This window comes from Tachypleus tridentatus, chromosome 8 (assembly GCF_004210375.1).
Source record: "Tachypleus tridentatus isolate NWPU-2018 chromosome 8, ASM421037v1, whole genome shotgun sequence".
Taxonomy (NCBI): Eukaryota; Metazoa; Arthropoda; class Merostomata; order Xiphosura; family Limulidae; genus Tachypleus; species Tachypleus tridentatus.
In genome coordinates this window covers 35,417-319,948 of record NC_134832.1, presented here as the reverse complement: position 1 = coordinate 319,948, position 284,532 = coordinate 35,417, and the positions used below count along the sequence as shown (strand labels likewise).

The window sequence follows — 284,532 nt, the reverse complement described above, 5'->3', positions numbered from 1 at the left end:
ACGTTGTGATATAATGTCTATAAGCACCTGAACAAAAACTAGCAATACAACTATCTACGTTCGTTGTACGTTAGAGTTTTTCAATAAAGACTGTATTTTAGCTTGTTGAGTGATCTGGGAAACAGATTCCAATTATGACAAGCAAGCGTCTGAAACTTTTCGATGTTAGACAGTTCTGCAAGCCAGTTACTAGTACTACAAGTGACAATGCAGATGCAGATAATCCAATAACCTCAAGCAAAGGAATAGAAACTTGCCATACAGATAAAATACCATGTTCTTCAGAGGACGAGTTTGAAAATGCTTGTGCAACTATTGCACATCATGAACCACCAAATAGTTGTGAAACAAGTTTGTGCAGTAATGAAAAATCTGACACTACACAGACACAATGTGGAAAGCCATATCATTCAGACGCACATATAATACCACAACAGAAAGTAAAATCTAAAAATATTAACTTCCAGGGCAAGTGTTTTGATGAATTCCCTTGGATGCACTTCGACAATCAGACTCAAAAAGACGTATGTTTTCATTGTGCCAAGGCGGAAAATAAAGGCCTTTTTACAGGGAAATTGGAGAGGCCAGTGGAGTATACCTTCATATCCACCGGTTTTTGCAACTGGAAAAAGGCAAAACTGAAATTCAACAAACACCAATCCTTCTCTCAGCACATATTCGCTATATCTCCAGAAGGTTCACCTGATGTAACTCAAGTGACTGTCCAGCTACATGAAGGAAAAAAGAAGCAACAGGAAGAATGCAAAAAAGTCCAGTCAAAATATTCAGAAGTTTACGTTTCTTACTGTTTGTTTTGGAATTTCGCACAAAGCTACTCGAGGGCTATCTGTGCTAGCCGTCCCTAATTTAGCAGTGTAAGACTAGAGGGAAGGCTGCTAGTAATCACCACCCACCGCCAACTCTTGGGCTACTCTTTTACCAACGAAAAGTGGGATTGACCGTCACATTATAACGCCCCCACGGCTGGGAGGGCGAGCATGTTTGGCGCGACGCGGGCGCGAACCCGCGACCCTCGGATTACGAGTCGCGCGCCTTACGCGCTTGGCCATGCCGGGCCTGTTTCTTACTGCCACAAGGTTTAGCAATTCGTGGATATACTGATACCGAGGGGAACTTCCTACGGTTAATGAAGCTCCTGGGAGAGGAATATCCTGAGTTGATGGCCTACTTGTCAAAGAAAACCACATTCATATCACCCCAGGCTTAAAATGAAATAATGGAGATGTTCAGCCATCAAATACTGATGAACATAGCACACGAAGTGCAGCAAAGTAAAATCTTTGCATTAATGGTTGATGGCACTCAAGATGTTACAGGTGCCGAACAGAAAGCAATATGTGTACGATACGTAGATGAGAACCTTGACGTCCATGAGACATTTCTTGGTTTGTACAGTGTTTCCAATACAACTGGTGAAACAATATCTTCGACTATACTTGATGTTCTGACTAGACTCAATTTACTACTGTCAGGATTAAGAGCACAAACTTATGATGGAGCCGCTAACATGAGTGATGCGTACAGTGAATGCCAGGCAAAAATAAAAGAGAAGCAACCGTCAGCTTTGTTTTTTCACTGCGGAGCACACAAGGCTTATTTAATAATATAACATGCAGTTGAAGCTCGTGAATGTGTTCGAGATTCTATCCAGTGGGTACATGAACTTGGTGTCTTGCTTCAGAGGTCAGGCAAATACAAAACAATCTTTGACAGCCACAATGGTCCAGTTAAATACATCCGCTCACTGTGTCCAACACGCTGGTTGTGCCGCCTATCTGCAATTACATGTGCTAATGATCATTACAGTGACATTGTTGATTCTTTGTCTGAATTAGCGAATGAAAAATCAGATGTAGCAGTGAAAGCACGAGGTCTGCTGAACAGATTTGACAAAGTAAAGACAGTTTTAGGATTGTTGATGGCTCAGCATTCATTAGCTGCATTAAAGGAACTAAACCGTGCATTCCAAGCAAAATTAGCGACAGTATTTGGCATGATTGAAGCATCTGCAATGACAGTTGAGCAATTGCGGGTATTGCGAAAAGAGGAAAATTACAACAAGATATTTTATGAAGCTGAGAAAAAGGTAATTTCCCTAGATCTGGTGCCTACTGAACTACCACGCATTCGCAGACCCCCAGAAGGATCACAGGTAATGGCTCAGTACACCATTCTGCAACAGCTAGAGATCACTACAGAAGCCAATATTTTGAATTTGTGGACACAGTCATAGAGCATCTGACCATTAGATGCAATGCAGACAACAATGACTTGAGGCAATATCTGGCACTTAAGAACATGATCACATCTGGCAAGATTGACAACTCGGTTATAAACTTCTATCCAGAAATCAATGCACAACGGCTCGAGTTTCAGTTGCCAATGTTCAAAGGAACAACAAAAGCAGTATCTCTGAAAGGTGCGAAGGATGTTTACTGTAAAATGCATGAAACAAGCCAGCAGATGTTTTGTGAAGTGTTTCTTCTCATGAAAATTTTGCTTGAATGTCCAGTATTCAGCTGCGAATGTGAACGCAGCTTTTCTGCATTAAGACGATTGAAGACGTGGCTAAGGTCAACTATGCTTCAGTGCTGCCTCAACCATGTGGCAGTTTGTTACACTCACAAAGATGAGGTCGACAAGATAAATATAGAAGAGCTTATGAAAGAATTCATAAACAGATCATCACAAAGGAGTTCCAGGTTTGGGAGCATGTAGACAAGAGGACTAAATGAATCTTACTTCAATGAAATGTATGAATAATTATGTGGTACACTGTATTGATGTGCAATTTTCAAGAGTTTGCAAAGACATTTTAATTATTTTTATCAAACAACATGAACAGTTTTGCAGTAGATATAAACTTATCAAGGGTAATTACTAATTTTATTAATATTTGAAAACGTAATTCATGCAATGAAAGTTATCAGTAATCTTGTGAAGTATAATGGCCATCTTTTATACTGTGCAGTGTGCAGAAATAAATTCATGTGGCAGTTAATTAGTGACACATTTGTCTTTATTCTATTAACATTTTGAAAACTATTCACAACACCTCACTTATACAAACCTACATGGAAACCTTGAAGTATCGTAGCAACAAGATTACTCGGTGACTGCATGTTTACATCTTTCAGGTTCACGTAATCAGAGATTACCAATTTGCAAATTGAACAGTCCACATAAGTGGTTGCAAAAATCATCCCTCCCCCCATCGGGTATAAAAACTCTACGCCTCTGGTTCTGTGAAACATGTAACAGAAAAATCTACTCCACAATTAATATGGAAGACATTTGTTACTATTGTCCTTCACAATTAAAATCACATGGCTGTTTTAATTGTTTCATCAATGTAGTTTTCATGTAATTAGTTACCTAGAAAGGGTAGAATGCCTAGAAAGTTCGAAGGATGTTAAATCAAGTTTTGTTGTACATTCAACGATTGATTATAAATACGTGAATGGGAAGTAATTGTCAAGATAAAAAGTAAATTAGTCAGTGTAATCTTAAGGCCAATGAACATAAAGAAAAAATATGCATTTTGCATTGATAGACTAAATCACTTATTTGAGTAGAGCTTCGAAAGATGAAAATAAAAAAAACATTTTTAGCATTTAATAGGTAAAATGTGAACACTATGAAACTAGCCTAAATGCTAGTTGGTCAAAAGTTTAAGACTATACAAAAAGAAGTCCTAAACAGGGTAGGAAATGCCCAAGAAGTGGTCTCAGTAGTGAATTGCACGGCCCTCAATGTCATTAACTTCAAACATTCGTTTTGACATGGTCGATATAAGCGTTTACAGAACGGTGACTGGAAAGGTATTCCATGTGGTGAAGATGGCTTCACAAACACCATGCACTGTTTGGAACTGACGTCCATTTCTATAGACTTCCATTGCCATTCGCCCCCAAACATTTTCTATGGGTTTCAGTTCGGGCAAACACGCTGGATGGTCCAAAAGAATCACGTTATTCGCCATGAAAAAGTCCTTTGTCCTGCGGGCATTGTGGATTGCAGCGTTGTCCTGCTGAAAAATCCAGTCATTTCTATACAAGCGAGAGCCTTCAGTCAATAAGGATGCTCTCTCCAACATGCCAATGTAGCCAGATGCTGTTTGACGCCCCTGTATAATCTGAAGCTCCATTGTTCCATGGAAGAAGAAAGCACCTGAGATCATGATGGAACCTCCTCCACTGTGTCGTGTAGAAAATGTCTCCGGTTGGATATCCTTATTATGCCAATAACGTCGGAAGCCATCTGGGTCATTCAGGTTAAATTGTTTCTTATCGGAAAACAAAACATTCGTCCATCCTTCTACGTCCCATGTTTGGTGCTTTTCGGCAAAGTTTAACCGAGCTGTTTCTTGGTGTGGAAGGAGGCGTGGCCTTTGAAGACGTTTACGGTGTTTAAAGCCTTTCTCTCGAAGATGCCGTCTTATTGTTCATGAGCTGCATTCTGCGTCCGTAAGGGTCTTAATCTGGTTTAATCTATGAGTCGAACGCCTTAACCCACCTGGCCATGCAGGGCTTCGTTAAACTGATGAAATATGGTTTTATTTTCACCAGATAATTTTAAAGAACACTCCAATAACAGAATTTCGTTACTACAGTATTTTTAGAGATACCCACGATTTGTAAATCCTTCTAAAACTAGCAGAGATTCACAAAACATTTGCAGTTAAATTATTATCTTTATTGGAACAGTAATTCTTTAAATGCAGAATTTCAAGAATAATACAAAATAATTATCATCACAGACATCGAAGTCTGTAAAAAGTGTTTACATTAAGAGATGGCTTCGCTTATATATTTAAACCTTGTTTGGTACTTAATCTCTTTCACAGTTTAATTAAGCTCCGATTTGTCTCAACTGCATACGGTATAAATTATAAATACAATGGTTACTATCACTTTTTAAAATTATGTTTCTTCTTTTCTTATTTTTGGTCTGAAACATTTTACTTTCAATATCTTTTATTGTATTTTCTACAACTTTTTAGAATAATGATCTTTTTTCTACGCAAAGTTTTTGCAACCAATTCAATCTACAGTTTGCTGAACGTAATTTAGGTGATGAAATTAAACACAGTAACCTCACGATTTGCGTGTGGCAGGTTCAAATAATATTGTCGGGTTTTATGTATAAAATTGAGTCTTTATAGCAGGTGTCCATTACTCTTTGGTGATAAATTCCAACAATAAACAAAGAGCACACATTCCACTTGTTTTAAAATAATATATTAAAATAACTGAAATGTATATACACTGTTGATTATCGCAGTTGTAATCAGAACTTTAAATAATTTTCTCTTTTATCGTGAAAGCCCACATAAGTTGGTTCAGTTATTTTAGAACACAATTTGACATGATTTTCCTGCTCTGTTATTACAGTACAGTCTGTGACGATTTTCCTTTAAAAATGGTTTGGTTTGAATTTCGTGCAAAGCTACACGAGGGCTATCTGCGCTATCCGTCCCTAATTTAGCAGTGTAAGACTAGAGGGAAGGCAGCTAGTCATCACCAACTCTTGGGCTATTCTTTTACCAACCGTCAAATTATAACACCCCCATGACTGAAAGGGGGAGCATGTTCGGTGTGACTGGGATTCGAACCCGCGACCCTCGGATTACGAGTCGAGTGCCTTAACCACCTGGACATGCTGGGCCTTAAAAAGAAGGCGTAGCTTGTCTTGGTTTCTTACAGAAACAATTCTATTTAATCTTGAGATATTTAGGCTACTCAATGTAACTATAACGATTTTCTGCCATCATTTGTTCTAAACTGGAAGTAACCACTGGATATCAGTTAGAGGATAGCCTGGATTTACCTAGCCATCTATCAACCTCTTGTTCTTACATAGGAAGTGAAGAATGCAGACATTGTTCTCATTATTACAAAACAAAAAATTGGATCTAAGAGAGTCCTTTGCTTAATATTTGCCAAAGTTTTGAAACAATTCCTCATTTCAGTTCGAACTTACTCCTCTTTGCTTTATGCTCTACATGCTCTTAGTAAATGTCCTTCTAAAGCCAATATTTAAAAACGTTATAATATCCAAGAAAAAAAAATACATTCAAAATAAATTATACTGTAAACAAGTTCTAATAATGGCACCAATGTGAAAAGCCATTTTGGAATGATCTACACTAACTATTCCTATATTAGAATTAGTTCTTTAGAAGAATGAACAACCATAAACAGAAACATCTGATTGTACTGTATTAGCATTTCTTAATTCATCAGTTATTAAATTTGCAATAAAATGATTTACAAGATAATATTTTGTCATTCTTTCCATTTTATAGAACCAATTCTTCCATGCTGTTACAGAATGTAAATTTTAACACTGGTAATTCTTCATTGATTGCAGTTGAGAACTGAATGAGCCAGGATGAGAATACTTATTTAGAATTCCAATAAACTTGTACCAAGGGTATGTCATAACGGTTTTGCTTGAATGAGTGTACTAATCAAATTTAGGGTCTGAAATAACTATCATAGTACCCTATGCAGTGTCTTAAATATTTAGAAAGAAGCTAGGAAAGAGCTAGCACATGATACAGATATATGCTAGAAGAAATCAATTTAATACTATATACTACTCTGCAAATAAACCTTGGTAAAAACAATGTGTAACACTACATATTAAGTTCTATCGTCACGCCATGACCCAAAATGTGTAGAGAGTTGACAGTAGCACAGAGAGTTCACATAAAAGTTTTACGTAATGCTGGTTGGACTCTCCAACATATAGATACAGATTTGAAATGCTTCCCAAACACTGTCAAGTACACCCTATATTGTGTGACAGAGACAGGTAACTTTGAAAATAGGAAAGAAAGAGGCAGAACACTTACATTCAATTATCATTACATTAAGTGTCTTCATTTATGCAGCCTTTGGGACAGAAGGAATAATGCCACTAATCTCAAGCATGAGATAAACGATCATGTATGAAATACCAGGTTTGGTTTGGTTTTGGAATTTCGCACAAAGTTACTCGAGGGCTATCTGTGCTAGTCGTCCCTAATTTAGCAGTGTAAGACTAGAGGGAAGGCAGATAGTCATCACCACCCACCGCCAACTCTTGGGCTACTCTTTTACCAACGAACAGTAGGATTGACCGTCACATTATACGCCCCCACGGCTGGGAGGGCGAGCATGTTTATCGCGACGCGGGCACGAACCCGCGACCCTCGGATTATGAGTGGCACGCCTTACGCGCTTGGCCATGCCGGGCCATGAAATGACAGAAAAGTGTCCAGAGATACAGTATCAAAAAGACTCAACAAAAATGAAATATCTGGTCACTTAGCAGTTAAAAAACCTTTATTTTGATTTCCATGTCAAGAGACTGAAATTTGCTAAATAAAAGTACAAAAACTTGAGTGTTGATGATTAAAAATTTCACAAATCAAAAGTTACTTCCATAGCAATTTTATGGTAATATATTAGAGGCAGTTGAAGTAAAATCCCAAATGCCACTTTAATTAAATATATTGCAACAATGTGTGAAAGACTATCTGCAATTATTAGAGCAAGATGGGGACACACAGAATATGAACTGTTTGCTTAACTTAAGCACTTCCACTGAGTTGCATTTGTACTAAGTATGAATATTAATAAAATTCTGATGTTTCACCTGTGATTTACCTTCCTCTATTTTTTGAAAATAACCTGAAATCTAATTTTTGAATATGTTTCAACACTTTTGCACAACTGTAATTTGTTTCAATACATACCAAATATTTATTTTTTGATTTAACTAAAAGATATATTCTTAAATCCTTTGCTTATATATCTGTATATATACACACACATCTTAACATCTCCCTTATCTATCATTATGGTGGATTGTGATCCCTCTAGTTTAAGTGGTTTCTAACATTATCATTATCGATACCAACATAATTACCACTCTATTGAATAATGGAAATGACCGTCCCATAAAATGTCAAAACAGTAAGCATATTTGGTGGGACATGGATTTAAACTTTTGGCCTGTAGATTGCAGTTTAAGCACCCTAACCACCTGGCCATTCCAGCCTAACACTTTCAATAATGGTAGAGAAAGTTTATTCAAGACAATGTTGTAATTTCAGCTGATGAACATTTAGCATAATTTATAATTCATTAGACAGCTAATGAACATTTAGCATAATTTATAATTAGTTGGATGCATTCAGACCTATTCTTATTATTTATTAATCTTATTTATATTTATATCATTAGATTATAAGTGGTTCTTCTATAATGCATCAGCAAGTGTAATGAAATTCCTGGAAATTTTTTGTAATCTTAAGTTTTCTCAACTTCTTTACTCAATGAAGAAACTTTTTATACAACCTAATTCTAAAAACTGTGTAAGGTAGGCAGACGTTTACCAATGTTTAACTTTATATTGCTTGGAAATATTTCACAATGTATCTGTCTAGTTTGTTTCTTCTCAAAAGTTACAGTTCTAAAGATTTAGCTAACTTAATAATCTATCATTTTCTCAAACAAACAAACAAAAAAATAAAGCACAGAAACCACAATTTCAAAATCTTAGAGTAGCAAGGTTTTGTTATGTTTTGATGTTAAATGAAGTAGGCAACAGTTTAAAAATGGAAGTATGCATTTGAAATTCATTAAAATCAGAAATACTTATTGTATCTTGTATATTGGAATTTCTCGTTTTACTATATCTATTCACAGATACACTGTGTAAATAATGCATGTTTATACACTGTATTAACATGATTTTATTAATTTTATATTGGCTCCTCTAATTTTCTTTGTTTTGACTAAAAATATTTTTTATTCTATATTCTCTGCATTTTTATTTATTTTAAGATTAGTCAGAAACACTTGTAGGTCTCCATATACAGTAAATTACTCAAACTGGGAGAATATGGCAAGTTCTCTTTAATAAACAGTGCCACTAAATAAATCTTAAGTCTTATAGGTGTGAAATTAAGTAATGAAGCAGCATACGAAATATTTTGGAATTATTATCAAACCTCTCTGAAAATATGAGTTTTTAATACATAGGTTAAATAAATAGAAAGACTATGGGTAAAAAAAAAAAGTAGATTCTTGTAATGCTTGATTAAGCAGCAATCAATATATATTCTACAAATTTCAGATATAAGCACCTTATGTACCAAGGTGAACCATATGTTTACACTAAAAGTTTAATTGGAACGAAACATGGTAAATACAATAAAGTGAAATAATTCAAATACAATGTCGTAAAAAGGATTAGTCTGTTAGCACATAAAGAATTATGTATTAAGATTTCTTAAAGTGCCTATTTTGTAAGTTTGAATTTATAAAATGTGATTTCAATAGACAATTGATATTATAAAAAATTTTGCTATTATTTTACTTATCCATAAGCATACAAAAAAAAATTATTAGTGTAACTTATGACCATTTAAGTAACATATCTGAACCTGAATGGAAGCAGTGAAACTCGCATTGAGCAGAGTGAAACTGTATTTATACTAAAAACTTTAATAATATCATGTTATTCCATGAAAATCCTACACTGAGGCATAAAATAAATTACAATCCATTCTTCAATAGAATAAGAAATGTTTTTACAACCATAAGGACACTCACGGGGGCTGTCCAATTCTCACCATTCATTTCATTCTACCATTAAAACAATTCACTCATAGAAACTGTTTAATTCTGACCATTCATTACATTCTACAACTCAAACAGATCACTCATGGGGGCTGTCCAATTCTCACCATTCATTTCATTTTACCATTTAAACAATTCACTCATAGAAACTGTTTAATTCTGACCATTCATTACATTCTACAACTCAAACAGACCACTCATGGGAGCTGCACAATATTCACCACTCATTTCATTCTACCAATCAAACAGTTAACTCATAAGAACTATCCAATTGCTAATAACTTTGAACATCTGAAACAAATTATTGTACATTCTAAAAAACATAATTAAAACCATGTATCATTCTATTAACTTCACATTGTACTCTAAGTGAGGTGATATTCTGTATGGAAATACCACAGAGTACCCTAAATAAGGTTTCATAAGTTTTGTACAGTCACAATAGCCTTTTTAACCTTAATTCCTACAAACAGAGCCAAAAATCCAAATTGCTATTTTCAGTAAATCTTAACATATTATTATTTATATTAGTAATCAGATCTCAACCTTTCTTCATTTTTCAAAATATCAGTACTCTTCTCTCTCATACAAGAAATAAGTTATTTCTATATTCCTGAATCACAAATATTTAATGTCATGATTTTTAATATTGCTGTTCATTTTCCAAGTTCTGACTTGGTCACTAAAACTCTTAAAGCCTTTTTTGAATAACAGAACACTCTCAATAAAATCAATTGTAATGATCAAGAAGAGGATTACATCAATGGGGCAAGTTCTGGTAACCCAGTTAGCAGTATTGGTTAACTACCAATTCATTTATTTATTGACTTATCATTAAGTTTATAAATACATCTGAATATTCTTTAAACTTTATCATTAGACTTGATGGCTTCAGTATTAAGAAAGATTAAGACCTGTGACCTAACTAGATTGTTACAAACATCTAAAATACGGACCTTATAACATGGACATTACCAAGAACACATGCATTACTTTTCATTCTAAACTATAAACATGATATAATAGAGAGTTGAAAAATATTTAAATGTGGTATGGTTAAGTGCATAAATATGTTGTTTTCTTTTATTTCATAATTCATAAAAGTTTAAAGATACAAAGAGAAGCTTATTACATCATCAAAGATGTCCCTCCCAGCTCCCAACTATAACCACACCTTACTACTCATGTATTCATCCAGTCTTTTCTTCAACTCAGTTAAATTTTCTGCCTCCACCACCCCTGAAGCCAACTCATTCCAAAAGCCAACCACCCTGCTGAAATGTAACTGTCTAAACTGCAGAAAAAAACTCCTAAACTACCAACATTTGAATTTATGACCCCTTCTCCTATAGCTTTCACTGCTGAAAAGAAATGTTTAATGGATCTATATCAGTGGTTCCCAACCAGGGGTGTGAGATAACATTTCAGTTTTTTGTTTATATTAAGGGTACTGTCCTATATATTCAAAAATTATGTTCGAATTTTATTTCTTATTTTTCTTGTTACAGACGTTGCTTTTTACCTTATGATAAACTATCGTTTCTACAATCACCGGTGCAGACCGAAATCTTAATGTACAACTGTAAACAAACAACATACGAAACGTAAATGTGACCTAAATACTAGGCACAACTCATTAGGTTACGTTTGTGAACGCTGTCTTAAAGTGTTTATATTTTATTTATGTTATGTATTCACGTGATCATGACTCGAGAAACTTCCAGAAGTATCCAGAATTAATCAATGACGTCATGTGAAGTATATTCGAGAATGTTCTAGAAAGTGTCTCAGAGTATATAAACCCATGCATGATGCTATGGTAGTCAGTGCATTGTTGATTCTGTGTTCGTGCAAAAAAACTTCATTAAGTCAAAGAAAAGGAAATAGAATGATGATTATGTGAAGTTTGGTTTCACTTGCATTGGAACAACTGAGGATCTGCAAAAAACCCCAGTGCATGCTTTGCAACACTGTCCTTTCAAACACAAATTTGAAGCCATCTGAGCTGCAGGAACACTTCAACAACCAGCATGGTGGAGCAGATGTTGCAGGCCATGATGTTAAATCATTGAAAGGTAGAAGGGCCCACTTTGATTCTCAAGCAACCCTTCCAAGATTAGATGTTATATCTGCTGACAAACCAATGCTGATGGCTTCATACCATGTGGCATATAAAGTAGCCAAATCAAAGAAGTCCCATACAATTGCAGAAGAGGTGATAAAACCGTGTGCATTAGAAATGGCAACAATTGTTCTGGGAAAAGAAGCCTCAAACAAGCTTAAATTAGTGCCGTTATCAAATATGTTATTCAAAACCGAATTGGTGATTTGAGTTCGGACATTTTGGACCAAGTTATCGCAGATATCAGGGCTAGTTCCTTGAAAATCTTTCTCCAATTGAACGAAACAACTGATGTTGCAAATTGCAGTCAACTCATTGCACTAGTGAGGTATGTCCATGATGGTGCCATAATGAAAGATTTCCTGTTCTGTAAAGATCTGAAAACAACCACAAAAGGGAAAGATGTCTTCCAGTGTGTGAAGGACTTCTTTGTGAAATATGATTTAGATATCCAAATTATTGGTTCTGTGTGTACCGACGGTGCCCCTGCTATGCTAGGAAATAAATCAGGATTTTTTGCACTGATGAAACAAGAGATTCCGCACTTGCAAGGTACTCACTGTTTTCTTGATCGACATGCTTTAGCATCAAAAACATTGCCTCCAAAGTTGAAAAAGGTCATCGACACTTCTGTGATGACCATCAACTGGATTAGGGGTCACGCTCTGAACCACTGCCTCTTCAAGTCACTTTGTGAAGATTTTGGAAGTGAGCATTCAGTTTTGCTTTTCCACACAGAAGTCCGCTGGCTGTCATGTGGGAGAGCATTAACGAACTTCTTTGTACTGCGAGAAGAAGTCACAATTTTCTGAAGGAATGTCACTATGATCTGCCTGGAGAAATGTAATCACAAGAATTCAACCAAATGCTAGCCTATTTGAGTGATATTTTCACTCATATGAATGACCTGAGTGTATCTCTTCAAGGGAAAAACAAACATATTGAAATGCTGCAAAAAGTTAAATGCTTTCAAAGAAAAGTTACATCTTTGGTGTTGACAAGTTAAAAGAGGGAATCTTTCAAATTTTCCATCACTTGAAGAAACGGTAGGTGAGGAAGAGTTCCTAATTCCATGTGTGTGTGAAGAGATTGTGGATCATTTGGAAATACTATTAAAGTCATTTGATGGATATTTTGGAGGAGAACTGGAAACTCTTGAAGAATGGATTATGAATCCCTACTCCTTCAATTTTGATAATATGTCGAATGATGAAGAACTGAAGGAAGATCTTATTAAACTGCGCACAAATCAAGTTCTTGAAATGCAGTTGGAAAGCAAAACTTTGGAACAATATTGGTGTTTGGCAATGGACATGTGAAAAAGCACTAAATGTGCTCATCCCATTTGTGACAACATACTTAAGCGAGTTTGGATTTAGTGTCCTTTTGTCAATCAAGACAAAATCTAGAAATCGCTTGGGTGCACAGGCAGACTTGCAGATTGCTATCAATAACAAATTGCCATGCTTTGAAAAACTCGTAAGAAATAAACAGGAACAAATGAGTCATTAAATTTAAATTGGCTTATGAACATTTCAAATTCAAAGAAATTTCACTTCATGCATGGATAAAAATTATTTTTTTGTAGGCCACGTAGGGTTTATGCAACTTTTAGTTTGTTGTAATATTTTTTCTTTTCCAAATGTTTCGTTTTTGTTTATATATCATTAAAAACTAATTATAAAAATTTGTTTTGGCCATCTTCACATTTATTCTAAAATAAATAATCACTGTGAGGAGTGCGAGAACATATTAAATTTTTTTAGGGGTGCAGGGGATAAAAAAGGTTGGGAACCACTGATCTATATTATCAGTACCTTAAATAATCACAAACACCTTAAGCAAGTCTCCTCCGATCATTCTCCTCTCCAGAGGAAGTAAGTTTAGGCATTATGCTACCTATAGAAGAATATTAACTACAAAAATAAAGATGTCTCATAATTCTATTTATTAAAATATTCATACAAATAACAAGTAAATGTAACATTCACAAATCAATATCTCAAACCATAAGTTACATTGTAATAAGCAAAATAAAGCATTTAATTCTGGTCAGATTTCAATTTTAAAATATTTCAACTATACAAACATGACTGATTTGCATTCCTATTTAAAAGTTCTGACATAAACTCTACACCTGGAATAAAATGTTGATTTTTAAAGTCCATCTAGTTTCCTTAGAAAGGATTACATTTTTATAACACATAAAAAGGTTAATCTAAAAGGGCTTCATAAATATGAAACATACAACTAGAAACAATTACTAAGCAACCTTTTTCTGTGTGTAAAGTGTATTTCATAGATATCCAAAAATGTACACTAAATACATCCATTTTTTTCCACACACACAAGTTACTTTCTGTACATATCTTCAGTTAAGTTACTCTTCTGTGTACTAAAAATCCTAAACACAGACACAGTTATTTCCCTGTTTGATAATGGTAATTTACATTTGAACACTTCTGTTTTTCTCTGGGAAAGGAGAGATCCAGACTTAAAAATCTTTGTCAGTATACATCAATTATTATTTTATATCTAATACATTGATCACTTACTATTTTCAATATAAAAACATGGTGTATCATACACCAAAAACTGCCTTTATAACAAAGCAAAAATGCTTCCAAACCAGAATCACTATTATATATTTTCAAAGAATTGACAGGGATGACATTATTATGCCCTAAACCTTATTTTTTTAAAATTATAATAACCCTTTTACAACAGGTCAGGGTTCAACAGCCATGTCATCACATTTGTTGACTTGCATTCAAAATTTTATTTAATTAGTATTTTATTAATTTACAACAATAAGTTTGAAATCAAATTTTAGATTATAATTCAAATTTTAATATTATATGAGTTAATTTCTTAATTTGAAATTAAATATTAAAATAACACATTTCATAGTATGTTGAATGCAGCACAGTTTAAAATTAGATGATTGTGATGCCAAAATACTAAGTGCACAATTTCACACAAATTAGGAACTCAAATTACTAATATTGAAAAGGTAGAATATAAAATAAGAACCTCATATCTTTTTATTTTACCGAGATGTGGCTTATGTACTGGTGGCCACATTCAACTCTTTACATTTTTTGAAACAGTCCCTTAAATACTCTTACTACACAATATGACATGTGTATAACCAATCAACAGCTTAGAATTTCCCCAGTGGTTTTCTCAGCATTTTAATCTTTGAAAAAGTTACTGGAGGTAGATTGTGTCTTTAGTCTGCTTGAAATTTCATATTTTTTAAAATCTGAATACATCTTAATTACTATGCTTAATAAATTATAGTGGAATTATATCGTATCAGTATAGTTATTTATTATTATTTTTTTTGGTTATACAACTGTATATACAAAACAAAAATTTTTTGTATATCTCTGAATTTACAATGCTAAAATCAGGGGTTCGATCCCCTCAGTGGGCTCAGCAGATAGCCCTTTATGATTTTGCTATAAGAAAATACACTAAAACACATGCTATATGTGAAAAATGTAAAAGGCTTAGGAAACTATGCACAGTAACAACTGAGTTCAAAGGCGATTGTGAAAAAAGATAATTGTTTGCTTTAATTCTTGATTTATTGTTCTATATTTTAAGAAAAATAAGTTTAATAATTTATTTCTGAATAGTAATGATCTATATACATATATAATGTATAATAATTGAAATGTGACTGTATATTACAAAATACTAGGCCACTAAAATACATCTAAGACAAGGAAGGCTAAAGGTCAGTTTTATGTTACTGAATACACAACTCAAGTGCACATACACTGTGTCAATGCAAGTTATGTAATGTTAGTTGGCATGACTGGAAGGCTAGTATAATAATAAATATATATTCATACATCATATTATAAAAGACATGTAAGTTTAAGGAGTCTTGATAGAAATTAAACAGAATCCCTGTAACTTGACAGCTTTCACAAGGTGTACCTATCTTCCTTAGGGGCAAATTGGGAAACCCAAGGTCTATCTTTCAAAAGTGCTTGTGTTATACGGTTTCTATTTCATATATATGCTCATATATAGCATTATGAGATTTAAGCTACTTAGACTAAACATTTATATTTTCGTATATAATGTGTAGTCATTCTAGCATGAAAAAAGCATAATTTATATTTATTTTCTAATTTTTTTTATGATGGTTATGAGGTTAGTTAAGTGACAGACCCTACATCGTTATAGTATAGAAAATAAAATATAAAAGTTTTACTGAAAAAAATACATGTGAAATTAATTTAGGAGGTTTTAGAGTTTATACAAATAATAACCGAGATTTTTGGGATGAAGAAAAGTTTTTAATTATAACATGAAATCACATTTCACTCAGACTAGTAATGAAATGACTATTTTCACAAACAAATCTTTAGTAAAAATATTTCATTAAAAAAAACTGATTTTTTGTACACACAATACATATAATCTACTAACAGTCTACCATATTTTGTGAAGATACACATGCTGTATCGATAGATCAAATGTGCAGATGAACTCGTATACATTATACCAAACCTGTTGTGAAAGGGTTAATATCAGGTAATTAACTTAAGCCACAAAAATACACACTGGTACACTTGGAATAATTAAAATACAAATATTCATTTCAGTTGCTGTTGTTAAAAGAAAGAACAATATCATACATTAAGGAACCACAGAATATTCATTTGTTGAGAGCTTGCTCTGGAAAAACTTTGCTAGATCTTTGTAGAAAACTTTAATTTCAGTTTAAAAAACTTTCTAATAGCAAAACAAGTCATGCTAACAGCAAAATAAACATCTTAACAACAAAATACATAAACCTTATCAAGTTTTAAAGAAAAAAAAAAGCTAGTCTACACTTAAGTGCCATTATGAAGCTTATTCAGTTGTATCATTAGTTCTCACATTGAAAAATAAATATTCTGCTATATTAAAAGCTAAACTTTATATTGTCATGATTTTAATAGCAAATTGTTTACACTAATGAAAGATTATACAATATCTAGTTATTTTTGTCCCTAACAACACAGTATAAATTGGTATATATATATAAAAAGACATATTTAGAAAGTGAAGCAACTAAAGCCTAAACTACAAGAAATGTTGAATAATGAAATAAGATTTCTGTGCCCTCCATTAGCAAATTTAATGATACATTTTTTTTATATATATATACTGTGCAGCTGGGAACCTAATCTAGCTATTAGGCTGCAAGATTTTGCCTTTTAACATCTGAGTATGCAATCCAACCAACCTCACTGTAAAGTATATCATATGAAATTCACTGTTGGACAGCTTCTCTCACTCACAAATTACTTACATAATGACATTAATAACAATGAATCCATTACATGTGAAATGTTTTATTGGAAAGCTGTATGAAGCATTTAATAATTTCAGTAGAATAAATAACCCACATTTGATTGTGATAATTCTGCAAAGTAGGAAGTAGTGAAATAACTCCTAATTAAGATATAACAAAAATTAGAATAATGTTATGCACATAAGTTACATGTAAACTTTCACAAGTGTCATTAGAATTACCCAATAATAAATTTCAATTACTTTGTTGGATTACAAACTAAGTACATACACAAATTATTAGTGTAATTTTTTGATCTAATGATTAGACTATGAAAATCCAGCATACTCTTTTATTAATCGTAATTTCATTTGCTGTAAAGCTCATGTTACACAGTTCAAGCTGGTGCCAACCCTAGAGATTTGCGAACTAATCGATCAGCAATTTTGTTGAACTGATCACGATCCTCTCTCCACATTTTGGCTGCATCTACATTGGCACCACTTTCATCATTAGGTTCTGCTAGCATCGAGACCACAGAAAGCAATATTTTCTCCACACTTTGGACAGGACTCCATCGTTCAGCACTTGATTCATAACCCATTGGATCTTCACCCGGAGCATGAAGGATTGATATACAGACACGTCCATCGGGATATATATTAGGATGAAACATTTCACATGTAAACTGCATCTTTGGAGGGCTTAAAGGATAGTCAGGTGGAAATATTAACTTTGCTGGAAAAACACCACCCTCAAAGCATGTTCCCTCTGGTCCCATTATCAAAGCTTCCCATTCAAAAAAATTTTCCTCGCAGACTGGGCCAGCAATTATTCCTTCTGGTGGATTCAAAGTTAACTGCTTATATTCAGCCATCAACCTCCGCAGAGCTGATCGAGCCATTGTCACCTGAATCTAATTATTATAATAATCATATCAGACTGTGATTAACTTAAGATTCAAGTTTAAATATTAATATACATATATAATACATTTTTGTGCAATTAGATTAATGTTAGTTTTACTAGCTGAAGGTCTTTATTCTATGAACACAATTTAATTTACTTGGCAATTCTAATGTCTTGATTACGTTTTTAGCCTAGCTTTACTAATAATAACACTAGGGTACTACTACAATCTATATATACACAGTTTTAAAATTAAAACTTAAATAGTAAAAGCCACATATTTTACTTTAAATTGTAATACTAGTTTTACGTCGTCGTTCACTTTGTCTACACTTCCTATTACTCAAATTAGCACAGCGTCACTATAACACTAACACAATGCAAATGTGTGAAAATAAAATAATTTGTGAACAATGGCAGTTGTTTCTGTTATTAATAATATACATTTTTACACTTTACAATTAATTTTACAGTTTTAAGTTTACAATGCTTCACTGACAGTGTCAGGTTTACATTCTTATGCTTCTTGGTGTTATTTCGTTTTGTGTGCGAGGCCTAAAATAAGTTAGCCCAAAGAAACTAAACCGTTCAAATCTGATACAAATTCAGGCTTAACGACAATCAAAACACATGACGTGTCGAGCGTACTGATAATTTAAACTTGCTCTAAATGTGAGTGTACGCTGCGAAGCAGTTACTAATCAAACACTGTATCTCACCTTTCATACAAACAAGTATTCTTTATACCCAGTCCTTGAAATAATCCGATATTTTATGAGTCAATGTCAAACTTTACCAAATATCAATACTTTCCTAAATTATTAACACAATAACCTATATTTATAAGAATGTAACTATGAGGACTGATTCGACCTGCTGCTCTACAAATATTCATTACGCGCTGTACATAAAAAAATAATGGAAAATCAACTAATAGTTTTGAGATAAATCCGAAAACTGTTACAGTTTATTCAAAGCACTTTTTTTTTCATATTAAGTTTCAGCATTTCCCTTGTTTTATTGTTACTAATACTTATTAGGTTAATTCATATGAAAAAAAAATGTTAACTGAAAAACTAGGAAAACAATAAAATGATATGTCACTGACATTAATGGGTTTTCTGAGCTCTATTCATTGCAGGGAATAGTCTTATATTTTAGCATTGCAGGAATGAGGGTAGGACTAGTATCTGATATTTGTGAAATTGTGAAATGGCTTGGCTATTAAATTTTGCTTTATCTTCGGTTTTTCCTAACGAAGGTTTAAGCAGTATTCCATATCTTGAACATTTGATAAATGGAAAAAAACAAACAAACAAGATGACTGTATTAATTCTGAGTTTATTTTTAAAAATTGGAAAGTTTAAAAAACGATACGTCTCCTGGTCCAGATAATAGTTCCTCAAGAGTTTTGAATAGGTCAAATATTAGATATGTGAACCACTTATTTTTGTTTTTCTTTGAATAGTGGGCAGGTACCAGAGGATTGGAAATTAGCTAATATCATTCCTCTATTCAAGGGAGGAGATAAAAATTGTTCTAGTAATTATAGACCTTCTAGTCCCAAATCAGTTATAGGAAAAGGTTTAGAAACTCTCTTAAAAGATGTTTTGCAAAGTCATTTAACAAATTTTAGAATTTTAATAGTTAGCCAACGTGGTTTCACTAAGGGGAAATCTTGCCTTACAAATCTTTTGGCATTCTTTGAAAATGTTACTGCTTATGCAAGTAAGGGTAAAAGTGTAAATTTGGTGTATGTGGATTTTCATAAAGCATTTGACTAGGTGTCACATAAAAAGGTTATAAAAATATCTCTATAGGTGTGGGAGATAAGTTAGCAAATTAGATAGAAGAGTGGCTGGATGGAAGAAAGCAGAGGGTTGTTATAAATGGATTGTTGTTTTTTGTTTTTGAATTTCGCACAAAGCTACTCAAGGGCTATCTATGCCAGCCGTTCCTAATTTAGCAGTGTAAGACTAGAGGGAAGGCGGCTAGTCATCACCACCCACCGCCAACTCTTGGGCTACTCTTTTACCAACAAATAGTGGGATTGACCGTCACATTATACGCCCCCACGGCTGGGAGGGCGAGCATGTTTAGCACGACGCGGGCGCGAATCCGCGACCCTCGGATTACGAGTCACACGCCTTACGCGCTTGGCCATGCCAGGCCTGTTATAAGTGGAATTCAGTCAAACTAAATTAATGTCATAAGTGGGGTGTCTTAGTGCTCAGTCTTAAAACCGTCTCTTTTTGACTTGCATGAATGATACAGGTGAAGAAACAGTCAATACACACGTTAAATTTGCATATGACATTAAGGTCTTTGGTGTTGCTGACTGTAAAGAGGATGCTGCTGCTTTACAAAAAGTTTAGATCATCTAGTGAGCTGGACAAATAAATGGCAAATGAATTTTGATTATAATAAATGCAAGATTATACATCTGGATTCTCATAATTTTAATTATAAGTATAATTTGGATTGGAATAACCTTAACAGTGTTATGAAAGAAAGGGATGTTGGTGTAATAGACGATTAGTCTCTTAAGTCATTCAAGCAGGTCCGGCATGGCCAAGCGTGTTAAGGCGTTCGACTCGTAATCCGAGGGTCGCGGGTTTGAATCCCGGTCGCACCAAACATGCTTGCCTTTCTAGCCGTGGGGGCGTTATAATGTTACGACCAATCCCACTATTCGTTGGTAAAAGAGTAGCCCAAGAGTTGGCGGTGGGTGGTGATGACTAGCTGCCTTCCCTTTGGTCTTACAGTGCTAAATTAGGGACGGCTAGCGCAGATAGCCCTCAAGTAGCTTTGCGCGAAATTCAAAAAGACAAAGACATTCAAGCAGTAAACTGTTACGAGTGGTAGAGCAAATAGGATTTTAGTTTGTATTTGCAGAAATAATGAAGATAAATCCAAGGAAGTTATAACTTCATTGTACAAATCACTGGTTAGACCACATTTAGGACATTGTGTTCAGTCCCAGGCTCTTTACTTAAAAAAAGAGAAACATATCGAATTGTTGGAAAGAATTTAGGGAAGGGTTACTAAAATGGTGCCTGGGATGGAGTGGTTGTCATAGGAGGAGAGGATGAAACCCATAAAAAAAATTAGAAGGAACCTGATTGAGTTTGTTTACGATTGTAAAGGGCACTGCAAATGTTGATGTATTATCTTTTTTCGTATTTAACAGTGAGAACAGTAAGACTAAGGGACACGAATAATAATTTTAGCAGGGTATGAGTCAACTTCGGCTAAGACAGTTTCATTTTTCTTATAGGTAGGTTGGCCTTTGGAATGGGTTACCTTCATATTTTGTACAGGCAGTCAGTTTACTATAGTTTTAGAGAAAGATTGATGAGTGCATGAATGATAAGGGCTGATTTTGAGGTTTATAAAATTAATTTAGTTGTCCCAAAACATTATGTTAAATCCAGAAACTTACCAATTATCCACCAGAGAATGCAAAGTACTATACATAAAACAGCTAAAGTCATAAGTACTACAACTTGTAAATTTTAATTCCAGTTGCTAGTGTGACCATATTGTTGTGAACACTGGCATGGCTTGGAGGGAGCATGCTTTCTTTGGCTTGTAAATTCTGTCTGTGCCTATCCAAAAATGAGCGAAGCCTCCCACTATTGTTACTTACATATATTCATAAAATACGGAAAACACAATCGTCGTTGTTGCTTAACAATTAACATCAAAGAGACATAGATCTGTAGCACTCAACGCCTTCATTAAGACGGAAGTTTGTGTCATGCGTCCCATAGCAACGTACTGAAAGATAGTTAGCCTGATGGTGACCTTACTTTTCTTCAGAGTGTATTAACTTCACATGGGATAATTCGTTTCTGCTATGCAGACCATGTCTTTATGTTATATTTCTTTTGATTTGTAGCTTAATTACTCTTAATGGTATATTAAATGTTCAATCCAAGCTAATCTTGTACATGTAAAAACATCTTGTACATGATGTTGAGAAAACCCACTTGTATATTAATATATATGTAAAAACGGCTTGTTTGGGTTGAGAAAATATTTTACGTAGAGGAGCGAACAACGTTTCCAGCTTCTTCGGTCATCGTCAGGTTCACAAAGAAAGAAAGAGGTAACTGACCGGAAGCTGACCACATGTTTAAAAGGGGTTGTGTAACTGAGTGTCGGAATATAGAGGGCGGTGTTAGATGTTTCAAAATATAATTTTATATTATTTATTTTATTATTTTAAATATAGATATATGGTTTCGTGATTTTTTTATTCGTGAGATATATTTACTTTTGTTGGTTGATTTTGCTTTCTGTCTAGGTGTGTGCGTATAATGTTTTCTACGGTTTGTGGAGGAAACTTATTGATGTTGATGAAGTATTGTTTTATTTTGTCTAATTCATCGGTAATTTTATCTGATGAGCATAGTTTTATGGCTGTGTTTATTTGGTTTCTTAGTATGTTGAGTTTTTGTTTTGTTTCATGTGCTGAGTCCCAAGGAATGTATAGTCCAGTATGGGTGATTTTTCGGTGGATTTCTGTTTTGAATTGAGTGTCGGTTCTTGTAATTTTGAGGTTAAGAAATGATATTTGATTGCTTTCTTCCTGTTCACATGTGAAGTTAATGTTGGGATTATAGAGTTAATGTGATTTAAAAAATTAAGTGTGTGTTCTGTAGATCTGAATCCCGCAACCGTGTCATCTACATATCTGCATCAGTATAGTGGTGGATGTAATGCTGTGTTAATTGCTTGTGTTTCAACTTGTGTCATAAAAATATTGGCTAGAACTGGTGATACTGGGTTGCCCATGCTTAGGCCATTTGTTTGTATATAGTTGTGGTTGTTGAACATGAAGTTTGTCTTCATCGTGGTGAATTCTATAAGGGTTGCTGATTGGTTGCTGGGAATGTCTATAGTTGGGTTAGGGTCTCGGATATAGAGTTCTAAGGCTATCTTGCAGGCTTCAGTGGTTGGAACTTCTGTAAAGAGGGATATAACATCGAAACTGGCCATTAAGGCTTTATGATTAAGTTGATTTAGATTAGACTTGAAATTAAAAGAGTCTTTGATGAATGAGCTGGCTGATGTTACATATTTGGAGAATGCCCATGCTATGTATTTACCAAGATTGTAATTAAACGATTCATATGTGGACATTATTGGTCGTAATGGACAATCTGGTTTATGAGGTTTGGGGATGCCGTATATTTGTAATGAGAGTGAGTCGGTTTTACGTAGGTAGGAATAAAGTATTTGTGAAATTGTGTTTTTTTTTTTTTTCATTTTTAGTAGTATTTTATTTAGTCGCGTTTCGTGTGTCTTTGTTAGCTTTGTGTGTATTGGTTTAAATTTGTTCGTGTCTGAACACCGCAAGTTAAATAAACACAACATAACCATAGAAAACACTCAAATACTAAATAAAGAAACAAACATAAACAAACGCAAAATTAAAGAAGCCTTACTTATACAACAACTTAAACCCAAAATAAACCAATACAAAGGAACACCTTTATACCTATATTAAAAATAATAAAATAAATAATATAAAATTATATATTCAAACACCTAACACCGCCACTCAGTTACACAACCCCTTTTAAACATGTGGTCAGCTTCCGGTCAGTTACCTCTTTCTTTCTTTGTGAACCTGACGATGACCGAAGAAGCTGGAAACGTTGTTCGCTCCTCTACGTAAAATATTTTCTCAACCCAAACAAGCCGTTTTTACATATATATTAATATACAAGTGGGTTTTCTCGACATCACCAAGTTAATCTTGATTTTCTTTATTATTATGTATTACCTTGAGTGGAACTTAGGTGAGCTTCCTCTTTTACATATACGCATATTTTCATAAACAGATTATTTCTAAATTGTAATAATCCGAGTGTTTTCTTATAGCAAAGCCACATCGCGCTATCTGCTGAGCCCACCGAGGGGAATCGAAGCCCTGATTTTAGCGTTGCAAATCTGTAAACTTACCGCTGTACTAACGGGGGACATTTATAATAATGAATTATTAATCAGAGTATGAGTTTTAAATGAAAACTGCATTGAAAACGCAGTTCAAAATAGCACACCTTTCTGAAATGTACCTTGGTATTTACATTATTATAATTTACCATCCATACTTCATATTGATGGCATTTTGGGAAGCCCCTCCACAGTTTACCTCAGCTCCCCCCCCCTCCCCAACGAAAATATCCTGGTGCCGCCACTGGTAAACTCTTTGAATTTAATTTAATTTAATTATACTAGTCCCCCGGTGTTACAGCGGTAAGTCTACGGTCTTTATAACGATAAACTCAAGGGTTCAATTTCGATGTGGCTTTGCTATAAGAAAACACAAACACATATTAATTCTACTATCATCACTGGTTAAGAACATGTAAATAAAAGCACATTAACAAAAGATGTATATCCATTTGAATGTTGTGTTTAACAGAAATTGTCCAGTCAAAACTAAAGGTCTCATTTATCAAATGTCTACTCAAGATGTAATATATATTTTAAGATTGACAACCAGGTTTGAAGGAAAAATATAGGTGTCTATCGACCATTCTTATTTCAAATATTCTTGATCACTGTTCTGCTAGCCTAAAATATAATGATATCTAACGAACTTGTAAACCTTACAGATGTGAAAAACGGCAGGTGTGGGTAGAAAAGACACTATGTAGAGAAGCGAACAACGTTTCGACCTTCTATGTTCATCGTCAGGTTCACAAAGAAAGAAAGAGGTAACTAACCGATAGCTGACCACATGTTTGAATGGGGTTGTGTAACTGCGTGTAGGAATGTAGAGGGTGTGCTTAGATGTTGGATTATATTTATTAATATAGGTATAAAGGTTTTCCTTCGTACTGGTTTATTTTGGGCTTGAGTTGTTGTATAAGTAAGGCTTCTTTAACGTTGCGTTTGTTTATGTTTGTTTCTTTATTTGGTATTAGTGTGTTTTCTATGGTTATGTTCTGTTTATTTGACTTGCAGTGTTCGAAAACGTGTGAAGGTGAGTTTTTGTGTTCTTTGAATTTGGTTTCCATTTTTTTACTTGCTTCTCCAATATAGAAGTCGTGGCAGTAATTACATTGTATTTTATAAATAATGTTGGTGTTGTGTTTGTCATTGTTGTTTTTAGATAGTATAGACCTTAGTTTTGTGTCTGGTTTTTGAATAAATTTGGTATTAACTGAAATGTCACATTTTATTACTAGTTTTTCCCAAATGTTGGTCATTTTTTTGCTGATGTCAGAAATATATGGTATGCAGGAGTATATGGGTTCGTGATTTTTTAAATCGTGGGGTACATTTACTTTTGTTAGTTGATTTTGCTTTTTGTTTAGGTGTGTGTGTATAATGTTTTCTACGGTTTGTGGAGGAAACTTGTTGATGTTGATGAAGTATTGTTTTATTTTGTCTAATTTGTCGTTAATTTTAAAACAGGAATCTGCCGAAAAATTACCCATACTGGACTATACATTCCTTGGGACTCAACATATGAAACAAAACAAAAACTTAACATACTAAAAAACCAAATAAACACAGCCATAAAACTATGCTCACCAAACAAAATTACTTATTTCTTTCTTTGTGAACCTGACGATGACCGAAGAAGGTCGAAACGTTGTTTGCTCCTCTACCTTGTGCTTTCTCTACTCATACCAGCCGTTTTTTACATATATAATTTTCTCTACAAGCGGGTTTTCTCGTGATCACGAACTTTTAAACCTCATTGGTTTAATTCACTTTCTAAGATTTTTTGTTATTGGTAAAAGTTAAGTAATATGCTTAATATCGTTGCTTACTGGATCCAATTTGTCAATTCACTGTTAATAAGTACTTTGTGAACTATGTATGTTTGGATAGTTTGCATGTACATATAATTTCTGTAAGTAATGTATAATTCATTGTTTTACATGAATAATAACTGTCCCTTACCATCCTAATATTTGCCAGTGTAGGACTTAAATTAATTTGCTTTGTTACATTACTGATATGTTGTGTGTGTTTTTTTTGTTTGTTTTAAGGCTGAATTTTGTTTTGGCTCATTTTTATATGTACTTTATAATGTTCTTCATAATCTACAATTCAAAATGCTTACTCACAGTGTCCACATTACTGATACTTATTTATTGCTCTATGTTGAGTGATGCAGTTTAGGGCTGTACTGTTTGAACTAAGGTACTAACTCATACCCAGCAACTTCACTTTATGAGTCTTTGCACTCCTCTTTCTATGCACGAGTATCTCCTGCTAGTCTCTTCCCTTTCACAGTCAAGAGGCAGCATGGGTGAGGTTCCTGATGACAGTGGGGAACTCCATTTGTATTCCAACTCAATATACCATTCATTTAGGGATTTTTCTCTTCATTTCAACCTTGGTTGGGCCCAGCCTTCTCTTCTTCATTTTCAGGTTTGGAGCAAGGTTCACAACTTCTTCACCTCACATTTCCTACAGCTTAATATGTTCTATAGTTTTTGGGGTGTAGACTTTCTTGGAAGCTCTCATTCCCATGAGTTGGGCTCGTATGCATTCCCCTTAATGGACAGACACTCCTAGCTCAGTGTAACTTCTCCTTGTATCCCTTGAACCTCCTTTTTACATTTCCCTAAACAATCAGAGTTGATCTAGCTTGGTGGTTAGACAGAGACCAGACCATGGTGTGGCTGAAGCTTACTTCATCTTTAGAATGTTTGGGTTCTTACCTTGATTCCCGGGAGATTTTTTGGTGCACTTGATCAAGAAGTCTTTTTTTTTCCTATCATCATTCTTGCATCATAGAGCTAGGATCTGAAAGCACAAAGATGTCTTTTCTGGACTCACAGTCACCACACTGTGGTCTTAGTTTGCTACTTTTCTAGCTTTTTCACTTTGATTATGGATCACTATCTCCTCCCAACAAGATTCTTCACATCCTCCTGTTGACTCCTCTACAGAGTTCTTCTTCTATTCCAAATCTCGCTGTGTCTCATTATACCTGTCGATCTAATAATCACCACCCACCGCCAATTCTTGGGTTACTCTTTTACCAACGAATAGTGGGCTTGATCGTCACATTATAACGTCCCTACGGCTGAAAGGACGAGCATGTTTAGTGCAACCGAGATTCGAACTCGCGACCCTCATATTACGAGTAGAGGACATTAACCACCTGGTCATGCCGGGCTCTCAGTATAGAAAAATAGATCAAATGAATACATTATGTTGAGTAATAACACCTAAGATGTTGAAGGTAATAATAAATACTTCATATTTGGAAAGCCTTCCTATTGACTCTGTGGTAAACCAGAGGTCTTATGACGCTAAAATTGGAATTTCAACACTCGCAGTGTAACTCATTTGTATTTAAAAAATCACTTCTATGTTTGTTTGCCATGTGTGTGTGAATAAAATTAATTAAAAATTAATTTAAAAAACTGCTTGAAGTACACAAACAAAATATATGCCTGCATAAACAGAGTACGAAATGATCAAAATAAGGAGATTGTGTTTCAAAAGTACAGTATTAACAGTATTGTAAAATGTAACAAACCAAGATGTTCGCATCCCGGTCGCACCAAACATGCTCGCCCTTTCAGCCGTGGGGGCGTTATAATGTTACGGTCAATCCAACTATTCGTTGGTAAAAGAGTAGCCCAAGAGTTGGCTGTGGGTGGTGATGACTAGCTGCCTTCTCTCTTCTTTTACACTGCTAAATTAGAGATGGCTAACGCAAATAGCCTTCGTGTAGCTTTGTGCGAAATAAAAACAAATCAAATCTTATGAAAATTAATGTAGACCCTGCGTAGTGAAGAATTTTTAGAAAAATGTCGAAAACAAATTATATATATAAAGAAGTTTCCAACTATCTACATAAACCTTAAATAAACATCGAAAAACGTTAGTCCTCATTATAAATCTTTAGGCTGGCCTCAGAAAACAAACTAGAGAATGAACAAGTCACGACAAACTTCTGTTTTTCCATTTATTAATCGTTTAGTATGCTTGTTTCTCACTGAACTATTTATTCAAGTTTCACATTAATTAGTTTCATGGGTAGATGGCAATTTCGGTGAGCTGTGACCGGGAATGGACTAATGGTTAAAGGGTCAGACCTCTGGTTCGTCGCGTTTCATACAGGATTGTACTTGGAGCCGTAAAAAAAGTGTTACAGTCTTACTATAATACGTGATTTAACACGATGTAATTTATTACTTTTATGTATAAAATATAATGATTTTTCTCTTTCATTCATATGTAGTTAGAACTTTACAATCAGACATATATTTTTCATACCGTACGTTCTTTACTAAAATCGTTTTCAAGTTTTAATTTTTTTATTAAATCTTACATTGCGGTATATCTTTAGAGCTTTATACAAGTGTTTTCTGTTTCTCTACAATACTTTTTTCATGTGTTCTTCTGCACTTTTATCATATTTAATTCTTCTTACTCGTGTGAGAGTAACCACACTATACTCTTAGATTTTATTTTGTTGATTGACTTCATAAATTTGTTTTGATATGATTAAGTTTTGACATGTTTTATGTACTGCCAAACCAGCAGTTTGGAAAGAAATTATTACACAGCATACTTAGTGTTAAAAACCATGACCTTTAAGTACCATTTATACAAGGAAATTAATTTATAACAAAAAGAAGAATTATAATGTGAACACGATCTTCTGCATAAAGGAAACTTTAACACGAGGATAGTTTAGATTGCAAGATTACTATTATTTAATATAAATGTAGAATACTGTTGAGATTTCTAAAATAAGACAACCATAATGACACTTTTTGTCTAATAGTTACAAATGAAGCATGGCGTTGCAGAATAAAAACATACAAAGAAATAAACTTGCTTTTTCAAGTTTTCCGTTTAAAATATTATCAAACCTAAGGATATAAATGCCGCAACTGTGGTGAACAAACCCCATTTGAAATTACATTGGATTACGCCAGTCTCTATGTTAACAGCTGTACATTATCATTGTAAACAAACATAAAAAACATTGCAAAACTTACGATCTGTTATAAGATTATTGTAATTTCTCTACTGAACTAGATTAAAGATGTTTTCTCATAAAATGTCAACATTTTGCAAACATCCATTAGAAATGAAAGCTATGATGGTACATGGAAGTGGAGTTGAATGGTATGTCTAAGGAACGAACTCTTTGAGCATTTGAATAACAAAGGTGATCTATCTACTTGTTTCAGATTGAAGTATTCACAAAAGTAGATAATTTTTCTTGGCATGTGATAATTATAAAGGAAAAAACTACAGCCCTTTGTAATAGAACAAAAGATAAACTTTAAATCAAAGGAGGATAGTTATCACCAAAATCATAAAGGTAACTAAGAATCTGGTGTTCATAGCACTAATAAAATCCCTCTTCTCAGTCAGAAAATCGTGGTTTTGTTGACTAGCTGCCTTTCCGTTAATCTATAATTTCAAAATCAGGGACGGCTGTGCGCAAATAGTCCTTGTGTAGTTTTGCGCAAGAGTTGTGAGGTAAACAAACAGTACGAACCATGTTAGACCTAGATCTCTTGTGTAGAATATATCGTGTTTTAATAAGTATATAGAAAGTTTTGTCCATCATACACACGCAACTAGTTGTGTTCCGGGATTGTTGCTAGGTTATGAGGTTCTTAGTTATGTAACTGCATCAAAACTAGCCAAAATTATACCTTACGCTCAGAATAAGGTCACGTGACGACTGTTCCACTAAGCTAACTGTTATGCACATTGAAGAACTGTTCTATGGCTTTATAATCAAAATAAGTTTTTTCTTCTTAACAGCTCGACCTAATAATTTACACTTGACATCATACACTTTCACTACAATCTTATAACGACATGATTATCACAGTATTTCAGAACATAGAACAAACAATGTCAGAGTTAGAAAGAGTGTTACAATTTATCGTCTTCATGGATATAGAAGATGTATGTTATTTCTTTCTCATCGTCAGGACAACTAGAAATTCTTTTGCAACATTACGATATCCCAGGGATTATCATGCACAGCAGTTCTCTACAGATTTACAACGCTAAAATCAGGGGTTCGATTCCTCTCGGTGGACTCAGCAGATAGCCCGACGTGGCTTTGCTATAAGAAAACACACAAACACGCACGCAAAACTTCAATTTTCATTGTCTACTTAAAAATAGAGTAACAGTATTTACACTTATCCTCATCAACGCAAGAAGACAAATTGAAAAAAAAAGTTTTACAAATCAGAAACATAGCTTAGCTATTAATACCACGGGCAGGTTTGAAATACCTCCTCATATTGTAGAAATGTATAGTTTTTTCTTCATTTCAAATTTTTATTCGTTTTCAGAGCAAAGTGGGTCGTCTGTACCGAGTTTGCTACATGAATCAAATTACGAATTCTAACGTTATAATTCCTCTCGATTACCGCTGATCTACTAGGGTACCCCTTCATACAATGAAAATATACCACATAATTAGTTAGTTAGTTATCACTATTAGATTCCATCTAGCAACATAAGGCCGCAATCGCTTGCGGATTCTTCAACAGGTATTTAAATGAGTAGGTTGTTAGCCCACTGCACAAAGCTGTCCCAAATTTAGAAGTGTAAGACTAGAGGGAAGGCAGCTAGTTATCACCACCCACCGCCAACTCTTGGGCTACTCTTTTACCAACAAATAGTGGGATTGACCGTCACATTATAACGCCCCCACAGCTGGGAGGGCGAGAATGTTTGGCGCGACGCGGGCGCGAACCCGCGACCCTCGGATTACGAGTCGCACGCCTTACGCGCTTGGCCATGTCAGGCCATCACATAATTACTTATGCATAATTTAATTTTACCATTTATTCGCTTTTCACCATAAACACAAAATTTATGCCCATACATCGTTTATGCTTATCTTCATTATTGAAAGATACCACACGCAAACTACATTTTCAACATAACACTTATTCTGTCTCACCATCAATACATATACAAAACCAGATGGTTAGGACGATTGATTCACAACCTCAAGGTCGCGGATTCGAATTCTTGTCTTACCAAACGTGCTTGCTCTTTCAGCCGTGGAAGCGTTATAATGTGACGGTCAACCCCATTATTCCTTGGTAAAAGACTAGCCCAAGAGTTGCCGATGGGTGGTGATGACTAACTACCTTCCCTCTAATCTTTCACTGCTAAAATAGGAACGGCTTGCGCAGATAGCCCTAGTGTAGTTTAGTTTTGCGCGAAATTCAACAACAAACAAACAAAACGTAGCAATAACACCCTGTCAACAGAAACTCCTTGGGACCTGAAAATGGTTGCAGTCATGTTGTTCATACAGTTAAAAATACAATCGCGAATATTTCAATTGTGGTCACTCAGAATACAACCCGCTGTTCGTGAGTTCAAGTCCCATCAGCGACTGTGCTCGGCCTTCAAATCTTGGTGGACATTATAATATGACGGTTAATCCCACCATTCGATTAAAGTAGCCTAATAGTTGGCGGTGGTTAATGTCGACTAGTTTGTTGTTTTTCCCATTCCTCTAGTTTATCACTTCTAAATCAGAGACGGCTAGTGCAGATACTCCTCAAGTAGTTTTGCGAAATTCAGTAGATAAACAAGACTTTGTTGCTCCTTATAAAGTTTACTACTATTTTCTAAATCATACAGTTTCTGTGGTTTTATGCCGAACTCCTTGATGTAATTATCTCTTTTATTTCTTATCTTTTATCTTTATTTCTTATGTGAGACTGGTAAATGGAGGTTTCTAGAGGTAGTTTTCAACTTACTTACCCTCTTCTTCTTATTTCAATTAATGTTTCTTTACTCTGGGGAGCAGTCACCTTCCCACAACTGTCTGCAGGCACTGAAGGGTGATATAGATGTGGGACGTTGTGGGCTTGAGCACTTACATCTCGCATAAATAATTTCTATTTCCTGTTATTTTAGTTCTTATGTGAGACTGGTGAATGGAGATTAATACTAATAGACGGTGTGTTCCCACTGCAACGTGAGTTCTACCGCTGTAGTCACCTTCAAAACTAGGGTACATTTTATAATCCCACATTATAGCTTGGACGCTGGGAACTTTTCAATTATTGCAGCGTTTTTGTTTAATTTATTTTTGTTTCGGCTTGTTTTTTAAGTTATAACAAACTAATATAAATAGTCAAAGTTTTGAATTTGCTGTTTTTAACAGAGTCTTTTCTTATGATTTTGCATATTTAACTTCATTAAAATGTATTTATTTTCATTTTCACTAATATATATATATATATACACTGCTGACCAAAATCTTAAGGCCAATAAACATGAAGAAAAAATATGCATTTTGCGTTGTTAGACTCAACCATTTATTTGAGTAGAGCTTCGAAAGAAGAAAATTAAAAAAAGGGAAAATAAAAATAAAAACTTCTTTAGCATTTAATAGGGAAAATGTGAACACTAAGAACTTAGCCTAAATACTAGCTGGTCAAACGTTTACGACCATACTGAAACGAAGCGTTAATCGATAAACACGTAACGATATTTAGTCATTTGTGTTCAAGCATTAGCATTGTCAACATCTCCCACTGATATCTCCTGTGTTACATTGCGTAAAAACATGGCAAAGGCTAAAAAAGTAACAGAGTTTGAATATGGCAAAATTGTCGAGCTGCAAAAGCAAGGTCTCTCTCAACGTGCCATCGATGGTGAGATTGGGCGTAGTAAAACTGCTGTTGCAAATTTCTTTAAAAACACTGAGGGATACGGAACGAAAATTTCAAGTGGTCGGCCCAAAAAAATTTCGCCGGCGTTGAGCAGGAGGATTCGACGGGTTGTCTGGCAAGACACCAGCCGATCGTCTAACCAGATTAAAGCCCTAACGGATTCAGAATGCAGCTCAAAAACAATAAGACAACATCTAAAAGAAAAAGGCTTTAAGAACCGTAAACATCTTCAAAAACCACGCCTCCTTCCACACCACGAAACAGCTCGGTTAAATTTTGCTGAAAAGCACCAAATATGGGATGTAGAAAAGTGGACAAAGGTTCTGTTCTCTGATGACAAAAAATTTAACCTGGATGGTCCAGATGGCTTCCAACGTTACTTGCACGATGAGGATAACCCACCGGAGATAGTTTTTACACGACACTGTGGAGGAGGTTACATCATGATCTGGGGTGCTTTCTCCTTCCATGAAACAATGGAGCTTCAGGTTATACAGGGGCGTCAAACAGCAACTAACTAAATTGGCATGTTGAAGAGAGCATCCTTATTGACCGAAGGCCCTCGCTTGTGTGGAAATGACTGGATCTTTCAGCAGGACAACGCTGCAATACACAATGCTTGCAGGACAAAGTACTTTTTCATGGCGAATAACGTGATTCTGTTAAACCATCCTGCGTGTTTGCCCGAACTGAACCCCATTGAAAATGTTTGGGGGTGGATGGCAAGGGAAGTCTATAGAAAGAGATGTCAATTCCAAACAGTTCATGATCTTCGTGAAACCATCTTCACCACTTGGAATAAAATTCCAGCCAGCCTTCTGCAAACGCTTATATCGACCATGCCAAAGCGAATGTTTGAAGTTATTTGCAATGACGGCCGTGCAACTTACTACTGAGACCACTTATTGGGCATATCTTACCATGTTTAGGACTTCTTTTTGGTATGGTCTTAACCTGTTTAGTGCCATAGACGAGATAACTCGCCCAAGCCGATCAGTAACACAGTGCCACGGACGAGTTAATTCGTTCTCAATAATACCTAACTTCAACGCTAGATGTTAGCACCATAATGCATTTGACCTGCTTACAAATTGTTTCACTTTCGATCCATAATGGCGTTACGAAAAAGTTACAAAATGAAGAAGCATTAGATTGGAATTGTAGCAGCTGAAATACTTGGCAGTTAACAGGTTAAACATTTGACCAGCTAGTATTTAGGCCAATTTCATAGTGTTCACATTTTCCCTATTAAATGTAAAATGTTTTTTATTTTTATTTTCCCTTTTTTATTTTCATCTTTCGAAGCTCTACTCAAATAAGTGGTTGAGTCTAACAAAGCAATTCTTTTTCTTTATGTTCATTGGCCTAAAGATTTTGGCCAGCAAGGAATATTAACTGGTGGGCAGAGCACAAATAGTTTTCCACGTTAGGACCTGAGTGACCTTATACATCTGTTCTTTTCACTTCTAATTAACCGAATTCCTGTAGCTGTTACACCTTGACAAGATTTATACTGATTGATACTTTTTACTCGTCAATCCTTAATAATGTCTCAGCGTTAGGAGTAGAGTGACGTCTGAGACCTGTGATAGCATGGCATGTCCTGCTCTTTAGGGACTGTCTGATATCCTTTACGTGTTATCCGTCAATAACTTTTCAAGATTAAGAGTTAAGAGACTTCCTGAATTTTATAGACCCACTTTAAGGAATGGCGAGAATCCTGTATCTTTTAGATGTTCACATATATTCTATACCAAACACATTCCCTATATTCTGTGTTACTAGTTGCCTAACTATTTCTTCTAAGTTGTCTTTACTAAATTAGGAACGCCAAGTTCAGTTAGCCCTCGTATAGCTTCGCGCGATATTTAAAAAAACTTTTTTACTTCACTTTTGGTCATTGATCTGGTCATAACAGTCTTTTCTCGTTATAGTTTTATTGCTGTAAATCGCAGATTTATTTTTTACTTTAATTCTTCTTTAAATATTAAGTCTCTTTTAACTCTTTTCTTAAATTCCTTTATCACTTTGTACTCACTAATCATCATACTTTATCGTTATGAACAACAGTCTGCTACTCGAAAGCGCTTGAGGTTTAGACCTTTTATTTTTTTGAAATTCACTGAAGTAAATACTATAGCCTTTATTTTAAAAAATGGTCTATTTTCACGCCTTCGGCACCCCTGTTATACAGTGAACAGGTTACTATACAAGTCTTATACTTTTCTCTGTAGCTGATGGAGTTCCCAAAATGTAGGGAAAGCTATTTTTGGAATTTCGCGCAAAGCTACACGAGGGCTAACTGCGCTAGCCGTCCCTAATTTATCAGTGTAAGACCAGAGAGAAGGCAGCTAGTCATCACCACTCACCGCCAACTCATGGGCTACTCTTTTACCAACGAATAGTGGGATTGACCGTAACTTTATAGCACCCCACGGCTGAAAGGACGAGCATGTTTGGTGCGACGGGGATTCGAACACGGTAGGAGAAAGATGGGTCGCGTCCTATTAAATCAACATTTTCTTTGTTCCACTATGCACTAAATAGGGGGGAGGTAGTATAATCATTACACGTTTCATTTGTTGTACTCTCCTTAAATTTAACGAGTAATGTGTAAGCATAAATAGGCTTCATCAAGTTTTATACTTTTGACACATACAGAGAATGTGAGTTGCACTTGGATTTTAGCGTGCACCACTGTGTTTTAGAATTTAAGCAAAAAGATACACAAGAGCTATACGCACATAAATATCCCTACTTCTGAACTGACAGAGTGGAAGGAAGATAGCTAGTCGACAGCACCAATCCGCCAACGCTTAGGCTACTCCAATTAAAAGTGTGGTTTAACTGTTACTTTTACGATGCACCCATCGGCCCAATGTGCGGAGCGCCGTTTTGTGATGTTAACCATGGACCTTCCGATTCACAGACGAAATGGAAATATTGTTCAGATTTTTTTGAAACTGATTACAAAAACTGTTATAATTCACTTATCTTAAGACTTTTGAAACAGGAGTCAAAAACGAAAAAAAAAAGGTGTTTCGTACCAGAGGTGTATAATTTCAGAAAATCTTACTGAAAGAAATTCAGAAATATATTTGCACATCTGTAGAGGTGACATACATAAGTATTGTTTTCTTACAACGACAACCAAGTGATTGAAACAAATAAAACTGTGAAAATATAATCTATCTTGCGTTTCTCTGCTCGGATTTATAAACTAGATTGTCTAAAGTTAGTTTTCTGGAACAAGGTGTTTATGAATATCGAAACATCTAATATTTTACATGATAAAAATATAAACAATTGTAACATGTTTCAATTCTGAACAATAATTTTGTCATAAGGATGAGCTGAAACGGGAAAGTAAATATTATTAAATAATTATCTGCGTATGTTCCCAGGGAGTGCTAAAAGTAGAGCAAATACAAAATACTTTATAATATCCACTTATTTAAGACAAATAAGAAGACAGAAACGCGTTTTGCCACACGTATTAACCAGGGTCGATCATAGAATAACAACCGTAATAAATATTTTGTAAGTTACTGTGAAGATATATCAAAACAATAACCGACAAAGCTTCTGACCGAATCATTTTATCAATAACAAGACCTTGTTCTTCTCTATAATAAATGCAATATGTCAATAGTCCTGAGGTAGATTATTCTAAAAAGTAAATAAAAATTTCAGTAAACAAAAGCTTAATGTGTTCTTTCTCCATCTGAGGTGTTTTAGCTAAATCAATCAGATAGAAATACGCACATTTTGCACAGTGCCAGTAGTATGCTTGCGTTACCTTCGTAACACACACTCGACCCATCGGGAACGTGACGTTGTCGCGCGTGATCTCACGCAGGTGCAGAGGTATGGTAGTGGTAGTGAAAGTGTTTTTCTTTTTTTCCAGATCGTTGTCTGGTCGCAATTGAAGGAGGACCCTGTGGTAAAGGATCTTATACATTTCCAATGTTTTGGGTGGTTTACTGATCTCGTTGTCATGGAGATCGCTAAATGCTAAGCGCATTGTTCACGTCTCTGTTAATCATGGCAACCTGGAAGGTAAGAGGTCTTTATTTACTTTAGATACTTAATTATTAATAGACAACCTTTTCCTCATTACTGATACACAGTATCTTCATAATGATAGAACAAGTTCATAGTGTTTTTTTTAAATATTTATAATCAGGAACTATACAAAATCAAACTGTTGTTAGTTTGGTTTGTTGACGAAACAATTAGAGAAATATTACTTTATTAGGGGTTCAATTGTAGATATTTATTGGCTCTACACTAGAATTAGTTGAACTTTCGTGCTGGTAGGAAGTTGCAGACAACTGTCCAATTACCCATCTCCACGTGTAAGAAATCACAAAAGCAAGTAATTTTCATATATAGTAACACCTACACAAATTAACCAGTCGTTAAATCAGATTAAAAGGTTAACTTTGAACAGTTGTTTATCTATTAGTACTGCAATAACTAGACTCTGATTGTGGTTTAAACACAAAAACACAGCATGAGATAAAATAGATTTTCATATCTGCGATCAGTTTCTGGTAGGGATGGAGTGGTCAAGGTTACATAACTGAGTTTTCCTTCATTTCTAGTTCATGTCTCATCAATTTTCTATTGACGTATTTTTTCCCATCAAAGTAAATATTAAAACAAAATCCAGTTCGGATTTTTGAAAAGCAAGATATATTGAGCCACATTCTGTTTTATAATTTTCTAATATCGTATAACTACGACGTATACTCTAATCACAAGAAGTTAACAAGTATAATAGATTGAGAGTCGAGCAGCACATTTAACTGAGAAATAATTGCTGACCTGTGTAACAAACAGCAAGTTTATCTACCTGTACGAGATATAGAGATCACACGCCCTTTAAGGCGAGGAACAAAAGTCGTTCCAAGAACCGTCCCACTTTGCTAGTTGTGATAGAAAATGAAGCAAGAAGAAAAACATTAGGTTATCGCTTGTCCTTTCAGTGAGTGCTAAACACGTACATGTAGGCGTGATACGATGATAAACGGGGTAGTTTAAAATAAAGCCATCCACTTGTTTTTCAGAGACAGAAGCTTTGAATCTCTGTATTATGACTGCTCAAATGCATGAAACTAACTGGGGAATATTGCTGGATGCATTGAATATCTTGACGCGGGCCTGAAAGAAAGCTATAATTTGAAAACAAAGATAGAAGTTCTGGAGTTATACCAGAACTCTTCTGATTTCTCTCTCTCTAAACTGAACCCCTGCCACGGTAGTTTAGTTAGTCTGGAGTTATACCCACAGTATGTCTTTTACTTTCTTCACACATACAGCTCGAGAACATAAACCAGGGATTCTAACTACATATTTACTTTTCGGCTAACTAGTTGAACTTGGTGAGTTTGTGATGCGAACTTGTTTTCCCTCACATCACTGGGAAAACTGATTCTAGTGGCTGGAGACAATAGTGGTGAAAGCTGTATCAAGTTTTTTTTTTTTGCAAAAGTATAATCTAGAGCACGTAACTAGGTTTATCATGTGTACATGTCAGGTAACATACACGTAACGTGTGTCCAGTTCGTTAAGAAATTAATAAAATCCCGCTACACAAGATCTTCAAATGAACTCTTCGTTGATATAGAGAAGAAGCAATGTAATTCACTCGCATCAAAGTTATTATTTAGTAGTGCCCGCAGTAGTAACATCATAAATGTAGGGCTGAATCGTGGATTTTGGTTTGAGCGTTGGTGACGTCATTTCGAGGAGACGAGGGGCGTGCTGAGGGAAGTTCGCAGACATGCCAATGAGATCCTGAGGGAGGGAGATCCTGGAAACTTTGCATTTTCTTGCATTAGAAATGAATAGTGTTAAATATCTTACTTAATTGTTTTTGTTCCTTATATATTGCTAATAGATTTGGTCATTTTAATTAGTTCATTAGTTCAGGTGGTTAGGGAGTACAACTCATAAACTAAAGGGTCGCGGGTTCGAATTTCCATCACACCAAATACACTCGCCCTTTCAGCCGTGGGGACATTATAAGGTGACGATTAATCCCGCTATTCGTTGGCAAAAAAGTTGGCGGTGGGTGGTGATGACTAGCTACATTCTCGCTTGCCTTACACTGCTAAATTAAAGATGTATGATGCAGAGAGCCCTCGTGTAGCTTTTCGCAAAATTAAAAAAATCAAACAAATATCCAGAGAGCACGATAAATAGACACCGTCAGTCAGTTATAGGCACTCAAAGTTTGGTTGGATTTGTTTTGAATTTCGCGCATAGCTAGCTACAAGATGACTATATCTGCGCTAGCCGTCCCTAATTTAGCAGTTGTAAAACTTGAGGGAAGGCAGATAGTTATCATCACCCACCGCAACTTCTTTACCTACGAATATTAGGATTGACCGTTATATTATAACTTCTTCAAGGGTGAAAGGACGAGCTTGTTTGGTGTGACGGGGATTTGAACCCGCGACTCTCAGGTTATGAGTCTAGCGCCCTATCTACCCGCTTGTGCTGGGCCGGTACTCAAAGAATTGGATCCATAAAATTCTCGAAAGCTTCTCACACTAATGAACAAAAATGAAATAAGAAAAAAAAAGGGGAGGTATTTTCTGTTTCGTGCACGACGTTCAAGTAGAAAAAAATATTATTTTCAATGTACATTTTTATGTTGATTCCAGAAATGTAAAGTAAACAAAGAAAGTGTTTTTAGCATTACATACGTCCATGTGTACTTACACGAATGGCAAAACATCAAGACTTACAGAGTATACAGTGATGAAATGAAAATATTTTTCCTTTTTTCTCCGCTTTAAAATTCAAATTTCTAAATTTTAATTTATATTTCGGAAATCAGTGTTAAAAACTACTTTAGGAAAATATTTTGTTTTATACCAGAAAGCATTTAACGAAACAGAAGAAACTGAAAAAGTATTTTTTTCATAAGTATCGTTAGCCATTTTGCTTCCTCAAACCAGAAATTAATGTAGTTTTTGATAATTCTTACAAGTGACACGTGTAGAAGCAATAACATAACATTATAAAGTTGTCAGAAGTGTAGTAGATAAATAGATGTCTATGAGTTGCATGCAATAAATAATATGATATAATAATATTGGAGAAAGAACATTGTAACTGTTGCCTAAATTCACATATTTTGTAGTGGCGTGAGGGAGAGTTTATAAGCCTAAACTCGGTAGCTTATGTCATAAATAACCTAGATTAGTCCCTGGAAGTATGAACTGTATTTGAATACAAACGCCTTCTTTTTATGGTTTAATGTAAAATATCGTCTTGAAATCAGTTTGTTTTATCAAATTTCGCACACACGTAGATATTTGAACAACATCGGTGTGTGTGTGTTTGTTGAAGGAACTGCCATTAAACTTGTTTGTTACACTGCGTAGTATTCGCGATGATATTTCTTGCTAATTTTTATAATAAAAACTTCATATTACTGATTTTTTTTTTTTAGAGACGCTGTCCTTGCGTCAGTGCTGTGTTGTTTTCCATTTTCGGATACTTGGTTTTGGGTGAGTGTGGAATGAATCATTTTCTTCAAATTTTTATTTTTTGAAAAGGATTTATTTTGTGTGCAGTGAGTAGATATATTGAAACGTATTTCATATCGTCGTCGCTAGATTTCTTATCAACATAATAACGAGAAATCAGCAAATAATAATAACAAATTCTGTAATGGACTTCAATTAAACTTTTCTGTTATGTGATTACGTTTTTATAAAAAATAAAACAGCCTTGTCTGACATCAACAATTATTTGTTGATAAATACAACTTGTTATGAGATAAATAAATAATAATAAAAAAGATTGGCGTGAAGAGAGTTTAAGATTTGCTGATAACTGTTTGTTTGTTTGAATTTCGCACAAAGCTACTCGAGGGCTATCTGTGCTAGCCGTCCCTAATTTAGCAATGTAAGACTAGAGGGAAGGCAGCTAGTCATCACCACCCACCGCCAACTCTTGGGCTACTTTTTTACCAACGTAAAATTTTATAATGACCGTCACATTATACGCCCCCACGGCTGGGAGGGCGAGCATGTTTTAGCGCGACGCGGGCGCGAACCCGCGACCCTCGGATTACGAGTCGCACGCCTTACGCGCTTGGCCATGCCAGGCTCTTGCTGATAACACATTTTCTCCTTCGGACTAGTCTTATTCTGGATGACACGTGACCGGTTTCATCCAGATGTCACATGACCGCCAATAAGAAACTAGCTTTCTACAGTTTAAATATTTATATTCATCTACCTTCTAAAATTCCATGAAATTCCACTTTGTATTGACTCATTAGTTTCTTGACTACGCATCGTTCTTATTCAGGTTACATAAAGAGTGGTATAAAAACGAATGGACTTTAACAACACTTCTGGGCCCTGTTTTGTTTTTTTTTCAAGTTAAAGACAAAACACTAGGTAGTGAATTTTAAAACTATGGGTTGCATTACGAACTGATACTTCACTGTCTTACCATCAAATAGCTTCAAAAGCATTAATATTGTTAGCTTCAGCACTTCTCCACCCCTCCCGTCAGCAGAAATTCGATGTCTTCTTTCCAGAAATTAAACACTGTCTAATTAGATACGTATTAACAAAGTTCTTCACATGATCCGGAAAGATTCGAATGATTTTGTACAGAAATTAGTCACTGCCTAACTCGATACATGCGATCTAGAAATAATAAAATCATTTTTTTTTCCACAGAAATTAAACATTGCTTAATTAAATACATATTACCAAACTTCTTCACGTGACAGAAGACAAATCATATTATTTATAATCAACATATACTTATTTAATGTTGATAATATTATAGAAATACTTTTAATTAACCCTTGCCTTTATGAGAGTTTTATATTCTGTTTCATTGTGACTGTTTCACGGTTTTGTTGAGAAAATACTATGTTTCTGTCTTCTTGTTCATCCGTCTACATGTATGTGCCCCCCTCTAGTACAGCGGTAAGTCTACGGATTTACAACGCTAAAATCAGGGGCTTGATTCTCCTCGGTGGGCTTAGCAGATAGCCCAATGTGGCTTTGCTAAAAGAAAACACACACACACACACACACACACATACTACCTGTATATGTGTGTGTTTTCTTTGCAACGTACTTATAATGATAATTTTGTTGGCTTAAATGTCTCTACTTGATCGTTTTTTCACTATTACTTTGATTTAGTTATAGAAAATACCGCCCCGGAATTACGTGGGTGCATCTAGGTAGCTAGTACCCGGAACCCCAACAACTTTGGCTGCTTGGCCTACGTTAACGCGTCATTTGCCTGCGTGTACAAAAGACAACAGCCTAAAATGAAGTGTATATGGGAGGGTGGGGATTGTAGAATTACCCTGCGCCCGAAGATTTTTGTAAATAGCACTGATTAGGGGCTACGAATCCTTCCTAAGTTACAGAATAGTTTAATCTGGCAATGTTTCTAACGGTGAGGTAGGTAGGATTACATTATTACCGTGAGTTCCTGTTGTGTAGATTACGTAGTTGACCCTGTGATATGCTGAGCTACAATGCTGGATTACAATTTGCTTTCAGACTTGCTATAGTTTGTATAAATCCACATTAATTATTTTTAGTCACTTTAAAAAGAAAGTTTTTTTGACGTATTGTGATTGCATGGGAACTTTGGGAGCTTTAGGCATTTCCGAGTTTTTAACGAGTATTTGGTAAACGGAAGTAACACTTGGGCTAGGGTCAAACAAGTACCACTATTAGATGTACTCAACAGGTGTTGCGGACATTGTATCTGATGCTGGTGTTTGGGTATAGTGCTCACAAACGCCTAGCGTTGCTGTAGTGTCCTTGTTTAACATTGTAGTGCGTCCCTTCGTAGAGCTCCATGGTGGGTGCGATCAGTGAGCACCGAAAAATTCTTTTATTATGGATCCTCCAAATACAAACTTAATTGAAATAGTAAAAAACAGTCCATAGGTAAACGACCACGTCTTGAAGATTCTGAGCAGCAATCTTCAACATCTGTAACACCTGTACTTCATTTTCTTATACTACATTCTCTTTCAGACAAACCTTTAAGGCAAATATCTCCCTTTTTTATTCAGAAGGACTAGAGGGACTTGGTGGCTCTCCAAAGTCAGCCAAAAAGCTTCGCTCTTGTGACATATTGGTGGAAACATCCACATCTAAACATCTTAAATTTAAAGGCGATTGGGGATATATCTATTGAGGTTACACCTCATGCTACTTTGAATTCGTCACGAGGAGTTATTGTTGAGAGGGACTTTAAGAACATCCCTAAGTCAGAGATTCTCGCTGGTTTCTTTAACCAAGGAGTTTCTGCAGTGAGGTGTATCTCCACTCGCAATGATGGAATTATGATGCCAACCAATGTCCTCATTTTAACATTTACATCACTGCATTCACCTGCCACCATCAAGGCAGGTTATCTTAATTGCAAGGTAAGGCCATACATTCCAAACCCTCTCAGATGTGTCAGCGGTTCGGTCACTCGAAGACATCATGTCATGGTTCCTTGACGGGTATCATTGCAGTGGCAAGGGCCACGATGCCTATTAGTGTGAAACGGAACCTCATTGTGTCAATTGCAATGCCTCTCACCCATGTTACTTTCGTTCTCGTCTTAAATGGTTGGAAGAAAAAGAGGTGCAGCTTTGAAAAATATCCAAAATATTACTTACCCTAAGGCTCAAAAGTTGCTGTCCGCCACCTCATCTCCAACTACTACAGTGGGAATGCAGAGGGATCTCTCTGTGCCTCCAAAAAAAATCGTTTTCAAACCAAATGAAAAGTCGTTTGACCTCCATGGTTAAAAACGTTGATGAATCAACGTCAACACCCATCTCTACCCCTAACATTTATTCCAGCAAACCCTAAGATACACTTCATTTGGTTCCGGGTACGGGTATTTTCTCAGGTACATCTTCTCCTTCTGCCCCAAGATGCAAAATGATCATTTGTTCACGTCCTCAGTCATTGGAGTCCTGCCCAATCGACCCATACATACCTCCCTCGAATAAAGACAATAAAGAAAAAAGGCGTGGTCGTAAAAAGAAGAGCTTTCCACTCAATACCTCATCGGTCTGGCAGTACATTGGTCGGATCTGATGATGTACACTATGAGATGCTGCACAATCTATCTCCTGCTTCTTTTGCTATTCTTCTGATTGTTTTTAATCGGATGCCTTGAGCTAGACTATTGTCTTACCTTTCTCTAATTCTGGGAAGGATCCCAAGATTCCTTCAAATTACAGTCCAATTGCTTTGACGAACTGTTTCTGTAAGACCTGAGAGAGGATGGTTAAATCTTGTCTTGTTTGGTTCCTCGAATCAAACAACCTCCTCTCGCCCACCCAGTGTATGTTCCCACGACAGCACCCCACCATGGACCACGTAATTCGACTTGAAACGTCTATCAGAGAAGCCTTTCTCAAACGACAACATCTTGTATCAATATTCTTTGCCATCAAAAAGGCTTATGATACAACATGGAGGTATGCTATTTTGCGAGACCTCCATTTATATGGGTTGCGTTGTCACTTGCCCATTTTTATTTACATTTTTTTAATGGATAGGGGATTCCAATTTTGTTTGGGTTCGACACTTTACCTTTCTTTTCTAAGGAAGTTAGAGCCCCTCAGGGCTGTGGTTTAACTGTCACACTTTTCAGTATAAAGATTACTGCCATCACTCTTTGTACTGCAAACGGGCTCTATTTCGACGACTTTCACATCTCATATCAGTCGTCGAACATGAGGTATATTGAGCGGTAGCTACAGACTGCTCTTAGTCGTTTACTACTACTGAAGTAGGCCACGGCAAACGGTTTTAACTTCTCTCTTTATAAAACCGTTTGCATGCACTTTTGCAGCCAACGGGGTATTCACCCTGGCCTAGCATGGCCGAGCGCGTTAAGGCATGTGCTCGTAATCTGAGGGTCGCGGGTTCGCATTCGAGTTGCGCTAAACATGCTCGCCCTCCCAGCCGTGGGGGCGTTATAATGTTACGGTCAATCCTACTATTCGTTGGTAAAAGAGTAGCCCGAGAGTTGGCGGTGGGTGGTGATGACTAGCTGCCTTCCCTCTAGTCTTACACTGCTAAATTAGGGACGGCTAGCACAGATAGCCCTCGAGTACCTTTGTGCGAAATTCCCAAACAAACAAACAAACAAACGGTATTCACCCTGATCCTGAACTCTGTATCGGTGAACTTGTACTACCTGTGGTCCCTGAGACAAAGTTCCTGGGCTTATCTTTGACTGAAAGCTGACCTTTATACCATACATCAAGCAGCTATGAGTCAAATGTATAAGAGCCCTGAACATCCTCCGTGTCCTCTCTTCCACCACTTGGGGAGTGGATCAATGTTCTATGCTAAAGATATATCGTGCTTTTATTCGGTCGAAACTAGACTATGGGTCACTGGTCTATGGCTCTGCCAGGACCTCGGCCTTGAAGGTGCTGGACCCTGTTCATTATTAGGAACTTCGGTTCTGCACCGGTACTTTCTGCACTTCCCTAGTTCAGAGCTTATACACAGAGTCTCATGAACGTTCTCTATACATCCGCCGTTTGCAAGTGTCTCTACTGTATACTTCGAAACTTTAATCCTTACTACAGCATCTCTCCTGGGGTTATGTTTTCCTTCCTTGGTAAGCCATGCTTTTTCTGAAAAGACGATCTGCCATTGCTCCTTTTGGCCTTCGAATCCAGACGAAGTTGGATGAATTGGGCCTGTTTTTGGATAAATTTGCTGTATGCACTGGTCAGCCCATCCCACCATGGCTTATAACAATCCCCAAATGTGACCTTTCTTTAAGTCAGCTGAGAAAAGTAGACTGTCTGTTATTTGCTGAACATTTTTCAAACCATCCTTCTATTCCTATTTATACAGATAGTTTGCAATCAGGTGACCGTGTGGGCTCTGCCATGGTTTGTTGTGGTTCGATGATTCAGCGCAGAATTCCCTCTACAGTTACTGTGTTCACTGCTGAACTGTATGCCATTTCTCTTGTCCTGGATCACATAGAAGGTGAGCAGTACTCAAATTGTATTATTTATACTGATTTGCTTAGTTCTCTACTGGCCCTAGAATCGCTTCACGTTAGTTCTCACTCTGTTCTCGCCAATTTTCAAAACCGACTGTTCCATTTCTCTTTAACATCTACTTCTATTCTGTTTCTCTGGATACCAGGTCATGTTGGTATTCGCGGGAATGAGCTCGCCGACACCACAGCTAAATGTGTCTGCTCTGGTACTCTCACTGCTGTGCCTGTTCCATACATGGACTATGGTCCTGTATACAAGGCTCGACTTCATGCCAGTTGGCAGTCGACTTGGAGTGAGCAACATGAAAACAAGCTTTTCCAAATAAAACCTTCTATTGGATGTTGGCCATCTTGCTCCCATAAGGATTGGAAAAGAGGAAGTTGTTCTAACTAGACTATGCATTGGTCACAGTTTTTAAACTCATCGTTTTTTGTTTTTTTTTCTGGGACTAATGCACCAATGTGTTGTCTGTGTAACACTCAAGTCACAATAAGCTACACTTCACTTTCTTGCCGTCGTTGAGAGTCGTAACGTCCCATGGTTTATCCATAAAATTAGACAGAATTATTGGCGATGGAGACACTGTTCACTTTAGAAATGCTTTTAGTTTTTTTAAAGGCCATTGATTTTTTTTAATGCTATTTAAGTTTTAACCTATAAATTAGATATTTTTAATGTGATTCCCTTTTAGGAATTAAAGTACATCGAGTTCGATTTGAAATTAAAAAATGGCCGTAACGTTAAATAACTCGAAACCAGGACTGGAAAGGCCAACTTCAGGTGTGTAACGCTGATATTTGAACTACACTGGCGAGTTATGTTAATTACAATTATGTTACAGAAAGTCCCTTAAAATTTGTAATACTTCGGTTTCATTCTTGCCACTGTAGACTTGATATAAAAATTGGATTTAATGCTATTTATGTTTTTAAGTCAAAAATTAAAGTTTGTTGTGTTTTACCTTAATTTCTTTTTATGAATTTGAATAATTTTACTTTAATTTTAACTTTTTTACCGGATGTTTGGCGCAGATAGCCTCGTTGCTTTGCGCTATAAAACACCAAACTAACCAACCAACTCTATTTTATGTTGTACATTAGATAAAAATAATCATAAAAGACAAACTTTATTTTCGAATATAGTCCAGAACAATTCGCGTCAAGCACCTATTAAACTTGGAGACATTATAATTGCATGCTAGTTTCTTCAGTTGTCCAATAACTGAGTTCATATCTTTCAATTCTATTTCTGTCCACATCTTTTTCTGCGAAGTTCTTTTTCAATAGCTATATCCCTAGTATAATTTAACGTAGTACAGTGGTTTCCAACCTTTTCATCACCAAAAACCTCTTTTATTATTTTTTCCGTCATGGAACCCGTGTTTTCGAAAGATTCAGTCTATTCAACAAAATGATTTCATTAACTACTGATTAACTTGTTTACCAATTTTTCGCAATGAAGCAAAAGAAAAAGACTGAGTGTGTAATTAAAAAACAGAAGTATAAAAAACGTACCTCTTTGTGGACTCTAGGTTGGGAATCCCTGATACAGTACATAGTGATATTCTAATTATCAATTTGAGAGAAATCTGTTACATGGAAGTGTTTTGTTTTTTTGTTTTTTAATGGCACGGAGAATAAAAAGAAAATTAAAAATTCCAGGCTAAGTTTGGTTTGCTTTAAAACGATAAGGGTTAATGCGATTTCTTTGAAATTCAGGAAGTTAGGCAAAAAGACTTAGGAGACCTGATATGCAACAGTTTTGATCAACTGGAGCGATTATATGCATGATTAAAAACTCAAAGTTTCCATTCCTCTAAATACAACATACTACCGTGTGTCTTGATATATACATTGGATTTTTCATATGCATTTAGATGTAAAGATCAAATTATTGTTGAGATACCGTTTAAAGTTTAAGGATAACAAAACGTCATTTTACGTAAAGTGAAATAAAACGTATTGTAATATTTAGTACAGTAACTGTGCAAATGTTACAACATTTTTTGCTATTGGTCCGAAAAGATGGGTTTTAAAGTATTTAAAGACAGCTATCCATTCGACTCGACACGAATACAATTGTAACCAACTCTGAATGCGAAGGGCGCTACTAGAACCTTGGATGTAACCTTAATCCTCGTGACCTTGTGCTATTGAAGCAAGTCTTAATAATAATAATAATCTGGTTTTGATAGACAGTCTTCCTTCACTACCTCCAGTAGGAACGCTGTACTATGTCTGATGCATTGGCACAGAAAAAAAGTCAAACAATGATAAATTCTCAAGGTCTTATTTTTAAAGACTTGTATTCACCGTTGAATGTTTACATACAGCATGAATTACAAAACAAACATGTAATGATGTTTACATATTACACATACGTAGTCCTTATATTCAAAGGTTGTAGACAGTGGACTATGGGATTCTAGAAGATTTAAAGAAAAGCTAGCAGTGACTCTACTGCTGAAATTAATGCCATGGTTAAAAATATTTCTGATTTTGTAAATTGTTTGTAGAGTGTTTGATAGGAGGAAGAGACCTTTACCTCGCCTTCTCTAAAGATAATCCATAGAGGCTCAGTACCAGTAGAGTACTTCTGTAGTACAGGGCAGCACATACCCAAATCTTCTAAAAGATCTAGGTGGTCCTGAAATCTCATTTTGCATTCCTGTTGTTATATGTCTCACTATGGCACCGTTTGAGTAACGTTTGTTCTTGGGGATTTTCTTGTAATCGTGCTCAGAGTTCTTAGGAGAAGAAATGCCTGACTATGAACATAAGATCAAGATTTGTAAGTTAGTAACTAACATTTCTTCTTTATTAGAAATGTTAGTAATTAACATCTGTACTTATTAAATATGTTAGTAATGAAATACATCTCCCTAATAGAATAAGGTTCATGACTAGTAATTAACATCTCTACTTATTAGAGATGTTACTAATGGATTGTTTGTTTGTTTTTCAATTTCGCGCAAAGCTGTTCAAGGAGTATATGCGCTAGCCGTCCCTAATTTAGCGGTATTAAGACTAGAGGGAAGACAGCTAGTCATCACCACCCACCGTCAACTCTTGGGCTACTTTACCAACGATAGTTGGATTGACTAACATTATAACGCTCCCACGGCTGAAAGGGCGAGCATGTTCGGTGTCATGGGGATTCGAACTCGCGATCCTCAGATTACGAGTCGAGCGTTCTAACCACGTGACGGTTAGTAATGGAACACATCTCCTTACTAGTAGAAGTTTTAGTTTGCTACTTATATATTACTCCCAGGGGCAATGTATCTACATTTAAATTATATTGTCGCTTTCTTTGTGCATCATTTTATTGTGAACTTATGTTTGAAAAAAAATCAGATCTATTGATTTTCACTTCTTTATTGACACAACTATTGATATCGTGAATTTTAATATATTTGTCGTGTGTCTGTTTTAGTAACAAAGTGATGATCCAATTACATGCAAAAACGACTCGTTTGGGTTGAGAAAATATTTTACGTAGAAGAGCGAACAACGTTTCGACTATCTTCGGTCATCGTCAGGTTCACAAAGAAAGAAAGAGGTAACTGACCGGAAGCTGACTACATGTTTGGAAGGGGTTGTGTAACTGAGTGTCGGAATGTAAAGGACGGTGTTAGATGTTTGAATATATAATTTTATTTTATTATATTTAATATAGGTATAAAAGCGTCCCTTTATATTGGTTTATTTTGGGTTTAAGTTGTTATATAAGTAAGGCTTCTTTAATTTTGCGTTTGTTTATGTTTGTTTCTTTATTTAGTATTTGAGTGTTTTCTATGGTTATGTTGTGTTTATTTGACTTGCAGTGTTCGAAAACGTGTGAAGGTGACTTTTTTATGTTCTTTGAATCTGGTTTCCATTTTTCTACTTGTTTCTCCAATATAGAAGTTGTGGCAGTTATCACATTGTATTTTATAAATAATGTTGGTGTGGTGTTTGTCAGTGTAGTTTTTACATAGTATAGACCTCAGATTTGTGCCTGGTTTTTGAATAAATTTGGTATTAACTGGAATGTCATATTTTGTTACTAATTTTTGCAAAATGTTGGTTATTTGTTTGCTGATGTCAGGAATATATGGTATACAGCAGTATATGGTTTCGTGATTTTTTGATTCGTGAGATATATTTACTTTAGTTGGTTGATTTTGCTTTCTGTCTAGGTGTGTGCGTATAATGTTTTCTACGGTTTGTGAAGGAAACTTATTGATGTTGATGAAGTATTGTTTTATTTTGTCTAATTCATCGTTAGTTTTATCTGGTGAGCATAGTTTTATGGCTGTGTTTATTTGGTTTTTTAGTATGTTGAGTTTTTGTTTTGTTTCATGTGCTGAGTCCCAAGGAATGTATAGTCCAGTATGGGTGATTTTTCGGTGGATTTCTGTTTTGAATTGAGTGTCGGTTCTTGTAATTTTGAGGTTAAGAAATGATATTTGATTGCTTTCTTCCTGTTCACATGTAAAGTTAATGTTGGGATTATAGAGTTAATGTGATTTAAAAAATTAAGTGTGTGTTCTGTAGATCTGAATCCCGCAACCGTGTAATCTACATATCTGCATCAGTATAGTGGTGGATGTAATGCTGTGTTAATTGCTTGTGTTTCAAATTGTGTCATAAAAATATTGGCTAGAACTGGTGATACTGGGTTGCCCATGCTTAGGCCATTTGTTTGTATATAGTTGTGGTTGTTGAACATGAAGTTTGTCTTCATCGTGGTGAATTCTATAAGGGTTGCTGATTGGTTGCTGGGAATGTCTATAGTTGGGTTAGGGTCTCGGATATAGAGTTCTAAGGCTATCTTGCAGGCTTCAGTGGTTGGAACTTCTGTAAAGAGGGATATAACATCGAAACTGGCCATTAAGGCTTTATGATTAAGTTGATTTAGATTAGACTTGAAATTAAAAGAGTCTTTGATGAATGAGCTGGCTGATGTTACATATTTGGAGAATGCCCATGCTATGTATTTACCAAGATTGTAATTAAACGATTCATATGTGGACATTATTGGTCGTAATGGACAATCTGGTTTATGAGGTTTGGGGATGCCGTATATTTGTGGTGTGCGTGAGTTGATTTTACGTAGGTAGGAATAAAGTATTTGTGAAATTGTGTTGGCTTTTTTTATTTTTAGTAGTAATTTGTTTAGTTGTGTCTCGTGTGTCTTTGATGGATTTGTGTGTATTGGTTTAAATTTGTTCATGTCTGATAGGATGTTCTTCATTTTTTGGATGTATTCATTCGTGTTCATTATGACTATAGCATTACCTTTATCTGCTTTTAGAATTTTTATGTTTTTGTCTTGTTTTCGGTTTTTAATGGAATTAATGTCTCTTTTTGTAAGATTGTTTTTAGCTTTCTGTTTTGTGAAATTATGTTGATGGTTTTGTTAGAAAATTCTTTGAAAAAATCGTTTAAGATGTTGTTTTTAGGTTTTCTGGATAATATAAATTTTTAATTTTACCTGGGAAGTTTGGCTGTTGGATGTCAATAAAATTGTCTAAGTTGTCTTCTTTCTGTTGGTTGTTTTAGTTTTCTGTAGAAAGTATCACAAGTCTCCTCGCTAGATTTAGTGTTGGAATGTACCTAGGTGCTATTCTTCTAAGTAAAATATTTTCTTAACCCAAACGAGCCGTTTTTGCATATATATTTCTCAACAAGTGGGTTTCTCGACATCACTGATGATGATCCAATTACTTTGATATAAATTTCAGTTTTTTAAATTAATGATAGATGAACTTCATATTTTAGAGTTATACTCTTAGGTAGTAGGCAGAGCCATTAGAAACGTCGTGTTTGGCGGTAACTATAGGAAATTTCCAACATCCCGAGTAATAAAATGTACATGTAATTTGCTGTTAACGCCGCAGTATTCTGTTTCGTAGGTCTCGAGTATGTCGGACATTTAACATTACGTAACAGCAATAGTATAAAGAAAGCTTACGAAATAATAACTAGAGGTTCTGATGATAATATAGCCTTGAAACATCATGTCCCTCTCCTGTCACAAAAGCCTTGTAGATTTTTCATTAAAACGCTTGAAAGTGACCTTGGATTTCTCGCCCCTTTTCCAACGAAAAAACATCAACCTAGATTCCTTCTTGTTACGAAATACAGATTAGTTTGCAACTCACGATTTGACGAGTCCCTCAAACCTCATTGAAAATAAGAAAAGGTTAATTTTTATTTAATTTTACAACCGAGACAGTTTATTAAATATTATGTATGTGCATTGATATAGAATATTTAGTTATACTTTTTTGTATTTAGTATCTTTAACTGAAAGTTGCTCCTTCTATGATTCTGTTAATTCGTTTTAGCGCAAAGTTACACAGCTTCATAGCTACGTTCCTTTTTTTGGTTGGTTTGAAGTTAATCACAAAGTTAAGGTTTCTATTGTTGTAAGTACGCAGACACACTGCTTTGTACAACAGGGACAACAGAAGTAATAAAATGATAAATCACGTTATTGCCATTATCTCTACGTAAATGTAATGAGGTATATGAATTGTTCAGTAGTAAGTTTAGTGACTAACAACTCTAAAATCTAGAGTTTAATTCTTAGTGAAAGATAACACAGATAGCCTATTTTGTAGGTTTACGCTAAAGACAGACAGAATACGGTTCAGTGATAACGCATGACGTATCCACCTTCAACGGGAAGACATACTGATTTAAATAAAGGATTAGTTGAAGTAGAGTGATATATAAATATTCCATGATCCGAACTATGCCCTATTATCTTAATGTTGACTGTCCACACTAAAGTTCCACACGCCCTTGTTGCACAGGTAACATTGTTTCATTTGTTGTAGTTACGTGTTTCAAATGTTCTAAATGTTGAACCTATATAATCTTGTTGACATCAAGAACAATTATGCATACAGATAACGGTCGTATTAGAGTAGGAATATTGTCTTTGACTATATAAAAGAACATCTAAACTGCTAAAATGTAGGCTGAACGTGGCCTGTATATTTTGAATAATTAAATACCGCCAAATTCAAACATTCTCCCTGGTGTCCAATTCTTAAATTAAAAATATATAAACTGACGTTAGCAACAATTATAAGAACTTTATTGTATAAGAATTTGAAGCATTTCTAAGAGCACACTTACGAGTTTATTTGAAGACAATGCTTGTTAATTAAAATATTAAATTATTATTGTAAGTGTTCTAAAGGCAAATATAAAAAAGAAACACATGAAAGAATTTAACGAAGGTTCCGAAAGCGACAAAAGTTCTTTAAATTTGAAGTTTGTAAAAACTAAGCTAAAACCCGCTCTGGTACTACAAAATCGAAAACAATGGAAAAAATAATATCGCGAAAAAAGATGTTTTAATATTTACAATGTTTTGAGCTGTGTCTTTCTTCCAATAGTAATTTTAAACTGTAAAAAAACCCCAATAAAAAACAGAGGAAAAACGCTCCAACCCTAAATGGTGTGAATATCAAACCTTTTTTTCTCTAGTATAAGCTTTTCCATTTTTTTATGTTTTTATTTCTAAAAACTAGTTGGCGAAGCTGCAACTAAATATAAAATGTGTGAACATGTAACGTTCTATTTTAATATTGGCGAGAAGCTCTTAAACAAAGTGTATGTGTAATATTTCATGGAGTTATTATTTTGACTCTATATCTGTGCCATTCTTTTCAGTTTTTGGCGAGAAGTGTTCGTACTGGTTGGTTTCGCATTCTTCTATAAAAAGCCAGTATGACGCTCGTTTGGGTCATATAGTTGCTGGAGATATAAGTGTGGCGATTGGATTTTATGATATCACTGTCAGACTGACAGGTAAGCTGGATAAACGAACAGATTTAATTTTAACTGTCCTTACTGCAAAATTTTACATCTTAAGCATTTTCTTCAGATTTGCGTATATTTTAAGTTTTAGTAGAACAGAATATGTAATTTAATTATTCCATGTATATCAGTTTAAAAATATGATTTAAAAACATGGATTTATATTAATTAATCTACAACGTTTAGGAACAACGAGCAACATTGCGCTTTACATACATGTCTCGAGTATTACATTAAATTCATTGCATGTTTTGTGTATGATCCTGTATGCTAAATTTTCAGTAGAATCGCGTATCACAGCAGTATCTTGGGCTGGTCATCTGTTGAAAGCATTTCACATTAATTTCATGTGACTATATGAAAGACAGACTTCATTGACTTGTGGAACCGAATTTAGCAAAATAACTTATTTTGTGTTTCATTTCTTCATTTATTTTTACTAGATGTGTTAACGCAGCGTTCCCCGAAAGTTTTCTCTTTTAAAGAAATTAATATTAACAGCGGCAAGTATTTTTATTTCATGCTTTTAAAGTTCGGATGTCGTACTCTGTTGTAGCCTACAGAGTACATCATTTTTCTCGTGATTCATGGCTTTCCTTCTCTTAATGGTGCAATTTAAACAGTCGTGACGTCAGTAAAACATGCAAGAGCCATGACTCATGTGAGGCCTGGCATGACCAGGTGATTAAGGCACTCAATAACTAGCTGTCTTCCCTCTAGTCTGACACTGCTAAATATGAGACTGCTATCGCATATAGCCATCCTGTAGCTTTGCGTGAAATTCAAAAGTAAGCCGAACAAACAACCCTTATGTGACGTAATTTCAATAATTTCTAGCTGCCTGATAGACAACACTTTACTGTAAAGTGCGAGTGGTCAAAACAGGTGACTCCTCCTAATTTCGTAACTATTGTTTTAATTATTTTAACTATAAAAGAAATATTATAAATTGTGAATAATTTACAATATGTGAGATTAAATTCCGAAAAGAAAAGGCTTTATAATGGTATGTAGGTAGCTAACACATTAAAGTGAATAGAATATAAATTAGATGTTTGTACCCCACGATGTAGTTCCATTTCTAAGATATCTCAAGTTTTTCATTTTGTATGAAACGTAATCGCTAAGTATGGTGATGCTCTTAGCGCTAAATTACTACTTAATAAGTTCGAAATTTCAAACATTTCTTAACTGAAAAGGTAGATCTAAAAATAAATTTTAAATTTACTTATTAATATATCACTGCTACTTAATTAATAAGATCAGAAATTTAAAGATTTCTTAACTGAAAAACAAATCTAAAAATGAATTTTGAATATACTTGTTGATATGCTTCCGGTAGGTGGTGTTTCTGGTAATAAGACCCAAACAGTTGACATCTGTCGCACGTTCAAGTGGGATGACGGTAAGACAAAGCATTTTCCTCAATTCATGTTTTATTAATTTTTTTCTGGCAAACAAACGTTCGTTATTTTAGTTATTTATATTAGGCGTTTTAATAGAAATGATACGTACAAAACGCAAGTCCTGCAGGTAATTCATAAATGTCAGACAATAGAACTTTATTTGGGACCCTTTTATAAGAATGTGTCGATTGAGGTGTTGTCTTCTATTGTTAGCGTTGGAACAAAAAGTTTGGAATTCCGAACCTAAGTACTGTGTTGGTTTGAAAATCCAAATGAATAATTAGTTTATGACAAAATTATTTTTGAACCAGCTTTATCATGTTGCAGAATGGATTGCTTGATAATGTGTGGTATTAGTTTGAATCCAGATTGGGATATGAATGAGAGGCGCGACTTTAGTAAGCTTTGGTTACTTGTTTTAGATTTTTTTTTTTGGGGGGGGGGTATCTTCACTGAACCAGCAGACTATCTGTTGGGGGGTGTCTTCACTGAGCCAGCAGACTATCTGTCACGTACATTTTGTCCTATGTGTGTTATTCTATATAGAAGCTTGGCCGTTGTACTTTGAATCTGCGGGTCGCGGGATCGACATCTATCACTTAACATAACCTTTCAGCCATAGAGGCATTATAATGTGTTCGTCAATCTCACTGTTTATTGCTAAAGAGCAGCCCACGAGTTAGCGGTGTTGGTTGCGTGTATACTCTCTCTTGTCTGTCACTTCAAAAATCTTAAAACGCTAAAATCATTTACACAAAGTGGCTTTGCTCTAAAAAAAAAAGAGAGAAACACATGTAACCCTTGAGTAGCTTAGCAAGAGATTAAACAAAACAATCTAACAATTAAAAAATGTTGCGTTGCGAATGTTTCAGATATAATAATATTAACCGAAGTAGCTATTTTGGACGAGACGTAAACAACAATTAACGTAAAGGATTGGATTCTGTTCAAACGAAGCAAAGGATCATTGAAAAAAGTAGTTGTTATTAGATGTCTAAGGAGGGAAAAGAAAGAATTCTTTTACAGTTGTGTGTTAATGAATTTGTAAATTATTTGAATATACAGGGTATCAACATAGTTCTGTTGAGGTAACCAAAAGCCCCCCATTTCAGTGGTACAGCGATATATCTGTGGACTCGCACCGTTAGAAACCGGATTTCGATACCCGTGATGTGCACAGCACATGTAGCCCATAGTGTAGCTTTGTGCTTAATTCTAAACAAAAAAACAATGTAGATAGTGATACATTTTTTACTCTAAATAGTATACGTGGTAGATATATTGTTAATTCTATACGTGTAGAACTATTACATGATGAAACTATGTATTTTGTTTAAACAACAAATATTTATATGGGTTTTACTTTTTTGCCTATCCACAAAAAATCCTTTATAGGCCACTGACTCTCAACTCATGAAAATACGAAAAAACTTGAGTGCATTTCTTATTTCATATAGAAAAACTTTCAGAGTAAAGTGTTATTTATAATAACGTTTCCACTATACGATTGAGAATGGACAAGTGGAGTAAAAAATATCTTTGATTTTATAGGTTACATGAAATACCAGTTAAAGGTAGCATTACAACAGGGGCTCCCGTTTCCTATACTAACAGTCCTTGAATATTTTATCGAAGACTTCGGGTGGACTCCGCGGTTCTGTTTGGCAGGAAGATTTGTTGCTTCTTTGCTATCGTAAGACTAATAGTAATAGAAAAAGTAAATAAGTAGAATATATGATTTTCTTTCCTCTATTTTTTAAAACCTTTCGTAGTTTTCGTCAACGGTTGTCGTGTTCGTAACTGGCACCATCTTTTGGTGTATTTCACTAAGAATTTATACATCATGTGAAGGATTTATCTATTTTAATATTGATGTTTGTTTCAGTTAAATATATATTTAGAAATGCATGTAACTTATACTGATAAATCCGTATTGCGAAATTCTCTTCTATTCACTAAAGTTGTGGAAGATTTTATGATGTAAGAATCAACAAAATGTATGTATATGAAAACACCAATGTATAGTCATTATTGTTGTGCAGGCTGAAATTTCCAGAAACTATTTTCACGCCTACAACATGTACTCAGTGACACGTGCCAAGAGGCAGTATATATTGTTGGTTTGCTACGATTGATATACTTTAAACCTTGGAAGCTATAACTGTTATAAAAAACCCTTTATATGCCGCTGATTCTCAACTCATGAAAATACGAACAAACGAGTGCGTTTCTTATTTTTTATAGAAAAATTCTCAGAGTAAAGTGTTATTTAAAATAACGTTCCATTGTATGATTGAGGGTGGACAAGTGGAGTAAAGAAATATATTTGATTTTATAGAAAAGAGAGAAACAGCAGCTATCTCACATTTAAATGGCACAAAACAACAGTACGGAAATTCTTTCCTATTCACTTTTTATGGCTGTTTGTTCTGTTATTTATGTGTGGGGCCTGGCATGGTCTAGCGCGTTAAGGCGTGCGCTTCGTAATCTGAGGGTCGCGGGTTCGCGCCTGAGGCGTGCCAAAACATGCTCGCCCTCCCAGCCTTGGGGGCATTATAATGTTCGGTCAATCCCACTATTCGTTGGTAAAAGAGTAGCCCAAGAGTTGGCGGTGGGTGGTGATGACTAGCTGCCTTCCCTTTAGTCTTACACTGCAAAATTAGGGACAGCTATCACAGATGGCCCTCGAGTAGCTTTGTGCGAAATTCCAAAAACCAAACCAACCAAACCATTTATGTGTGACGGTTATGCAAGTTATTTGTAACTTTTATTTATTTATTTTTTAGTTTTTATTTCATTTTTATCAAAATTTCTTGAACCTTCGTGTTTTTTCTGACATTATGAATGTAATATTTTTATATAATAAAAGTGGTACCGTTTACAGAAAAAAAGTTTTAAGAAATTAATCTTTCAGTACTACATTTATAAGTTACATAAGTAAAGATATAATCTAACACTCACGTATAGTGTCTGTATTTGTTTGCTTTGTGTTTTTCTTAATCAAGAACATCTTATATTTAACAAGGAATGCTTATAGATTTCGAAAATTACAAACTATTTAATTTCAGTGGATTAAGTTTGGACACTAGTATTTTTCAAAGATATGTAACTTTCACTGTGAAAAACTCACGTGTGATCAGTGAAGATCTAGTAGCTAGCTAGCTCCCAGTTAAGTGAATTGTACCAATATCAACACAAAATGAATTCGCACATCGTGAATCTTCGATAAGATATCCACTTCAGATAGAAGACTCGGTATTGCTTCTAATTTTGTAAAACGTTTGTATATAAATCAATATTTGTAATAACCGTTATTATAAGTTGTATTAGTGTTTGTATATTAAAATATATTTGTGTTAAAAAGGAAAAAAACTGTGTTTATCGATCTTGTGAGCAAATATCATAAACTTGATACATCTTTACAAGTAATTAATGTCTAAATTTAAATTACCATTTAACTCAGTTTCAGGCTATTTTAAGTCGTAATACGCAATGTAATAAACTGGAAGCTCATCCAGGGTAAATGTAATACTTAACATAGTATATCAAGCTTGGTAGGAAATGTTTCCAACAACGGTAGAAACCATTTCAAGACTAATTTTCGGTTATGCTTAAACACATATAATTAATATCCACGCTATTTAACAACAGAATCTAGGTAGTGTATTAAAATTGTTTCTTTAAGAAATGGGTCGTCGATTGATACTTTATTTATATATAAAACTTAAACACAATATCTATTAGCAAACTATATTTCATTTGCAGCCCTCACGAGTTTTTCTGCAGTTCGGATGTTACTCAGACGGAAACCGAATCGCCTTGCGTTTATATTGTTGATTTATCTTTCTTCAGCCCTAGCTTGAAGAATTTTGTGTGTACTTACTTGATTATTATCAACCGGAGTTTTTGTTTAATGTTTTCAGTTCTTGAGTACACTCAAGAGTATCTGATGAGAGTTTAAGAGCTCAAATGTCACATGGTCTGTATAAAGAGATGAGACAAGTGTGTTTCGTTTTGTCCCTTTAAGCCATGTCATCATACAACAAAAATTGAATTTTGCTGCTTTGTAACCGACATTTGAGTCATCCACTATATCTAGGTTTTCATGTTTATTGCTATTTATCATTATTAAACCTTTTCCTTGTAGAAAGGCTCATAGTTTGTGTTTAATAGGCTGAGTAGGTAGGTTGTGTTATACTAATCGAAACGCCGAACTGCGAGTGGCTGTTTGTACTTGTGATTACTAATCGCAGTATTCATACCTCCTTATAAAAAAAAATAAAAAGGTGAATGTTTTTCATGGGAAGCGCTGCATAAGAAACGTGCTCGTACTATTCTGACATAAACTGTAATATTTTTAGAAATGAAATAAAAACTCTATAACCCGAGCGCTTTCGAAAAGTTCACCTTTCGGATTGTAAGGTTTTTATTTCATTTCTTTCAAAACTTCTTGAATCTTCGTGTTTTTCTAACATCAATAATGTAATAGTTCTATGTATTAAAAGTGGTACCGTTTACAGAAAAAAATAAGTTTTAAGAACTTCATCTTTCAGTGCTACACTTATAAATTACATAAGTAAAGATATAATCTAACCCTCACGTATAGTCCTAGAGGAAGTTGTGTTCTTGTTGCGAGGAGAGTACTTTTATTTAAAATCGTGCTCTGTTATAAAGATATAGTTGTTGTATATACCACAGTTATTTCTATAATTCTCTGAATCATGAATACCCAAAGCATGGAATTTGTTTAAATGAGTTTTTGTTTGTGGTGTTGTTTGACAGATGGTGGCACATTATAGTTAATTATTTTGGTCATGTATATAGATACATATATACACGTCGCGTCCATTATAGTAAGATTTTTAAAATCTTCTGATAATAATGGTTACTCCTCCTCTCAAACACTAGTGACACTCGGTCATTAATAAATATCTGTTGAATGATATATTTGTAAAAATTCGAAACTAAAGAAAAACAAAAGACACGAAAGAACAAAGTTTATTGCCGGCAAAGGCATAACTTAGAGTGGCTTGATGATTACTGTGCTCAGTTGCAGATAAGAAGGCCCAAGCATCATAAGAGTTAATCCTGCTAATAGGTTCAAATCCAGACAAAATTGTAGTATCCGTGAGTGTTGTTGAATGACTGCTCAAAACTTAGTATTTCTCGCACTTGAATATTTAGTTCATGTGTGTTTAAGATGGTGTTTTGGGTTAAAAATACCTATACTGACGACACATTTTATATGTTTAAATACTGGAAATGATTGCTATTTTAACATTAAAATTATGGATTTCTGCAGCTGAAAGGAATACAAAATAATGTTGGACATTGGTGATAGATCATCCTTTTTTTTGGAGGGAGGGGTGTTTCGAGTTATGTTCCCAAAATGGGGCCGGGAGTAGTCTAGTGATTAGTGTGCCTGGACTTTGAATCTTTGTTCGTTGCCACAAAACAAACACTCGCATTTTCTTTTGGGTCTTTGATACGTTAATAGCCTGGACTTTGAATCTTTGTTCGTTGCCACAAAACAAACACTCGCATTTTCTTTTGGGTCTTTGATACGTTAATAGAATGGAGGGATAATTGGGAGTTATATCTTTCATATATTGAAACTAACTCACTATTTTGATACGTTAATAGAATGGACGGATAACTGGAAGTTATATCTTCCATATATTGAAACTAACTCACTATTTTGATACGTTAATAGAATGGATGGATAACTGGGAGTTATATCTTCCATATATTGAAACTATTTTGAAATATTGAAAACAACTTTGATTTTGTTCTCAATTTTCAGGATCAGCTTGGTTTTCTCTGCAGTCTTGTTATTTTTGTGGTACTGCAGTGAAGCAGAAGACCTACATGTTGGTGGAAGTTTGAGTGTCTCAGGCGTTCTGATAATAAGTTCATCAGTAATATATGACGTCATGATGCCCAAGATTCCCTTAACCATCCATTTCCAGGAAGGAGTTCTATATTTTTCTTATAGTTGGTCATTCTTTGTAACATTTTCTGTTGGTAAGTATTTTTAGGTATTGAAATATTTAAGTTTATTGACGTAGGACTATATATATTTAATATTAAGATATTATTATTTTATTACAAAATGGTCTCATTGTGATGGTCAGGATATTTAGCTCAGTTGGTAGAGCACGAGATCTGAAGAGTTAACGTGAACTGAGGGTTCTGAGTTTAAATCCTGGTCAGGGCAAGCAGAGAGTCGTGAATTTCAGTTTTATGGATGTTTTCTAAGAGAATATTGAGGTTTATTTCATAAGATTAAATAAATACAAGTCAAAACTGATTGTTGATTCTAAGTTAAGTTTTTAAAAATATATGTGTTGAAATATAAAGACTTAGTGAACTCAGATTTATATCAGTGACAAATTGACTTTGAAGTATAGATGTTTATGTTATTATCTGGTATTTAAAGTGTAGGTTATTTTTTCGAAGTTTATCATAGTGGTGCCTGTTGTCACAAGATAAAAATGTTTTTCATTGGAACAGTAGCATAAGCAGATAAAACATATCATTAAGTGCTAAAATTAAAAGTGGTATCCTGAAGATGTAAAAACTGGTAAACGACAGGCCATAATAAGATGTTGGAAAACGGTAGTAAGTTACAATCAAGGTGTATAGTCATAACAATAAGTCATATTTGTAGAGGGAAATAAGTTGTAATTAAGGAATAAGACGCAGTGAGATTAAATGTGGATTAATAATTAAATAGAAATCAAAACACATTTTTTATTGGACAGCCACATATAACTGATAGTGTGATTGGTGCACAGGTGGCTGAAGCGATAGTTCTTGAAAATGAAGTAAGCATAATATGGGAAATGTTATTTGTTGCATTAATGTATAATAACTTGAATGAACTACAAATGTGCTAGTCCTGATTTCTTTAAGCCCGTTCACTTGGCTGTGGTTTCGCTATATAGTAGATAGGGACAGTGTGATTCTCATTAATCCATTCATGTGCGTCACTAATTAGATGACGAGGCATAATGTTTCATCAAATCAGGAAACAGATGACTCTAATAAATTTTTATTCTTTTATTCTAGGTTTTGTTTCCTCAGCACTCGGTATATTAAACATGGTGGCTCCAAGAGATATTTATAGGCCAAAATATTACCAAAATGCTTTCAATGCATTCCCCGATGGTTTCTTAACGCATTCATAACCATTACTAGAATATATGGCACAAGACTTGTCAGTATAACTGTTTTCATAATTAACATAAAATGATGTTAGATTAGAGTATGGAGAGAATCCGTAGTAAAACAAGAGATATAAAATGTATTATAAGAGTTTAAAAAAGTATGATTTGCTGTTTTATACCTCTTTGTTTGTAAAAATTTTTACAGCATAATAATTTTCGATTTCTATGATGTTTAACATACCTTTTAATATCTTACACATTAAAACAGTACTGCATGATGAGATAACAGATGAGATCAGTTTATAAGTTTCTGAATCTCATAACAGGTAGCAAATCTACAGAAGATTTGAAAAACTACATTAAAATAATGGTCTTGAAATTGAATAATCTTTATTACATAGCATTCATTTCTGATTTCTTTAATTTCTTCAGATTGTGGATTTAAGGAACCTTATAAAACTGCCACTACAAATAGCTGAACAATAAATAGTTGTATAACCCCAATTATATCAAACTTTTCAGTTGAGTTGTACATTCAATGAACAAACTATTTTTATTGGTTTACATGCCAAAGTGGCATTTATATCTGAATTCACATTTTAGGAGTGCTATCTCTAAAAAAAAATTCATTTTATTTAATGTATCCTTCTAGCTTTTATTAAGGCATTCATTTTTCAACTAAAATATTTCTTGAATAGCTTTCGTCACATAAAATGTTAAAAATTTTCTGTCTATTGAAATATTTTCATTTTGTATTATACTGTTCTAAGAAATAAATAAAACTTGAAAAAAGTCTTTATTTTAAAAAGTGATGACTTCTTTTTCTATATCTGAGATATGTTGGTTACCAAACAGTTTTCTAGCATGGTCAGGTGGTTAGGGAGCTCGACTCGCATTCTGAGTTGCAAGTTCGAATCCCCGTCACACCAAACATACTCGCCCTTTCAGCCGTGGGCGCGTTATAATGTTACGATCAATTCCATTATTCTTTGCTAAAAGAGTAGCCCAAGAGTTGGTGGTGGGTGGCGATGACTAACTGCCTTCACTCTAGTCTTACACTACTAAATTCGGGACGGCTAACACAGATAGCCCTTGTGCAGCTTTGCGCGAAATTCAGAACAAACAAAATGTGTCAGAAGACTCTCTATCTGTCCACCCCTGGTGGCCCTCACCAACTCTAACCGATATTCGATTTCAGTCCATGTTTGGTGCAACATTGCTATAATTACATCGATGATGGTTTTCATTGCCCTGGTCTTTAGCTATATGTATAGGCATGTGATACCTGACATCCTTAACATTCCCCGCATACTTCTTTCAGTGATTACGCTGCACCACAGTCAATGATTGGATCTCTGCAAGTCAAATGAAATATTGAGAGTTTTCCTGCATGATTGCCATTTTACAAGGTAACACTAGTCACTGGAGTGAAAACAAAAACAAAAGGCATGACAGTAAAACTGTTTGAGCTGGGCTACAATATGTTAAAACTGCATGGTAGTATTTCATTAGTTATATCATTATCAAGATTTAAAATAGTAATGATAATTTTGGGCCATCCTGTACTTTCTTTTTTAAGAGCTTGAGATAATTTATAGTTTTGGTTTCTGGGGCAGTCTGTTCACATATATCCAATCACAACCGTGAAAGGAAAGAAACGAAAAAAAAAAAACAAGAAAAAACAACAACATCCAAACACATAGAAGAAAAGGTTAGGAAATAGGTGAAAGGCCAAAGCTACAAGTATTCCTACCTGTAACTAAGGAACTTCAATCCTGTAACTAACAGTTAGCGAGATGTGGTAAAAGAAGCACTGTAAGTAACTTGCCGCTACAAAAAAGGTTAGATAAAAAACCACCACTCTGGCAACCACAGAAGTCTAAAGTAGGACTTTCAGCTTATTGATATAAAAAGCTTACAATTATTGACAACACAATTCAGGAATGTGTTAAAGTATTTCAGGAAAGAAATGGGGGGGGGACCCAGAAAAATAAAAATAAACTGATTCCACACCAACAATATTTGGTTGTATTTAAACTAGAAGCTCACTAAAAACATTGAGAATAATCTGTAATAACATTTTTCATATATATATATCATGAACTAGCTTGTTATAGCTCAGTTGAGGGGTTTTGTTCACTTGTGGTCGTAATTTACATATTATTGTACATAATAACTTTACATAACTTACATACTCCTATATAGCATTAATAATACCTGTACGTCATTGTTTGGGGAAATGGGTTCCATTCTTTTTACTACATATTTACTCAAAATAGAAGGAATAATAAATGAACGATTAAAAAAAAAAAAGGAAAGCTATTATCAAATAAAAACAGAATTCGCTATTTCACAGTCTAAGGTCGTTTATTGTATATAAGGTAGTTAAACTGTGATCAATGAGTGTACTAGTGCTCCGTTAGCAACACAATCATTCCCAAAAATTCCATTATGGCTATCAATCCAAAAAAACAGAAAATTACAGCGAAAATAAGGCAGAAGTTGCAAATGGCATTCCCAGTTTAAGTACAAAAAAATTAAATTTTAAAAACTGTACAGTGATCCGGAAGATGAAAATTGTGGACAATACTCAAAGTACAAAAAGTACATTAGCTGTTCTATCAGAAGTTATATCAGGGAAGCATCATGTAGAAACATACGAAAAAAAAACCTATGAATATTTCAGTAACCAAGGGAAGAAGACTGGTCATCTTTAGGAAGACAACACAAAGAAAGCTCCATTTAAACATCACAAACAACCATGGAGAAGGAAACTTGTTTCTGGTTTTACAGAAGTCGAAATCAGAAAAGAGACAACAACCGTATAGGAGCTGGTTTATGGATCATATCTGTTAGCTTTAACCATCAGCAGACAAGAACATATATGAACTGGTTCATGGCTCCATCTGCTAGCTTTAAACATAAGCAGACAAGAACCGTATAGGGACTGGTTCATGGCCCCGTCTGTTAACTTGGAACATCAGCAGACAATAACTGTGTAGGAGCTGGCTAATGGCCCCATCTGTTAACTTTAAATGGACAAAGACACTAGCAAAATAATCCAAATTCATAAAGAACTGTGTGTGAAGGAGAAGCACAACACAAATAAATGCAACAAACTGGTTAGGTACACAAGGAATGAAAAATACACAGATATGAGCAAATGAACCTGATCTTTGAATAATTTTGTCTAGCGAAATACTACAATGAAAGATATGGGAATTGAATGTAAAATAGTGATAAGAAAAGAATAGGTATAAATTAGACAGAAGGGAAAGGAAAGTGGATAAAGTGAAAATTCTTAATTCAATTCAATAGCGTCTAATTTAAAAAATCAAACGTTTTTCCAAGTATTTTCTTTGCGTTATAATGAATGAAGCAAACTTCCAAGTATAGCAAAATTGGAGATACTCGTGAACCGTTATTAATATGTGCATCTGTGGGTTTTGGGTTTTATACTGTCATTACCTTTTACAGAGGAAGGGTGTTCAAGTGAACGAGTTCCTTAGCGGCGACATATTTAGCCATCGTATAGCCCATTACAATTACTATAGGTCACACAATATATCAGTTTTTTTTGTGTTTTTTAAATGCACGTAGATGGTTGACGTATTTGGAATTTTCTATTGGAGCCAGATACAGATACTGTGGGGTTAATACACCACTAGGTAACGCATTTCTTTCCACCACAACAGGATGTACCTGAGTTCGCACTACACCTTTGGTTTCTGGACTATACTGTGGACCAAAACTGTTTAGAAATTTTTATCATGTCTGTGACGCACAAGAAAGCATTCTTTAAAAATCTTGGAAGTTTTGGAGCTGTCACTTTGAAGACTGAAGTTTCGTTTAATGATCTGGTTAACTTTAATCAAATTAGGTAAACAATGATGACTAGCGACAACATGATGTTGAAATGGGTGAGGCTGGATTAGATCTTTGTAAAATACCACTTAATTGCTGTTAAACACACATCAAGTGTCTATTAAATTGCTACAAGATATTCCCTGCGTAGAATATAACCTTTGTAACTAAGACGGTAGTGATTTCTAAGTGGACCATTACTCCAAAGAAGATTCAATACTGAAAAAAAAAAACAGCAACCTTTTAAATAAACCATTCTGATTAATCGTAAGGTGATAGAAATATTCTAGAGTGCATTGGAGAAGATAGTTTACTTTGTGTTAGCAAAATCTGATAGAAAGGATATATATATAGCTGTGAGGAGATATTCTGGGAAGATCACATGATATTGGTAACTTCAGCATTGTTCCGTACTGGGGGGAAAACACTAAGCTGTATTTGTTTTTAAATTTCGCTCAAAGCTACACGAGAGCTATCTGCGCTAGTCGTCTCTAATTTAGCTGTATAAGACTAGAGGGAAGGCAGCTAGTCCTCACAATCCACTACCAACTCTTGGACTATTCTTTTACCAATGAATAGTGGGATTGACCATACATTATAACGCCCCCACGGCTAAAAGACGTGATCATGTTTGGTGTGATGGGGATTCGAATCCACGACCACAGATTACGATTCGAGTGCCTTAATCACCTGGCCATACCTGCTAAGCTGTGATCACCCTATCATTAAAAAGTTCAAGGAGAAAGGAAATCGAAGAAGGTTTCAAAACTCCCAAATTAATAAGTATTGGAATAACCGCCAGGTGCAGTATCTTGCTGAGTAAGAGCAGTTCATATTTAATTCAGGGTAAAAGGACATAATTTATCTATATAGGAAATAATTCTTCAGTAAGCTCATACTCTAAGATAGAAAACATACGTTATTAAAGTCTCAATAAAGATAACAACTTTTATTAATGGAGAACAGAAACTTTTTCATTCACCATCTTTTAACTCTATCTAAGGATGGACTGCATGTATCTCAAAATAAAGTAATCTGTGAGATTTACATATAGACTGAGAGCAAAACGACGACAAGGAACCACTAACACGTTACAAGTAGTGTCTCACCATTATCCTATCATCAAGTTTCATTTCGCTGAACAGTGATGACGAGAAAACCCACTTGTAGAGAAAACAATATATGTAAAAACGGCTGGTTTGGGTTAAGAAAAAATTTTATGTAGAGGAGCGAACAACGTTTCGACCTTCTTCGGTCATCGTCAGGTTCACAGTTAGGGGTTAGTTGTTCCTTTCTACATTGTTGAATGAAATAGATGTCATTTCTTCTGTTGATAATTCTTTGGTTTAAGTTTCTTAGTTTCTCTACGATCGTATGAACGTGTGCTGTTAATAATGGTGTAAGGTATGTTAGTTCAGACATAATGGTTACATTGGTAAGTACAAATACATAAAGAAAGCAAAAAGACTTAGACTTCTCGTACAATCCCCGTGGTGAAATAATAATCAGTGATGACGAGAAACCCACTTGTAGAGAAAAATATATATGTAAAAACGGTGACGATGAACGAAGAAGGTCGAAACGTTGTTCGCTCCTCTACATAAACATTTTCTCAACCCAAACCAGTCGTTTTTACATGTATATATTTTTACATGTATATTTCGCTGTGTTAGATCTCATTTACATTACGCCTGACTACTATGTTGCAAGTAGCTTCTCACTATTAGGACATGATCAAATTTCATTTCGCCCATAAGGCTGCTGTGTTAGGACTTGTTTATATTATGCCTAAGAAATATATTGCAAATAGTGTCTCACCATTAAATATTGTCAAATTTTGTTTTGCCAACGAAGCCGCTGTATTAGGCCTTGTGCTCCTCAGTAACTGATTGAATAGATAGATAATTTTTAATCACTCAATTTAAAAGTTAATTTGTTTAGTCAAATGCTCAAACGTATTAAATATAGTAAATGAAAATTTCAAATTAACAAGTTGAAAGTTATTTGAAATTCAGGTACGGTAAAAACGCATGTGACAGTCAGCTCAGTAAAACTTTTAAGTGGTGTTTAAATATAAAATTTACTTAATAAAATAAAGTTAATATAAATTAAATAAATATAATAAAGTTTACGTAATAAAAACTTTATAGAAGCGATTCTCAAACTTTAATAACTCGAAAACCTTTTCTAATTTAAAATGTTCTCGCTGACCCATTTTTTATTTTAAAATAAATATTCCTTCTCCATTGAAAAGCTATATTCCAAAATCAAATGTTTTAATTAATATGAATTTAATTTTACAAAAATACTTTTATTCTATAAATCATATTTTGATTGCTTTATTATTTGGAATTAAGCATAAAGTTACACAATAGGCTATATGTGCTCTGCCTACCACGGGTATCGAAGCCCAGTTTCTAGCAAGGGGAGTCCACAGACATGCCGTTACGCCACTGGGGGGAAATCATATTTAAAATTATTTTATTGAAATTTCGAACATGATTCATGGATCCATTACAGGAAAGTTGAAAAGAGTATAGATTTAGCGCTATACACTTGTTTCATTATAGTTTTCTTTTTCGCATATGACGTATATTGTTGACTATGTTTTGCGCCTGTTCCAGACATTTGTAGAACGTTCGTGTGCGTAAGAACCAACAATGTGATAGAAGTGTATGTAATACTAGTGATATACAGTATTGTCGCGAGCGTTGGTGAAGGTTCTAGAGTTTTGCGCAATTCGTTTACAAAGCAGCCAGCCAAAAGACACAGGGGGGAGTACTACTGAACAGATACAGTCAGTACGCACAAGGCCTAGGAACCTATGATTGTGATTAATACCTATTTATAAGAAAACGAAAGAATTTGATCAAGAACGTTATAGATTTCAAACATTACAAACTGTTCAAATTCAGTGAATTACTTCGGACGTTATTATTTCTACGAGGAAATTAAATATCTTTGATGGAAGGAGTGAACCTCTAACTGGTGTGATGCCAAGAAAGGCATCGTTAGCTTAAGCAAAGTGCAACAATATCAATGCAGAATTAATTTCCTCATCGTGGATCGTCGATAAAATATTCAGTTCTATACCAGATATAAGACTCAGTATTGTTTGTAAAATTGTTGTACATAAACCATCATTTGTAATAACACCATATAAAATTCATCGGAAGTTTTAAACTATGATATCTAGTAGTTTTTTGATGCATTACATATAAATTATAGTACATATGCGTCAATTCAATGCACTCCTCGACTAGCAATCTGAGGGTCATGTGTTTAAATCCCCGCCGCATTAAACATGTTCGCCCTTTAGCCGTGGGGGCATTATAAGTGACTGCCAATTCCTCTATTCGTTGGTAAAAGAGCAGCCCATGAATTGACGGTGAGTGATGATGACTGCTTTTCCTCTAGTCTTACGCTACTAAATTAGATCGGCTGGCGCAGGCAACCTTCATGTAGCTTTTCCCGAAGTTCATACCAAACGAAAATTTTGAAATATGACACATAAACCAGTTGTTGTTTTTTTGCGTTTGTAATATCCATTATTTATTTATTTGTTACGAACGTATTTGCACCTAAAATCTTGAAATATGACACATAAACCAGTTTTCCAAACAAAAACAAACAAATCAATGCACCCTGTATAATTTTGCTCTTTCATTGACAGACTACTTTAAATTGTCAGGTAAAATAATTCAATGTCAAGTCCGCGTAACAATCACAAATAAGAATATTTCGTCTTTTAACATTTCTACTAGCTGCATCACTTGTACACTGAAACAAATTATTGTGAGCCTACGTTACAAATGCCGTTCTAACTTTAACACTACTAGGATTAACGTGGAATCAACTTACCTGTATAAAGTAACTCAACTAACTTTATACTGTCCTAGCTAATATCCTGGACTTTCTTTCAGCTAAGACATTCTTAGAACAAGTATCCCGTAGTTATAATGTAGCTTCTAAAGTTTTAGAAAAACTTGACTTCAAACTAGAATTTTCTAGGCGTTCTAAACCTATCTTTACGTCATACGCCTTGTAGTCAACAGACCAATTACAATATTAAAAATACAATCTCCAATAGTAATTTTATAACAAATGGACACGACATATTTGAGATATTTGCAAGTAAATCCTCTCCAACTAATTTTATTTAATGCTCAGAATTACCGAAACATTAAATTCTGGAGTTTAAAACGCAAAACAAAAACTAAATATTTATTACGATTTTCAGGAGTTAAACAGTTTGTAATATTTCTGTGAAAAGATTATATAACTTCAATGGTGAAAAATTCGACCAATGATAAACGAATAAAAAATAATACAGAGCTAGATAGTTCCCTGTTAAGTGAATTAACTCGAAATGAGCTCGCTCATCGTAAACCCTCGATAAGACGTCAAGGAAATTCTATTTCAGAAAGAAGACTCAATATCGTTTGCAAATTGGTAAAACTTTTGTATACAGATTATTTGTAGCAATCGTTATCGTAAATTGTGTCATTATTTGTATATTATGTTGGCAAGTATCTCTAAATTGAAATTATCATTTAACTCAGTTTTAAATTATAATTCATAACATAACATCAATCAAAAGATTGATACAGGAAAAATATTTTGAACAGTAGTTTTTATAATAACCACTCAGATACTGGTGAAATTTATAGAGGCTATTAAAAGGTAGGTTATTAAGGAAGAAATGGAATTGTCTCCAAAAATATCAGAACCTTTACACCACCTGTAAAACTAACGTTATTGTAAACACCTAAAGACGTTGTTGATTTGTATTAACATCTGAAGAAAGTGACATGAAATGTTGTTTCCCTTATATGTAATTATAAAGACCACAAGAACACCTATAAGAACTGCAAAATAGAAAAGAACCATGTACGCAAAGAACCTCCATACCAAAATTTAATGAAGATCAATCCACAAGGAACAAAGTAACGGTAAAACGCCCTTATAACCGCAAAACGTAAAATTCGTATGTATCTTCCCATGGATCCAATGTATCTCTATACAATTTTGGGTGAAGATCCATCCACACGAAACGATGTAATTACATGGACAATAACAGAAAGTACTATTATATTTATGTAAATACTAAATATTTAATTTCTTTAGTGCATGCTGATGTATAAAAGATATTTTACCATTAGTAGTAAACGACCTTATAACACTAAATGTATTAATCTTTAAATGGACACTCAACGTTTCATTTTACATCTTCTTCAGGACAGTACTAGTAAAACATTTTAGCAGAACGTTCGTGAAGAAGTTGTAAAGCGAAACGTTGAGTGTCCAATGAAAACAAAATAACAAATATGGAGTTATATATATTCGATTTTTACTGGTATATTATTACACTACCATTTAATATATAACACCTACATGAGATATAAAATTAAAAAAAGAGCTTCAAAATGTTTGAGTTTGTCACAAAATAAATACAAAATTTTGAGTTGAATGGATAAAGAAATTACTTAAAATTAAAAACTTCAATTACATACTTTATTAATGAGGCTAAAATATAGTGTGGTCTGTAAAATACTAATTAACAGAGAAAAGGTGTAAAACTATTAATATGCAAGTATTAATCTATAGATTCTAATATTAAGAGGAGCTAGCTGTGTTATGAGGTTAGAACACGTACTATCCTTTGTCTCTTTTTGTATTTGTTGACAATTTTGCTCGTTTGTTGTGTGAGATAGAACCTTCCAGTGACACAGCAGAATGCCTGTTGACCTACCACGCTAGAAACCTGGTTTCGATACCTGTAGTTGGCAGAGCACAGATACTCCATTTTGTAGCTTTGTGCTTAACTTCACAAAAAATGTAAGAATGAAACAGCAAAGTGTGTTGGTTTCTCTTACATACATGAAGGAGCGTCGAGGGCCAGCAAATGCCTCGAAGCAAACGTTCTCGCCGTGCCCTCTTTCTTTTCCTTTTTTTTAACATTTTGAATAACTTATTTAAAATAAAGATTTTAAATTGGGACACCAACGATCTCATACACAAGACAAAAATCACCGTTTTTAGCTGAGAGCATAAGCGCAGAAACGTTAATAAAGTAGCAAAAAGTATCTATTAAATCTATAAATTAACAAATATACATAAATTATTACTCAAATTATTATCTCAACAATCGTAACGTATCAAACTTACACTTTTTATGATTAAATGAAGATATACAGATATACAACCTAAAGATACTTTATGGTCTTTACAGAATAACCAGGTTTTATTCGTCCAGGCTACTAAGCAGTTGCCTACCTTTTATTTTTGGTGCTGATTTCGGATTCACTTTAGGTGTTAGCTTATTAATTCTGGTAACGAATAAAATACTTACTAGGTAAAAACAGGTGGCGAACATGATGGTGAGAATACAATACTATTTTTTAACGACCTCTGGTGTGATGTTAATAAAAGACTAACTGCAACAATCTAACGAAATACGTTTGCAGTAATTTGAGAAGACAAAAGTCAGTTATTGAATAGGAGTATATTCATTATGGGCTGAAAAAGGAGTCGGTTGATGTCTACACGTTTGCTAATTTGAAGGGAAGACCACCTATCGAGATGTGTTACTTACATGTTAATGGTTTGAAGAGGAGCCAACTGATTATAAGCACACGTATTTTGGTACAACTAAAGCCAACTGATGATGTTGACACAAGCGGAAGTCAACTGATAAAATTTTTATATTGTGTTTTCATGAGAATGAAACTGTTTAATGATAAAATTGTGGGTTATGGAATTATATTATGTAGTGTGAAATAATGTTTTATTCGAAGAAAAGCTGTTAAAATAGGAATGAAATTTAATGCTGCTTTATTTGCTGAAAATAATGATAATTTCTCTCAAGTAAATTATGTTTTTTTTCATTTTGTCATAACTGAACTTTATCAAATACATTGTTTTTTGTGTTTTTTTTTCAGATAATTTTCGGGCACCGATTTTGAAAGTTTTAGTATTTAATGAGTACAATTTTCTGTACAAAAACTTCAAGAAAACACAAATATATGACACATGAGAGGCAAAATCATGAACCTCGGGTCGACGGGAATGTAGGTTTGAGAATCAGTGTAGAGGTGAGGTAGCGGAAGTCTATGTCCTGACAGCAGCTTTTGTTACTATTGTTCCTGTCAGGTTGACTAGTCAGGCCTCTTATATGAAAACCAAATACCGACAGAGGCCGCACACATAGCAGTACCAGAGAAATTCCGAGCTGATTCTGATTCTTTTCAGTTTGCTGTTCATCAGCCTGTTCAGTATAAAATATCTAGCTCCAGTAGCTTACAAAGTATTCTGAACACATCACTTTGTATCATCAAATCATCATCAAGTAACCATATGAAGAAATGTTCACGACTTTACACAGTTTATATATATATATGAAAACAAGATCTGGATAGATGCAACACGTTTTCCAATATTTTGGCCGCAGAACAACCACTTACAAATGTTAGATTCCTGAAGTATCTCTTTCAACCTTCAAAAAACATTGTAACTCATTAGAATTATGGGGTTAAAAAATGTCCACCATGAAAGTTGTGAACAAACATAAGATTCAACCTTCTTCAATGATCTCATTTTTTTACATCAATACACAAGAACTTTATTGCTTCTTTTAGTAAATGACATTTAAAGGCGCGCACGAAGATGAGGTTTTATAGTTACTCGGAAGGTTTAACTGTCCTCTATAATGAGTTGCAACAGTAAATTATATTGGAATTAACACTAAACGTGTTTTAGAGTCAGTAATGCATTGACAACTTCGTACAATTTGTGCATATTTTCACTAACGTTGTTCAAAACAAACCGTTATTTCCATATCCTTTTTAAATTAATTTGACAGTTTTTTTTATCAGAATAAAGCACAAATGATGGATGAACGAAACTTGAATGGTTGGTTTATTTCTTGCTAAGGTAGTTTATGCATCATATCTTTTACCGACCAGTTGTCCTTTTCATTCAGGTCTACTCGTGGTTTAGGAGAGCCCTGGTGACCTCAGTAATAGCCAACAATGGGTTAACGTCATGCTTTCCGTACGTTAATCCTCCATTTTCTAGTCTAGCCAAGGGAAGCTGTAAAGAGTGACTTGTCATCATTAAATTGAATAAAAATGGATTACTGGTAAAAACAATATTTTCATTAAATATTTTTGTCAGGTTATTAAAATAATTATGATATTATTCCTGAATAAACACTAAAACTCCATTCAAAATCTTCTGGCCTAACTATGTGTTAAAAAAATTTGACTTGACAAAATTTGTAGTAATTTTGTTTAAAATCGTGTTTCTCAAGGAAAATGATATTTGAAAAACTCACGAGAAAGTCTTACAAACGTTATAATTTATAACTTTCAAAGCTACTGCTTGACTCCTTTGTTAACGATAAAATTCAACATGTATAGATTTAGTTATATTACATCTTAAGTTTATGTCTTGTTTGTTTGTTTTTTTTCCTTTTTCTACAGTGTAACATTTTCTTACAAATACTAACAGCGGGAAATAATCCAGAAAGCTTTTCTAGGACTAAGATGGCATAGCGTGAATAACATAATAAAAATAAACACAGTTAGGATATTGTTCAAGAATCAACAGTTCTTGGAATAGACTACAATAATTTTAAAAGTATTTTGGATTTAGAGCAGTACTAGGTTTTTTTACATAACGTACAGTTTAACATGCTCTTATACTTTCTGTATTTTAAGTCACCAAAATTTTCTGATCTTTTTATCAGAATTTATTTAAAATAAATACTAATTTATTTATAACAAAATAAAATTATAACGTAAACTACAAAATCATAAAACTTTCATATCATGAAACCAAAACCACATTTAAGGTAAATAGTGAGTTATTATATAGTTTGGTTAAGAAATATACACAGCTTTTCCAGATGAAGCAAATAAGAATTAGTTTTGTGAATATAAATAAGTATGCATGAAATTATTACAGGTAATTCTATTAATTATTAGGAATAATTAAAATATGCTTTAGTCATGAATTATACACACGATAATTTTCTGACTAGCCGTTGACTGAGCAACGATGGTCGATATTTTGACCAACGAGTGCTTGAATAACGTAGACTAGTTTTTTTGATCAATGAATCTTTAGTCAACAAGGGATAATTCTCAAACTAGGAATTCGTTGAGCAACATTAATAAATTGAAAGTGTTTCAAGGCAAATTTTAATTATTGTTATGGTTTGTGATGAAACCTAGAAGTATTATATAAATTCTTTAAGATAGGACATGAAACAATTGTCGATAATCCACTACTTACTGGGATTCGTGTGGAATATTTATAGAATGGTTTAACTTACAAGTAGAACTTTTATTAAGAACAACTGAAACAATTTAATTTGTGTTCAGTATTGAGTAGGTAGAAAATTTCACCAATTTTCTTTACATATCGTTTAGATACCTTTAACGACACTACCATTGGTTAAAACGCTTTGAATATAATCTAAGTTTTTGAACTACCAACTCGTTTAAAAATCGCATGTGCACAAAGATTGTTAAGTTATATCTTTTTCTTAGAACAATCGGTATATTTAGTAAACCACCGAAATTACTTGTGGCATTTATAAAGCACTTGCCAACTTCACGTTTATAATTTATTTGAATAATTATTTTCAACAAATTACTTTATTACTTTTACTGAAAATAATTCTCCTCCTCAGACAACAGCGGAACATCTGTAGACTTTCAATGCTAGAAACCGGGTTTCTATACTCTTGTTGGGCATTATGTAGTTTTATAATTAACTACAAACCAAACAAACTAAAATCAGGGGAGACAAATAAATACACGAACTTTGAAACATTTGATCTGGAAGGAATACTGAAAAGAGACCATTAAAAAAAAGCCATAGAGATCTTACTTAACGATTTACAAACATCTTACTTAACCTTGACTAATTATAAATATTTTACAGAGAGAGAAGTTAAACTAAAAGTACTTTCTATATTAAAATGAGTTGAAATTTTTTATGCATACACTTTTAACCTGCTTTATAAAGCAAAGGACTCTCTTAGATCCAGTTTTTGTTTTATAATAATGAGAACAATGTCTGCATTCTTCACTTCCTATGTAGGAACAAGAGGTTGATAGATGATTAGGTAAATACAGGCTATCCTCTAACTGATATCCAGTGGTTACTTCTAGTTTAGAACAAATGATGGCAGAAAATCGTTATAGTTATATTGAAGAAACCAGGACAAGCCACGCCTTGTTTTTAAGGTCCAGCATGTCCAGGTGGTTAAGGCACTCGACTCGTAATCCGAGGGTCGCGAGTTCGAATCCCAGTCGCACCGAACTTGCTCCCCCTTTCAGTCGTTGGGGTGTTATAATTTGACGGTTGGTAAAAGAATAGCCCAAGAGTTGGTGATGACTAGCTGCCTTCCCTCTAGTCTTACACTGCTAAATTAGGGACGGATAGCGCAGATAGCCCTCGAGTAGCTTTGCACGAAATTCAAACCAAACCATTTTTACAGGAAAATCGTCACAGACTGTACTGTAATAACAGGGCAGGAAAATCATGTCAAATTGTGTTCTAAAATAACTGAACCAACTTATGTGGGCTTTCACGATAAAAGAGAAAATTATTTAAAGTTCTGATTACAACTGCGATAATCAACAGTGTATATACATTTCATTTATTTTAATATATTATTTTAAAACAAGTGGAATGTGTGCTCTTTGTTTATTGTTGGAATTTATCACCAAAGAGTAATGGACACCTGCTATAAAGACTCAATTTTATACATAAAACCCGACAATATTATTTGAACCTGCCACACGCAAATCGTGAGGTTACTGTGTTTAATTTCATCACCTAAATTACGTTCAGCAAACTGTAGATTGAATTGGTTGCAAAAACTTTGCGTAGAAAAAAGATCATTATTCTAAAAAGTTGTAGAAAATACAATAAAAGATATTGAAAGTAAAATGTTTAGACCAAAAATAAGGAAAGAAGAAAAATTTTAAAAAGTGATAGTAACCATTGTATATATAGTTTATACCACATGCAGTTGAGAGAATTCGGAGCTTAATTAAACTGTGAAAGAGATTAAGTACCAAACAAGGTTTAAATATATAAGCGAAGCCATCTTTTAATGTAAACACTTTTTTACAGACTTCGATGTCTGTGATTAGAATTATTTTGTATTATTTTTGAAATTCTGCATTTAAAGAATTACTGTTTCAATAAAGATAATAATTTAACTGCAAATGTTTTGTGGATCTCTGCTAGTTTTAGAAGGATTTACAAATCGTGGGTATCTCGAAAAATACTATAGTAACGAAATTCTGTTATTAGAGTATTCTTTAAAATTATCTAGTAAAAATATAACCTCGTTTAACCAACTTAACGAAGACCTGGCATTGCCAGGTGGGTTAAGGCGTTCGACTCATAATCTGAGGGCCGGGGGTTCGAATCCCGGTCGTACCAAATATGCTCGCCCTTTCAGCCGTGGGAGCGTTATGATGTGACGGTCAATCCCACTATTCATTGGTAAAAGTGTAACCCAAGAACTAGCGGTGGGTGGTGATGACTAGCTGCCTTCCCTCTAGTCTTACACTGCTAAATTAGGGACGGCTAGCGCAGATAGCCCTCGAGTAGCTTTGCGCGAAATTCAAACAAAAACAAACCAACTTAACGATAAGTTGTTTGCTTTATTTCCACTTTTAATGTTATAAAAACCTGAGCATCTGTACACTGCCGTAAGTTGCTATAGGTCTAAGTTACTAACTTAAAACAAATAAACTTAATTGCACTATGTAACCGCGACAACTAATACACTGCTGGCCAAAATCTTAAGGTTAATGAACATAATGAAAAAATATGCTTTTTGCGTTGTTAGACTCAACCACTTATTTGAGTGGAGCTTCGAAAGGTGAAAATAAGAAAAGGGAATATAAAAATAAAAAAGTCTTTAGCATTTAATAAGGAAAATGTGAATATTATGAAATTAGCCTAAATACCAGCTGGTCAAAAGTTTAAAACCATACTAAAACGAAGCGTTAATCGGATAAAACATGTAACGAAATTTAGTTTTGTGTTCAAGAATTAGCGTTGTCAATATCTCCCACTGATATCTCCTGTGTTACATTGGGTAAAAACATGGCAAAGGCTAAAAAAGTAACAGAGTTTGAATATGGCAGAATTGTCGAGCTGCAAAAGCAAGGTCTCTCTCAACGTGCCATCGCTGGTGAGTTTGGGCGTAGTAAAACTGCTGTTGCAAATTCCTTAAAAGACTCTGAGTGATACGGAACGAGAATTTCAAGTGGTCGGCCCAAGAAATTTTCGCTGGCGTTGAGCAGAAGGAATCCACGGTTTGTTCGGCAAGACACCAGCCGATAGTCGAACCAGATTAAGACCCTTACGGACGCAGAATGCAGCTCAAAAACAATAAGACGGCATCTACGAGAGAAAGGCTTTAAAAACCGTAAACGTCTTCAAAGGCCACGCCTCCTTCCACACCACGAAACAGCTCGGTTAAACTTTGCGGAAAAGCACCAAACATGGGACGTAGAAAGGTGGACAAAGGTTTTGTTTTCTGATGAAAAACAATTTAACCTGAATGGTCCAGATTGCTTCCAACGTTACTGGCACGATAAGGATATCCCACTAGAGACATTTTCTACACGACACAGTAGAGGAGGTTCCGTCAGGATCTGGGGTGCTTTTTCCTTCCATAGAACAATGGAGCTTCAGGTTATACAGGGGCGTCAAACAGCAGCTGGCTACATTGGCATGTTGGAGAGAGCATATTTATTGACTGAAGATCCTCGCTTGTGTGAAAATGACTGGATCTTTCTGCAGGTCAACGCTGCAATCCACAATATCCGCAGGACAAAGGATTTTTTCATGGCGAATAACGTGATTCTTTTGGACCATCCAGCGTGTTCGCTCGAACTGAAACCCATAAAAAATGTTTGGGAGTGAATGGCAATGGAAGTCTATAGAAATGGACGTCAGTTCCAAACAGTGCATGATCTTCATGAAGCCATCTTCACCACTTGGAATAACATTCCAGTCACCCTTCTGCAAACGCTTATATCGACCATGAGACTTCTTGTTGGGCATTTCCTACCCTGTTTAGGACTTCTTTTTGGTGTGGTCTTAAACTTTTGGCCAGCTAGTATTTAGGCTAATTTCATAGTCTTCACATTTTCACAATTAAATGCTAAAAATTTTTTTATTTTCCCTTTTCTTATTTTCATCTTTCGAAGCTCTAGTCAAATAAGTGGTTGAGTCTAACAACGCAAAATGCATATTTTTTTCTTTATGCTCATTAACCTTAAGATTTTGGCCAACAGTGTAGTTAGTTTATACAGCCACGACACATTATTACAAAATGGTACTACTATAGATTTAATATAGTCAGTTTAATCAGTCAGGATACATCATCACAAAGATGATATTACCACAGATTTAATATAGTTAGTTTATACAGTCGAAATACATTATCACTAATATGGTACTACTGGAGATTTAATGTAACCAGCTTATACTGTCAGGATACATCATGACAAAAAATGTATCACTATAGATTTAATATAGATATTTTATACATTCAGAATTCATTATCAGAAAAATGGAAATAATAGATTTAATATAGTAAGCTCATACCGTCATGATACATTATTATAAAAATGGTGCTACAAGAGATTTAATATGCAGTCACGTGTATATTAAATATACTACAAATTGTTTAGTATAGGAATATAACTAAACAATTAAAACTGAATAAAAGACTTTTCAAGATCGTCTGCAAATGTAATTCTACAAACATGAATATTCTAACTGAAGAAAAAGTTACGACACCCTACCCCCTAATAGCTAGTGTTACCCCCTTTGGCTGAAATAACTGCAGTGAGACGCTTCTTGTAGCCATCTACAAGTCTCTGACATCGGTCTGAAGAAAGTTTGCTCCACTCCTCGATGCAGAATTCTGTCAGCTGTAAGATGTTTGAAGGGTTTCTTGCATGTACAGCCCGTTTCAAGTCACCCCACAGCATCTCAATGGAATTAAGATCTGGGCTTTGACTCGACCATTCCAGGACTCTCCATTTCTTAGTTTTCAGCCAGTCCTTGGTGGATTTACTGGTATGTTTTGGGTCATTGTCGTGTTGCAGGGTCCAGCTCCGCTTTAGCTTTAATTTTCGTACAGATGGTCTCACACGATCCTCAAGCACCCTCTGATACACAGTAGAATTCATGGTGGATTCTATGATTGTGAGCTGTCCAGGTCCTGCTTCAGCAAAGCAGCCCCAAACCATGACACTTCCACCTCCACGCTTCATAGTTGGTATGAGGTTCTTTTCCTGGAATGCTGTATTTGGTTTACGCCAAACATGTCCTCTGTTCTGGTGTCCAAATAATTCAATTTTGGACTCTTCTGTCCAAAGAACATTATTTCAGAAGTCCTGGTCTTTGTCTACATTCTCTCTGGCAAACTTCAATCTGGCCTTAGAGAGTAAAGGTTTCCTCCTTGCACACCTCCCATGCAAGTTAAACTTGTGTAGTCTCTTTCTGATTGTAGAGGCAAGTACTTTCACATCAACAGTAGCCAGAGCCTGCTGTAGGTACCGTGATGACATGTTAGGGTGTTTGGAGACCTCTTTTAGCATCTTACGGTCTGCTCTCGGGGTGAACTTGCTTGGACGACCAGACCTGGGCATGTTGGCAGTTGTTTTGAAAGCCCTCCACTTGTTGACTACTTTCCGGACAGTGGAATGGCTGATTTCAAAATCTTTTGGGATCTTTTTAAATCCCTTACCAGACTCATAAGCTGCTACAATTTTCTTTCTGATGGCCTCAGACAGCTCTGCTCTCACCATGGTGCTCACTCTAACTTCAAAAGTCAGAAACACACCAAACTAAATGTCTGAGGTTTAAATAGGGCAAGCCTCATTCAAAATGCTGAGTAACGATCTTCTAATCATGTGCACCTGGTATGATACATCTGTGTGTGAGTTGAGCCATTTTAAGTGGGAATAAATGTGGGAGTGTCCTAACCTCTTCCTCAGTTATAATATGCAATTTTGTAGAATTACATGTACACAAGATCTTGAAAAGTTGTTTCTTCAGTTTTAATTGTTTAGTTATATTCCTATAATCTCTCAGTGTTGTTGAAATTGAGATTAAATATCTATATATCCAAAAATGTTACACAAATACACAGGCTTTCATAGGGTGTCCTAACTTTATAGAGACGGGATACATTAACACGAAGATAGAACTACTACAGATTAAATATAATTACATTATCGAGTAAGAATACATTATCACACAGATGGTACTACTACAGACTTAATATTATTAGTTTCTACTGTTAGGACACATTATCACAAAGATGTTACCATTACAGATCTAATATAGATAGTTTATACAGTCAGGATACATTATCACAAAGATGGTACTACTAAATATTTGATATGGTTAGTTTATACACTCAGAAAGATGGTACTACTTTAGATTTAATATAGTTATTCTATACAAAACTGACTTAACATAGTTATTCTATACAAAACTGACTTAACATAGTTATTCTATACACAACTGACTTAATATAGTTAGTCTATACACAACTGACTTAATATAGTTAGTCAATACACAACTGACTTAATATAGTTAGTTTATACAGGCATCGTACGTTATCATAAAGATAGTATAAATACAGATTTAATTGGTACTACCACAGATTTAATATAGTTAGTTTACAAAGTCAGAACACACTAACACAAAGATGATACTACTACAGATTTAACAGAGTTAGATTATACAATTAAAATACATTATCACAAAGATATCGTATGAATAGTTTAAACAGTCACGATACTCTAGCACATATATGGTATGTACAAAAATTATATAGTTAGTTTATACAGTCAGGATACATTATCACAAGTATGGTACTTCTACAGATTTAATACAGTTAGGATATATTATCACAAAGATGAAACAACTATACATATGAAATGGTTAGTTAATACAAGCATGGCATATTATCATAAAGACGGAACACAGTCAGGATACATTATTACAAAGATGGAACTACTACAGATTTCATATGGTTAGTATATACAGTCAGGAAGATGGTACTACTACAGATTTAATGTTGTCAGTTCATACACGCATGGCACATTATCAAAACGAGGTTACTACTACAGATTTAATATACTTAGTTTATACCGTGAAAACACATTATCACAAAATGGTACTAGTACAGATTTAATATAGATAGTTTATACATGCATGGTACGTTATCGTAAAGATGGTACTAATACAGAATTAATATAGGAAGTTTATACATTTAGAATTCATTATCACAAAATGGTACTAGTACAGATTTAATATAGTTAGCTTGTAGAGTTAGGATATATTTTCAAAAAAATGGCACTACAACATATTTCATATAGATAGTTTATACAGTCAGGATACACTATTCCAAAGATAGTACTAATAGAGATTCAAAATGATTAGTTTCTACAGTCAGAAAGATGGTACTACTACAGATTTAATATGGTTAGTTTAAACAGTCAGGCTACATTATGACAAAGATGGTACTACGAGAAATTTAATATAATTAGTTTACTGTCAGGATACATTACCACAAAAATGGTACTATTAAAGATTTAATATTGTTAGTTAATACAGTCAGAATACATTATCACAAAGATGGTATTACTACAGATTTGATATGGTTAGTCTATACAATCAGATAGAGGGTACTACTTCAGATTTAATATAGTAAGTTTAAACAGTCAGGATATAACATCACATCGATAGACCTAATACAGATTTAATTTAATTAGTTTATATAGTCACAATACATTATCACAAAAAGGGTATTATTACATATTTAATATAGTTGGTTTATACAGGCATGGTACGTTATCATAAAGATGGTTCTATTAAACATATAGAATATGTTTATACGGTCAGGATACATTATGACAAAGATAATGCCACTACAGATTTAATATAGTTAGTTTATACAGTCAGAATACATTATCATAAAGATGGTACTAAAACAGATTGAATATACATGGTTCGTACAGTCAGGATACATTATCACAAAGATGGTACTACTACAGATTTCATATTGTTAGTTTATAAAGTCAGAAAGAAGGTACTATTACAGATTTAATATAGGCATTTTATACAATCAGGATACATTAACAGAAAGAGAGTACTACTACAACTTGGATATGGTTATTACATACAGAGAGAAGGATGGTACTACTACAGATTTAATGTAGTTAGTCTATATAGGCATGGCATATTATCATAAAAACAGTACTACTAGAAAATTAATATAGTTAATTTATACAGTGAGGATACGTTATCACAAAGATCGAACCACTACATATTTAATATAATTAGTTTTTACAGTTACAGCACATTATCACAAAGATGATACTACAGATTAAATATAGTTAATTTATATAGTTGAAATACATTATAACAAAGGCGGTATAACTACAGATTTAATGTAGATAGTTTATACATTCAGAATACATGATCACAAAGGTGATATTACTAGAGATTTTGTTTAGTTAATTTAAACAGTCAGGCTATATTATCAAAAAGATGGTACCACTACTGATTTAATATAGTTAGTTCATACAGGGGTACTACGTTACAAGAAAGATCCTACTACTGCTGATTTAATATAGTTAGTGTACACAGACATGGTAAGTTATCATAAATATGGTATTAACACAGGTTTAATATAGATAGTTTATACATTCAGGATACATGATCACAAAGATGGTACCATTACAGATTTTATATACTTAGTTTACACAGTTAGGACACACTATCACAAAGATGGTACAACCACCGATTTAATGTAGTTAGTTTATAGAGTCAGGATACATTATCACAAAGATGGTACTACTGCATATTTAATACAGTAAGTTCATATTGTCAGGATACGTTATTACAAAGACGGTAGTACTACGGATTTGATATGGTTTGTTTATACAGTCAGAAAGATGCTAGTACTACAGATTTAATATAGTTAGTTTATACAGTCAGAAATATGCTACTACTACAGATTTAATATAGTTAGTTTATACAGTCAGAATATATTATCACAAAGATGGTTTGTTTGTTTTTTTGAATTTCGCACAAAGCTACTCGAGGGCTATCTGTGCTAGCCGTCCCTAATTTAGCAGGTACCATTACAGATTTTATATACTTAGTTTACACAGTTAGGACACACTATCACAAAGATGGTACAACCACCGATTTAATGTAGTTAGTTTATAGAGTCAGGATACATTATCACAAAGATGGTACTACTGCATATTTAATACAGTAAGTTCATATTGTCAGGATACGTTATTACAAAGACGGTAGTACTACGGATTTGATATGGTTTGTTTATACAATCAGAAAGATGCTAGTACTACAGATTTAATATAGTTAGTTTATACAGTCAGAAATATGCTACTACTACAGATTTAATATAGTTAGTTTATACAGTCAGAATATATTATCACAAAGATGGTTTGTTTGTTTTTTTGAATTTCGCACAAAGCTACTCGAGGGCTATCTGTGCTAGCCGTCCCTAATTTAGCAGTGTAAGACTAGAGGGAAGGCAGCTAGTCATCACCATCCACCGCCAACTCTTGGGCTACTCTTTTACCAACGAATAGTGGGATTGACCGTCACATTATAACGCCCCCACGGCTGAAAGGGCGAGCATGTTTGGCGCGACGGGGATGCGAACCCGCGACCCTCAGATTACAAGTCGCACGCCTTAACACAACAATGGTACTACTACAGTTTACTATAATTAGTTTAAACAGCCAGGACACAGTATCACCAATATGGTTCTACCAGAAATTTAATATAATTGGCTTATAGTCAGAATACTTTATCGGAAAGATGGTACCACTACAGATTTAATATAGTCAGTTTATACAGTGAGGATACATTATCACAAAGCTGGTACTACTGCAGATTTCATATAATTTGTTTATAGAGGCATGGTACGTTGCACAAAGATGGTACTAACACAGATTTAATTCTGTTAGTTTATACATCTAGGATACATTATCACAAAGATGATACTACCAAAGATACCATATAATTAATGTATACAGTCAGGACACACTATCAAAAAGATGATACTGCCAAAAAATTAATATAGTTAGTTTATACAGACAGGATACATTATCACAAAAATGGTATTACTAGAAATATAACACAGTTAGTTTATACACTGAGATTGCATTCTGAAAAAAATGGACGTACTACAGATTTAATGTAATTAGTTTATACAATCAGGGCCTAGCATACCCAGGTCGGTTAAGGCGCTCGACTCGTAATCCAAGGGTTGCGGGTTCGAATCTTCGTGGTACCAAACATGGTTACCCTTTCAGCCATGGGGGCATTATAATGTGACGGTCAATCCCACTATTCGCTAGTAAAGTAGTAGCCCAAGAGTTGGCGGTGGATAGTGATGACTAGCTGTCTTCCCTCTAGTCTTATACTGCTAAATTAGGGACGGCTAGCGCAGATAGCCCTCGAGTAGCTTTGCGCAAAAATGAAAGCAAACAAAACAAGTTATACATTCAGAATATATTATTACAATGATGGCAGTACTACATATTTTATATAGTTAGTTTATACACTCAGTACACATTATTACAAAATGGTACTACTACAGATTTAATATAGTTAGTTTAATCAGTCAGGATACATTACTACAGATTTAATATAGTCAGTTTATACAGTCAGTATACAATATCACAAAGATAGTACTACTACAGATTTAATATAGATAGTTTACACAGTGAGGATACGTTTATCACAAAGATGTTACTACTACATATTTAATATAGTTAGTATATACAGTAAGGATACATTATTACAAAGATGTTGTCACTACAGGATTAATATAATCAATTTATACAGTCAGGATACATTATCAGAAAGATGATACTATTAGAGATTTTCTGTTTCTTAATATTTGAAACGATATAAAATCGTTACTCAGATACTGATTATCTGAAACAGATATGAAACTAGCCTGCTGCTACAGAAGAAATATGGATAAAGTTACGTTGTACAGAGAAAACCAACAGTACTACAATTTGTTTTCATAGGAATGGTTAGTATAATATAAGTTTAGCAGTTACTGTATGTCTGGTATTAAGTTGTAATGAATATACTTTGAAATATAATTAGAAACCTGGTATTAATGTTATACAAGTGTTTTGAATATGTTATTACAACAATGGCACTAGGCTGTTACATAAAAGCTTTAGGAAAGTTATTAGAACGCTGCTAAAACTGTATTACGCAGAAACAATAATATTATTAGAAAGTTTCATCACTAATACTCTGCCTAAACAATTTATCAAAGTTTGTATGAAGTTCTTATACAAACACATCATCCACTTCAACAAAATTACTACAAAACTTGAAACTGATTTGTTGGGCAGACACTTTAACAATGTTATTACACAGCTGGTATTAAACTGTTATACCTACTCTTCGACAAAGTTATTAGTATAAAGTAGAGGGGGAGTTGTTGGACAGACACTTTAACAATGTTATTACACAGCTGGCATTATACGTTGTTTCTTAGTACAGGCACGTGAAAGACATGATACCACTATGAGACAAAAAAAATGTTAACCATTGTATTTAGAAAGCTCGTATTATACAACTTACGTAAGTGGGATCTCCAGGGGTTAAGATGGTCGACCTGCCAGGCCTGTAAGAAGTGCGTGTTTTACTCATAATTGTTGAAATTACTACATTATTGTTAAATTTTGATAAACTGAAGTATAAAGTGATACGTAAAGATATTATTACTGTTCTTGATATCTAATTTAATAACATTTATATAAAAATAAAAAACAACTAAACCGTGAAATAAAACAAAGTATAATAAATAAATAAATACGTATTGATAAAATAGAAAAAACAAAAACGAGATTCTTTATTAGCAACAAAAGAAGGCAAAACACACGAACTTATGTGAAATTAAAATTTAATTTCTTTACATTTAAAAGATAACTCAGGCTATGTGATAGTATTTTTGCAGAATAACGCTTCTCTATAGTTAGCCTATAAGTGCTCTAAAAGCATGCTTTCTCATTCATTAACCATGTATCTCGACCAAAGAAAAAATGTTTTTTACTAGAAACAAGGTTTACGCAACTGAAATAACAGTATAAATAGGCTTAGGTTTTTAAAACTTTAGTTGGATTATTCATCTTGCCAATAAATACGAGTGACTGTTTTGTTGAATGAAAGTATCATTGGTATACGACGTACTTGTGACAAATAATATAGTAAAATACTAGCGAGAATAAACTGTACGTATAAAGTAATTTGTATTCAACGTTTACATACAAATTAAGGCTTAATCCTGGACTGTGATATTACATGTGGCATCTGTGTTGAAGGTCTTCCTTCAACTGTGGTTCTACACAGTTTGTACTGAGAGATAAGGTTCTCTTAGCAAACCGCTAAACACAATAACATATTTCTGCTGTTTCTAAAGGTTTCAGTTGTCAACTTAAAAATAATATGATTGCAATGCTTATAAAACACTATGTTTTGAAATTTTCTTCACAATTTTAGTAGTTTTGAGATTTGTATATGTTAGTTTTCAGTATTGAAGAGTCTTCAACATATACAAATAGTTACACACGATCATACCCCAGAAAATCAAACATAATTTAATGAATTTCACAAAACAAATAACTGCCCAGCATGGCCATGTGGTTAAGGCACTCGACTCGTAATCTGAGGATCACGGGTTCGAATCCCCGTCACACTAACATGCTTGCCCTTTCAGCCATGGGGTCGTTATAATGCACGGTCAATCCCACTATTCGTTGATAAAAGAGTAGCCCAAGAGTTGGCGATGGGTGGCGATGACTAGCTGCCTTCCCTCTAGTCTTACACTGCTAAATTAGGGACGGCTAGAGCAGATAGCCCTCGTTTGGCTTTGCGCAAAATTCACAACAAAACAAATACGACTGAAAAAGGTTTTATTTTCTGAACTACAGTCGCTGTATAATTACTGAAATGTTAGGACTGTCCATAGTATGTGCCTTAATTCTTTCCGTAAATACAGTTCGTTTTTCCTTTAAAACACTGCAAATATACTGGAAAATTTTCTTATACACATTTCAGCTTTGGTATCCTAAATCAACTAGTTTTCCAATATTCATAAATTCACGTAAAATTCTTTTTCTTTAATTAAGAATTAGTTTCATAAAGTTAATCGCAGTCTGTTTTCTGGCACAGTTTTTAGGAATAATTAACGTATTCTGCCTCTAATTGTATTCGTAGCTCTTCAGTTACGACGTTACTCTTTGGCGAAGGTTTCTTTATTTTTTGTTAGTTAAAGCTTAACAGTGTATTTGTTTTAGTCTTATATCAGAAGCTATTTTATTCAACTTTACTTTCAACCTACAATATAAACTCACTGACTTCATCACTTGTTACTACGATACGCAAACTTTATGGTTTAGTCACTTAGGACAAAAAAAAATCAGTTTTCTTACTTCGTTTCACAATCACAAGGATTCTGTAATCATTTGTATCAAAAAATAATAAACTCCGAACAATTGGTACTTAACATATGTAACAACACATATAAGCAAAAAAATATCTCTAGTACAACATATCAAGTGTTTTATTACAATAATGATAAAGTATTTCTATTACTACACACAAGCAATAAATTATCTATAGTATAAAATACCAAGTGCTTCATTACTCTGATGGTAAAGTATTTCTGGTACTACATACAAACAACAAATTATATATAGTATAAACATAAGTGCTACGTTACACTTGTGATAAGTTCTCCTATTCTCTGGAGAGAAGGTTATTGAGGGTTTTGATAATAAAGATTCATTAAACAGTTTTCTGTTTATTAGTGAAAACAAGAGGACAAGAAGTCATAAATTCAAATTTTGTTAGTGTAGGAGTTTGTTTGCAGTTTAGACAGTATTACTTTTTAAACAGGGTGGTTAGCTTTTAGAATGAGCTGGCTTCAAGGGTGGTGGAGGCAGAAAATTTAACTGAGTTGAAGAAAAGACTGGATGAATACATGAGCAGTAAGATGTGGTTATAGTTGGAAACTGGGAGGTACATCCATCTCGAGCTAATAAGTTCCTTTTGTCCTTTAAAATTTTATGAACTGGGAATATAAGCACCAACATATATTCAGCAGAACATATTAAGAAGTAGGTTGACTGTGGCATTATTTTGAGAATGGTGGAAATTTTTTCGCTACCATGTGGTTTGCAGTCTTCCTCTAACGAAAAAAAATGGAAAATTATAAGGAGAACAAACAGACCAACGGAAGTAAAAATATTGTTTTAGGTATGGAAATACTCATCGGTATTAACAAGGAAGATGTCGGGGTCAAATAGAATGTTCAACAGATTTCCTTCTATCTTTGTGTCATTATAACATTAAGAGTTTACTCTGCCCATTAGTTTTTCAGAATGACCAAATGAGATGGTAGTTCAAATACTGCGGCATTCTTGTTTACATCTTTGCTTGGAGATCAATAAAGAGGTAAAAATGTGACGCAGACAAAGAAGAAAATATGAACTTGCTGAAGGAGACCAAGTGGGGGTGTATGAAATATTGTTAGAGGATGGCGCCCCAGGCCTTCAGGTGTGTGACTTTGATACACAACAAAACATAATGTTCAAGGACAACAAGGGACATCTTGGTCCAACTCGTCTGTTTCAACCTTCTGAGCCAAACTATCATACAACTATTAAACAGGCTAGTTCTTATCATTCACACACACACACACACACACACACACACACACACACACACACACACACATATATATATCAAGCTTTCTTTTAAACTAGTGAAACAGAGATTTATATCTAAAACCAAACTGAAATGGTAGAATTCATAGCTTAAAAATAACGCGTTAATAATGACGTTTGAAGCTTGCATACCTTAGTATAGATGTTAGTCAATATTTTGATGTCACTGCACTTCATTTTCATACTGCACAAACGTGAGGGGGATTCCGTGAAACCTTGTAAGTGTAGTGAGTGTTCATATAATAAGCCTAAAGTAAAGACGTAGTGTGGATCACCTAGCCTAGAGCCAGGTTCATAAAATTTATCATGAAAGTAAAAATACCGATTTATTTCTTAACCTAAATTGTTTCTGAATTAAGCTATCTTCTTTCATATCATCAAGATTTTTAATAAAAGACAAATCTCTTTAATCAACGAAAACTCTAAATTAAGAAATCAGCAAATATTTTTCTAGTTTTATTGTCTATCGATTTCAATTTTAATTTCAGTACACGAACTAAAAACAATATTAGATTATACTTTTGTTGCTAAACAATATGACATGAAAGCCATTGTTCGAATGTAATGTTACCAAAACTTACTGGCTTTTCTATGTATTAAAAGTTGTTGATCTAACTGATTTTTACAAATAATTATTCTAAGAATAGTCACGAATTAATTTAATGAATCATCTTAATTTTGCTTGGATCACAAAAGAGCTTATCGACATTTGACTGCCTCGACAACACTTTTCTGCCTCTTTGTCGGTTAAGATTGATTTCACAAAATTTGTTTATTTCAGTTAGCTAAGAAATGTGAGATTAGGGTATACTATGAAGTGGTAGTACTTGCCCTGATATTTATTATGGGCCATACGCTAGTACAACATAAAATGAACAAAATTCTTGGGTGAACCATTCAGCCAGTTGAGAAGCATTGATGAGCATAGTCTATAACATTTCAATTAAACATATTACAGTATTAGACTTAAAATATGATATGAGATAGTAATAAAGTATACTAATGTACATCAAGTATCATATAGGCTGGTAATAAAGTATACTACTGTACATCAGGTATCACATAAGCTAGTGACAAGATACATTATTGCACAATTTGTGTGATATAGGTTAGTTAGAAAATATAGTACTGCATATGAAATATCATAAGAGTTTGTTAAAATATATAATACTGTATATCACGTGCTAGCTATGGCATATAATTCTACGTGTCAAATGTTATGTAACTTTCATAAGCCGGTTACAAAGTATAGCACTAGTACTACAGTTGAAGTATTACATAAGCCAGGTATAACATAAAATAATGCACATCAAGTGTAACACAAGCTAATTACAAGAAAAAAATACTACGTAATACCATTAAATCTAATTACAGTAAAGCACTATATTATTACTCAGTGTTAAACAATATGTCTTTATAAATAAAACATAATAACAGATACACTTGCGAGGATTTTATTGTAATAAATCTTAATTAAAAAAGGGTTATAGCTTAACACTAAGCAATACAACAACTCTTCGAAGAAAATATCAGTAATTTATTGTGATCCGTTAAATAGTTTGTGGTGTTAAGTGTAATTGAACAACAATAAGAGTTATCTATAATAAAAGCTTTCCTAACAAAACAGGTTTAGCTCCAAAATTATATGACCTGGAATAAAATAAATACCTACAAAATATTCTTATAGTCAAATGTGGCGTTACTAATTACGTAATAAATTATAAACAATGCATCCTGAAGATGATATTAATCGATTTCATTTATATCTTACTACTTCAGTCTTCCTTGCTAATACACTTAACTATTTGTATTACCAAATATTATTTCGTTTACAGAAGCTGAGCCTAATCTGTTAGAGGTTTGTGTTGTTTCTTATATACGTCATTATTTAGCTAGCTTTTTTTTTTTTTTAGAAAGATGTAGCTAAGACTATTCTGTTAGATGTTTGATATCTTAAAACATAGAGATTCAATTATCTCTTTTCGATGTAGCCAAGGCATTCGTCGAAAAATGAATCTACTTTCATTTTATAACACCGCCCTCTGGGGAAGACTTACAGAAATTTAATTTTAAAATTTAGTTCGAGAACGTTAGCTTCAAGTTACAGTCGATAGTCGTGTAACGAACTTCAGTTTCTTTCTCTAGGAAGCAGATCGGAGCTTGTTTGTATATATATATATATATATAAAAGCAAGCTGTCAAAATGGATCCGTTTCATTGCCGAAATGTAGTCTATAATATTTCTTAAGTCTAGCCTTGGTGGGTTAAAACCTAGAGGAAACATATGTGGATTTAATTATCTGATCACACAAAGTTTAATCCAGGCTTATTAACTATATGTATTTTTGAAAGATTTAATTATTTATTACACCGAACAACTAAGAAGTATGTTTTTTTTCCATTTTACCTTTAGAAAAAAAGGCTTTCGTCATGACTATACCATTTCTTTTTAACACAGTTTCATTAAAATTCCTATATTTCGCTAATTAAAAAATTCTACTTAAAATACATTAAATATTATGTATACTTTAAACGAAATCTTAACAGGACCGTCACGAATCAGCGGAGGACCTGTTTGTCGAAAACAAAAAGAAACTAGCAAATCCGGTTTTTCTTAATTTGAACTGAAATTTGTTGGACATTTTAATTGGTTAAAAAGTTTATTTGTTTGTTTGTTTGGAATTAAGCACAAAGTTGCATAATGGGCTATCTGTAATCTGCCCACAACGGGTATCGAAAATTGGATTCTAGCGGTGTGAGTCCATAGACAAAGCATAGGGCCACTTTGAAAAAGAAGTTTATATTATATAATTTGTCTGAAAGAGAAACATTTCTTGTAAATAATAAGAAAACAGAGTTTGGAAAAAAAGAACTTCCTGTACTCTTCTCGCTTTTAGTCTATGAAAAGTGATTTGAAGTGGTAAGGTGATTGAAATCCATCAGTGCATTAAGAGCTTAACGGTCAAGCACAAGAAGCATGTAAGTCTCCAAATAACACAGAACCGTTTAGAACCACCTTGGTAGATACTGTTCAGTTCAGCAAGTCAAGTACAATATTATATCTTTAGATACTCTCAAAGTGTTTCTGTCTGCTCATCCTACAGATAACTATCATGATGCTTCGACCTTCCCACTACCGAATCGTAGGCGAAATCATTTGTATTTCAGTTAAAATCTACACATAAAAAGATGATAACAGAAGTATATAAAGTTGGAAATTACTTTATTAATGATGCGGAGAATATGACTTTAGTGATATGTACCGAATTTACTCCCAGCAAGTAGACCTTGGTACTAGCTAGTATGGATACTTAAAAGAGGCTGTATTTCACTTTAAAAAATCAGTTAACAAACGAAAACTTGTCCCAAAAAGATACGTTGAGAAACAGCTTCTTTAGAAGTTTCCAGACTGAATTTACTTTTGATATTCAACAAATTGTAGTGCAAAGATACCATCTGACTTCTGAAGGACGTGTTCAAGATTCATATGAACTAAATTTATTTCAAAATATTCACTATCTTTTGATTAGTTTATGTAATTTGTGCTAACACATTAAAATGACTAATATTATCCATCTCAATCGAGTTTTCAGGATACATTTGCTCGTACTTTAAGTGAAGTCGAGAGCAATTTTCGATAAAACTAAAATCTTTTCTTTACAGGTAAACAAAATTGAAAAGATTTACAGTTCAGGGGTGATCATGAGACAAATGATAATTTTACATTTTTTATACATTGACAGAATTATACTCTAACTATTCGTTTTATTACACTGAAACAATACTAATCTGTTCTTTATTATTATACTTATAAAATATAATTATTGTTTTTTATTAAACATAATACTAATCTGAACGTTCTGTTTTGTCATACTGACAGTATTGCTCTAAATGTTCTTTTTAATATACTGACAGAATAGTAATCTAAATATTCTTTCTTATCATACTGACGTAATAGTAATCTAAAATGTTCTATTTTATTATACTGACAGAATAGTAATCTAAACGTTCTTTTTAACATACTGACGTAATAGTATCCTAAATGTTCTTTCTTATCATACTGACATAATAGTAATTTAAAACGTTCTTTTGTTATTGTACTGACAGAATATAATCTAAATGATCTTTTTGTCACTCTGACAGAATAGTAATTCTTGCTGTTAAGTATGAAAAATGTTGTTGCATCAACATCATCAACTCCTTTTACAGTGTTAAACACTTCAATCAGGCCCCAACAGAATACTAATCTAATTATTGTTTTTTAAAACTTACAGAATACTATTCTAACTGTTGAGTAAACTACAATGGACGGCAACTGCCTGTTGTAAAAAAAAAGAAAAAAAAGGAAGAAAATCTTCCGTCTTCAGGTTTTACAATAGGCAGTTGCCGTCCATTCAGTTCACTGATTATGGACATTCTGCTTTACAATAGGCAGTTGCCGTCCATTCCAGTTCACTCATTATGAATATTCTACCTAAACAATCTATCACGAATATTCTAATTGTTGTTTATTATTTCACTAAAAGAAGGATAACCTAACTGGATTTTTTATTGGTTTCTATTTTATTCCTACCTCCTGTCCTACTTCAGCTGTATACACTGGTGTTCCACTGTGTGGTATAAAACCTGTAACTTTCGCTACCGTTGGACAAACGCTGGTGTGAGGTGAGGATGTCTTGGGGAAAGCTCCTGCCCCCTTGCAAAAAGTTGATCCGTTATAAAGGTGATCATTTGGTGGCTTGGAATGGTTCTCCGGCGTTGCTGTATACCTCGGAAACTTTGCATCAAAGATGGCGGGAGTGGTACTGCCACATGGTCTTGGCAAGGCAGCTCCCCATTTGAGAACACTTTGTCGCGTGTCGCAAGAAAACGCTGAAACTATGGACGGTTGGGAAGAGTCTGAATAGGTTTTTTCCTCCTTTAGAAACTGTGAAGGTTCTCGAGTGTGATTAGAAACACCGGTCACTCTAGATTTAAGAATACAATCTGGGGTCATTGACCCTGGAAGCGGCGAAAGTCCAAAGTTCAGTTTGTGGTCCCTGTCGAACGTCGGGAGAATAGGGCGAATATCTTGACCTGATGCACTCACAAGACAGCTTCTTATCTGGCTACTCTGGTCAGCAGATGGGTAACCATCACAACAAGATGGTTTACTGCCAACCTGCTGCATGAAAGATGCCGGATCACCATTGAATTTCGTTGTATTTAATTGGCAGGGGTAGAATTTACTGTCTTTACTGAAGTGGTTGTTATCTGGGTAGGTTTGGGGAAAACAGCCTCGCGTGGCTGATGTCACATCTAGAAACCCATTACTTGGTGAGTATTGTGTTGCATGAGGTGTGTAATCAGAATAGTAATGGCGGTAGTGGAGAAAGTTCTCGGGTGTTAAGAAACGCGAATTATCAATCGCTGTAAAAAAGTTCTGCGACATTGATGGCGTACTGGAACCATAAGAAGATAACCCGTTCATATTTTCTGTAGAGTATGAATACATGTTGGGGTAGCCTGGATCTTCCAAATATGAATTGTTCAGAAGTTTTTTCTTCCTGCACGTCAGTAACTCTTTCTTTTGGGATTTGTACTTACGGTGTTTTTGGCAATTGAGAACTGTGTCACCTTCCGTCAACAGCCCATTGCGGTCAGTAACAGGACCTAGACCACCATCCAAATACGTAACCTTAAAGTCCATAGTCCTTTTACCGAAGAGATCTCTTCCTTCTTCTTCCCTGGAGGAAGACAAACGAATCTTACTTTTATATTCTCAAGACGGCTGGTATGGGTATTAGAACTTTAATTAAAATAAAGTACAAAACAACGTTTTGACTTTCTTAGATCATCTTCAGTTTAAGAAAGAGAGAGTTCGAATGTGACCATTGACGGACATGTCTTAGAGATGAAAGTATAAATGGGTACAGGATTGTAATGGGCGTTGCAGGTGGATGTTAGTTTATTAATTAGCATAGGTATAAAGGTGTTCCTTTATATTGGTTTAATTTTGGTTTTACTTGCTGTATAAGCAGGGCTACTTTGGTTTTGTTTCCTTACTTAATATCTGGGTGTTTTCTATGGTTATGTTGTGTTTATTTGATTTGCAGTGTGAAGGTATTTTTTTGTGTTCTTTGAATCTGGTTTTCATTTTTCTGCTTGTTTTTCCAATATAGAAGTCGTGGCAGTTGTTGCATTTTATTTTATAAATTGTATTAGTGTTGTGTTTGTCAGTGTAGTTTTTACATAATATGGATTTCAGTTTTGTGCCTGGTTTTTGAATAAATTTGGTGTTTATTGGAATGTTGTGTTTTGTTATAAGTTTTTTTTCCAAATGTTGGTTTTTTTTTTTTTTTACTGATGTCGGGGAACATATGGTATGCAGAAATGTATCTTGGGATTTATTATTGTTTGTTTGTTGTTGATCTAGGTGTGTGTGTAATTTTTTTTCAAGTTTTTATGAGAAATTTATTGATGTTGATGAAGTTTTGTAGAATATAATCACATTTTGGTTATGATACTTTATATATGTGTATATATTGCTATTTACAAGTAAGTGCTTAAATTTGCCGTTTTCTTTGAAATCTAGAAAAGTAAATAAAAATATGTAAAAATTATCTTTATTACTTATAATGTTGTAGTCTGTTGTATCTTGGGATTTATTGTTGTTTGTTTCTTGTTGTTCTAGGTGTGTCCGTATAATTTTTTCAACCTGTTTTGGAGGAAACTTGATGTTGATGAAGTGTTGCTTTATTTTGTTGATTTCGTCGTTAATTTTACCGGGTGAACATAGTTTTGTAGCTGTGTTTATTTGGTTTCTGAACATGTTGAATTTTTGTTTTGTCCCAGGGAATGTATAGTATGGGTGATATTTCTGTGGCTTTTTGTTTTGAATGGTGTATCGGTTCTTGTGATCTTGAGGTTGAGAAATGCTATTTGGTTAGTTTCTTCCCGTTTACAGGTGAACTTAATGTTGGGGTGTATCGAGTTAACGTGATTGAAAAAAAACCAAGTGTGTGTTCTGTAGATGTGAATCCAATAACTGTATCATCAACATATCTGTACCAGTATAGTGGTGGGTGTAAGGCTGAATTGATTGTTTGAGACTCAAGCTGTGTTACAGGAATGTTAGTTAGAACTGGTGACGGAATTACCCATACTTAGGCCATTTATTTGTAGGTAATTTTGGTCATTGAACAATGTTAGTTTTGGTGGTAGCGAATTCTATGAGTGTAGCTAGGGATGTGTATCAATGGGTTGGGGTCTTGAATATAAAATTCTAAAGTTATCTTGCAGGCTTCAGCGGTTAGGATTTCTGTGAAGAGGAAGATTACATCAAAACTGGCTGTTAAGGCTTTATGATTTAGTTAAGAATAGATTTAAAGTTAAAAGAATCTTTGAAAAAGGAACCAGCTGATGTGATTTTTAAAATATGCCCATGCTATATATTTACCAAGGTTGTAGTTAATTTATTCATAGGTCGACATTATGGGTCATAGTGGACTATCGGATTTGCGAGGTTTGGGGGTGACGTATAGTTGTGGTGTACCAGAGTCAGTCCTTCATAAGTAAGAATAAAGGTTTTCTGATATTTGTAGTAGAATTTTGTTTAATTGGTTTTCGAGTTTTTGTTGGATTTGTGTATTGGTTTAAATTTATATCTGATAAGATATTTTAGTTAAAGTGCTTATGCCCATACCAGCCATCTTGAGAAGACATTTTTACTTCAAGTGAGTTTCTCGTAATCACAATCTTATTTCTACCACAAACGAAAATACGTAAAAGGAAATTTAATATACAGAGCAGGGAACGTAATTTTATAAGAACAATGGTCCATCGGTGGGACGGCGGTAATTTTACAAACTTACAATGCTAAAATCTGGGATTCGACTCACTGCAGTAGACACAACATATAGCCAAAAGTTGTTTTCTTCTGAAGAGAGAAAGAAAGAAAGAATTAACACAATCATTGTCTCTTACGATACGCCATTAAATACCTAAAAATGGAAAAAGAAACATTGTAGGTTTTGTGATTGTTTGTTTCGGTCTATGGAGGAAAATATGTTGTAGGTTTTATAATTATTTGTTTCGGTCTATGGAGGAAAATATGTTGTAGGTTTTATAATCATTTGTTTCGATCTATGGAGGAAGAAACATATTGTAGGTTCTATGACTGTTTATACGGCTATCTGCACTAGTTGTCCATAATTTTGTATCACTTGCTAACTGACATTACCCTCCTGAAGGAGAGAACATTTTGTTTTCATTTAGGGATATGGTGCGTTTTGGCATTTATTTTTGGGGTGGATGGGGGTTGAAATTTGTAAGCTACACCACTCCATTCAAACAACACCTAAATCGACCCTCCCCTAAAATGTCACCTTTTAAATTATGTTTGTCTCCTTTCAAGTATTTTTCCTTAACTCCTTATAAATTACCTCTACTCTATAGTATACTTTAAATTATGCACCCTTTCTTAAAATAACGCATGCGAAATTACACCTCTCCCCTCAAGTAACACTTACGTTCTCACCTTTCAAGGTTTCCTTGTAGTTCAGCGGTAAGCCTAAGAATGTACAAAGCTAAAATTAATGGTTTAATTCCCTCGGTGGACACAGCAGATAGTCTGATGTGACTTTGCTATAAGCATACACACAAAGACCTTTCAAGTAGCACCTTAAGTATTACATGTAATCTGCAACCTTCATTCTTAGCTTTTGGATCCCCAGATGCTATTTGGATCTGAACATGCTATTTGAGTCCAAAATGTTGTTGGTATCTCCAGATATATTTGGATTCTAAGGTGCTATTTGGATCTCAGCATGGTTTGGATCCAAAGATATTATTTGGATCTCAACAGGCAGTTTGGATTCCAAAATCCTGTTTGCTTTGTGAGTGTTCAATACTTTAACAGTAACAACCACCAATGGGATTTCAATTTTTTTAAACACTTATACATGACTACATCTACTTTCGCCCTAATTTCCACAGTGAGTAAAAGAATATCGATGGTATATCAACCAGCGGTCCAGTTTTAGCGAAATACTATTCCGACACCTGCTTTGATTTCTTTTGAAGTTAACGCAAAGCTACAAGAGAGCCCTCTTGTTTCTTTTTCCATTTTTAGGTATTTAATGGCAAGAGACAATGATTGTGTTTACTCTTTCTTTCTTTCTTCAGAAGAAAACAACTTTGGGCTAATGTTGTGTCTATTGCATGTAGCTATCTGTGCTAGCCGTCTGTAATTTTGCATTGATATATTATAGTTAGTTAACACCACCAACCACCGTCTCTTGAACTACTCTTTTACTAACGAATGCTGGGATTTAGCGCGCATTATAATTCCAAGACAGCTGAAAAGACGACGAGCATGTTCGGTGACAGAGATTGGAACCCGCAACCCGCAGATTGTGAGCCGAGCGCCCTAACCACCAGGTAATGTCGGAACATTGGCTGAGATGCCTAAGAGTAAACGAAGACAGTTTTTATTGTGTGTGTTTTTGGTTTTGTTATTCGGATACAAAAAGGCTGACTTAGAGCAGTTAAAACTATAGGTTGAAAGGACGTGAACATACATAAGTATTGGTTAGGATAAGCAAACTAAATTAGCAGTTTCTAGCTCATGTTTTCAAAACAATCATATGGTTGGATGGTATTCATTGACAACGTTAAAGCACAAATTTGCTAATCTTCATGAAATTCTCCTAATTAAGGAACGTTCAGCGTCACGTAATATAATCTTAAGCAATTAAGATATGGCTTAATTGAGTGCAAGTGGGTGATGACAAGAAACAATTAATCTAAATTCTATAGTGTTGTTATAAAGAAAATTATTAATACTGTTTCAGAGAGGAATACTGCCACCATATATTTTAAAGAATCTGGTAGGTTTCGTAAAGTAAAGGTATGTCGAGAACAATAGGAATGCAGTCCGAAAGTTGATGCTGGTTACCATCGAGAGTCACATTATCAGTTGGTGTGACTTGTTGGTATGTTTTAACAAAAGTGACATGATATACAATCAAAATTATCTTTTGTGAAGAAAAAAAGATGCGACAAAACAATAAAAAAGATTGAGCATGCAATTTATGGCAATGAAATAAAATGGCGGCCAAACTGTTAGGTATACTTATAGTGTTGATAAAAATTACAGCACAAACTATTCATTAGTTAGCTAGGCCGCGTGTTTTATTTTACCCACTATCATGCCCAAAGTTGAACAACAAACGCGACCGGGATAACTAATGAATGAATATTAGCTGTAAACTTCTTATTCATGCTGTAAGTAAAGCCACCAGTTTGACTGACAATTTTGGTTTCATTCCTTTAAGTTGCACATTCAATCCTTTTTTTTTACAACGCACCGTTTTTTCACATCTGAGGTGTTTTTTATTAGATTCATTTTACATTTTTCTTCAGGATAGATAAAAAAGAAGAAATAAACAATATAAAAAATAAACAGTCACGTTTTTTGAATGAACTGTATATACCGTTGGTGAAGCAACATGCAAATTCATATTGTAAATGCTTCTCTATTTTCGCTTTGCTACACCAGAGGTGTATCGGGTTACTATCACTTACGAACTTGTAGCATACATCTAAAGCACGGTACAATTAACCGATCAGTTTTACGATACTACTAACGGATAAAATATTAAAAAATGTCTTCTGAACAGTTATCGTTGTTGCGTTTTAGAGCAAAGCCACATTAGGCTGTCTCCTGTGTCAAACCCCAGATTTTAGCGTTGTAAGTCCCATTATTAACATTTTTTAAGTCTTAGTTTCTGTTTCGTTAACTTGATGTTTTGATCTTTCACTTTAGTGGTTTTGTTGTTAGTTCATTTTTACTTGTTCTGGCACTTTTTGGGGGGGATGACGCGACAGTGATATCAACAGTTAAAGCCATTATGGCAGTTAAACGCAGAAAATTTAACTACAATACAACAAATACCATTTAGCAGTAAATGAAAACTTTATGTTTACAAACATTTCCTGTTTTACATTTTGTGTTTTATGAGCGTTTTTCTATTCTTTTTTTAACCACTACTTCGCCCCCTATTGATTGACCTTCACCAAATTTTGCATGATGATTTGTTGGTCTATGCAAAGATACATAGAAATTTGCTATTTCACATTTTATGTTTTGCGGTTTTTGTATGTGTTTTTTTACAATTACATGTAAGGAAAGCAACTTTTCATGTCCTAAGATAACCTTGCGTTAATCATGAATTTACAATACTTCCGTCCAGGGGACAGGTACTCCAACTAGTATTTTAATAAACAGTTTTCAATAGCCATAAACAAGACAGTCCAAAAATCAAAAATGCATAAGAGACTTCACCGGCTACATACATTGTTGTAACTAATTTTCATAAGGTTTTCCAAAAAATAGATACGGAGTTAAAATTATTCGCAAAACTTGGAAGCAGCAAGAAAATAAACAAAAAAAAACCAACTGTGATAATATATGTTCTCCATTTGAGTTATTTTGTATAGTTACTTAAATATCTTAAGATGGCGCTATCACACACACTACTGGCTAAAATCTTAAGGCCAATGAACAAAGAAAAAATATGCATTTTGCGTTGATAGACTCAACCGCTTATTTAAGTAGAGCTTCAAAAGATGAAAATAAAAATAAAAAACGTTTTTAGCATTTAATAGGAAAAGTGTTAACACTATGAAATTAGCGTAAATACCAGCTGGTCAAAAGTTTAAGACCACACTGAAAAGAAGTCCTAAACAGGATAGGAAATGCCCAACAAGTGGTCTCAGTAGTGAGATGCACGGCCATCATTGCGAATAACTTCAAACATTCGCTTTGACATGGCCGATATAAGCGTTTGCAGAAGGGTGACTGGAATGTTATTCCAAGTGGTGAAGATGGCTTCACGAAGATCATGCACTGTTTGGAACTGACGTCCATTTCTATAGACTCCCCTTGCCATTCACCCACAAACATTTTCAATGGGGTTCAATTCGGAGGAACACGCTGGATGGTCCAAAAAAATCACGTTATTCACAATGAAAAAGTCCTTTGTCCTGCGGGCATTGTGGATTGCAGGAAATTTTCTTGGGCCGACCACTTGAAATTCTCGTTCCGTATCCCTCAGGGTTTTTTTTAAGAAATTTGCAACAGCAGTTTTATTACGCCCAATCTCACCAGCGATGACACGTTGAGAGAGACCTTGCTTTTGCAGCTCGACAATTCTGCCACGTTCAAACTCTGTTGACTTTTTAGCCTTTGCCATGTTTTTACCCAATGTAACACAGGAGATGTCAGTGGGAGATGTTGACAATGCATGAACACAAATGACTAAATTTCGTTACGTATTTATAGATTAACACTTCGTTTTTCTCTTTTCATATTTTCATCTTTCGAAGCTCTACCCAACTAAGTGGTTGAGTATAACAACGCAATATGGATATTTTTCTTTATATTCATTGGCCTTAAGATTTTGGCCAGCAGTGTATATCTAAAAGCTCGCTATAACACAGTTATTAGGCTCTTAATTTATCACGATTAGAGTCAGTAAGTAGGTATTTGTACGTGAACTTACAGAAGAGGTCTGTGGGTGCACAGAATAAAATCAGGTTTACTATTTTTGTACACTAGGCGAGCACTACTCTGTAACCACTGCCACTTGAAGTCCTTGGTCAGAAGGCGATAGGCTATTAGACCAGAAGCACCAGTCTTCAACACTATAATAAAAAATACATGAAACTAATTCCCTTTTTTGTCTAATAAATCTAAGCTTCTCAAGCAAACTTGTAACACTTTATTAACGACTTTTAAATTTTTAACTGAAAGTGTTTTTACCACGTTCACAACAGTGAATTAATTTCATAACACGCCGTTTGTCATAAGGAAATTGGGTTTTGAAAAGTTTTGGTTTTGAAGACTTGCTACTATTTCTTTATGAAGAAATAATCACGTCTGTTGGCTGAACCGTATCTTTCATATCACAATGAAATTAAGTGATTTAGTATAATACTAAAACACACATATATTTGATGGCATTTTAAGAGTTAACTATAAAAACACACACGGAAAACTGTTCGTTATGCCAGTGTTTAATCCTTAATATTAAGTTCACTTCGAAGTGACTGCTTAACTAGGTTTGGTTTTCTATAATCACATGAAATACAGTTTACAAGTCCTTACACTGTTTACTAGATATAAAAACAACAAAATCATAGATTACAGCTCAGAAAAAAGCAGCCTTTTTCCTTCTATAATTACCAATTATTATTATTATTACTGAGGTTCTATGAACTGCAAATATTATATCTCCTATTTTTTCTTTTCATATCGTGATCCCCCTTTACAACAAATATTTATTGAAAAGAATGAAATATAAAATTAATTGGATGTAAAATGTTCAGGTAATTGGAATCAAAGAGATGAAAAAAGAGCTCTAATGGAGTTATTTCAAACCATCTACTTCTGAGTTCTGTCGTGTCATAAATTGTTGGTAAAAGACTATGTAACTGATAAGATATCAATAATCTGGAGAATCGAGAAGATTGTTTTTGATTGCAGTCCTGTTTCCAAGAGGTAGATTTCTTCACGAGCATGATTTAAGTAGTAACGGACCAACGTGGTAACTGTTTCGGAAATTTCCTCATTAGAGATAACTCTAGTACAATTCCATAAACCTTTTTACTTGTCGAGGTTGTCTTTTTACTTTCATTTTGTAACTTTTTACTGATTTGTTTTTAGTTTGTCTTTTATCTATTAATTAGTTTTTAAACCTTATTGAGTTATTGATTTGTCATCCTATCTTAGAAATAAATCTCGTGTTATTTTTTTAAAAAACAGTTTTGTGTTGCAATTTCTTTTTCATTCTCTCTCTAAAGTACGAGTAACCAGTTTATTACCTGAACAACATTCCAAACTGTTAACAATTTAGAAGATTTAATTATCTTATCAAGCACTAGGGACACTCCCTCTAGCGAAGACCTGTTATTAAGAAATCTAGTTACAATTCTAATCAGGCAATAAGACTGATAACTTAACTGTCAAGTGAAACCTACAAGTCTCCACTTTATTTTGCTTCTATTTTATTTCCTATGTGAATTGAACCGATATTTATACATATTTAAAAGTGTAAAAACAGCCTCATGTGTCATCAAAATGTACCCTGTTCAATAAAAATTAAATTTTCTTTCCGACAGACCATGCTTCTATAGTCGAACCTACGACCTCTTATTTTCTTTTTCTTTCAAACGTAGCATTTTTACTTATAGATTTATACCTACGTTCTTTTATTTGAATATTGAAGTGCAGTTAGCGGGTGGACCTTATTTAATCTAAATTCACGTCTAGAAATTGTCATCTCTTTTAGCCATTAACTGTCTGACAGTTCTTCTCAATATTTTACATGTAATGATTGTCATATTTAGGTTACGTAATTAAAGTTCATCATATTCACAAACTTACGTTCTTGATGGGCGTTTGCTAAGTACGCTAAGTCATCAAAATGGACTAGATCATACCCTCCTTTGTTAGCAAGGTCGGCGTCACTATAGCCTAGTAGCTGCTTCCCTCTAGTGGGGAGAATCAAATTAAACACTGTATAATATATGTTTTATTTTATATTTGGTTAATTGTCATAAAATTATTAGCGATCATCGCTGATCTATTAAACGAATATCTAAATAATTCAAATGATGAAAGTTTAAAAAATTGCGAGAAAGGTTATCTCTCTATTAGTTATTAAATGGAAAACATTACAGAAAAAATATCAAAAAGAGTTTAAAATTATCAAAATACAAGACAAACTTTCTTCTGTAAGACAAAATAAATAAAAGACGCACATTTTCAGTTATTAAAATATTCTGTTAGATAAAAAACGGTCAATGTTTTTTTTTATATAAAGGATCTCAAATGGAATTTGCTTTTTATTTTTCTGCTTATTATATCAAAATAAAACTTCTTTTGCCAAATCGAAATGTACTAGAATAAGACAATTATATGAAATAATAAAAGATCTTATTAATACAAAATATCATAAAAACGTTCACAAATAATGCTGAATGTATAAAATATTACAGTTTCCTGAAGACAATTCAAATAGATTTATAAAACAAAACAAAAAACAATACATACGACTTTAACCAACTGAAACTAGAAAATACAACAAAAACAGCCATCATAATTCACTTTTAGTATAACACATTGGGCACAAACTGAAAAACCTTTAAAACAAAGCAATAAAAACATTTTAAGCTGAATAAAATAAAACAACTTTAGAAAACACCCATTTTCACTTATGGAAACTACACATACTTCTTATTCTGTATTTTGGAGATTTGAGTTACACTTGTTCCAGCTTTTAGTTCATTTACTCTTACCTTTTAATTCGTGGAGATTTGACTTACACCTGTTCTAGCTTTTAGTTCATGTACTCTTACTTTTAGTTGTTCGAGATTGGAGCTACACGTGTTCTAGCTTTTATTTTATCTACTCGTACCTTTTATTTATTCGAGACTGGTCCTAAACTTGTTCTAGCTTTTAGTTCATTTACTCTTACTTTTAGTCGTTCGAGATTGGACCTACTCCTGTTCTAGCTTTTAGTTCATCTACTCTTACCTTTTAATTCGTGGAGATTTGACTTACACCTGTTCTAGCTTTTAGTTCATGTACTCTTACTTTTAGTTGTTCGAGATTGGGCCTACTCCTGTTCTAGCTTTTAGTTCATGTACTCTTACTTTTAGTCGTTCGAGATTGGACCTACTCCTGTTCTAGCTTTTAGTTCATCTACTCTTACCTTTTAATTCGTGAAGATTTGACTTACACCTGTTCCAGCTTTTAGTTCATCTACTCTTACCTTTTATTTCGTCGAGATTAGAGCTATATCTGTTCTAGCTTTTAGTTCATCTACTCTTACCTTTTAATTCGTCGAGATTGGAGCTACACCTGTTCTAGCTTTTAGTTCATCTACTCTTACTTTTAATTCATCGAGATTGGAGCTACACCTGTTCTAGCTTTTAGTTCATCTACTCTTACCTTTTAATTCGTCGCAGTTTGACCTACATCTGTTCTAACTTTTAGTTCATTTACTCTTACTTTTAATCGATCGAGATTGGACCTACACCTGTTCTATCTTTTAGTTCATCTACTCTTACCTTTTAATTCGTCACGGTTGGACCTACATCTGTTCTAACTTTTAGTTCATTTACTCTTACCTTTTGGTCTATAAATACTGAAAGCAAGTCTATTCTTACGTTTCGTTGCTAGTGACATTCACCTTAGGTCCATGGAGACTAGAGATAGGTTAAGTTTATGCTTGCTTTTAAACATAGAATCTTTATGTGGCATGTCCAAAAGCGATGGTGGACCAAATGGCGTACACACAGCAAATAAAGCTAATGGAGGATTTTCCACCTTTTGGTTTTGACCATGAAGGACTTTGACCCGACCTCTTATATCCAGTCTCTAGAAGCAAAAATAACAAAATATGACTCATGGTGTTTTATACAAATACCTACATTACCACTGTCTCAATTACGCGTGAAAAATTAGTTTTAACTTTACTGTCACAGACAGTAAAACTATATTACAAAAACTACTGGGTATTCATTAAACTTATGAATGATGTCAAGAAAAACTAGGATTCTACTAAAGAATAATTTGCTTTTAAAATTAATGAAATTATGCACATATAATCAACCATGTATAGTAATCATTATATGATAAGCTACAAATAATAATGAAATAATTACATTTCGGTGGATTATTTTTGTAACAAAATGATAAAATCCTATAACCCAAGCGCTTTGGAAAGGTAAACTTTTCGTCTTGAAAAGGATAACTGGGAATAGTGGTGGAATAGAATAAGTGATATGTATAAAAATGAAATTCAGTGACATGATGAAGGTCACCTGGTCTTCCAGGAAATATTTAGTACATTTTTCCCTGTACTATTGCAAGTGTTTCATTTTTGGTACAACGGGTCCGGAGAAGAGGGTTTCATGTAAAAGGTGTTTGGTTTATTATTATTTTTTAATTTTGCACAAAGCTACACGAGGGCTATCTGCGCTAGCCGTCCCTAATTTAGCAGTGTAAAGCTAGAGGGAAGGTAGTTAGTCATCACCACCCACCGCCAACTCTCGGGCTACTCTTTTACCAACGAATAGTGGGATTGACCGTAACATTATAACGCTCCCACGGCTGAAAGGGCGAGCATGTTTGGTGCAACGGGGATTCGTACCCGCAACTTTCAGATTACGAGTCGAACGCCTTAATCCACCTAGCCATGCCGGGCCCCAAGGTGTTAGGAATATCTTGTTTTAGAAATGGTTGGAAAAAATTACGTAAACCGTACTTATGTATTTAACTAAAATAATCGGCCATAAATTATGAAACTAAATAACAACAACAATCAACACAAAAAGATCTTACCAAACTCAAAATTAATAGTTATAATTATAAAGCATCATTATTAATGTTAAATCATTAACATGATTTTTACTGTAGTTGTTGTTTTGATTCATTATTTGCTTCCCACTAACACTCCTGTCCAAAATCTTGGACATGGCCAGGTGGTTAGGGCACTCGACTTGCCATCTGCGGGTCACGGGTTTAAATTCCCGTCCTTCCATACATGCTCACCCTTTCAGCCCTGGGGACGCTATAATGTGAGGGTCAATTTTGAGACATGACACATGAGTATTCTTGAAATTCGACACATCAACCAGATTTTTCAACTGTAAAATCTATTCTTCGTTTATTTCTCAAACTTTTCTTGTCCAAAATCTTGGAATACGGTACACCACCAGTATTTTAAACAAAATAATATTAAATTGTCTGAGGAAGCTACAATATACAAACAGACACAGAAACTGAAAACAAATGGCAACGAAACCAAAGTTTGAAAACGTTCTGGATTTGATTTTAATGAACCATCCAGAAATTTTAAAATGAAACTTTAGAAAATTACTTAAATTTTGTCAGAAGATTTGAAAAATTACAAGAGGCTTCATATAGGCTACCAGAAATTCTCAAGATTTATATCACATATTGTTTAAATATACTCTATACTGTATGCTGTATACTGGTTAACGCTTATACTTTTCTAAAATTAATTATGTATACCAGGATTGATGAGTTCTTATAAAATACTAGAATAAAGACAGAAAATCTAAAATATCTCACAACGTCGTCACTTAACAAAATGACTATACATATATATCGTAATACTCACCAGAAATCCTGACGTATTGTCAAGTAAACAGCGAAACCGGACAGTGAAATTTCTCTCTAGATGATGACAGTTTTCTAGTGAAAGGTTTTTAAAGATTTTTAAAAAAATATTTAACATAGAATAACACTGTAAGTTAATTTATTGATAGTATCAAGTTCAGTAACGTTTAGCCCTAACTAATTAAAACCAAAAATTACACAAGTTAGTGCTAATTTATCTTTTATCGAATACGCCCCGAGCTAAAGGCTTAATTAATGTTAGGCCTCATATTTTGGTGTCTGGGTTTAAAGTCTTTTGTACTATTTTAGAAATCCTCTATTTTAAGAAGTACTGTTGAAATAAGTGTTATACTTTGACTGTATTAATAAGTTTATTAGCCACCATAGTAACAGAACGATGCTTCTTCTCCATAAACATTACCCTATTTTCGAATAAACATTATTCTAAAGTTTAGTATTGTTATTATTATGATTTCCATGTACGAAGTGTCCTTTTTTTCTTGAAGTTGTTTAACCTTAATCAGTTTTACTGTATTCTCTTCAATTAGTTCATGTTTATTTGAGTTATTGGATTTGTTTAAATAAATAAATATAATTTTATCGAAGAATTTTCCCTTTGTTTCCGCCAACAAGGTCAATAATATTTCTTGGTATTTCTCTTTCCTTGTTGGATCCAACCAACTTCAGTATTTATTTTCACTTAGACTTTTCTGTCTTCATTTAACAAATATGAAGATTTCATTTATTCGCATGTTATGTCGTTTTTGAGCCAATATGTTTGTTGATATTTCTATTATTATTGCCCCTTCAGTGGCACAGCGGTACGTCTGCGGACTCACACTACTAAAAACTGTGTTTCGATATCCGTAGTGGGCAGAGCACAGATAGCCCATTGTGTAACTTTGTGCTTAATTAAAAAACACAAACATTTTTTCACGATACCTGTGTGTAAAAATTTTTCGATCCGATTTTACTCTGCAACTAATTCAAAACAAACGTTTTTTATGATCGTACCTTTCCTTAAATGATGAAAAATTCACTTTCTTGTGTCAAACTCACTCTTTATCTCGATGGCTTGTCTTCCGTAAGTAAATTGAATAAGTTATTTAACAAGTTACACATCTTTTTGCATACAACTTAATTTTTTTTTCCAAACGGGTTTACTTTAATTGGCCATGTATTTGTAATGTTAAATCGTAAAAAGTCACGCACTAATGATGCATAGGCAGGAAGGAGGGGGGGGGGTTTACTTATGAAACTCGAGTTGGTTTCTCTCATCTTAAAGAAGCTACTGATAGTAAAAAGGGTTAAAGTAACAGGGCTTTGTTTGATCGCTCGTTGAGATCCCATAAGCACTCGTTCGTTAAGCACTACACAATATTATTCGCCAATCTGTCACCAAACATGCTCGCCCTTTCGGCCAGCCGTGTGAATCATTGTGATGGTCATTTTTCACTCTCAGTTGCTAAAAGAGTAGCCTAAGAGGTGACTAGTTACTTTTCCTTTAGTTTATCTCTTATAAATTGAGAACGGTTAGTGCAGCTAGCTTTGTTATAGCTTTTTTACAAGTTCCACAAAAAATAAATAAACAAATTACTCGCAGAATGAAGGTAATGAGTCCAGGTTAGTGGAAGAGCGCGATATAAAGAAATAGTCAATTATGTTTTTGGTGAGTAATTTATGTTGTTACCATACCGAAACCTTTATAGATACAATTTATGTAAGATATATTGTCATACAAATACTTACATTTATTCAGTAGTAATAACAAACCTTGGTTAGTTCCAATAATAAACTTACCAGGTGAGAGTACCTCTTGGCACGAGAGGTCGCTGTGATCAGCTGGTAGTTGTGAATTCCACATTAGTTGTCGCTGCAGTTCCTCTCTATCTTCTGAGTGAACGAGTTCATATACACTTTGATGGCAAATGTCGGACTAAGAAAATAAAATATTTCAACAGGCATGTAAAAACTGCGCAGTAAAGTAATCTGAATTTTCCTTTCCCAATAAAACGTAAAACTTTTCAGTAATATTCTAAGAGCTACTCCACCTCTATACTAATTCTCACGAAGCCACGCTTGGTGCTGATAAAGTTCAGCACTTATTTCCAGTTCTTTAGTATATTTTGCATACACATAGATTATAAATATTTGGCTTTTTTGTGCTATGACATATTTCTTAAATATTGATTAACGTGCAAAGTTTTTTTCTGTTATGACATAACAATATCTTTCGTAAAGATAAACTTAATACATTTCTTTGACAAATAACTGGAAAGCAGTGGGTGGTATCCAATTCAATCATCGAACTGCCGGCCCTTAAAACCGTAGTGGCATTATAATGTAAAGATCAATCCTATTACTCGTTTTTGTCCATAGTAGCTCAAGAGTTGTCAGTGGGTGGACTTGAGTATCACTTATTACTGTAAAACTTTGGACAAGCAATTCAACAAACAAACAAAATCTTTAATGTGCGACCTCGTTTTGTAATTAATACTGACAGCTTTTGCTGCACAATGGGATGTCTTTGTTGTACCCACTGCAGGAATTGAACTCTGAATCTTAGCGTTATATTAACTTCTTAGGTTACTGCTAAGCCATCTGGTAGGCAGCACTCTGTAGAATAACTTCACTGAGTATATTTTGAACAATGATTCATTTTATGCACATTTCCTGTATAATTTCGTCATTTCTTTAACATGTTAAATTTTACGCCCCCCCCCTCCGATATGGCCTGACTATCTCTTAAGAATTGATAAATTTCACGTAATATTTCCATTGTTACCTGATTATCTTTCTAACAATGAGTCTTCGCTCATTTCTTAGCGACGTAGTGAACATATTTTATGAATCATCTCGTGAAATATGTGCGGTTCTACTTTCCTGCTTTAATAACATACATATGTATATAACATGCTTTAATAACATACATATATATATAACATGCTTTAATAACATACATATATGTATATAACATGCTTTAATAACATACATATATATATAACATGCTTTAATAACATACATATATGTATATAACATGCTTTAATAACATACATATATATACAACATGTTTTAATAACATACATATATGTATAACATGTTTTAATAACATATATATATATAACATGTTTTAATAATATATATATACATAACATGCTTTAATAACATACATATATAACATGTTTTAATAACATACATACATAACATGCTTTAATAACATACATATATATATGTTAAGGTTAAAATTCAAATTGAAATATTTTCAAAATTAAATTTAGATCACTGTTTTTTAATTTCAAAAAGTTACGTCATATAAGCTATTTAAAGTCCAGGTGGAGAAACTTTCAACTCTACACGCGAGCAGGAAAAAACAATGATCTAAAATTTTGGGTATATGTATATATACATATATATATATATATATATTACAATGTTTAAACTCGTCAAACCTGAGATCTCACATCTTTCGTTATGAACAATTCTTCTATGATAAACAATTTCAGAGCTATTGAAAAAACAACTCTAAACAAGCCTTGATTAAAACTACTGGGACTTTTATATTGAAAGTGCAATACAAACTAATAGTTTTGTAACTTCAAATAAAGGTAGATTGATATTACTAGGGTAGACGACTCCAAACATCCTTCAATAATATATGTTTATAATAGCTTGAAGTCGAAAGTACAGGTCCAAACTATTTATTTTTATTATTTTTTCTTACAGGGTCGTTAACGTATGGAAATAGTTATTGTTACTGGTAATGGTTTGGTTTGCTTTCACTTTCGCGCAAAAATACACGAGGGCTATCTGCGCTAGCCGTTCCTAATTAGCAGTGTGAAACTACAGGGAAGGCAACTAGTTATCACCACTCACTGCCAAGTCTTTAGCTACTCTTTTATCAACGAATAGTGGGATTGATTTTCACATTATAACGTCCCCACGACTGAAAAGGCGAGCATGTTTTGGTGTGACGGGGATCCGAACCCGCGACTCTCGGATTACGAATCGAGTGCCTTAACCACATGGCCATGCCGGGCCCACTAGTAACGGAGGCTTGTTGTTTTAGAGTCATAACGTAGGTAGATTAATATGTATAATTATACACGGACTTGGAAGTACATTAAAATACACTCATTTACAAGTTTTCGGCCAGTGGATAGCACAATTGTGGCCAGCTCGAGTTTAGGAATCAACTTTTTACACCATTTATTATTTTATCTCAAATTTAGTAATTAGCAACTTCACTGCCTCACATCATCGCTAATGTCGCGCACTTCATCATTGCTGCAGACTCCGCCCATTTTGTAACGTCAATCTGGTTTATATGTTTGTTATCAAGTGTGCGTTGTTTTGCATGCGCTTGCAAACATATTTTTTATGCAACTTTCAAGTGTTTAAATATATTTTGTTTTTAATCCCATAATATGGATCAGTGGATAATCTGAAAACAAAAGAATCCAGATGATGGTGAACATTCATAAAATAAAGGTAATTTAATTGATTCTGGCCTTACTGCCCAAAAGAGAATGGAATGTGACTGGAAAAACGTGAAACGAGAATTTAATGAAAGTTGGAAGTTGAAATTTGTAGTGATTGTAGTAAATAATAAACCAGTGTGTCTTTTGTGTAACAAAGTTTTTAGGAATAATAAAGTATACAACCTTAAGCAACATTAACAATTTTCACAACGAATTTGATGTAAAATTTCTAGTTGATAGCAAAAATCGTACGAATGAAATCAGCCGTCTGAAAGCACAACTTCATGAAGAAAAGGGAGGCCTAAAAAGATTTTTATCATCGACAGAACTAGTTACGTTAGCTAGCTATAGAGTAGCTCTAGATTCTAGCTCAAAAAAAGAAATCATTTTCTGATACTGAACTAGTAAAAACAATATTGATTGTGGTCATTGAAACTCTGTTGGAGAATTATGATTCAGAAATAAGAGATATTCTTCAAAAGATAAATACTTTGCAATTAAGTCGAAGAAAAATTGTCCGCAGAATGTTAGAGTTAGCGAAAGACATAAAAAATTAGTTGCTTGAACAACTAAAAGACTGTTTGCATTTTTCTTTAGCACTAGAATAGCCAATAGATGTTTGTGACACTGCACAGTTAATATTTTGTGTTAGATATGTAACTTCAGATCTCCAAATGGCCTTTGTGGATTACGAGCTCGAACATGTGGAAAAAACATCTTTGAAAAAATTCTGAAATGTCAAAAAATTCAATTTGGATTTTAAAAAACTGGTTTCTGTCACATCAGACAGTGCTCCCGCCATGACTGAGGCAAAATCAGGATTTGTTTCTCTTTTGATGCAGCATTTAATTGAAAATAATGTGAAGTCCACTCTGCCATATTTCCATTACATTTTGCATCAGGAAAATCTATATGCTCAGATGTCTAAAAGTGATGAATTTAAAAATTTGATGGTCACTGTTGTAAAAATTGTGAAATAATTACAAGTGGAACTCTCTCGTCCACCGACAGTTTGTTGAGTCTTTGAAGAAAAACAGTGACTATACTTTTGTTGATCTTACTGATTTCGCAAATGTAAGATTGTTAAGTAGAGGAAAAATCTTGGAACGATTTGCTTCCTTATTTCCCAAAATAAAAGAGCATCTTGTTGAAAAAGGTAAGATTAAAAATTTCCCTGAAATTGAAACTTTGTCATACCAATGTGATTTGCAATTTCTGTGTGATATGGTGGCTCACTTGAATAATTTGAATACGAAGCTTCGGGGAATAGGTAAAATAATAAGCGAACAATCATAATTTATTCATGGATTTCAGTTAAAGCTATACCTCCTTGCGGAACAATTACAAAAGAATGATTTGACACATTTTACAAAGTTGAATGGTTTTCTAGAAAATAATAAGAACTATGATTTCTCTGATGCTAAAGATGATCTCTATGTAAATGGATCAAAAAATTTATCTCAAAAATTTGAATCACGTTTCTCCAAATTTAAAAATTTGAAATTGATTTTTGAATTTTTGCATAATCCATTTCAATTTGACTTAGGAAATTTGAGCAAGGAAATTACATCTTTTTTATCTTTCGATAAGTGTGGATTTGAAGACGACATGCTTACCCTGCAAAGTGTAGAACACATAGAAATTAAACAAAAATGTTCTAACAGAGAGATGTGGCTCACTATTCTGATAAATGAAATACTTCCAAATTTAAAGATAGCAATTTTAAAATTATTTTCCATGTTTGGACCCACATGGGTGTGTGAGTCAATATTTTGTACGCTATATTTTCTCAAGTCTAGATACATATCTCGGTTTACTGACATAAATTTAGAGGCAGAGCTAAGATGCTCATTGAGCCTAGATATTAAACCAAATTTCACGAAACTTGTTGATGAAAATCCCCATCAATTTTCACATTAAAGGTTAGTTGACCAACGTTGTTTTCATTAACCACAGTTGTGGCCACTATGAAAAATAAGTTGCCCACTAAGGCGTTATAATTTTTTCGTATGTCTATTACTTGTTGAAACTTCTTAATTACAGAATTGAGGTAAACAAAGACGATTCACAAAAATTTCACTTTTTACAATCATATTAACCAAAAATATTTATTTTATTCTTCATATTACTACTTCCTGTCTAAAGTGGTAGTACACTTTTTGAATCTAGTTTAATTGAAACATTCGCAACATCACAGCGGATATAGTTAGATTTAAAGGCTCTGATTTGGTTGTTTTTAATTTCGCGCAAAGTTACTCGAAGGCTATCTGTCAAAGCTGTTCCTAATTTAGCAGTGATAGACTAGAGGACAGTTGTAAAAAATAAATAAAGAATGAGCATTACAACTGTAAAAAAAAACCAAAAAACAATAACACAACAAGAAATGTTTGTGACATTTCAAAATTCTGGATTGGTTTGTATTTCGCGCAAAGCTACACAAAAGCTATCTGCACTAGCCGTCCCTAATTTAGCAGTGAAAGACTAAAAGTATGGTTGCTAGTCATCGCCACCCACTGCCAATTCTCGGGCTACTCTTTTACCAACGAATAGTGGGGTTGACTGATACATTATAGCGCCCCCAGGGCTGAAGGGGTGAACATATTTGGTAGAACGGGAATTTGAACCTGTGGCACTCAGAGCGCCTTAACCACCTGACCATGCTAGGCCTTTTCACAAGACTCTGAATCATATAAATAAGAAAAAGTAGATCCAAAACTTACATTTGGACTGAATGTAAACTAAACGCACCCAGTTTCTAGTGGCCTAATAAATATAATATTTTTGACTTATACATCGTAAATATTAGTTTATTTGTTGTTAATCGAGAAAATACACAATGGATTATCTCTTATCTTCTCACCGCGAGTATCGAAACCCGATTTTCGATTTTTAGCGTTATTATCACTCAGAATTAACGTTGAGTCCATGGGATTATCTCTGAAGTTCCGTTTACCTCTAGGCATTATAATAAAAGCAATCCCCAAACTAAACGTTTTTAAATGGGGGATCTAAACAGGGATTCTTATGTGGGGTCCAAACTTGATAATTGAGAGTGAAAAATCTTATTACATTAAGGACTTTCATAATGTAACTCAAATCCAAATTTTCTAAAATAGAGCTCTTAAGAACGAACACTAATTACGTTAGAAAACTTTCATGTTAAATTACAATTGGATCTTTCCTTTGCTGTTGGTTTATTTTTTACCTCCAGACAACATGTATCAAAGATGCAACAAAACTGAAACTGCATGAACTGGATAAAAATAGTATTAATATCATTATTTTCCCAACATTGCTACAGTGATATTTATGTCATTGAAGGTAATGTTAAATTGACTACAGTTTTCTACAATGCGTTTTAGTTTGTAAAACGTTGTCATGTGAGCTGTATTATTCGAGATCTCGATGATGTGTACTGGGGAGATATTTTAGAAGTGTGAAATTTGGGTGTTATCCTGGATGGTTGTGGTTCGAGAATGTTGGTGAGGTGTTGGATAAAATATTCGTGATAAAAAAGATGAACTCAGCGGATATAACTGTTAGTTAAGTACAATAAATGCTGAAATACTTGGAGGGAGCAAAAATGGGCGACTTTTTGTCGTTTTTTATTACAAGAAACAAAATTTATTTGTTTCTGCAACAAGATAAAATCTCTTTTGAGAAGTTGGTTAAGCCCGATGATGACTATAAAACAATAGATAAAGTCTAGGAAAATAACTCATCTGACATGTCATTCTGGTCTGGCATGGCCAGGTGGTAGGGCGCTCGAGTCGTAATCTGAGGCTCGCGGATTCGAATCCCCGTCACACCAAACATGTTTGCCCTTTCAGCCGTGGGAGCGTTATAATGTACGGTCAATCTTACTATTTATTTGTAAAAAGAGTAGCTCAAGAGTTGGCGGTGGGTGGAAATGACTAGCTGACTTCCCTTTAGTCTTACACTGTTAAATTAGGGACGACTAGCACAGACAGCCCTTATGAATCTTTGTGCGAAACTCAAAACGAACCAATATCAAACCTATCATTCTATATTGACTAAAGTTTCCTTATTTGTTTATTTTTCGTTAACACAAAGTTATGTGTGTGTGTTTTTCGTATAGCAAAGCCACAAAGGGCTATCTGCTCAGCCCACCGAGGGGAACCGAACCCCTGATTTTAGCGTTGTAAATCTGGAGACATACCGCTGTACCAGCGGGGGGCTCAAAGTTATGTAATGGGCTATTTGTTATGTGCCCAGCAATGGGTATCGAAATCCGATTTTTAGCAACTGATGTTAATGTTATAAATGGGATGCGTCAAATCATTGCTTTTATTAACTTCATAACATTAATGATAGGGGCATACTCCGGAAATCGGTTATGTAAGTAGGGAAATGGATAAGTGTGTGACTTATAATAATATAACTTACACAGAAATCTTAATTATGTGGAGGAAGAAATGTACCTTGATTGAGACAAATGGTTTTGAAACCGTGTTATTTTGTAAGTGTAAATGTAACAGAAATTATGGTTTTTATATGTAAGAATACCGGTTTATAAGCCTAAATAGGCCAAGACACTAGTTAGGCTTCGTTTAGAGCATAGTGTACGGTTCTTGAACCCTTGTCTAAGGAGGGATAATGTAATTGAAAAGGGTTTTGAGAAGGACTTGTAAGACAATTAAATAATTGAAGGTTTCTCACATGAGGGTACAATGATATCTTAATTAAGGGAATCCCGTGTTGTTGTTTTTTCATGATGAAATTTGAGGGCGGTGGGCAGGGGCGTGGATCCTGGGGGGATGGGGAGATACATCCCCCCTTCATTTTAGGTGGGGGGTATGGTGCATACAATCATCCCCTTCTAAAGTTTGGTCTATTGAATTGTTTTATTGCATCACAGGCCTACAAATTGTGTGTTTGTTCTTGTGATTCTCGTGTTCTTACCAATTGAATTACATAATTAGGCTTAGATGTAGGTTTTTTTAGCACCCGAAATGTACATCTTTAATATAGGTGTGCTTCTAAGCTTTTCGATCCAAGTAATAGTTCATAAGTATCAGTCAGTAGGCCTAAGTATACATGTAAGGCTTGCAAGCACTATCACAGAATCTACCTATGTCTTGTACGTAGTGTAAGATTAAGTAAAATTTTCATCACAAATATTGAACAGAGCATGAAATTCGAAAATATTGCTCCCAAGCGTAAACTCCTGTGATTTAGATCTGGCAGGCCATTTGTAGCTTATAGCTGCACCAATCTTATGTGTATATTGTGCGGTTTTCCTACGCCATTTGTTCTTATGCATGTCTAGCCGGTTTTATTGTTGAACGCTTTACTCTCTTTAGCTGCCGAATTCGCTGACCATAGTGTACATTTAGTGTACAGTTAACGACAGCTTCGGGCCACTCTGATCCTGACGCTCCCTTAATCACCCCCCTTCGCTCCCTTTAGTCCAGGGGTGGCCAACCTATGGCGCATTGCACGATTACAAGTGGCGCACTATACCCCAGAGATAAGAATGTACGTTTGCGGGTATATGAGTGTGAGTCCATTTATTAGGAGTTTGAAGTTGATGTGTGTGTGTTTGTGTATGAAGACGTTTGGTGCAATGATTTATTATGTAATTCAGTATATATCTTTATATCAAGACATAATAGAAAGAAGAGAAAGAGAAACTTAGATACAAAAACAGCAACCTAAAACGCATACGTGAATACACAAGAAGATATAGATACATTGAAAGAAACATAAATTTAAGGGTCAGATTAACTGTACGTTACAAACCGGATGTTAAATATTGTAACAAAAAGTGCAGCTCAGGATTGAAAGGCTGTTAAAGTTTGTGTGGCGCATCTGAATTAGAAGTGAAAAAAATTGGTGCATAGCAAACAAAAGGTTGGCCACCCCTGCTTTAGTCTGAGTCTCGATTTTACAACAGGGCTCATTAAACCTGTGTTTGTGGCCCTCATTAATCCATGAAATTTCAGATTATCACCGCCCTCTAATAAAGTGCTGATGCTTTATGGTAAAAGAACAATATATTCTCTTATCATAGACAGTAAAAATATTGTATTTCCTTGTATAATTAGAACACAAAACGAGCGATTTCAACGGCCTGAAGCCTCTACTCGAATTGTATTACTAGTTTTTGTTTAGGTGTTTTTATTTAATAGACGTGCTTATAGACATTATATCACAACACGTTTGTCTTTGATGAGCTTTAACAGGAATATAATATATTTGTAATTGTTTAAGTATTTTTCGAGAAACTTACAATTACTTGTGTTGTAACTAGCACACATTATTGTCCCAGCGATGACCAGGCGGTCAGTCGGTTCGGTAGTCACTGTGAGGTTCGCGTGTTCGACTTCAATACATTGTACAGTTCAGTCCTACTTCCATTCTGTTCTATCTTCGTTCGTTGTACGTTAGAGTTTTTCAATAAAGACTGTATTTTAGCTTGTTGAGTCATCTGGGAAACAGATTCCAATTATGACAAGCAAGCGTCTGAAACTTTCCGATATTAGACAATTCTTCAAGCCAGTTACTAGTACTACAAGTGACAATGCAGATGCAGATAATCCAACAACCTCGAGCAAAGGAATAGAAACTTGCCATACAGATAAAATACCATGCTCTTCAGAGGACGAGTTTGAAAATGCTTGTGCAACTATTGCACATCATGAACCACCAGATAGTTGTGAAACAAGTTTGTGCAGTAATGAAAAATCTGACACTCCACAGATACAGTGTAGAAAGCCATATCATCCACGACAGAAAGCAAAATCTCAAAACATCAACTTCCAGGGCAAGTGGTTTGATGAGTTCCCATGGCTGTACTTCGACAATCAGACAAAAAAAGTCATATGCTTTCATTGTGCCAAGGCGGAAAATAGAGGCATTTTACAGGGACATTGGAGAGGCCAGTGGAGTATACCTTCATATCCACTGGTTTTTGCAACTGGAAAAAGGCAAAACAGAAATTCAACGTACACCAATCCTCCTCTCAGCACAGATTTGCTATATCTCCAGAAGGTTCACTTGATGTAACTCCAGTGACTGCCCAGCTACATGATGGAAAAAAGAAACAGCAGGAAGAATGCAAAAGAAGTCTAGCCAAAATATTCAGAAGTTTACGTTTCTTACTGCGTCAAGGTTTAGCATTACGTGGATATACTGATACGGAGGGAAACTTCTTGCAATTAATGAAGCTCCTGGAAGAGGAAGATCCTGAGTTGGCGGCCTACTTGTCAAAGAAAACCACATTCACATCACCCCAGGCTCAGAACGAAATAATGGAGATGTTCAGCCATCAAATACTGAGGAATATAGCACATGAAGTGCAGCAAAGTAAAATATTTGCATTAATGGTTGATGGCACTCAAGATGTTACAGGTGCTGAACAGGAAGCAATATGTGTACGATACGTAGATGAGAACCTTGACGTCCATGAGACATTTCTTGGTTTGTACAGTGTTTCCAATACAACTGGTGAAACAATATCCTCGACTATACTTGATATGCTAACTAGACTCAATTTACTACTGTCAGGATTAAGAGCACAAACTTATAACGAAGCCGCTAACATGAGTGGTGCGTACAGTGGATGCCAGGCAAAAATAAAAGAGAAGCAATCGTCAGCTTTGTTTTCTCACTACGGAGCACACAAGGCTAATTTAATAATACAACATGCAGTTGAAGCTCGTGAATGTGTTCGAGATTCTATCCAGTGGGTACATGAACTTGGTGTCTTGCTTCAGAGGTCAGGCAAATACAAAACAATCTTTGACAGCCACAATGGTTCAGTTAAATACATCCGCCCACTGTGTCCAACACGCTGGTTGTGCCGCCTATCTGCAATTACATGTGCTAATGATCACTACAGTGACATTGTTGATTCTTTGTCTGAATTAGCAAATGAAAAATCAGATGTAGCAGTGAAAGCACAAGGTCTGCTGGACAGATTTGACAAAGGAAAGACAGTTTTAGGATTGTTGATGGCTGAACATCCATTAGATGCATTAGAGGAACTAAACCGTGCATTCCAAGCAAAATTAGCGACAGTATCTGGCATGATTGAAGCATCTGCAATGACAGTTAAGCAAATGCGGGTATTGCGAACAGAGGAAAATTACAACAAGTTATTTGATGAAGCCGAGAAAAAGGTAACTTCCCTAGATCTGGTGCCTGTTGAACTACCACGCATTCGCAGAACCCCCAGAAGGATCGCAGGTAATGGCTCAGCAGACAATTTTGTAACAGCTAGATATTACTACAGAAGCCAATATTTTGAATTTGTGGACACAGTCATAGAACATCTGACCATTAGATGCAATGCAGACAACAATGACTTGAGGCAATATCTGGCACTTGAGAACATGATCACATCTGGCAAGATTGACAACTCGGTTATAAACTTCTATCCAGAAATCAATGCACAACGGCTCGAGTTTCAGTTGCCAATGTTCAAAGGAACAACAAAAGCAGTATCTCTGAAAGGTGCGAAGGATGTTTACTTAAAATGCATGAAACAAGCCAGCAGATGTTTAGTGAAGTGTTTCTTCTCATGAAAATGTTGCTTGTATGTCCAGTATCCAGGTGCGAATGGGAACGCAGCTTTTTTCATTAAGACGGTTGAAGACGTGGCTAAGGTCAACTATGTCTCAGTGCCGCCTCAAACATGTGGCAGTTTGTCACACTCACAAAGATGAGGTCGACAAGACACATATAGAAGAGCTTATGAAAGAATTCATAAACAGATCATCACAAAGGAGTTCCAGGTTTGGGAGCATGTAGACAAGAGGACTAAATGAATCTTACTTCAATGAAATGTATGAATAATTATGTGCTACATTGCATTGATGTGCAATTTTCAAGAGTTTGCAAAGACATTTTAATTATTTTTATCAAACAACATGAACAATTTTTCAGTAGATATAAACTTATCAAGGGTAATTACTAATTTTATTAATATTTGAAAACGTAATTCATGTAATGAAAGTTATTTGTAACCTTGTCAAGTATAATGGCCATCTTTTATACTGTGCAGTGTGCAGGAATAAATTCATGTGGCAGTTAATTAATGACACATTTGTCTTTATTCTATTAACATTTTGAAAACTGTTCACAACACCTCACTTATACAAACCTACATGGAAACCTTGAGTATCGTGGCAACAAGATTACTTTGTGACTGCATGTCTACAGCTTTCAGGTTCACGTAATCAGGGATTACCAATTTGCAAATTGAACAGTCCACATAAGTGGATTCAAAAATTATCCCCCCCATCGGGTGTAAAAAATCTACGCCCCTGGTAGTGGGACAAGAATACATAAACATTATAGTTTGGAAATATTTAATATATCTCTATTTGAGGCATAATTTCTCCAATAGAAACAAATTACCATTCACTCCAATTGAAAAACATATAAAAATATAGCAAGTACCGACTAAGTCTCATGATACAGTAATATTTTGTATTTTACCTTAGACCATCTCATACCCAAACTTCGGTACATTAGTAAAGGGCTAGAGAAGAGTAGGGCTTACGATGTCAAATATCGGGTTTCAAGCACAGGTAGCCCATTGTGTAGTTTTGTGCTTAACTAGAATCAAACCGATAACAGTAAATTAAGGTATTGGTTTATAACTTTAACGGAGAAATATTTCCATGTTTTTCTGCCCAATTTAAAAAGTTGGAGTAAATTTTATGGAAAAGAAAAAAAGCGCAAATCCAGTGAAAGTCGTAAGAATAGTGTAAGTTAACTCAGAGGTCGTATGTTTTCGAGGTAGAATTATAACATAACCCACTTTAGCTGACTCTACAGTTTCTAACTAGTGTTTAAATGTCATGCAAATTGATAAAACGAAGCTCTCGTCATTTCGTTTCCGTTAAAATATTTCCATTTTGATTATCATGCCGAGAGTAGCTTATGCCTGCTAAGTGCAGTGAGCCTGGGAAAAATATCTACTGTGATGGATCCTTTACCCTGGTCAACTCGTCAGCCGGCCTGACGGTTAGAGAGAACACGTCAAGAAACTTCCTGAATATATGCATTCATTACACGCACTTCATGGAACACAGGCGTTCATTATTGATAGACAGACAACCCTCGCATTCGAAAATAATTCAATACATGCGCGCATACATAAAAATGCGCGTGCGTATTTTGCATTCTTTATAAATATATCTTTCAAGTTGCATATTTGGGAAAACTCTATCATATGTTTACTGCAGATGTACATGGTTGTTTGGCTTCTTTATATATCCCTTCATCTGCATAACCTCATAAGGATTACTATAAAAAGGTAATGAGTCCACTCTATTGCCGTTTGTAGTCAGATGAAAGTACATATCATTCGTCGTTTTTATACTTTAAAACAAATCAATCTCTTGAATATTAGGCTCAGTGATGGGTTACAAGGACATAATTTGTGTCTTAAACTAGAGCTCAGAATTAAACACTGTGGGCTATTTGTGCTCTGCCCACCACGGGTATCGAAGTCCTATTTTTAGCGGTGTGAGTCCACAGACATGCCGCTGTGCCACTGAGGGCACTAGAGGTCAGTCTAAAAATAAATATATAAAATTAGGAAGATAGATCATTATTAGTTTTGACTAGATATATATCATTTTTATCAGAAAAGGCTAAAGGATAAAAACACGAAATCTTATTTGTAAAAAAAAATTAAAATTAAAAACACAGAAACAAACAAAAACACAACAAGTACAGAAACTCATCCAGTTCATTCGGTTTTGTTCTCTTCCCATCAAATCTGAAAAAGCAATTATATATATGTATGTGTGAAAGTATATATTTAAAAACATAAATTCGTCAGACAACAATAATTTTTAAATAATCACCTTGCATCTTTTTTTTCCCCTTAAAAGAATAACAACAACTGTTCCTATCACAAACTGCGTTTATTTACCCTTAGCACCACAAAACGTGTATGCTACAGTTTAAACGTGAACTGGCAGGACTTGTTATAAATACGAAAATACTGCGAATAAATATTCGTAAAAATGAATTGTACGAGTTATCGCATCGCAAAAATTTAAAGGTATGGTACATAAGTAAATACAGTATAACAATGCTTGCAGTAAGTAAATACAGAATAACAATGCTTGCAGTAAGTAAATACAGTATAACAATGCTTGTGGCCTGGCATGGCCGAGCGCGTAAGGCGTGCAACTCGTAATCCGAGGGTCGCGGGTTCGCGCCCGCGTCGCGCTAAAACATGCTCGCCCTCCCAGTCGTGGGGGTGTATAATGTTACGGTCAATCCCACTATTCGTTGGTAAAAGAGTAGCCCAAGAGTTGGCGGTGGGTGGTGATGACTAGTTGCCTTCCCTTTAATCTTACACTGCTAAATTAGGCACGGCTAGCACAGATAGCCCTCGAGTAGCTTTGTGCAAAATTCCAAAACAAACAAGCTTGCAGTAAGTACAAAGTTCCCCGCTAGTACAGCGGTGAGTCTATAAATTTACAACGCCAAAATCAGGGGTTCGATTCCTCTCGGTGGACTCAGCAGATAGCCCGATGTGGCTTTGCTATAAAAAAATACACACGCACGTAACAAGTAAATACAGTATAACACTGTTTGCAATAAGTAACTAGAGTTTAACAGTGTTTACATAAGTTTACTACAGTATAACAGAACTTATAACAAGTTACTACAGTATAACAGTGCTTATAATAAGTTACCACAGTATATTCCTGCTTACTACAAGATTTTGATTGTTTTTTGTGTGTTTTTTAAACCTGTCTGCGCAATGAAATCAAATATTTTTAATGCAGTCAGTTCTAATATTTGCAGTTTTTCTCACAGGTGGGACTACCTGTAAATCTGTCTAGGTTCATATAAATCACATTCTTTATAAGAAAAATGAGCAGATTCAACTCTTTGTTGCCTTTCCGATATGTTAGTCATCTTCACAGTGCTCGATAATCAAATTATTTAACTGTTAGACTCCAGCCCGTGGGGTGGGGATAGACTGTCTAAGACGAGGTCATCTCGCTCGCGGCTCTATGGTTGTAGGTGAGAATCACGGTGTCTAGGCCCCGCCCGGGTCGGTCTACAAAGGCTCGTTACAGAGACCCACGGCTGCCGCAGCCGTTTTTAATTACTTCGAGTCATTAAAGAAGAAATACGTATTAGTAAATTCCATCAGCGATCTTTCCGGCAGACTGTTCATTATTGATAGGTCCCATTTCATCATCGGGCCGTGGAGCCGACCCCTCTCGCCGCAGTCTCTCCTAATTAAAAGGCCTGTCGCTATTATGGATGGTCTTTCTAGAACAGACAGACGGCTCGTGCACACGAAAGAATCAGACACGTGACTCTGTCTTCCCCCAATCTTTTAAGTGAAGGCCGAAATATTTCTTTGGTGAATTTGATGTGTAACGTCTAGGATCACGTATGAAATATACAACTTTTCGTTGTTAAACTGGTATGAAACGTCTAAAATCATGTATGGAACATACGAATTTTCTTTGTTAAACTAGTGTGAAACGTTTAAATCACGTATGTAACATAATGAATTTTCTTTGTTAAACTGGTATCAAACATCTCAAATCACATACGACATTTTTATGGTAAATCTAATGTTAAACGTTTAAATCATGTGCAAAACATGTGACTTTTAAAATCACGAATGAAACATTTCTTTGTTAAACAGATGTGAAACGGCAAAAATCACGTACGAATCGTATAACATTTCTTTGTGAACTAATTGTGGAGCGCTAAAAATGCATGTAGGGAACATGCGAAATTTCTTTGTTAAATAGGATATTAAATTTTTAAAATCTTGCATGAAACACAGGACATTTCCTTGTTAATCTGGCGTGAAACGGCTATCAACATATAGAAGCTTACGTTCACAGCTGACATTCTTATATTGTTTATGATGTCACAAAAAAAAAGGGGATTCAGGAAATCTTGATGCAAAGTAAAAAAAAAACAACAACCTATAATTCGAGTGCTTTCGAAACGTGGACCTTTCTTCTTCAGGGACTAATTGATTTTGTTAATGTAACACTTGATTAGACCCATACTTTTAACATAAAAACGTCAAGAAATGTAATGTATTCAAAACACTTGTAGACTTGTCAGAAACAAAATGTTGAACTGAACAAATGAAGAACAGAGTACATAATTAAATTTTCATAGCGTAGAAAGAAAATATTAGTACATGTGGAACAGCAAGTGCCCAATAAATGTATGATAATTAATAGCAATGCCTAACAAGCATACTAGTAATAATATTAAAGTGAAACATATATAGAAGACCAAATGAACATAATCTATACGAAGACGTAATAGTAATAATATTAAAGGAAAACACACATACGGTACCTAGGTAAAATAATAATCTCTAATAATATGTAATAGTAAAAATATTTCAATAAATATGTACGTATAAGACCATAATATTTGTATGTGTATATATATATATATATATATGCACGAATGTGTCTTTTTATCTCTGTGTGGATCTATTCCTTATGCACAGCAACGTCTTTAAAGCTCCAAACTCGGGTACGTATGCAACCTTATGCTGAAAGTTACATGGGCTATGTGGCCTTAGAGCCCGTTTTGAGGTCAAAGTGACCAATATAGCAAATTTTGGCAAACAGGACGACCAGTTGATCTCAAATTGAAAAGGCCGGAATTTTTGATAATGTGTGATCATGAGGACTATTATTTACATTTATTCTCTTTGTGAGAACTTCTTTTAATCATTCTATCCATGATCGGCTATGTGTTAAAAATGTTTAAAAACTTCGTGGAGCCTTCATGTATGCTCTTTCCTCCCTATCTCTTTCTTCTATACATACATCCCTACTCTCTACCTCCCCTTATCTGAAAAAAAAAACAAAACTAGTGCTTTCTCCCTCGAACATGCACGTAGACTTTATAAACTAAATACGTTTGCTTCACTCATATCATTTGTTTTGCTTGCGTGTACTCGCAAGAATCAGCTATACGATTACTTCACGTAAACGTTTGGTATCGGCAAAAATTTTCATTTACGTTGTGTTGCAACGAGAAGAGAATAAATAAATTCTTATTAAATGGAAAGTTAATAAAGTCAGAGTACACCGCAAACTACAGTTGACTATACAACAGAAATAAGAACACTAAAAGGTAAGGAATTTTGTTTTGGCAACTTGCCGTCCCTAATTTAGCAATGTAAGACCAGAGAAAAGGCTGCTAGTCATCACCACTCCCCACCAACTCTTGGGCTTCTCTTTTACCAACGAATAGTGAGATTGACTTTCACTTTATAACGACCCCACTGCTGAAAGGGCGAGCATGTGTGGTGAGATGGGGATTCGAACTGTTTATTTAATCAAAACAACCTATGATATTTAAGGGCATTTTGATCCTAGCAACGCGGCTTCTCTGCTATTCTGTAATAATATGTAATAATAAGAGTAAATTGGCATAATCCTCTAAAACAAGGTGTAATTGATAACAACATTGGATAAGCATGTATTTCATTAATCATCAAAACAAAGATAGGTTAGCCGAATATCAGTTGTTTGCGGAAGGCCAAAAAACAAATTAACAACTTTACAAGACTAAAGCTATTTCAACAAATATAGAAAACAATATTCATATGGTAACTTACATAGCGTTAAAACTTACAATGTACGATGCATACTATAGGAACGTTGAAATTGGCATACTTTTAGTGGAAATTGAATATAGAGAAATAATGATAAATTACCACTTACGAAACCCCATAATAATGTTGAATGTTTTCTGTAACAATACTGAAATCAACATATCTGTTAGAAACCTAAATAAATTACCAATTATGTAACAATATAACAAAGTACAATGACTGCTATAACAATATTGAAATCACCATACCTGGTGGAAACCTAAGTAAGTTGCCACGGTGTGAGAAGCATAGAAAACTTCCCCTTCACAAGTGATTATCAGCATAAATCCGTTGAGTGTCTGAAATAAAAGGATTTTCATGTAAATGGATTACTCCTTCCACGAAAATAAAGTATAAATATGTAACACAGACATACTGTTAGTGTTAAGTGTATATTTAAACACAAGATATCCCACAAGGGTCATCAGGATAAGCGATGTCGAGAAACCCACTTGTTGAGAAATATATATGCAAAAAACGGCTCGTTTGGGTTGAGAAAATATTTTACATAGAAGAGCGAACAACGTTTCGACCTTCTTCGGAACATAAAAAGTCACCTTCACACGTTTTCGAACACTGCAAGTCAAATAAACACAACATAACCATAGAAAACACTCAAATACTAAATAAAGAAACAAACATAAACAAACGCAAAATTAAAGAAGCCTTACTTATACAACAACTTAAACCCAAAATAAACCAATATAAAGGAACGCCTTTATACCTATATTAATATAATAAAATAAAATAAAATTGTATATTCAAACATCTAACACCGCCCTCTACATTCCGACACTCAGTTACACAACCCCTTTCAAACATGTGGTCAGCTTCCGGTCAGTTACCTCTTTCTTTGTGAACCTGACGATGACCGAAGAAGGTCGAAACGTTGTTCGCTCTTCTATGTAAAATATTTTCTCAACCCAAACGAGCCGTTTTTGCATATATATTCACCAGGATAAGATAACATCAGAAAAACGCTCAATAATGCGGGCGCTTTTGAAAATGGACTTTACTTCATGAGAGCCAATTTAAGGCACACTTCTGAAGAGCAGAAGAGGTAAAGAAATCCGCCCGCAACGACTTATAAATCGGCTTCATTTGTTAACCTGCGACGTATAAATCACACTTTTTATTAACTACCTGTTCTTTCTCTACAGTCTGTAAGGCGAGAAGATGTCTTTTCATAATGTCTAAATGTCCATGAAACTAAAACCTTGAATTCGTATGTGAATTCATAGAACGTTAACGTTATTATGATTAGTAAGGCGGAAATTAATTTTCATGTTTAGAGGTCACATGCTTTGAGGTTATAAATGGTTCTAAAGGAATCAAAATTCGTAGTTCACAGTAGGTTCTGCCTGTATAGGAGTATCTCAGTAAAGACGTTTCGGCAAATCCAAGATCCTTACATCTGAAAAGGCAAATGTAAGAATCTGAATTCATAAAAATATTTCACAAAATACGTTCTGATGCATCCAACATTTTTACATCTGGAAAGGTAAGTGTAAGAATCTTCCATCCTAGAATAGAAATATCTCAGTAAAGAATTTTCGCTGGATTTAAGCAGGTGCAAAAGACATTTTTACATTTGCAAGGGCAAGTGTAAAATGTGTCGTGTCAGTTATAAGATCATTTTACCATGGAAATCACCTTTCCTCACTTTAAAATTAAATAATGATGTCATTTACCTAACCCAGTTGTACTCAAAACATATCTAAACATTATGACAATAAACATTAGTGGTATGCTCTGAAGAATGGAACTAATGTAAAAATTAACTTGTTTACTCTGTTTTACTTCGAAATAGTTCGAAGTAAATCTGGTAGCCGTCGCCACATAACTAAGTTTTCTGAGTGTAACACTGACGTGGTACTTACAGCTTTAGTTGCGTGGCTTTCCTTTGCATGCAACAATATGTCTTCATGTGCGCGTGATACAGAATGTTAGCAGCCCAATAATCTCAATATTTACAAACAATTTTCACTTTCCAATTTTTTAGGAAGCTATTTCAGTGTGCGTTTTCACGTGACTTAGCATCTCGGTAAGTGAAACGCTTATAGGCTTAATAAACTTATATCTTACAAGATGCTCGAATAGATATAGTCAAGTAAAAATACAAGTTTGTCGATATCCATACGAAAAACTTGTGAAAAAGGCGGTGTGGCTCAATAAAGGGAAAAGGAAAGGAGGGGTTGTAAAAGGCACTGGCTGCTAGTTCCCACGCCACCTATGAACCCGACAGATGAATTTCAGTAAACAGGTTACAGTTTAAGCTTCGGATTCGAGTTTTTCAAAACTCTTACATAATAGAAAGTTAAGTTACGGAAATATCGAGAGAGATGGAAAAACACAGCAAAAAAGAATTTTCGAGGATCACGTATGGTAACCAAAAATGTCTGCCTATTTTAAAGATACAACCTCAAATTTCTGACGTTGTTGGTAGACTCTCAGTATTGTAACGTTTAACAACTGATTTTAACAGCTTTACAAACAAAGCAATAAGATAAACCACTCGATACTAAAATTTTATGTTATAAGATTAAACAAGTAAGAGGACATGGACAGCATCTTTATCTTCATCGATCAAAACAAAATATTTTTAAAATATATATATACTCACTTTCTATACTGATGTTTCTTTCTAATATTACAATCTTTAACATTCCTCCGAAAGAGCATGTAAAAAAATTACATCTTTTACGAAAAGAAATTCCCCCAGTGGCTCAGCATCAAATCTGAGGACATATATAACGCTAAGAATTGGGATTAGATACCCCTGGTGGGCAACTCACAGATTGTCAACTTAAAATAGCTTTACCCTTAACAACCTAACAACAAAATAAACAAATTTATAGTTTGGAAAACTGAAATTTCATAACTCTACCCCACCACGCACACACACAAGTGACATAGTTGTATGTCTGTGGACTTACACTGCTAGGAAGCAGGTTTCGATATCCGTGGTGGGCAGAGAACAGCTAGCCCTTTGTGTAACTTTGTGCTTAATAAACAACGTGACTCTCATCACTAACACGACATAAGTAGCACAGGCAGAAGCTGAATGGAAAAAGTACCCTTAGGCTTCTGCTCTTTTTCCCTTCTAGGTGGCCTATACATATTAAAACATAAACTGAACCCAGAAGAGACAGCAATTAATCAAACCTAATTCTTTACAAATGACTCTAGTTTTCCCAACGTTGCGTGACTCTACTCCATACGGTGCGAACTGCACTTTATCGGTTTTGTCCTTGCCAAAATCTTTATGAGAAAGAAGACAACTGGGTGATTCAGAGTTTTCCGTACTGACGAAAAATGGCATGTTTTCAGAAAACATTAAATATATTTGTGTGTATAAAAATAAGTGATTTAGCTCTTTTCTTTCACCACTAAGTTTCTTAATATGAATTTAATAATTGAGTCAATAAGAACGTAGGCTATTCTTAACTACCTCCACAGATATACATCACCTAGTGAATACTTCATGAAGTTTAAACTTGCTCGTGGTTACTCGGGTGCAAGAAGACTAGAATTCACTCCATGAGAAAATATTCTAGCGGGTCATACCCGAAGACATAAACATAATTCGTGGACCTTTCTTTCTTGAAGTAATTCTGAACTTGCCATAGATATACATATTTTTAGCACTGTGACGTTAACTTTAAAAATAGGGTTCCCGCCACCAACGTGTGTTTTTTTCTATTTTTAAATCTTCAATCTCTGTCACCTATAACGCCAAATACATCTTATGTGAAGATCATGCGTTTTAACTTTCATTGACCTCTGACCTCGCACTTTTTTGTACTCATGTCATAAGTTGTAGTTTTTTTTAAATAATAACGTTAAAAACTGACCACGTAGTTTGGTAATTCCAAGCTCTAACCTCCCAAATTTGTTCACAAAATATTGGTGTTGGTTTAAATGTTTTGAACTATTTCTGTGTATCAACATCTACATCATGTCAACAAAGTGAGACTATAAAACAACGTACCCTAGAGTTAGGTGGAAAACTACAATAAAGAGCCCTTACTCTTCAATCGCTCAGTAATTAGTATCCCATATCCAAAGATATGCTAAGAGATGTTCTCTCAGTTGGATAGCGACGTAGGGCGATTAACAGACCTGTCACTGAATCTTCGTGAAGTTAATAACCAGAATATTAACACCTTACAATTACCGTAAGGTTCATACATAGTGGTCTAAACTAGCTAATCAAAACCCGTTATATCTTAAGGTGGCAATGAAATTCAACTTATCAACATTCGAAAGTCCTACGCTGACGTTCACAATATTAGAAGAGCTGTAGTAATCACACTGGGAGGACAGGCACTGAGGTCCCTGGAATCCCGTCTTCCCTGGAAACAGGATATGAGGAACTAAAACCAGGTTTCCTCTCCTGCCTCTTATATATGGGTTCAACAATGTCAGGCAATTACTTTATTATTAAAAATAAATAAATTCAACGAAGTTACTAATAAAACTGTGTTATTACGACGCCCATGAGTTTATTCATGTGGTTAAATAGGCTTAGGGTTCAATATCGCACATTTAAATTTGAAAAAAAATTAAAAATACATGTTATTTAATGATTGAAAAGTTGATGTTTCTTACATAAGAACAGGCTATACTTTCGAATCTGTGTTGAAATGAAAGAATTTTGACGTTTTAAGCTTACCTCAAAAACTCAAAAACGTTTTAAAGTCGGTGATTAGTAGAAAAATACGAGTATATCTGTACAGTCTTAATATGATATAGTTATTATTCTCGCTGTTAAGCACTACTTAAAATTTTACATATTGTTTGTATCAGCCTGACATGAAATATTTAACGGAATTCCATCGATACTCACTATTATATCCAATCAACTATTCCAATGCCAACGTACAATATAACCAAAGTTCACTGAGTGGCTAATTAATAGAACAATACCTCACCCTACAATACAATCAAAGTTCGCCGAGTAACTAGTTAATAGAACAATATGTACCGTACAATATAACCAAAGTTCACTGAGTGGCTAATTAATAGAACAATACCTCACCCTACAGTACAATCAAAGTTCGCCGAGTAACTAGTTAATAGAACAATATGTACCGTACAATATAACCAAAGTTCACTGAGTGGAGAAAGAGTGGAACGAAGTCAAATTAAGCATCAGCAGCGTCCTCTATCTTCGGTTTTTTCAATCACAAGTGCTTTGTTCACTAGCTGTGTTTTGTAAACTGAAATGTGTATTTGTTTTTTCTTATAGCAAAGCCACATGGGGCTATTTGCTGAGCCCACCGAGGGGAATCGAACCCCTGATTTTAGCTTTGTAAATCCGTAGACTTAAAGCAGAATTGATTTCTCCTTACAAATAATATTTTGTTCTATACAATTTAAAAAAAAAAGATATGGCGAGTTTCATAAAAAAGATAGGCCCGGCATGGCCAGGTGGGTAAAGGCGTGCGACTCGTAATTTGAGGGTCGCGGGCTCGCATCTCCGTCGTACCAAACATGCTCGCCCTTTCAGCCATGGGGGCGTTATATTATAACAATCAATTCCACTATTCGTTGGTAAAAGAGTAGCCCAGGAGCTGGCGGTGGGTGGTGATGACTAGCTGCCTTCCCTTTAGTCTTATACTGCTAAATTAGGGACGGCTAGCGCAGATAGCCCTCGAGTAGCTTTGCACGAAATTCAAAAACAAACAAACAAATGATTGAGAAACAATGCTACTGGTAAATGTTATAATGCTATATTTTCAGAACAACGCCTGTAATTTAATGCTAAGCCTTTAAGTCCATAAACTTCTTAATTTGATGACTTTTGTTATTTTGAAGTTTTAACTTTTTATCTTATAGTTACCACGAGGACCGAACTACCAAATCATGAGCACGTGAAACTGTCCACAACCCAACGTTCGTCGCTATGAAATAATATATATACATATACGGTCAGTAAAACCGTAACAGAAAAACACTATAGGAACAAGAAATGCAATACAACTTGCACAAATGCACATTTGTTTGTATAAAATTTTATTTGAAAGTGATTCAACAATTCTCATGTATTGTACGTAATGGCACAAAAACACGAAGATACTGAACTAAGAAAGTGACCTCTGTCGGTACAGCCAAACTACGTACACGCATATGTGTACACGCATAAAATAAGGTCGATGGTATACAAACATGCGATATAGCTTAAACTTACACATGTAAGGGGTGGTGGGCGGTGCTCCCCCGGAAACTGTCGTGACTCTAATTGCAGGAATGGAGGAGGGGAGATATAAGGGATATTATTGCTCGCTTCATCAACGGTTAGGGTGGGGGCAGTTAAAACTCCATTTTTCTACCATTATTTTGATGGTTCCCATAGAAACGAAGCCTAACAGTGGTGACGTAGACCTGTCATAATTATGCCAAATTACTTCGGGACACGTGTAGGGTGAGGAGAGGAAAAGGGATTTAATCCTATATTTCGACAATGTTATGGAATCAAAAATGTTTTCACGAACATGAAAGTAAAGTGATAAAAATTTACCAATAGTTCCTCACTGAGTATATTTATAACGACTATAGCATTTTTAAATATCAAAACTCGTAAGAACAAACAATAAAAATACCAGAAAGCATAGTTTGATTATTCTTATTGCATTTTGTTTGTAAGCTTGTAAATATAATTGTAAAAATTATTTTAAAATGAGAGGATTTTGGTGAAATACAGTTTCACCTTCTCGACATCACTGAGTTTCACCTTCTGTTTGCGCACCCTAGTTCCAACCTGCCTACTTTAAAGGAAATAGTGTGGTCCACTATGATCACAGACATAACAGAAGTTTAGTGTTCTATTATACCCAAGAGGTACAAACTATGGTAATCAGTAAGCGAAATTTGTAGATACATACAAACATAGAACCCAAATAAAATATTAAAAAATAACAAAAACGAAAACATATTTGTAGATGCAAAGATAGATAAGCACACACAAAAAAGATGGTTACGTATACCATAAATACCATAAAGGTAAAAGTATCACAAAATAGGCTTGCTAAATCACACAGGTAAAGAAGAAAATTATATGAGATAAGAGTGATAGCTTTTGTCTCTTAAAAAAGTGTATGGGAAATCTTTAACAAGCACAAATAGAAACAACAACGATACAAATAAATGTTCTCCAAGTTAGAAAAAAGAATTGTGTATTTTCTTTTTGCAAAGCCCCATTGGGCTATTTGCTGAGCCCACCGAGGGGAATCGAACCCCTGATTTTAGCGTTGTAAATCCAAAGACATACCGTTGTACTAGCGGGGGCAGAAGAAAGAAACCTAACGATTTTAGTTTAAATATGTAAAGCAATTTAGCCAATTTCATTTTTCACGATCGAAAATGAAAACGCTATTTATGAATACAGTCGAACTAAAAATATTCTTACGGGTACGATCGGTTTTGTTTGTAGAGCACATACACCATGGGCTATCTGTTCTATGCCCAGCACTGGTATCGAAACCCTGTAAGTCCTCAGACATGTCGCTGTGCTACTGTGGGGAGGGCAGTACGATCGAAGTTGAAACATTCACTGCAGTATATTTGAAGTGCTTTTTTATGGAAAGTAAATCTAAAACAAAAACGGATCCTCTGGCAACATGTCATTTCTATATTTTCTCTTTTCTTTAAACGGGATTTTATGCGAATCAAAAACTTATCACAAGAGTAGAAACCTTTACCTCCTTTTCCGAATTTAGCTAATTATATGTTCACAACATAACAATCAAACCCAGTTACAAGTGTTTATATAAATATACTTTTCTACACTTACTTATTCTAAAATAGAAAAATATTGTAACGTTAGTAATAATTTACTACAGACCTCACAGGTCCAATAGTTTTTGCAACAAGAATAACATACTATTTGGCGTACGGTTTTGTTTGTTTGTTTTTTGAATTTCGCACAAAGCTACTCGAGGGCTATCTGCGCTAGCCGTCCCTAATTTAGCAGTGTAAGACTAGAGGGAAGGCAGCTAGTCATCACCACCCACCGCCAACTCTTGGGCTACTCTTTTACCAAGGAATAGTGGGATTGACCGTAACATTATAACGCCCTCACGACTTAAAGGGCGAGCATGTTTGTCGCGACGAGGATGCGAACCCGCGACCCTCAGAGTACGAGTCGCGCACCTTAACACGCTTGGCTATGCCGGGCCGGCGTACGGTCAACCCAACAAAAACAAAATGCTTAAAATGTTAGTAAACCTGTTCATTTTACATAATTTATGTCTCGAACACAAAAAATTCACGAAAAAAGATATTTTTCCCTACATATTTTCAAATATATTTTATATAAGATGCATTCAAAGAGATTGTTTCACTTGTTGAAATGCGAGAAACAGCATGGCTTTTCTATTGCTTGTTTGTTTGGAATTAAGCACGGAGCTACACGATGGGCTATCTGTGCTCTGCCCACCACGGGTATCGAAATTCGTTTTCTAGCTGCGAGAGAGGGCAGACATGCCGCTGTGCCACTAGGAGGGGGAGGTTAAATATGTGCACTTTTTTTAAATTCTATATAAATGAGTAAATCAAATCATATCACCAAAGTAAATAGCTTAGGACTGACAAACAGAATTTGCTCGAAATGTCGTCCAATACTAATAATTATTATTATTTTACTAAAGTAATATCATCATCATCTTTATTCGTATTCTTACTCTGGAGTTATTAACGTTTAATGTCTCAATGTTTGATGCAAAGAGAGGAATTTGACACCACAACAGCTCAAAAGTTAGTCACCATCTGATTCCACAACCAGCCATCAACGGCAATGCAGCTCGAGAATGCTGCACCGTCATTGGATAAATTTAATAAAGGGCGGTCCGTAACTCAATCTCTCTTATTACACAAACACACAAAACCTGAATATTTATGTTTTGTCTTTGGAATTTCGCGCAAAGCTACACGAGGGCTATCTGCATAAGCCGTCCCTAATTTAGCAGTGTAAGACAAAAGGGAAGGCAGCTAGTCATCACCACCCACCGCCAACTCTTGGGCTACTCTTTTACCAACGAATAATGGGATTGACCTTCACATTGTAACGCACCCACGGCTGAAAAAGCGAGCATGTTTGGTTCGACGGAGATTTGAACCCTCAGATTACGAGTCGAACGCCTTAACCTACCTGGCCATGCCGGATCCTTAAGTGTGTGTGTGTGTGTGTGTGTTTTCATATAGCAAAGCCACATCGGGCTATCTACTGAGTCCACCTAGGGTAATCGAACCCCTTGATTTTAGTGTTGTTAATCCGTAGACTTACCGCTGTACTAGCGGGGGACGAAATGAAAAGCGTAAATAAATACACATGGAATATTTATGATTAAAATCCTACGTTTAGAATAAATTTCAAAACTTCCACGTTATACGACGTTAATCTGGATGATTTTTATCAAAATATTTAAACAGTATTTTCAGCACATTGCTTCATCATTTCTGATTTATTCTTAAAATAGTGCAAAGTAGCTTCCCTAACTTCTTATGAATAATTTTACATACTACAAAAATCGGTAATAATAAATCTATGAACAGAAGAAAGGAACTCTAGGATAACGATGACATTTCCTTCTTATTTCGATGTTATTCTCACCTTATGTAAGAATTTTAAATCTGTATTACTCTTAGATTGAAAGTTCATATAGGAACAATAATATAAGGATAAGTTGAAACTAAGTTTGGTTTGTTTTCAATTTCGAACAAAGCTACACGAGGGCTATCTGCGCTACCCGTCCCTAATTTAGCAGCGACAGGCTAGAAAGAAGACAACTATTCATTACCACTCACCGCCAACTCTTGCGCTACTCTTTTACCAACGAATCGTGAAATTGACCATAAAATCATAATGCTCCCCACAGCTGAGAGAGTATTACAGCTGTGTTTGGTGGAACGGGGATTCGAATCTGCGATCTCCAAATTAGAGCCAAGCACCTTAACCAGCTACCCATGCCGTGCCGTGAAGATAGTTAAAAGATAATACACAGAAAAGGTGAAATATTAAGTAAAGAAATACTCGGAGAAGCTGGAACTTCAAATGAAACACTACGAAAAATTTGACATGACAAACCTGAAACGTTTCTCAGTTTAAAAAACGAAACATAAATCTCATTTCTACTAAAAATAAATTTAAATTAGTCAAATAGTAAATAAAACTAAAGATGAAATTAATCTAATGGAAACAACGAGTATTTATAAATTGAATGTGAATGTAGTTGAGTTTCCACTAGTCAAACTGGAAAAAATTTAAAAGTATGGAAAAATTGAATGAAAGAAAAATGTTTAAAGCAAAAGTAAAAACCCTACACAAGCTGAAAATGTAAATTATATTACACATGTTATCCAGAAGGGAACAAAAATTGTTAATTGGGCTCAACCAAATAATATGACGGCTAGAAACATTAGACAAACTACAGGAATAATGAGACTGTAAAAATGATAGTATTTTAAATAAAGATTCTTTTTCAATTTCCTCGGGATGAAGTGATTCGACATTGAAACATATAGAGTGCTTTTCAAGACAGTTAATCGATCTCACATTAAAAAGAAAATTGCTTACTAAACAATGTTGATAGTTTGAGTATTTTATTATATTCTTAACGTTTATACGAGTACTTTGAATTTTAATCTTTCAATATCTGGAAGAGGTGGTAATAATTTAATATGACAATTGTAAGAAAGACAAAATCAGATTACATTGATTACTTCTCATCTGAACTCCCGATATCATAGAATTATCAGTGTTTAAACAAAGTTGATTGTTGTGTCATTTTACCTGGACACTGTGACAGTAAAAGTGTAAACAATTTGGCATTTAAGTCGACCACAATGAAAAACAAAGATCACTGTTACGTCACTTGACAGTGAAAGTGTAAACAATTTGGTGTTAAATCGGCAACACTGTTAAAACATAGATCACTGTTACGTCACTTGACCTGGACATCGTGACAGTGAAAGTGTAAACAATTTGGTGTTAAATCGGCAACACTGTTAAAAACAAAGATCACTGTTACGTCACTTGACCTGGACATCGTGACAGTGAAAGTGTAAACAATTTGGTGTTAAATCGGCAACACTGTTAAAAACAAAGCTGACTTTGGTGTCACTAAACCTGGATCACTTTTTGAAAGAGAATTAACAACCTAATCTAAGAAAACTTTGTAACTGCACTAGTAATCGAAGTTACGGTTTGTATGTGAAAATCCGGTGCAGGAGTGCAAACTGCCTACGTCCCATTATAAACATTGAATACGGTCACTAACAATTTAAGCTAGTGACTAAATATATATATATTCTTTGTAAGTAAATGCAGAAAACCGATATTGTTTGACAAGAAAATGCATACATTGAGAGAAACTGAAGATTGCACGTCATTCTGTTAGTTCTAAAAAACGTTCATAGGCAGCGGAAATACTTTGAATCTGAAGAACCTTTCGAATTGTCACCGATTCATCCAATCATGTATTAATGTGGCACGAAAAATACCGCAGAAAAAAAAAACATAGCTAATGAAACGGGTTCATTTTACGGTGTTGCACAGGTTCTATCATTTCTTCTCCGAAGACTACATATTATACGCTACTAGTAATTGAACATGGAGCACTGGACAACAGTGAAATTAAAAGCACATGGATACCGAACTTAGCGCCGATATTTTAATATTTTAAATATAGAGTTAATAGTATAACGAAAACATACATTTCTCTACAATGTCACCATAATCTTACAAGAGTTGGTTTTCAGATTTTATGTTGTATACTGTAGGAATTTAGACTATAACATTAAGGTGAGCGATTATAGAAATAGTAAGTAAACTTATATACAGTTGTGTTTTACAAACGTCTTTGAATATCATCAAACAACACTTAATAAAAGGAGTCCCTGAATTAAAGCATCTCTGAGTTTTTAACATTCTGATAATTTCAACGTCTACGATATAGGTAAAGCTATCAGCAAGCTTAATAGTTTGTATAGAAACTAAAAATAACTATGTATATATATATAAGTTTATAAAGTCATATAACAATTAGAATCTGTTTTTAGAAGCATGTAATTCATTAACGTTTTCACATTTTATACAGTTCTATCGAATATCTGGAACTCATTCTGTAGTTTGTGTTTTTTTTTCTTATAGCAAAGCCACACGGGGCTATCTGCTGAGCTCACCGAAGGGAATCGAACCGCTGATTTTAGCGTTGTAAATCCGCAGACTTACCGCTGTACTGGCTGTGTAGTTATTCCCTGCTCGAACTGATCACTTTCATATCCAAACTTGTGATGACATCATTTCATGCCTCTTGTTATTCCGTTTCAGTATTTGTTTCTTCGTCTGGACGACATCTTGTGTACACAGAAGGCTGTAAGTCCAAGCCAGAGACCCTAATGTTAAACTGTGGATCAGACGGAAGGTGATCAATTGGCACCACCCTCCACCCTTAATAAGTCTTATCTGGCTGAAAGTTTGTAAGAATGTGTGTTGAATGGTAGACTATGTATCCAGTCTCTTTTATTATTGTTAAACAAGAATGTCTCTTGTCTTAATTATGTGTAGAATGTGTGTGTCCAGACGGTGTGTTCACTATTGAACAGTTAAGACACAGATGTTTACTTTTGTAACACACCAGCCATTTTCTGATACACTGAAATTACTCATATTTGGTTTTATTCGAAAGATATTCATTAAATTCTAAGTTTAAAACCAAAAAAACAACAACTGAAGACCGTCACAGTTTGAACTTCGGGAAAACAAGATATTCAACCTTGCAGATATAAAGTTTATTCAGAGAGTTTTGGTTTCAGAGCAAAACACATATCTTAATAAAAACAATAACCTAGTTAAAATTAATGGTTTCTTATCCACCAAGCAAGTCTTAACTATAACTTCACTTTACGTATCAAATAACTGACACAATAGATGAAACAGTAAATATTTATATCATAAACATTAAACTGTACAATGGAATACAAGTCAAACATACATCGCAAGGCATAAGACAATGATGCCAGCGAATTATACGTCATAGTTATTGACTTAATTTAATAAATGGGCCGGACGAGGCCTGATACTTAGCGTGAATTCATGGTTTGCGTCCCGTTACCCCAAATATTCGATACGTTACTCTATTCAGTCAGACAAAAATACCCTAGAAGTTGGCAGGTAGTGTTGTCTAGCTACCTTCTCTTTTAATTATCAGTTCAAAATTTTGAACAGCTTTGCGCGATAATTCTGAAGCAAAAGAACGACTTCAATGAAGGAAAAATGTGCAGACGTACATCCAAATCTCACTTTCTTGTACTTCTTTAACCTATGATCCCGTACTTAGCGAATAAAATAAAAAAAACAAAACACTTCCATGAAATAGATAAAAAAAATAATGTATGCTTACAGTACCTGTAGAATGGTGTCCCCATCCATCATGCTCTCGTGATAACGAAACTCGCGGGTTGTTGGGCCGAGCTCTTGGGATTTTCTATCCTTCTCCTGGTGGTGACGGAAAACAGCTGGAATGGATTAAAAATTAAACGAGGTGAGCTTTTGATTATAATATCTATAATTATGAAGAACTGCAGTTCTTATGTCAAGTTTTGTGTATAATTTGTTGTTAATTGAGAAAAGTAGTTTAAAATAACAAGTGCAATAGCCTAAAAAAATTCATTCACACCAGCGCCATGATAGTAAAGTTTCTCGATAGATACAAAGGTAATTGGAACTTATGGATAGCAAAACAACAACAAACACACACATCTAATTGTATTTCACTAGTTTATACAATGGAGTGAGAAAACGTATATATTTCGACAAACGTAGTTTGATACTAATAAGCCGTTTGAATTAGTTGGAACGAAATAAGCACTTGATGATTAGATATGATATCAGAGTTGGTTAGCGTTAAGTGTTGTGCATATTCTTTACATAGACTGTCGGTCTTAGTAAAGTTTGACGATGTGACATAAATACACTGAAATATTTTAAAACCTGTAACATTAATGCCACCAAAACTTAGTGATGTGAATAAGCACACTGAAATATTTACAATATTGGTGACACCAAAGTATTTTGTCAAGTCGACAAAGCTGTCCTCCAGAGTTTAGTGAATTGGTTCACCTATATGGAAATATTTTTCATGTTTCAAAGCATACAGTATATTATTGTCACTAAATTTAATAAAAGTCATTTACTCTCATGGAAATATATCTTATATTTCGAAAATAGAGTACTTTTGGCACCGTAGTTTAGTGCAGTGATTCTCTTCCGTTTGAAGACTTCCCGTATTTCAAAGTGTACAGTCTTGTTTGGCCCGGCATGGCCAGCTAGTTAGGGCGCTCGACTCGTAATTTGAGGGTCGCGGGTTCGAATCCCCGTCACACCAAACATGCACGCCATTTCAGCCGTGGGGGCGTTATAATGTGACAGTCAATCCCACAATTCGTTGGTAAAAGAGTAATCCAAGAGTTGGCGGTGGGTGGTGATAACTATCTACTTTCCCTCTAGTCTTACATTGGTAAATTAGGAACGTCTTGTGCAAATAGCCCTCGTGTAGCTTTACGCGAATTTCAAAAACAACCCTCTAGTGTTACGTTGTTAAATTAGGACGGCTAGCGCATAGAGCCCTCGTGTAGTTTTGTGCGAAATTAAAAAAAAACAACAAACAAACAAGCAGTCTTGTTTACGAGTACTTTGGAAATATATATATATATATTTATTATTTATCACATAATTCTTGTTATAACTGTAGTCTCCGCCTCGAACCTTGTAAAATTCCTTATCTTCTTATAGCTTCACCGATGATATTCCTGGTTTCATTCTTATTACATCATTCCATCTCGTGACTGGCCTTTCTGTTTGGGCTTAACATAGTCCAGTGATAAGAACACTAGGCTCGCAACCTGCGTGTCCCTAGTTCGAATCCCGCCACCCAACAGGCTCGCCCTTTCAGCCGTGAGGATGTTATAATGAGATAATAAAGTCTCACTATTTGATAGTAAGGAGTACCTTGTAATTTTGAATCACTGACGCAAATAACCCTTGGATAGCTTTGAGCAAAATTTGTGAAATGAACAGAACTATTTTATTTTTTACCTCATCTGTTCTTCCCAAGATGTTTTTTTTTCATGCACGTCTCGCATATTCTTTCGATGTGATCAGAATATTACGGTTTATTGTTTGGGTTTGTTTGGAATTTCGCGCAAAACTACACGAGGGCGATCTGCGCTAGCCGTCCCTAATTTAGCAGTGTAAGACTAGAGGGAAGGCAGCTAGTCATCACCACTCACTGCCAACTCTTGGGCTACTCCTTTAGCAACGAATTGTGGGGCTGACGTAATATTATAACTTCCCCACGGCTGAAAGGTCGGGTATATTTGGTGTGACGGGAATTCGAACCCGCGACCCTCAAATTACGAGTCGAGCGCCTTAAACACCTGGCCATGCCGGGCATTACGATTCATAATAGGTAGTTATTGAGAAAATTATTCAACCAAGTACATTAAACTTTAATTATATTGGTAACCAACGACCTTTTCGCATGGTCATCATCTTGACCATACTCTTTCTTGTCGTTGTTAGCCCTCTCTCAATCCCTACAGAACAATTTTTATTATTAATAATGCGTGATCCTAAATACTCTGTTCCTGTTTCGATTTATTCTCTGTAATCTCTACCTTCCCTTTTACTATAACTTTAGTTTTATTTACATTTAGCGCTGAACAAAAAAATAATAATATTATCATTCACTCTTCTGATGAATTTTCTGAGCTGTTCCTTTTCTAGCAGATCACAATTGTACCATCGCATCAAAAAGAGATATTGTGTAATATTCCGCTTTGTTGTATATTTCGTTAAAACCATTCTAACACTTCACTAACATAATTGTTTATTTATTTATTTGTTTCTTTCTTTCACATCCGATGTTTATCTAGCCTAAAGGGTAACATGAACCATTTTATGCCCCAAATATTTTCTACCTTCTTCAAAACCATTTATTTTGTTATAAAATGAGCTATCAGCGCTCTATACTTCGTAGGGAATAAAATGGTATTATAGAAAGGGTTTCACGACTTATCAGAATTTCAAAATCTGATACACAAAACGATTAAAAGATAATGGTGATCTGAAGTGTGATCGGAAATGTGATTAATTATTCATTCGCTCTTAAACATAAAACTGGTAGATTGAGCCTTTGCAATCCATGTAATTTCTCTTCAATATCAAGTATTGTAATCATAAATAGCGAGGAAAATCTGATATTGTAGTTCAATTCTTCAAACCAGATCATGAATTATTCAGTATCACTCATTTAAAATAATTTTGTAGACTTCCCTTTTAACATCTGGTGACCTTTCATTGGGTGTATGTAGATTCCAAGAATATTTCACAATGAGACTGAAGTCTTTTGAACCTGCACATTCCGAGCAAGAGAAGGAGCAAGCGTTGTCATCCACTACGAAGTAAGGCCAATCGCACCAGTATACGATAGCACAAGAAGACGCTAATATATAGTCTTTGTATAGGTGCTGCATTGATTGAATCTTTTCTGCTTACGCCATCACTGCCAGATGCATTAGGTTTTTGTATGAAAAGGGGTATCCATTTGTTGTATTGCAACATGGCGAAGCCCAACTCATCTCTAAAAAGAATGGTACTCCACGTGTCCTTCGTTAACTGATGGCGTTCTTGATATACTTGAAAGGAAGCCATTTTGTATTTTGTGCTGTGAGCAGTATGTAATCTACTGATCAAATGCCACTGTTCGATTAGAGTACCCCAAAAGTTGGTAGTAAGTTCTTTTGGATAATTGTCTTCTCTGTAGTCTTTCAGTTTAAAATTAGGGCATCTAGCGTAGATACCAGTTGTGTTTATTGTTATGCACAGATAATCGAAAGAAATAAACCTAGGAAATTTCAAATTAAAGATAATGTTTTAATCCACCTTAAAGAGCAGTAAGGTGACAACGTATAGTGATATTCTTCTGTATGCATGATACCCCCCAGTGACTCAGCGGTATGTCTGCAGATTTACAACGCTAAAAATCGGGTTTCGATACCCGTGGTGGGCAGAGCACAGATAGCTCAATGAGTAGCTTTGTGCTTAATTTCATACGAATACGTATGCATGATAATAATAAACGTAAGTACCTTTAACAACGCATCATAAAATTTTCGAAGAGAAAATTTACGAAAAACAGATTTATGTCAAAATTAGCAGTTTACCCCTAAACGACAAATTAAAACGATATCAGTAGGCTACAGTCAACACAAATACAAATATAACTGAACTAGAATTTAACGAAAAAAAATTATTGTTTCCAAAATATGAAAGTTTCCAAGAAGGGAGTGTGCAAGTTAAAAATAAAGAAGAAAGAAACGATAATCTACTGCAAACTCAGTAGGTCTACAATAAAGACCTATTGACCGTTTCCATAGAAACCAATCGATTTGACAAGTACACCTGATGAAAATATCGAGTATACAAGGGAAGCCATCACAATTTCTCAGCCCAGGTTCAATCATCCTTTTGCAGCGCCACCTTTCTGTACGAAGGAGATGTTTGTCATTTGCTAGAATATATATAAATAATCAATACAGAGGAAACTCAATATATAATGATACTATAGCACAGCTACAATTACTTCACTTAAATATGTTAAATATTCATATCAAGCTGTTCACAGGACCCAAATGATTTATGTTTTTCAATAGAAAATCTCAGTTCAGTTGAATCCTCAGATCAATCTGTCAGAACATAAATATTTATGTTTTTCAATCCAATTAATCAATGAGTTTAACTTCTCAATTTTAAATATATTTTAAAGTTTATCTGAACGTAATTTGAACGAGAAAGAAGCACGAGGGGGTTGACTTGAAAGAAATCACGTTAAGATATAACGACACTTGGTGGTTAAGAAAATCATTTACAAACACAGTCAGATACACAAATGAAACGCATTCAGTCTATGTAGACATATACAAGCTTTTATACTGGGAGGTTCAGATCTGCTGTGTAAATTACAGACGCTTCATAGCTGTAATTATTGTCTCATGTTAGGCGTGGGAAATAGCACAGTTCAACAGTGTTATGTATTAAGTACTCACGTTACCACAATAGTTAGCTTGTAAATCTTACTTAACCAGCTTAATCCTTCTGTCTATCTTATCGATCTATCTATATTTGACTCTCTGACTGTCATCGATATGTCTAAATTATTTGTCTATCAATTGTCCATTAATTTATTTTTCTTTTATCCTCACATATGTGAGCAAAGTGCCGAGAGGTTTTGTGCGTATAACCCACGAAACTGGTTTCTTGAAATATAAGCTACTGAATTTGAACTATTTTCTCTCCTTCTTATTGTACCCCTGCGCCACTGTCGAACCCGCGACCTTCAGATTGTGAGTCGAGAAATATAAAACACACGTACTCAAAGGGCTATCTATGCTCTGCTCTGCCCATCACGGCTATCGAAACCCTGTCATACCAAACATGCCCGCTTTTTCGCCCGTGGTGGCGTTATTATGTTCAGTCAATCCCACAATTTGTTGGTATAAGATTTTTTGTCGATTTCATTTGTTGGCAAAGGGCCTAGGAGTTGTGGTGGATGATTTACTAGCTGCTTTCCCTCTGGTCTATCACTGTTAAATGAGAGACTTTTAGAGCAGATGGCGTTAGTGTAGCTTTGAGCGATATTCAACGAAAAAAATCTCCACCCTTTTACTCTCTATCTATTTTCTCCTTGAACATATATTGTATATTAATTTAAAGCACTAACATAAGCAAAAACATTGCTTTAATTCTTAATATTACACTTATTAACTTACCAGGAAAAGCAGTAAAATCAATAACTGTAGTCAGGAATGCTACTATAACCAGGACTGCTATAGTCAAGATTATTGTAATTAGAACAATTGTAGCCAAGACAGAAATATTGTAACCAGGACTACTGTTTTACTACATTCATGAAATCAGTATGAAGCGATCTTGTAGTTATGAAAGAAATGTTGGTTTTCGACTAAAATAGACTTGCACGTGCTGTTTGTATTTTAGGTTATCTACTAACATAGAATACTGTGATTAATTCTAGAACAAAAATAGCGCATTTTTTTTGTTTCCTAGAGTTAAAGCTGGCATATATCTAGAAACATATAAAACACTCTCAGACCTCCAACAGACTGAAGGAGTACGCAGTATTGGGGATAACATCCCAAACGATCACTGTGTTTCAGAGATGGTATAATCCTATACTCTAAAAAAGTATAAGTGTTTGAGAAGTGGTGTACAGATGTTAAGCATGTGATATTAAAAAATGATATTGAAGTATCATCGTTTCATTACAAGATATGTTGCCTTGTCTGGTCATGCTCTATCTGACAACTGTGATTCATAACAGTAGCCCTGTAGCCACATGTTCATTGCAAAAAGCTTTATCGTGAGGTTGTTATGGTCAAAGCACTTTATGAATTCTTTTCTGAGTGCTTTCATAATTCATCTAGTGTACAAGAATGGCGGTTTCTCGCCATGTGTTTTAACAGTCCAATTGCACAGAAAACCATAGATACTTCATCCAACAACATGATCTAGATGTCCTCGTACGGAATAGCATGAATACCCACTTCATTTTCCAGTTGCTTAATGTATGCAATGGTTGAACAGGAGGTATTACTGAAATCCTTGTTCTAGTGAGCCCATGATAAATAATATTTAACTAGATTGTGTGCTGTTGCCTGGTGGACTGATTTTTGTGTTTGTGACTTCTCAATTATTACAAGATACTGCACTTTGCTTACTACAAGTGGACTACATTGTTATCCAATGTCATTAAGTACAAGTGATATCTCTGTTTTGGAAAACCCATTCACCGATCTGAATACATCTATGAGTTTGTGAATATTGTGCGTCGAAAAGGGGTGCTGTACACCATCTTCAAAAGTGATCAATATTCTCTGGCATCAAACTACCTAAGTCACGCCAGAAAGTGCTAAAATATAGTAGTCATACATATCGTTCCACCGCGACAATACATCGGCTGTGGTTGCCACTTGACTTGCATATTTTCGTATTCAACGATGATTTTATATACGTGTAGAATTCCCTGTAAATCGAGGAGTTTTAAGATGCATACCTCATTAAAAAAGAGAATGTCTAAATAGATTTAGAAATATATACTTAGAGGTGAACTTCAACAATAGATAGATTCTCCACAGGCAAGTAAAACTGTTACAATGAAAACGCGTATAGTGATTACTGCATAAATATATGAATAAGCAGTTAGAGATGGTTAGATAAATACACTGATGTCAAGAATACTTAATCGAATAAATAGACAAACCTGACTGTTCAATCCAAATGAACAACTGCAGATATACATTTGTATAAAGATAAAAGTACTGTCTGTTGCATGTCCCTGTAACTATTTTGCAGAGTGTAGACGGATCATCACCAAAATTGGTATGGAAGTTTATTCGGTCCATGCGAGGTTACGAAAAAATATCTTAGTATTGCATTTTGTATGGGTGTTTTTATTACTACCTCATCTCCTATAGATGGCTCTTCACTGAATCTGGTATGGAAATTCCATGAGTCCGTACAAATTTTCAATTTTGTATATTACGTTTTTATGGACATTGTTTGCCTTTTTTTAAACGAGTATATTTAAGAAAAGTAACTTTTCATTTCCTAAGATAACCTTCCATTAATCATGAATTTACTTAAGTTCTGTCAAGGGAACGGCTACTCCATTTAATATTATAGATAGACAGAAGAACTGATGAGAAAGAAAGATACCAATAACGTCATTGTCGTTGCTTCTAACAGAGGGCTCAAACAGAGCTTCTCAGGACAGGGGAGAAGAGAGGTAAAGGTTATATTATATACTGGATACTGTTCTTATCACTTTTGTGTTTACAGCTTAACATGACACGATACTGACATATAGAAACGTGAAACATTATGTTCAGCATGCAAAGAAATGTGAAGTGTTTTGTACACGTATGATTGGTTGTTGAAAGTCGCCCTTAGTGATGACGTCAGAACAATGTATTTTCTCTCGCCCTATGTATAGTTGTGAGGTCTTATATATTACGAACACCATTAAGTTGTACCAATGAAAATTCTTCGTACTGTTTTTTACCTAAGCCACGTGGTGGAAACATCATCACGATTCGTTAAAAGTTATTGATGTTGTTCGTCAGGCCCTGGAACTGTGCATATTGTAATATTTACGAATTTCACCAGAGTTGAACAGTGGTCCACAGTGATCGATGATAAACATCACACCTGAATTACATTCCCTTGTCTTGTGATTAAAAAAAAAAATGTTGAAAATCTCATGCTTGTATTTACGTCATATTTTACAATCCTATGGCTAATTTTATGTCATCGTTCAAGATCCAATTCCCAGTTTTATGTCACCTTTGAAGATTCTATGATTGGTTTTGTGCCATCTTTAAAAATCTCATGACTGATCTTATGCCATCTTTGGAGATCTCATGACTGGTCTTATGTTATCTCCGGATATTCTATGATTGGTTTTACGACATCTTTGATGCTAATCTAGTAGAACTTTATTAATTTACTTGAATGTGTTTATATATTTGTGCACATCTGTAAGCCATTTGCATCGATACATAAATTAATATTCAACTCGGACCAGACTACCTACGGTCGTAGCACGAGATGCGCGAGACAGCAGATGGTCTTACTTCCTGTCACCGGCTAGCAGCTCAGAATGATCTTTACCGCTTGCCTACTGCAATTACAGCGGCGAGATGAACCCGATTTACAGCCAGGGATTTTTCCTCTCAGTTCCGATTAGCCCGACCCGAGAAAGGAGTTTACGTTACTAAGGAAACGCGCAGTCTCTCTAGTCCCTCTCGGACAAATTGTGATGTTTGCCTCGTTGTTCACGTTAGAGTCTTAGGTAAAATGCATTAAAAAACATAAATATATAGTTTTGTTTAATTACGGAGTCAGTGTTAGCTGGTTCACGTTTTGTGTTGGTGGACGGCCAGTCATTATCATACATATTTTATTTGTCACTTAGTTTGAGTTCGTACGAAATCAGGACACTTGAAGTCACAAGCATTCGCCTTTTTCCATAACCTCTAACGAAAACAAAACACAAGTTCTTCTATTTTTACTTGATTCACTGTAATAACGTCTCTACAACACCGATTTCTGCCTCGAACAATTATTTACCTGTGGATTGACTGTCTACTGTCTGTCGGGTACGCCACTTGGGTAGGGCGGATGGGAGAGACTGTGCTTAATATCGTTTATTTAGTTTGGGATAACTGTATATATATATATACATGTGTGTGCATATAATGTGTAGTTTACATTATTTGAATCACTATTAAATTATACATAATATAAACAGAGGAAGTGCTTCTAAATAGACTGATATTTACGTCTTAACTTTAAAAACAACCAAGAATGAACAGTTTCAATGCGGAAAGTTTACAGACTTGCAACGTTAAGATTAGAGGTTCGATTCCCTGCGGTGGACAGAGTGCAGCTTTGCATTAAGGAATCAACAACAATATCGTCCAGTCAGTTCGTGGACCAACAATAAGAATTTGTCTGCACGTCACTGAAATCTGGAATGGTCGTCTGTGTAACAGTTAATTTCTATTTATTTTCATTATTTTCTCTATGTGTGTAAAAACTTTTATGTGAAATACTTGATTTCCGTCGGTAGCCATGCTTTTTTTGTGTATGCAACATTGATTTTTGTATGCAAATAAATATTTTCTGTTTATGTAACATTGACTCACATCATTACCCGATGGTCTTATATGTACGTATATAACCATTTTCCTTCACTACTCACTGATTTCTGTGTGTACAATTATATTCTGCAAGTACCCACAGGTTTCTTTCTATTTAATACCTGTTTCCCGTCATTGGATCAATTGTTTTCCTAGTTTAATTATGTCTTACACAGTAGCCTAAATAAAACCATTCTTGACGATTAAACTATCTGTCTATATACGTGTTTCTAATTACATAAACTGCTTCCGTTATAATTTCGTTAAACAAGAGCTGTAGTCGTATTTTATGTCGGTTTAGTTTGGTTTGTTTTGAATTTCGCGTAAAGCTACACCAGGGCTATCTGCGCCAGTCGTCCCTAATTTAGCAGTATAAGACTAGAGGGAAGGCAGCTAGTCATCACCATCCACCGCCAACTCTTGGACTACTCTTTTACCAACGAATAGTCGGATTGACCGTAACATTATAATGCCCCTACAGCTGAAAGGGCGAGCATGTTTGGTGTGAAAGGAATTCGAAACCGCGACCCTCGGATTACGAGTCGAGTGCCTTAACCACCTGGCCATCCCGGGCCATTTTATGTCGGATCTTCGACGATTGCGCGTCAAGAATAATGTATATTTTAAACTTTTACAATCTTTTTTTTTTTTTTACGGCAGGACGACTTTTTCCTCCTTTAAAAACAGCAACATTATTAGGACTTCATTATCTGAAATATTTTTACTTTATTTAATTTATTTGTTTGTGTATAATTGTTGTGCAAACCTGCACCAGAACTATCTGAACTGATAGACTAGAGAGAAGGCAACTTTTCAAGAGCACCCACAACCAGCTTTTTGGCTACGTTTGAATAATCAAATAATTTGTATTTACCGTCTCTCCTGTAGCGCCGCTCGGTTTCCAACGTGCTGAGTCTTTTTTTTTTCTTTTTTTTTTTTTTTTAGTACCAAGACGATAACCATGAACTATCGAAACCATTGTCTAAGTACACTAACCGATAGGTCCCGCCCCGCCATTTATTTCATGTGAAATACAACACAAACTATAATTTCAAAACACGCCACACTACACTATCATTTCACAAGGAAATAGCGTGACAATGATATCGCTAAAACAAAGTAAATTTATAATTCATAATATACAAGTGCTTAAAAGCAAAAAGTAAAGCAATGAATAATAGACAAGAACATAAAAACAGATTCTCATAGCTTACTTCCTACAAACTAGTGCGCATTTAAACTCAAGAAAAGAGATAAGTTATGAACAGTGCACTTTTAGAGTGCCTACTCTGTTTGAATTACCACTAAAAAGCTCTATTATTATAATATAATTATTACACCCCGCTATTACAGCGGTAAGTCTACGAATTTACAACGCTAAAATCAGGAGTTCGATTCTCCTCGGTGGGCTCACCAGATAGCCTGATGCGGTTTCGCTACAATAAAAACACACATAATATAATTATTATTTATTTATGATCAGGCAGGTGATGCCACAGCATGTTTATTTAGAGACTTACCTCTAATTTGTGTAGGATTAGATTTATGCACTTTTTACAAATTTGAATATAAACATTTTCCATAGACTTATTTATACGATGATATTAGGATGTATGGGATTTAAGTAGTCCAAGTGTGCATTCTTTGTTAGAAGATACTGTAAGACTAGTTATTTTTTGTTACAAATTATTCTTCACTTTTCAAATACCCGCCACTTGTCAAGGTTGTTAAAAGTGGCAAAACAGCTTACGACTGAGCCCAAACTAATTATTTATATTTAGTTTTATAGTTCATCTGCCGATAATATATTGTGCTTAACAACCTAAGAAGAATTACTATCACTATTAACTACTCATATCGATACTACTTGCTAATACTTACTAATAGTGCTAATACTTACAAGCAGTGACTTTCCGGCCTGACCGTGGATTTGCCGCTGGCAGCGTACAAGTTACAGCTGGACGTTTCAGGTTAAAATGAAAGAGCAGATGCTTTCCTAATGGTAAACAAGGTACTTCTATCCAAAACTAACGACTTTATTAACATTCGCTAGGTTAACATCGACAAGGTCAGACAGAAACACCAATTCTTCCATCAGGAGCTGTTTAGTCAAAGACTATTTATTTATTATTCATCAGGTTGAGCTAAGCTGTATACTAGTAGACAAGATAAACACACCAGTTAAGATAGCTACACTGAAAATTAGTCTTATAACGACAACAAGGCTGTTTCAACAGTTGTAAACGTATGCACAATAAAGAAAATCTCACAAAGCATGTTAATTCATACGAAAGTTTTGCGTATCGTGTTAAATGTTTTAGCTTATTTGGGATGTTTTAGTTTCTAGCATTCAGTTTATTATCGAAGATAACTGTTCAAAGTGATTTCTTGCTTGGTTATATAATATTACAAAATAAGAAAGTCGTATGTTTTTTACTTGAAGCCTCGACCCGGCATGGCCAAGCGTGTTAAGGCGTTCGACTCGTAATACGTGGGTCGCAAGTTCGAATCCCGGTCGAACCAAACATGCTCGCCCTTTCAGCCGCGGGGGCGTTATAATGTGACGGTCAATCCCATTATTCGTTGGTAAAAGAGTAGCCCAAGAGTTGGCGGTGGGTGGTGATGACTAGCTGCCTTCCCTCTAGTCTTACACTGCTAAATTAGGGACAGCTAGCGCGGATAGCCCTGGTGTAGCTTTACGCGAAATTCAAAACAAACCAAAAAAACGAACTTGAAGCCTAACGCAGCATCCTTGCTTAACAATACTTCTAGCTTTCGTGTCTTGAATACATTTAAGGTTTGGAAACTAAGTCCTTTGAAATTCAAGTATTTATTATCATCATGAATGAACTTGGTAGCAACATACAGAATGTTGGAAGGAAGTTAGGGCATATCGATTGGAGAGATAATAGAAACACAGCTGCATTAATACCTCAGGTTTAAGTTCAACATATGTAAACCTGTTGGGAGACTCATGAGCGACGAGACCCTTGCTGGTACAGCGATAAGTCTAGGGATTTACAACGTTAAAATCAGGGGTTCGAGTCTACTCGATGGTGTTTTTTTTTTTCGTATAGCAAAGCCACAAAGGGCTATCTGCTCAGCCCACCGAGGGGAATCCAACCCCTGATTTTAACGTTGTAAATCCGGAGACATACCGTTGTACTAGCGGGGGGCACCACTTGATGGACTCACCAGATAGCCTGATGTGGCTTTGCTATAAAAAAAAAACACTCAAGCGACAATATGGTGATCAAAAATATGATTAACCAAAATGTCAATTAGTTGAAAAGATGCAGCTATATATATAAATAGATATTTGAACTACCAGAATCAGAAAATAAAATCATTTTTTAATTTAAACCCTCTGGAACGGTTTATTATTTTAAAACATTCAATCAGCCTTCAGCACCAAGTGACGTTTCATAAGGCTTGAAGACCTAAACCCTCAAATTACTGATTTGTGTTTGACCTTTCCGAGGAGGCCTACATAACTATTGAAGTCCTTAACCGTCAAATGACCGACCCGTGTTTACTTCTTTCACAACCGACGAGGGCTGCATAACTGTTAAAGGCCTTAACCTTCGACTAACCTACCCGTATTTATTCCTTTCACTACCGATGAGGCTTACATAACTGATGAAGACCTTAACCTTCAAATGGCCGACCTGTGTTTACTCCTTTCACAACTAACGAGACCCACATATTGTGTCATATTTAGTAATTTTACGTTTTCGCTTATTACAACATTCACAGTTTAATAGGAATAAAAACAACTGACATAAAATTGGATAAAATAAATTATTTTCAAGTAAAATAAATAAGAATATCCAGCAGTAAGTGGTGTGATTAACTGTAATATTATTGGTATATTTTAATTGCTTTTTACTATATAACGCGTATACTAAGGGTAATTTTAGGATTAATATCTGCTATTTTCAACTACCTTAACTATAAGTAATAAATATTTAATCTCCTTGAAAAAATTATCTCAGTATCACATGTTTTGTTAATTTTTTGAGCTATTATGTCTGTCGTGGGATAGACAAATAAATACTTTTAAATGTTTCCTTCACAAAAACAATAAAAAATTGACAAGTTGCCAATTCTACTAAACATCGTCTAGCATCTGAAGTGTGTTGGTTACTGAAATGTTCCAAATGACTGATCAATTACTTTGTTAATTCCTCTTGAAATCAGTTACGAGGAAAAGTTGCCCTCAACAACCGTTATTTTTTGTTGTAAAAACGTGGTACTTACGAGTTTTGTGATTGTTTTCTTGATTCTTGTAATTACCATCAAGTGCTATGTTATATTCTTGTGACCAAGGCTACAAGAAACAGTTACACCAACTATATTATTATTTTATGTGTGTGAATACAAAACAATGTGAAGCAGATTTTTCAGGTCACGATCACAATAAATTGTTTACCCGCAGCATTACAATTTGACTTCCCACTAAGAACAGAAGATCACTGTAGGTGGCGCGACTGTGGTGGCAAGAACATTAACTGTGAAAAAAAACGAATTGTGCTGGTATATCTGACTATAGTCACAGTTTAGAAAAACTCCATTCGCTGGTATGTCATATTCATAATCTTCTTATTATGAGTGACACGCATCATACCATTATGTCCAGACATTAGCAATAAGGCTGATAAAACACGGAAAACAAAATCAAATAGACCATTTCGATTTCTTAATAAAATAAAACGATACATTGAGGTTAATTCGAACATTGGCTGGGCAACATATTCTGACCCTCCAATATATTTGAAGACGCTTGTGACGTAATTGTTCCCCGGTGAACAAATACACGAGTTTGGTTCCTATTCGATCTTTGTTGTTTGTGTGTGTTTGTGTTTTCTACACCAGAATGTTACAAATCATACCGTTCTTCTTTTGAACTAACCAATGATGAGAAGCGAAAGTGACAAATAATAACAATGATGACAAGTTTTTCCCGCGTGACATGATCACCAGTACACTTTTGTAACCTTAGATGGTTTTACGTTTTTTTCTGAAAAAAAAAAAAATTCTTGGAAGTGATAACCAGACCGCCACAAACATCTGCACGAATCAGTTATCAATGCTGTTTCTAGCTACTGCTTAGATATAGAACAGTTGAATGGACAGCTGGCTTCACCTAGCGTGCTTAAAGCCATCAGTAGAGTTGATGTCTTCAAAATAAATAGCACTTTGTGACTGGGGACGTGACCAATGATCCTGTTATTTAGACTAAATACATACTCGGATTACACACATACTAGGCTGATTAGTGTAATTATATTATCGGGCAATTAAAGCAAGTTTTATACATACAAACACTACACACTTTAATGAAATTCAAGTTTTACTTCTAAATATAACTCTTTTACGTCATACATATCGCAAATTTATCCAAACAACACATGTTAAAAATTAACAAGAAGCTAACTGTATTACCAACGTCTTAAAGCTATTTTTTGTTTCACGCTGTATTAATCCCTAAAGGTGCATAAACTATTTCAATGCTAAAATATATAAATCATTGCATGTATATATATATATATATCCCTTACCTGTAACAATCCAGGCCAAGATAAATAAACCACTAAAATATATAAAACGTTGTATATATATCCCATACCTATATCATTTCCGGCCAAAATAAATAAACCCATAAAATCTATAAAACGTTGTTTATCTGCATCATCGTAATATAAATGGTGCTGGTAACAGTATTTCCTTTACCAATTAGTTTAAATTGTACGTTCCTTCTCTCATTAAATCTGAAATTATTCGTTCTTACAAAAATAGGCCCGGTATGGCCAGGTGGTTAAGGCACTCGACTCACAATCCGAGGGTTGCGGGTTCGAATCCCCGTCACACCAAACATGCTCGCCCTTTCAGCGTGGGGCGTTATAATATGACGGTCAATCCCACTATTAGATGGTAAAAGAGTAGCCCAAGAGTTGGCGGTAGGTGGTGATGACTAGCTGCCTTCCCTCTAGTATTACACTTCTAAATTAGGGACGGCTAGCGGAGAAAGCCCTCGTGTAGCTTTACGGAAATTCAAAAACAAATCTTATAAAAATAGTGTTAGTTGCAGATATGTTTTTATTCACGTAACTAAAAAAATCCAATTAATAAAAACGTTTAGACCTATTGGTTTTGAATAGTTCGCTGGCTTTTTCGTGTTGCAATCGACATGACTGGTTGTTTTATTCCTTAAAACTCAGTTCAATACATTTATAACAACGTTACAGTTCTATCTAACTTCACGGTTTATTTAGTATATATTTAACACTGTGCCGTAACTATGGTTTTAGTGTTCAGGTTAATTCTTCCCAGTAGGTTCTATTTCATATTCTCGTCTGAGAATACCGTCAGACTCTGCACGGTTGTTTTGGTTTTTTTCTTCTCTATTTCAAGTTTTATATTCTGTAATCTTGGGCACAAATTTTTATGAATTTCGCCAAAGAACTGATTAAGAACTGAAAATCCGCATAGAAGTTTTGAATGGCGGTGGAACAGACAGAAAATTTAAAGCCTTGGGAGAACTTTGGTATACTTTTCAGTGATGATTTTGGTGTACCAGATACACGCTGTATAACTATATAAGAAGTCTGGTGTAATTGTTAGTAATGGTGCTGGTATAGACAGACTCTATGTAGTTATGAAATTGTGTTATATTCATTTCCGTTGCAGGTCTATACCGATGGGTATGTAGTGGTCATCCATGTGTCTATATGGTTACAATTCTGTCGTTGATTGTGAACTTGGAATGATTCCAGTTTGAACCTCCAAACACTCCAGAATTATTGTTTAAAGGTAACGACTTGTAGGTTCGTACAAGGACACTACATGTAGTATTGACAGACTATCTCGCTTTTCTAAACTTGTAGGTTTGTACTAAGATGCTACAGTCTTATTAGACTATCTCTATCTGGCTTCTCCTAACTTGTGGATTTGTACAAGGATACTACAATATTAATAGACTATCTGGCTTTTCCTACCTTATGGGTTTGTAAGGATACTACAATATTGATAGAGACTATCTGTCTGGCTTTTCCTAACTTGTGGGTTTGTACTAAGATACTACAGTCTTGTTAGATTGTCTCTATCTCTCTTTTCCTAGCTCGTGGATTTATACAGGGTGTTTGGAAAGTCACTGTGCACTTATATATTTATTAACAGAATGTTTCAGTATAGAATACAGGAGGTAAATATGAATGACAATTATAAACAATGTTCAAAGTGACCCTCGTTGGCATCAATACAGGCCTGGATCCTTATTTTGTTTCTAAACACAGCTATCAGTTGCTGGCTTGAAATAGACTGAATAAAATATGATTACCAAACTGCACAGTGACTTTCCAAACACCCTGTATAATGACACTAAAATATTGATAGACCATCTCTATCTGGCTTCTCCTAACTTGTGGGTTTGTACTAATATACTACAGTATTGATAGACCATCTCTATCTGGCTTTTTTTAACTTGTGGGTTTGTACTAATATACTACAGTATTGATAGAAATCTCTATCTGGCTTCTCCTAACTTGTGGGTTTGTACTAATATACTACAGTATTGATAGAAATCTCTATCTGGCTTCTCCTAACTTGTGGGTTTGTACTAATATACTACAGTATTGATAGACAATCTCTATCTGGCTTCTCCTAACTTGTGGGTTTGTACTAATATACTACAGTATTGATAGACAATCTCTTTCTGGGATATAACAACCTTAATAAATAGGTTTTTACGGTTGTAGTGAGTAAAAACAAGTATATTAAGATCTACTGTCTTCAGGTAAACAGCTGAAGTACCACAGTCACATTATCAGTACTGAGATGGTCCACGTCATTAACACATATGGTTTAAGCATATTAACATGATATCCATGAACCTTTCCTCCTGTAGACAGGTGGGGTGAGTTAGGTGGTCGAGACATCAAAATTCCTTCTTACATTGGCCAAACAAATTGATAAAGCTGGGTCCCTATAGATGTTCCATATAATTTGCGCCCTCCACTCATTGTCTGCTAGTGATCAGTCGTGTTATGATTACATCACCACCACCATCATCCTTGCTTGGCACTTAGATATTAGTTTGAAAACATGGTGGACTGTATATAACAGAATTTCTGCAACACCACTCATTACTCGTTGTTAAACGTATACTTATTTTTAAAATGAATTTTAAGATGCCGGGTGAATACGGGTGAAATATTACTGTTAGTGTACGTTTTACCTTTAGCTGAATAAATAGAAAAGCCGTATTTTTCACCAGTATACTTGTTCCACCTGATTCAGCGTTTAGAATCTAAAATTATCAGTTTCGAACGTAGGTAAGTCGTTAAAAACAACTTTTTAAGGATATATGTATACCCGTCAATTGTGATCGTTATTATAAATAAGAATTTTATTTGATTTAGATATTTTAAGAAGTACGGTAGGAAACAGATAAATTCTTCTCAATACACTTTGAATGGCCTACCTACGAATAGGTATCTAGGAGACGTCAGATTAATCAAACATTTGACATGTGGATCTAACAAGATAACCGAATAGTTTGTATAAACATCCAGATAATTAGAAAGTGGGTAAAATGAAGTAACGATACAGTAGAAGCGAAGTGTTTGGACCTGAGGCTAGAAAATGTTCACTCGGGGAAAAGGAAAGCGTTCAATATACTTTGACAAGCCACATTCATCCTATGTAATAACGACTAAGTAGGGCAACAGTGAGACCCTTACGCCGAGGTATCTGCACTACACAGAATGATGACTGGCAGACCGGAAATCGGCCCATAAAAGTGACAAAGGCTAATCCCGACCACAGGGCGCCAACCATACAGATCGCTCGCTTTCGCCGAGACGTTAATAAACGCTTCTCACCGTCCCTCGAGCTGTTCGGCGGCAGCGGTGCTCATTTCTGACTACCGCTATTTCGAGGTCGGACCTAAGCCTAATCAACACTCGTTTATTCGACTTATTCAACTAGCGCACTCGTAAGTATAGCGGGGTATTAATTCACCAGTCGTATATATCATAATTACAATACGTACATCAATCCTGCTAATGGACAGAGGTTTGACAAGTATTATGTAATACTTACCCAACAGCACGAAGAAAATGAACAAGAACACCATAAACTTAAGAACAACTAAGGACATTGGTTATAATCTTCGAATTGTTGACTTGCTTATATATGTTCTGTACCGATGGACCCATATGTTGTATCATTGCTGACTTGTTTATATAGTTTCTATACAGATGAATCCATGTGTTTTATCATTGCTGACTTCTTTATATACGTTATGTACAGATTAACCCACATGGTGCGTTGTTATTGACGTATTTATATACGTGCTGTATGGAAGGACCTACATGTTGCATCCTTAATAACTTGTTTCTATACATTATGTTCGAATGCGCACGTATACTACATCGCTACCGACATGTTTATAAACACTATAAAGGGTCCATCTACATTTTACATCATATTGAGAAAACATGTTTCTGTGTGATATAACCCTCTGTCAAAAATTATCTGAAGAAAAGTGGGTGTAGTTATTAATTTTGTATTTTCAGTACATTAGCCCGCAACCATTTCGATCCATAAATAGTTTTAAAAAGTATATTTCAAATCTCGATGGGAATCATATCCTAAATGGTCAAGGAACTTTTGTTAAATGTTTCTTGTGACTGTTTAAAGCTGACTGCTTTCATATAATATATACATATTTCTGTACAAAACCTAGCCTCAAAGTGATGATAAGTAATTAGGCTAAGCTTCAATGTACAATGTAAAACAGTTTAGTGGTTTTTGTCACCGATAAGGTTATACGAAACCATGTTCATTTCGCCGCCCAAAGAAGTTCATTTTTGCGCAACAGATACAGGAAGACTATGAAGATATATATCAAGTAATTAGTTGTATTAGATTTTTAAACATGAGAATATTTCAGTGAATTCGTGCTCGGTGACGTTTATAAAATATTGTGATGTAATGTAGTTCAGTGGCTGTAGCAGATTTTACAAAGTTTATTGTTGATGTGGTGAGCTATTTATAACAACTACAAATGATGAAACGTATGAAAAATACAACCCAACAAATTATTCATTATTCTCCTAATCATGTGAGCGGTAACAGTCATTTGAAGTAGATTAAGGAGTAATCCGTTCATACTAGGTTAAACGACAATTTTAAGGAGGAAAGAAAAACTTGGTACACAATAAGGATCGTGGGTTTGAACTCTGAATTTTAGAACTAGGAGGCGTGGTTCGAATCATGCAGTACAGCAAAATATGTAGGTAGACAATGAGAGTGAGAACCAATCCCCTAATGTAGACTGTAGACGATGGGCGATAGGATGCTGTTGACTTGTTGCCTTCCTCTCTGGTCGGTGGCTCAAAATTATTGTCGTGGCAGATAGCCCCAGTAGCTTTACCACAAATATAAAATACAACAAGGAAAGGTTTGGCTTTATATACAAGTGTATATCTTGTAAGCTTTTTGTGGGATGAAAACATTGTTCCGCATCCGTTCGTTTTTGCGACGTAAACGCGGAGCTTATCGTTTCCTTATCAAACTTGTTCAGATTCAACATTATTCGACTACACAGTCTCGAGCATATTATTATTGCCTTGTGGCCACGCCCAGTCTCGTGCTGCACGATGTTAACATATGTAGACATATCAAAGTCAGTAAGTGTCCACACATACGAGATTGTGCATACACAAAATATATATCCCTGTTCTATATGCACCTTAGAAGCATTTGTTCTGTGTGTAGCATAGCACCACTGTGTTTAAACTTGGGGGACACGTATAAGGACATTTAACAAATACAAGAAGTAACCACAACTATTATCGTTTTTGAATTAGAGTTTCTCTGTAAAGAAATGGATTTGAATTAAAATGTTTCGTTTATGACAAATATAACCGAGAGAATGCTTTTAGAGGAATAAAATTATGTTTCTGTATGACTTTCCATTTATGTAGATTAATACCAAATTAACCATGACTGCATTTGTTTGAAAGTGGGAGGCAAAAAAAAAAAAAAGCCTCCTAGTGGCTCAGCGGTATGTCTGCGGACTTACAACGCTAAAACCCGGGTTTCGATACCCGTGGTGGGCAGAGCACAGATAGCCACTTGTGTAACTTTGTGCTTAATTCAAAACAACAACAAAAAGAAGAAGCAAAGTCAGTACGGCATAATTATTTATAATAGTGCACTGACTGTAAAATGAGAAGGACATGACCCCCCTTCTGCCTTTTGAAACCAACACTAATTTGTATTATTATTACTACTCTAAAGAAGATTTAGTTTGATTTGAATTTTGGTAGCCGTTCCTAACTCAGCAGCGATAGACTAGAGGGAAGATACCTAGTCATCAACACTCACTGCCAACTCTTGAGCTACTCTTTTACTAATAAATAGTGGAATTATCCTTTACATTATAACGCCCCCAAAGCTGAAACAGCGAGCAGGTTCGGTGATAGGGATGCGAACGCGTGACCTTCTAGAACGCCCTAACCGCTAGGCCAATCTAAGGGATACAGAATTTATTTACTGCCTCTTCCTGCTGGCAATAATATGCCTCAGGACTGCCTTTATCCATATCATTTATTCGTGATTACGTAACTGATTTTTGTAATGCTTCTCAACTACTTATTCAGCAGGTCTGGGGTTCGATAACATCTATATTAAAAAAACAACAACTTGCGATTATGTCAAATTCAAAGTCTCTGATTGAGTATAGAATAGAATGACCGAAAGGATCCATCATACCCTAGGCGTGTTTTTAAAAGCATTTTTGATACTTTTCATGTACCGTGTTTCTTGCGAGTTCGTGGTATTATAATATAATTCGTTGGCCCCACTGATAGTGAAGGTTATAAAAACAAGTAAGTAATAAATAGTAAATGCAAAATGATGTCGATTTAAACATGTACCAGCTTTACTAGAGAGCGCATCTGTATGAAAATACGCATTCCGAAATTTTCGTATTACTTATGAATGACTTGAAATATAATATACACAGGAACGTTCGGTATGACGAGTTCGTTACATTTTCTTTATGGGAGCGTCTACAAATTAAGGATTTCATTGCCACAAAGGAAATATTAAAAATGAAATGAGTGAAGTGTTTTTGACTATTTGTAAAAGGGAGCGGTATGAAATTAGAAGGAACTAATTATGTTTAAAATACATTTATTGAAAAATTCGAATAAGAACGCGATAACTAGACATGTGAGTTTTCAATAACTTGTCGATAATGAAAATAAAAGAAAGTCCACAATGTCTTTCTCGAGAAAATGGACTTAACTTTAGGGGGTTGTAAAGTGATTATTTATATATATGTATGTATGTATTATTTATAGAGTAATATCAATAGAAAAGAATTGTATTATCAAAGCTAAGAAGTTTTCATAAATTTCCATGTATAACTTGAAACCAAGGTTACTGCTTTCTCTGATTACACATATATAAAAAGTGTAGAATATTAATACTTAATACTGTTTCAGATCATGAAAATTCTCAAGTATGACTGTGCATGTCCTTTGTATTTTATTTAGAAGTGAAACTTTTTAAAGAAATAATAGAATTTCTGATAATTCATACGTTTTTTTTTCTTGTGTTAAAGTTAAAACAAAATGGACTTTACGTGTTTTCACGTAAGTACACCTGCTAAATCATTTTATATGAAGGCCATATTCTGCTTGTTTCTGCAGAACAACACTTTGTATTATCTGATGTGAGAATGGGGCCTGCTTCTTATAAGCTCTCAGAACATGAGTAAAGCTTTAAGCCCACTAATAATCGCCTAACAACAAGAACACCGTCATTTTGCACGCTTCACTTAGGTTAACATTCAGGATTGTGAAATATACATTCGACGTGAAATAATGTGCGAGTCACGTGAGAACTGGGGAGCGAAGGACAGTCAGTGTACATTAAGAAAGACAAGGAGAACATTAAAAGTTACTCGAAGCTAAGTCATCCGTTCACTGTTCTTGTTATCTTATCATTTAGGGAAAAGGTTTCTTCTTAGATTTCGCTAGTGCCGCATCGTATATCCTCCTCTCGAAGATCTTGTGAACGAAGAACACCTTGGGAACGAGAATTTCCACAGGTAAGTAAAGAGTATGTAAAGCGTAACCTGAGAGTGCAACTGTAAAAACAGTATTAATATTACCACCCGTCTACAAGTCACAATGCACAGGTCTTTCGGCGAATGTTTGCTATCTCTGATTGGCTCTTATATCAAAGTTCAGACACGAAACATCCTCTGATTGGTCTTTATACAGATGTCTTGACCGGCACATCTTTGACGAGTTAAAAAAAAACTGCGACAGTTTGGATTGTTTTTCGTCTTCAATTTATCTTCCTAAATTACAATGTTGTTTCGTACCAGCTTTGTCAGAAACACAGAATCGGGTTCCATTAACTTAGACACAGCACATTTCTTAAGTAATAAGCTATTAATCAATTTCTCGTACATATCTTTCATCAAATCTAAATAGTGCATTGCTAAATATCTAACTCTTCTTTGAAAACCAGATCCTTGCGAGCGTATGTCGTAGTTTTTAAATACACGATCGTTGGGACACACGAATATGAAATCATCATGTCTTCAATAACTGCCTACTGGCCTGCAGCTTTTAACGCCACGTTTAAAATTTCTCTCGAGCATAAGATGTTTTGCGATACTTTATTTATGAATGTTTACCTGTATGTGATATATGGTAGAACTTTGGATTTTTGGAACTGGCGAGACGGTTTCGAATCTTTACGATACCACAAAATACTCAACACATTTTAAATAAGCTGTTGGTGTTTTATAAGAATATCTGTAAATCCCTTAGTAGGGGTAATGTGTGGTATGGTTCTTCTAATTAGTTGTCTTCCTTTTGTTAAGTAGTTTAAATGAGGGATGATAGCCGTAATGGCTTAGCCATAAATACAGAAAGGCATTTACATGTTCAAACCATGGAGTTGAGAGGGGGTTAAAAGACGTTAAAATATTGAAATGTGAATTCTTACAACATGTCATTTTGTAAAAATTAATTGTAAGTGAATATTGTATTTCCTATTTTATAAGATTTATATTTTCAGTATTGGAAAATAAATTTACGGGCAAGATAGTGATCAGGTTCTAACTACACAGTTAAAGAGAAGTGTAACTAAATTCGAACACATAAAAATCATCCAACTGACGCAGTTATATTGACGTAAATTATAATATTGATAAATGACACTCAGGTGGGTTAAAATATTGCATGAGTGAAATATGTCTTTTTGCTGTGATTCTTGGTGTTACGTTTCATTCTTTTACTTCTAGTCCCCCGTTAGTACAGCGGTAAGTCTACGAATTTACAATGCTAAAATCAGCATTTCCATTCCCTTCAGTGGACTCAAGCCCGATGTTATAAGAAGGCACATACACACCATTCACCTCTACCATGAGCACATTGTCTCACAAATAAGTTGTCTCATCTATAAAGACACAAGATCAAAACAACACATTTCATGTCCCCCCTTTTCGAAGAACTCAGTTATTTATAAGTATACTTTAAAAATTTATATTTCTTTAAACTTGTACAGTTTTAGATTTACATGTTTATTGCATGTGAAGAGGTCAATCATGAAATAAGGTCATTTAGAAAAACTGCATGATATATCATGGACGGTGACCGTTGCTAGAAACTGAAATTTTTAAGCTGTGACATTAATTAATCAATTGGTAGATATTTTCGCTCATATCGTCCTCTGTATTGCTTTCTAACATATATATATGTTAACAAAGGTAAATGTATTGTTATGCCTTTAAACCGCGGCTGTAACGTAATAAGCTCACCCCTTAAATAGATTTGTGTTCTCTATATTAATTCCGTCAACCCAGTAAAAGAACGACAAGTTTTCAGGGGCAAGATTCGCCCTTTCTATGTAGGGATTATCTTTATGAGAACAGTATCCTGAGATACATGTTTAAACATGAGTTTCTGTTTCATCTCCCCTCTTCCGATGGGACTTTTAAACTGTCATCGCAAAATGAACCTGCTGGTTAGGAGAGACAATAACAAGGTTATTGCTATTTAATGTTTGTGTTAATTTACGCTAGTTTACCTGTCTATCTTTCTGTGCTATTCGGAATCTCTCTGTCTATCAGTTCATCATTATTAATTTTATGCAAATACATTTATCTATCTACTTAACGCCTTTTGAATATCTGTTATACTGTTTCTATCAAAGTGTATCCGTATAAATAGGCCCGGCATGGCCAAGCGTGTTAAGGCGTGCGACTCGTAATCTGAGTGTCGCGGGTTCGCATCCCGGTCGCGCCAAACATGCTCGCCCTCTCAGCCGTGGGGGCGTTATAATGTGACGATCAATCCCACTATTCGTTGGTAAAAGAGTAGCCCAAGAGTTGGCGGTGGGTGGTGATGACTAGCTGCCTTCCCTCTAGTCTTACACTGCTAAATTAGGGACGGCTAGCACAGATAGCCCTCGAGTAGCTTTGTGCGAAATTCCAAAACAAACAAACAAAATCCGTATAAATTCATCTCTCTATTTATTCGGCTATGTTAATCAGTCAATTTATCAATCGGCCCATAAGTCTGTATACCGGTCTGTTTCTAGTCTTCCTTTTAAATTTTATATACCAATCATTTTATGTCTGCCTGTATCCAGTCGAAAGCCATTTTAACTACTTTAAAAGTGTGGTGAACAAATCGCCTGGCTGTCTACTTGGATCTGATCTTCCCAGCTGTACGCAAGAATAAAGTCACACTGGATCCGATCCATCTAGCTATATGGAACAATAAAGACAAGTGGATTCAATCCATGCATCTATAAGCAACAGTAAAAGACCATTGAATTACATCGTTTTTGTTTGTTTTCGAACTTCGGGTAAAGCTATTCGAGGGCTATTTTTGATAGCCGTCCCTAATTTAGAAGTGTAAGACTAGAGGGAAGCCAGTCATTACCACCAACCGCCAAAACTTGGGCTACTCTTTTACCAACAAATAGTGGGATTGATAGTCACATTATAGCACAACCACGGCTGAAAGGGCGAGCATATTTGATGAAACGGGACTTCGAACCCGCTACCCTCAGATTGCGAGTCGGTCCTGGATTAAATCCGCAAAGCTATATGCGACATATAAAATCACACTAGATCCGATCTATCTATATCTATGCAAAAGCATAAAGGTATTTTGGATCCGATTTGTCTGGCTATATGCAACGTATGAAAACACATTGAATCTGATTCGTTGTCATGTGTAAGGTATACATAAATGTGCTTTCTTCATAGATTTATATTATATATTTTAATACTTGCCACACTAGCCAGCTCAACATTTTTTATGTGGATCCAAAACAATGAGTCATTCTGGAAATGTTTGAGTTGTTGTGATTAGACAAAAGTAAGACGTTTAGCACTATTTTAAAAGTCCAGGTTACTGGACCAGACCCATGACCCTCCCCGAAACAATGAGAGCCAACATAGAGAAGTAAACTTGTAAATGCAAAGTAAAACGTGCTTGGAATGCTCTAAATGGTAACGAATGTAGTGGTTTAAGTGTAGCGATTACGCTAGACCATGATTCCAGGTCGGATGAGGGAAGAACTTATTCGATGACATTACAACAGATTTGAAATACGAGCTGAAACCAATATTCTTCAATAGCACTGATTACAGCACTGGCAGCGAGGAAAACCTATTCACCTTTTGCCCTTCCCATCTTTTTTCACTCAAGGGGTTCATTTTTTTTTCATTTTGAATTTATGTTGTGAACGAAACTAATTCATTGCTAGAAATGTGTAGGTGTGTCATTTTCAAAACACTTTTAGGCCATTAGCTTAGCGATTAACTTCCGATCTATATATTCGGAGGTCCATGGTTCGTTTTCTGTTACCAAAAAAAACGCATTTCATTCTTTGGAGCATTTAGTAAGTTATAAAAATGAAGGTCAAATCCCACTATTGGATTAGAATAATCCGAGAGATGACGGTAGATTTTGTTAACTATCTCCTTCCCATTAGCATGTCAGTTCAAAATTAGAGTTTAGCCTTCGCAAATAACTTATGTGCAGCTTTGGAAGAATACTAGATATAACAACGAAGATTTTACGATTGTTATTTCCTATTTTATTCCTGTTCCAAAAGACCTATTCTAAACTTTTTTTCTAAAAATCAAGTTAACCGTAGGTATTGTCTTTTTTATTATCTGCTCTCCTCTTAATTTGTCCTTTGTGGCTGAAAATCAGAGGTGTAAAAAAGTATCGTTTTAAATCTATTCTTTGTTTCCCATAAATCGTTCCGCAAAAAACGTTTCGTTCAATACCATTATACTAAATATATGAATAGCGTTTCATAGAGTCTTTTGTCTTTCATAATCTGGTCAAACTGATGAGTTCTGGCATTGAGCAAAACACTTTCTGGAGGCAACAGCTCGTGGGAAACAAACGATAGATCTGAAATGCTATTTTCACAAACCTCTGATTCTGAGCCGCAATGGACAAATCAAGGATATTTTGTAAAGAAAAAAAAATACTGTAATTAGCTTGACTTTATAACATTTCTTACGTCTATTCATTTCCGACAATTCGTCGCTCTCGGTATTTAAACTAGTTATTTTTCCGGTTCTGTTTTAGTATTGTTTAAATTAGTAGGTATTAGGCTAAACTTATGCAAATTGTACTGTGTGGCATTATTTTGTTATTAAAGAAACGTGAGATTTGTAATATAAGGTGAAGTTTGTAAAATAACAATAATGAAACTAAATTCAATGTAACCGAATGTTTCACAGCAACATTTATTTATTACTGCTATTAGTTTAAAGTTTGGCGACAATTATAAAATTATAGTAATTACCTCAAAATCTGAAAAAAAAAATTATTACGCTTACCACTCATGGTGACACACAAATATATTATCCTATATAGGCATGTTGTTCTACTTGAAAATGTGTTACACCTTTACCACCTAGTGTGCATAAGACTAATTAATGTTTCACCTTATTCAGTTGTCATGCAAAACGTTTTTGAAAAAACGCATAATGACAAACTAACCTGTTTGCTATGGATGTTAAAAGTAGTTAATTTTTCAAATATTGGATATAAGTTGCAATAAATGCTTCTAGGGGCATTATAAATAATATATATATATGTTATGTAACTGACACATTTTCAATAACTGCGCAATCGGTAATTACAGTTCTAACAATTGTTCAGAAAAATATCTCAAAATTATAGTTAATCACTGAAATTAAAATTACCAACATCCAAATTTACATTTTGTTGGCAGACACTGAAGTATGAATTTAAAATTTCTATTTCTCATTTATCGCAATAATATCAGTATAAACATGTGAAATTATATTTCAAAGGGCACAGAAAACAACGACACTTCATAATCCTAGCGTTTTCGGAGAGTAGGTCTACCTTCCAATAGTACTGGCTTTTTATCTTAGTACTGATTCATAGCTTCAAAGAGCATGTATAACCAAGACAATTTAAAGTGAATTTGAATAAAATAGTGATCACATATCGATTATTCTCTCTCTCTCTTTCTACGTACAATATTAAAACAGGACTTTGGTGACCATGGTCTTCCGCAGGTCTGTACCTCTTTGTGTAGCATATCCAAACAACTCGTTGGTGATCACGGTCTTCCACAGATATATTCTCCTTGAGGCACGAATAGTTTCCTATGTAAATAATTCATCAGTTTAGATAGGTCAGCCTTTGTCTTTCATAGTCTTTCCTTCCTTTAATCTTTCCAGTTACGATCAGACTTTTATTTTCTTCTTTTCTCATAACGTGTCCAAGAAACTCCAACTGTCTCCTTCTGATGCTAGTCAGTGATGTTGAGAAAACCCACTTGTAGAGAAAAATATATATGTAAAAACGGCTTGTTTGGGTTGAGAAGATTTTTTACGTAGAGGAGCGAACAACGTTTCGACCTTCTTCGGTCATCGTCAGGTTCACAAAGAAGGAAGAGGTAACTTACCGGAAGCTGACCACATGTTTGACAGGGGTTGTGTAACTGAGTGTCAGAATGTAGAGGGCGTGCTTAGATGTTTGAATATGTAATTTTATATTATTTATTTTATTATTTTTATTTATTACATTATTTTAATATAGGTATAAAGGTGTTTCTTTGTATTGGTTTATTTTGGGCTTGAGTTGTTGTATAAGTAAAGCTTCTTTAATTTTTTGTGATAACTGCCACGACTTCTATATTGGAGAAACAAGTAGAAAAATGGAAACCACATTCAAAGAACATAAAAAGTCACCTTCACACGTTTTCGAACACTGCAAGTCAAATAAACACAACATAACCAAAGAAAACACTCAAATACTAAATAAAGAAACAAACATAAACAAACGCAAAATTAAAAAAGCCTTACTTATACAACAATTCAAGCCCAAAATAAACCAATACAAAGGAACACCTTTATACCTATATTAAAATAATGTAATAAATAATAATAATAAAATAAATAATATAAAATTACATATTCAAACATCTAGGCACGCCCTCTACATTCCGACACTCAGTTACACAACTCCTTTCAAACATGTGGTCACCTTCCGGTCAGTTACCTCTTCCTTCTTTGTGAATCTGACGATGATCGAAGAAGGTCGAAACGTTGTTCGCTCCTCTACGTAAAAAAATTTTCTCGCCCAAACAAGCCGTTTTTACATATATACAAAATGCCTTCGTTTGAGGTTTGGCTTGTCCAACGTGTCTTCAAGATACGTCTTAAGAACCACACTTAAATTTTCTTTTCCATACTTGGTGATATTGATACATGCGTGAGATTTGGTATAATATAACAATACAAAACTCTTATCTTTGTTCTCGTAGAAATGTTACTATTTGTCAGTATCCCTTTATATATATCCCTTTGTAAAAACATTTTCAGAAATGCATCTTTTGCCATCCCTGTTCTCCGTTTCATTTCATGACAACGTGAACCATCTGATGTCATCCAGCTTCCCAAGTAGTTGAATTTATTTACCTGCCTTGTCTACTTTGACAGTTCATGAAGGAGTGTCTTTCTTCTTTGTAATAGATTACTATGTATTCATAATAAGCTTTCTTAAGAAACTGGCTACATATTGGGAGATATTTCCAACATAAACATGTTTAAAGTGTTTTTTTTTCCAACCCAAGAGTTTATGAAGTGTAAGTGGCGTTTAAATAAATAGAAGGATTTCGATGTAATAAATACGTAATATGAAGTGTTCTTCTGGTTAGAGCTTTCGTTATAGTAAAAACCGGGTTTCGATACCATGGTGGAGCAGAGCACAGCCATTGTTAACTGCAAACAAATCAATGAAATCATTACAGCAAAATTATTTTTAAAAAAGATGTTAGATTGAAAGCTAGTTAATTTTATTTCTTGGCCCGGCATGGATAGGAGGTTAGGGTGCTCGATTCGAAATCTGAGGTTCGTGGGTTCGAATCCCATTCACATCAAACATGTGAATGAAGGAGCGTTATAGCGTTACGTTTAATCCCACTATTCGTTAGTGAAAGAGTAGCCCAAGAGTTAGCAGTGATAACTACTTGTCTTTCCTCAAGAATTTCACTGCTAAATTAGGTATGGTTAGCGCAGATAACCCTCTTGTAATTGTGTGCGAAATTAAAAAAATAATTTTTCTTTCTCTTGAATTTCATTAAGAGCTATTAAAAAAGTAAGCATTTTATGTATTCATTAATAAGGAAATATATAGAACAGTCTCAGTTCTTAATAGTTTAATCCCAGCCAAATATGTACTGTTGGAAAAATAAAAGAAACTTGTATTTATGAAGTCGATATCGTGTAGTTTTTAGTTAACACATTGATTTTGTATTTTACTCAAATTTTCGAGTGTCTTGTAACTGTACAGCTGATTGCAAAATCAGCACCACAATTATATCTCTTTTACGAATAAAGTGTTAATATCCACACCAGCCGTCCTGAGGTACATTTTTACATCGAGTGGGTTTCTCGTCATCACGAATTACAGCACCAGAATCATTTAGAACCGGAATAAAAATCCGAAATTAAATCAAAATCTCGGCGAAACCAGCAAGTTGAAAAGTATTTGAGACGTTTAGTCTTCGGTTCTCTTTCTGACATTATAAACCAATAGCCATAATCTATCTACTAACCCTGTATGAGCATCGAAACTGATAACAAAATTAAAGAGGTCTAGAAATTAGATTAATGACGTGACTAAAAAGAAAAGAAGCAAAGTACAAGATGAAAAAAGAAAGAATGGTGTAACATATTTTTTCTTCGCTTGCATCGTGCAAATACACAGTCTTTCCATCTTCTGCTGTCTTCTGAGAAAAGTTGAATATATAAACAAAAACCCTTAAAGGAAAGCGTAGCTTCCAAAACACGAGTTAATAATACAGAAGGAAAAAGAAGTGAATAAAACAAACCATTTTTAAAAAATAAGACAAAACGATAAAAAAGAAAGTAAAGACAATGGGAGAAGTGTTAAGCTTATAAAAAGAAGAAAGAGCAAAGCGATAGAGAATTTTGCGCGGAATTTCTAATAAACTTCTAATAAATGAAACTTCGTTAAAGCAAACGTGAACGGCGAACAGTCTAAATAATTTGTAATTAACAGGTAGTGAAGTAACAAACATTACAAACAAACGGTAATAGAGAGTTTATTATCTAAAATTAAGCTGCAGATGATTTATTTTAGATTTGTCCTTTTTCACTGAAATATGTATAATTATAGGAAGAAGCATGTGTAACAAGGGTAAGGAGGATTTTTTTTCTTCTTAGCACGAGGGGTATATTAAAACAGACACTGGAAAATTGTTTCCGATGCAAAGCACCACGCAATCACGAATCTCGTCTTTGTTATCAGTTTTTATCGTAAGAATCAGTATAATTAAATTGAAATAAGTTTACCCGTCGTAGAATTATGGTTAAGCCTAACTGTTCAGGCTGGAACAAAAGTTAGCAACCCTATAATTACGCCTTATCTTAATTTACGTTTTAAGAATTTGGACTACAGGGAACTTTTACAGTCGTGAGTGATATTAAAATTAATTATGCATAAATTAGCGTAAACAATATAACTTTCAAGTTATGTGTTGTCATGATGCTCATCTACTACCTGTAATTTTTGTTTTATTTGAAGAAATTTTTCTGCGCCCTCTACTGGCACAGCGGCAAATCTGCAAACTTACAACGCTAGAAATCGGGTTCCGATACCCTTTGCGGGCACAGACAGCACAAATAGCAGTTGTGTAGATCTGTGCTTAATAATAAAGAGCAACAACTTACATGCAAATAGGAATTTAAATATGATGTTTTTCGCTGGCCTACAAATATTATTGAGATATACATACAGTATTTCTTGCGCAAACTCTTTGAAAAGTCGTAGTAAGAAAATATTATCGTTACGCTAAAAGTTTCAAAAATAATTTAAGACTTGTCAAGACCACGGTAATCTTAACGGGATATTTTGGTGTTCAGTCTGTTATAAAAAATATTTAAAAGGCTTAGAACACTGAATAGGTTTGTTTGTTTTATTAACCGCAAAGATACACAAGGGGTGTTTGTGTTCTGCCCACTGCGGACGTTGAAACCTAATATTCAACGCTATAAGCACTCAGACTTGCCGCTGTGCTATCGGGGAGGGGGCTGAATAGGTAAGAGCAGTTGATTTCAGAGATCTAGTTAGACTTTTAAAAAGTAATGGAATATTAATGTGATTTTCTAAAGTAAACAAATACAAAAAACCCATGAAAGTTGTTGCTGTTTTTTTAACCAAATAGTCGAACACCCTTATTTAGTAAAAATGTTTTTGATTTTTTAAAAGTTTAATTGTCAGATTTATTTGTTTTTTCGCGAAAAACTACAAGTAGGCTATATGTTCTAGCCGTACCTAATATGGCCCGGCATGGCCAAGCGTGTTAAGGCGTGCGACTCGTAATCTGAGGGTCGCGGGTTCGCATCCCGGTCGCGCCAAACATGCTCGCCCTTTCAGCCGTGGGGGCGTTATAATGTTACGGTCAATCCCACTATTCGTTGGTAAAAGAGTAGCCCAAGAGTTGGCGGTGGGTGGTGATGACTAGCTGCCTTCCCTCTAGTCTTACACTGCTAAATTAGGGACGGCTAGCACAGATAGCCCTCGTGTAGCTTTGTGCGAAATTCCAAACCAAACGCACCTAATTTAGTGATGTAAGGTAGGTAGTCTTCACCACCCACCACCAATATATCAAAGAACTACTGAGCTATTCTTTTACCAATGAATAGCGAGATTGACTGCCACCTTATAATGCCAACTCGGCTGAAAAAGCGAGCAGGTGAAGAGTCGAGCGCCATAACCACCTGGTTATGTTGAGCCTTTTTAAACTTTAATTGTTAGGTTACTTTGTTTAAAGTTAAGTATTAATATACACAATGGGCTATGTGTGCTCTGCCCACCACGGTATCGAAATCCGGTTTTTATCATTGTAAGTCCGTAGACATTCCGCTAATTTTAGGTAGACTTGATTGAAATATTATTTAAAATGTTTCACTTGTCTTATGGTTGAAAGTAGTAAAACGCACGTAACCCACAGTTTTAACGAATACTTGGGAAGTGTAACACTTTAAAATTATATAAACTACTTACAATTTACGTCCTCAGTTGTTGTACCTCGCGGTGCTGTCTACTGTTAAGTTCACTTCTTGTTCTCGCTCTCAGTACGCATAGATAAAACGGCTACTTGACACAAGAAAACTTTCCTTAGCTGAGAGTGGCCCAGTGGTTATTTTGATGAGCTTTTGAGGTTCTTGTTTGTTTTGTTTTTGAATTTCGCTCAAAGATACTCGAGGGCTATCTGCGCTAGCCGTCCCTAATTTAGCAGTGTAAGACTAGAGGGAAGGCAGCTGGTCATCACCACCCATCGCCAACTATTGGACTACTCTTTTACCAACGAATAGTGGGATTGACCATCACATTATAACGCCCCCACGGCAGGAAGGGCGAGCATTATTGGTGCGACTGGGATTCGAACCCGCGACCCTCGGAAAACGAGTCGAACGCCTTAACACGCTGAGGTTCTTGAAAGAAGTAAAAAAATAACCAAATAAAGAACCATAACGCTTCATTCTTTTGGTCTGTGAGTGCGTTATAAAGGTGACAATGAAATCTCACTCTTCGATTAGAGTAACCCAAGAACTGGCGATTGGTGGCATTAATCAGCTGCTTTTCCTTTACAACTTAAAAATAAATCAAGATTAACCTCACGAGTGTTTTTATATACGAATTTCAGAGTGTAATAATGTGTCAAAGGTAATACTGAAATATTTCCCCAATTGATGCACGTTACCTTAGGAAAAGGTGATACAATCCCTTAATTCACGCAGGTTTGTAATTACTAGAAGTAAGCGTACCAACTTAGATAGCTTTCTAATTAACCGTGTCATATTGTTGAGGTCTTTTTATTTGTGGGGACTTGCTGAAGTTCTTGTGTTTGTCAAAAATAAAATTCAATGTATTCGAGTAGTAGTACTTGGTGTACGACGTAGAGATTTGATAGGCGTGATGCTAAACCTTTCGCGATCAGACATTTTTATATCCAAGGAGCCAGGAGCAAATTTTATGTTAACCAGCTTTCGAGATCTGGAATTTTACATTATCAGGAATCAGAGAAAACTGGATGTTAACTAGCTTTCTCAACTTTCTTATTATCTACAATTTTGTCCAGAAAGTTTGTTTTTTGTTTTTGAATTTCGCGCAAAGCTACACGTGAGATATCTGCGCTAGCTGTCCGTAGTTTAGCAGTGTAAGACTAGAGGGAAGGCAGCTAGTCATCACCACCCACCGCCAACTATTGGACTACTCTTTTACCAACGAATAGTGGGATTCACTTACACATTATAACACCCCCACGACTAAAAGTGCGAGCATGTTTGGAGGGACAGAGAGTCGAACCAACAGACAAGTAGGGAGGCCTTGGATGTACCTGATCCTATCAGGTCACTTGACCAAACAACGATCAATGTACTGTTTTTACAGTGTAGGGAAGAGGTCAAGAGTGAACTTCATCTCTCGGGGCCTACGAAAGACCTAAAAATCGGATCAAGAAACAAAACGTTCTTCCAGGGTAACAAAACTAGGTCCAAATGACGGCCGCTTGCGTGCTTCTTTGTAGGTAGAGCAAGATACGGCCGTCATGCAGAGCTCATTATTATAGGTCCCAATGTTTCTGGCATCTGTATTAACAAACATTATTTGCGCGTTCAAAAAGAAAGTAACAGAAGTTATTTTTAGAGGGAGGGGGCATAAACTGGCCATACAATTATGATAACCTCTTCGAGTCTTCCGGTGGGACAGTGAGGAGTCTGTGGACTTACAATGGTGTATTCTAGGGTTCGATTCCTCGCAGTGGTCACAACAGATAGTCCGATGCGACTTTTCTCTGAAACAAATAATCTGTTTGTCTTTTCCCAAAAGTATCCAAGCCAATTAATTGAGAAGACAGCAACTATGAATTATATATGTTAGAGATTACTTAAAATCATAAAGTTCAACTCAGCTAGCTTCATGCTTAAGAAATAAGAAACTCTGAAATAAAAGTTCCTGTCCAATTCGTGGAATTAAATCGAAACAAGAAAGCTCACTGATGCGAGACCTTGCCATTCTAAACTTGGGTGGTGTCTCACAAACCTTGGTCTTTTCAAGGCCAAGAATTGATTTCTCAAAACGTGATTGACAAGACTATGACGTCATAATCTGTTCAGGGTCATGGTCTGAGACTGAAGGGATAGGGGGCGTGGTTGAATGTAGATATGATGCGATCATATCAGTAAAGTGTGTGGTTAACGATTGCCTCGAACAAATGATTAATACGTTTAAAATCGATATTCGTTTCCCACAAACTTATCCAAATCCAAGTGTTTTTTTAAATGTGAAAAAGCTTTGAAACTTACGACAAAATTTTGCTTGTGTTCAGTGATGTTATTTATTTGTGTGTATGTGTTCAAGCTGAGACAAAAAAAAACACTTAAGAAAAAAATTAACAAGTGTGTCGACGACTGAATTTCTAACCACTAAATCAACGGAACAATACACTCTTGAAAGAGGATGCACGCTTCAAAGACGTATGAAAAAACAAAACAGAAATGATTTTTTTTTATATTTTTCTCCAGTAACGATGTGGCAATGTGGGCGGACAGAACAAAATACCTGATGCTCGACTGTACACTAGAAGTATTCATAACCCCTTATTTTCTTCGTTGTGGTTTGCAGGCAACTCCATTTATACTCACTCATTCAGATCTAAGAGTTGTCGCAAGTTAGCTGGAAGTTGTTATTTACTACCTAGATTGTCGCCATTGTGGGTATAAATTTGATAGATCAAGACTTTTTGTTGAAAACTCGTAATTCCCAGAAATTAGAAAGATGAAGAAAATTTGGATGTTTCTGGAAGTTTCTATAGACTTCGCTTACTACATGCTTAAGCTCCTCTCTGCCAGGTGGCTCAACTGTAAGATTGTGGGCTGATAATCCTAAAAATCGGGCTTCAATATTCGCGGTAACTAGAGTGTAACTTTGAGCTTAATAACAAATAACAACAACAATCATACATACCTTGGAAATAGCCTTTTGTTCGAAGGTAACTGACGCTTAAACGTAGAATTGATAATTTGTCCAACTTGGACAACACGCTTTGCTCAAACGGAAGCAGACTCGCCAACATGTCCAGTTCAGCATTAAGTCTTTCTCTATGTCTCTTACTTGGGTTGGACTTTGTCTGGCTTTCTTTGGCTGGCACTCGTACACTAAAATAAAAGAAAAAAAGTACTCTAAGATTTCCACCCATACTTAACCCACCAGAAAGATAAAAAAGACGAACTTCTATATTTAAAGTTTAATACAAGACAAGTCAACTTCTAATCGTTTACGACTGTTTTTATTCCACCGTCCACTGCCAGAAAACATTTCTTCAATATGTTGGTGATCGGCCTCTTCATCTATTGATAACATTTTACATGAGTAATCAACTTGCTCCTGGTTATCACCTTAGCCTGTGATTACAGGGATTGAAATCCCTGATCATTTTGTTGCCATTCCTTTGAAGTCTTAATATTTGCAAGTGCGTATGCCCTCTTCTGATTGATTACACTTTAAGTCTCTACGTCGAAAAATTATCTTATTCCGCGATATTAAAGCGTTTGGAAGAAAGGGGTATCCGTATTGTTGAACTGTGTCTGAAAGAGACGATTCCAAAAAGTTCACAATACGTTCGTTACCCAAGATATTAGCGGTCCATTAAAGTGGAGGTCAGTATCTCCCTTGAAACTTCAAACAAAATAGCTTACATAGATTTGGGGCCACCAAAGCAAAAGGATAACTGTATTCACAAACTCTTCCAATACACGTAACCGAACGCACAATCTGGCACAATATTGGACATCAATAAGATGTGATTTAATAAAGACAAAGCATCCAGCTGGTAGTAAAGATGTCAGGTCTTCTTCAACGTTCAACAGCAAGTAAGATTTCATGATATATCACGTACAAGCGTTTCACACATTGCTCAGTCGGACCTTTATCAGTCATTGTTAGCATGTAAAAAAGGGAAGGGACCAATATTGAAATCAATGTATCATGTGATAGCGTCCTTCAGTAGAAGTGTGCAGAATCAGAGCCATCACTTACAACATCATCGATGGGAGAAGTAGGGGCCGTAAGATAAACTCTCACCCTTGTACCATACATTTCTCTATACACAATCAGTGTCTTAAAATGAAAACAAAATATAAAAAAATAATTATTTAAGTACTGGCGACGTAGTAACAAATGGTTTAGTCATATAAATCATATAAAGTAGTTTAACTGTATATCATTGCTGTAAAGCCTTTACATTATCTTCATTATCACGGTCATCGGTAACAACCACAAACGTCTTCACCCAACTGTAGTAATTTTCAACATTATTGTATTACAATCGCTATAGCCAAGTACAAAAAAACCAATTGAAATTTGCGTTGTTAGACGTAATATAAAATAAAGCAAAATGTCTTTGGAATGTTGAAATATTATATCAGTATCTAAGTGGACTTTTCCACCTTGCACCATTGTTTAGTCAAAGTTCTTATCATTATAATCTTCTTGTCGTATTATAATGTAATATTTTGCCTTGTCTTTGCATCATTTTACACACATCAAGCCTTTCAGCTTCTGTTGTTCACTATAACAATATATTTTTAGAATCTCACTGTTCGCGTGTAAATCCCACAAAACAATAGGTTTCTAAACGTCTATAATAAAAATTGTAATCTACTGTTAGAATGCTTTAAACGGTAAAAGAGAGCTTTCACGTACATAAAGCCTTTCCATATCTAACGAAGTAGCAAGTGACTGTGTCATCTCTCAAAAATTTGACTGCCATCATTTTAACCACAAACACATACAAAATTTCTATCCCCTCTCCTAATAGCACAGTGGTATGTCTACGGATCTATACCGCTAGAAACCGGGTTTCAATACCCGTAGTGAGTAGAGCACAAGTAGCTTTTTGTATAGCTTTGGACTTAATTCCAAACAAAGAGATCCATAAAGTACTATTATTAGAATCCACTAATTGATCCTTGAGATAAAAATTGTTATACCGAGTTTTTAAACTCGTTTGTTAGAGAAATAAGAGCATTCCTCAAATTTCGAACTATTACAAGTGATCCCTTAATCAATAGTGGTTAAACATTGTTTTTTGTACAAACTAACGAAATTTTATCTTTGACAGCATCGTGCACTCCTTCATATAACGACAGGGTTGTTTTTTTTAGCTGCTCTTACGCCATCTTTGCTTAGTAACATTTACTCTGCTCCACAATGCCTCATCGTTAAGTCTAAGAGTTTATGTTGCTAGATATCGGGTCTTGATACCCGCAGTTGGCAGAGTACATCTAACCTATTGTGTAATTTTGTGCCTAACAGCAAGCAAACAAATATTTACTCTAAACTTTTGTTTAACAATGCTCATCTTGAAAGGTGTACCAGTATATGTTTTTCAATCATTCCTCATTCTTCTACTTCCAATAATTTCAATTTCATCGTTCTACATGAAGTTGTATGTGACTCTATAAAGGTGTTCGAAAAGTCAGAAAGCTTGGGAGGTTCCCACGATCAGGGATTCTACAAGATGTGGGTACACTTGCCATCCAGTGGTGGGAACGTTGCAAACAATTTATAAATAACCTCTTTACTTACAGTAACGTCCATCTATCCTTATAGAAAGATAAAGAATCCAATGGGAAAACATGTGTTGTATTCTTTGTATCGACTATAGCAAAGAAAGCAGTTTTATCAGGTGAAAGTATGGTGGTATTTTATTTTTACAGTATTTTAAGTAGAATATGCGTCATTCTTATTTTTCATAAATTTCACATACTTGTAGCAGTTTTACGGTATTATAAGTAGAATACCCGTATTTCTTATTTTTCACAAATGTCATGTCCTTATAACAGTTTTACGGAATGTACGTAGAATACCCGTATTTCTTATTTTTCACAAATGTCATGTCCTTATAACAGTTTTACGGAATGTACGTAGAATACCCGTATTTCTTAATTTACATAAATGCCACATACTTGTACCAGTTTTACGATTTTGTAAGCAGAAGGCCTTATTTTTTATTTTTCACAAATTTCATATGTATGTAACAGTTTCATTAAAACGTTAATAGAATACTCGTATTTTTCATTTTTCACAAATTTTGTGATAACTTAAACAGAATATACCTATTTTACACTTGATATAAAGATTAAGGTATACAGCTAGATGTTCTGCTGTTCTTTAATATCTAAATAATAGTTGAGAAATTTGAGGTCATGTATGGTCAAAAGTCAACGTTCATACGCTTACGTAGATAGCAACTCATGGGGTGAAATTGGCGCTATTATAGTCGTTTTAGACCTAAAATTTTAATAATATTGGGATCACAGAAAGCAGACTAATTTTTAAAATTATCATTTAATTTTTATTCCTAAATTTGGCTAGTATTATATTTTGTATGGCTTTAAAAGTACCAGCAATATTAGTTATCGACAAGTGCATTAAGTATTAAAGTTGGTGACTTATGACCTACCCCTCAGCAAAGAGTCGTGCACAGTGAAGAAGAAAAACCCGTTTCCCTGTAATAACCGAAGCTAGAATTTTCCAAATTATGGGTGGCAAACCCATCTGTAGTCGCAAGAAGACGATTTCAGTTAGGCCTACTTTTAGGTCTAACTCGTTTTGAATTAAAAAGCTTTGAAAATCGCCCTTTGCATGTGATATTTGCTGTGTTGTTTTGGATGCAGTTAAAGCTCCAAATGGGGTCATTGTTCTAGACTAAAAGGCTCTGAAAATCGCCACTTTGTCCTCATTAATTTCTGATATTCATAAAGAGTTCTTTATTCTTCTTTTTGAAACCTACAATAAATCCAATACCTTCGCACAGTCGAAGTAATGTTGCAAAAACTCGTAATTCGCTTATTAGTAGAATCGTTAATCTGTTTATCTGTCCGTGATGTCGAGAAAACCCACTTGTAGAAAAATATATATATATATGTAAAAACGGCTCGTTTGGGTTGAGAAAATTTTTAACGTAGAGGAGCGGACAACGTTTCGACCTTCTTCGGTCATCGTCAGGTTCACCGAATAAGGTCGAAACGTTGTTCGCTCCTCTACGTAAAAAATGTTCTCAATCCAAACGAGCCGTTTTTACGTGTATACTGTTCATCTGTCCGCTTCTTCTACAGATATCTAAGACTGGCAACTTTTTAATCACTAGATGTAGTAAACACGGGTCAATTGAAGTAAAATTTCGCTTTGAAAATCCACTCCTCATGTTTAATATCCCTGTCCTTACAAAGGATGTTATTAAAGGCTTATAGCCAAGACATACTAACCTACCTCTCGAAATCGCAGCCTCGCGAGGCAGAATGTGTTTTTAATTACTGTGTTATTAGAGGTTATTTTATTCTGGACGATCAGAAAGAAATTGTAGTAACTAAAGTATTCATTGGAATCCTGGTTTTCTTGTTTATTTAGGTCTATCGACTGAACGTGAATGTAATTTTACCGTATGCAGTTCATTCTATTTTAAGAATATGTCTCTATATATAACATACAGATCTTGCTGTTTGTTCTTTTGTTTTTCTCCTAACACGCACCTCCATTTCCTTCTCCCTATCCAAATCCAAGTGGTTTTTCATATGTGAAAAAAGCTTTAAAACCAACGACAGAATTTTACTTGTGTTCAGTGTGCAATACACCAAGCGATTTTATACATTCTAAGCGCACTGTTGTTTCCTTAGTGCAAAGCTACGTAACGGACCGTGTGCACTCTGCAACACCTTGGGAATCGGACTGATGATTATAACGTAATAAGTCCGTGCATATCACCGAGGGACAAAAACACTAGAAAGATGGTGTTTTGGTTTATAATCATGACTCCATTAAGCCTGTAATAAAGTATACGCATATTAACTTTATAGGTTTATCAACACGGAGTATGTATAGAAATTCCCCAAACTCCTAATACAACGTTCGGGCAAATAGCACCATAAAAAGAAAAGATTCAGTTCAAACAACACTTTAACATCTTTACTATTGACTGTTAAGGCTGTACACGCATTCAGACTTACAAGGAAAAGAAAATTTACTCAAGCGGTTCATTTTTTTGTTCTTCCTCTTATTCTCTTGCCATTCCTCAACATAAAAGTCTTAGTATATTACACTCAAGCATTTGTAAAATACTATATAAGGTACTGTGAATGATTTATGGATATTGAAAAGTCGATTCGTGTCTTTTTACATTTTACATATGCTAAGGAACATCACAGTTCTAGTATAAATGTTCTCATTACCTCTTAAAGTTAGCTTTCCTATAAATTTCTGGCGTTCCTTTTAAAAAACTTAAGTACAGCATGAAAGGAGGCATACCAGAAATAACAGATGAAGATCAGTTGACTATAACATGTAGATACTTAGTGTAATTCTAGATAGCAGCATAGAGCGAATATAGAAATTTGTAGTTTGAATAAATAATATCTCCAGTGTCTCCAGCCGTGTTTACTTCCTTTTTATTAACGAACACTATTTGTAAGTTTCTAAATTTCAAATTTTTATTTATCTTGTGTAATTGAGTAACGCTCCATGATACAGAGGATATAACACACCGTCGTACGCTGAGTATAACACTCCATCATACAGAGTATAATGCTCTATTATACACTGAATATAACACTACATCATACAGAGTATAATGCTCTATTATACACTGAATATAACACTCCATCATACAGAGTATAATGCTCTATTATACACTGAATATAACACTCCATCATACACTGAATATAATGCTCTATTATACACTGAATATAACACTCCATCATAGAGTATAATGCTCTATTATACTCTGAATATAACATTCCATCATACACTGAGTATAATGCTCTATTATACACTGAATATAATGCTGTATTATACACTGAATATAACACTCCATCATACACTGAGTATAATGCTCTATTATACACTGAATATAACACTCTATCATACACTGAATATAACACTCTATCATACACTGAGTATAATGCTCTATTATACACTGAATATAACACTCCATCATAGAGTATAATGCTCTATTATATACTGAATATAACATTCCATCATACAGAGTATAATGCTCTATTATACACTGAATATAACACTCCATCATACAGAGTATAATGCTCTATTGTACACTGAATATAACACTCTATCATACACTGAGTATAATGCTGTATTATACACTGAATATAACACTCCATCATACAGAGTATAATGCTCTATTATACACTGAATATAACACTACATCATACAGAGTATAATGCTCTATTATACACTGAATATAACACTCTATCATAGAGTATAATGCTCTATTATATACTGAATATAACATTGCATTATACAGATTATAATGCTCTATTATACACTGAATATAACACTACATCATACAGAGTATAATGCTCTACTATACACTGAATATAACATTCCATCATACACTGAGTATAATGCTCTATTATACATTGAATATAACACTCTATCATACACTGAATATAACACTCCATCATACACTGAGTATAATGCTGTATTATACACTGAATATAACACTCTATCATACACTGAGTATAATGCTCTATTATACACTGAATATAACACTCCATCATAGAGTATAATGCTCTATTATATACTGAATATAACATTTTATCATACAGAGTATAATGCTCTATTATACACTGAATATAACACTACATCATACAGAGTATAATGCTCTATTATACACTGAATATAACACTCTATCATACACTGAGTATAATGCTGTATTATACACTGAATATAACACTCCATCATACAGAGTATAATGCTCTACTATACACTGAATATAACACTCCATCATACACTGAGTATAATGCTCTATTATACACTGAATATAACACTCTATAATACACTGAATATAACACTCTATCATACACTGAGTATAATGCTCTATTATACACTGAATATAACACTCTATCATACACTGAATATAACACTCTATCATACACTGAATATAATGCTCTATTATACACTGAATATAACACTCTATCATACACTGAGTATAATGCTCTATTATACACTGAATATAACACTCTATTATACACTGAATATAACACTCTATCATACACTGAGTATAATGCTGTATTATACACTGAATATAACACTCCATCATACACTGAATATAACACTCTATCATACACTGAGTATAATGCTGTATTATACACTGAATATAACACTCCATCATACACTGAGTATAATGCTCTATTATACACTGAATATAACATTCCATCATACAGAGTATAATGCTCTATTATACACTGAATATAACACTCTATCATACACTGAGTATAATGCTCTATTATACACTGAATATAACACTCCATCATAGAGTATAATGCTCTATTATATACTGAATATAACATTCCATCATACAGAGTATAATGCTCTATTATACACTGAATATAACACTCCATCATACAGAGTATAATGCTCTATTATACACTGAATATAACACTCTATCATACACTGAGTATAATGCTGTATTATACACTGAATATAACACTCCATCATACAGAGTATAATGCTCTATTATACACTGAATATAACACTCTATCATACACTGAGTATAATGCTCTATTATACACTGAATATAACACTCCATCATACAGAGTATAATGCTCTATTATGCACTGAATATAACACTCTATCATACACTGAGTATAATGCTGTATTATACACTGAATATAACACTCCATCATACAGAGTATAATGCTCTATTATACACTGAATATAACACTACATCATACAGAGTATAATGCTCTATTATACACTGAATATAACACTCTATCATAGAGTATAATGCTCTATTATATACTGAATATAACATTGCATTATACAGATTATAATGCTCTATTATACACTGAATATAACACTCCATCATAGAGTATAATGCTCTATTATATACTGAATATAACATTCCATCATACAGAGTATAATGCTCTATTATACACTGAATATAACACTACATCATACAGAGTATAATGCTCTACTATACACTGAATATAACACTCCATCATACACTGAGTATAATGCTCTATTATACACTGAATATAACACTCCATCATAGAGTATAATGCTCTATTATACACTGAATATAACACTCCATCATACAGAGTATAATGCTCTATTATACACTGAATATAACACTCTATCATACACTGAGTATAATGCTGTATTATACACTGAATATAACACTCTATCATACACTGAGTATAATGCTGTATTATACACTGAATATAACACTCCATCATACAGAGTATAATGCTCTATTATACACTGAATATAACACTACATCATACAGAGTATAATGCTCTATTATACACTGAATATAACACTCTATCATAGAGTATAATGCTCTATTATATACTGAATATAACATTGCATTATACAGATTATAATGCTCTATTATACACTGAATATAACACTCCATCATAGAGTATAATGCTCTATTATATACTGAATATAACATTCCATCATACAGAGTATAATGCTTTATTATACACTGAATATAACACTACATCATACAGAGTATAATGCTCTATTATACACTGAATATAACACTCCATCATACACCGAAAGTGTTAGTACAATTTCTGTGACAGACAAATAATGTATCAATTTTACTTGAAGTCTTTATTTTGCAGATTAGGCTTAACAAAAACAATGTATGTGTAAATAATTATATACATACAATCAAAACAGCTAGCGATGGTCTTTACTTTTCTTGGATCAGTACGTTTGAAATAAATAACAGTAGCATAGTTCGCATATTCCAGTCCAAATACGAAACTCCATGAAAGTGCAGTATATATCACGTCATCTAATAAAAATATGCAACTAACTCCAGGATAGTGCAGCACATGTCACGTAATCTAATGAGACTACACAACTAATTCCAATAAGTAACAGCACCATATACCACATATTCTAATGCTAACACGCAACTCGCTCCGACAGCAAAAATATAATTTCACCTGTAAGAGTCTGAGTTTGTTTTCTGTTTCGTTTTATGTGTTTAGTGTTTTACCAAAAGTTGAACTTCTTCGCAAAAAAGAAAAACGAGAAACAACCAATATAATTGCGTTGAATAACGATGCAAACAGTTTTTCCTGTCTTTAAATTAAAGGAGTTTCTTCGACGTCACGTGATTTGGTCACTCAGATTCCAAATTTCTTTCTTACTTCTTGTTTTGTTTGTGATATTCTTTTGAAAGTTCAACTTCTTCACAAAAGCTCTTCCCCCTCGCAAAAAAACAACAACAAATCATAAACAAACAAACAAAAGACAGCAGCAAACAAACAAAGGTAGCTTCTCTTACATGATAATAGAAACAGGTTTTTGTTTTCTAAACTAAAGATAATTCTGTTTCCTTTTTTGATAACCATGCTCTTGGAAGTACGATAGGCTTGTGGCAAAATATAAATAAAAAAATTGAACTTAGTTTATGTACCGTAATTTTGAATTAACAGGTAAACAAACGTATACACTGTACTAGTGACGTTAACTTTTGTCTGTGGAACCTAACAAACTAGCATATCTACAAACGTAACAGGTATGCTTTAAGAGAGGTTTGATGTCTGAGTAGTGTATGTCAAAATTTGACAGACATACTTTTGGAAAGGTTTGATGTTTGTCTTTGTTCAAGCAATAGATAAAAATACAAAGATTTGATAGCTGACATTATTTAAACAAAGACAGATACGAAGATCTGGCCGTTGATATTGTTTTTCATTAGCTCGAGCCTAATACATTGAAACATTTATATAACAAGAGAAAACATTATACTCTACGTACGGCAACAAAATGGAAATATATAACGTAGCAAAATCAAGTTCAAATTTACAGAGTAGTCAAAAGTTCGAACCTGTTATGAACTGTAAATTAATTAGAAACCCATGGTGTCTAAACATATACAGAAACATTGTACATTAGACTGTGTGTCTGTGATGAAAAGGGGGCGGGACTTGAGACGTTTCGATGACAAAGGGTGGGAAGATGTTTGCGTGCAAGAGCTGACACTAAAAATAATGAAAGTTATCCAATAATCGATAGAACAAAATTTAATGTATTCCTGAGAGATATACGGGGATAAATCAATAGTCGCTATATCATAGACTGCTGCTTAAGCAATCGCTAGGTTTGTGAAACGTTAAAGTGAAAAAAGAAGGAAGCTGTATCCAGAACTCACTTCAGGTATAACGTATTGATCTGTTCAGACAAAAGTAACGTCGGAAATAAGCCTTCGGTGAACGCACTTCTTTCCGTTCGGAGAATGTTTCTCTCGGGTCAGCTCTTTCTCTTCAGAAACGACTGGTAATATATATATATATATATAAACGTATAAAAGGCATTTAGGCCCATCTACACGCCAGGCTGCTTTTGACTAATGTCGTCATTTTAAACTCCACGAGGAAAGCACCAATTATAATTCTTATCTACTTCGTTTTCCAGTAGTACAGTACTGATAAGTCTATAGGCAATCGGAACTGGTTTATATGAGTTATTTCTTGTTCCTTATAGCTTAATTTTCTTTTCAGTGCTCCTCTTTCTAAGATGACATCCTCGACTGTTAACATAGCAGGATTTATTTCAATATCTGTGTATATTGGAAGAGATGAATATATATATATATATATACGTGTGTGTTCTATGATGTAATTTAACATATCCGAATTTTGTGAGGCTGGAGTACGCATTACATGAGCAAGAGTGTTGATTTGATGCACGTGAATGTTCTTTTCGCGTGCTTACTCTATCCCCAATTTCATTCCAGTTTAAGAGAAGTTGGTCGAATCAGTGGGCTCAGCACTCAATTTGTTCACATTCAACGAAAGTCTCAATCTTGCGATTGTGTAGCCAAAGTTGTGGCATTTCACTTAAGCCGGTTGATAGATTAATATACAATTTACAGACACTACAGTAAACATAAATTTTCTTCTCAAAAGATAAAATAATCCAAACATTAAAATATTATATTTCTCAAACTCGGAAACAAAGCCTACCGCTATATATATATGTGTGTGTGTGTGTGTGTGTGTGTGTAAAAGTATACTATCGAAATTTAAGTATTTTCTTCTAATTTCAAAACTCGCAAAGTCTGAAATATACACTCTTAACTTTTTTTATATATATATATTTGCCTCCTAGTGGCACAGTGGCATGTCTGCGGACTCACACCGCGAAAAATGGGGTTTCGATACACATGGTGGGTAGAGCACATACAGCCCAATACAGCACAACATACATGTGTAGCCTTGTATTTGTTTAATTTCAAACAAACAAAAATATTTTTAATTTATTAGCTATAAAACCACATAGTTTAAGAAATATAAATCTTAAAGCTTAACCCAAATAATTAAAGGATGGTCCCTACTTACCTAGGGATAATAAAGTGATAAAACGGTGTTGTTTATACATCTGATTTTTTTTAAAGTTTACTCAATAATTATTCAATTTAAAATACCTTCCTGGTACTCTCACTGATTTTCAATGTCCGTAGTGGACAGAGCACAGATGACCAGTCCATTGTTTAGCTTTGCGTAAAATAATAAATAAGAGATATTATCAGTTTCAGGTTTTAAAATTCTGTCACACTTTGAAAAGTATTGCGGTATAAGCCTTAAAACAGCGCTTCCCAAGCTTTTGTTATTCACGTACTGAATATGATTTCTTGCTCACCCCTCTCTCTCTTTTCTTTTTAATCAGTGAAAGAGTGAGTTAAATGACAATTCGCATCAAAGTGCTGTATGTGTTGAAGTAATTACTTATTATTTTCATTAATGAAAAATACACCAAAACGCTTAATTTTGCATTATTTCACTATCGTCTTAACCCCAATCGCTCGAGACCTCAAGAGATTATTTGCAATTCCTGAGGGGGGCACCCGACACTCTGGAAAACACTGTCTTAAAGTATATTAATTACAGGAGAAATTAAACTTTTCACTCTAAGAAGAGTAAATGTATAGATGCAGCATTATGCTTTGTTTGGATAGAATGGCAGATAAAAGAAGCATACAAAATAATTTCTTTCGGAAAAGTTAAAATTAGATCGTATATAACAAAAAATGTTAAGTAAAATTAGCAATCACGCCAATAAGTTCAAAAAAGGAAAAGAAAGGACTCTTTGTCAAACAGCGGTTATTTTTGAGAAAGTTTTTATTTTTACTAGTTTCGCAGCTGACTTGTTTCTTGTAATGCAATAACGTTCACTAGATATAACGATCTTCATCTAAAATGATTATACATCCAAGAATAAAATGTATACAACGTGTAATGCACAAAGCCATAGCTAATCTGTATCATATAATGCAACAGAAAGTTTAATGGCATAGCATGAACTCTTCTACTGTGTCAAAGCTTACGTTTCTAACCCATTACATGAATTTATTTGACGTTTTAAGATACATATACCTTTAAATCCTAATTGCCCAAGACGTCTAATTTCTTAGACGCGCGTCGAAAGTCGGTGATGGGCTTATAAATGTAAGGAAGGCTAAGCCTAGCTAGCAACTATAAACCTTGAAAGACAACGCACGTAACAAGATCTCGTTGACGTCTGCGCGTGACTGTAGCATAAATTATTCTACTTTTCGTATTTCCTAAAACGGACTCAGAAAAAATAATTAATAACTTACTAAATCATACTTTAATTAATATCGTGTTTTCAGTTTTAAAGTTCATCTTTGTTAATTTACAAAGTATATTTATATCGTATATCTTATTTTTATATCTCCCGTACCAATTCGGACCTCAATAGTAAAATAAAGAAAAGCCACTAGAATCAAACAACTTATTTTACTTTGCCAACCATTCGCCACATTAAAAGAAAAAATGCAACAATGGCCTTCTTTATAAGAGATTGAAGAAGGATTTCGTAGAGATAAAAGGTGCCATAGAGATACTTTATCAGAGAAAGGAAGGACGTTCTAGAGAGAGGGTCTTTTTTATAAGAGAAGGGAAAGATGTAGTAAAGGGTCTTTATAAGACAAGGGAAGGGTGTGTTGAGGGTCTTTATAAGAGAAAGGAAGGCTGTGGTAAAGGCTTCTTATAAGACAGGGGAAGAATGAGTTAGAGGGTCTTTATAAGACAAGGGAAGGGTGTGTTGAGGGTCTTTATAAGAGAAAGGAAGGCTGTGGTAAAGGCTTCTTATAAGACAGGGGAAGAATGAGTTAGAGGGTCTTTATAAGAGAAAAGAAGGATGTGCTAGAGGGTCTTTATAAGAGAAAGGAAGGATGTGGTAGAGGGTCTTTATAAGAGAAATGAAAAATGTGCTAGAGGGTCTTTATAAGAGAAAGGAAGGATGTGGTAGAGGGTCTTTATAAGAGAAAGAAGGATGTGGTAGAGCAGTGTTCCCAACCTTTTTTATGCCCCGCACCCCTAAAAAATTTTAATATGTTCTCACATTTCTCACAGTAATTATTTATTTAAGAATAAAGGTAAAGGTGGCCAAAACAAATGTTATCTCGCACCCCTTGGGGTTAAACGTAACAAACTCAGGATCAAACATATGCCCACAAAACGTAGCCTAAGTTCAGATGAGAAACATCTGCTCACACATCATGTAAAAATTAGCTTGAATTTCCAACGGTTATACCATAAAAAAAAATGTGTAGTTTTCGCTTTAAACCGTTTCGTATTTTATAATAACAAGAATCCCTATCGTTTTATGATGAATAAGACGCCATCTTTAGGCTTAATGTAGTAAGATGGGTGGGGCACTGTGCAGTTATCGTAGATTATTGATTGCTGGAACTACGAGTTGTAGTGTTTAAAACAGATTCGATTATAGTATTTTCTCTCTATATCCTCCTAGTAATATGTTTACGCAGAAAAACCTGTCTGTCTATGCATCTATGGTTTTGTTGTTGTTGTTTTGGCTCTATCTGTCTACCTATCTTAATAAAGTATAGTGATTAAGACGTATTACTAAATTAAATATACTGCTAAGTATCAAATATGGAAATTTTGAAATACAATTGGCTGTTTAATTTAAAATGGGCCGTTGCGTATTAATCTATTCAACAAAAACTTTGAAAGAAATTGGCTTTCTGTCTCGTTATGATGTAGGACAATATTTCATTTTCCCCCATTTTTCTGTCTATCTCATTCACAAAATCGATGCTCTTTTTTTCTCTCTTCCAATAAATTATGCGATAAAGCTTAACAATTCCCATTCTTTGTGATAATTGGTTAATCATTGAAAACTGTCTAACGCATGCGTCATCCGAATTCCATTAATGTCAAAGTGTAACCTCACCAGTCTTCCCATCAGTGTTTCCATAGAAACCTCCCGATGGTGCTAAGTTAGTAAGAAAACTAATTTTAAAAAGAACATGACAGTGAACTGGTTAATATAATGTCGTCTGTCCATAATCTGTCAAACAGAGAACCAACCTAGTTTGCGCGTTATGGATCAATCATGCAACTTCATTGTTATATTTAAAAATGATTCTGTCCGAAAGTATAAAAAATAAACTCCTACGTGTGAGAATCGTGATTTTCATAATATGAGTATAGGGTTCTTTAGACTAGCTCGTGACACGTGAAAACGACTACGACATACCAAAGACATTTAGAATATTTCAGTGTCAACTGTTGTGTTGTAAACAAGGAAGTTTACGTACAGATGATAGGTGGATAAATAGACAGATCCATAAGTGGATGGATGGACGCCAGATTGTTAGATATATAGGTTTTATATTAGATTGTTAAACATGATGGTGTATTTTTGTGACTTGTAATAAATAAATAATTTGTAGATTACTAACGTTTGGCAGTCGTATTTTTCTTTTTCGTTATTTTATGGTATCCTGTTGTGCAGTTAGCAACGTTCTGACTTTGTGAAGACCACCTGCATGCGCACTGACGTTTTTGAAGTGCGTGCCACGTGTACAAAGTAGAAATTGAAAATTAAAGAGCGATTAAAGGGCTTATCTTATCTAGGTACTCAAGTATGATCTTTGTAGTTTATTTTGTTCCACTTTAGGACATAACAAGGCCTCTCAAAAAATAGTGCGTTTACATTTTTGGGACTTCCGCTAAAAAATAAATTAACCATTGCGAAACAAAGAAAGACAATGGAAACGTATCTCTTTCCACCCTAGCTGTCTAATGTAAATAGTCAAATCATCCCGTGTGCAAGCACTCATAACAATTTCCAATTACCCAATCTAGGACAAAGGAGGTTATATCCGGCCCCTCGGGAGTCATCAGTGTCAACAAACAACTTATTAGCGTTCGTAAGTAGTGCTCAATTGCTTCGTCCAACGGTAGCATTAGTTTAAATAGGATTTTGTTTTGTGTATGATCTGAATTAATAATCAGATGACCCAATAATGTCGTGTCATTACAAAAAAGAAGGGGCCGAATGATATTTTACCCACTAGAGGGCAGGAGCAGCCCAATGTAACAAACGATAAGAACATATGCTGACTTACAACCATGCACCATTGAAAACGAAAATACTTATTGTATAGTCAGCCACTGACACCACTATATGTTTCATTAAGAAAGAAAGAAAAAATACACGAAAAATGTCATTACCTATTAATTAGCTATTTTAATACCTATAACAGTAAAATCTACATCAAGTAGATATAGATTACAATAATACCTCGGAAAAGAAGTTTTTATAATAGCATATTATTATATGTCAATATTTGTTGTAGCATGTTGTTCTATAATAATATTGTAGTTGTATATTATTTTATAAGTGTTTGTTGTGGTGTGTTATTATATAATGATTTTTGTTATATATTATTCTATGATAATGTTTGTTGTAGCATCTTATTATACAATAATGCCTGTTTTATGTTACTGTATATCAAGGTTTGTTGAAGTACGTTATTCTATAACAACGTTAATTGTTGTATGTTATTCAATAACATCGTTTGCTGTGGTATGTTAATCTATATCAATGTTTGTTGTAGTATATTCATCTATAACAATGTTTGTTGTAGTATATTCATCTATAACAATGTTTGTTATGGTATGTTACTCTATAACGATATTTGTTGTAGTATATTAATCTATAACAATGTTTGTTGTAGTATGTTACTCTATATCGATATTTGTTGTGGTATGTTACTCTATATCGATATTTGTTGTGGTATGTTACTCTATATCGATATTTGTTGTGGTATGTTACTCTATATCGATGTTTGTTGTAGTATGTTACTCTATATCGATATTTGTTGTGGTATGTTACTCTATATCGATGTTTGTTGTGGTATGTTACTCTATATCGATGTTTGTTGTAGTATATTAATCTATAACAATGTTTGTTGTAGTATGTTACTCTATAACAATGTTTGTTGTAGTATGTTACTCTATATCGATGTTTGTTGTAGTATATTAATCTATAACAATGTTTGTTGTTGTATGTTACTCTACATCGATGTTTGTTGTTTTATGTTATTCTATAACAGTGGTTGTTGTTGTATATCAAACACATCTAAAATTACAAAGTTGAGTGGAATATGTGGGTTAGTGTATTGAGGGAACGCAGGTTGGTATTGAGGCGGAACTCTTGAATTCGGAGCTGGCAAGCCAGTTTCCCATCCATGCTATATCACAAAATATTCTCACATTATATTATTGAAATGATGACAACTAATTTTGTTTAATACTACAGTTATTTGTTAAAATGTTACAACTGGCACAAACACAATGTTGGCATAGCTCATGTACACCAGTGAAAAGTTGAGGTGTTAGAAGTGATATAACCACAATATTGATATACCTTAGGTGCACCAGTAAACAGTTGAGATGTTACAATTGACAAAACCACAAAGTTGATAAACTTTGAATGCTACAGTTGAGCGGTATAATGTTTTGCGTAAATAAAGTCTACGTCATCGCTTGTAAAGCACATCCACCCAAAATATTGAAGAAAAGAAATCATTGAATTATCGTTGACTTTTGTGAGCCATATAATATCTCAGTTGTCTGTTCCCTAACCATTGAATTTTGTTGTGGTAAATTACTTTACTACTTTAGCTAACTGAGCTAGTAATAAAGTGTTCGTGGGACACAACAAAATATTCGTAATTCAAGACTATACATCGGACATTAGTTGGACACCATTGTTATGATGATGCATTTTGTGCAGATCCCAAAAGTGCGCATAGATGGCATTTGTACCATACCGAACTTCAGTTGAGGATTTAATTGTGTAGTAGTAAAACTGTAATATTTCATCTAATTACAGTAATGCCAGAACAAAATTATGTAAAATATCCGACAGTTACGTTGCTTCTAAAGTTAAAAATGCTGTAATTCACTTAGTTACAAAATTCTCTTGGACTTATAGAAAATTCGGTCATTACATTTCTGTTTAAATATGAGACTATAGAAATTTTGACAGTTATAATATTTTCTGAAATGAGGACCAAAAATAAAAAAACCGTTACTGTTTAAATATAAAATTAAATCAACAATATAAAAATTATCTGAAATGAAATCTGCAGAAGCTTAAATATAAATGTAAGAATAGCAGAACCTCCACAGTATTGTATGAACTGAAAACTAAAGATAATCTCACAGTTATGCCCCAAATAAAAAAAAATTATAGGTCTTTCTAAAAATGCAAATAAAATGTTTTACAGTCACATTTCTACCGAAATAAAAAACCACAGCAATTCCAATAGTTAAGTTTTCAACAATAAATTATTAATTTATATTGTGCAAGGAAGAATAAAAAATCCAACAATTTCCGTATTTATATAAATAAAATGTATAAAAGTTATAACGTTGTCTCAATACACAAGGTTACAAGTAAACTTGCGTATTAAATTATTGGTATTTAGGTTTGAGGGTTAAAAGTTCTGTGTTAAAACTTTTTCGAATTGTCACTCATCGAAAACAATACCGAAATCTTACAATTAATCACGTAGTTATGAAACCAAATCTACAATCGTTACAATAAATAGATATCATATTTCTATTTTTAGTTACGATTTAAAATAAAAACGTCGATAAAAAAGATATTTAGTTATTCTGCTCAACATTAAGACTAGCCTGCCCTACAATATTGGTGAGTAAAAGTTTTGTCGATTGTTAAGTCTAACGTGTCCTAAGATTTTGAACGGTAAAAATTTCTACTAGTTTCAACATAATTTTTCTTATATATATATACAAACAAGACGTGATTTCTTGAAGTATTTTCCTTTTTTTATTCTCATTGTTTTTTATCAACGTATTGTTATTCCTTCCTGATGTATTTTTGTTAGAGTTGTAGACTTAAAAAATTGAGAAAAAGTAAAAATGGCAGAGAATTTACCGTTGGAAGTGTTTTATAATTTTTATGTATAAAATATACATCACGACTGTTACATAACGTATCCAACTGCTAAATGGAAGAAACCATTAGGACATTTTTATTATCTGTTTCTTGTTACTTTCAAATAATTTAATGGACTATTACGCTTGAACTGTGGTACAAAAAAGAGCTTTTACCCATTCCGGGATGCATTAGACATCTCGCAACAACAACAAAAAAAGACACATACAGATGATTGAAACAATAATATCCTTCCACAGAAATCAAGCGCTCGAAAACCTGCCCGGTCTAAATGATTATATAGATTTAAATCACGGCAGTAGCCGAACTTCGCGACAAATACGCCCTCTTTTAAACAACGAGTTCGAGTACACGGTTATCAGCGATGACCCGTAAGTTATCTCCCTCTATCCAAACCTTCCTTAGTTTTACCTTATTGCTCTCATTCTATAACCGTCCTGTACCAGGTTCCGAATGCTGGGTCTGTGGACGTTTTATGATGTTCTTTTGCTCTACAGTTTTAATGATAAGCGAGTTTTTTAAAGAGACTCAATCAAAGCTCGACTAATGGACTAAGCCTTTACTAAGTAATAGACTTCCTGACTGTCTCTCTTCCTCTGTGTTTGTGGTGAGATAAGAGTGAAAGCAATCATGTACACATTTTCCACTTGGGAGGGCCAGTTGCAAAGAAATATTGTTCATTTCTTTAGACTCAGCTTCAAGATGAAGATTTTTTTTATAGGCATTAAATACTCCTAATGTTCCCACTAATGGTATTTTTACCTCGTGCTACTCCAAATTCACTGATCGGAGTAATTTTATAATAATGTTTACGTAAATTTAGATATTTGGTACGTGCTTTAAATAAACCACAAGACGTTATTGTTTGTTAATTTGGAAAATTCGCGAAAAGCTACAAAAGGTTGTTTTGGCACTAGCTGTTCCAGGTTTGAACTGACAGACAGCTAGTTAACACGCATCAACGTCAGCTCGTGAGCTACTTCAGTTGAAAAGTGGGATTGACTATGACTCTTATAGCACACCTAAAGTTCCGAAGTGCGAAGCGCAATTTTCTTTTCGGTAACTGGGTGCCAACAATGACCCCTCGCAAACACAGCCCGGCACGCTAACTACTTGCTCATGCTCAAACCTATAAAACGGGAATTGACTCATCCAAACATTTTAGAAGGTAATTTTAAAATAATGTAAATATCCCCTCTGCTAACATTACCAATAACCTCGGTTTCGTCTCGAGTTTAATAATAATATTTCAGGATTTTTATTAATAAAGTTCCTGAAAGCGTGCTTCTTACCAGACGACGCCTGCCATGGCCAGGTGGTTAGCGCGCTCAGCTCGCAATATGAGGGGTGCGGGCTCGAATCCATGTTCCACCAAAAATACTCGCCCTTTCAGCCGTAGGAGCGTTATAAGTTACTTTCAATCCCACTATTCGTTGACAAAAGAGTACCTCAAGAGTTGGCGGTGGGTGGTGATGACTAGCTGCCTTCCCTCTTGTCTTCTTGCTACATTAGGGACGTCTAGCACAGTTAGCTATGATGTAGCTTTGTACGAAATTCAAAAACAAATACATGAACGATGACGACTTTTTACAGTTTGAGGTAACTGCTAAAACCTAAACAACAGGAAGTAGCACGTGCTTTTTGCATTGAATACTTAATTGTTAAGTATATTGAGACTGTGAACTAATATTTTTTTACGTGCATTCTAGTACTTTAATTAAGTGTCACTCAATGGCAGAAGTCACGTTTCTTTGTTTGATATTTTCTTAAATACACAGAATTATCTTTAACAATTCTACGAAAGCAGTCAGCATCTGAGATCACATTAAAAGGCCAATAACAAGTCAGCATCTTAGTTTATATTAAAAGATCGATAACTAGTCAACATTGGAGTTCTCTTTCGGGGTTTGGGTATCATATGCACACTGGTGGGTCAGGTGTTCTTTGACCTTTTCCTCCCTACTTTACTTATGTGGTCATGCAGTGTTTGGGTCAGAGTGGGCTGCATTACTCCAACCCTTTTTAGGGCAATGTCCATGTACTGGTATGCATATATAGATATTCTTTTGCCCTATCAGTAAGATAAATAAAATAAAAATAAAAGAAATATTTCCGACGAATTTTATTACTTTTTATTTATACTTTTATTATTTTATATATATTTTTTTCATTTATTTATTTTTATGTTTAAAATATAGTCCTTTTTTTTCTTTTTTTTTACTTTGTCACAAAGTTACACAAGGGCTATCTGCACTAGTTGTCCCTAATTTAGCAGTGTGAGAGTAGAGGAAAGGAAGCTAGTTATCACCACCCACCTCTGACGCTTGGGGTATTCTTTTACCAACGAATACTGTAATTGACCGTCACATTATAACACCCCACGTCTGAAAGGGCGAGCATGTTTGATGTGACACGGATTTTAATCCGTGACTCTCAGACTGTGAGACGAGTGCCTTAACCACCTGGCCATGCCGAGCCAAGTTCATGTCAAAATGCCGATAACCAGTCAGCATCTTAGTTCATATTGAAAGGTCGATAACCAGTCAACATCAGAGTTCATATTAAAAGGCCAATAGATTGACTATCAAAACCTTTCGTCTTGAGATAAGAAGAAGAAAAAAAAGTGAAATAAACAGAAATAAGATTCATTTATACAATATTACTAAGTTGTATAAAGTGACTTCTGAAATGTGTTTTTTTCTTGTATCAACATTAATACAACTGTTTGGTTTATTTGTAACTAAACACAAAACTACACAGTGGGCTATCTGGGCTGTATCGAAACCGGTTTCTAGCTTTATAAGTCTTATCGCCATGGCACTTGTAGACAAGCCGTTTGGACTTGCACTTTACTTATTGTTGTTTGTTTTTCTTTTCTTTTGAAAAAGTGCAGAGGAGTATATGTGTGTGTTCTTCTTATAGCAAAGCCACAACGGGCTATCTGCTGTGTCCACTGAGGGGAATCGAACCTCTAACTTTAGTGTTGTAAATCTGAAGACAGCGGGGGAACGAGTGCAGAGGAAATAGAACAATATAAGCGATATACAAAAGGACATTAGTGAAGTATAAAATTACGTTAGTGAAGTAGAAAAACTTTACGGAAGTACAAAATGACATTGGTGAAGAATAAATGGATATTTTTAAGTAAAAAAAGACATTAAGAAGTACAAAAGGATATTAATGAAGTATAAAAGCGCATTAGTGAAGTATAAATGGACAAAACGAAATACAAAAAATCACGTAATATAGAAAAACTATATGAGAAAAATAAACGAGGTAGAGCAGAACACAAATACCAGAATAAAGCGTGTGGAAAACGAATTTCTAACGCAGCACTACACCTCTCTCCGCCATTGCTTAAAAATTCTAACCTCTGACACTACTAATTATGAAGTATGTAACAGAAGAACCCATCTGTGTTCACATCTGTGCCATCTATAACCATAGGATCTTCTGGAATATTCTAGTTATATCATCACTTAATTCAGGTCTAGAATTTATTTGACTGGTACAACAACATCGCCCAGTTGAGGCGCCAACAGCTTACATAGAAATACACTGTGCGTGGACTCGATTCGAAAGTAAATAGATGAAGCAGGTTTTTGCTTATTTAAAAGAACCAAAAGTTACAATATTAAGTAACCTTCCAATAGAGAATCGTAATTACCACCATGCTTTAGCGAATGCCTTAACCAACAGATTTCAGGTGACACATCAGAAGGAACTTTCCAAAGGAAAGTTTAGGAGCAGAGAGAGGAAGTAGAAAGGAATCTCAACAAAACTTTAGGAAGGTATAGAAAGCTTTATCTAATAACATTATCCAAATGCTTCACATGAAATGATGGATTTTTGGAACTTGTCCAATTCATATATGCAATGATAAACGAAAATATGCGAATTATGATAAAGCCTAGTTGAAGGATGCTTCGTAGGTGACGATGTAACTCGAATTACTTAAACTCGCAGATTAACAACTAAATTCACCATTCAGGAACAATGAACATAAAAGTTCAAACAGTATAAAAATATCATTTCTCTATAAAAAAGTCTAGAAGAGCTTCTTTAGGTTACTGTTAACTCAGACTTGAAGAAGTGAACCACAAGATAAAAGGCTCAACAATTGCAACATAAAAAAGCTTATAGCCAAGAACTACGAAAGAACCTTTAATTTAAGAGGTGTTTGCCCATGGTGGAGATAGTAAACCACAGGACACAAAATACTACAATTTCAGCTTAACAGGGTATTTGTTACAAACTCCCCCTACAGGAGCACAGAAGAAGAAGATTGTTAAAAAATGATGAAAACGTGGACATTACACCAAAAACTATGATGAAACGGTCATTGACAATCAACCAAGGAAACTTTATCTTCATGTCCACAATACTGCATTTGCCACCAAAGAAATAAGGAATGCATTACTTTAAATAACCTAGGCTTCGAGTCAAGGAGATAGCTTCAAAATACAATATTTTAATTTTAGTTCTTGTTGGTTGAGATAACTGCAACCAACTTGACCAAGTGATGAAACAATGCTTTCTAATCACACGCTTGTATTATATAAACATAGATATCTTCAATGGTTTTTGTCTTCTTTTTTTTTCTAGATCTGACTTTACTTTTGATCAGAAGTTATTTGTAATTTTTTCAGTATTGAAATTGCCATAAGGGCATTTTTCAAACAATTTCTCAGTATCAAAAGTGTCATTAAAACCCCGTAGAAACGCGCCAGTCTCTTCTTTGTAAATTCTGTGTCCATTTCACTACGAAGTTTCATTATAGTTTGAAAGATGGCGTTGACTTGTACTAAGTCACTGCCATTTGTGGTCTGAGAATTTCGATCAAAATTGTTTAAATATTTACTGAGCAAACGACAGTTATGAATAACACTCATACCAAACAAAAAACAACACGCACTCAAACACCAACCCTTTGAGAGATTAAGGTAATAAAATCTGTATAACATGCCACTCTGTCTGTATAACATGCCACTCTCTTCCACATATAATAATAGTACCAACTTATAATGTAAAATATCTAGCAAGTATAGCAACACGTGATTTATGCATCCAATTTAAAATATTTGGTTGATATATGTGAGTTGAGTAGTATTGCAACATGGTATAAGATCGTTTATGCAAGAAGTAAAGTAGTAATGATAATATTATTGGCATTACCCATTATCCTATCGTTGTTTCATTAGTGTTTCTAGTCAATGGCTCTTCGTATTATTGGCAACATATACAACTAACCATTTATAATACAATTTGTTTTTAATCGGAGTTTAAAACCTGCAAGAGGGATCGTAAAAAGTAAGGAAACAAGGTTAGAGATACAGTAGAAATTGTTTAGTCAAATCACAAACTCCTATTTTGGCTTCATGCTTTTATCTAGAATTACATTTAGTGGAGGCACAATAAGAATTTATTGTTAGAGTAAATAACGAACGCCTACAGTATCTACGACCTTGCTTTCTTACATTTTTACGATTCCTATTTGCAGACTTTTAAATTATCAATTTTTGTTTATCTAATTTGCTGTTTTTTATGCTCAACTTTAAGGATTACTTAATGTGTAGAGCTAACTTTATACATTTTAATAATAACAAACATAGCAAGTAGCTGGCTGAGATAGGATTTTCGCTTCATACATAATGTAGTGGTTAGCTCCCTAAAGACACCGATTGTATAGTGTACAAAGTATTGAGTACATGTTACATTCATCTATCACTGGCTGATACTTCACCCTGTACTTCAGCTTTTAAAAAAACACACTAGATATTTGTAAGAAAACTAATTTTCTTACACTAGAATTATGATGTTTTTTCTTATGCAAAATAAAGAAAAAAAAACAAACTGACTTTTCTATGTCAATATGACCTTAGTTATCAGTTATTTAGTATTTTACAAAAGGTTTCGGTACAATATTATAAACCGGTTTTGTTGTAAGCTGGCAAGAGAATAACATTAATAACAATTACAAATGGGTCGTTTTGGTCAGATTTTTTTCCTTGCAAGTCTAACATCGGTGCTTTATTTATAACAATTTATACGTACATAGTCTTAGCAGTTACTATTAAATGTTTCAAAGTGTTAGTTGAACTGAGTATTTACTGTTTAAGGAGCTTTTTTTCCCCCGAACGTTCTATAAGGGTTTTATGGAATCCCTTGCGATCCTTATTATTAACTACTGCTGTGGTTCGTGATATTCAAATGCTATTAAACAATAATGAACTTTTAAATCTTACGCTATAATCTGTTTATTCTTAATATTTACTGATCTGTCGTGTAACGTTTCTGTTTTTACGAAACTTTGCTGAAATAGTAAACCCTGATGTATTGAGATAAAACGTATCACACACTCACTCTCATTAACTATTATTGCGATGGGCGCCATAAGTGCTTCAAGTTTGATTTAAAACAATATTCAAAGGGGAAATTTAATTATTGAGTTATCTTTATTTGTCTGTCATCTTTTCAATATCTAACAATAATGTTTTTCTTTTCTTTTTTTTAAAGTACTGCCTCAGCAGTGACTATGTGACTGAATACGAACAAATTAACAATGTTAATTAGTCTGGAAAGTTGTTACTCCCTACTTTTAAAGACGACAGGTCCCTCAGTCGTTTGACTGAATAGAAACACAAGAACACTGTTAAATAATCTACAAAGTTATTGTCCCCCGCTAGCACAGCGGTAAAATAAGGAGTTCGATTCATCTCGGTAGACTCAGCAGATAGCCTCATGTGGCTTTGCTATAAGAAAACATACGCACACACAAAGCTATTACTACCTGATTTTAAAGATGACAGGTTATTCAGTTTTGCTTTAATAAAATTGAGATAAAGTTCTTATATAATGAAGACGAAATACTTTTATTGTAGTGGAAGGGTCTTATTTTATGAGCTCGGTTTCACACTTACTGTAATGAGGTGTCGTTCTTGAGTAACGAAGAGTTGAATGATGTCTTTGAATATTCCACTGTAAAACAGGAAATATTTCAAGACACTCCAGGTGGTTAGGACACTCGACTCGTAATCTAAGAGTCGCGGGTTCGAATCCCCGTCACATCAGACATGCTCGCCCTTTCAGATATGGGGGTCTTATAACGTTAAGATCAATTCCACTATTCATTGGTAAAAGAGTACTCCAAGAGTTGGCGATGGGTGGTGATGATTAGCTACCTTCCCTCTAGTCTTTCACTGCTAAATTAGGGACGTCTAGCTTTGCGCGAAATTGAAAAAAAACATACAAGAACTATATAACATCAAAAGTATATTATACTTCGTGACTTGTAAAGAACCAAAATAACTTTATTCTTTTGCAAATCGGTGAACAGTAAAGTATCAAATACAAAAACGGTTTGTACGTCAAGAATTCACGATGAGAAAAATCGTTAATTTTGTTGCTTAGAGGTGTTTCAGCAGAGAGGCACCGAGTTTCAAGATGAAGATGTCCTAAGAAGGTCGAAACGTTGTTCTCTACTTTATTTTAATGAAAGTTTTAATACCCCTACCAGCCGTCTAGAGATACATTTTTACTTCAAAGGGTTTCTTGTCACCACGAATCCCAAATACTGTTTATTTTCATCTTTGGTATCTAAGGAAAAGGAGTATCGATTGGCGACGTTTTTCCCTATCTTTCTATGATTTCTGTAATTTGTGACAGAGTAACTAGCTAATTACAGACTGAGAACCGCGGGAATCTTGGGACTGTGCTATTATATACGGTATTACACATTTTTGACCGTGTAACTATTGTGTGTTGTCAAATTTTAAAGTAATTTTGCGTCTACAAATGGGCTAATCAACAGTGCAAACCAGGAATTTTATACGGTTGATCTCAAAATGTTAGAAGAGGTAGTGGTCAGCCAAGCTGTAGAGTTGAGGCTAAACAGTTTCAGTTTCGTTTTTAAAAAATGAAAAGAAAAGAAACTGAGCCTGCGAGTCCGTGATAAGAGAAACAGTCAAGTTCCACTATTCGGACTAACAAGAGAAGCCTGATAATTAGTAATAGATTGTGTTATCTATCTGTCTTCCTTCTGGCGTACTACTTTAAAGTTACTGAGAGTTAAAGCAGATAATCAAACACTAAATCCAACAAGCAAATTATTGTCACGTCATATCCCCTGATGGAGATTTATGTAACCTTAGGAAAAACTACAATATTTGTTGTGCTTTATTAGATTTCTTAGTATTACCAAAGAAATATAAGGAGGTGTTTGTAAAAAAAAATTCGGTAACTTTATAATGAGGTGTTGGCTACTACAGAGGATTCTGTATCCCTGGGAACAATTAACATTTTCACTTTCGTTTTTATCGTGGTCCTAAGTTGACCAGGTTGTACAGCTTTAATATTACAATGGTCCTAATTTAACGAGGTTTAGGAACTACAATATTACAGTGGTCCTAAGTTGACGAGCAACTGTAATATTACAGTGGCCCTAACTTAACAAGGTTGTGCAGCTACAATATTATAGTAGTCCTAAGTTAAGGAAGTTGTAAAGCTATAATATTACACTGGTCCTAAGTTGATGAAGTTGTAAAGCTGTAATATTACAGTGGTCCTAAGTTGACGAAGCTGTAAATTGTAATATTACAGTGGTCCTAAGTTGATGAAGTTGTAAAGTGTAATATTACAGTGGTCCTATGTTGACGAAGTTGTATAGCTGTGTTATCACAGCATTCCTGAGCTGACGAGGATTGTATAGTTGCAATACCTTCACAAAGCTTACGAATACTAGAGATAGGGAAAATAAAGAGTTTTCATTATCATAACATTATATATTCATTCTAGGAACTGGGCGGAAGGATATTGGAATCTGATTGTTTACTCCTTGGTTGTGACTGATGTAAGCCTACTTTTGTAATAGCTTTTGATCGTCATTTTATAATAAACGCAATATTTTGAAGATAGGCTTTGCGAAAGTAAATAGCATGGACTGTAACTGAATCATCTGTAATTTGTAATCATAATAAGGACTAAAACTAAAACAAAAAATACTTCAATAAATAATGTACCTACTTGTATCTGTCGGTCTAAGAGTATGTAATGTCATAATACAAAGCACAAGTAAATAAAAACATATAAAGCACCGATTCGTTCGTTTGATATCATATCATCGTTAGTATTGACAATTTTGACCATATAAAAAAGCTTGCTTAACTACAATAACAAATAATGCGAATAGCCCAAGATTTGGCGACGGGTGGTGGTGAATAGATGGCTTCCCTCTCGTCAGAATTTGGGATGACTACCACTGATAACCCTCGAGTAGCTTTGCGCGAAAGTCCACAAATAAACAAGCTACACAAATATTAATAGTCTATAACCTGTGCTTTTCGTGTAATTTGAGACTTCGTCTAGTTAATAGAACACAGTACGCGAAACTTGTATAGTTCTTTGTTTTGCAAGTACAGAATGGATGGATTTTAGAAGACTAGTTGCTACTCATAATACTGCCCATTGGAAGGTTTAATAACACGAGCCTTCTACTGCTTATTTCTTACCGCGGAATCATCAACTGATCGTGATTGTGTGATGCAGCCATTTCAAGGGACTACCACAGCGTGTGTATGCTATATAGAGAGATATAAGTTAATTTTACAAATATATATTAAACCATAATTCTTTTTTTATGTTTCTCTTTTTCTACCTTGTACAACAACCTATCATTCGATGAACTTCTCGGTCGTTAAACGCTATTAAGACATGTAAAAACTATAAATTCCTTTAATAGGTTACCGAAACGTCTTAGATTATATTAGAACAGCGGTGGTACATCTGTTCCACGAATACATATCTCAACTCGCCAACAGCTTTATGTCACTGTTAAACAGGTTTCCGGACGTGTATTGAACAGTTAATTAGATGGAGTGTACGTATATAATATTTCAAAACAATAATTATTTTCCAGTTGCATGACTTTATCTTGACATACATACATCCAAGGAGAAGATTAAATATTTACACAAAAGCCAGGTACTTTGTCCGTAGCTTATTTTAATAATCTATATTGTGTTACCGCTATTGACTGTTTTTCAAATAACATATTATCACAAACATTTCTTATACAGCAAAGATGAGCCCGCTTAAAGATATCAGGGATTTGTAGCTACTTACGTGCGTAGTTACTTTATAAGCGTTTGGTTCAGTTAATTTCTCGAGTGGGTTCAGCTCGTCTAATAGTAAAAAGATGATATTAATCAACAAAGCACCCAACAATATATTACAGTGTTATATAATAAAGGGGGACAAAAATTAAACTGTCTGCTGTGGAGACAGTAGAAAAGAAAGTGGTTACTGTGAAGACAGCAGAAAAAAAAAACGATAATTGTTGACAGTAAAATACAACTTGACAGCCGTAGAAAGATGAGAATAGACACCGATTACTGGGTAGACAACATTACAGAACTTAAACACCTTGGAAACAGATATACAGATGACGACTGTATTATGTGTGAAAAACTTGTTTAAGATTAAGCATCTTATGCGATGGTGAAGTCACTGTAAAATGCGGTATATTATTATTCTGTTTTGCTTACCACGCATGTGCGATAATGCGTGAAAAAAGTGCAGAAACTGTCCTCAGCGTGTCAATTTGCGTCGAGTAGTCCATGGTTTGTAACATAAATTATGTGATATTGTCTAATTATTATTTTTCACATCTCTCGGCTTAGATTCTTATCGACACCCAGCAGAAATAAGTTCCGACGTACAGAACGACAGCTCTGGCGACACAACGTCATTCTTGAGGAAGACCGCCGCGGGCCGACCATTACATACGGCGACAGCTGGGAGTTTTGAAGAGGCTCCTGTACCGTTGTCGAACTGCTTTAAACGTGTGCGCGGTAGGTTAAACTTAGCGACATAAATAGACGTAACCAAACTAGATAGGATGAGAATGACCGTATTAAGCTGAAACAGGGGTGAAACATGAAATACAATTGTTTTGGTTTTTGTAGCTCAAACACAAAGCTATGCGATGGGCCACCTGTGCTCTGCTTACCATGGGTATCGAAGCCCCGTTTCTAACGTTATAATTCCGCAGACGTACCGTTGTGAAACGGGGGCATACGACATTTTGCAGTTGAGTTACGTCTTGTGTGTGATTTTTGTCTGTTTACTTTCAGTTATTTACCCTAACCCACGAATTATTTATTTATCTTATTATGGAGGGTAATGGGTAATACTATAAATAATATTCGATACCTTTAAACCCAATATTCAATTATTAGAAAATGTAAGCGTGAATTCCAGTTAAATACATTTTTATTAAAGTAAAATATAACCGTTTTAGGGCCCGGCATGGCCAGGTGAGTTAAGGCATGCGACTCGTAATTTGAGGGTCGCGGGTTCGAATCCCCGTCGCACCAAACATTCTCGCCCTTTCAGCCGTGGGGGCGTTATAATGTGACGGTCAATCCCAATATTGGTAAAAGAGTAGCCCAAGAGTTGGCGGTGGGTGGTGATGACTAGCTGCCTTCCCTCTAGTCTTACACTGCTAAATTATGGACGGCTAGCGCAGATAGCCCTCGTGTAACTTTGCGCGAAATTCAAAAAGAAATAACCGTTTTAGTGGTAAAAGAGAACAAATAATCGGAGATAGTACAGGAAGCAGATGACTATTGCTTATATGTATTATCAATTTATCTTATATTCTTTCTTTAGTTTTATTTACTTTAACAGCATTGGTTAGAAAGTTTAATGTATATAATATATTTATATTTTATAATTTTTTATTCTTGTAATTATATTGTTGTTATAAAGGTTATTCTATATTGTTAGGTTATATAGTAGATGGATTTAAGACTAACTTAAGTTTTCTACGTTGGTCGAACCTCGCGAGACATTATTAGGATTGTGGACGAAAATATCGTTGCCAAACTAATGAATTAATGTATCATAATCATTATAAATAAGAATAAAATATCAAATTTAGCTACAATAAGTACTTGTTTAATGTTTAGTTCTAGAGTTTCTAAATTACTTGCTTTGATCAGCAGTTAAGGATGATAACTTCAATTCAAATTAACTTGTAAAATAACAGTAATTAAACTCGCCTAAGAAATCACACGGGCTTGTAGAGCTGTGTCGACTATTTAACCGAAACGTTAATTATCCTATTTTGAACGCGAATATCTTGATTTCGTACATGTATTTTTTGAAAGCGTTTTACGCCGTCCAGTAATATCTTTATCACATATAAAACTAATTTATCTGCATTGAAAACACATGCTGGATATGTCTCCATATCTGAGATATGTTTGCATAAAAATATTTAAGGGATATGTGCCTCCAGATCTAAAATATGTGTACGTGAAAATACCCACGGATATTCTTTTAGACCTGAACTGCGTTTATATGGAAATAATCGTGGATATCTCTCCAGATCTGAACAATGTCTGTATAAAAATACTCGTGAGATATGCCTCCAGATATGAACTATGTTAACGTGAAATTAATCGTGGGATATGCCTCCAGATCTGATCTATGTTTGCGTGAAATATTCGTGAGATATTAAACTCCAAAGAAAACATTGTATTACTGTGATGATGACATTGTTACATCATTCAAGTCACCGATTCAAACATAAATAAAACATTGTACTACTTTGATGTATTACATTGTTACATCATTCAAGTCACTGATTCACTGTGGTGTATCACGTTGTTACAAAGTCACTGAATCAACTGTATATTGTTGAAGAGAGACACACATGCATTGTTAGAAATACAGATGTATTTAAAACGTTTCCTAGAAGCTACGAGCTCTTTTCTCTGTATGTAATATAGGAATAAACGTAATGATCACGTGCAGATATACTGCCCCTTGTCGGAAGCAGTCTCTAAAGTTGTTGTATATGTAGATATAACACAAGATGTGAGAGAATAGTTTAGAGTTGTTGTTCTTACGAAACACACTAAATCTTGTTGGTGTGAGAAATATAAAGTTAACTTTCGTGTATAGGCAACAGTATGGAAAGGAAATGCAAATCAAACAAAAAATACTTAAAGGTAGTTTAAAGAACAGGGAGACGTGAAATATTGATGGTTTTATTACATTTTCTTCATACAGATTATGAACTGTTAGTTACTGGATATTGACATTCTTACGTTACACTACAATATTAATTATGAACTGTTAGTTACTGGATATTGACAGTCTTACGTTAATATAAACGAGTGTTTTTTGAATAGTAAAAAGAGGAATTTTTTATCATAGATTCCATTCGTTTTCTTTATTCGACCCACAGTCTCACGTGACTGACACTAGGATAGTGAAAACTAACTGAAAAATATTAGTTATACAAATAACAAGGAAAACGTGACTGAAATCGCTTCCACAGAACGACAGCAAGGTCTCTGGATTTAACTTCACTCAGTCATCGGTAAAGTTCCTACTTAAATGTGTTTAATAATTATAACCGAAATATGATTTCAACCAACAAATTATCGGGGACTAGAGGGACCTTTAAATATTTACAACCGATTTTGTGTCGTAAGATAATATCACGCTTTGAATGAATAGATACCAACGGCAGTTAATGTCCAACACTCGCACATACGACTAAGTGATAAATATTACAATGAAGCAAGAGGAAATTCAAATATTTCTACAGTCATAAGGGTTAGTAGAATGTTAGAAATTATGAGACAGCAGAGCTGCTTAAGACTAGAGATATTCAAGAATGGTTTGTAGACCTAATAGATAGCACGTGCAGTCTGTTTCAGACTCTTAACATCTCCAGTCGTTTTACATTGTGAAAGTCTTAACCATTTCCACAATTGACTTATCTAATTAATTATCAACTTACATTAATATCTATAGTAGCTTCTAACCGTTAACTGTACTCTTTAACATATTTCACACTTCCGCGTCGTATACATCAGGATGTTAATTTGGACGTACGCTAATTTGTTTTCACTGTGAGTTCCACATTATCCTAGCATTGGCTAGCGACTAGCACACATGAAGTCTTCAGTGTCGTCTAACATTTGACACTTTGTAAACGTTTGTAAAAATAAGATAAATAGTTTAAAAAATTGCTCATCTATTTGATAAACATGTTTCTCAAGAATTCCGACATCAGCATCCATTAGCAAGTACCAATATTTCAGTTTCTTGTGTTTCAACCTATTAAGTTGCTAAAACGTACCATGTGAAAAAACTGTATAAAGTTTTTGTTGTTGTGGAGACACCTGGATTTGTTGAACTTAATCAACAGTGAAAATGTCCAACAAATGAACCTAGGTGTGCTTATTGTTAGGCAAATGTTTGTTTTACTCAGAAATTAATAGTAATCATGTGCGACATCAGGGACCGTAATAATGCAATATCGTTTTAGACTCCCATGCATACAATCCTAAAAAATACCAACGTTATATAATAAAATGTAACCCCAGTATTTCCCTGGCTAGAGGTCTGGACCTCTCACCTAAGAACACCAGCGATAACACCATCAATCCTAAAAATATTAGCATTACATGTTAATAAATGTATCATGTTTTTCCTGTCCAAAGATTTGACTTCTGGTCAAAGTAACACAGTTATATATTAACAAATACCTTAACCTTTCCCTGGCCAAAGATCTAGACACTATGAAAACCAGAAGTGTCCTTTATTAACATGATAATTCTGGTTTATTCGTCTTGAACTTTTCGGTTTAATCACTATTTTCTGAGAGTCCACAAAAAACACATTAGTTTGTGTAACAATGCTGGGCTTGGAAGCTGGTATTTCGACCGGTTGTATTTTAGGTTCAAGTACATTTTTTCCACAGTATTTCAACTGTACTATTTATGTTTCCAATGTAATGTTTTTTTACTTAAAGCGTTGCATATAAGGGGTATATGAATGTTTTAGTGATAAGACATAGTTTCGAATATATGTGCTTGCCAAGACAAAAACAAACATAGCTCGATATAACTAATGTCAACATAGATAACGAACATAATTCGGTATAGATACGTATCAGGTGAAAATGAATATGGCTTCATACAGATGGTTACCAGGCTGTAGCTTATTGAAAACAAACATAGCCCGATGTAACTAATGTCAACATAAATAACGAACATAATTCGGTATAGATACGTATCAGGTGAAAATGAATATGGCTTCATACAGATGGTTACCAGGCTGTAGCTTATTGAAAACAAACATAGCCCGATGTAACTAATGTCAACATAAATAACGAACATAATTCGGTATAGATACGTATCAGGTGAAAATGAATATGGCTTCATACAGATGGTTACCAGGCTGTAGCTTATTGAAAACAAACATAGCCCGATGTAACTAATGTCAACATAAATAACGAACATAATTCGGTATAGATACGTATCAGGTGAAAATGAATATGGCTTCATACAGATGGTTACCAGGCTGTAGCTTATTGAAAACAAACATAGCCCGATGTAACTACGTAGCGCAAGTCTATGTTACAGAAACATATTTCAAAGACAGCAATATGATATATTCTTCAGACATACAGAAACATGTCACATATCCCCATCACTTTTCGTGATGTTTAAATTTATGGGTATGATAGTACGTAAATAGCCCAAACTAGTTGCAAACCTATTTAACAAACAAACCAGCGAGGTTTGCGTGACGATTGTTTAACAATCGCAGCGCGTATTAAACAATATCGTGGATATTTTACTGTCACACTAGGGAACGTCTTTAAAAACTACACCTATTACATATCACTTTTGTTCGTCTACTTGCGTGTTGTTGCTTTTTCCAAAACCATACAATATCGAGATAGATGAAATTCTAGCGCACGTGCCGATTGTAGTAATCGCTAGAAATGGTCAATTCTGTAAACTCTTCTACAAACTTTTGTCCATTTTTTATTTTTTTTTGGGGGGGGTAATGAAGACCTTGGGCCATTTGTAAGTTTAGGAAACTATTTACTGTAGGAATATAGTCAGTGCTCACGAAACGGAATAGTTGCAGAACTGAAACTGGTCATGAAACGGCGTACTTGTAGTCCTGAAACTGATCATGAAACGAAATACTTGTACTTCTGAAATTGCTCATGAAACGGTATGCTTGTAATTCTTGAGTGTGAAAACGGTATAAGCAGCGAGTTTAACAAGAAAGATGGCCGTCAATAGAAGTCAATATGAGTAGCACAAACTTGTGTATAAACATAAAAATGGCTTTATACCTCTTGAGAATTATCCAGGTTTGAAACCAACCGCTAAAAGTGACAGTCTACTACGGTGTTTCACTTACTTTGTGGTTCATCATCACAGTTAAATATAATTGTTGTTATTAACGTTATTATTGGTGAATTACATGGTCATTAAAGTACTGAGAAAATAATAGTAGAAATCGTAAACGACTGGAGTCGACTTTGAATCACTCTAACTTTAATTTAATTAAGAGTTGACCCATCTATGGAGAGAGGTCTAAGCTTATATAAAGCGACTTCTGATTTCTTTTCGTATGAGCACGTGAAAAATGGAGTATGTTATATCTTTAGTTTTAATATGTAATATGCATTACTGTTCTTTTACTTTAGTATCTGAGCGTTAACTTTGAAGACTTATGTCGCCAACATTCGGTGTTTTATCCTTGCGACATGTGCTACACAAACAGACATGGTGCATTTTAAAAGAAGTAAAATCTTGTTATATAGATCGTAACTATGTATGTAGAACGCAGAATTACAGAGAGATGTGAAAAAAAAACATTATAAGTATTCAACTTATAATAAAAACCTAAGAAGTTGTCAGTGAGAGCTAGAATTACGAGTTTGTCTTCACCTAACACATGGTGCAGCTTAAAGATTTAAACCCACAATCAATACTAGCATCAATATATTAAAAACCCAAACGATTTTGAGGTAATTTATTTTGTAAGCTTACTTTTTAATAGCATTTTAAGGCGGTGAATAATATTTTTCACGTAAAACTGTATATATTGTTGTTAGCAAGACCTAAGTGCATATTGCTTACATGTAACAAGTTTTTCTTTTGAATTAACAGTACAAACTTTTCATGTATTCATGTATTTTAGAGCCGAAAATTGTCTCTACATCACTTAGACTAAACCTGCACTGTCCAGAAGGTAAAGAAGATCTAAATACTCAGTAACCCTGATGCTTATAGGTAGAACATTATAACAAAGTTCGTGCATAAAGACATATCAGTATAAAATGTTTATACATTATTCTGTTTCCAGTATTAAGATTTACTTACCTTTTGCTGTTACGTCTCCTTCGTTTAGTTGCATACATTGTCCCTAGGTGATTCATACTAACCGCCCGATTATTCTCGAGTATGTCATCATACCAACTGTCAGCGCACAATCAGTTATGCTAGAATATCTTTTGGTCAGTATTTAAACATTGGCCATAGTCCAGGCCAGTGGCCCAGACTCCTCTAAAGTGTCTGTATGTACGTGGAGAAAAGACGTTCAGAAAGAAACTAGAAGGTCAACCTCTCTGAGGGCGCCGCAAGCACTGTACTCGAACCCTAGAGGTAAGCCTGCTGCGCTAGACGCTGTTCGCTGTCTTTGTGGAGCCACCTGGTCTGTAGTTGATCACGCAACCAACAGCTCGCTAACTATCGTGGGATCCGAATTGAGTGCACGAGTACAATCAGTCGCTTCCAAATTCTGTTCATACTCGACTCATTTTCTTTTTAATATCTCAAACATATTGTGATTGATAGCTCACTTTTTACTGCATAGAGGTTACAAGTGGCCACACCCCTGGACGCCCCTCCACCAATTACGTCTTTCCCATGTCGACGCTCTTTCGGAGTGATGGCTGTTACCTGGTCACGTAATAGAGGCCGAAATTCACCGCCAGGAGTTCAGCTACAGTCACGGCGCGGGTTACCTTGGAAACGAGGTGGCGCTACGATGGATAAGAAGTTTCGTTCGCCTGGATTATCTTAGCGAAATGAAATGTTTAACAATGTTCGACAGAAGTATTATTGTAAATACACGAATTCGAATTATTAAAACTTCTAAGAGTTTCAAATGGGACTTTTTGTAAACAGTGTGAATAAGAAGAGAGAAAACGAGAGTACAGGTAACCATAAGACGTTTCGTTGAGGTTCATACTAGAAACCCCTACTGTCTGACAAATTAAGCTCCGTTTTTTAAAAACAGATGTCACAACATGTCCGTCGTGGCCGGATTTAATAATCCTGTTTATATACAAATTTCACAACTGTTTGTATGTATCATATTCATACTCAAATTCTATATCGCCTTATAACCGTCATGCATAAAATATCGTTTCTATCAAAGTTCCTTTTTTTCACTTAGGGGGTGCACTGTTTATCATAGTAGTCGTATTTTTAATTAAACGTTTCACAATTCGCTAAACCATCCAAATATCTAAAACCACAGTTCTTGTAGAATTTGAACAAATGTAAGTTTTAAAATGTTCAAGTAATCTTTCATAGTTGTACATCTAATTCGCTACAGTTTTTAACTGAACAGTTTATAAACTCGAATCTTGAGCATTGTTGAAGGTAAAAAGTGTAATATTGCATCTCAGTCTCCTATCTTATAGATGTAGCAGTGAGGATTTTGTTGTTGAGGGCAAAGTTACACAATATGCTTATCGGTGTTGTCTTCTCCACGGGTATCGAAGCCCTGCTTTTAGCTTTATAAGCCTACAGAATTAACGTTGAGCCAATGAAGGGGATATTACTTCATAACTAAGCGCCATGAAAAAGAGTACAGTAGATTTGACGTTGATAAACGGAGAAGTATCTCTGATGGAAATGTACCTCAAACGGCTAGTATGGGTATTAACACTTTTATTGATATGGAGAGAACAATGTTTCGACCTTCCTAGGTCATCTTAACCTGCAGATGACCTAGGAAGATTGAATCGTCGTTCTCTCCTTATCAATAAAAGTGTTAATACCCGTCCAGCCGTTCTGAGATACATTTTTATTTCAAGTGGGTTTCTCGTGATCAAGAAATATCTTTGTGTATCTGGCATATTACTAACAACGCATACGTTTGTAAGAAAGTGTAGGAATTGAAAACGCTCAATAATTTCCAAACAAAAGGGTTTATATAACATATAATTAAACTTTTTTTAGTTACTGTGTCGGTATTTTAAAGCCAAACAAATATTATGGATGGCACCATTACATTTAGTTAATCTGAACATGTGTAATAATATGTATTAAATTTCATCCTACTAAAACAAAACATTAATAAATTGTATTTACTTATAAAGCCAAGCTATTATTGACTGTTTTATAGGTCATGCATAATGTATTTTTTGCAGGAATTCACTGTTGACAATTAAATAAAAAGCTATTCAAATGTTATGGCTAAAATATACACTAATGTTGTTGTTTTTTAACAAATCGAAATAATGATATAATTTTAAAATAATCATATATAAATGTGTGTATTGGAAGCACTGAAACTGATTTATATATCATAATAATAGCTTAAATGTATTATTTTTGCCAATGGTTAAAGTATAACACGTACTTAAATATAGTATTGTGGGTATAATCAATAAACCTTTGTCAACATAGCTGAAAAATGTTACAATATTATGAATTAAAAATTTTTAGTGTACCCAACCCATCCAACACAGAAAGTTTTTCTAATGTCATTTAATTCACTTGCAACTTGCTTTAATGATCAGCAGTGTAAAACGTTTGCACAGTTTAAAGGAATACACAACCCTACATGTACTGTTTATTAATTATTCCCTGAGAAACCAGAATATCAAATGCTACGTGTACTATTTATTAATTATATCCTAAGAAACCAGAATACCTAATGCTACGTGTACTGTTTATTAATTATACCCTGTGAAACCAGAATACACAGATAAAATCTGGAAAAAATAATTTGATAGTGTATGTATCAGGTAAGTTACAGCCACAACTACAGCAATTAATGCCTTTCTTCCAAGTCTGCTGCCAAGCTATTTACTTGCATCTTCTACCTACTGAAATGCCAAAGAACAAGACAACGCTATGAATTAGTTTTACAATGAATGGCTATTCAGCCTCTGTTACCACAGATATTGAGGGCTGATAAAATGGAAGAATGTCTTGGAATATTTCTCCAACTAGAATGAGACCTGACAATATTGTAATCGAGTGAAAGTAGGAATAATTCATCAATCCAAGTAGCAATATGTTATTATGAAACTGTATTTGGAAAATTTGCTAGATATAGTCCACAAAACATACTCTTCAAAAAAAGAAACGCAAAAGTGATATTTTTGTTATTTTAAAGAGAAATATATGTAATAACATTATAAGCTCAGAGTATGTGATGTTACACGTGTTAAGGCACTGATTGTCAGACCAAAATGACAATAAAAGTTGTGCACTTTGAAAACGGAGGAAAACATCGGATTTTTCGCCAAAATGCATTCGTGTCTAATAAATTTGTTTGAGAGATCTGCATGTCCTGCAAGTGCAATATGTGCAAAATCCCTATAAAAGTGACGGGTTCTCGGTTTCCATAGCTCAGAGTTAAGCCACCGACACGCAATACAGTTACGCCAAGACTGACTGAAGCACAACGTAATTGGTCGCTTGGAAGCAAGCGAATCTCGATCAGATGTCGCCAGAGCTGTGAATGTCCACCCAATCACCATCACAAGGCTATGGAATCGTCACCAACAACATGGATCAACTCGTGACCATCTACGATCTGGCAGACCTCGTGTGACCACGCCCGCACAAGATCGTTACATCCGGTTACGTCACCTTCGGGATAGGACCACCACTGCGACGTCTACTGCCTCAACCATACCAGGGCTGCGTAGGATTTCCGATCAGATCGTACGCAACTGTCTACGAGATTCTTTGGCCCCATGTGCAACCCATCATGGTGAACGTCAACGACGTTTTTCAACATGACAACGCCCGTCCTCACGCAGCCCGACTCACCACTGTCTTCTTGAGACACCACAACATCAACGTTCTTCCCTGGCCCTCCAGATCACCAGATTTAAACCCCATCGAAATCTCTGGGACGAGTTGGACCGACGTCTGCGACAGCGTTAACCTCAACCGCAGACTCTACCTCAGCTTGCAGCAGCTTTGCAGGCTGAGTGGACAGCCATTCCACAGGATGTGATTCGTCATCTCATCGCTTCCATGGGCAGGAGATGCCAAGCAGTTATTGATGCTCACGGGAGGCATACTCGTTATTGACGTTGAATGACGTTAAACTTCAACTAGTGAGCGTGGACTTTGCCTTTGCAGACTTTGGATGTTCAGCAGTGAATGTGCAAAGTTTCACACATGTCATACAGAACTACACGAAAAATAAACTTGTTAACAATGTGTCTCAAATTTTGCCTTTTGCGTTTCTTTTTTTGAAGAGTATATCTTTATTAGATTTGAGGTAATCGAGATGACTTATGTTTGTCTCACTGAAAAGGTCAAAACAAAACAACAACATCAACACCAATAGCTCCAACTGCACTTTGAGACATGGTAGATTTAATATCTCAATAATCTTCCAAATGGTCATATAGTGTAGGCTAGCACTGCAACAGCAGATGAATTTCATACAAGTCTCTGAACCCACATCATGTACACGATAACGTACGTGATGGTGTAGTTAAATCATCCACCAATGTCTCGTATTAGTTCATACTATCAGTCTTCGGCCATTCACATCAGATGACATTGAAGGGGACAATATTTGTCTTCCTGACTTTACGTAAAACTTATTGGCATGGGTGATCATTGTGGGTGCAATGATGAGGACACAGTGTTTGAAGAAAGACAAACCTTGGGAAACCATCATCAGCTAAGCTTTCTTGATGAGGAGAAATTCACTTGAAATAAAAATGTATTTCAGAACAGTTGGTATGGATATTAACACTTTTATTGATAAGTGGAGAACAACGTTTCGACCTTCCTAGCTCATCTTCAGGGTTAAGAAAGAGATAGTTTGAATGTCACAGTTGCTGGATACATGTCTTACGGACGAAAGTGTAGACGTGTACAAATTTTACGCGTACTTTAGTTTTGTACATGGTCTTTGAATAAATTTGGAATTTACTAAAATGTTGTGTTTTGTTATAAGTTTCTTATAAATGTTGGCTATTTTTTGCTGATGTCGGGAACATATGGTATGCAGCAGTATAAGGTTTTGTAGTTTGTTGTATCTTGGAATTTATTGTTGTTTGTTTGTTGTTGGTCTCAGTGTGTTCGTATAATTTTTTTCCACAATTTATTGAGGAAATTTGTTGATGTTGATGAAGTATTGTTTTATTTTGTTGATTTCATCTTTAATTTTATCGAGTGAGCATAGTTTTGTGGCTGTGTTTATTTGGTTTCTTAACATGTTGAGTTTTTGTTTTGTTTCGTATGCTGAGTTCCAAAGAAAGTATAATCCAGTATTGGTGATATTTCTGTGGATTTCTGTTTTGAATTGTGTATCAGTTCTAGAGATCCTGAGGTTAAAAAATGCTATTTGGTTAGTTTTTTGCTGTTCACAGATGACCTTAATGTTGGGGTGTATCGAGTTAACGTGATTGAAAAAAAAAAGTGTGTGTTCTGTGGATGTGAATCCAGCAGCTGTATCATCAACATACTTGTACCAGTATAGTGATGGGTGTAAAGCTAAATTGACCGCTTGAGATTCAATCTGTATTATAAAAATTTTGGTTAGAACTAGTGACACGGAATTCCCCATACTTAGGTCATTTATTTGTAGGTAGTTTGGGTGGTATTGAATTCTATAAAGGTTGCCAATTGGTTGTTGGGCATGTATATCAATGGGTTGGGGTCTTGGATACAAAGTTCTAAAGTTATCTTGTTGGCTTCAGTAGTTGGTACTTCTGTGAAAAGGGAGATTACATCAAAACTGGCGATTAAGGCTTTATGATTTAGTTAATTAAGAATAGATTTAAAGTTAAAAGAGTCTTTGAAAAATGAATCGGCTCATGTTACATATTTAGAAAGTTCCCACGCTATATATTTACCGAGGTTGTAGTTAAACGATTCATAAGTAGACATTATGGGTCGTAGTGGACAATCAGGTTTGTGAAGTTTGTGGTATCTTATAGTTGTGGTGTGCGTAAGTCGGTCTTTCGTAGGTAAGAACAAATGTTTTCTGATATTGTGTTGGTCTTTTTCATTTGTAGTAGTATTTTGTTCAATTGGTTTTCATATGTTTTTGTTGGATTTGTGTTTAGTAGTTTAAATTTGTTTGTATCTGACAAGATGTTGTTCATTTTTTGAATGTATTCATTTGTGTTCATTTTCACTATAGCATTGCCTTTATCTGCCTTTAGAATTTTGATGTTGTTGTCTTGTTTTAAATTGTTTATAAAATTAATATCTTTTTGTGTGAGGTTGTTACTAGATTTATTTTCTGTGAAATCATGTTGATACTTTTGTGTGAAAATTCTTTGGAAAAGTTGTTTATGATACTGTTTTGAGGTGTTTCTGGTAAAAAAAAAAGATGTTTTCAGTTCCACCTGGAAAGTTAGGTTGTTGGTTGTCGGTAGAATTGTTGTCAAAGTTGTCTTCTTTCTGGTGGTTGTCTTCCGTTGTTTTGTTGGTGTTTTCAGTTTGTGTAGAGTGGATTACAAAGTTTTCTAGCTAGGTCTTTCAGGAAGGCTTTCATTTTGATGGATGGAATATTTCTAGGTGTTACTGTGAAGTTGAATCCTTTGTTGAGTACATGTATTTCTTCATTGCTTAATTTTCTCTCGGATCTGTTAATTACGAGGTTTGTTGGCAATTCGTCGTGTTGGCGTCTTTTTTGTTGTTAGCACCTTAGTTTATCTAGTTTCTTGTTGAGGCGGACCTTCTTATCCTCGTCATTCTTACTATTGATTTGATTCTCCACTACGACCCATAATATCGACGTATGAATCATTTAACTACAACCTTGGTAAATATATAGCGTGGGCATTTTCTAAATATGTAACACGAGTCGGTTCCTTTTTCAAAGACTCTTTTAACTTTAAATACACTGCTGGCCAAAATCTTAAGGCCATGAACATAAAGAAAAAAATATGCATTTTGCCTTGCTAAACTCAACCACTTATTTGAGTAGAGTTTCGAAAGACGAAAATAAGAAAAATAAAAATAAGAAAGCCTTTAGCATTTAATAGGGAAAATGTGAACACTATGAAATTAGCCTAAATACTAGCTGGTCTAAAGTTTTATACTCTCCTCCCTAAGATATGTGCCTGGCAACGGTTAGTTGCAAACTCTCTCTTTCTTAACCTGAAGATGAGCTAGGAAGGTCGAAACGTTGTTCTCCACTTATCAATAAAAGTGTTAATACCCATACCAGCAGTTCTGAGATGCATTAGCTATGCTTTGTCCTGAGTTCAGTAACTTCATCACTTTTACCCAAGTTCACACTGAAACCATTCACTCTGAAAAATAACAAAGAAAACACAAAACTGGTGAAAACACTGAGAGGTTGAAGTGACGAGTGGATGAGAGAAACAACAGGCAACCGAAGGATAGTAAAGTGTACAACCTGATGTCTCTGTCATCGTGAGCTGGAAATGCAGCAATACTCATCAGAAAGTCCTCAACAGCTATGATGAAAATGACCATAATTCATATTAAAGTTCACTTTGTTTCTACTTTTCCTCCAGTTAGTGAATATAAGTGGGAATGCGAGAAATTATTCTTGTTAAAATAGTGTGTGAACTCAAGTTTTCAGAATTCTCAGGCTATAAATCAGGCTAAACTGAAAGAAATTGCCTTGCGCATAGTACAAAGTGAACAAAATAGAAGAGGATACAGGAAAATAACTCACTGTAGGTTACAGGCTGAACGTGTGAATAGTACTAACATTCCAGCTCTAAGAATCGTGTGTTACTGCCCTGCCATATAAGTTTTCGTATTAAGCTGTCCACAGTATGCATTCTTCTGAAGGAATGAAAGTTTCTCCATTGATCTCCCCAGTCCAAACTCTTATGAAGAGATAAAGATTTTCATATTGAGCTGTACACTATCCGCACTCCTCTGAAGAGTTGAAGATTTCATGTTGATCTGTTTCTGAAGAGATAACGTTTTCTTATTGAGCTGACCATATTTGATGAAGTTTTCATATGGAGCTAAATGTTGGACTCGTATGTACCACACGCTGGGTATTTACAATCCTAGAAGTTAACGAATAGGAAATCTGAAATAAAATCCAAAAGACTCAAGATGGGCACATCGTTATTGCAACATCGACACATGAAAAACATATATATATATATATATAAATATGACAAAATCGTGATCATTTAACACCAACAACACCTGACCAAAAAATGAGAGTCTGATGTGAGATTTCAACTGGCTGAGAAACTAAAGATTATTGGAAAGAAGTTGCAATTATTTTATACAATTTTCGGTATCTAGATGTCTCTTGATGAATCTATTTACATATACGATCACTCTTAAAAAATATAAAATTTAGAGCTCATATAAACGAAATGGCTCTGCACCATTCTGTCCAAAGTGTGCGAATAACAGCAAGGGGAAACTTGATTTCATGTGAGTTAGAGACCCAGTAGTATCGACGACCAAAAGTACAAGTTCCTAGCAAGATCCCGTTTACGTGTATGCCTTCGAATAACTTTAAAGGAGCTATCAATACAGACTTGCCCATCTAATGAGGGCGCCACTTTCACGGTAGTACATTTCATAGCAATACTGTGCTGTTGTTTTTCTAAAAGTGTGAAGTTCATACAAATCATTTCGAAAATTAGAACGTTATGCCAAACTACCAAAAGGTATATCTAAAAATTATAATATTACTCCGGTCTCACACTACATGAAGATTTCAACAGCTATATTTGAAATTCAAAAAGTTAGATGAGTTTCATACTGGAGGTAACTTTCAACACATCTATTTCAAAATAATAATGTTAATCCAGTCTCAAACTGTCTGAAAATCAAAATTTTAGGTCAGTCTCACACTGCAGATAACTTTCAACAGATCTATGTAAAAATAAAAATTATAAGTGAGACTCATACTTAACGTAACTTTAAACAGATCTGTCTGAAAATCAAAAGGTTATAAGTCAGTCTCATACTACGGATAACTTTCAACAGATCTATCGAAAAATCATAATGTTAGCCAAATCACATTCTGCAAGTAACTTTCAAGATATCTACCTGAAAATCAAAATGTCAATCCAGTCTCATACTGCAGGTAATTTTCAACAGATCTGTCTCACAATCAAAATGTCAGGTCAGTCTCACACTGTAGGTAACTTCAACAGATGTATCTAAAAATCATAATGTTAGACCAGTCTCATGCTGAAGATGTGTTTCAACATATCTATCTGAAAATCAAAACGTTAGGTCAGTTTTATACTGCTACTAACTTTCAACAAATCTATCCAAAAATCAAAATGTTACTCAAGTCTCATACTACAGATAATATTCAAGAGATTTCTCTGAAAATCAAAATGTTAGGTCAGTCTCATACCGCAGGTAAGTTACAACAGATCTGTGTAAAAACCATAATGTTAGAACATTTTCTTACTACAGGTAACTTTCAACATATCTATCTAAAAATCATAATGGTAGCCAAGTTTCATAATGCAAATAACTATGAAGAGAGCTATTTGAAAATCAAAACGATAAGTCAGTCTCATACTGCAGGTAACTTTCAAAAGATCTCTCTGATAATCAAAATATTAGGTGACTCTCATACTGCAACAGACCTGTTTGAAAATCAAAATGTTAGGTCAGTTTTATACTGCTAGTAACTTTCTACAGATCTGTCTGAAAATCAAAATATTAGCCCAACCTCATTCTGTAGGTAAGTTTGAACAGATCTGTCTAAAAATCATAATATTAGTCTAGTTTCATACTGCAGGTAACTTTTAACAGATATATCTGAAAATCATAATGTTAGCCCAGTCTTACATTGAGGTAACTTTTAAGAGATCTATCTTTTTGAGAATTAAATGTAAGGTTAGTCTCATACTGCAGGTAACGTTCAACAGATTTGTCTGAAAATCAAAAGGTTAGGTCAGTGTCAGATTACGGGTAACTCTCAAAAGATATGTCTGAAAATCTAAATTTCAACAGATCTATCGACAAATAATAATGTTAGCCCAATCTCATTCTGCAGATAAACTTTGAAGATATCTGTCTTAAGATCAGAATGTTAGGTCAGTCTCATACCGCAGATAACGTTCAAGATATCCGTCTGAAAATCAAAATGTCAGGTCAGTCTCAAACTACGGGTAACCTTCAACAGATCAATAAAAAATCATAATGTTAGCCCAATCTCATACTGAAGGTAACTTTCAACAGATCTATCCAAAAATCAAAATGATAGCCCAATCTCATACTGCACATCACTTTTAACAGGTCTGTCTTAAAACCAAAATGTTAGGTGAGTCTAATACTATGAATAATTAGTTTTTCCTTTGATAAAAGTCCATCCCGCATTTCTTTGACTCGAGACTTTCACGAAGGAATGCTGGCTTCGTATGAAGATCACGTTGATATTAAGAACACTACTCTTGTGTGAAGGTATCCATACGAGTTTTAAGAAACTGAGAATTGAGTGCCAGAAAAAGAAAATCATAGACACAGCTGAGAAGAGACCTAACCCAGAACTTTCGTGATATCTGCAACATAGTTTATAGAGACAGAGTTTATTTTGTATTTCACACATGTGTTTGAATCTCACTTTTAATTTAGTAAACAGTTAAAAAGTAATGGTAATTTTTTTATTATATCTTGAATTTTTAACCCTATGCATTCTCTAGTAAAATATATTTTTAAATGTCTGGGAGTAATACAAAATATTTGCTAAGTTTTTATTTATAAAAGTAAACAATCATTTGAATTTTGGTCAGTGTGCTTCTAATGAACATAATATAATTATAACTATATATTCATGAGTATACACACGTATCCGTTGGGAGTTTACGGTTTTAATTTTTACACATCAATGCCAGAATATGAAATTAAAATATATATTTATCACTTTCTGTAAACTTGTTTTGTACAGCCTAGCATACATTGTTTTACGTGTATATAAATATGTATGTATATGTTGTTCGCTTCTCTACTAGTGCTTTCTCTACCGATACCATCCGTTTTTAAATACATAACTTTCAACAGATATATCTGAAAATCATAATGTTAACCCAGTCTGACATTGAGGTAACTTTTATGAGATCTATCTTTTTGAGAATTAAATGTTAGGTTAGTCTCATACTGCAGGTAACGTTCAACAGATCTGTCTGAAAATCAAAAGGTTAGGTCAGTGTCAGATTACGGGTAACTCTCAAAAGATATGTCTGAAAATCTAAATTTCAACAGATCTATCGACAAATAATAATGTTAGCCCAATCTCATTCTGCAGATAAACTTTGAAGATATCTGTCTTAAGATCAGAATGTTAGGTCAGTCTCATACCGCAGATAACGTTCAAGATATCCGTCTGAAAATCAAAATGTCAGGTCAGTCTCAAACTACGGGTAACCTTCAACAGATCAATAAAAAATCATAATGTTAGCCCAATCTCATACTGAAGGTAACTTTCAACAGATCTATCCAAAAATCAAAATGATAGCCCAATCTCATACTGCACATCACTTTTAACAGGTCTGTCTTAAAACCAAAATGTTAGGTGAGTCTAATACTATGAATAATTAGTTTTTCCTTTGATAAAAGTCCATCCCGCATTTCTTTGACTCGAGACTTTCACGAAGGAATGCTGGCTTCGTATGAAGATCACGTTGATATTAAGAACACTACTCTTGTGTGAAGGTATCCATACGAGTTTTAAGAAACTGAGAATTGAGTGCCAGAAAAAGAAAATCATAGACACAGCTGAGAAGAGACCTAACCCAGAACTTTCGTGATATCTGCAACATAGTTTATAGAGACAGAGTTTATTTTGTATTTCACACATGTGTTTGAATCTCACTTTTAATTTAGTAAACAGTTAAAAAGTAATGGTAATTTTTTTATTATATCTTGAATTTTTAACCCTATGCATTCTCTAGTAAAATATATTTTTAAATGTCTGGGAGTAATACAAAATATTTGCTAAGTTTTTATTTATAAAAGTAAACAATCATTTGAATTTTTGGTCAGTGTGCTTCTAATGAACATAATATAATTATAACTATATATTCATGAGTATACACACGTATCCGTTGGGAGTTTACGGTTTTAATTTTTACACATCAATGCCAGAATATGAAATTAAAATATATATTTATCACTTTCTGTAAACTTGTTTTGTACAGCCTAGCATACATTGTTTTACGTGTATATAAATATGTATGTATATGTTGTTCGCTTCTCTACTAGTGCTTTCTCTACCGATACCATCCGTTTTTAAATACATAACTTTCAACAGATATATCTGAAAATCATAATGTTAACCCAGTCTGACATTGAGGTAACTTTTATGAGATCTATCTTTTTGAGAATTAAATGTTAGGTTAGTCTCATACTGCAGGTAACGTTCAACAGATCTGTCTGAAAATTAAAATGTTAGGTCAGTCTCATACTATAGGTAACTTTCAATAGATCTATCTAAAAATCATAATGTTAGCCCAGTCTCATAGTGAAGATAACTTTCTACAGATCTGCCTGAAAATCAAAATGTTACGTCAGTTTCATACTACGGGTAACTTTCAACAGATCTATCTAAAAATCATAATGTTATCCCAGTCATTTTCTGCAGGAAATTTCAACACATGCGTCTAAAAATCATAAAGTTAGTTAAGTCTCATACTCCAGTTAACTTTTAACAGATCTATCTTAAAATCAGGCCCGAAATCGCCAGGTGGTTAAGACACTCGACTCGTAATCCAAGGGCACGGGTTCGAATCCCCGTGACACCAAACATGCTCGCCTTTTCAGCCGTGCGGTCAATCCCACTATTCGTTAGTAAAAGAATAGCTCAAGAGTTGGCGGTGGGTGGTGATGACTAGCTGCCCTCCCTCTTCTCTTACTCTGCTAAATTAGGGACGGCTAGCGTAGATAGTCCTTGTGTAGCTATGCGCAAAATTCTAAACAAAGAAACAAACAATTTATTTAAAATTCATAGTGTTAGCACCTTTTCATATTGCAGGTAACGTTCAAGAAATCTGTCTGAAAATTAAAGTGTCAGGTCAGTCTCATACTACGAGTAACTTTCAAGTGATCTATCTAAAATCGTAATGTTATTCCAGTCTTATACTGCGAGTAATTTCAAAAGATGAGTCTAAAAATCATAAAGTTAGATCTCTTTCATACTACGGTTAGCTTTAAAGCGATCTATCTAAAAATTAAAATGTTAGCCCATTTCATACTGGAGGTAAGTTTCAATAGATTTATCTGAAAATGAAAATGTAGGGTTAGTTTCATACAACGGGTAATTTTCAACAGGCCTTGCTAGAAAGAAGGTAGCTAGTCAAAAGTCCCCCCCCCTTCAATTAAGTTACAAATTAAGGAGAGCGCGCGATATTGCGTCATCTGGATGTACTCTTGGACATTCAGATTCAAAGTCCTGCACAGTGATCGCCTGGCCACACAGCTCATTTGATTTTGTTTGTTTATTCGAACTTAAGAAAAAATGCTACACAAAAATGTATTTCAGCACGGCTGGTATGGGCATTAAAACTATTTAAAACTAGGAAAGTCGAAACATTGTTTTCTACTTATCAGTAAAGTTTTAATACTTTTTCCAGCCGTTCTAAGATACATTTTTATTTCAAGTGGGTTTCTCTTCATCAAGAAAATGGTACACAATGCGTTATCTGGACACAGATGCCAGTGAACACAACAGATAGCTTGATCTGTCTTTGCTCTAAGAAAAACGTATAGATAGATATTCGGTTTCTAGTGTTGTGTATCCGCAGAGATATCGCTATGTCGTTTGGGAAGGGGGGCATAGCACACGTAGTCCAGGTGTTAAGACATACATAGTAATAGACTCCAATCATTGATTGATCCTATTAAGTCTAGTTTCACTAGTTATCATTCGATCCAGTTATTACTAAAGACTAAGTGTGAATAGGATCTCTGTATTGTGTAACGTTGCCAGCCAGCTTAAACCAAGAGAAATGCTATCCTTGGAACAATTGCCTTAGGTCTAGGAGATGGTTATTTTCATTATGAATGAAGTCTGTGTCAAACTTTGGTTGGGTTTGCATAATTAAAGGAAATAAATCACGCGATGATCTCAAGTTGTATTTGCATACCAAATAAGTATGTATTCTATTTATACTTCTTATGTTAGTAGAACTAGAAGAGAATTAGTAAACAAACTTAACAACTGAAATTATAATTGTGCACTTTGGCCATCTTTACCTTTCTTGATATTGTACTAAACCTGAATTATATATAACCAGTTTATTAGCGGATCCTTTTTAGATTTTAAATAATGGTGATATTATTCATGACTTTTTGAAATAATGACTTGAATGTTACAAAGGTGCCCTCTTACTAGTTTTATTTTTATTAGAATATACAGTTTTATAATATTAACCACTATTATTTTCTTTATGTCTGCTGGAAAAAACTCATCGGTCTGGAGACAACTCGGCAAATCTTTTATTTTCTGACAACGAAATCTCTTTCGTCGATAACGTAACGGAATAATTTTCGTACATTAAACAAACATTCTTTCATCAAAGAAAATATTTGATAGTAATTACTGCAGCAGTTGATCCGAACCACGTTCTCTTTTGAAAGCCAGTGAGTGCGTGGTTAAGTTTCTTGTAGGAATTTAACGAAAGCCAATGACTGCACACTTAAGCCTCTTGTAGGGTATGAGAGTAAGTGAGTGCGTTGTTAAATTTATTGTAGAGTTTTAATGAAAACGAATGAGTGCGCCGTTGAATTTCTTGTTCGGTTTAAATGGAAGTCCGTGAGTGCTCAGTACCTTCTGATCCATTAGGCCACAGTTAAAACCTGGTGTGTGTTCTTGGTCCAGATTCTTCATTCTGTAAAAGTGTGAACAAATGGATAACTCCTAAACTGAAAGTACCTAATTCTTATAAATATTTAGGTAAACTACTAATTTTGTGGGAATTACCAGTAAAATGTTTCACAAACTTTTTCATCCTTCCTTCAATAAATAGGATTTCTGGCAAGCAAGCCCCCTCTTTTATCTGAAATGAGTGAGTTAAGTAACGGGATACAACATACTTTAAAATTTGATATGAGTTTTAATGATTATTTATCATTTGTATTAATAAATATTACATTAAAACGCTTAATTTTGAACTATTTTACTATTAGCCCTACCTTAATTGCTTGCGCCTCCTTCTCTGGGGTCGAGGGTTAGGGCGCCCAAAATTTTGGGAAGCACTGATGTAAGAAGATATTCGGATGTGCCAGATGTGAGAGATTCTTTCTTATGAATATGCAGGTTAAATTACTTTGCATAATGTTGAAAACATTTTTTTATTTTGTAATAAAGGTTAGAGGGCCGTATCTGTTCTCTTTCCATTAATTTTAACCAACAAATAGGGCCCGGTATAGTAAGAAAAACACAGTTAATTTTCCAAAGATAAATATGCTATAATTAATAATAATATAAATAAATATCTCTTTTACCTATGACGTATTAGTCATTATTTTTATAAAGAAATGATTTTGTTAATTAATTTATATACGTGTGGTGGAGCCATCTATGGACAGATGGCTACGAAGCTCGAGCGGCAGTTTATGGGTCTCGAGTTCAAATACCTGTCCCACTAAACATGCTCATTCTTTCAGCCGTGAGGACGTTATAATGTTACGATCAATTCCCCTATTCGTTGGCAAAAGAATATTCCAAGAGTTAGCTGTGGGTAATGATGACTAGCTGTCTTCGCTCTAGTTTTTCAGTACTAAACTAGGGACGGCTAGCACAGATAGCCCTCGTGCAACTTTGCGCGAAATTCTAACCAAGACAATTACTCTTACTCCGCGATAAACCAGTGAAAAAGGAATGGGAAAGACTGTTGCGTGGAGGGATATTATGTGTTGCGGGTCTGCAATTATTTTGTTCGAAGATAAATCTTTCTGTTTACAAGAGTCACTTTATTGGTTTGTTTTGAATTTCGTGCAAAGCTACACGAGGACGGTCTGCGCTAGCGGTCTCTAATTTAGCAGTGTAAGACTAGAGGGAAGGCAGCTAGTCATCACCACACGCTGCTAACGTTTACCAACGTATAGTGGAATTGACTGTTACATTATAACGACCTCACGGCTGAAATGACGAGAATGTTTGGTGTGATGGGGATTCGAACCCGCGATCCTCGGATTACGAGTCTGGCCATGCCGCGCTGCCACTTTATTGATCAAGTTAATCACTTGTAAAGCAATAATGTGTTTATGATATGTCATATTTTTGTATGTGTCTATGATTCACCGCTACCAAGCATCAGCATATAGTCACATACGATAGATATTTTATACGATTGATAAACCCACTTACTGTTTAACACTATGGTATTGGAATCAACAGCGATCTAAAAATGTATGATGGTGGTTACGTTTCTTACGTTTAGCTGGGCTTGTGGGAACATTCATTGCAATACACTCTAGTTTTTCCGTTGTTTGGGCGATAGCAAGCGATATATCGATAAACTGAAACTTTTCCGTTGTTAGGTTGATAGGAACCGATAGAACTACAAACTGTAGTTCTTCTGTTGTTAGGGCGATAGGAAGCAATATATCAATAAACTGTAGTTTTTCTGTTGTTAGGTTGATAGAAACTAATAGAACTACAAATTATTGACGTAAGAACAAACCGCATTCCTTCTGTTGTTAGGTTGATAAGAACCGATGAACTGTTCTTCTGTTGCTGGGATTATAAGAAGTGATGCCCTAAAACCAGTGAACGATTATTACATGTAGCAAGACACGCTGAAACACCAAAGTAAATAACTTCCGTATATTTAAAACAATACTTCTGGCTTGTTAACTCTATTTCTTCTACCAGTATCTGAGAAAGAAATAAAAGGCTTGTACTTTGGAAAATGAATATAATAAGTCCGAAAAACCATATGATTAGAAACCTCTCGTCAAGACTGAAAGTAGTGAAGTCATCGTACAAAGGGAGTTTGTTCGCCGCTGGGCCAGCGGTAAATCTTCGGATTTACAACCCTAAATGAAGGGGTTCGATTCCCTTCGGTGGACACAGCAGATAGCCTGATGTGGTTTTGCTGTAAGAAAAACACACACAAATGGAATTTAGTCTTTAATAATGTTTAAGTGAAAACTGAAAGAGTAAATACCGTTATTATTTCTCTCACCTCACGTGTTCTTTATTTTGCGTCAAAAAAACCACTGAGATCTTGAAGAAATAAAGGAACTGAAATTTCACGGTAAAAAAAGAAATATTTTATATATACTATAGTTAAACAGTTAGTGCGCAATAAAATATCGAATAATAAATTCCACTAAATTTCACAACATTATTCACATATGTATTATAAAATTAACTTAGGTTATTGCATTGATGAAGCACAATGGACTCAAACCCCCATATAAATGCAGTTTTGATCAACTACTTTAACAGTGTTACGAAAGTAACCTTGTAGTATTTCAGGTGGCTATTATAAAAAGATACCAAAATTCACAAGTGTTGGGTGTAAACTGTTATCTGACGAAGGGCTCTGGTTCGAAACGTCATCCATCTTTAAATATAATAAAACAAACCTAGCGATTGTTCAACCTATTATTTGATTTCACAAGTGTTCAAAGGCAGGTGTTCTGGGTATTTGGGTGAGGGATGTTCATATTCTTATAGAGTACACGGCAAAATATCTCTGCCACTATTCCCTGTTAACAATCCGTTCAAAACTAATGTAGACTCTCTTACTCAGGCAGTTTTTTTAAACTATACATTTGTTGAAGTGCAGAACGAATAATGTAATTGCTTAGTTGCATCATCTCTGAATAATAAAGTCGGGAATATTAAGAAAATTTTGGAAAAATATAAAATTTGTGCATATGTATAAAATATTTTTTTGCTTGACAATAGGTGGCCTGTTTTAGCTATTTTCGAAGAGGACGTTTCTTAAGTGCTTTCGTGGCCGAAATGAGTATTTTTTTACTGCTATGGTGGACGAAAAAACATTTTTCTTGACAGTCCTCGTAGATGAAATGGCCATTTCCCTTGAGTGTCCTGGTGGACGAAACCGACTAGTCACAGTTACATATACTTCAGGATATACCACGAAGAATAATGTATTTCATAGGTTTCACTAGTATTATATATTAATAGTGTACACCATCGGTCATAAAATGACTTTGGTTTAACAATCTAGATTAAGAGTGAGCTGAAATAAGCTTGTTTATTTGTTATTAAGCACAGAGGTACACAATGAACTATTTATGCTGTGCCAACCGCAGTTATTGAAACAAGAGTTTTATCGTTAGAAACCCTCAGATTTATCACTGATAGTTTAGAGGATTTTAAGTAAACACTCACGATTTATCTTCAAAGGTTAACTGCTCTCAATAAATATTTCTTTCTGAAATTAGTTTAGTCATGAACATGTAGTTCCGGATAACGTCCTCACCACAGATTTACAAAAATGTCGCAACGTTTTCTCTAAATTTTCGTATTTAGATTATTCTAATTACTGGACTTCGAGAGGACTCGACAGCTCAGGGCAGCAGAAACAACACACATTTTTCTTCAATATTCGATTAATCGGCTTAACTCTTAAGGGAATATATAACTTCATAGCAGTCTCTTGATCTACTAATTGTTAATGAAACATTAGACGTTCATTGACTGGGTATAGATCATGTCTAGTGTTGTTAACCTTACTCTCAGATTAAGGTTCGAAGTTGTATATAACCCCCACAGAGCCTTAAGTAATGACCTAGTCACGTTATATATATATACATTGCATGGCCAAAAGTATGTAGACACCCGACCATCACACCCATATATGCTTGTTGAACATCTCATTCCAAAACCACGGGTATTTATATGCAGTTGGTCCTCCCTTTCCTGCTATAACAGCCTCCACTCTTCTGTGAAGGCTTTTCTCTAAATTTTGGAACATGGCTGCGGGGATTCGCTTCTATTCAGCCACAAGAGCATTAGTGAGATCGGACACTGATGTCAGGCGAAAAGGCCTGGATCGCAGTCAGCGTTCCAATTCATCCCAAAGGTGTTCGATGGGGTTGATGTCAGGGCTCTGTGCAGGCCAGTCAAATTCTTCCACACCAACCTCGGCAAACCATGTCTTTATGGACCTCGCTTTGTATACGGGGGCATTGTCATGCTGAAAGAAAAATGAGCCTTCCCCAAACTGTTGCCATAAAGTTGGAAGCATACAATTCTCTAGAATGTCATTGTATGCTGTAGCATTAAGATTTCCCTTCACTGGAACTAAAGAGCCTAAGCCAAATCATGAAAAACAGCCCCAGACCATTATTCCTCCTCCAAATAACTTTACAGTTGGCACTATGCATTCAGGCAGGTAGCATTCTTCTGGCATCCGCCAAACCCAGATTCGCCCGTTAGACTCCCACATAGTGAAGTGTAATTCATCACTCCAGAGAACGCGTTTCCACTGCTCCAGAGTCCAATGGCGGTTATCTTTACACCACTATAGCCAATGCTTGGTATTGCGCATGGTGATCTTAGTCTTGTATGCGCCTGCTCCGCCACGGAAACCCATTTCATGAAGCTCCCGACAAACAGTTCTTGTGCTGAAGTTGCTTCCAGAAGCAGTTTGGAACTTGGTAGTGAGTGTTGCAACTGTGAACAGACGATTTTTACGTGCTTCAGCACTCGGCGGTTCCGTTCTGTGAGCTTGTGTGGCCTACCGCTTCGTGGCTGAGCTGTTGTTACTCCTAGGTATTTCCACTTCACAATAGCATCACTTGCAGTTGACCGGGCAGCTCTAGCAGGAAAGAAATTTGACGAACTGACTTGTTGGAAAGGTGAAATCCTATGACAGTGCCATGTTGAAAGTCAGTGAGCTCTTCAGTGTGACCCATTCTACTGCCAATGTTTGTCTGTGGAGATTGCATGGCTGTATGCTTGATTTTATGCACTTGTTAGCAATGGGTGTCGGAAATAGCCGAACCCACTAATGTGTCCACATACTTTTAGCCATGTAGTGAATATATAAAAGAAATAAATAGAAGGGAATCGTGAACGTAATATCACTATCTGAGACTTTGTGAAATAATTATTAATTAGTAATTGATTTTCAAAGTTTTCGATTTGTTTGTTGGTAAATAGTGTTAAGGCGATGTATTGTCACTGAACCCTGAATTTTTTAGATACAAATTTTAAATCTAAAACTGTGATTATACTATGAAAGGCGAAGACAAAATGACTATTTAATAAAAAAACCAAAACATTATTATGTACTCTTTGTCTATAAGCTCAAATGTTGAAACGCATTCCTAAAACTTAAAACTTTGATAGGGATCACAATAATTTAACAATGACTAAAAATGGCAGCGACTACTAAAACAACAAAAACGTTTATCAGGCATTCACCTGGTGATAAAGTATGTATTTCTTTTAACTTTTTTTAATAGTTACCTTCACATGTATGTGCAAATAGAAGACTTGATTAAGTATAACCGGGTATTGGAATGAAACAGCAGACCGTAGCTGTATCAGATGGGCCAATACAGCGTAATTAAAAGGAGACAAAGTGGAGCAACACTGCCCTCTGGCGACAATTCTTCTCTGATGTGAGCGCTCAATAGAAGTCCAATCTTCAGATGCACTGCATTTACATCAATTACATTAAAAGAAGGGGTGAGGGGAAATCATTACTGTTACGTTGAAGAATGTGGAAATGACTCCACGGCCACTCTCTGTCTGAGGTGATTGATTGTACTGAGAACTTACTTTTTATTTTTATTCGTCATTCAGTCTAGTGAACCAAATATTTGAAGAAGATTTTGAATGTGGGTAATAGATTAATATCAACAAATCATGTTATCTCGGACAATCCCTCGCGATATCTCAATGAGGTATTGGTAACGTCACATGCTAGGTTGATAAATGGTATATAAATATATATTAGTTGTTTTAAAACTACCTTAATTCTAATTCTAGTTTTAAATTATAAGAAACGTGATGAAGAATCAATCGATAAGCATGTTCAATAAGATACAGTTGTTTTGAAGTATCCGAAACAAATAAACAAAATACATTATCTATCTTGGTTCTGAACCATTTGAAATTTAAGAATTGTATTTGTACACGCTATACTGTCAGATAATATATAATATGTTACGTGTATCTATTATATCACTCTTTTAAAGGGCAGGGAATCAGTAACAGTTTTTCTATGTTTTGTAATTAACTTGTATTTTTAATTTATTTTGTATAGTATTGATGTTCCATGGTTTTAAAATTACCTATACAGTGTGTGACGCTACATGGTTTTAAAACTACATATACAATGTGTAATGTTTCATGGTTTTAAAACTACCTGTACAAAATGTAATGTTACATTGTTTTAAAACAATCTATACAGTGTGTGTAATGTTCCACGGTTTTAAAACCTCTACAATGTGTAATGTTACATGATTTTAAAACTACCTAAACAATATGTAATGTTACATGGTTTTAAAACTACCTATACAGTGTGTGACGCTACATGGTTTTAAAATTACTTATACAGTGTGTAATGTTACATGGTTTTAAAACTAACAACATAGCATTTGATGTTACATGGTTTAAAAACTACCTATACAGTGTGTGACGCTACATAGTTTTAAAACTACATATACAATGTGTAATGTTTCATGGTTTTAAAACTACCTATACAGTGTGCGTGATGTTCCACGGTTTTAAAACCTATACAGTGTGCGTGATGTTCCACGGTTTTAAAACCTCTACAATGTGTAATGTTACATGATTTTAAAACTACCTAAACAGTATGTAATGTTACATGGTTTTAAAACTACCTATACAGTGTGTGACGCTACATGGTTTTAAAATTACTTATACAGTGTGTAATGTTACATGGTTTTAAAACTACCTATACAGTGTGTGACGCTACATGGTTTTAAAACTACATATACAATGTGTAATGTTTCATGGTTTTAAAACTACCTGTACAAAATGTAATGTTACATTGTTTTAAAACAATCTATACAGTGTGTGTAATGTTCCACGGTTTTAAAACCTCTACAATGTGTAATGTTACATGATTTTAAAACTACCTAAACAATATGTAATGTTACATGGTTTTAAAACTACCTATACAGTGTGTGACGCTACATGGTTTTAAAATTACTTATACAGTGTGTAATATTACATGGTTTTAAAACTACCTATACAGTGTGTGACGCTACATGGTTTTAAAACTACATATACAATGTGTAATGTTTCATGGTTTTAAAACTACCTGTACAAAATGTAATGTTACATTGTTTTAAAACAATCTATACAGTGTGTGTAATGTTCCACGGTTTTAAAACCTCTACAATGTGTAATGTTACATGATTTTAAAACTACCTAAACAATATGTAATGTTACATGGTTTTAAAACTACCTATACAGTGTGTGACGCTACATGGTTTTAAAATTACTTATACAGTGTGTAATGTTACATGGTTTTAAAACTAACAACATAGCATTTGATGTTACATGGTTTAAAAACTACCTATACAGTGTGTGACGCTACATAGTTTTAAAACTACATATACAATGTGTAATGTTTCATAGTTTTAAAACTACCTATACAGTGTGCGTGATGTTCCACGGTTTTAAAACCTATACAGTGTACGTGATGTTCCACGGTTTTAAAACCTCTACAATGTGTAATGTTACATGATTTTAAAACTACCTAAACAGTATGTAATGTTACATGGTTTTAAAACTACCTATACAGTGTGTGACGCTACATGGTTTTAAAATTACTTATACAGTGTGTAATGTTACATGGTTTTAAAACTACCTATACAGTGTGTGACGCTACATGGTTTTAAAACTACATATACAATGTGTAATGTTTCATGGTTTTAAAACTACCTGTACAAAATGTAATGTTACATTGTTTTAAAACAATCTATACAGTGTGTGTAATGTTCCACGGTTTTAAAACCTCTACAATGTGTAATGTTACATGATTTTAAAACTACCTAAACAATATGTAATGTTACATGGTTTTAAAACTACCTATGCAGTGTGTGACGCTACATGGTTTTAAAATTACTTATACAGTGTGTAATGTTACATGGTTTTAAAACTACCAACACAGCATGTGATGTTACTTGGTTTAAAAACTACCTATACAGTGTGTGACGCTACATAGTTTTAAAACTACATATACAATGTGTAATGTTTCATGGTTTTAAAACTACCTATACAGTGTGCGTGATGTTCCACGGTTTTAAAACCTATACAGTGTGCGTGATGTTCCACGGTTTTAAAACCTCTACAATGTGTAATGTTACATGATTTTAAAACTACCTAAACAGTATGTAATGTTACATGGTTTTAAAACTACCTATACAGTGTGTGACGCTACATGGTTTTTAAATTACTTATACAGTGTGTAATGTTACATGGTTTTAAAACTACCTATACAGTATGTGATGTTACATGGTTTTAAAACAATATGTAAAACAAACAGGTGTATAAATCATTTTTGTTGTTATGCACACAGATGTACAAAGTTCTATCAGCGCTGTGCCCAGTGTTGGTATCGAACCCCGATTGTTATCTTTATAAGCCTTAAATCTTACCTTTGAACCACCTATTTAAAAGACTCAAATAATTAATACAGTTAAAGTGAAATTCATACAGTCTTCATTTACCGTAAGTAAACCAAATAATGTCTTGTATAACAAATATTGTGTACAATGATACTGCGTACTGCGTTCGTACAATACAGTTAGAAGCATGTGTTTTACTAATCATCGAACCAAATATAATAATTTGAGTATATAAAACAGACATTAGCTGTATAAAGTACACCTTGGTTGTAATACAATAAAACACATAGAAACACCATTCTCTGTCTACAATGTTAATTCCAGAACACAGAGATAAACTGCAAAATTGTTTTCGTATTTCAGTCTGGCATCTCTTAAGTTTTGCAAGGACTGGTCTCCCAGATAATCAAGTTAGATTGTATACTATAGAAAAAATGAGTCTTGTTTGCATCACAGACCCATTACCACGCCCCTTGGGCTGCTATATCCACGTCTTTCGGAGGTCACTGTTAAATATGAACTTTGCAATAGAGCATAACCTTGGCATCACGTGATCATTTCCTGTAATGTAATAAAAACTATTGCCTAAAATGGTTTTACTTGGAAAACTGAATGTCATTTATCTAATAGAGGTTGGCATTAATGAGTTAAGAAAATAAATAAGTAACAAAAAGAGACGTGTAGAAATTATTCTTGTTATAAAACGTCTTGTAATGTACGATGTACTTTCAAGTAAAAACACATAAACGTGAGAACAAGTAGAGTAAATACAAGACTACAGCTGGTCTATATATATCTGGTTTGTAAACGTCGGTTTTTCTAAACTTTTTGTCAATATTTGTTAATCCATTCAGTACACAGTACAAATTTTGAAATACTATCTTAAGATTATTGTTAATTATATATACAGTCAGTGGCCTCTTTATTAGGTACACCTGCTCTTTAACGCATATAGCCAAACGGCGTCATATGGTTGCAACTCAATACATAAAGCATACTCACATGGTCATGAGGTTCAGTTGTTGTTCGATCGAATATTAGAATGGGGACGATGCGTGATCTAAGGGACTCTGACCGTGAAACGATTTTTTATTGCCAGACGCGGTGGTTCCAGTATCTCAGAAACTGTTGACCTCCTGGAATTTTCACGCGCTACAGTCTCTAGACTTTACAGAAAATTGTGTGAAAAAAACCATCAAGTGAGCGGCAGTTCTGTGGACGAAAACACCTTGTTCATGTGAGAGGTCAGATGAGAATGGCCAGACTCGTTCAAGCTGATAGGAAGACCACAAAATACTCAAAGAACTATTCTTTACAACAGTGATGTGCAGAAGAGTATCTCTGAACGCACAACGTGTCGAACCTAAAAGCGGATGGGCTACAGCAGGAAAAGACCACGTCGGGTTCCACTCCCATCAACTAAGAACAAGAATATGAGGCTACAATCGGCACGAGATCACCAAAACAGGACGACTGATGATTAAAAAAACATCGCCTGGTTTATTGAATCTCGATTTCTTCTACAACACGCAGATGGTAGGGATAGAATTTGGCGTAAATTGCATGAATCCATGGATTTATCCTGCCTTGTGTCAGCGGTAAAGGCTGGTGGTGGTGGTGTAATAGTATGGGGAATGTTTTCTTGGCACGCGTTAGGCCCATTAATTCTATCTGAGCATCATTTGAATGCTACAACGTACCTGAGCATCGCTGTTGACTATGTACATCCCTTTATGGCCACAGTCTACCTCTTTTCCAATGGCTACTTCCAGCAGAATAATACTCATGTCACAAGCACGCATCATCTCAAGCTAGTTCCACGAACATGACAGTGACTTCAGTGTACTCCAATGGCCTGCACAGTCCCCAGATCTAAATGCAGTAGAACACCTTTAGGATAAAGTAGAACAGGAGATTTGCAGCATGTATTTGTGCCCGACGAATCTGCAGGAACTTCGTGAAGCTATCGAGTCAACATGAATCAAAATCCCAAAGGAATGTTTCCGGCACCTTGGTGAATCCATGTCGCAAAGACTTCAGGCTGTTCTAGAGGCAAAAGGGTCCTACCCGGCACCAGATAGGTGTACTTAATAAATTAGCCGTTGAGTGTATATACATACATACATAATAAGTTATAAATACATCACCACACAAACTTGCAGTTTTCTTATTTTTCCCCGTACAAAAATTATCTTTGGTAAATTATAAAACTGATAACTTGGAGGATGTTAAATGTGTCCGTCTCCAATGCACTGTTGTTGTTTTTTTGGAATTATGGGCTACCTTACAAAAATGTCAACATTTGTGATAAAAGTTTATAAATATGCAAAGAAAGTGCTAACCATTAGAAAGTTACACTTGTATAGTCATTCTGAAATATAGGATGGATAGAGTTATTTTTCTTATGTGACGCACTTTAGTCCCCCTATAGGATAAACTTGTAATTTAAATCGTCATCTGAATCAGAATGGAGCTGATAGTGCTCAATGTATTCGGTTAGACCGTCTATTTCATGACGGCTTGAAAGAGGTACATAGAGGTGTGATAATGTATTTAGCACATTAAAAAAATATGTATATATATATATATATGAAGTACGCAGATTCTAGCAGGAAAGAGGGCGCATTTTTTTTAGCAAAAGGGGTTGTTCATTTTTCCTTGATGTCTGGAGTCGCTCACTACATAATAACTTTCCGATGTTAAAGGTTGTTGGGGATAGCAATTACCACAACTACCTCTATCAGAGAAAATACATAAACGTTTGAAACCAGAATTGGTGATATGAATTCATTCAACCACCGTTAAACGTTCTCCAGAAACAGACGCTTGAAGGGCAACTTGTCAGAGACTCGACTGTGCCAACGTTCTTATTCAACGTATTAGTAAAAGATTTATTAAAGTTCTTCAGAGTCTAATCAAAACAGCAATGGATAAAATTATAAAACATACTTTTAAGTTGCTAAATAAGTGTTTGAAGGGCCTCCATTTAATAAATGTGAGAAATTGTCACCTAATCTTCAGAACTACTTGAGGAGTTACAAGAATACATCAAGGAATCCTAAAAGTGAAAACAGTATCTTACCACTACATTGAAACAATTATAATTTCATCAAAATACCATATTCAGTAAAGAAATACCTCTTATTCAAAACAATATAGAGATTCGTTTTGTTATTAAGCACAAAGCTACACGATGGGCTGTCTGTGCACTGCCCATCACAGGTATCGAAATCCCGTTTCTAGCGTTGTAAAAAAGGGAAGTGAGAGATGTAAACGTCAAATGACCCATCAGTATAATCTTTTATTGGAACTGAGATTATCTTCACGGCGCTATAAGTAGTGAAATATTTTGAAGATAACCAAACTTTAATTAGAATTCTATAGAAAGAAATAAGAAAAAAACGAAATATAAAATAACAAACTAATTGGAGAACATTTAAAAGACGGCTCAAGAAAAGGTGAAGATTTCTCAAAGCCATCTGTGGAGCAAATAAGCAATCATAAGACCACCTGAGTAAAAAACTGTTGCTTTCTTCCCTGGTAAAATCTTTGAACATAGAAATATGATACATATTATTCAAACTGTTGCCAGTTTCGTGGCATAAGCTGAGAAAATAGTTATTTTCATACACATCATATTAGGCAAGCTACTGGTATTGTTGCCCTAGTGTACATAACTGTAAATAATGACGTCACAGTACACTGTTTGTTCCAACACGCTGTGCCGCCAATACGCCTTTGTTATATATGGCATTTGGTTTCATAAACTATTTCTTCCACGGTGGCTCAGCAGCAAATGTGAAGACGTATAACGTTAAAGGTAAGTGCACACAGCACAGACAGCCCCTTGTGTAGTTTTGTGTTTAACAATAAACAATAATAACCATAAACTACTTCCAATAATTCAGATGACCGACAGAAGCGCCCTTAGTTATAACAATCGAAATTTTGTTTGATGAAACTTTGTAGAATGGACGGCAACTGCTTGTTGTGGAGACAAAAGGCAGAAGACTTTCGAAACGTCGTCCTCTACACTTGTGTCTCCACAACAGGCAGTTGCCGTCCATTCTATAAAGTTTCATCATGAATACTCTGCCAAAACAATATATCAAAGAAATTTTGTTTGCTTTTGTTTTGTTTTTTTTAATTTCGCGCAAAGCTAAATAGAGCTATCTGCGCTAGCCGTCCCTAATTTAGCAGTGTAAGACTAGAGGGAAGGCAGCTAGTCATCACCACCCAACGCCAACTCTTGGGCTGCTCTTTTACCAACGAATAGTGGAATTGACCGTCACGGCTGAAAGGGCAAGCATGTTTGGTGTGACGAAGATTCGAACCCGCGACCCTCAGATTACAAGTTGATCGCCTTAACCCATCTAGCCATGCCAGGCCTCCAATCTAAATTAAAGATAAATTTGATTTCTATATATAAGTAAGGTTAATATGACTTAGTGGATAAAGTCTTCCACTCGTAATCCGCGGGTCGCGAATTCGAATCCCATCACCGAATAATTTCGCTATTTCAGTCATGTGAACGTTATAATGTGACGGTCAATCTAACTTTTCATTGATAAAAGATTAGCCCAAGGTTTGGCGATGGGCAGTGACGTTGACTAGCTGTCTTCCGTCTTGTCTATCACTTCTAAATTCGGAACGACTAGCGTAAATAGCCCTCCAGTGGCTTTGCGCGAAAACAAACAAACAAACAATAAACCAGTAATTATGGACAAAAAGAAACCAGTTAGCAGGTCTCTGATGTAAGCTAATGTAACGGATGCAGAAATTACATTACATTTTATTACAGAAAATTTCGCCCCCTGCTAGTACAGCGGTAAGTCTATACACTTACAATGCTAAAATCAGGAGTTCGATTCCTCATGGTGGGCTCAGCAGATAGCTCGATGTGACTTTGCTATAAGAAAAACACACACAAACAGAATATTCTCTAGATTTCTTTTATTATTTAGAGAAAAAACAGAAAAGCTAAGTTTAACAGCCGTTTTTAAAAGTATTGTTTTTTGCCGGGTTTTTTTCTTACAAGGAACAAATAAAGAACAACATTTTCACCTTTATGTGATTAGTTTTTCATCAAATTTTTATTTAAAAAACTAGAAAATTTAAGGTTGTGCTAATCTTGCAGTGGGACCCTAATCGCAGAAGAAAAGAATACCGACCTTACAAGCCATTGTATTTATAGAATTACATAAAGGTTATCTTCGTCAACTGAAAGTTTATATTGTGTCCGACGCAAGATGGCTCTGAATGAGCGGAAGCTACAGATTGCTAAAAGTCACTCTCACCACCGATACCGCTGTCTGATAACACAAATAGTGTCTTTGTTGATACCGACGTTCTCTCGGCCGTAGTGAAATGAAGTCGATATTATTGGATTTTAATTATAGCCTAAGGCATTGAAGCTAATGATAAAAATATTTTTACCCTATGCTTTCCTGAGCCAGATCGTTTCTTCCTTCAACGTCGCATCATTTCTTTTCTGAAGTCTACGGAAATTATGTGGTTTGTTTAACGTTTAATGGTTTAAGAGGTACTTAGAATAATATCCGAAGGCTAGAACAGTTCCCATAAATGGATATTGTTTTTAGTTAAATTATATATAATTGTCTTCTCTGATTTTATTATATATAAAAATGATATATCAACACGTAACTCTGGCGGAGACGAATACAGACCAGTGTACAAAAGTGATTTTTTATATGGATCCACCAATATCTGTTAATAACGTGGAAGCGTACAAGTTAGTTTAGTGTTTGCTGGTACTAAGCGTACTGGGTAGTTAGATTTGTTTTTGTAGTTTCTATTGCTAGTACTACTGGATAGTTAGTTTCATGTTTTTAGTGGGAAAACATTGGGAAAGCATTGGGAAATGCTAGTACTAAACTTACTGGACAGTTAGTTAGTTTTGTGTTTATAGTTTCTAATGCTAGTACCAAACCTATTGGATAGTTGATTTTATGTTTTTAGTTCCCAATGCTAGTACTAAGCCTACTGGATAGTTAGCTAGTTAGTTTTGTGTTTGTAGATTCTAATGCTAGTACTAAACTTACTGGACAATTAGTTAATTTGTGTTTATAGTTTCTAATGCTAGTACCAAGCCTATTGGATAGTTAATTTATGTTTTTCCTATCACACCAAGCATGTTTGTCCTTTCAATCTTGGGGAGCGTTATTATGTATCAATCAATTCCACTATTCGTTGGTAAAAGAGCAGCCCAAGGGTTGGCGGTGATGATTTTCTTCTAGTCTTTCAGTGCTAAATTAGGAATGGCTAACGCACATAGCCCTTGTGTAGTTTTGTGCGAAATTCAAAGCAAACTTGCCCAAAATTGTTCGTGTCAGTTGATAACGATGCACGTAGGAACACGTTTTCGTACTGTTGTTTGTTTGTTTTTTATGACCGATAATGATCAACGATGCGTGGCCAAGGTAAGTTTTTTTATGAGTAGTCCTCTTGTTCTAAACTAAACGTTTTAAAAAACATTTGTTTATTGGCAACTTAATGCTACTAGTTGCCAGCTTACACAGTTTCGTTAGTTTTCATCAAATAACTTTCATTTTTCCGGTCATGGACGGTTTTATAAATTCGAGAAAACGATAGAAGTACCATGTCTTCAAGGATGTCAGTTGGCTTTCTGTACCGACATCTTGTAAGACCTTAACTGTCACCAGTGAAGTTGTTTCTGAAAATAAATGGGTATTCGCTACGACGGTTGATAGCTTTGTAGGCAGAATGTTACGATATCTGAACATAGACGTATTTAATTTCACGTTGACTCGTGTCCCCGTACCCACGTTACATGAACACGCTACGCCTACAAGTGCACGTGCACTTGCCAAAAATCGAAATGATTTCGTTTTGTAGCTAAACAATACAAGACCTTCAGATGGTTTCTGTGCATGCTTGACAAGTGCTACATAGAGGTAATTCAGTGCTAATCACCACAATCAATGGACACAGTTTCAAGGAAAACTTGCGTGTGTACGTATGGAAACATTAGGCTTTTGAGCTTTATTTGTATCTGAAGACAAAGGGAAATAAAGGTTGAAGTATATGATTCAAAAACTCGCCTTGAGGGCCACATTAACAAACAAATATGCTTGTGAGATTTAACCCTTTGTGTTTTTTGTTTTTTTTTCTAAGACCGAGTTTAAATACACCTCAACAGGTGGCGAACTTTTCCACTTCGTTGTATTTCAACTTAGTGTTACAATCCGCATGGATCCTATATTCGAAAATCAAAAGAAGAAATTAACCTAATTAAATTCCAAGTAAATAAATACATGACAACGATTTTCTTGAAAGGTCTAGCCTGAGAAGAATTTTTAGGATTCGAAATACTCAACTGGGATAGGAAGTGGGAGAAAATCCTCTCTTGTTTTCATCCTCACTTTCCGAAATAACCTAGCCTCGCAAAGGCGTATAAAACTGACCACGCAAACGTGTTATTCCATTCTAAAAACCAAGAATATTTAACATATCCTAAATGCCAGTTTCGACCTAAAAACGACACGAGATCGCCTTGGAAAATACACTGAGTTTCATGACTGCCCTAGAACGTGTTAAGATAATTAAACAGTCCCACAGTCAATACTTTGTCATTGTCTGTGTTTATTAGGAACAGGTGGTTAAGTCTATTGCTAAAACGTATAACGTTTACTTTAGTAGAGAAAACGGCAGAATTTACGTCTAGATAAACAACGCTTATAGTGGCTCGTATTAATATAACATTATCTTGCGTGGATTCAAAAGTCTTGTTATGACAGCTATGGTACCCTCTTTTCATTACTAATACATTCAGTCACGATCTCATTAGCAATCGGAGAAACTTCTGAACACACATGCGATTCAGGTTGTCGGTTCTCTGGGCCACGAATTCGTCAATCTTCTTACCATATAAATTTAACTCACCACGTGCAATGACTTGAAACATTTTCAGTAGGTCTGTAGATTCGCTAAATTTTACCTGAAATTAACCCGTAATGGCTAGCGGTATTACTTACACTATTTAATATACAGTACATGTAAAGAAGCATCGCTCCCGATATTACAAATGCGCTTTTATCGAAAGATTCTGAAGAAGTAGCTAGGTATTTTTACAAAAAAAATAATTAGTTATTTGATTCTACGTTGGATAGGACAACTACATAAGTATCCTTTCTAAATGAGGTTTCTTTAGTCCCTTCGAATGCTTGCAATTTACATTCTCGCACACTAAGTCGAAACAAAATGGGCGTTACATAGCTCGGTGGTTAGGGATCTCGATTCGCAATCTGAGGATCGCGGGTTCAAATTCTCGTCCCACCAAACATGCTCACTGCTTCACTCGTGGGGTTGCTATAATGTGACGGTCAGTTCAATTATTCGTTGGTAAAAGATTATCCCAAGAGTTATGTATCACATAAGCTTAGATTAATTCTGTCATATTACTTCAAACACCTCGTATTCTCCGGTGTGTTTTTGTTTACATATTCGTAAAATATACAATTGGAAAATTTACTTTTAAATAAACTAAACGTATGGGAATGGGTGCATCAAAAAATGAGGAAATAAGGTAGGAATGGGTATGGTGTTGTAACTCTACAGCCTCGCAAGAAGGCGTGTTCTACGTCCGGTCCATGCCTATTTCGTTTATTCTTCCTGTCCTGTATACAATAATATCGGTGGACTAAACTTATCAAACTTAGTTATCATACAGTGTCTAGAGGTTTCTGTGAATCGAATTAATGAAGCAGTATATGTAGTGTAAATTCTGGCCATACAACACCAAAAGAATCAGATTTTCATGTAGACCCATAACTTATATGCTTTTCTCTTTACAAATTGACATTTCTTTTGCAGTTGCTACGTAGATGGATAAAAAAAGATAAAAAAATCATAAGAGGTTTCTGCGTATTGGCGTCATTGTCTACATAAAAGTAAAACCCACAAGTTGTATACTCTCATGAACACAAAGGAACGAAGTAGGTGTGGACTGGATATTGGGCACGCCTCCTCATGAGGTTTCACAGAAGAATCTGGTAAAAAACAGATGAAAATATCATTCCATTATTACCAGTTCCACAAAATGCGAGTCGACTGCCATAACCATCAAGTCTATTGTAATGGTAATTAGACATCTGTGTTTAGTTTTATGTCCTATTCCACATTTCCAACTGGTTCATCTCTGAGATAGGCTACTTTAAAGGTAGATTTGTGTCACGTTTCAAACTGTAACATATTTACACAAATGAAACCCAAATAACTGTTTGTTTTACCTTAATTAAGAAGTATGTAACGCTAGCTTTGACTTTATTGTCATAGTTGTGGTCATTGGTGTAGTTTGTCCGTAAGTATATTGTACTAATAAATATTTAGGTTCATTTTGCTTTGTTTACCTTTTAAAAATATAAAAGTCCTAGTACATAAAATATGTTATGAAAGGTAATTCGAAGTAACAAGCGGATTATGGAGAGCGCCATCTATCAATGAAATGTGTCAAGACATCTTTACAAAATAGATAAAAAAAACGTTTTGAACAGTTTGATATCAGTTCAAAAATATAGTATTAAATTTTAGGTTTCCAGGCGTTTGGAGTAAAGAAGTGTAGCACGTGTTGCCTACTGAACTATAAGTTAAACATTCTGCCTTATATAGATAACATCAAGATACAACTGAAAATGGACTCACTGCTATAGATATCTTCATGGAAAAGTTTCTTTCCCTAAGAATTTTTAATATTAATAACATAGTGAGGACATCAGTTACCACAAGTTTTCTATTAAAACTAAGTTAATTTTCTAAGCTCCATTTTTTACCCAGGCGTTTATTTAAATAAATAATTAGAATGATAATTCTCAATTCTTTGTCCAAATTAATAATCATAAATATACATAGTGTTGCATAATAAAGTTTCAATACAATTTTACTTGCTTTCGTGATATTATATTTACAATCTTACGTATTTAGAAATAGTTGAAGATGGTGAAAGTAAACTGGTTTGAAAATATTCATATCTTACATTTAGGCCCCGCATGATCAGGTGGTTAAGGCATTCGACTCATAGTCTGAGGGTCACGGATTTGAATCCCCGTCACACCAAACAAGCTCGCCCTTTCAGTCATGTAAGCGCTATAATGAGTCGGTTAATCTCACTATTCGTTGGTAAAAGAGTAGCCCAAGAGTTGGCGGTGGGTGGTGATGACTAGCTGCCTTCCCTCTAGTCTTACACTGCTAAATTAGGGCTGGCTAGCGCAGATAGCCCTTGTGTAGCTTTGCGCTAAGCTCAAAAACAGACAATCTTACATTTACATTTTCCTGAATACCTGTTTATGAGACGACTATTATCGTTCTGTTATCCAAAAAAACTGCTTTACATGTTGGGTTCATTGATACATCATGAGAGTAATGGCTAAATTCCATTTGGTTCATCAGGTTATATGAACAGCTGTGGATGCTATTTACTAGCTGTCTTCTCTTTAGTTTCTCAGTTCAAAATTTGAAATGAAAGACAACTAAGTCTTTGGATAAGTTTGCGTAAATATTCTAAAGCAAAGAAACAAATGTAACTTGGTAGACGATGCTCTATTTATTGGCTTGCACCATGTCTGAAACTGAATTTGAGGGTTGAAAGTTGACTCTCGAAACTCTTGCCAGTTTTCTTGGCAAACTAAACGTTTGCAGATGTTTGATAACAAAGAATCCGCTTTGACATAATAAAGTATGAAAACTGGTTGAATGAGTAGTAAAAAAAAACAGTATCACATGAGTGTTCTTTAACACAAGAACAGATTTACAAAGTCTCAAGAAGCTTTCTTCCCGATGTTTTATGAGCAGAAGATATTTATTATACACCTTGCTGTAATGCAAAGAGAAGCGTTTGAAACGTATTCCACTGTTATTTAGTGATTTGGTATAATTTAATTATAGCAACCTCTTGGCATTTTAAAGTTGAAAAATGAGTTCACATTTCATTGATTTTAAGAGAAAACTAGGTCAAAGTTTAAATAAAACAAAAATAAGGTTTTACAGAAATACAATAACGCAAATGGCAACAAAAAAGTTAAATTACAGTTTTTGAACAAATGGCTAACATTTCTCAGATTTCTATTGTTTTGTCATTATTACAAACCCGTTTTAGTATAGTTATGTGATTAAATGTCTAATATTCTCTTCAGTATAACGACGTATAAAAAAGAAATAATGTTTAATCCGTGTTGATCGATAGGGTCGACGTGCCAATTAAAGTTTAAGCTGGAAGAAATTTTAGATAAAGCGATAGAATGACAACAGCAAAAAAACACAAAAAAGACCAATATCTCTATTAATGACAGATTGAAGCAATTAGGAGAATTCATTTCTAAACCATTGTAATTTTATCTTCCATTATGGAATAGATCTGGTGGAGAAATTCAAATTTTTACCAAGGCGTCCTTGTAGCTCTAGGTTAAATTCATTAGAGGAATTCTAAAACAACCATTGATTATTCTTAAAAAACAACAACAATAATTACAGTTATACATATCGTTAAGTGAAATAAACGTTTAGCTTATATCATCTTGTACAAGCCATTGCACCTTTTCATTGAACTTGACTAAACATGATTATTACTACACTTATTTATATAAGTGTGTCCGTTTTGATATTAGTTATTCAAATGTTTGGGGAAAGTTTTGCTGAACTTTCTATTATAAATCAAGATTTGGGACATTTCGTAAAATAACTTTCAATGTACTTAGCTTATTTTAATTAACTTTTTTAATTTGGTTTTCTGTTCTTAGTTTATTTTATATTTTTAGTTTAGATCCGTTCTTGGTTTAGTTAACTATTTTTAGTTTATTTAACTGTTTTTTACTTGGTTAACTGATCATAGTTTAAGTAATTAATTTACAGTTTAGTTTATTAATTAATTTCCCTTCGAAATCTTAAGAAAAAAAAAGGAAAATCATTATCACTATGAAAAATGTGAACCTTTCTCTTGACCTATTCAGAGTACCAGTCTTTTTATTAAAAAATAAATGTCCACAATGGCTCAGCAATAAGTCTGAAGGCTTATGACGCCAAAATTCGGATTTCTATGCCTATCGTTAGCAGAGCACAGATGGTCTATTGTGTATCTTTGCGCCTAACAACAACCATACCAAACTAAACTAAACTAAATCACTTTGGGGTCATCAAGCCCCACTGTGCGGTCAGAAAAGTGTATCTAGTCCGAGTGATGGCGACAAAAGCTGTTGACTGGCTATTCTTTCTTCTAGTGTAACTGCTCAGAATTAGAGACAAATATATACAAATGGTCCTTTGGTTGGTTTCACGAAAAGTACTAAAAACAAACAAGTAGCTTTCAAATGCATTCTTCTTTTGACAATAATCACACTGTGTAACAAAATTTTTATTTTCTCTTGTTCCTGGACAGAAAGTGTTATTTCCTAATTGCTCATTCCTAAAGTATATGGAAAATATCTATTTTTCTCTTCAAACTTTGCTTTTGCGACCTAGAAGCGTATAACGAAAACATATTGGGAGACTATATTTGGGGGCTGATACGTGAAAATGATTTACATTACAGTCGCAAATCTTGAAAAACTACTCACTTCTAAACATTTTTGTATAACTTTAGTATAAATACATGTAAATCTTGATTCATATGTTGATTTATTCAGACCTTATGTAAATGAAAATGTGCAAATTTGCCCGTTTTTACATAGAAAATAAATTAATTTCTAAATTTCATTATCCAGGTCACAAAAGCAAAGTTTGAAGGGAATAATGGCCATTTTCTGTACTTTTACAACATAAGCAATTAAGAAATAACACATACTATCCAGGAACAAAATTTGTGTTACATAGTGTTATCAAACCGCCTCCTATACGCACTCTTCATTTGACGATAATTATAAAACAGCCTCAAAAATTAACTCTTCGTCGCAGACTATTGAACATGAAAGTTACGTGTATAACTTGAGAACATTCATCTCAACATGTTGGAAATGGACAAAAAAGTCGTTTACCACGTTTTCAGAAGAAAAAAAGTAAATAAAATAAATGGCATGTTGAGGCAATCAAACTAGAATTTTGAATAGAACTAAAGTAGTAACCACAATTAGATATTCCGACTGATATCGGGTATAATCGTATTTCTTTTTCGTGCAAAATCAGTTACTCGCATTAATTTATACAATTATTGACAAAATTCTATGTTAACGTCAGCTTCTAACTGGTGAGCCACTGAACCTATTGTCACCAAATTTGTTATATATCTTTAAACTTTTAAAGCCTCCAGATAGTGATATAAGGGGTAAGGATAGGGGTTCGCATGTGACTACTTCTATGTCACTCGCTGGGGGGAGGGTCCACATATTCTTATAATATATTTCTCAATCTTTTAATCACCGTTATCAGATTTATTTCATGCATGCGTTCTTATGACAGGTAAAACGTAAAGTTCATAATAATAATAATAATTTCATTTATAATTTACATAACTATAACTTATAAAACATTTTTCAGGTTAATACGATAGTTGGATATTCACCTGTCGAATTTGTTCATAAAAATGGTTTTATCAAAAAACTTATTACTCTATAATCACTGATATTACTACATACTTTATAATCACTGATATTACTACATACTCTATAATCACTGATATTATTACATATTCTATAATCATGATATTATACTCTATAATCACTGATATTACTACATATTCTATAATCATGATATTATACTCTATAATCATGATATTACTACATACTCTATAATCACTGATATTACTACATATTCTATAATCATGATATTATACTCTATAATCACTGATATTACTACATATTCTATAATCATGATATTATACTCTATAATCACTGATATTACTTCATTTATAATCATTAATTTTAATGTGAGCTTGAATAGTATAACAGTACTTCTAGACAGATAATGGCTTTCGCTAAATTGTGAATTTATTTGTTTAAGTCACACAATGGGAGTATCAGCTTTAGTTCCATCGCTGGTATCGAGCATCTATTTCAAAGTTAAAACCCGCAAGCTTGACGCTGAGTTATTGAGAAGGAATTGGTGAGGTGCATGATCTTCAGATAGGAATATTCGTATTGTCGTAACATACAGAGCATAATATACTACGATGTCTCGCTACCAATTACAGGGCCATAAGTGCATTATTAGAGCGACAGTCAAATCCCACTTTTAGATTAGAATAGCCCAAGAGTTGGCGGTGGACGCGGTCGACAGTATTTATTTAGCTCTGCACAAGTATCGGAAACAAAAACAGACCATATAAATGTGACGAGATTGTTTGAGAATAGTTTGAAAACAAAATCGGTTAACTCGGCCTCTTCTGTCTCCTGGTGGCAGATTTGTACTGCCACGTAGTTAACAGGGTAATTCTTTTTTTATTGTTTTTTTTCACTCTCTCTTTTTTCTCCCAAATTCACGTTGATATATATATATATTCTAACGTTGAATTTACTTATATCAATTTGCGTGTTTCTTTCTCTCCCTGTCAGTATTTTGCTAAATCGATATTTATAAGCCTAACATTTTTCTCATTATAATAAAATACCCTTCATTTCTTCATCGCACTGTCATCCTTTTTCCAAATCCATGCTGATAGATAGTTTTCAATCTTACAGTTCTTTCATTTTCCGTATTTTTATCCTATGATGTATTCAAATTTCAGCGTCACTGTTGCTATTCACAATATTTTTAAATAGTACTCTAATTTTTCTTACTTTTTTCACTATCTCGTTCAAATCCATATACGCAGTATAATAGTACTTTTATTTTCGTATTTATTCTTTTTCACATCTTATTTTCTCAAATCCATATCGTCATGTACAATTTCGTTCTTATAATACTTTAATTTTTGTGTCTTTCTTTATTCCAATGGAATCGTACTTTTGTAAGAAACTTTGATTCTCGTATTTTTCCCATTTGCACGATAATTTTACCAGTTATTACATTCCTGTTGTTTCCTACCTTTGTCTCTTGTATTCCATTTCTGCTTCAAGTTGTAAGAACCTAAACTCACTCTAAGTTTAAATTTGAAAAACATAGTGATAAATTCTCTTGATATAAAAACTGTTGTTGCAATAAATGGTTTATATAGATAGTGTTCCGACCACAACTGTTTTTGTTGTCTTACAGACGCCCTGATGAGCTCTGAATTGAACGATTGAACACTGTCTCCAAAGGATATATATAAACGCTCTAATTTCTTCCAATTTTTGAAACTTCCTAAAGGATTAGATATAGAATGCAGTGTTAAAAATATAATAGGCCTAATGCCAGTGTCTGATACCATGTAAACTGATTGTAATAATGGTTCGTTAGCTTGAAAAAAACGTCCAAATATTTAATAGAATACCTACATTCAGTGTTTCAACACTTTCTACATTCAGTGTTTTATTTGTAATACTCCCTACTGAAAGTTTCATTACGTTCTGTACACACAGTATTTTAACACTCTTCCTTACATTGAGTTTTCATTACGCTCTGTACACACAGTATTTTAACACTCTTCCTTACATTGAGTTTTCATTACGCTCTGTACACACAGTATTTTAACACTCTTCCTTACATTGAGTTTTCATTACGCTCTGTATACACAGTATTTTGACACTCTTCTTTACATTGAGTTTTCATTACGCTCTGTACACACAGTATTTTAACACTCTTCCTTACATTGAGTTTTCATTACGCTCTGTATACACAGTATTTTGACACTCTTCTTTACATTGAGTTTTCATTACGCTCTGTACACACAGTATTTTAACACTCTTCCTTACATTGAGTTTTCATTACGCTCTGTATACACAGCATTTTGACACTCTTCTTTACATTGAGTTTTCATTACGCTCTGTATACACAGTATTTTGACACTCTTCTTTACATTGAGTTTTCATTACGCTCTGTACACACAGTATTTTAACACTCTTCTTTACATTGAGTTTTCATTACGCTCTGTACACACAGTATTTTGACACTCTTCTTTACATTGAGTTTTCATTACGCTCTGTACACACAGTATTTTAACACTCTTCTTTACATTGAGTTTTCATTACGCTCTGTACACACAGTATTTTAACACTCTTCTTTACATTGAGTTTTCATTACGCTCTGTACACACAGTATTTTAACACTCTTCTTTACATTGAGTTTTCATTACGCTCTGTACACACAGTATTTTAACACTCTTCTTTACATTGAGTTTTCATTACGCTCTGTACACACAGTATTTTAACACTCTTCTTTACATTGAGTTTTCATTACGCTCTGTACACACAGTATTTTAACACTCTTCTTTACATTGAGTTTTCATTACGCTCTGTACATACAGTATTTTAACACTCTTCCTTACATTGAGTTTTCATTACGCTCTGTACACACAGTATTTTGACACTCTTCCTTACATTGAGTTTTCATTACGCTCTGTACATACAGTATTTTAACACTCTTCCTTACATTGAGTTTTCATTCCTCTGTACTTACAGAAGTCTTTAAAATCCTATACGGTTAGTGTTCCAACAACCTCTACGTTCACTGATAGTTATACTGGAAATATTTATTTTCCGCATTTGAAATACAATTGCTGTGCTCCAGATATCTGTGTGAATATGATACTTTACAATTTTTTGTCAAAAATGTTTGCTTCAAGTCACTGCCTTTTCTAAACTCAATAATTACCCCAGTTATCTAAGCTCATACACATTTCCCTGGTGTGAAGCGAACAGATAGTTGATGTAGAGTGGTGGTAAAGTATCTGATGTTGTACGGTTACTTCACATGTTTGTTGTAGAGTACTGGTGAACTATCTAATGCAGTACAGTAACTTCCACATGATTGGTGTAGAGTATCGATCCAGTGATCACATTTGTCATGCATCTGATCTAGATTATTGGTCACTGTTTGAAGTGACCAGTAGTTACTGAGCGTTCTGTTATATTACAGATCACTTTATCTAGTTATTGAAGCAAGAAGTCAAACGCACAGGTCCAACCTTTCCAGAAGAGGCGCTTTCTTGATTATCATTGCAGCGAACTAGGCTTGTTATTAGTGCAAGGTTACAGAGGGGGCAGCTGGAATCAAACCCCGGATTCTAGTATTGTTAAGCTTCATCAGGCTCCCAGAACCCGGGAGTTCTACCCATTGAGCCTCTTTAATTAACTCGAAAATTTGTTTGTTTTGATATAGCGTTTCTGGAGCTATGTCATTGTGTCTGTCAGAACAAATATCTTATTAATACACAGGCCTTACCTTAATACATTCATTCCCAGATATACTCATTTTATATTGTATTTGCTTCAAAGTCGGAACATTCACTTACAAGAATCCTTCTATACAGTTTATAATGCAGCCAGACAGTAATACCTAATGTTGTATGTTCAGTAAGTTACTCTAGCTAAAAGTTCTGCCAACTTTACAATCTCAACATAATTATCTCCTCAACCACTGTCTATGGAAGATTACTAGCTTCTTATTCAGCATCTAGTTCTGTAAGACAACTGAGCCACTGTTATCATTACGGTTTACTATAAAAACATTATGTGATATACAAACAAAATAATATTTTGTATCTCAGGACGGCTGGTATGGGTTGGTTGGTTGGTTTGGTGTTATACTGCACAAAGCAACTAGGGTATCTACGCCAAACATCCAATAAAAAGTTAAAATTAAAGTAAAATTATTAAAATTCATAAAAGGAAATAAAGGTAAAACAAAACAAAGTTTAATTTTTGAAGTAAAAACATAAATAGCATTGAATCCAATTTTTACATCTAGTCTACAGCGGTAAGAGAAAAACGACAATAATACAAGTTGTAAAGAACTTTGTGTATCATAATTGTAATTATTATAACTCGCCAAGATAACTAACGGGTAAGTTCAAAAAACAGCGTTAGTTACCTGAAGTTGGTCTTTCTAGACGTGGTTTCAAGTTATTTGACGTTACGGTCATTTTCAGAAAGTAAAGTAATACAAGTTTTCAAAGACTTGTAACGAAATTTTAATTATGACAACTCGCTAGGATGACTAACGGGTAGTTTAAACAGCAGCGTTAGTCACTTGAAGTTGGCCTTTCCAGTCCTGGTTTTGAGTTGTTTAATGTTATGGCCATTTTCTATTTTCAAATCAAACTAGATGTACTTTGATTCTTCAAAGGGAATTACATCAAAAAGGTCTAATGTACAAATTAAAAAATGTAAATAGCATTAAAAAGATTAATGGCCTTTAAAAAACTAACTAAAAACATTTCCAAGGTAGACAGTGTCACCATCACACTGTCTAACGTCACGGATAAACCTTGGCACAAAATATGTTTAAAATGGTGCTGTCGCTGAGAGTCATAACGACAGAAAGAAAGTAAAACGTGGCTTATTGTGACCTGAGTGTTACATAGACAACACACTGGTGCATCAGTTCCAGATAAAAGAAAACGATGAGTTAAAAACTGTGACCAATGCGTAGTCTAGTTAGAACAACTTCCTCTTTCCGATCCTTACAGAAGCAAGACGGCCAAAGTCCAATAGAATGTTTTATTTGAGAAATGGCAGAACGCCTGTTCTGAAAAAGCATGGCCCACAAAGGAAGAAAAACACAATCCCAGGTAGGATGCTGTAGTAAGAAACAAAGTTTCGAAGCATATACTAAAGACAGTTGCAAGCGGCGGAGGTGCAAAGAAGGTTTATGAGACTCTGTGTATAAACTCCGAACTGGGAAAGTACGGAAAGCCCCGGTGCACAGCCGAAGTCCTTTATGACAAATTAGGTCCAGCATCTTTAAGGCCCAGGTCCTGGCAGAGCTATACACCAGTTACCCATAGTCTAGTTTTGATTGAATAAGAGCACGATATATCTTTAGCATAGAACATCGATCCGCTCCCAAGTGGTGGAGGAGAGGACACGGAGGATGTTCAGTGCTCTCGTACATTTGACTTGTGGTATAAATGCCAGCTTACGGTCAAAGAAAAGCACCAAGGTGATCACACTGCCCGAGTCTTGATGGCTAAGAAGGTGGAAGATGAAGCAGAAGTGCTAAATACCTGGCAAAAGTTCTCACCTAAAGTATCGGCGATTCTCCGGGTATGAGCTACTTCTTGGCCATCAGAGAGCAAGATCGAGAGGGGGAAAGAATTATATTGCCCTCTTACCTTTCGAACCTTGTCCCATATGGCTTTGGAACTAGTGGTAAAACATATGCTGGTTGTGAGCTTAATCCAAGAGTCCTTCTGGCTTTGACGTCTTACCCACCGAGCATGTACACAGGCCTGCTGAAAAGCAATGCGGTGCGAGAGTGTGCTATACCTACGAAAAGTATCCCAGGCCCGTTTTTGAGTCTTCCGTGCCATGTGGCAGGTAGGATTTCACCGCGGACGAGGATATCGTGGAAAACGTATCGAGGTTTTTGGAATACATTGAGCAACTGCCTGTATAATATAGTCAATCACTGCTGCTAAGCAATTGTCTACTGATAGTTTCAGACGATGGCAGGATCACGTTCTGCGAAAGCAGTAAAAGTAAACCAATTGGTTCGCTTCAGCTTCCACTAAGGCACATGGGTCGGATGGCATCGACCACGGCCAGTCTCCCTCAAAATAACAGGAAAATGATCACTGCCTTGTGGATTATTGTCAACCCTCCATGAAAAATGGGAGAATAATGAAGGGGAGCCAATTGAGAGATCAATAGCGGTAGAGGACTGACTAGGTGCATGGAAATAAGTAGAAGAATCAGTATTGAAAACAGATAGGTTTTGATCGAAGAGCATATGCTCTACGGAGCGACCCCTCCTATCAATATCAGCACTTCCCCAGAGGAGAAGATGTCCATTAAAGTCCCCCAGGGTTAAAAAGGGAGACGGCAACTGTTTAATGAGAGCATCAAGGTGTGATGGATCATAGGTTTCTCCAGGCGACAAGTGGAGAGAACAAACAGTGATGATACGACCCAAGGAAACACGGATGGCTATGGCCTCCAAGGGTGTGTCGAGTGTCAAAGACAGGGTGGGCTCATGCTGATTAACCAATAGTGCCATCCTCCATACACTCGTCCATTACACAGCCTGTCATTTCTGTACAAAGAAAACAGCCGAAAGGTGACTGTATCGGCAGGTTTCAGAAATGTTTTCTGTAAGGAAAGCCATACAGGATGGTAGGAAGCAATCAGTGTTTGATGTCATCCAGATTAGAACGTAAACCTCGACAGTTCCATTGTATCAAGGTGGCCATTTTTATTTATGTGTGGGCGAATTGGGTGGAGAGCCCTTCTATTTAAGACCACGTCTTTTTTCTTTATTGTCTTTATACGAGGGAGATCTGTCGACTTCCATAGATCCTGCCCTGGGTCGATTGGGCAGGTCTTTGCTGTTCTAAGAGACTTCTTGCGACTAAGGACGTGAACGAATGATCGTTTTGCATCTTGGGGTTGGAAAAGAAAGTGTACCCGAGAAAATGCCCGCACCTGGAACCAAAGGAAGTGGACCGCCAGGTTTGCTGGAATTTATGTAAGGGACAGAGATGGGTGTCGAAGTTGATTCATCAACTTTTTAACCATAGAGGTCAAAATACTTTTCATTTGGTTTGAGAACGATTCTTTTGGAGGCACAGAGATCTATCTGCATTCCCACTATAGTTGTGGAACAAAATGCAGCAGCATACGTCCGAGATGAAGTGGTGGACAGCAACTTTCGAGCCTCAAGGGAAGTAATATTTTGAATCGTTTTCAAACGCTGCACCTCTTTTTCTTCCAACCATTTAAGGCAAGAATGTAATTAACGCAATGAGAGTCCGTTTCACACTCTTAGGCATCGTGGTCTTTGCCGCCGCAAGGAGCACACGTAAAGAAACCACGATATAATATCTTCGAGTGACCGAACCGTTGACACTCGAAACATCTGAGAGGGTTTGGAATATATGGCCGAATCTTGCAAATAAGATAACCTGTCCTGATGGTGACAGGTGGACGTGGTGACGTGAATGTCAGAATGAGGATATTGGTTGGCATCGTAATTCCAATCCTTGCGAATGGAGATACGCCTCACTGCAGAAACTCCTTGGGTGCAAAAACCAACGAGAATCTCTGACTCGGGGATGTTCTTCAAAACCCTTTCAACAATAACTCCTCGTGACGACTTCAAAGCAGCATGAAGCGTAACCTCAATATGTATATCCACAATCGCCTTTGACTGCAAGAAGAGTTCACTGTGTTGAGATGTGGATGTTTCCACCAATATGTCACCAGAGCGAAGCTTCGTTATTGAGTTTGGAGAGCCAGTAAGTCCCTCTAGTCCCTTCTGAATAAAAAAAGAAGGCATCTGCCCTAAAAATTTGTCTGAAAGAGAACGTAGTATAAGAAAATGAGGTACAGGCGTTACAGATGTTGAAGATTGCTGCCCAGAATCTTCAAGACGTGGTCGTTTACCTACGGACTGTTTTTTCACTATTTTATTTAGGTTTTCATTTCAGTTCCATGGCACAAAAAGGATATTTCGGTGCCCACTGACCCCACCCACCATGGAGCCCTACGAGAGGACGTACAAACTACAATGCCAAACAAGGACACTGCATCAACGCCCGGGTTTCGTGAGCACTATACACAAACACTAACATCAGATACAGTGTCCACAACACCTGTTGAAAATATCCAACACTGGTACTTGGTTGACCCTAGCCCAAGTGAACCAGCCGATTGACCAGAAATTCAAGACCAAAGTGGGTTAAGGTTGGACCCCTCAACCACCAGGATCCTCTCTTCCACTTCGGGGATCACCACGCACGGCAAACACGTGGGTGGATATTTAGATCCCAAAGGAGGTAAACTGAAAGAACAGAACCTTCCCTGGGAGGTCACCCTCACCACGTAGAGAACTCCGCACCGAGGGGCTGGTATGGGTATTAACACTTTTATTTAAACAAAAACGTTTTTCACCTAAAGATAAATTAGAAGGTCAAAACGGTGTTTTCTGCTTTACTAGTAAAAGTGTTAATATCCATACCAGCCGTCCAGAGATACCTTTTTATTTCAAGCGGGTTTCTCATCCTCACGAATATCATATTTTAATGGAATTGTTTATATATACATCCTCAATATAATAATAATATTTATACAAAGTATGTAAATTTTCATCACAATAACATCGGTCTGCGGTGGTTTTAACGTCTTGAAAATTCTTACGTGTTCCACAGTAACTCAAATACATTAAATTCTAAATGATATTCATTTTCCCCATCCCGTACGGAGTTTTCACAAAACATCATAACGCAAGACATAAAAGAAAGACCACAACACGTAGGTTTGAGAATAGATTACGAGGTTTTCACAAAAAATCAGAATCAATGTTCGTTTCACCTCAATGTTCTTCCCTTTCCTTTGTCTCCAGCTACGAAAGCGGAAAGTTTTCTAATTTACAACGCTAAACTCAGAGGTTCTACTCCCCTCGATAGACTCAGCAGATAGTCCAATGTGGCTTTGCTATAAGAAAAAAATACACACACTCACTCTTTTCTTCAGTTTTCTTTGTATTTTTGTCAACAAGCAATAATAAAAATATTCGTTGTGGTAAAAGTTTGTTTGTTTTGAATTTCGCGCAAAGCTACTCGAGGGCTATCCGCGCTAGCTGTCCCTAATTTAGCAGTGTAAGACTAGAGGGAAAGCAGCTAGTCATCACCACCCACCGCCAACTCTTGGGTTACTCTTTTACCAACGATAGTGGGATTGACCGTCACATTATAACGCTCCCACGGCTGAAAGGGCGAGCATGTGTGGCGCGACCGGGATGCCAACCCGCGACCCTCAAATTACGAGTCGAACGCCTTAACACGCTTGGCCATGCCGGGCCTCGTTGTGGTAAAGGGAATTATAATTTGATCAAATTAAGAGTGATTTTTTTCTTCCCCATAATGAAAATGTACTTACTAATACATTATCAGTAGAGAAATGCTGGTAGAATTTACATACTACTGCTTTATCAGTAGAGAAACAGCAGTAGGTAGTGCTTACTAATACATTACCAATAGAGGAACAATGCAGGTAGTACTTACTTATGCTTTATTAGCAGAGGAACGCTGGTAGGTAGTAGTTACTAATACATTAATAATAGAAGAACACTGGTAGACTGTACTTACTAATACATTATTAAAAGAGGAATATTTGTAGAATGTACATACCAATACATTATCACGAAAGAAACACTGATATGTAGTACTTACAAATACTTTATCAGGAGAGGAACACTGGCAGAATGTACATACCAATACATTATTAAAAGAGGAATATTTGTAGAATGTACATACCAATACATTATCACGAAAGAAACACTGATATGTAGTACTTACTAATACATTATCAGGAGAGGAACACTGGCAGAATGTATATACCAATACATTATCAGTAGAGAAAGATTGGCAGAATGTACTTACCAATACATTATGAGTTGAGGAATACTGATAAATAGAACATAATAGTGTATCATAAGTACAGAAACACTGGTATAATGTACTTACCAATACATTTTCAGTACTGGAACACTCACAGATAGTTCTTACTTATATATGCAAAAACGGCTCGTTTGGGTTGAGAAAATATTTTACATAGAAGAGCGAACAACGTTTCGACCTTCTTCGGTCATCGTCAGGTTCACAAAGAAAGAGGTAACTGACCGGAAGCTGACCACATGTTTGAAAGGGGTTGTGTAACTGTGTGTCGAAATGTAGAGGGCGGTATTAGATGTTTGAATATATAATTTTATTTATTTTATTATATTAATATAGGTATAAAGGCGTTCCTTTATATTGGTTTATTTTGGGTTTAAGTTGTTGTATAAGTAAGGCTTCTTTAATTTTGCAACCTGACGATGACCGAAGAAGGTCGAAACGTTGTTCGCTCTTCTATGTAAAATATTTTCTCAACCCAAACGAGCCGTTTTTGCATGTAAATTTCTCAACAAGTGGGTTTCTCGACATCACTGAGTTCTTACTTATACATTATCAGTAGAGGAACACTGGCACGTAGTACTTACTTATACATTATCAGTAGAAAAACACTTATAAATAGTACTTACTAATAACTAATACATTATCAGCAGAGAAATATTGGTAGGTAATACTTACCAATACATTCTCAGCATAGAAAAATTGGTAGAATGTAATTCCTAATACATAATCAATAAAGGAAAAGTTATAGGTAATACATATTAATACATTATCAGTAGAGAAACAATGGTAGAACGTACTTACTAATACATTATTAGTAGAGAAAACAGGTAGAATGTACTTACCTGTACATTATCAGTAGAGAAACAGTAGTAGAAAGTACTTATTAATATATTATTAGTGGAGGAACACTGATAAGTTGTATTTACTAATACATTATCACTAGAAGAACAGTGGTAGAATGCACTTACTAAGAGTCTATCAGTAAAAATAAAGACTGGTAGAATGTATTTACTAATACACTATCAGTAAAATAACACTGGTAGAATGAACTTTTTAATACATTATGGTGTAGAGTTATACGGGAAGGTAGTACTTTCCAATGCATTTTCAATAGAAAAACACTGGCAGAATGTTCTTATTAATACACTATCAGTACAGGAAAGCTAGTAAGTAGTACTTAGTAATACATTATCAGTAGATGAACAGTGGTAGATAGTACTTACTAAAACATTATCAGTACAGAAACACTAGTAGAATGTACTTATTAATATATTATCAGGAGAGAAACACTGGTAAGTAATACTTACCAATACATTATCAGTAGAAGAACAGTGGAAGGCTGTGGTTACCAATACCTTATCAGTAGAGAAACACTTGAAGAAAGTACTTATTAATACACTATCAGGAAAGGAATTCTGGTAGAATGTACTTATTAATACATTATTAGAAGAGGAACACTGGCAGGTAGTACTTAGTAATTCATTATCAGTGAAGGAACAGTGGTAGGTTGTAATTACTAATACATTATTAATGGAGGAACACTAGTTGGTAACACTTACTGATACATTTTCAATACAGGAACTCTGTTATAATGTTACTTATTTAAGTTTTTATACGAGTATCGAAATAATATTTACTATTGAGTCATCTGTAAAAGAATATAAAAGGAGAATAATATAGTATTAATTCTAATTTAGTAAACGCAAAACAACTTTATTATACACTGCTGGCCAAACTCTTAAGGGCAATGAATATAAAAGAAAAATATGCATTTTGCGTTGTTAGACCCAACCACTTATTTGAGTAGAGCTTCGAAAGACGAAAATAAGAAAAGGGAAAATAAAAATAAAAAACTTTTTAGCATTTAAGGGAGAAAATATAAACACTATGAAATTAGCCTAAATACTAGCTGGTCAAAAGTTTAAGACCATACCAAAAAGAAGTCCTAAACAGAGTAGGAAAAGCCCAACGAGATGTCTCAGTAGTGAGTTGCACGGCCGTCATTGCGAATAATTTCAAACGCTTTGGCATGGTCGATATAAGAGTTTGCAAAAGGCTGGCTGGAATGTTATTCCAAGTGGTGAAGATGGCTTCATGAAGATCATGCACTGTTTGGAATTGACGTCCATTTCTATAGATTTCCCTTTCCATCCACCCCCAAACATTTTCAATGGGGTTCAGTTCGGGCGAACACACTGGATGGTTCAAAAGAATCACGTTATTCGCCATGAAAACGTCCTTTGTCCTGCGGGCATTGTGGATTGCAGCGTTGTCCTGCTGAAAGATCCAGTCATTTTCACACAAGCGAGGACCTTCAGTCAATAAAGATGCTCTCTCCGACATGTCAATGTAGCCAGCTGACGTTTGACGCCCCTGTATAACCTGAAGCTCCATTGTTCCATGGAAGGAAAAAGCAACCCATATCATAATGGAACCTCCTCCGCTGTGTCGTGTAGAAAATATCTCCGGTGGGACATCCTTATCGTGCCAGTAACGTCGGAAGCCATCTGGACCATCCAGAATAATGTTTTTCTCATCAGAGAACAAAACCTTCGTCCACTTTTCTACATCCCATGTTTGGTGCTTCTCAGCAAAGTTTAACCGAGCTGTTTCGTGGTGTGGAAGGAGGCATAGCCTTTGAAGACGTTTACAGTTTTTAAAGCCTTTCTCTCGTAGATGCCGCCTTATTGTTTTTGAGCTGCATTCTGCATCTGTAAGGGCCTTAATCTGGTTCGACGATCGGCTGGTGTCTTGCTGGACAACCCGTCGAATCCTCCTGCTCAACGCCGGCGAAATCTTCTTGTGCTGACCACTTGAAATTCTCGTTCCGGATCCCTCAGGGTCTTTTAAGAAATTTGCAACAGCAGTTTTACTACGCTCAATCTCACCAGCGATGGCACGTTGAGAGAGACCTTGCTTTTGCAGCTCGACAATTCTGCCACGTTCAAACTCTGTCAACTTTCCAACCTTTGCCATGTTTTTATCCAGTGTAATACAGGAGATGTCAGTGGGAGGTGTTGACAACGCTAATGCTTGAACTCAAATGACTAAATTTCGTTACATGTTTACCGATTAACGCTTGGTTTCAGTATCGTGTTAAATTTTGACCAGCTAGTATTTAGGCTAATTTCATAGTGTTCACATTTTCCCTATTAAATGCTAACAAAGTTTTTTTATTTTTATTTTTCCTTTTCTTATTTTCATCTTTCGAATCTCTACTCAAATAAGTGGTTGAGTCTAACAACGCAAAATACATATTTTTCCTTTATGTTCAGTGGCCTTAAGATTTTGGCTAGCAGTGTATTCTAACGTATTTGTTATAATTCTTGAATGTAAAAAACAACTTTTCATGAAAGCAATTTTTTTAATCATCCGATATAATATCTGAAGGTTACAGTTTCTGTGAATGAACTTGGCCTATTTTCACTGACTTGCTTTGACCTTGGAAACAAACATAATTTTTCAGGTTCTTGATGATTGTCGAAACTATACGAGATACTGGAGCTTTTCTTAACTTCATAGCTTAATACATCTGATTGTCAGGGAACGAGGGTACAAAGAGAAGATGTTGTTTTTTGAACACCTGAAATAAAGAATTGGTGACGAGTGCCAAATTATTGACAATGACGCTAATATGGAGATACCCTCTCCCAACTTTCAAAATAGAAGGTCAGCACGTGGAAACAGAGTGCGTAGAAACTTATCTCAGAGGGCTGGTATGGGTATTAACATTTTTATTGATAAGGAGAGAACAACGTTTCGACTTTCATCTTCTTAATGTGAAGATGACCTCGGAAGGTCAAAACGTTGTTCTCTCCTTATCAATAAAAGTGTTTATATCCATACCAGCCGTTCTGAGTTACGTTTTTATTTCAAGTGGGTTTCTCGTCATCAAGACTGCGTAGAAGTCGTTGAAATGTCCACGGTTCGAGAGTTTTCGGAATATTTATTATTTTGATAACTGACTGTGGATGAGTGTGACACCAGAAAAATTCTGGTGGACGTACGTATATGTTGAATACATCTGATCCTTCCTTTCCCACTGTATCAGTTGGAAGCTGGCAGACTTATAAAAGTATAGCTTAAGATTCGATCTCCATAGTGGACGCAACGTCTATATCCCATCGTATAACTTAGGAACAAACAAATTGTAAAAATAGTTTTTAGAACAGTTAGAAAATTAAAGTAAATAATAATGTAATAAAAGAATATGTTGCAGAAACTACATAAAAGTTCTAATCTTTTTTGTCCTGAAGAAAAATTGACTTTTTAATTTAGTTTGGTTTTTAACTTTATTTGATTGTTAACTTGTATTTTGAAATGTGATTTAAAAAGTACCAAATACAACATTCACTAAAACACCAAATGAAAAATTATAGAGTTACTAAAGGCTAATTGCTAACTGTAATATGGAATATATTATTTATTCTTACAGACGAACCATTCAAACGATGTCAGTTTCAGTACTTGTCTGGGTTTTTTTTCCCTAGGGCCAGGTATCACCGCTTGCATCTATCTCGGTTTTTGCTTCACGAAATTCTCCAACCGTCAAACGCTATAGACTTTTGAGTCAAATGAACAAACAATAAACAAGGACAATATTTGGTATGTATTTGACAGATTCCCACTATGGAAACATCGAGGTAGTTTTATTTATTAGCATTTTCAGTATTGACGGTAAAGCGTTCTTTCTATTTCTTTGTCCTAATTTTTTCGACTGCTAGTTTCCTTTAAGACATTTTGTCACTTTCAAGCCGTTTTATTTTCATGACATATTTTTTTGACATTTTACTGTGTTCTCAGATCTTAGAAAAGAAAATAGAACGTTGGATGAAAGAAAAATGTTCAATAAATTCAGTTCTTGTCGCTTTACAGATAAAAAAACAACAACAACAAAACACATCATTATTGCTTTCGTATATAATAGAATTTTCGAGTCGTACGTTAAAGAAATTACTTACCTGTCTACTATAATACTACACTTTCTCGAATTGTCGTAAGATTTGTCTTTACGATAGCACTCGGTTCTAAACAATCTTGTCCGGTTAATCTTCAGGTTTTAGAGATGCCGTACGCGTATTTGTGGTTGTTCGAAGCCCAATGTATCGCCCTCGGGTCCGCGTGTGTAGATGTCAACTCGCGGCCACCTCTAACTAGCTCTGCGTTAAGGAACTACGGACAATTAAAGACAGAATACCTCAGGGTAGACTTAAGCCGAGCGCGTTTGCATTTCAGTGCGATTAGTGTTCAAGTATTCTCTTTGTTTTTATGGTCTCCAATGAATCTGCACTATAGGTGAACTTTGAGTAACTCACCTTCGGTTAGGTTGCGTGGACAGCCAAAGAAACGCCTGAGCAGCATGTTGAAATTTGTGCAAAGACGTGGTCAGTTTGCTAAGTCAATAAAACCCCGACGCTGACAAGAAAGAGAGGATGGTATATAACTAAAATTTCCTGAAGAGAAAATACTGCAATAGTCCCCCCCCCTCCATTTTTCCTCAGACATGAATGTCTTTAGAAAAGACAAATTTCCAATTCGAACACGGCGCCAAGAGAAAATCACATTCACAAAATGACACTTTTCCCAAAGGTACGTATGTGTATTCGTTTGAATGATAAGAGTAGGAAAAAACGATACACTAATTATAACGACGATTTATGGATATAGTGATGTAACTGTCTTTTCACCTACGTTTCTGTCACTCAGTAAGTTTCTCATTCTAGTCATTCATTTCTTTTTCGACTTCATGCAACATCTATTTCACAATCTTTTCAGCTGTCTTTCATTCACCTGCTATAATTAATATAAAGTTACCGTTCATTATCAATTTGTTACTGTGTTCTCTATACTATCTATCTAGTATATTCTATAATTAATATAAACTTATCGTTTATCTCTGTCTGCATAATCCCGTATTTTTGTCTACTATCTATCTATCTCATTTATGTATGTGTGTTATAGAACATATATTTATCGTTCACTATCTCTGTCTACTTAATCACCTCTTTCTACTATCTGTCTATTTGATGTACATGTGTTATAGAACATATATTTATCGTTCATTATCTCTATCTCATTAATTATCTCTCCATACTATCAGTCTATCTGATGTATGTGTGTTTATCATTCATTACCTGTCTACTTAATTATGCCTTTCTACTTTATATTTATTGTTCATTATTTCTGAACACCTAACCATCCACGCCAGATATTCCCTTAGAATAAGAACGTATTCCGGGAACTGCAAGGTCAGCTACAAACTTACAATGTATATTTCCTTACGTAAGAAAGTATGGACCGATCAGCACAAAATACAAAGCTACATCGTATATCATTAGGTTCTTAAAATTGTAGCGAGAGCGAAGCTAGACTGTCCACGATTACCATGATAAAATGTTTTGTTATGAAGATTAACTAAGTCGTGAAGCTTAAACATAGGGCCAGTTTCTTTGTGTGATTAACGTACTGTTAGTACGACTTCGTAGGCCTATAATTTTCTCACACCCTTGTTTTATTAGTCGGAAAGTTTTTTTCAACCATTTCTGTATAATACAGGTATTTCGGGCATCTGGGTTAGAGTCGAGAAATCATCACGTGCCACTGTAACAATCGTGATATTAACCAAATAGCATGGTGGCATTTGTAAACATTGTAATATCATGATATTGTAACCACTGCACAAATGTAACGTTCGTGATTGTTGTTTAATCCTGTTGAGTATGGAGGTATTTGTGAACGCGTCATTGTGGGAAGAGATTATAATAACTTCACTAGAAACGTATTTCCTGTGCAATTTGATCAGCTTTTAAGACGTGTTAAAACAGCTTGAAATATCAAATAGCAGAGTAATAGCTTTTCTTAATCAGATTATTAAGTAATCGAGTTATGTATTTTCTTACTCAGATTATCAAAAACTTGAGTTTTTTTTTCATAGTTGGACTATTAAATAACTGACTCATACTTTTTCTTGCTCAGTTTATTCTGTTTGAATTTCGCACAAATCTACACGAGGGTTATCTGTGCTAGTCGTTCTTCATTTAGCAGTGTAAGACTAGAGGGAAGGTAGCTAGTCAACACCTTCTATCGCTAATTCTTGGACTACTCTTTTTACCAACGAATACTGATTTTAACCGTCAGAATATTACGTTCACGCGGCTTGAATGGGAAGGATGTTTGGTGGGACGGGGATTCAAACGTGCGACCTCCTTGTTCAGATTATTAAATTACTGAGTTATTTTACGTCTGTTCGTACTCAGTAATAGTCGAATTATGTTTTTGTTTTTTTCCAAACTCAGAACAGAAAGTCCTGGTGCAAATATACATTACCGTTATATAAAACGTTAAGATATTCCTCCTGGTGGTGCCCTCGAGCAGCACATTTCTGTAGACTCACAATGCTAGAAACCAGGTTTTGATATACGAGGTGAGCAGAACACAGATAGCTCATTGTGTAGCTCTATGCTTAACTTCAAACAAATAATCATGCAGGTACAAAACACACCAGTCTGACAAAAACACACGTGTTTTTTTTTTTTTCTCGTACAAGCGATACTTTATCGTAGTGTGAAATTTTAAAACGATCTCTTATTCCTGCGTAATAAATAAAATTGAAACGTAAAATATAAGCTTGGAGAACCCTGGTGATATACTTGTCCCAGTCTATGTATAAAACAATCGACTGTTGTTGTTTTGTTTTAATCTATAACCTGCCACCTGAAGGGTAGAAACGTGTAAACATCGACTTTTAACGATGACCCGTGACCTTCATATGAATTTATATATATATGTATAAAGCATAAAAGCAAAATATCCATAACAACCGAGAAAGAAATTAGTTCTTATTTTGGACTAAATAATTAACTTTTTCCATAAGTCTTCTGTTGCTAAGCAGCAATGTTATGGGTAAATAAATGTTTTATCTATTAGTTTTATGCTCCGAATTTGGTGGAAGACGTACATCTACCAACTGACCTTAGCTACTTATATGTACCAACTAACCTTGTCTACATATATATACCGTCTTATCTTGTCTTTTCCAACTACCTTTGTCTATATATATGTACCAACAGGCCTTGTTTGCAAAACTGATATACATTTTCTTTCCTTGTTTTACTTCTTGTAGCTTAAATGTAGAAAGTGAATATAAGCTATGTTTTAAACTAAGGCTCTCAATGAATGTCACATATTAATTACTTTAATGTCCTACTCGACTGTATAACACTATCTTTTGAGAAAGTAACTTTTTTTTCTGGTGGCTGTTTGATTAGTACTTACATTTGTGCGATTTCCAGGATAATTTTATGTTCATATTTGTACATCTTTTTCCTCGGCTTTTCAAATTGAGACATAACCTGTCAGTCTGCCATAGGGGAATTTGTCTAGATTAACAAACCTATGCGTAATGCACAAAAAATATGAAAGACTATTATGACAATTGAATGAAAATAAGATGAAAGTGAAAACCACAAAATAGGGGGGAGATGTAAGATTAGAACAAGACGTTATTTCGGGGGAAGAAGGGTAGGATTGATGAGTAGGCTCTGTAGGGTGAACTACTGTAGTTATGGTTACGCCTCATCTCCCCCTCCCACCTCCCCGATTGTTAACGCTGTAATGTTTGTTTAATGTCATTTTAATAACAGGACTGATGCCAGCCAAGTCGTAACTATGTACTTACCAGTGAAAGCCATCATCTTAGGAGCCCTGACCTCTGGCGAAATATCTACTGTGAGATAGGGAAGAATGTTTCAGTAGATTAACTAGGTACACAATTGTTCTATCTGTTCAGCCCTAGGGTTAAATGCGGGCACCATAGTACCCTGGGAAACAGACGGACTAGATGGAATTAGCAGAAAATGGAAACGAAACTTCACTGTACAACACGGTTTACAGTTCAAAATATTAAGTACTTAAACTAAAAGTTAGGCTAGGTATGTTTCCTTCAAAGGAACATTTAGTGTCTAGGCTGTTCTAAGGTTAAGGTGTACCAAAAACATGCACCTAAAAATAAAAACTTTTGCCCTCTCTTTAAAATTTTCTGATGAAAGCCCTGGTGATGAGTTTTCTGACAAAATCTTAGTAAAAGATTATGTGATGAAATCCCTGGTGATGGGTTTTCTCATGAAACCCCTGGGGTCTAATAGATGTGTATGAAATTCACCATCAATGACTCCCTTTGCAAAATAATTTCAGAGATTTTCTTCTACAAAAATATTAGCTATATTTACAGCTGAAATATTCTTCTTACAAATATGGTTTTTAACATCTGTAACCCAAATAATTTAGAAGTTCCAGCTTTATAAAATAACCACTGTACAGAGTTTATAAAATCTCAAATAGATAAAAATAATACCAAATCGAAGAATGTCTGTATTCGTAATTGGTTCTCATGCCACGTTAACAAATTTAAAAAACGCTTAAACTTCTTTTGTTTGTTTTTGGAATAGTTAGTTATTTTTTCAGTTTCTTAATGCTTTGTATTTGATTATACATACTAAAAATACCTGATTATTTGTCAACATTATTTACCTCATAGTTTGATATTGTTTAAAAGATTAGGTTAGCATTGTTAGTGGATTAAGTAAACATAGTTAGTGGATTAGGTAAACATTGAATGCATTTCAATTTAGTTATGCCTCTTTATTTATAGTAAAAAGGCATGACTGAAGTAGAAAAATAGAGAGACAACAAAGATATTGCTAACTACTCTCGATATGATTTCATTTTATTCTACACCAGTGTAAGATTGTTGTATCAATCGTTTAATTATTCTAATTAACTCTATTTAATTATTTTGTGTAACAGTTTTCAGTTATTTTTATTATCTCTCCCCCTTCTCTCAGAGGCTCAATAGTAATTCTGTAGGCTTCTAACGCTACAAAGGGGGTTTTGATATCTCTGACTGGTGGGTCACAAACAACCTATTGTAGCTTTGTACTTAATTACAAAAAACAACAACATTTAATTCAATTTATTTTAGACTGTCGTTTTCTTCATCTGTATACACTGTTTTATTAGTTTAGTTTGGCTGTGTTCTTCATCAGTGTACTGTTGTCTTTGTTTACTCTGTTTTGTTCTACGTTAGTGTATACTGTTGTCTTCGTTCACTTTGTTTTGTTTTACATTAGTGTGTACTGTTGTCTTCGTTCACTTTATTTTGTTTTACATTAGTGTATACCGTTGTCTCTCATTCACTTTATTTTGTTCTACATTAGTGTATATTTTATATCACACTTATATTACTGATGTTTCTCTCTTCTTTAACGTGTTTTTATTTATTTATATCATGTTCTTGCCCTTTATATGTATATCGTTTATATGATGCTTATATTATTTATATCAATTTTTTTCTATTTTATACGATATTTATATTTTTTATGGATCTTGTGGATTGTTAAAAACTCTTGATGTTTTCAGAACTTCTTAACTGCAATAGTCCAGTTTGCTTATAAAGACCTTTGGAGCAGATGAAGCTTAGAAATACTTTTACAACATTTAATTCAAAGTGAATATAGCAGAAAGAGAAAAAAGCATCCCACCAGCCTGAATAGGTCAACCATTCTCATACGTGATTATGCATTTGCCAGATAGCTCCCCTTAGCCAACCATCGATAACACTGGCTTAGGAGAGTTGATTGTTGATCCATTTCTATAATCAGCTCTGCAATGTAAAATGCTTGCATCACCGTGGTTCTGGAGTATATGTAAAGTGGATACAATGCAGATGTGATTACACGAAATATAGCATGCAGGAGTTCCGTTCAGGACAATTATAAAAATCTATATAGCAGCATTATCTTAACCATGGTCTTGTATCTAGGCGCAGACAATGGATTGTCTGTTTGTGTTTGAATTTCGTTCAAAGCTACACGAGGGCTATCTCTGTAATACTAGAGGGAAGGCAGCTAGTTATCACCATTCACCGCCAACTCCTTGGCTACTTTTTATCAACGAATAATAGGATTGACTGTCACTTTATAACGCTCCCACGGCTGACAGGGATTCGAGTTGAGCGCCTTGACCTCCTGGCCATGCCGGGCCGTAGACAACAATTAACTTAGATCTAGATTCACTCTAAATATTATACCAGATATAAGCTCAATAACTATGTGAGGATTTATTTAGAATGTTATAAACAAATCGTTTAGTCTTCCTAAAATACCCTATTTATTATTTTAGTGATATGATTCTTATAATTTTATAATAAACGTATTAACTTATAAGTGAAATCAGTAGCCGTAATAGACTACTTATCCTAAGATTTTGTCGGTTTGGAGAAGTACGTCGGTGTAAGTCATGATGTGAAGGGTTTTATAGGCCTAGTTATTAAACTAGTTAGAAACCTTATATGTAATATTCAGCTATTCAATCGGTACTCAGACTGAATATATGTTAACTCAAGCATACTGCAAAATCTATAGATTTGAAAATTTGCCATTGCGACTGACAACAGGCTCAACGGGTATAATGTGCGTGCCTATTTGGATTTAGTCTTAGATTACTATCATAGTTCCAGATCGATGCATAAAGACATAACAGGCTGGTTTCACTTGTTATAGTCCGCTGCTCGTAGAGTGGTAAGTCTATGGATTTACAACGCTTTATAAAATTAGGGGTTCGATTACCCTCGGTGGACTCAGCAGATAGCATGGACTATGGTTCTGCTATAAGAAGTACACACACACAAACTAACTTGATGTAAGCTTAGATGAACAGAATTTATATTTATAAGAATACTATATTTAAAATGCTAAGCATTGCAGACAGGGATAACGTCTTTATCTCTTCTAATACATTCAAATGTTTTCAAAAAATGAAGTTTCATAATTAGGCTTACCTCTTCGGTAGGTTATTATGATTGGATAAAAGAAAGAACAACATTTTGACGCTATCAATCTAAGCCATTTTTCAAATCAATGCGCGAAATTAACGTTCCTCGTGCATGAGCAGTTTATTTTGTTTGTTTGTTTGAATTTCGCGTAAAGCTACACGAGGTCTATCTGCGCTAGCCGTCCCTAATTTAGCAGCGTAAGACTAGAAGGAAGGCAGCTAGACATCACTACTTACCGCCAATTCTTGGGCTACTCTTACCAATGAATAGTGGAATTGACCGTGATGTTATAACGCCCATACGGGTGAAAGGGGAACCATGTTTGGTCTGACTGGGATTCAAACCAGCGACCCTCGAACCCAGCGAAGAGAACGTTTACTGCAGGAGACCAGTATCTAAGAGGTATTTCACTCTATTTTAAAATGAGTAAATTATCGTTTACGCTACTCTAACAAATGGAATAAAACTATGCTTCTAATCCTAACGGGCTGTACCATGTACAGCTGCAGTTAAACCCTGGCTGTATGTAACAAACAGTGTGAAAAGCTCGCTACGAAATTCTTTCGGTAATGTAATAACTCAACTATTCTATGTTTCAGTGACAATTCACAAAAACATAATAAGCGCTAATAAATACGCTAATTCTTTAAATGGACGGAAGATTAAGGTAACTTATCGTAAGAGGATTGCCAAGTTGTTTTCTTCTGAGTTAATGTGTAACGCAGAAAATAAAGAACGTTTCTACGTGTGTACAATATTCAGTGTTCTCAAAACCTGGTCTTGAATGTGGGACAGAACATATCGCCGTCGTAAGCATAAATTCCGCTGATATAGATGTGTAAGCCCCTATATCGTAAAACAGAAAAGGGTGTGGGTATGTAGTTAGCAGCAACAGGTATGATTTGTAGCAGCTTCGGCGTCAGGCTATACCTCATTGATATGAACGATTAACTGAAGGTCTGTAATTTGGTATCATTGAGTTATAGCCTACAGAAATATATGTCAGAGAAATGTCTCAATTTAATGGTGGTTCTGGTCGTCAGAGCTCTCATCTGTTTACTGGTTTATTTATATACAAGAAGGTTCCTGCCCGCCTGGTTAGAGATGGTAATAATAGCCTCGGCCCCAGGTGTTGAGATGATGTATTTAACAAGCACATAGCAGTTCACTAGTTGTGTTAGGTCTTTCAAAAAGAAAATTAGGTTCAACCTAAAAAAAAATTTATATTTCTTGGAACGTGACACTGCAAGCTTAATAGAAACTTCTACAATATTTGAGAAGTTTATAAACCAATATCGTCAAGTGGATATTGCTATTCATTGAAGTAAATACTAGAATATCTGTTTTTCCCTTCTAAAGATTTGTGATTAATTACATGAAAATTTAATTTTTGGAAGATCACTTATTTTCTATCCACAGTATTCCTGTTTTCATTGTTGTTTCTTGACGAGACCTTACAACTGAATGGTTTGGATTAATGCGTTTGATACTTCTGTTTCAGCGTGATAATACATATCTTTGAAACACAAATCAAGATGGAGTGACAACAAATTACACAGTGTTATTTGCCGCCAACATGTCTATTCGAAATAATGTAGAAGGAATTATATAATTTGGTTTTGTAGAAAATAATCATTTTCAGCATACTAGAAACATCGTTCTAAACTTCTCTTCAGCAACCACGAGGACTGAAGGCTAGGAAGTTACATTTTTCTATCCATAAGCCCAATTTTATTGCTTAGAAAAATGGTAGTTCATTCTGTTTTTTCACAAACAGTGAATTCATATTGTCAAAATGTTACCTCACGCTAATAAAAATAACCCCTTCGTTTAAAAACTTTGGGTTTCTCAAGGTCACAAATATTTCACTATATATACTAGACAGTTCGGCAGTGTAAGAAATACTTTCCACATCTGAAACACAAGAGACAAGACATTTAAGATTTGATGAACGTTTTGTTACAAATTGTAAGAAGTCCCATTCAAAAACTTTTTTCACTTTCAGTATATTAATGATTAAATGTACATATACAAAGTAGATTGGGTATCAGAGGAACTATACAAAACTATACACATATATGTTAGAAACTATCACTGCTTATAAAGTTACCACTGCAAGTTATTCGGACTTAGTAGCCTCATATATACGTGTGTTACGTCGTATATCTTGAACTGACTACTTAACACAGTTATCACCTGTTTCTTATTCTGACTTAATAGCCACAAATGTCTTACGCTCTAATTAATTAACAAGATACAATGATATGGAAAAGTCGTATTACGTTATTAATAGTAACACGCAAGTCGGTGATAAAAACAACGTTCTAGCATATGAAAAATGCAACTGACAAATAAATAGCATAAAGTTCTAGTCGGTTGCCGCTTATGCAAAGAAAGAGTTAAAATTTCTGCGTATGAAAGATAAAATTTGAGAGGCTAAAATTTCGAACTTTCTACTCCCCTTGCGACAACTAGTTAAAGCAGTCCTCATCGACCGTTAATACAGGTAACTAAGCAACTACACTCTTTTGTTTTAGGGGGAGGTAAGTTATTTAACAATATTTACCGATCCGTCCATATGAGTAACTAAACAACGAAATTATTTTGTTTTTAGATGAGGTAAGCTACTAAACAATATTTATCGGTCCGTCAATATGAGTAACTAAACAATGACACGATTTTGTTTTAAGATGAAGTGAATTTTTCAAAACATAATATATTCAACGGGTATAGAAATCACAATCTTAAGTTCAAAACCCTAAATTTATAAAAATTTTGAATATTTATTTTTGTAAAGGTTTGGTTTGAATTTCGCGCAAAGTTACACGAGGACTATCTGTGCTAGCCACCCCTGATTTAGCAGAGTAAGACTAGAGGGAAGGCAACTAGTCATCACCACCCACCGCTAACTCTTGGGCTACTCTTTTATCAACGAATAGTAATATTGATTCTCACATTATAACGCCCTCAGGGCGGAAAGAGCGAGCATGTTTAGCGTGAAGAGGATTCGAACCCGCAACCCTCAGATTACGAGCCGAATGCCTTATCCACCTTGCCATTCCAGACCACTTTTGTAATGATAAGTCATCTTACAGTTTGGAAAGTTAGTGGATAATTTTAAGAAACACACATAAGTTATGTAAATTACTTAAAGCATTTCTGAATATTTCAAGACATGTTCTAAATATAGAGTATATAGATAATTATAAACTATACTGAGGCTTTTAACAATGATAGCTACACTATTTACAACGCAATGGTATTGCAGTGAACTTTGAATGGATATTCTTCTCACATTCGACGGATAAAAACTTTTGATTATCTGGAAAATAGTTATTAAAAAGTATTTTAAGTTCATTGACGCTCTTAAAAGTATTTCTTCCATGATCGAATGTGTTCGACGTGAGAGCCATCATTACGCATTATTTATTGTCCGACACGCAGTTTTCATTGTGGCATGCCTATGCGAGTGATGATACAATCAATCTTAGACAACACCAACTGAAACCCTATCCACTGTATTTGGAGGTCGAAGTTTAAGCCGAGATTAAGCATATCAAAAACAAAACTCTACTGAAGTTGTATCTTAATGCATGACAGATGTCTGTTACTCCAGTTTCTTCAGCCATTTTTATGAAAACAGCCGTTAACTGTACAGCGTGGCTTTAAGTTCATAAGCCTGTGCTATCTCCAATTTCCAATATTGAGTTAAAGGTACCCTAAAAAAAGTCGTAAGCCTGAGTCGAAAAGGAACCAGATGCTGTTAAAGTTAGGAGAATAAATGTAGGGAGTCTCAATTACATTTGTGTGTGTGTGTGTAGGAGTGCCCATCTTTTGTAGTTACACCACTGTACCATAAGATGTGCTCAGTTTCATTGCAATGGCGTTTTGGGTCAGGAGTTACTCTTTTGTAAACACGGAATTCACTCTGCAGGTGAAGATGTCGTTTGATTGGCTTTTAATACAGGTTCGAAGCCTGATATTATGCTACTTTCTCTGCTATTCGAATGTCCACACTTTCAAGACTTCCTTCAATTAAGAATCACTGTGTATGGTTAAAAAAAATCGCTATATGATCAACCTTCCTAACTAGGCGCCTCCCACTAGTGCAGCTGTAAGTCTACGGATTTGCAACGCTAAATCAGGAATTCGATTTCCCTCGGTAGGCACAGCAGATAGCCCAATGTGGCTTTGCTATAAGAAAACACACACCCCTAGCTAGGCTGTGACAGATAGATGCTAAACATGGTGCCAGTGGCGCCCGGGCTTCCACCTCTGCATTAGCAAACTTCTTTAGTTTTAAATTGTTTGTTTGTTGGATCTTATTTTTTTATTGTTGTTGCTAAGCGACCAGTTACAAAATGAGCTATTTGCGCTGTACTCACAACGAGTATCGAAACTTAGCGATATCAGTCTTCAGACTTATCTCAGAGCCACTGGGAGGCGGATCTCACTAAATACGAGTATCGATTCTTAGCGATATCAGTCTTCAGACTTATCTCAGAGCCACTGGGAGGCGGATCTCACTAAATACGAGTATCGATTCTTAGCGATATCAGTCTTCAGACTTATCTCAGAGCCACTGGGAGGCGGATCTCACTAAATACGTTTTCCAGACTATTTCTCTTAATTGTCATCGCTCCATTGTGATTTATTTTCAATAGTTTTGATGATTATAACATCATAATCTTCGCGATGAAAAGTGCCACTTTTTTCCTCTTTTTTTATTGTGCTTTGATGTTAGAAATGATATACTTAACATAATAGAATATTTCTTGTAATTGTGTTGAAAGATTGAGCTAGTTGTCGTTGAACGACATCTTCTCAGTTCTCCAGATAAAAAATAATTATAACCGAGTTTATATTCTAGTTACTATCTAACTGCTCATAACGACTCCCATGAACATCTCGTCGAGGGGCCATGTGACACTCTGAAAGTGTTGGTAAAAGCCTCACCACGTGACTTAGAAATGTTGCCCGTCGTGCTCTATATCTAAAGTGTCAAAGCAGGAGGTCCTCGGGCCTCAAATTCGAATTTGAAATTGATGAAAGTCGAGAATTTGATCTGATTAATGGTGGCATGGTAAACTTTGGAAAGGTTGGTTTCGTTTTTGTCACGGTTTATTAAACGGTGGGTGCACATCTGATGAATAGGCAGTTTTGTCACAAAAGAACGACAGTTCGTCCGACTTCTCCGGAGTCAAACTGATAACGTCTCAGAAATATCACTGGGATGTGTCGTGGGAAGATCTCTGAAAAATGTGTCTACTCGATAGATGATTTCACACTTTTCAAGTTGAAAGACGTACGATTATTAATCGGTTTTCGGTGGAATTTGACAGTTTTTGACATATTGTCGTGTTCGATACGACCTCTTTACAGATTATCTGTACAATATATCACTCATTTTCAGTTAACAGAAATCAAAGAACTTCGAAACTAGCTCGGCGTGAATTAGTAACAGTATTTGTGTTCCAACGTAGTATGTGATTAACTAATTATAGCTTAAAAATAAAACATTGAGTTGTGAAATATAAAATATGGCAATATTATTAATTGTTAAATCTTCTGTACGTAGAATCATGGACGTCGCAGTTGAGATAAACGTGTAAACTTTGTAAAACCCATGACTAAACATTTTAGAAAAGGGTTTGATTCCAAATCCACGTCCCTCTGTGTAGTTCAGTTTTAACATTTGAGAGAGAGATTGAATTTGAAATACAAGACCTTTCATGTAGTTTAGTTCTTAACATCTAAGAGAAAGAGAGATTGGATTCGAAATGCATGCCCCCTTATATTCGTTTGTTTTGTTCGTTTTTGTATTTCGCGCAGAGCTACACGAGAGCTATCTGCGCAGCCATCCCTAATTTAGCTGTGTAAGACAAGAGGGAAGGCAACTAGTCATCACCACCCACCGTCAACTCTTGGGCTACTCTTTTACCAACGAATAGTGGGATTGGCCGTAACATTATAACGCTCCCACGTTGAAAGGGTGAGCACGTTTGGTATGACGAGAATTCGAACCCTTGACCCTCGGGTTACGAGTAGAATGCCTTAACCAGCTGGCCATTTCGGACCCCCCTTTATGTAGTTCAATTTTAATATTTGAGAGAGAAAATGAATTTGGAAACACGCACTTTCGTGTGGTTTAGTTTTTAACATTTGAGAGAGAGAGGTTAGATTCGTGGATGAAACATGTATGAATATCATACATAACCCTACAGATACCATCTATAAAATGCTCTCTAAGCAACAAGTTGGAAGAACCTCGGGAAAACAGTCTGCAAACAAGAAGTTGGATACGCAATTTCGAGAGAAGAGACTGGAGACAGTCTATAAGTCGTTGCAAATTTGATAACGGGTGGAAAATCTGTCACGTCCCGCGTTGAGATAACGTAGTGGCCTTGCTGTTATCTGAAAACCCCGCATTTTCTCAACAAGAGATGTTCGGAATTGTTCTATCAGTACCGAAGGTCTGCCTACAAAATACTTACGTCGATAAGCAAGCATCAAGAGGAGTGAAATGATGCGTGCCAAACTTCGGATTTAAATTGTAGTGTTTCCATTGATTTAATGAGTTCTTATCAGAGCAAAGAAGAAAATAATGCCAAAAAAGATTAAATATGGACCAAGGTAATAACGGCACATATAACTGGAAGTTGGTAGATGAACTTTTCTCAATGGTATCTACAGGAAGATGTGTCCAAGGTCATCATAAAACTTCGGAACTAAAGCCTATTTCGTATTACTCCAGCATTTATAGTTTATTTCTGTATGTATATTTTGAGTATGCAATAAAAAGTTTCAAATTGTATATTGTTTTCACTCTCGATGCCTACGTGTATATTTATTTTACTCTCAATTTCTAAGTGTATATTTATTTCGCTCTCGATGCCTAAGTGTGTATTTATTTCACTCTCAATGCTTAAATGTATATTTATTTCACTCTCGATGCCTAAGTCTACATTTATTTCACTCTCGATGTCTAAATGTATATTTATTTCACACTAAATGGAATGTGGTGAGTCTAAATATTTAATGCCCAGCTTCCTCTCACTCCTCGAACGATCACGAGTTCACGAGACTTTATTTTTAAATTGAAATGAACTGTCCTGATGCAGCATTAACATCTTTTAAGCCTAGCGGATCAAATCGTTTTAAAAACACAGACTAGACAGCTTTCAAGACAGAAAACAACTATTATCTTCAGAAATTTTGGATCTCGAACCTTCGGTTTCTCCAACAGCTGGGGTTTTATTGTTAGCTTTCCAAAATATTCTAATGGACGCGTTTCAACTTTTCGGCGTTTTCTAGAAACGCAGACAAATGTTCACCATTATCACACCACGTTCCAATGACGTCTAGATCGAAATATCACTAATTACTGCGGTAATGCTGTTTGAGATATCACTGCGAACAGTCTCGAGTCAACACAGTTCCCTAGTTTACAAACACTTTTAAATAAGTTGTTTGTATCTCTTTTGTTATTGTATCACGTTAGTAAGAGCGAGGAGAGAATGGTTTTAGTTATTGTATAGCGTTACCAAGAACTAGGAGAGAATGGTTTTAGTTATTGCATAGCGTTACCAATAACTAGAATAGAATTATTTTGATTATTGTATCACGTTAGTAAGAGCAAGGAGAGAATAAATTTGGTTATTGTATGGCATTACCAAAAACTAGGAAAAAATGGTTTTAGTTATTGTAAAACGTTAAAAAGAGCCAGGAGAAAATGGTTTTAGTTATTTTATCACTTTTTTAATATTTAGAACAGGGAAATAAATTGGTTCTATTAGGACTTCTTTATTAAGTAAAAATAATAAATATGCATAAAAATAGAAACATTAAAACAAAAAATAAAAGATTTGTTAAAAATAAATAAGATAAAACGTTTCAAGTCCACGAATGTCATTGGTTTATAATCTAATATTATTTTATAATATTGTATATTGGTTCTTAGTTTTACATTTTTTTATCTCACTTAAATCTCTACAAAAAAAAAGAATCTATAACATGTGGACGAAGTGTTGTATGGGTAGAAACATACCACAGGAAAAGTATAAAAGTACCAAAAGGGCTCCTAAAATGAACTCTTGTCCTGGGTCACTGTTTTCCTCAGTTCGCCCCTCACGATCATTTCCAAACTAAACTAAAAACATCAGGTTTATTTAGGTTTTTACCCTCTGCTGACTATCCTTTTTAAATTAAGTTTTATTCTTTTTTTTATTCTTTTGCTCTTAGACGACAATGTATGGAGCAGCGAAACGTTATAGTTTATAGTGTGGTGAAACAAGAAACGTTACATTGTAGTGGGCAGGAAAAGGATAATATATTTTTTAGGAAAATAAGACAACATAATGTGTCGTAGGACTCTGTGAATCAACACGTCTTGTGGTGAAACAAACACCCAAGCTCTATATTTAGTCTTACTTGTCACAAAGCCCACACGTAACGTGCAGACCCTCAATAAAATACGCTTTTGAATACTAATGAAAGAATTAGTGTAAAGTTCACAGTATTGTGTCGGAATAGTTATAAAATCCAGGGGTTGCCATAAAACGCGGAAAACCCGATGAATAAATTAGCGTAAGGTCAGGAATGTCCGAGAAAAGGCAAGAAATACTTCTAGCACCTTTACATTAACAGAGGAGTGAAAGTCACTATTAAGTATCAAATAAATAAAATAACAGGCACTCGTCACCCATGCTCTATAACCTAAAACACGTTCCATTACCAACGGCTCAACTATTAACCTTTAACCCTAAGACGGTTGGCAAGTCTGTGCGTTAAGAGATGTGGGACTCTCACACAAACAAACACCATTGAACAAGTACTGTTAAGATGTAACTGTAATGTCTAATAACAACAGTTATAAGCGTATCTATATTTTTTATTTTAGTAACGTTACATACGTATAAAAATCACCATGTTAACGATGCTAAGTCTTTTCTGAGAGTTAGGAATGTATTGTTACGTACTATGCATGCAAATTATATTGTATAAAAAAAGATTGATATCAAACACGATGTTTCTATGCCAACCAGCTTTTTTCGTTACTAATATAGGTCTGAAGAATATCCAGTCTATTCGAAACACTAAATAGGGCTAACTCGATCTGTAAAATGTTAAACGAACAATGATTTGGACACTGGTAACTAAAGTATTTGTAAAAGGATACTACATTTGTTTTGTTTTTTGAAAGCCAAAATAAAAATAAAACCTCTACTTGAAAAAAAATCCACTTAAATTGTGCCATCAAAGTCCCATTGGAGGCCATTAGGATACACGCGAAGATTTCTGTTCCATGGAGTGTCAGTATTTCATCGGAAGGATAGAATATTTTTGAAGTTTTTATTTTATTGTAACTTCCAACAAAAAGCTACTCAGTGGGCAATCAGCGGGAAATCGAACTCTGAATTTTAGCGTGATAAGTTCACAAACTTCAGACTAGCCCACTGTAGAATAATGTTTTAGTAACAGTGAGAAATATAATGTGCGGTATTCAGTACAACTTGTGTCAGCGTGTATTGAGACAACACTGATGCAAATCAGCGAGATGCGAGAGAATACAAATTGTGGTGATGTAGATAAGGGAATAACATTGTTAGTGGAAAGAGGAATTGATTCTCGAACATTTGAAATGAAGAATGCGATAACAGACTAAATGTTATGCTACATTTAATTTTTTTAAACTCAAGATAACAATAACACGTAATGACTGAAGTACGTCTGATCACTTTACAGACTCCAGCCTCAAGACAGAACAAAAAGAGAACCCCGACTGTGAGAGAACTGAAAAATTATTTTGATGAGTGTTTATATTACTAAAGATGAAACGGCAAAATAGTAATAAAAGGACATATGGTTAACGTACCCCTCCCTATGGCTCAGTGGTAAGTCTGAGGGTTCAAACCGAGTGTCGATACTTGTGTAGATCGCAGTACACATAACTGTGACGGTAACAAAAGTCCCCGAAATCCCCACATGTTAACATGGGGATCAACTTTTCACACCATTTTTGCTCCATAACTCACTACTCCCATTGTGGCACAGCGGCATGTCTGCGGACGTAGAACGCTAAAAATTGGGTGTTGATAACCGTGGTGGGCAAAGCACAGCTAACACATTGTGCAGCTTTGCACTTAACAACAAACAAACAAATAGTTTACAGCTCGATCAGAAATTATCGCATTGTGATGAAACTTGATGGTCATATATAGAATATTATTTCTCACTGTCCTGACGGAAGGGGTTTGTGTTCGTTGATAACGACGGACATTATGTGCCCTCCACTGAGTGCCCCTCTAGTACATTTTTATTTTATTCATCCTATGCTCATTCAGTGCTGGAAATAGAGGACCAAACTTGGCAGGCAGACTCTAAGGGGGCTAGATGCCCCCATAAAGTCACTATCTATAAGGGAACCTAAGAACAGGTTCTCAAGACCTTTGAATTCGATTCTGGCATTACAGTTTGTTCCTTGACCCCCTTCCCCTCGGGATCTCTGTCTTCATGTATGAAACTATGTTCATGACTCCAGTGACAAGATAGCATGACTAAACTAGGCCCATGTGTTATATATATTGGACAGGTGACTTAACCGTTTTATTTTTTCGAGTATAGATCCCCATTTTGGTAGCTATACAAGTAATTAGAGATAACATTGATCGGTGTCTTTGAACCAAATAACGAATCGAGGGTATTTCATGATACTTCAACTCAAATCATGATACGTTGCTTCGTTTTCACCTTTGCCTTTTTTCGTTGTTGTTAACCCTGATTTCATTACTGCAATCCCTTTTCTTAATCCTGGTTTTATTATTATAAGTTTCCCACTGGCTCAGTGGAAAGCCTAGGGATTTATAACACTAAAAACTGAATTTTTGATATCCATGGAAGGGGCACAGGAGAAATATCCCGTTGTGTAACTTTTTGCTTAACTGCAAACAAATAAGCATTACTGTATACACTTTTCTTAACCCTAATTTTATTAGTATAAACACAGTTTTCCGAACCTTCCTTTCATTACTGTAAATAATCCAATATAAAAGATCTATTTATGCTGAATTGAACAAATATTTTACACTAAACAGTGTAATGTAGGTATTCTACTTTCTTCACTGAATTAATTTCACTGGTAATAAATTACTTCAACCTTAACTTTCTTCTTTATCTTTTATAACGGTTTTACGTTTTAGAGTGATTTACGGCATGCTCGTGAAAGCCGAGACCTTCAACATTTTCTACGTTGACTCATCTTTTCATTGTTATATGTCGTGTGTGTTCTTTAACAAAACTTTATTTTTAATTTCATCTTCGTTATGTCAACATTCATCACATCAAGATTTGGTGTTTTTTTAAACAAACTTTCTTCATTATTAAAGTGATAAACTAAAAATAATATTTATTTGACTTACTTTTCCCGTCTTTTGAAAATTTAATGTATATTAATAACTTCTAAAATTTTTCTCTCCTTTACTTACATTACGAAATGTGTTTCAGTTTAAACATTTTTCGTTCATAAATATAATAACTATAATTCTCGTCGGAATACTTACATATAACCAAAAGTTTTACCTTTCTTTTCTGTCGTCTTTTGAAGTTATATATTCCTTGGAGTCACACACTACACTGTTACTATCGGAAATTACAGAAATACACACTAAATTGCCACCTTTGGAAACAGAAACACACACTACACTGTTATACTTGGAAAATACAGATATATATACACCACACTGTTAGCTTTGCAAACTATGAAAACACAATGTTAGCTTTGGAAACTATAAACAAAACACACTACACTGTTAACTTTGGACTCTGCAGTAAAATAAACTTCACTGTTACCCTTTTTACACATGAATAGCATACTGAAAAATCCTTGGCTTCAGCAAATAGTGATTTATATATTGTGTGCTGTGTTTTTCTGCATATATAATATGAATACTCAGATAAAAGTTAATCTGTAGAGTTAAGCAGTTTCATTAGAAATCATAAAAACCCTGACCATATGTTATTCTGTTAACATGTTTCACATAAAAACCCTGCTAATCTGTTATATTGTTGATATATTTTATACGAAAACCTTGACAATTTGTTAGCCAATTGGTATGTTTCAAACGAAAACCCTGACAATCTGTTAGCCAATTGACATGTTTCACACGAAAACCCTGACAATCTGTTAGCCAATTGACATGTTTTACAAGCAAAATCCTAACAATCTGTTAGCCTATTGACATATTTTACTTTTCTGTTTTCTTTAGCCTTATGTACAGAAAGAGGGTGATATTGAAGACATGAAATTTCACTCATACCAATTAATTATTTTTATTATCTAATTACCTTTATGGAAGTGTATTCCAATATTTAGAACATTATGAATCATTCGGTCGAATGGTCAAGCAGGAGTTTCTGACCTCATCGAAACCTCAGAAAATAAAAGATATATATATATATATATAATATATTCGTGAGGTTAACCCCAATAAAAAAAACGAATATTAATATTACATAATCATGTTCTGCGTGTAATTTCACGTGATAGTTGAGTGTCCTTTGTAATTATGACTAGTGCGATTGTCTGTCTAAATATTTATCTGTGCTATCAAGTGCGGCATTGAAACTAGGAGGACACCTAGATGTTGGAAAGATACCTTCCTTTCTCTTCCTGTAAGTAGCGTGATAACAATACACTCCTACTTCCGTTTCAAGTCGCATAAATACGGAAAACAATGGCGTTTATCCTACAAGTCACCCTGATCGTATCAGCTATACGTGCAGGAAGCAGGACGATTAAAAGTCAAATGTGATAACCGTGTCAAGAGAATAAAAGACATGTGTTTAAACACAATATAAATAACAAAAAACAAGTTTGTTGTAAGCTAATAATGAGCTTCTGTGTGCTTCAGGTTTTATTATCTATCATTGTTGTGTCCGTGTTTCTCCCATTATGCCAATAAAATGTTTCACAGAAATTGTAAAGGCAAATGCACATGTGAAACACAATAAAAAAATCTACGAACAAATGTTTATCATGATAAGTATATTATAAACGTATCAGGAGGGCGGACAATCAATATACTTATACAACATTTCTTTAGTTAATTAACAAGCTATAGGAAATGCAGGTGTTATCATTTTAACCCAGAATGTTTTGCTAAAATTTTAAAATTGAAATCACAGTGAATAAAGTTCAGTAGAAATTACCTTCGAGCATGATTTGGTGCTTAGCGTGTGAGATTATAGATTCGAGGGTCCATGGCTCGTGTCCCGTTGCCGCAAATCACGCTCTACGCTTCAGATAAGTAAACGCGTTATAAGAATGAGTGTTAAAACCAACCATTCTATAAGAAAAGAATACCTCACGAATTCATCGTGGGAGTTGTTGACTGAATATTTTTCCCCAAGTTCAAAATTAAGAACGGTTTGCGTTGAGGATATTAGAAACAATCTACATGGGTTTTCATATCACTAAGTATTAAATAGTATTTACAAACTATTCAAGTACATTTGGGAACATCACGTTAATTCTAGTTTTCACCTAGATAGAGTTACCACCTTGATAAAACAAAAATAGCGATTTTAAGTAATAAGATATGATAGGATATTTATTAAAGATAAAAAAGCTCCAATATTATTAAATATCAGTGGCCAAATCACACTAGTCTGTGAGAAACAGATGAAACACAAACACTCAACATCACCGTTAAACACTGGGTATTGATGTTGCTTGCTAGCGAAGTACGAATGTTTAGTTAAATTAATGTCTGTTTCTAGGGTGCGGAGGTGAG

The 284,532-nt window shown here is 34.8% G+C and overlaps 3 protein-coding genes across 8 annotated transcripts; 1 reads left to right on the top strand and 2 right to left on the bottom strand.

The window, feature by feature from the left end:
- Positions 1–13,707: 13,707 nt before the first annotated feature.
- On the bottom strand, positions 13,708–18,973 carry Ubc7 (ubiquitin conjugating enzyme 7). Of its 3 annotated transcripts, none has more exons than XM_076517267.1 (2): positions 18,706–18,973; positions 13,708–17,993 (listed from the first exon to the last, which is right to left on the bottom strand). In XM_076517267.1, exon 2 carries the CDS (start codon positions 17,979–17,981, stop codon positions 17,475–17,477), a length of 507 nt encoding a protein of 168 aa, XP_076373382.1. In that variant the 5' UTR covers positions 17,982–17,993; positions 18,706–18,973; the 3' UTR covers positions 13,708–17,474. The 3 variants fall into 3 exon arrangements, with proteins under 3 accessions (XP_076373382.1, XP_076373383.1, XP_076373384.1); XM_076517268.1 differs by lacking the exon at positions 18,706–18,973 and adding an exon at positions 18,486–18,645; XM_076517269.1 differs by lacking the exon at positions 18,706–18,973 and adding an exon at positions 18,500–18,636.
- A 17,569-nt stretch (positions 18,974–36,542) lies between these two features.
- LOC143258391 (dual oxidase maturation factor 1-like) lies at positions 36,543–62,899 on the top strand. Of its 2 annotated transcripts, XM_076517265.1 has the most exons (7): positions 36,549–36,720; positions 40,130–40,187; positions 53,383–53,520; positions 54,872–54,934; positions 56,487–56,628; positions 60,739–60,959; positions 62,007–62,899. In XM_076517265.1, the coding sequence occupies exons 1-7, from the start codon at positions 36,673–36,675 to the stop codon at positions 62,123–62,125; spliced, it is 789 nt and encodes a 262-aa protein (XP_076373380.1). In that variant the 5' UTR covers positions 36,549–36,672; the 3' UTR covers positions 62,126–62,899. The 2 variants fall into 2 exon arrangements, with proteins under 2 accessions (XP_076373381.1, XP_076373380.1); XM_076517266.1 differs by lacking the exon at positions 53,383–53,520 and having other exon boundaries at positions 36,543–36,720.
- A 10,028-nt stretch (positions 62,900–72,927) lies between these two features.
- Positions 72,928–212,594, bottom strand: LOC143258390 (uncharacterized). 3 transcript variants are annotated; one of them, XM_076517262.1, is made up of 12 exons: positions 212,079–212,594; positions 176,533–176,723; positions 140,562–140,671; positions 127,363–127,452; positions 109,823–109,958; positions 108,024–108,097; positions 106,068–106,255; positions 104,258–104,364; positions 102,375–102,516; positions 94,403–95,555; positions 86,684–86,726; positions 72,928–74,059 (listed from the first exon to the last, which is right to left on the bottom strand). In XM_076517262.1, the coding sequence occupies exons 1-12, from the start codon at positions 212,132–212,134 to the stop codon at positions 74,046–74,048; spliced, it is 2,304 nt and encodes a 767-aa protein (XP_076373377.1). In that variant the 5' UTR covers positions 212,135–212,594; the 3' UTR covers positions 72,928–74,045. The 3 variants fall into 3 exon arrangements, with proteins under 3 accessions (XP_076373377.1, XP_076373376.1, XP_076373378.1); XM_076517261.1 differs by lacking the exon at positions 86,684–86,726; XM_076517263.1 differs by lacking the exons at positions 86,684–86,726; positions 140,562–140,671; positions 176,533–176,723; positions 212,079–212,594 and adding an exon at positions 132,003–132,200.
- Between the last annotated feature and the right edge of the window lie 71,938 nt (positions 212,595–284,532).

Coding starts and splice junctions, on each gene's coding strand:
- LOC143258390 (XM_076517261.1), bottom strand. CDS start 212,134: ATGAATCACCTAGGGACAATGTATGCAACTAAACGAAGGAGACGTAAC. Junction 127,453..140,561: donor ATGGGGACACCATTCTACAG/GTACTGTAAGCA, acceptor CTTTTATTTCAG/ACACTCAACGGATTTATGCT. Junction 102,517..104,257: donor AGCAAACGCCCATCAAGAAC/GTAAGTTTGTGA, acceptor TTTTTATTATAG/TGTTGAAGACTGGTGCTTCT.
- LOC143258391 (XM_076517265.1), top strand. CDS start 36,673: ATGCTAAGCGCATTGTTCACGTCTCTGTTAATCATGGCAACCTGGAAG. Junction 40,188..53,382: donor TTTCGGATACTTGGTTTTGG/GTGAGTGTGGAA, acceptor CATTCTTTTCAG/TTTTTGGCGAGAAGTGTTCG. Junction 54,935..56,486: donor CACGTTCAAGTGGGATGACG/GTAAGACAAAGC, acceptor TTGATTTTATAG/GTTACATGAAATACCAGTTA.
- Ubc7 (XM_076517267.1), bottom strand. CDS start 17,981: ATGGCTCGATCAGCTCTGCGGAGGTTGATGGCTGAATATAAGCAGTTA.